This window comes from Oncorhynchus keta, chromosome 15 (assembly GCF_023373465.1).
Source record: "Oncorhynchus keta strain PuntledgeMale-10-30-2019 chromosome 15, Oket_V2, whole genome shotgun sequence".
In the NCBI taxonomy this organism is placed as follows: Eukaryota; Metazoa; Chordata; class Actinopteri; order Salmoniformes; family Salmonidae; genus Oncorhynchus; species Oncorhynchus keta.
Genome location: NC_068435.1, coordinates 9,212,450 through 9,500,807, shown reverse-complemented (window position 1 = coordinate 9,500,807; position 288,358 = coordinate 9,212,450). Strand labels below are relative to the sequence as shown.

At 42.0% G+C, this 288,358-nt stretch overlaps 7 protein-coding genes and 2 long non-coding RNA genes across 29 annotated transcripts in view; 4 read left to right on the top strand and 5 right to left on the bottom strand.

Moving 5' to 3' along the window:
- The window catches only part of LOC118395166 (nuclear receptor-binding protein 2-like), a 58,124-nt gene extending 30,819 nt beyond the window's left edge, over positions 1–27,305 (bottom strand). Inside the window, exon 1 of the mRNA XM_052463220.1 lies at positions 26,818–27,305. Coding sequence (XP_052319180.1) covers positions 26,818–26,934 — 117 coding nt within the window. The 5' untranslated portion in view covers positions 26,935–27,305. The remainder of the gene's footprint in view (positions 1–26,817) is intronic.
- Positions 27,306–39,627: 12,322 nt separating this feature from the next.
- Positions 39,628–43,886, bottom strand: LOC118394403 (uncharacterized). The gene is made up of 2 exons (XR_004827767.2): positions 41,606–43,886; positions 39,628–41,255 (listed from the first exon to the last, which is right to left on the bottom strand). It is a non-coding gene; the product is annotated as an uncharacterized LOC118394403 (long non-coding RNA).
- Positions 43,887–112,431: 68,545 nt separating this feature from the next.
- On the top strand, positions 112,432–171,474 carry LOC118394392 (uncharacterized). Of its 18 annotated transcripts, none has more exons than XM_052463198.1 (3): positions 112,432–112,533; positions 113,339–113,432; positions 113,579–114,078. In XM_052463198.1, exons 2-3 carry the CDS (start codon positions 113,343–113,345, stop codon positions 113,843–113,845), a joined length of 357 nt encoding a protein of 118 aa, XP_052319158.1. In that variant the 5' UTR covers positions 112,432–112,533; positions 113,339–113,342; the 3' UTR covers positions 113,846–114,078. The 18 variants fall into 18 exon arrangements, with proteins under 18 accessions (XP_052319158.1, XP_052319160.1, XP_052319167.1 ...); XM_052463200.1 differs by lacking the exons at positions 113,339–113,432; positions 113,579–114,078 and adding exons at positions 122,946–123,039; positions 123,195–123,694 and having other exon boundaries at positions 112,434–112,533; XM_052463207.1 differs by lacking the exons at positions 113,339–113,432; positions 113,579–114,078 and adding exons at positions 132,571–132,664; positions 132,810–133,309 and having other exon boundaries at positions 112,459–112,533.
- Positions 171,475–176,411: 4,937 nt separating this feature from the next.
- Positions 176,412–202,013, top strand: LOC118394391 (chromodomain Y-like protein). Of its 3 annotated transcripts, XM_035787563.2 has the most exons (7): positions 176,424–177,222; positions 181,864–182,683; positions 183,349–183,614; positions 183,991–184,163; positions 184,560–184,770; positions 187,416–187,559; positions 188,077–194,441. In XM_035787563.2, exons 1-7 carry the CDS (start codon positions 177,199–177,201, stop codon positions 188,233–188,235), a joined length of 1,797 nt encoding a protein of 598 aa, XP_035643456.1. In that variant the 5' UTR covers positions 176,424–177,198; the 3' UTR covers positions 188,236–194,441. The 3 variants fall into 3 exon arrangements, with proteins under 3 accessions (XP_052319154.1, XP_035643456.1, XP_035643457.1); XM_052463194.1 differs by lacking the exons at positions 187,416–187,559; positions 188,077–194,441 and adding an exon at positions 201,441–202,013 and having other exon boundaries at positions 176,412–177,222; XM_035787564.2 differs by lacking the exon at positions 181,864–182,683 and having other exon boundaries at positions 176,824–177,222.
- rpp40 (ribonuclease P/MRP 40 subunit) lies at positions 195,403–202,865 on the bottom strand. The gene is made up of 8 exons (XM_035787562.2): positions 202,597–202,865; positions 202,213–202,357; positions 202,022–202,090; positions 200,047–200,142; positions 199,823–199,948; positions 199,306–199,504; positions 195,893–196,027; positions 195,403–195,778 (listed from the first exon to the last, which is right to left on the bottom strand). Exons 1-8 carry the CDS (start codon positions 202,711–202,713, stop codon positions 195,580–195,582), a joined length of 1,086 nt encoding a protein of 361 aa, XP_035643455.1. The 5' UTR covers positions 202,714–202,865; the 3' UTR covers positions 195,403–195,579.
- Positions 202,866–207,411: 4,546 nt separating this feature from the next.
- Positions 207,412–209,426, bottom strand: lyrm4 (LYR motif containing 4). Its single transcript, XM_035787561.2, has 3 exons — positions 209,267–209,426; positions 208,417–208,537; positions 207,412–207,763 (listed from the first exon to the last, which is right to left on the bottom strand). The coding sequence occupies exons 1-3, from the start codon at positions 209,350–209,352 to the stop codon at positions 207,692–207,694; spliced, it is 279 nt and encodes a 92-aa protein (XP_035643454.1). The 5' UTR covers positions 209,353–209,426; the 3' UTR covers positions 207,412–207,691.
- A 2,260-nt stretch (positions 209,427–211,686) lies between these two features.
- On the top strand, positions 211,687–224,281 carry riok1 (RIO kinase 1 (yeast)). Its single transcript, XM_035787560.2, has 17 exons — positions 211,687–211,853; positions 212,793–212,997; positions 213,245–213,335; positions 214,118–214,187; positions 214,301–214,343; positions 216,152–216,244; positions 216,602–216,714; positions 217,170–217,250; positions 220,192–220,278; positions 220,749–220,886; positions 221,222–221,325; positions 221,797–221,903; positions 222,109–222,174; positions 222,292–222,411; positions 222,638–222,691; positions 223,156–223,275; positions 223,631–224,281. Exons 1-17 carry the CDS (start codon positions 211,798–211,800, stop codon positions 223,739–223,741), a joined length of 1,659 nt encoding a protein of 552 aa, XP_035643453.1. The 5' UTR covers positions 211,687–211,797; the 3' UTR covers positions 223,742–224,281.
- A 4,423-nt stretch (positions 224,282–228,704) lies between these two features.
- On the bottom strand, positions 228,705–238,119 carry LOC118394387 (dnaJ homolog subfamily C member 1-like). 2 transcript variants are annotated; one of them, XM_052463192.1, is made up of 13 exons: positions 237,751–238,119; positions 236,353–236,454; positions 233,769–233,815; positions 233,249–233,414; positions 232,581–232,678; positions 232,206–232,299; positions 231,866–231,965; positions 231,196–231,368; positions 230,684–230,803; positions 230,456–230,504; positions 229,862–230,071; positions 229,584–229,789; positions 228,705–229,257 (listed from the first exon to the last, which is right to left on the bottom strand). In XM_052463192.1, the coding sequence occupies exons 1-13, from the start codon at positions 237,904–237,906 to the stop codon at positions 229,189–229,191; spliced, it is 1,590 nt and encodes a 529-aa protein (XP_052319152.1). In that variant the 5' UTR covers positions 237,907–238,119; the 3' UTR covers positions 228,705–229,188. The 2 variants fall into 2 exon arrangements, with proteins under 2 accessions (XP_052319152.1, XP_052319150.1); XM_052463190.1 differs by having other exon boundaries at positions 229,584–230,071; positions 237,751–238,117.
- Positions 233,996–235,525, top strand: LOC127907557 (uncharacterized). The gene is made up of 3 exons (XR_008064838.1): positions 233,996–234,177; positions 234,667–235,131; positions 235,433–235,525. It is a non-coding gene; the product is annotated as an uncharacterized LOC127907557 (long non-coding RNA).
- Positions 238,120–288,358: the final 50,239 nt, after the last annotated feature.

Sequence of the window (288,358 nt, the reverse complement as noted above, 5' to 3'; positions counted from 1 at the left end):
TACTTCGGTAGCGATTTCCTCATTTTAGCTTTGTTAAAATTACCTGCTACAATAAATGCAGCCTAAGAATATGTGGTTTCCAGTCCAGTGTAGTTATTTGAGAGTCGTTGTGGTATCGGCTTGATAGGGAATATCCACGGCTATGACTATAACCGAAGAGAATGCTCTTGGGCGGTAATACGGACGGCATTTGATTGTGAGGTATTCTAGGTTGGTTGAACAAAGGAATTTGAGTTTCTGTATGTTATCACAATCACACCATGAGTAGTTAATCATGAAACATACACGCTAGCTCTTCTACCCGTAGAGATCTTTATTCCCATCTGCTTGATGAACTGAGAACCCAACTGGTATGGACATACTGAGACAGTATATTTCGAGAGCCATGTTTCCGTGAAACAGAATACATCACAATCCCTGATGTCTCTCTGGAAGGAGACCCTGAGCTCATCAACTTTATTATCCAAAGACTGAACATTAGCATTACTCGGAAGCAGTGGGTGATGTGCACGCCTCCTGAGTCGGACTAGAAGTCCACTCCGAATACCTCTTCTCCGCCAGCTGTGTTTTGGATCAGCCTCTAGAATCAATGGCCCTGGGGGGGTACGAACAAAGGATCCAATTCAGGAAAGTGGTATTCCTGGTCGTACTACTGGTGGGTTACCGCCGCTCTGATATCCAAGAGTTCTTTCCAGATGTATGTAATAACACACAAAATAATTCTGGGCTAATAATGTAAGAAATAACACAGAAAAAAAGAAAATACTGGGGAGCAGCAACATGTGAAGACAAATAATTTACTATTAATACTTGACCAACACCTCCCCCACCCTGTTAATTTTGTAACATTTCATATGGAATCGAACCCAATTTACTAATCTGGATTTTTTTCCTGAAATTTTTTGTCTTTTAACCGTAAAATGTCGAGACAACAACGGCCGTGGGCTCACCTGACACGGCCTCTGTTTCCCGACCTAGACGTGGTAATGGCAGCTATCATTAAATCTGAACAGACTGATGGATAAGGTAGAGTCACTATCCACACAAATACCTATTCTCGCCACCGAGGTATACATAAAGATCGACTCCGTTAACGAAGACTTGACAAGACATGACACCCGTCTGAATAGTCTGGCGTAAATATTTACTCCGACACAGTGGTGACACTGGAAGAGCAAGTCACTCGGCTTTCATCAGATGTCGTCAAACTCCCTTCCAAGGTTGAGGACCTCGAGAACAGACAGCACCAAGGGAACTGTCGCATTTTCGGCGGGAGAGGGACTCGAGACCGTAGGCGGAATGCGGCCTACCCTATCCATAGCTAAACTGTTACAGGAAATTCTAGGCCTTGATTACGCCCCCAACCTTGACAGGGAGTACAGAAGCATACAGTCTGCACCAAAGAATGGGCAGCCGCCCAGAACCATAGTAGTTAAATTCCACTACCTTCAGGAGGAGGAGGTCTTCCCTAAGGCAACGTGAGAGGCTCCAATCACCTACTATGGCCAGAATATTCACATTTACCCGGACTACACGGTGGTAGTCATGAAGAATAGGTTCAGTTTAACATGGTAGCCTTTTGCTCTATTCTAGGAGAGGTAGATGCAGCCTTCCAACAGGGGGAAGACCAGCATAGGGGTCCAAGGTTTTCTGGCTATTTTGTTGTTTTTAGTAGTTTTTTCCCCTTTTCTTTATTACTCTGACCTTTCAGCACACTGGCCATGAGATCGTACTTACATTCATTTCTGATTACTATGCCTAATTCACATACTCTAGGCGCCACAAGCTGTATCAGCTGTACCAGGTGGTGAAGCGTAGCCGAGTGTATGCTCATCTTAAGTACTTAAATCCGTTCGTTGTTTTTCTCCAAAAGACCCATCTCCGGTCCAGAGACCATGACAAACTAAAGAGAGGATGGGTAGACCAAATATTTCACTCCAACTTTGGTGCTAAGGCCAGAGGGGCAGCCATCCATATCAGAAAAAGCACCCCATTTGTCTCCAAGGTAATTTCAGATACTAATAGCAGATGGTGATGGGGAAATTGTTTAGCACACAGGTTATTCTAGGCTAACCTCTATGGTCCTAATTGGGATGACGCTCAATTTCTCTGAACTCGTCGCAACACTTTCTGACCTTAACTCTCATCATTTGACATTGGGTGGAGATTTCAATTGTGTATTGCATCCAAGTCTAGACAGATCCAGACCGAAGCCCAACAATGTAATTTCAAAATCAGGTGCAGTAATCAACTCATTTCTAGAATCCTATAATTTGTCTGATCCATGGAGGAGGAGCAATCCCACTGTTAAACAGTACTCCATTTTTTTCCTCCAGTCCACCGCTCATACTCTAGGATTGACTTGTTTCCTCCAGTCCACCAATCATACTCTAGGATTGACTTGTTTCCTCCAGTCCACCAATCACACTCTAGGATTGACTTGTTTCCTCCAGTCCACCAATCATACTCTAGGATTGACTTGTTTCCTCCAGTCCACCAATCATACTCTAGGATTGACTTGTTTCCTCCAGTCCACCAATCATACTCTAGGATTGACTTGTTTCCTCCAGTCCACCAATCACACTCTAGGATTGACTTGTTTCCTCCAGTCCACCAATCATACTCTAGGATTGACTTGTTTCCTCCAGTCCACCAATCATACTCTAGGATTGACTTGTTTCCTCCAGTCCACCAATCATACTCTAGGATTGACTTGTTTTCTCTAGTCCACCGCTCATACTCTAGGATTGACTTGTTTCCTCCAGTCCACCAATCATACTCTAGGATTGACTTGTTTCCTCCAGTCCACCGCTCATACTCTAGGATTGACTTGTTTCCTCCAGTCCACCAATCATACTCTAGGATTGACTTGTTTCCTCCAGTCCACCGCTCATACTCTAGGATTGACTTGTTTCCTCCAGTCCACCAATCATACTCTAGGATTGACTTGTTTCCTCCAGTCCACCAATCACACTCTAGGATTGACTTGCTTCCTCCAGTCCACCAATCATACTCTAGGATTGACTTGTTTCCTCCAGTCCACCAATCATACTCTAGGATTGACTTGTTTCCTCCAGTCCACCAATCACACTCTAGGATTGACTTGTTTCCTCCAGTCCACCAATCATACTCTAGGATTGACTTGTTTCCTCCAGTCCACCAATCATACTCTAGGATTGACTTGTTTCCTCCAGTCCACCAATCATACTCTAGGATTGACTTGTTTCCTCCAGTCCACCGCTCATACTCTAGGATTGACTTGTTTCCTCCAGTCCACCAATCATACTCTAGGATTGACTTGTTTCCTCCAGTCCACCGCTCATACTCTAGGATTGACTTGTTTCCTCCAGTCCACCAATCATACTCTAGGATTGACTTGTTTCCTCCAGTCCACCAATCATACTCTAGGATTGACTTGTTTCCTCCAGTCCACCAATCATACTCTAGGATTGACTTGTTTCCTCCAGTCCACCAATCATACTCTAGGATTGACTTGTTTCCTCCAGTCCACCAATCATACTCTAGGATTGACTTGTTTCCTCCAGTCCACCAATCATACTCTAGGATTGACTTGTTCCTGCTGGACAAGATCATTCTTTCTTTTGTAACTAATAGCCAATATCACAGCAGTGTTATCTCAGACCATAGCCCTGTCCAGCTAGATATCCTCTTTCTGGACAGTACTGTGTCACAATGCGCGTGGTGACTTGACCCACTACTACTATCCTGTAGTGCCTTTAAAAAAAATACCTATCAACTCACATTGATGTCTTTTTACAGATCAACTGTACCCCTGACGTGTCTCACTCTACTGTGTGGGACTCGTTAAAAGTATATCTAAGGGGCCAAATTATTTCATACATGACAAACAGCGCACCAAGCGCTTATCGGAGCTATCGCAACTCATTCTGGATGTGGACAGCAGAGATGCCTGTTTTCTGACTCCTGAACTCTACAAAGAGAGACTGCTACCACCAATCTGGAATTTGACAATATTTCCACCAAACAAAAGGAGCAGCTTCTGTTTAAGTCGAGGTAAACATTCTATGAACATCTCACCAGCTTCGACAATCCGCTGGCTCGCAGCAGCATACCAGAAATCTGTGTTGCAGCTGATTTAAGTTCTACCTATCCCAAAGAAATCAATCAATTTAAGCAATTCTACTCTGCTCTTTACTCGCCAGAGGCTCTTCCTGACACATCTCGTATGTATACATTTCTAGACATCCCCTGTCTCAATTCATATGAACAACCAACATGGATGCCTCAATGAGTGAAAGATGAAGCTACTCTGGAAATCCAGTCCATGTAGAGCGGTAAAGCCCCCCGGGTCTGATGGCTTCCCTATTGAATTTTCTAAAGCATTCTCCTCTAAATTATCCCTTATTCTCAGCTCAATGTACAAGAAAATCCTTTCTAGTCAGAAACTGCCACAGACCCTTACCCAGATGACTATTTCGGTTTTGCTTAAAAAAAAGGACAAGAATCCCCTTAGAGACTGTGACTCACGGGATACCAACCTATAAGCCTTTTGTGCTACAATTATAAAATTCTCACTACAGTCCTCTCGTGCCATTTAGAGACAGTGATGCCTAATATAATTAACTCTGACCAAACCGTATTTCTCAGGTAGGTAATCTTTCTATAATATGCACAGTATGTTATTTATTCTGCTCACTGAACAGCCAGAGTTTCCCATCTCTCTTGATGTCGAAAAGGCTTTCGACCGGTTGAGTGGAAATATCTATTTTACAGTACTAGAGGGATGATTTGAGTTTGGCCCGTCATTCCTTTCCTGGATTAAGATTTTGTACTCGTCCCCAGTGGCTTCTGTTCTCGCCAACAATGTTACCACAGATACTTCCTTCTCCACAGGGGGGGGGGCAGGGTTGTTGTCTATTCCCTTTCCTATTTGATATGGCTATTGCGGGCAGAAGAGAGGATTAAGGGAATATTAAGCTGCAACATAACATAATTATATGCAGACAATCTTATTTTTTACATCTCTAACCCTGTGGAGTTTATACCCCGTCTCTTGGACATGCTACAAGGTTTTGGGACATTCTCTGGTTATAAGTTAAACCTAACAAAAAGTGTGCTCCTCCCCATTAATCAGTTAGCAGAAGGAATTTCCCATTTAAGGCAGAGCATCAGGTCTTTACTTATTTGGGGATAAAGGTCACACACTCATTTAAAGCTCTGTTTAAACAACTTCTAGACACTCCTGGAGAGCACTAGGCAGGATTTCATAAGGTGGTCGTCTCTTCCCATTCCATTATTAGGTCGCATTAATTCTGTTAAGATGACTACTGCCAAGGTTTTTGTATTTATTGCAAATTATTTCCATTTTTCTGCCAAAGTCGACGTTCAAACTGGACAGCTACATTTCTTTAAAAAAAATAGTTTATTCAATTTTTACCCCCTTTTTCGTGGTATCCAATTGTTAGTAGTTACTATCTTGTCTCATCGCTACAACTCCCGTAGGGGCTCGGGAGAGACGAAGGTCGAAAGCCATGCGTCCTCCGCCATGCGTCCTCTGAAACACAACCCAACCAAGCCGCACTGCTTCTTAACACAGCGCGCATCCAACCCGGAAGCCAGCTGCACCAATGTGTCAGAGGAAACACCATGCACCTGGCGACCTGGTTAGCGTGCACTGCGCCCGGCCTGCCACAGGAGTCGCTAGTGCGCAATGAGACAAGGATATCCCAACCGGCCAAACCCTCCCTAACCCGGACGACGCTAGGCCAATTGTGCGTTGCCCCACGGACCTCCCAGTTGCGACAGAGCCTGGGCGCGAACCCAGAGTCTCTGGTTACATCTACATTTTTCAACTTCATTTGGAATAAGTCAAATCCACAAATGAGAAAGGTCTATCTAGAGAGACCTAAGCTCGCAGGCGGGCTAGGCCTTCCCAATTTTTTACACTACTACAGGTCAGCAAATATATATAACATGTGTTTATTGGGTTTCTACATTTGAAAACAAGGCTGGTCCAACTTGGGCCATTATGGAGTTACAGTCAAGCCTTCCAACTTCCCGCTCCTGTGCTCCCCATGAACCTTGACACCCATGTTTTGAACCCCATTGTAAATAGAGGTCGACCGATTATTCGGCATGGCCGATTTCAAGTTTTCAGAACAAAAATCAGTAACTCTGCATTTTTGGATGCCGATGACATTGCATTCCACGAGAAAACTGCGTGGCAGGCTGACCACCTGTTACGCGAGTGCAGCAAGGAGCGAAGGTAAATTGCTGGCTAAAAACATTCAATCTTCACATAATCGTAAACTTCACATGGTTGACGATAGTACGTTTAACTAGCTTGTCCTGCGTTGCATATAATCAATGTGGTGCCTCTGTTAATTAATCATGGAATCACGGCCTACTTTGCCAAGCGGGCAATGATCTAACAAAAGCACATTCGCGAAAAAAAAGAACAATCGTTGCACGAATGTACCTAACCATAAACATCAATGCCTTTCTTAAAATCAATACACAGAAGTAAATATTTTTTTAAACCTGCATATTTAGTTAAAATAAATTAATGTTAGCAGGCAATATTGTCTTATTCCACTGTAGAGCCTCTAGCCCTGCTCAATATACTTTATCCAACCCTTTAGTTCCACCTCCCACACATGCAATGACATCACCTGTTTAAATAATGTTTCTAGAGATAATAACTCTCTCATCATCACTCAATCATCACTCAATGCCTAGGTTTACCTCCACTGTATTCACATCCTACCATACCTTTGTCTGCAGAGCTCGTGCTGCTAGGTGACCTAAACTGGGACATGCTTAACACCCCGGTCATCCTACAATCGAAGATTGATGCACTCAATCACACAAATTATCAATGAACCTACCAGCTACAACCCCAAAGCTGTAAACACGGGCACCCTCATAGGTGTCATCCTAACCAACTTGCCCTCCAAATACACCTCTGCTGTTTTCAACCAAGATCTCAGCGATCACTGCCACATTGCCTGCATCCGTAATGGGTCTGCGGTCAAACGACCACCCCTCATCAACTCCCTAAAACACTTCAGCGAGCAGGCCTTTCTAATCGACCTGGCCCGGGTATCCTGGAAGAATATTGACCTCATCCCGTCAGTAGAGGATGCCTGGTCATTCTTAAAAAGTGCCTTCCTCACCATCTTTAATAAGCAAGCCCCATTCAAAAAAATGTAGAACCAGGAAAAGATATAGCCCTTGATTCTCTCTAGATCTCACTTCCCTTGACCAGCACAAAAACATCCTGTGGCATTCTGCATTAGCATCAAATTGTCCCCGTGATATGCAACTTTTCTGGGAAGTTAAGAACCAATATACACAGGCAGTTAGGAAAGCTAAGGCTAGCTTTTTCAAGCAGAATGTGCTTCCTGTTGCAGAAACTCCAAAAAGTTCTGGGGCACTGTAAAGTCCATGGAGAATAAGAGCACCTCCTCCCAGCTGCCCACTGCACTGAGGTTAGGAAACACTGTCACCACCGAAAAATCCACAATAGTTGAGAATTTCAATAAGCATTTTTCTATGGCTGGCCATGCTTTTCACCTGGCTACCCCTACCCCGGTCAACAGCCCTGCACCCCCCCCCCACAGCAAGCCTCCCCCATTTCTCCTTCATCCAAATCCAGATAGCTGATGTTCTGAAAGAGCTGCAAAATCTGGACCCCTACAAATCAGCCGGGCTAGACATTCTGGATCCTCTCTTTCTGAAATTATCTCCCGAAATTGTTGCAACCCCTATTACTAGCCTGTTCAATCCTTCTTTTGTATTGTCAGATTCCCAAAGATTGAATAGCAGCTGCGGTCATCCCCCTCTTCAAAGGGGGAGACACTCTAGACCCAAATTGCTACAGACCTATATCTATCCTACCCTGCTTTACTAAGGTCTTCGAAAGCAAAATTAAACAGATTACCGACCATTTCGAATCCCACCGTACCTTCTCCGCTATGCAATCTGGTTTCAGAGCTGGTCATGGGTGCACCTCAGCCACGCTCAAGGTCCTAAACGATATAACCACCATCGATAAGAGACAATACTGTGCAGCCGTATTCGTTGACCTGGCCAAGGTCTATTTTTTTACCTGGCACATATTGCACTTTTAATTTCTTCTCCAACATTTATTTGCCCTATTTAAACCGAATTGAGCATGTTTCATTATTTATTTTAAACTAAATAATTTGATTTTTGTATTCTATTAAATTAAAATAAGTGTTCATTTAGTATTGTTGTAAAAAAAATCTAATAAAAAGAAGATTTTAGATTTTTTTTAAAATCGGTATCGGCGTTGAAAAATCATAAAATTGGTCGACCTCTAGTTAAAGAACTCCCTTAAAATTTGTTCCCATTTCCAAAATCACTTTATCTGAAATGGCACAATCTCCAGATTATACGACATAATACTCCACATTAATCCACCTTTCTGTGCTTGGGTCCCAACAATGTTGACTTAACCTGGTCTCCATTAATACCTGGAGAGCCTGTCTTTTACTTTGTGCAACTTGCATCGTTTGGTAAGCAGTCATGTCTGTTCTAGTGGTCATTTGTGCTGATAAGAATTTATTGAATTTATTTTTATTTTCCATTGTTTGTTTCTATTACTGTTTGTTTCTTTCCTATTTAACTTACTTGTTGGGTGGGTGGTTTGAAGGGAGAGGGAGGGAGTGAGGGGTTGTACTGTTTTTGTTGTTATAGCCAAAAAATCTATGAATAAAACGTTTAAAAAAGGTCTCTCTAAAAAGTGCAGTTGTCACCCAACACAATGCCACAGATGTCTCAAGTCAAGTTGAGGGAGAATGCAATTGGCATGCTAACTACAGGAATGTCCACCAGAGCTGTTGCCTTAGAATTGAATGTTAATTTCTCTACCATAAGCAGCCTCCAATGTAGTTTTAGAGAAGTTGGCAGTACATCCAACCAGCCTCAAGTGACGACCACGTGTATGGCGTCGTGTGGGTGAGCAGTTTGCAGATGTCAACGTTGTGAACAGAGTTCCCCATGGTGGCTTGGCATTCTGGTATGGGCAGGTATAAGCTACAGACAAACAATTGCATTTTAAAAATCATTGGTAATTTGAATGCACAGAGATATTGTGATGAGAGCCTGACGCCCTGATGTGAGGCATCATGTTATGGGTATGCTTGTCATCAGCAGGGACCGGGGAGTTTGTCGTGATTAAAATAAATATGAAAAGGAGTAAAGCCCGAGTAAAACGGAAAAGAAAAGTATTTTCAAAACCTAACCCTGGAATAGCTTTATTTTTCAGCAAGACAATTACACACATACATGTTCATGGTTAAGACACACCAGAATGGCTTTCCAAGAGGTGTTGAGTGTTGCTGAGTGGTCAAGTCGGAGTCCTGACTTAAAATTTGCTTGAATATCAGAGACATGGTTTGAAAAAAAAATTATGTCCATCAATGATTCCCAATCAAATTTACTGAGATTGAGCAATTGACAAAAACGATGGCCATATTTTGTCCTAAGGAGTGTGAAGACTTACGCAGTCAATAATATATATATATTTTTTTAAATTGGGGAGGGGGTTGTGTAGTTCTGTAGAAAAACAAATTTGATCCTTTTTCTAGATGAAATTCAAAAGACAGCAGAATGTGAATAATGTGTAAGGGGTGTGTAGATTTTCACTAGGCACTGTACACACTAGAACTACCTTTATTTCTGGCATTAATAACCATTCACTGTACACACTAGAACTACCTTTATTTCTGGCATTAATAACCATTCACTGTACACACTAGAACTACCTTTATTTCTGGCATTAATAACCATTCACTGTACACACTAGAACTACCTTTATTTCTGGCATTAATAACCATTCACTGTACACACTAGAACTACCTTTATTTCTGGCATTAATAACCATTCACTGTATGCACCGTCTCCGAATCCTGTGATTGGACGTGAAGTAGAAAGCAACAGTATCCTATTTATTGGAGATGGTAAAACGTGAGAGGCCCATTGTTTTAGCTTAACTACATTTCAGGCCACACAAGGTCACCTTTAAAAAAAAAAAATCACTTTAACAAGTAGCCACCCCACCACTGTGTTGGGAAACAGTGAAGGGGTGGGGTTGGACTAACCGTTCAAATTCATAGACAGAGTTCCATGACATGCTTATTATTTTGAGTTCTGATGCGATTACCACAGTTTAACTCATTTAAAAAAGGCATTTATAAGTTAGTTTCAAGTTTCACTTTTTTTTTTTACGTGTCTTACAGAAGTACAGTGAAATGCCTTTCTTGCAAAGCTCGAAAACCCCAAAATGCAGTGATCAATAACAATGTAATACTAAAAGAAATTACAAAAAAAGGGTAGAACAAAAACACACCAGATATAAAAAGACAACGAAGAGCGCTACAAACAGGGTCAGTCAGCTCCAGTCACATATTAACAATGTGAAAGGATACTGAATTGATAGTATATTCATCAATAATCATGGATTACCCAATCGCAGATGAAGGACAGCAGCACCTCCGCCTCACAGATAAACCCCCATCCCATATTGGAGGACACATAAGCAGTCTTCAGACTGTAAATACAGGTCCTCTTCATTTAACGTCGTACCATAAATAAATAAAAACATGGAAAAATTACTACATAAAAACAGAAACCTTTAAAAAGTTGGGTTCATACCATCAAAGAGTTGGCCACCAACCAAGAAACCGTCAACAATGGGGAGAATGCATTGCATGACAATTTCACAAGCAAATAGCACTTGATAAACACAGTTTGCCTGGCATTCGCATTTCCTCGTACACGTTGCAGTTCATGTCACAGCTCAAACATATTGGATCCGGAAACTATCTGCAGTTAAGACGGGATAGTCTAGAAATGTTTTTTTAAAACAACACCGGTGTAATGTACTCCTTTTAAGTGGTCACTGTCAAATAAACAATAGTATCCAGAATTGTAGCCAATCCAGCACAATATTTAGATGTTCTCTCATTCATTCATTAGTACAGTGTCTTGTGGTTCTGTCTTGCACAGCGATGTAAACAGTTTGTCGGACCACTGCAGTCTTCAGTACGCATAACAGCAGGTTCTGATTACCATGCTTCCCCTAAAAAAGGTTGCAGGATATATAATCTCTCACTCACACACATACCCAAAAATGGCACCCTATTCCTTATATAGTGCACTACTTTTCACTAGAATCCTATGGACCCTGAACAAAAGTAGTGCACTATAAAGGGAATCGGGTGCCATTTGGGATTCAGACATTATCACTCAGTGGGAGGGCTGTTGTTGAGAAGAAACATCTATAAAACAAATACTTTACTATGAGGTTTTTCCACCAGCGAGCCCGTTAAAAAAGTAACTTATTCAAGGCCTGAGTCATCCACTTTATCAAAATGTAATAGGCTGTGGTTTAGACTGGAGTTGTACGAGTGTCTTATTTGTGACGTGCATTGTGCACAATCTGCCTCAGACTCCGTGGCGTCTCAGTAGGCCAAATGGTGAAAGATTGGAGGGCTGGAAAACCACATACCAAACTGTGACCAACTGGATATCGAACCAGTGTTGCCTGCAGGCCTCCAGACAGTATTAGCCCTCTGAGGTAAAGCCGAGAGCACAGAACTTAAGTTTGGAATAAGCCCTAAAGTTTTTATTTATGTCACCTTTATTTAACCAGGTAGTTGAGAATAAGTTCTCATTTACAACTGTGACCTGACCAAGATAAAGCAAAGCAGTTTTACACGATTGGTTGTGTCTCTCTGTTGTATCAACACACAAAAAAGCTATTGGTTATCAAAAGAACACCAACTAAAATAGACAATATTATAGCTACATATTTCAGGCAGAAGTTTACATTAGGGGGCCACTGGTTATTGCAATTCTAAAAATGTTCATGCAGTTTCTCTTTACCACACAAAGGTTGGTAAGGCACAACAAAGCAGGAGTTGGAACCAAAATTATTTTCCCAATCGTTTTGTCCCCCCCCCCATTCCACTGTTTTGATACACAAAGTGTTTATATGAACCCCCCAAAAAAAAAAGAAACCGTCCTCCCAACTGCACTTATTTTTCAGCAAATTTAACATGTGTATGGTCCCTAGCCCTCACCCTCCGATCCAACAGGTCCTGGACGTGCTCAATGGGATTGAGATCCGGGCTCTTCGCTGGCCATGGCAGAACACTGACAGCAGTATGGCTGGTGGCATTGTCATGCTAGGATGAACCTGCAGGAAGGGTACCACATGAGGGAGGAGGATGTCTTCCCTGTAATGCACGGCGTTGAGATGGCCTGCAATGACAACAAGCTCAGTCCGATGATGCTGTGACACACCGCCCCAGACCATGACGGACCCTCCACATCGATTCCGCTCCAGAGTACAGGCCTCGGTGTAACGCTAATTCCTTCGACGGTCAACGCAAATCCGAACATCACCCCTGGTGAGACAAAACAATCAGCTGTCCATCCTGTCTCTCTGTAGTGCTGTCTTCGGCGACTCACAGTACGGACATTGCAATTTCTTGCCCTGGCCACATCTGCAGTCCTCATGCCTCTTTGCAGCATGCCTAAGGCACATTCACGCAGATGAGCAGGGACCCTGTGCATCTTTCTTTTGGTGTTTTTCAGTGTCAGTAGAAAGGCCTCTTTAGTGTCCTAAGTTTCCATAACTGTGACCTTAATTGCCTACCGTCTTAATTGCCTACTAGCTGTTCGTATCTTAACGACCGTTCCACAGGTGCATGTTCATTAATTGTTTATGGTTCATTGAACAAGCATGGGAAACAGTGTTTAAAACCTTTACAAATGAAGATCTGTGAAGTTATTTGGATTTTTTCAAATTTTCTTTGAAAGACAGGGTCCTGAAAAGGGGACTTTTCTTTTCTTGCTGAATTTTAGTTCCTTTCTCAACCTTTGAAATATACACACACTTTTTACATTTAGTGCAACATTAAATTACGTCACCAAGCAATCAGTGTGACTAGATCAGCTTGCTGGAGCAGGTAATCTATAGTTGTTTACATGCACTGGACAGACAAATGTAGGGCACGAGATGCGACTGAAATTTGAGGGTGGGGAGAGAGCAAGAGAGGGTGGAGGAGGAGGCTTGGCTTGAAGTGCTGGGCATCTTATGACATGCATTATCTGAATTAGGCCCACAGAATTATACCTACGGAGAAGCAGCTTCTATGGAGGAACTTTGAATGTCTTTGAACTTCAGAGAGTTGGCTTAACTAACGTTGGACCAGAGCTCAGCTAACAAGCTTGTATGTGCAGAGCAGCACCAGAATAAAGCCCATCTTTAACTAGCGTTGGACAAATTAATCCATTATTCTCTCTTTCTAATTTTGATTCTGAGAAACCCCCAATATTGCCTTATTTTACATGACAAAATGTTATTCCTTTGTTGCAGTGTTACATTGATCCACTTTGTCTGAAAAGCTTATAGAATGTTAAAGTGCCCTTCAAAATGGTTATTTCTTGCCTGCTTTTTGGTAGTAACCTTCATACTGGTTGAGTCAGGCAGGAATCAAGCTCACAAAGCATGCCAGTTCCTGTACGCATGATGTGACACGCATGTCAACAAATAGCAATTTGCCAGTCACTGGCTAATTATCTCAGGCAGACGATCACAGTCACCACAATTCTTAGTGTTTCCCCTTTGCCAAGGAATGCATTGTGCCAGAGAACTCAAGCAGTAAATTAAAACTCTTCAGCTCACTTTAACAGGATTGGGTCAATTCCATTTCAAGTCTGTTAAAGTCATTTGTTAATGAAACATGTGTTAACAAACCCAGGGAACACGTCACAACACGACCACGCTACCTGAGAGTTCCAGGCCCCCCTTTCGACACGTTATCAGACTGTCTGCAAGCATAAAGGCTTACTGCTATGTAAAAATAACTACACTGAACAAAATCTGAAGGATTTTACAGGGATAAAGTGTATAAGGAAATCAGTCAAATGAAATAAATGGTCATTATTGGAGGCCGGTTAGAAGGCCTCACCCAATTCTCTAAAACATTATTGGAGGCTGCTTTATGGTAGAGAAATTAACTATGGCAATAGCTCTGGTGACCTGGCCGTGTGGTGCAAGGACAACAACCTCTCCCTCAACGTGATCAGGACAAAGGAGATGATTGTGGACTACAGGAAAACGAGGTCCGAGCACACCTCCATTGTCATCAACGGGGCTGCAGTGGAGCAGGTTGAGAGCGGCAAGTTTATTGGTGTCCACATCAAACAAACTAACATGGTCCAAGCACAAGTTGTGAAGAGGGCATGACAAAACTGCACATTTTAGAGTGGCCTTTTATTGTCCCCAGCACAATGGGCAAGTCCGTTAAGAACAAATTCTTATTTACAATGACGGCCTACCAAAAGGCCTTCTGTGGAGACAGGGGTTGGGATAAATCTTGGCAAAAGAGAAATGCTCACTAACAAATTTGTGCACAACATTTGAGAGAAATAAGCCACTTGTGCATCTGGGGCATTTCTGGGATATTTTATTTTGGCTAATGAAACATGGGACCAACACTTTACATGTCACGTTTATATATTTTTGTTCAGTATAATTACAAGTCACAAGTCATGTGAACGTTACAGTAGAAGCCACAATATCATTCAAATTAATACAGGAATCCCTTGGTCATCTTGAGGGCTGTTTGCCTCAATATGCATACATTGTCCTCCACACTCTTTTGTCCCCTGATAGACATTTACTCCCATCGTTGGCATTGATTAGATTCATTTATTATGATTTGCGTCTTTGGGGTCAAGTCTTAAGGCAGCATCTGTGGAGGCTGTAGAGTAACTCAAACCTCGGACACATTTACCACATTGGGATGGTATGAAGACAGTGGCCTAGTTCTTGCAACATTGTAAAAATCTAATTTCCCCTCAATAAGCCTTGAGATAAAAAGAGGAGATACTCCAGCTCACACGCTCCTCTTGATCTTGAAGCGTTCAGCTCATATGTAGACTACGGAGTTACTGTTGGCTTGTACAAAAACCCAACCTAGTGTTTTGGTGATATAAAAAGGTATCTCTTGTACCCAATATTTTCAAAGAAAGGATCATAGAAAACATTGAATAATTGTGTACTGGCTACCAAAAAAACATATTGAGGGTTACAAAGGAGAAAAAGAAAGAAAGATGATAACTGTGCTATGCAAAGGTGTTTCCGATAGCAACCATATAATATCATGCATTACTCCAATGGTGTAGCCTGTTGTGTAATATAGTAATATTGTCCACTTTAAACTGTAATATTGACCACTTTAAACTGTAATATTGTCCAGTTTAAACTGTAATATTGTCCACTTTAAACTAATATTGTCCACTTTAAACTGTAATATTGACCACTTTAAACTGTAATATTGTCCAGTTTAAACTGTAATATTGTCCACTTTAAACTAATATTGTCCACTTTAAACTGTAATATTGTCCACTTTAAACTGTAATATTGTCCACTTTAAACTGTAATATTGTCCACTTTAAACTGTAATATTGTCTACTTTAAACTGTAATATTGTCCACTTTAAACTGTAATATTGTCCACTTTAAAGTTTAATATTGTCCACTTTAAAGTTTAATATTGTCCACTTTAAAGTTTAATATTGTCCACTTTAAACTAATATTGTCCACTTTAAACTAATATTGTCCACTTTAAACTGTAATATTGTCCACTTTAAACTGTAATATTGTCCACTTTAAAGTTTAATATTGTCCACTTTAAAGTTTAATATTGTCCACTTTAAAGTTTAATATTGTCCACTTTAAAAAAGGACTTCTGTATTCTCCATCATTGGAATAGCAGCTCTTGCAGCAGGACTTTTCAAAATGTCTCTTTTTGCCGATGTCCTTGACAACGCAGTGATTATTAAGTGCCATTCCAGCTACTCAAAACGTTACGGTAATTCTTGGCAAGTCGCTGTGCACTGTTTTGTAGACATATGTCACATGTCCTCATCTCACAGGGTCCATCACTATTGACTGTAAAGAATGTCGTCGGCGTGTGGATCCGGTGTGGCAGAAAAGATAATATTGATGTTCAATCTCATAGATGGGCCACATTATTGATTGCCCCGGCCGACCTTGGTGTCACGGCAGTTATCTGGAAAGCAACTGTACAGTACACTTATAGTTCACTATATACCAGCCACAAACTTTAAGCGATGACTCATGCATCACGTGTGTTTAGCTGGGCCAGAGCCTGGCTGTAACAGAAGGCAACAAAAATGTCAAATAAAATACATCCATACATATTCCTGGGGGGAAAAGGTTGATCTCAGCCTCTTGTTTCCTTATTAGAAGAAAGATTTTTGGGCGGAGTTGGGAGGGCTCTTCAAAAAAAAAAAAAAAAAAAAGCTACATGTGGAAACACCTGGGCCAGGTGGGTCCCAGGATAAATTCCTTTGCTCTTGTTTCCTTATTACATTCATGGAGGAGACTCTCTCCATGCAGACACACCTGGGCCCGGTGTCTCCCAGGATAAATACACCACTTCCACATTCATGGAGGAGACTCTCTCCATGCAGACACCTTTCTAGATTTTGTTGTGTATCTTGGTGGCCTTTTGTTTGTTTGCTTTGGCACCTTTCAACACCCTGCAATATCACATTCATGCATGCAAAACACTCACTTACACACCATTGTATATTGTACTTAGTTTACTCCTTATCTCCACGTTGTCTCCCTTTTTGTTACGGGCTTTGAGCCGGTTCGTGACACTGGCGCTGAGGGAAAAAATAAAGAGGGACTGAGGTAATGTAACTTCTCCCTCCAATCATTTACATCCCTTTGCTGCCCCCCTCTCCTTCTTATTTTGGGGATCCCCCCCCTTGAATGTGATGGAAAGGGAGCATTTTGGGGGAAGGAGTTTTTTGGAATGGAATGTAGCCCAGGATAGAGGTGACATGCTATTGCAAATTCTCTAAAGTGAGAGGAGGCCTGGCCAATCAGTGGACCAACAAGTGGTGGTGTATTCATTAGTCGGGTTCCGTTGCAAAAACGCTCTGCAACGATAACTGCTTATCGTTTGCTCTATGAACCAACCGGCAGCAAACGAAACGGGGAGGGACCTATCTGAATTTGGCCAGTAGAAACTTTTTTCCGTTGCAAAACATTTTCCAATATAATTTTATTTGTTTAACGCTTTTTTGGTTACATGATTCCATAGGTGTTATTTCATAGTTGATGTCTTCACTATTATTCTACAATATAGAAAATAGTACAAACAAAGAAAAACCCTGGAATGAGTAGGTGTGTCCAAACTTTTGACTGGTACTTTACATACCAAGCCATGAACATGAGTGACTGACAGGTTTTCTGTGTAAATTCCCATGGGTGCAAAGCAACACCACACACTCATGGCATACGTTTACAAGTAGTGGCTAGAGCGTATTCCACCCACAAAGTCCAGAGTTTAGAAACAAGTAAAAACGCCCACGTCAGTTGCCTTTCCAAGAAACCTGGGGAGAAGAAAAACACAACAGGAACAAGGCCATCTGCAGAGCCCCATGTTGCAACACAGATGGCTTTCTGGGTGTCCTTTTCGCTGGCAGTGAGCTGAGAGGGGGACAAAGGACAGAAACCCACATCGGACTTGCTTTTCTTTCCTAAAGGGGGCTATTCGGGTACAAACAAGCTGGTTGTCCTCAAAAGATTGCAGGTTCCAGAGAACTTAATAGGAATGTTCTTGTTTGTCACGGTTTTCATGTGGTGAAGGAGAGTCGGACCAAACTGCAGCGTGTATATTGCGATCCATGTTTAATCACACAACGTAACACGAATCCAAAACACAAACTCTACAAAACAATAAACGTAGTGAAAACCGAAACAGCCTTAACTGGTGCAAACTAACACAGACTAAGGACATCAAGACACTCAGGACAATCACCCACAATACAACCAAAGAATATGGCTGCCTAAATATGGTTCCCAATCAGAGACAACGATAAACACCTGCCTCTGATTGAGAACCACTTCAGACAGCCATAGACTAACCTAGAACACCCCACTAAGCTACAATCCCACTATCTACACACCACATACAAAAACCCATGTCACACCCTGGCCTGACCAAATACATGAAGAAAAACACAAAATACTACGACCAGGGCGTGACATTGTTGATGTGTTTCCTGATACGATCTGATAATCTACCCACCAGCTCAGGAACTCATCCTCAGGATATGCTCGTGACTAGAGTCATATCGTCCAGAGGCAAAGCAGACTTATGGAAATGTGCCTAATTGTCCGGGTGAAGAGCATATTAGGCCTCTCAAATTGCCTGCAAACTGCCATGAAGATCATGGCCTTCTTTACTGTTGAACAGACTGTTATCAGAGATTCTTTCAGACCACTCCCATGTAATTCTCTGAGTATCAGCTTGTCCCCTCAGGCAGACCCTATCGGGTCGCTACGTGTAAGCTGAACAGGTACAAGCATCCTGCATTATTGCCATGTCCATCAAAATGTGTCAGTGCAGTTGTGCAATATGTATGTGGTTGTACAACGTGTACAATATCTAGGACATGGGTAACGTGCAATGTATTTTTGTATTATGTTTTTTACATTGAGTGTGCAATGTACAGTGTCTAAGATAGTTTTCCCCTCGATACATTAAAGTTCTTCCTATCCTGCTGTACCACTTAATGGAGGGTTCAGACAATATAGATTGGAAATTAATGAAATTAATGTTGAGTTGTCTATATTAGGCCAGTTGTGACATCTACAATAATCCGTTATTTACTTTTGACACTACCCATGTTATATTGTAAATACATTTTACTAGTGGATTGTGGTATTGTCATAGTTCAAACCCCCGAGCTGGTTCATTTGTATGGCTGAATACACTGTATAAAATTTGTTCCACTACACAAACCTCATTACTGGTTGTCATTTGACTTATAGATATTTTTGTCCAATTTTGGGATGTTGACTGTTTATATATTAAATGTACAAAAATGTGTTATATATGAATATAACATTTTTTTAGGAAAGGACCCATAGGACAATTCAAGGAGGCTGCAAAGAATGTCGGACTTCAAGATATTGCAGTTTATAACTGGTCATTCATCTAATAAAAAGGTCCCCAAATCAAATCTTGTTACATCGGGAGGAGAATGTCAACAAGTTATTACCTCTTCTTGAAGCCAATGCCATTGCAGTAGATTAGAACCCCAAAGATTCTAACCTCAAGAGTTAAAAACACATAGATTTTAGGTTCAGAATGCCGGATCAACCTTCGGTTCATGAAATGTAATTTTAACAGGTTGGGGCGGCAGCGAATACCTTTATAGAGGACTAGTAACCTATAGATATTTTTGAATTTTGGGGTTGCGTAATACAATAAAAAAATATATATATATATTTTTTAAAGTTCAAAGGCTGCCCCGAGCTGACAAGGTACAAATCTGTCGGGAGGAGAATGTCTGCCCCTGAACAGGCAGTTAACCCACTGTTCCCAGGCCGTCATTGAAAATAAGAATATGTTCTTAACTGACTTGCCTGGTTAAATAAAGGTAAAAAAAAAAAAAATAATTTAAAAAAAAGAAGGTAATATTAAACAGGTACATTCAAAATGGAGGAAAATAACTTCTGGAGGCTACAGACAAACCCATAAACGTTGCTTACATGTGCAGATACAGTAAACGGGCTAAATGGTTAGAATACCCATGTAAATACCAGCTAGGACATTCAATAGGACCCTGGGAAATGCCTTCAAAAGCCACTAGGGGAAACGGCCATAAACCCAAGTCTACTTGATGGTTTGCGGTCGGGGTTGGATCAGAAGGTTGCGTGTTTAATCCCAGTCATGGACACATTTTTTATTGATTTTTTAGCTCTATCCCATTCCTTAACCGTTTGGAATGAGTGCCTAAACTTTAACCTTTAACTTTGAAATTAAACGTTTGGAGAAATGTAATGATACAGGGGAGCAGTAGCAACAAAAACACTTTGAAATGTCTAATTCTGCATTAATACAGCTTGTTGGTAAATAAACTATTCTTAATTTTCAATAAAAATGTTTTGATGCGGTTTTAAAGTGAATTTACCTAACATTTCAGGTGATCCAAATTACTTCATTCCGGACATGTTCAGCTCTCTTTAAAAAAAAAAAAGGTCCCATTGTATTTCCCCAAATAGTGATGTTCTGTTCGCAAAACGTTTAACTTAAAAAGTTTCCCCCAAATAAATGAAAATGCTCCCCATAAATGTGTATGCCCTATATACGGTAGAACCTACAGATAGGATGTTGCTTACAGTACTGCATTTATTCCAGTCTTCTTTTTTATTTTACTAGGCAAGTCAGTTAAGAACAAATTCTTATTTTCAATGACGGCCTATTCAGGGGCAATGACGGCCTATTCAATGAATGCCTGTTCAGGGGCAGAACGACAGATTTTGTACCTTGTCAGCTCGGGGAATTGAACTTGCAACCTTTTGGTTACTAGTCCAATGCTCTAACCACTAGGCTACCCTGCCGCCCCAAAGCCCAGAGTCCACTACGAAGATTACAGCACAAGCACTTTCCTGATGGAAAGTTGAAGGTTATCTCCAGACATAACTCGTGCTTTTGTCATTTTGGCACAGCTATGACTCGGCAAACGGGGCTCGCTCTGCTGATCGTCTGCCAAAAGGGCAGATTAGACTAAGGGAGCGAGTGTGTGCCAGTTTAAGAGTCTGGATCAGTCTATATGTCGCTTAAAATTGCAATCGAGTGCAGAATTGAGAGGATTAAGAAAATAAAAAAAATGTCTCAGTTGCAAAAAAAAAAAAAAACTTGTGTAGGTACACTAACCATTTGAAAAGTTAATATGAATTTACTCTGAACACCCACGTCAAATGTGAACAGAGAGATGGCCTCATCAAGCCAATGTCCTGGAAAACAGCGGGATCTACTCTCATTTAATCCCCCCGGCCAGACATCCCTCCAGCAGGTCCGAGATCAGATCCGCCAGCTCAATGGCAGTCTTGTGACGCAGCGGGTTTGCCGTCATTCCACCAACAAGCATTTCTATTGTGCCAATGTGGTGCTTTCTGTTGACTCAGATGTTAGCGGTGGCTGCATCTGCCTGAATTATTGAATGCATTTGGAAACATTAGCAAAAGTAAAATGTTCTATGCATCAGCTGTGTGTGCCAAATGTAATCAATCACACACACACACACACACACACACACACACACACACACACAAACTCTGGATGACAGTTCTAAAAAATACCTAGAAATGCCTGTTCTGTATGTGACAGTCACAGCTATACATTGGCAGAGGAATCTGGGGTTTCCTGTTATGTCAGTCAGTACCTTCCAGAGTCACAGTACACAACACTCAATCATTCATTTAATGGCAGGATATTATTTTATTTTTCCTTTATTTAACTAGGCAAGTCAGTTAAGAACAAATTCTTATTTTCAATGTCAGCCTAGGAACAGTGGGTTAACTGCCTGTTCAGGGGCAGAACGACAGCTTGGGGATTTGAACTTGCAACCTTCCGGTTACTAGTCCAACGCTCTAACCACTAGACTACCCTGCTTCCCCAATGACCGGTTGTCTAAACTGTAAGCTTGGTAGATAGCAAAAAAAAAAGTAAACTTTTTAAATAAAACAACTCATTGCCATGGTAATTTGGGGATAATTACAGTCATTATTTATAATAAATAACATAATTGCAGTCTTTTATTGTGTTAATTCAAATCTGACCAATGCTGAACCCTTGTCAAGGTTGTCAAAAGGAGGGCTTATGCCCCCCAAGGGTTAGGGAGGTATACTGCCAAGGGTTAGGGAGGTATACTGCCAAGGGTTAGGGAGGTATACTGCCAAGGCATAGGGAGGTATACTGCCAAGGCTTAGGGAGGTATACTGCCAAGGCTTAGGGAGGTATACTGCCAAGGGCTCGGGTGGTATACTGCCAAGGGCTAAGGAGGTAGCAGGAGAACAGTACTCTCTCTATACAGCACTGTAACAGGCATACCTACATAGAGAACAGGCATTTTATGAAATACACAAATGGGGTTTCATACCTGGACGAAAGATGGGAAACACACTGCCCATGAAAGCAAAAGAGAAAAGAGGCTAATGTTGGTAATCTGTTGTTTCCACCAGGACACAGTCAATGCAGTTTCCTCATACTCGCCGTCTCCTAGAAACCACAGAGGTGGTGCCTTTCAAGCCTCCTCATAAAAAATCTAACAGGCATTCCTCAGAGCGACGGCGCTAACCATATTGAGTGGAAAAACTCTGCAAACAAACCTGGCTTTCAGTCTCTTCGTACAAATGGCTCGTTCTAACACGACACACCCTGTCCTAAAGCCCCTTGACACACACACACATACAAATACACAGGGGAAACAGTATCATCAGTAGGCCTTCACACAGACTCTATTGCAGGAGAACGGACTAGTATGATATCATAGGTGCCGAGTTAGGGGGTGACTGGGTCAGACAACTCCCATTACCAGACATGTTTAAACATGATAAGTTTGTATCCTTAAAAAAAATTAAAAAAAACACGTATCTAGAGAATGCAATGAGCGAACACAAACTCAGAAGCCTTGTGTCGATTGCATTGTGTAAAAAGTTACCCACCACATGGTGATTTGATTGACTGGACACTCATTGGCCCATATTGGTATGATCATGACTTTGTTCAATTGTCAGAGCACCGAGTAAAGCCGACAGGACCACTGCTGAATGTAAAAAAAAAATGTTTTAAATGATGTGATAAAACATTGAAGGGAGGAATGAAAACCTGCAGCTCATCAGCTCTCAAAAGTTGGACCATTTTTTGCAACGGAGGTCTATATTAGGGCTACGCCCCCGTCGCCCAATGTCGGAGGCCTATACTAGGGCTACGCCCCCCGTCGCCCAATGTCGGAGGCCTATACTAGGGCTACGCCCCCCGTCACCCAATGCCGGAGGCCCTATGGCTACTCGCCCAATGTCGGAGGCTACTATGGCTACACCCCCCCCCGTCACCCAATGTCGGAGGCCTATACTAGGGCTACGCCCCCCGTCGCCCAATGCCGGAGGCCTATACTAGGGCTACGCCCCCCGTCACCCAATGTCGGAGGCCTATACTATGGCTACGCCCCCGTCGCCCAATGTCGGAGGCCTATACTAGGGCTACGCCCCCCGTCGCCCAATGTCGGAGGCCTATACTATGGCTACGCCCCCGTCGCCCAATGTAGGAAGCCTATTCTATGGCTACGCCCCCGTCGCCCAATGTCGGAGGCCTATACTATGGCTACACCCCCGTCGCCCAATGTCGGAGGCCTATACTATGGCTACGCCCCCGTCGCCCAATGTCGGAGGCCTATACTATGGCTACGCCCCCCAATGTCGGAGGCCTATACTATGGCTACGCCCCCGTCGCCCAATGTCGGAGGCCTATACTAGGGCTACGCCCCCCGTCGCCCAATGTCGGAGGCCTATTCTATGGCTACGCCCCCGTCGCCCAATGTCGGAGGCCTATACTATGGCTACGCCCCCGTCGCCCAATGTCGGAGGCCTATACTAGGGCTACGCCCCTATACTATGGTCGCCCAATGTCGGAGGCCTATACTATGGCTACGCCCCCAATGTCGGAGGCCTATACTATGGCTACGCCCCCCAATGTCGGAGGCCTATACTATGGCTACGCCCCCGTCGCCCAATGTCGGAGGCCTATACTAGAGGCTACGCGCCCCCGTCGCCCAATGTCGGAGGCCTATTCAATGGCTGGCTACGCCCCGTCGCCCAATGTCGGAGGCCTCGCCCAATGTCGGAGGCCTATGGCGACGCCCCCGTCGCCCAATGTCGGAGGCCTATACTATGGCTACGCCCCCCCGTCGCCCAATGTCGGAGGCCTATATTAGGCTACGCCCCCGTCGCCCAATGTCGGAAGCCTATTCTACTGGCTACGCCCCGTCGCCCAATGTCGGAGGCCTATACTATGGCTACGGCCCCGTCGCCCAATGTCGGAGGCCTATACTAGGGCTACGCCCCCGTCTCCCAATGTCGGAGGCCTATACTAGGGCTACGCCCCCGTCGCCCAATGTCGGAGGCCTATACTATGGCTACGCCCCCCGTCGCCCAATGTCGGAGGCCTATACTAGGGCTACGCCCCCCGTCTCCCAATGTCGGAGGCCTATACTAGGGCTACGCCCCCCATCGCCCAATGTCAGAGGCCTATACTATGGCTACGCCCCCGTCGCCCAATGTCAGAGGCCTATACTATGGCTACGCCCCCCGTCGCCCAATGTCGGAGGCCTATACTAGGGCTACGCCCCCCATCGCCCAATGTCGGAGGCCTATACTATGGCTACGCCCCCCATCGCCCAATGTCAGAGGCCTATACTAGGGCTACGCCCCCCATCGCCCAATGTCAGAGGCCTATACTATGGCTACGCCCCCCATCGCCCAATGTCAGAGGCCTATACTATGGCTACGCCCCCGTCGCCCAATGTCAGAGGCCTATACTATGGCTACGCCCCCGTCGCCCAATGTCAGAGGCCTATACTATGGCTACGCCCCCATCGCCCAATGTCGGAGGCCTATACTATGGCTACACCCCCCGTCGCCCAATGTCAGAGGCCTATACTATGGCTACACCCCCGTCGCCCAATGTCAGAGGCCTATACTATGGCTACACCCCCCGTCGCCCAATGTCAGAGGCCTATACTATGGCTACGCCCCCATCGCCCAATGTCGGAGGCCTATACTATGGCTACGCCCCCATCGCCCAATGTCGGAGGCCTATACTATGGCTACGCCCCCCGTCGCCCAATGTCAGAGGCCTATACTATGGCTACGCCCCCATCACCCAATGTCGGAGGCCTATACTAGGGCTACGCCCCCATCGCCCAATGTCGGAGGCCTATACTAGGGCTACGCCCCCCCGTCGCCCAATGTCAGAGGCCCATACTATGGCTACGCCCCCATCGCCCAATGTCGATGACTGCGCGACACCTATATGTGGTATGCTAGGGCCCCTCATAGTACTTCAAAATCATAGTTATTGAATTTCACAGCGAAGTGTCTGTCTACATACCACACTTCATCGACCCATTCACAGGTACCTCATCTGCCAAACCCCAGTCTCACACCTAACCCCTATGCTGTCATAGTCTGTCAGGGGGAAAGTTCTCTCGTCTGTTGCACAACTGAACGCATTCAACCGAAATGGGTCTTCTGCCTCTGTGCGGGGATGGGTGATGCCTTAAAAAGCGACGTCCATGTCATCGACGACCGGGGAGCGGGTGTTGTTGGGGGGGCAGAACAGCAGATTTTTTTCATCTGGCCAGCTCAGGGGTTCGAACCAGCAACCTTACTGGCCCAACGCGCTTAACCGCTAGGCTACCTGCCACCCCCATCTACACAGCCAGGCCTAAATAATTCCCAGTCACTGCAGAACAGCACTGCTACATTAGCCGTACAAGAAAAAGAAGAAGCTCATGACGCTGACGTCTCTGAAGCGTAAAAAAAAAATCTGCATCTCTACGCTGTTCGATTGTGACTTCACCACCCAATAGCCTAACTTAAAACTATCGGAGCCGGTGGAGACCATGCTACTCTCAAAGGAGGACGTCTCCCATTTTGACGCCCCCACCCCCCCCCACAAATGTTTGTTGTCCATATCTTGCCAATGTATATACTTTGTAGACATGTCGTGTGCTCCGGAATCCGACTTGGATGTTTTCGATGCATCACACAACAAATTCAAGTGGATAAAGGGATAAATCAACTTAAGATTGACTATTGAAGAATGCAATGTAATAAATGTCTCCTGAGTTTAGTAATAGCGTCGTACCTCATCAGAGCACAAACTGAGCATGTTTTGCTCCATCGTCTGTAACACACACACACACAGTAGGTCACAAACGTGAGTACACCCCTCACATTTATGTAAATATTTGAGTATATCTTTTGTACTCACTTTTTTTGCCAGCGGTTTAGACATTAATGCCTGTGTGTTGAGTTATTTTGAGGGGGACAGCAAATTTACACTGTTATACAAGCTGTACACTCACTACTTTACATTGTAGCAAAGTGTAATTTCTTCAGTGTTGTCACATGAAAAGATATACTCAAATATTTACAAAAATGTGAGGGGTGTACTCACTTGTGATATACTGTATGTATGTATATAACTGTATACCCTCAAAACTCTCTCATGGATGGTCAGTCTTTGCATCCATAACTTTGTCAATTAATTTGAGATGTCACATTGCTTCAGCCCTTGAGCTATTTACCAAAACAGAGACGGGGTGCAGATTTCCCTTTTAAAAATACATTGTGTGTTTGAGGTACACATGTTCTCCATAGATCTACAGATCTTCAAATGCCTGAAGAAGTATTTTACCTATCAATTTGATATAATAATCCTATATTCTGTGCATCACGAACAATGTCTTAAGAAGGGAGATCTTACTAATATGAGTTGGACTGTTTGTAAGGCGTTCAAGACATATTTTCATAATACATGATACAATGCCATATTTTGTTTTGTCAATGGCTATACGTTTCTCTAAATTTCTTGAAAACAAACCAAAAGAAAAATCATAGTTAGAATGTTGAGATTTTTTTTGTTTTAAGCTAGCTACAACATTTCAGGCATTACAGCATACATATATTTAGCAGAAAGGACATGTTTCGCTGTCATGTAAGGCTCGTGGAACAGAGAAATGTATAGAAGTGACAATCATTTCATCTGCAACATTGTAGCCACCTGAACGTGACCCTTATTGCGCAACTGAAGAGTTCGGCATTCATTGGTGAAATAAAAACAAGCTGTACATTGCGCATGTGTCATCCACGAATTGAACAATTCTCTGAGAAATACAGTACCTGTTCCTTTCGCTTCTGCCAGCGACCGCAAGGGCTTTCTTCCAAGATTTCACTCTCATCCTCGCTCTCTTCCTCTTTCCCCCGAGACCCCGAATTCTTCTCCTCCGACATGGTCATTTCAATCCAGTCAATCCCCCCTTGTTTTTAAGGAACGCGCGTTTATAAACTAAATTCCTATGTTTAGCCTACCAAAATTAATCCGGTTTGCATAGGTTGCAAAATGCAGAAACTGTTACGAATTCTACGGTTTAACCTGCAGTCCGTGTCGTCCTCTCAAACCATATCCAACAATCAAATGAGTTGTCAAAACAAGCGCATACCCCGAGAAAGAGCCAATAGGGGATCTTCCAGGAGGTGCTGCAACACGCACAGCCGCTGTTGAACTGTGCTTGAAGTAAGAGCGGGTGGTATGCCACACTATACAGTCTTTCCATAGTGGCCTCTGCGGCTTTTTGTAAAAATAAAAAAATAAAAAAGATAAATGGGAAAATCTCAATCGTACCCTCCTCGTGTCCTCTCTCCTCGTATCCTTTTCAAAACCCATTGGATGAGAAAGTCAGAGGTCCCGCCGCTCTGACTTTCTCCTCCAATGGATTTTGAGAAGGATACGAGGAGAGAGAACGCGAGGAGTATATAATTGAGATTTCCCATTATTTCATTTCCGTCGGACAAGTTTCTGTGATCTTTGGCCACTTCCTGAGTTTTTCTAATCTAAATACTACCGTAAAAACTGAAACGAAAACGCACGCCGATTGTGGGAGAGGACGTCTTTTTTTTTTTTTTTACCCACCTCCTCCTTAGCATATCTACCCGCTCATGCAGTTCCCTCTTTTTGATTTTACATTGTATTTCATAGCCTACGCATGTTTAATAGGCTATTGTACTGATTAGCAATTTCCTTTGGGTTGTACAAGAGAGATTACATTCCATAATGTGTTTAAAGAAATAAAATATTGAACCTTTATTTAACTAGGCATGTCAGTTAAGAACTTGCCTAGTTCATTGAGACAGCACATGACAAAGGCCGAGGATAACCGCCCGGCTCAGGAAGTACAGGTGAAGGCCCTCGTGTCTCTGACCAGGTTCTTTGGCTTCAGCGCAGAGACCTTCTCCCTGGCCGAAAGCGTATTTTGTCAATACCCATGGTTCTTTAGGATCCCAAAACCATAAACACAGGCTGGGGACAGAGATAACCGCTTTAATCTCATTTTTCTTTTCTCTTGAACTGCTTACAGGTAAATAACAACAACAAATAAAATTGAAAAAAAACAGGGTTGTTCTGGAATTGCGTGGCATTTGCTTCCCTTGCTATTGTAACCACGAAAAACACGTTAAAATTAAATAGTTATTGAACTGTTTATCAATGATAAAACATAATGCAAGTCATTTATACCGGAAAACTTTGTTTAAAGCACTTAGGGTAAACAAATTGGCTTACTTAGTGATGCGTAGAGTTGAAGTGTCATATTTTTGGGATTTAGACATATCTAATTTATTTGAATGCTAAAAAGTGAACAAAAAATATTGAATCTATTGTAGAAATCAATAAAAACAAAGGCTAATTAAAATCACTCATTGATGATATACAAGGACCTTGAGCATTCTCTCCAACGGCAAACAGCCATAGGGTCCTCACATTTAATTTTTTTATTTTTTTTTATTTTACCTTTATTTAACCAGGCAAGTCAGTTAAGAACATATTCTTATTTTCAATGACGGCCTGGGAACAGTGGGTTAACTGCCTGTTCAGGGGCAGAACGACAGATTTGTACCTTGTCAGCTCGGGGGTTTGAACTCGCAACCTTCCAGTTACTAGTCCAACGCTCTAACCACTAGGCTACGCTGCCGCCCCTAAAAGGGTGTGATTGGCTAATAATATTCCTTAATATAGGTGTGTCTAAATCCAGTGTCACTTGGTGTTACTCTATTTAAATGAAGGGAAATAACATTGTGATCAAAATGATTAATCATATCACTTTAGTAAATTAAGGAATTAAGGAAACCTTGGATTTGAGCATTTGTGGCCTCCATTTCAGGAAAACCTAATTTACCCAGCCAAAAAATGTCTTGTTGTTTTTTTTTATAACCATCTGTGGTGTTACTTATCCTCGCATTTTAGAATACAAAATAGTTTGAAGTCAAGTATGAGTACAAAAATAAATCCTGCAGTTGCTGTTTTCAAAGTGTTTGTCATTTTATTTCATATCTGGTAGCTAATGCTAATCACATAAAGAACTATTAATCCTAATCCTGGCTGGGGAGCTGAGTGAATTTTTTTAGAAGTGCTGCACACAGGCATACAAATTGGTCTAATTTGCTGAACGTCTACTAAAGTGAGACTTTGTCCTTGTGTTTCTTGACTATTTCCATTGTTTTGTTCACAAGCTAGGTTGTTTTTCAATGTTTGAGGCTACTAGTCAGATATATCAAAATATATTTATAACTAATCCAAGATCATTCATCTGTGTCGTTTACAGTGGGAGCAAATGAAGCATAGTTGGAAAAGCCAAGGACGAGCTAGCGAGATCCTATTAGCACGTTGTTGCATGTATTTGCATATTTCCGTCAGGGAACTCCTCCTCTGTAAAGTACAAGTGTGCAAAACTCAACCTTGCACTCCTTCTAAACAATGCATGTTTTTCCCTTTCGCAACAAATCAAGTCTATAAAACTTTATGCACAGAGAAATGTAGGAGTTACCACCCACTGTCTCAAGGATGGTTAACTCTGGGAAGTCCTTTGGCCTGCACTGGGGTAAATAAACTTTTCTTACAGCTTATTTGTGGAACAATCTTCAAAACGTTCTTACATTTTTATGCTTTGGTGCCTCTAGGGCAATTATGAAACCTGATTGTGGACCTTATTACTGATGAATGTGTTTGTTTTCTATTAACGTGTTTTTTCTTTCTGCTTGTATTTATGTTGATGTGTGTATTTACTGTAATTTCTGTAAATCAGGGATCATCTGAAAAAACAAAGACCATCTCAGTATTACTCCCTGATAAAAAAAATATATATATTCCTAAACCTGCTACGAAAAGTCAATTATGACAAAAGCTTCTAGCCATGACCCATATTTTGTCTACTCTGTGATATTTTGGTTAAAAGACTCAAGTCATGCCCATCCATTTGTTTAGTTTTTATATGGCAAAAACATATTGGCTAGTAAAATATCTTACTGTGGCCACAGTGGGTGGTGGAAAAAGAAGTTAGTTTCAAGTCCTACTGGTGGTGATAATAACTAATGTTAGCAAAATGGTAAAAAAATATATATAGTTATTTTAATTCAACCTTTATTTATCCAGGCAAGTCAGTTAACCTCTACGGGATCGGTGTCCCCCCCTGCAGGACGGTTGAGCTAACGTAGGCTAATGTGATTAGCATGAGGTTGTAAGTAACAAAAAAATAAATCCCAGTACATAGACATATCTGATATAGGCAGAAAGCTTAAATTCTTGTTAATCTAACTGCACTGTCCAATTTACCGTAGCTATTACAGTGAAAGAATACCATGCTATTGTTTGAGGAGGAGTGCCCAATTATGAACTTCAAAATGTATTCATAAACCAATTAGGCACATTTGGGCAGTCTTGATACATTTTCAACAGTAATGCAATGGTTCATTGGATCAGACTAAAACTTTGCACATACACTGATGTCATCTAGTGGACAAAATCTAAATTGTGCCTGGGCTGGAATAATACATTATGGCCTTTCTCTTGCATTTCAAAGATGGTACCAAAAAAAAAACATGTTTTTTTCTTTTGTATTATGTTTTACCAGATCTAATGTGTTATATTCTCCTACAATAATTTCACATTTCCACAAACTTCAAAGGAAGCATCCTTTCATATGGTAGGTCCTGCGCTACAGACAGTTAGAATTATTGGGGCAGCAGGGAGAATGCTTCCTGCCCGAATGCATAGTGCCAACTGTAAAGTTTGGTGGAGGAGGAATAATGGTCTCGGGCTGTTTTCCATGGTTCGGACTAGGCCCCTTAGTTCAAGTGAAGGCAAATCTTAATGCTACAGCATACAATGACATTCTAGACTATTCTGTGCTTCCAACTTTGTGGCAACAGTTTGGGGAAGGCCCTTTCCTGTTTCAGCACACAAAGCGAGGTCCATACAGAAATGGTTTGACGAGATGATTGGTGTGGAAGAACATGACTGGCCTGCACAGAGCCCTGACCTCAACCCCATCGAACACCTTTGGGATGAATTGTAACGCCGACTGCAAGCCATGCCTAATCGCTCAACATCAGTGCACGACTTTACTAATGGTCTTATGGCTGAATGGAAGCAAGTTCCCGCAGCAATGTTCCAACATCTAGTGGAAAATATTCTCATAAGAGTGGAGGCTGTTATAGCAGCAACGGGGGGACCAACTCCATATTAACGGCCATGATTTTGGAATGAGAATGAGTGTCCACATACACTGGTCATGTAGTATATTTTCTTTAGGAATGTAGTGGAGTAAAACTTGTCAAAAATATAAATAGTAAAGTACAGGTATCCTACTTTAAAGTATTTTTACCACTGTCTTTTTCCAGACATGGCCTGCCGAGACGACACCGCCAAGACAATGACTACCTGGTCGTCACCCTGTGATGCCACCGCAGAGTCGACGAACGGTCCATTACTACAACCATGGGCTGTAGCGTACATTTCATTTGAGCAGACCTGTCAATGTCTCTGTGTTGGATCATTCATGAATTACAGTGGGATTTGAATGAACTTCATTTTCCTATATTTGTTTTTATCTCAATGTATTTGGGTACATCTTCCCATTCTTCGTAAACTAATATGGTAGCCCTGCCATGCTATGTTGTTATCTTAGGCCTCTCTTGTCGTGATGTGTGTTTTGTTCTATATTTTTGTTATTTCATTTTTAATCCCAGCCCACGTACCCGTAGGGGAGGCCTTTTGCCTTTTGGTAGGCCGTCATTGTAAGAAAATAATTTGTTCTTAAGCACGATTCATCACAACAGAGAACGCGTTTTCCAATGCCGCAGAGTGCAATGGTGGAGAGCTTTACACCACTCCAGCCAACTCTTGGCATTGCTCATGGTGATCCGGATGAACAGTTTTTGTGCTGACGTTGCTTCCAGAGGCAGTTTGGAACTCGGTAGGGAGTGTTAACTCTGAGTACAGACAATTTTTATGCACTAGTTGTTGCTCCTAGATGTTTCCACATCACAATAACAGCACTTACAGTTGACCCAGGCAGCTCTAGCAGGGCAGAAATTTGAACAAACTGACATGTTGGAAAATGGGGCATCCTATGACGGTGCCCCGTTGAAAGTCACTGAGCTCTTCAGTAAGGCCATTCTACTGCCGATATGTGTCTATGTAGATTGCATGGCTGTGTGCTCGATTGTATACACCTGTCAGCAACGGGTGTGGCTGAAATAGCCGAATACACTAATTTGAAGTGGTGTCCAAATACCTTGTGTATGTACTTTTTACTCTTTATACATTTTCCCTGACACCAAAAAGTACTCGTTACATTGCAATTGCTCGGGCAGGACAGAATTATGGTCCAATTCATGCAATTATCAATTGTCATCGCTACTGCCACTGAATAGTGTGTTTGTAAATTATGTCTAAGTGTTGGGAGTGCTGTCTGGTTCGCTTAATATAAGGAATTTGATGTATAGCATAAAAAATATAAAAACTTTTTTAAGTATGACAACTGGGTCCTTCTTTTCCACCACTGTACTTAAGTATATTTATAACCAGATACTCAATTAGTATTTTACTGGGAGTACTTACAGTGAGCTCTAAAAGTATTGGGGCAGTGATACATTTTTAAAATCTCTGTATACCACCCTTACCTTGTCACAACACAACTGATTGGCTAAAACGCATTAAGAAATTCCACAAATTAGCTTTTAACAACGCACACCTGTTAATTGAAATGCATTCCAGGTGACTACCTCATGAAGCTGGTTGAGAGAATGCCAAGAGTGTGCAAAGCTGTCTTCAAGACAAAGGGTAGCTACTTTGAAAAATCTGAAATATATTTAGATTTGTTTAACCCTTTTATTGGTTACTACATGATTCTATATGTGTTATTTCGTAGTTTTGATCTCTTCACTATTATTAGACAATATATAAAATAGTACAAATAAAGAAAAACCCTGGAATGAGTAGGCGAGTCTAAACTTTTGACTGGTACTTTACAGTGTGTTACACGGTGGCTGCCATGGCATTTCTCTTTAAAACAAAAGGGGGGGGGTGACAGAGGAGTGTGTGTTGAGAAAGAACTGCAGCATGTAGCTGAGTCACGTGAGTGAGAGCACAGAGTAGAACCACAAATACCACAAATATAACAACGAGACGTTTCACTGGATGTACAAATGTGAATCCCTCACTACCAAATATGGGGGAAGAAGGATTTTGGCCGACATTCAGCATATGTTCTCATCGGTGAAACAATTTTTGTTCACAATACAGTTTTCGGTTCTCAAAACTAGAATCTGTTATGAACAGAGTGGACTAAGTTTTGTAGACTTTGCCTTCCCAAAATGTTCTTCTTCTTATTTTTTTGTAATTTCGTTGTTTAGAAGATGCGCAAAGGCGAATTGAGTTATTGCACACGCACACTTCAGAGTAGTCGATCCTAACGGAAATATTCAGATGATGCTAGAACACGCTAATGCTTGCTTGTTCTGCCCACTATGACAAATGTATACCCAGTTATAAATATCTTTGTTTTTACCAGTTGAAGGTAAGCTATTTAGATTGTCATAATGGCGACAATTTCTTCCCCAACCCCCTTTTCTATAAAACATTAACACGCTATGAACTGATGCGCATAAATAAATAACTGCAGCAAAACACTGGGAAAAAAAAGATGCGCATAGTAGAGCGCATTAGATACATCAACTCGGACGTGTTTAAAATCGATTCTAATGTAATGTCGACTTTGCTTCTGGAAAACGGTATCAAGCTACTGTAAGTGGGTTTTTTTTTACGCTTGTTCAGTTCTTGGTTCTTGGGCTGCACGATTTGGAATTTTGATATGGAAGTTATGGAAGTCCCTAGCGTGTTTCTGCTTGTAATGAATTTCCTCCTCTTCTTCCGAAGAGGAGAGGCGAAACGGATCAGAGGACCAATACGCGGCGTGGTAATTGTCCATGGTACTTTTTAATACGTTAAGGTACACATGAACAAACTAACAAAAACAAAAAATGTGAAAACTCAAAACAGTCCTATCTGGTGCACACACAGAGACAGGAACAATCACCCACAAACACACAGTGAAACCCAGGCTACCTAAGTATGATTCTCAATCAGAGACAACTAATGACACCTGCCTCTGATTGAGAACCATACTAGGCCGAAACATAGAAATACCCCAAAACATAGAAAAACAAACATAGACTGCCCACCCAACTCACGCCCTGACCATACTAACTAAATACAAAACACAGAAAATAAAGGTCAGAACGTGACACTGCTATGGGGAAAAGGCCTCAATGAAATTGACATTAAAATGTAGAGAATGAAACATTTGCATCTGTTGGCCATTATTAAGTAGCCTATTCATTTCCATACCATTGTAGGTTACTGTAGGCTACTATTTGATACAATAAATATGTGGACATTACTATTTATCTGGAGTAATCGCAAATCACTTGTGTAGCCTACCTGGGACTGGCAAACTGATTTAATAAATAGCCTACAACTTCAATGTATTGTTGGAGCCGTGTGTTACTTAAGCAATAAGGTCCGAGGAGGTGTGGTACATGACCAATATACCATGGTTAAGGGCTGTTCTTAAGCACGACGAAACACAGAGTGCCTGGACACAGCCCTTAGCCAAGGTGCCTTATTTCTATTATAAACTGGTTACCAACTTAATTAGAGCAGTAATAATGACGGTCTGATATACCACGGCTGTCAACCAATTAGAATTCAGGGCTTGAACCACCCAGTTTATAATATGCAATTATTAATGGCCATGTTTAGTTAATTAAATTGGAAATGATCAAAGCTCTATTGCAATTGCCGATCAGTTGTTAGAACGCATTAGATTGACAGTAACAGTAGTCAGATTAGGCTACAAGTAAAATACATTATATAACAATAAACACTGGCTGTTGTTGACAAGTATATAGACAGTACATATTGTACACATTTAATTCTGTGACTGGTGTGTTAATTTGAACTAAGCAAGCTGCTAAATTGTTCGGTTCACATTTTGCCTAGGCTACTGTAGACTATCTGAAATGAGATGTAGGCCTATCAAGGGCTATAAGGCTACAGTTGAAGTCGGAAGTTTACATACACCTTAGCCAAATACATTTAAACTCAGTTTTTCCACAATTCCTAGAAAAAGTCCCTGTCTTAAGTCAGTTAGGATCACCAATTTATTTTAAGAATGTGAAAATAACAGAATAATAGTAGAGATAATTATTTATTTCAGATTTTATTTATTTCATCACATTCCCAGTGGGTCAGAAGTTTACATACACTCAATTCGTATTTGGTAGCATTGCCTTTAATTTATTTAACTTGGGTCAAACGTTTCGGGTAGCCTTCCACAACCTTCCCCCAATAAGTTAGGTGAATTTTGGCCCATTCCTCCTGACAGAGCTGGTGCAACTGAGTCAGGTTTGAAGGCCTCCTTGCTCGCACAACTTTTTCATGTCTGCCAACAAATGTTCTATAGGATTGAAGTCAGGGCTTTGTTATGGCCACTCCAATACCTTTACTTTGTTGTCCTTAAGCCATTTTGCCACAACTTTGTAAGTATGCTTGGGGTCATTGTCCATTTGGAAGATCCATTTGCGACCAAGCTTTTACTTCCTGACGGATGTCTTGAGATGTTGCTTCAATATATTCACATCCTTTTCCTCCCTCATGTGTTATCTATTTTGTGAAGTGCACCAGTCCCTCCTGCAGCAAAGCACCCCCACAACATGATGCTGCCACCCCCGTGCTTCACGAATGGGATGGTGTTCTTTGGCTTGCAAGCCTCCCCCTTTTTCCTCCAAACAAAACAATGGTCATTATGGCCAAACAGTTCTATTTTTGTTTCATCAGACCAGAGGACATTTCTCCAAAAAGTACAATCTTTGTCCCCATGTGCAGTTGCAAACCGTAGTCTGGCTTTTTTATTCTGGTTTTGGAGCAATGTCTTCTTCCTTGCTGAGCGGCCTTTCAGGTTATGTCGATATAGGACTCGTTTTACTGTGGATATAGATACTTTTGTCTCTTCCAGCATCTTCACAAGGTCTTTTACTGTTGTTCTGGGATTGATTTGCACTTTTTCACCAAAGTATGTTCATCTCTAGGAGACAGAACGTGTCTCCTTCCTGAGCGGTATGACGGCTGCTTGGTCCCATGGTGTTTATATTTGCGTACTATTGTTTGTACAGATGAACGTTATACGGTCAGGCATTTGGAATTTGCTCCCAAGGATGAACCAGACTTGTGGAGGTCTACAATTTTTTTTCTGAGGTCTTGGTTGATTTCTTTTGATTTTCCCATGATGTCAAGCAAAGAGGCACTGAGTTGGAAGGTAGGCTTTGAAATACATCCTCAGGTACACCTGTGGTACACACACAAATTATGTCAATTAGCCTATCAGAAGTTTCTAAAGCCATGACATCATTTTATGGAATTGTCCAAGCTGTTTAAAGGCACAGTCAACTTAGTGTATGTAAAAATAAGTTAAATAATCTGTCTGTAAACAATTGTTGAAAAATGATTTGTGTCATACACAAAGTAGATGTCCTAACCGACTTGCCAAAACTATAGTTTGTTAACAAGAAATGTGTGGAGTGGTTGAAAAACAAGTTTTAATGACTCCAACCTGAGTATGTAAACTTCCGACTTCAACTGTATCTTTCTAAGCAAACCATGTCAAAATTGAATTACAATCATAAACCTAGATTTTAGTCTAGCTTTTAGTTTAGCTTATGCCTATTGAAATGCCAAGTTAATCTTGCAAATGCAAATTATAACTGTTTATAGTGTAATGACCTGGCTAGATCATAAAGGAACAATTGTCCAAAGGAAGGATTGAGTTCACGAATTCACGGTTTATTAACCCAACTTCACACAGGCTACTGTTTGGCCGTAGCCCACGCCAAATAAATTAAGGATACCCATATAAAACAACCGTGAACATCTCTTGTGAAGACCAGACGTAAGAGAGAGAACAATGGCTAAACATGCCCTTAAACTTACGATGGCGCCCCCCCGTCCCGCTCCACCAACCACCAGACCATTCCAAGCATTCCCGTGGTTGGCAGATAGCAAGTTGATTGGCATGTCGAACCCCGCGAACACTGGGTACAGGTAAGTACAAACACAACCAACGAACAGCATAACACACAACACACAGCTTGCAGTGCGGGTCTGGCACATTATAAGGACACAATTGCTAGAAATAACCCAACATTAGTTTTTTTGAAGTTGGACAAAGTGTTTCTTGCTCGGGAGATTTCAAGATCCTCTGTCCCACTTTCATCACTTAAACTCTCCTGTCGGTTTTATTTATAGGCTATGCTCATGCCCAAAAGGGATTTATTTATAAATATAAACCGTGTTTGAGCCCTGAATTTGCTGTAAGCCGTGGACTGATTGTATCCCAGGGTTCTGACAAAACATTTATTTTTAGTATTCTAATTACGTTAGTAACCAGTTTATTATAGGAATAAGTCACCCAGGAGGTTTGCCTAATATGGACAATAAACCACAGCTGTATCCAGGCAGTCCGCATTACTTACTCCATGCTTAAGAACAGCCCTTAGCCGTGGTATATTGCCCATAAACCATGCCCCCCCTTGTGCCTTATTGCTTAATCATAGCAGTCAAAACTAGTTAAATCGACATCCATTGATGGAAAATTATCTGGCAAGTTTAATAAGGGCACATTAACTTTTCTCTTGCGACATATTGAATATTTGTTACGTCATGGTCATAGTTCGCAATGATTATAATTTTTTATGAAAACCTAATTTTTCCCCCTTCTTAATTACCTCGATAGCGTAATGGAAAAAATGGTTTATTGTATAAATGTGGAAACTCCTCTCTGGCTGTGGGGGGAACAAAAATGTGAGCTGGTTTTCAGGCTTTTTGTGCGGCTTGAATGGTCATTGGACTAGACCTGTTAGACCTGGCAACCCTGCTATCGGAACCCTGTGATGACAATTGCTCCATTCTTAAAACCATGGACTGACATGTGCATGTGGTGTCAGTGTTGTATTGGTTTTGATATTTACAGTGCATTCGAAAAGTATTCAGACCCCTTGACTTTTTCCACATTTACATGTATTGACACTACCGTTGAAAAGTTTGGGGTCACTTATAAATGTCCTTGTTTTTGAAAGAAAAGCAAATGTTTTGTCCATTAAATTAACATCAAATTGATCAGAAATACAGTGTAGACATGGTTAATGTTGTAAATGACTATTGTAGCTGGAAACGGCAGATTTTTTATGGAATATCTACATAGGTGTACAGAGGCCCTGTCACGCCTTGGTCTTAGTATTTTGTGTTTTCTTTATTATTGTGGTCAGGCCAGGGTGTGACATGGGTTATTTATTGTGGTGTGTTTTGTCTTGGGGTTTTTGTAGGTTATGGGATTGTCGTAGAGTTGTCTAGGTAAGTCTATGGTTGCCTAGAGTGGTTCTCAATCACGGTACGTTTATTGGTTTTGTATTGTTCGTCATTATCTTTATTTAAGGTGTATGAAGATAACCACGCTGCATTTTGGTCCTCCTCTCATTCGACAGAGGAAAACCTTAACAGGCCCATTATCAGCAACCATCACTCCTGTGTTCCAATGACACATTGTGTTCGCTAATCCAAGTTGATTATTTTAAAAGGCTAATTGATCATTGTAAAACCCTTTTGTAATTATATTAGCACAGCTGAAAACTATTGTTCTGATTAAAGAAGCAATAAACTTGCCTTCTTTAGACTAGTTGAGAATCTGGAGCGTCAGCATTTGTGGGTTCGATTACAGGCTCAAAATGGCCAGAAACTCAGTCTATTCTTGTTCTGAGAAAGGAAGGCTATGCCATGTGAGAAATTGCCAAGAAACTGAAGATCTTGTACAACACTGTGTACTACACCCTTCACATTACAGCGCAAACTGTCTCTAACCAGAATAGAAAGAGTGGGAGGCACCGGTGCACAACTGAGCAAGAGGACAAGTATATTAAAGTGAGAAACAGACACCTCACAAGTCCTCAACTGGCAGCTTCAATAAATAGTACCCGCTAAACACCAGTCTCAATGTCAACAGTGAAGAGGCAAACTCCAGGCCTTCTAGCATAAACAAAAACAAAACTAAAGTATAAAGGCATGCTCTTAACCTCTCCTTAAACCCCAAAGGCAAGGGACCTATTCAGGTAATATTAAGGATTCTTTTTCTGATATCCTTGATATGCCCTTAAATCGAAAAATAAAGGGCACTGACCAATATTTCAAATTGAGGTATGTTTAATGGGTCCCCATAAGGGACATTTAAGAGGCCAATTGTTTAATTTAAGGTTGATTTAATTCACATTCAGGGGTCTTGGCAGTCCTGTTTGTGAGTCATTGGGGTATGTTGTGGTGGACTGTCATTACAATTGCTTCACAGGAACCTGGCAAAATTACATTTGTAGTGTAGCTAGCCACTGAATGGGTCTCAATACACTGTCAGCATGCAGATAAAGCTATAACCACTTTTGGAGTGCCCTCAAACCGTATCCTGATGTCGACAGCAGATTGGTGAAAATAAGTTACATTAACTGAATAACATCGGATTGTCACGATCGTCGTAAGGAATGAACCAAGGTGCAGGGTGATAGGCGTACATTTTTCTTTAATAAAATGAACACTGAACAAAACCAACAAAATTAAACATGAAGCTATACAACTAGCGCTGACAGGCAACAAAACATAGACAAGATCCCACAACAGAAAGTGGGAAAAAGGGCTGCCTAAGTATGATCCCCAATCAGAGACAACGATAGACAGCTGCCTCTGATTGGGAACCATACTCGGCCAAAAACAAAGAAATAGACAACATAGAAGAATACCCACCCCAAATTACACGCTAACCAAATAGAGAAATAAAACGTCTCTCTAAGATCAGGGCGTGACAAGGATGGATCTTTCAACAGACTGGGATGCATTGTCCCGACAACATCAAAATAGCCTTTCCAGACAGACTAGACTCTGAAGTGAGGGGAGCCATACTTGCGAACACTAGAATAAGTTTCAGTTTAATTTGGATCTCCTGTCTCCAAATGCGCATCAGCCAATTACAATCGTCGACAAAGTTGCGCGTGACAGAATGCTACATTGTAGCTTGTCTCAACAGATAACCTGGCACGTTAGCTGACAGTGAATATTTCCTGTAACAAATTCCGCATCAATCTATCATATCCACCAACCAATGGCAATTTTCTTTTTAATAGGTCCATTTGGCCACCAGAGGGATATTTTAAACCTCCGAATTCAAGGTTTACTTTAGTTCCACTACATTTACATTTAAGTCATTTAGCAGACGGTTAGTGTACCAATATTGGATAATGCTTCCTTGACTAGACTACTAGCTATTAATATTAGACAAAATTCAAAAGGCACCGTTTCACATATATGACAAGCCCTCTTTTTGTAGTGCAATGATCAGACAGTTAGTTATATGCGGTAATATTGTGATCATTTGACTGCAATCGCAGAATCTCAAAATCCTTGAGGAACTGATTACAAATGGAGGACTAATGTAATAATTGAAGTTATGAGCGCAACAAGTTTTTTTAAAAGTAGGCGTGAATTAATACAAACATTTTGCTAAACTTGAATATGTATAATGTGAGTCCCTTTAATGTGAGGTGCGATTTGAGAAAACAGTGTTATTGGTGTGATAGCCATGGAAGCATCGACTGAATCAGTTAGTTGTTACACTATATTAACTGAACTAGTAACCAGCAACCACGCTGAGCAGAACAAACACAATGAATCAATACAATACAATGCTCCGCGCTCAACTTATTGGCCCTCGTAGTTCCATCAGGAAACTCCAGTCCTCCTCTTGAGTTTGAAACACTTCTCCACTGTTTCCTGACACTATATCCTCCATATTCTCCAGCAGCTCTGTGACCTGATATCCATCACCCCCTGTTCTCATTGATGAAGACATGACACCTGTTTCCACATTTCTAAACAAGCCGCTGGAGGGCCTTCCATTCTGTCTCGATGTGTTGCTCAATGGTTGTGTCCCCCAGACAAGTCCCCGTAGGTGAACAGCACTATAGTGTGAGACTCGACTTTGTTGCACTACTGCTCTTCCTAATTCCTCACTGTAGGAAGCATCCACCCGTATGACCAGGAGGGGAGTGTGGGGTCCTGGAGGACAGAGGAACACTGCACACCTTCACCCGGCATCCTGGAGTGTCGATCGGTGAACTCCTTGTTTTGTTTCATTCTTACTTAGTAGTATTTGTATTAGGGATCCCCGTTAGTCCAAACATATTAAAGAACTTACATTACATTACATATAAAACAAAAATATAACACAATATAACATCATTTAACATTATTACACCACAACATATCTACAATATAAAATGTTGAAAACTACCATACCACAATTTCACAATGAATGCGTATGCATGTGTCTGTACCTTTGTGTGTGTGTGCATGTGTCTGTACCTTTGTGTGTGTGTGCATGTGTCTGTACCTTTGTGTGTGTCTCTTCACAGTCCCTGTTGTTCCATAAGGTGTATTTTTTAAATATTTTTTTTTACATCTGATTTTACTGCATGCATCAGTTACCTGATGTGGAATAGAGTTCCATGTTGTCATGGCTTCCTTGTAGCCATAGTAGTTCTTCCTAACTCAAACAATTGTCTACCCAGGATGGTGTTTTCCTTCTTTTCCCAGACCATATATGTCCCAGCAGCATAATCCTCAGCTCTGAGAGTTGGAGGAAGTTATCTCTGGCAAAAGAGAGGAGGTTTATCCATTTCTAAATCGGAATCTATGGTTCAACAGTTTTGAACATGTAGACTGAGGAATGTTCTGGTGGCAATGCGGGCACCCTCACGCTTACAAGTAGTGTGTGCTCTCGTACTCCGCGATGAAGTAGTTTTAGCATGTTAACCCTGGCAAGACTGTGGCATCCTAAACTGCATTCTCAGAGCATGTTCAGACCAGCTGAATAATGACGAGTGACACACAAATATCATACCTCCCCCACCTCCAGTTACTGTAATGGTGAGAGGTTAGCACGTCTTGGGGTTATGATATTTGTGCACCTGTAACTTTCTCACTCATCATTATTCACGATTCATTCAGGATTATCCGTCACCAGGGTAGCATCCACAATGTCGAAGTGTTTAGAAACATATTTTATCCTTATTTTTAATAAAAAGTGATTCCAAAATGACAATGTATTATTTACTATTCATTTGTATTGGGCACAAAATAATCTGTAACACAAGCAAAACGAACAGCAGATGCATCCAACAAATGTGTAGAGTCACAAGCTTGATGAAGTCATTGCTTGCTGTGAATGTGGACACCAAATATGGATTTGTTGTGCCATCTTTTGTGTTTTTAAGGCAAGCCTGGGGGAAAGGACTGAAAGAAAAAAAAATGCATTTATTAAAGAGTCAAGACAGAGACACCAGGAAGAGGCCCAAGACTCAAGATCAGAGGCCAGTGAGGGTTGTTCAGATCTCACTCAATCCGGTAAATTGGTCGACGGTACACTTTGAGCTGCTTACCCTGACACTGGCGGGGTTACAATCGTCTCCACTCACCTCCTCTTTGACCCTAACTATTTGACATGTACAGATCTGTAAAGGTCAAAGCAATGTAGTGAAGACTAAGCCACTGCAAAGCTTAAACTTATTCACTCACACCCTTCGGATCTGCAAATATTTATAGTAGAGTTCTGGAGTAGGGAAATTAGCTGTTAAAAGTTCTACTCTGCGAGAAGACGTTGCACAAACTAAAAATATTGGGTACATTTCCACCACAACTAAGATTGTTCAAGTGCAAGGAGAAACGTTTCTGCTGTTTTGGTCCCCTCCTCTCTACCTAAACTTCCCTCACAGTCCCTTCAGTTTCCCATGAGTCCTGTTAGCCTAGTGGTTAGAGCTTTGGACTAGTAACCACCAGGTAGCCTAGTGGTTAGAGCGTTGGACTAGTAACCACCAGGTAGCCGTGGTTAGAGCGTTGGACTAGTAACCACCAGGTAGCCTAGTGGTTAGAGCGTTGGACTAGTAACCACCAGGTAGCCTAGTGGTTAGAGCATTGGACTAGTAACCACCAGGTAGCCTAGTGGTTAGAGCGTTGGACTAGTAACCACCAGGTAGCCTAGTGGTTAGAGCGTTGGACTAGTAACCACCAGGTAGCCTAGTGGTTAGAGCATTGGACTAGTAACCACCAGGTAGCCTAGTGGTTAGAGCGTTGGACTAGTAACCACCAGGTAGCCTAGTGGTTAGAGCGTTGGACTAGTAACCACCAGGTAGCCTAGTGGTTAGAGCATTGGACTAGTAACCACCAGGTAGCCTAGTGGTTAGAGCGTTGGACTAGGAACCACCAGGTAGCCTAATGGTTAGAGCGTTGGACTAGTAACCACCAGGTAGCCTAGTGGTTAGAGCGTTGGACTAGTAATCACCAGATAGCCTGGTGGTTAGAGCGTTGGACTAGGACCCACCAGGTAGGTAGCTGTGCAAGATCGAATCCCTGAGCACACAAGGTAAAAAGGTGTTGCTCTGCCCCTGAACAAGGCAGTTAACCCACTGTTCCTAGGCCGTCATTAAAAATAAGAATTTGTTCTTAACTGACCTGACTAGTTAAATAAAGGTGAAATAAAAAATTGTGTACAGTAACAAGAATAACTGAAAGGGTTGCGTTGAAATGTAAGTTGCAGGGGGGGATTTATTGGATTTCTTTTGACATATTGTGTAATATATTACCACAAATTACTTAGTAACTTTGATACGTTTGCAGCCATATGTTGTATTGCACAGCTATGACTATTCTTTAATGTTGGAGTTGCCAATACTGCTTGGCATATTCTGCCCTCCCAAGCAAAAAGGCAGTAACTGCTCATTTGATCGAAAATGAGTTAATGTCATTTTTCTTACATTAAATGCATGCTTAATCATGTGGACAAGTATCCTGCCTCTATTGTATTGTGAAGAAAATGTGGGTCATGTTAGCAGTAACTGCATAAAGTTACTGTGAAACCAAGGTAAATGGCAGCAACTGAACTTACTGCGTTTTACCTTGGTTTCAACCTGCCCTTGGCTGCAGTTACTACGTTTTATCTTGGTTTCATATCATTTTATACTGATGGTGATGTAATCGAACCTGTATGACACTGACTGACATCTACACACACATACATTGCTAATATAGGGATACAACACCATGGCACAGCATTCCCAGGGGGAAATTATGGTTGAACTTGCTCTGAACCGTCGACATCCAGACACTGGTAAGAACTAGCTAGCTAAGTAGATCTGAGATCAAAATGAGCTAGCTAGCAAGTGTAACAGTTGTTAAAGTACTATGTGAATTTCACCAGGTTCATATATTAATATGTCGTGTTGATTTGTTATTATGCCTGCATCCTGGGAGAAGGGGAGTGTGTACTTACGTTTTGCCCTGCGGTGCATCCTGGGAGAAGGGGAGTGTGTACTTACGTTTTGCCCTGCGTGCTCGTGCTCAAATCATTTTGATGCACTGAGAGGTAGGCACGCTTTTTCTGTCTTCAGAAAAGTTTGATTATTTTAAGTACAAAGTCACACACACAGTGTTTTGTTCATGAATAATGATGTAGGTTACACATAAGTGGATGGTATTGTTAAGATGCACTTGCAATTGTACTTTTTAGGATGATATCAACATTCTGAATTCAACATGTGGTTAATAGCTAGCTACGGTATTAGCAGGCTATTGTATGTGTGAACGATGGCTAGCTCCTCGAATGATCCCAGTCCCTCCTATTGTGCATCTGTTGTAGAAAGAGGTGACGATTCTCAGAACATATGTGGCTCTACAAATGTTTTATTTCCTTTTGGATGCAGATGCAGGATGCAGAGAGTCAGTTCTGCTTGATTAAAACTACCTGATCTCCAAAGTCCACGTTTATAGTCTCAATCAACCACACACAACGCAGAGTGACAGCGGTGCAGTATAGCACCGGCTACACAAGCTAAGCATAGACTATAACAATGCTACCTGCTCTCATAAGAGGAGATCTGCAATTGATATTAACTTCAATCTATTAGCCATATAATGAATTATATTCTGAAATTTCACCTGATGGTTTCTTTGAATCAGTACACCATACACACGATTTCTAGCCAGTGACAGCCACCTAGCTAAAACTGACGCAACCCTACCAAAACATCAAAACCTACCTCGCTAGCATTAGCATGAAGCAATAGATATGTGCTACATGTTCCCATAAAAGACGATCAACAGTTTATACTAGCTTCAATCTATTAAACCTAGAATTAATATAATTCCTATAGTTGTATTCTGACATTCAATGGGTTATTTGAATCCGTAACGTTACACTACACACACACGATCTCTAGCCAGCTGACGGTCAGTTGGTCGTGCACCCCATACTGAATTGTCAAAAGCCACGCACACTTGTTTTGACATGCCAAACGTGTGCTCTGTCACGCCCTGGTCTTAGTATTTTGTGTTTTCTTTATTATTTTGGTCAGGCCAGGGTGTGACATGGGTTATTTATGTGGTGTGTTTTGTCTTATTTTTTTTGTAGGTTATGGGATTGTGGTGTAGTATAGTTGTCTAGAAAAGTCTATGGTTGCCTAGAGTGGTTCTCAATCAGAGGCAGGTGTTTATCGTTGTCTCTGATTGGGAACCATATTTAGGCAGCCATATTCTTTGAGTGTTTCGTGGGTGATTGTTCCTGTCTGTGTTTGTTTGCACCAGATAAGGCTGTTTAGGTTTTTCACGTTATTGTTTTGTATTGTTCGTTATTATCTTTATTAAAGATGTATCGAAATAACCACGCTGCATTTTGGTCCGATCCCTGCTACACCTCCTCTTCAGAGGAAGAAGAAAACCTGAACGTGCTTAATGTGTCGGCTTCAGTGCCATCATTACATGAATGCAGAAAAAACAGTTTTGCCTGACTTCCACCAATCCCTGTGGTCTAGATGATTAGTATCTATGCGGATCAAAGTTGCCATGTGAGGGTGTATTAGGACAGTACAACCACGACAATACTAGGCTTTTATTCCTGTCAATGTGCATCCACGCAATTTTTTTTGTATTTGTCAATAAAGATGAACATTTAAGAGACTTTTTGGAAGCAGGTATGAAATTAATAGATGAACTGAGTTATGACAGTGAAAATGATTAAGATCATGTTTTCACAAGATAAAATCAACATAGATTATATCCTCTATTATAGAATAACTGAAAAGGATTAGGATCGTATGTTTGCACCCCACAAAATGTCAGTATTCATTATTATCATCCATGACAGAATAGAATCATTAGGATGCATGTCCTTGACTTATTATTTGCTCTATTTATTTCAGTTGAGTTTGAGGGCCACATTCCAACAAAGATTCCTGATCTACCCCCTTCAACTGAAGTCACAGTGTCAACACTATTTGAAGAAATAGAGAACCAGTGGGTGGTCTCTGACTCTTTAGACATCAGTCTATCAGATGAGAAATCAATTGCGAAATGATGATGATGAAGATTATCATCCAGCTTCAGAGTTGGATGTTCCAGCACAAGTGGCAGCTGATCTCCAGAACACCTATCAAACAGGAAATCCAAGATTCCACCAATGGGTAAGCCACGTGGTCCCAAATGCAAGATGCAATGTACTCATATTTCAGAGGGTAGGCAAAAGGAAATATGGGAAAGTATTGGTAGATGAAGTATAAGGAGAAGAGGACATGGATCTTCCACATGGTGGTTCAGCAATCTAAGAAAAATATCGCTGTTGGCGCTGACAGGTCAACGCAGCAGGCCTGTGTGTTCCGGAGTTCTAAATTGAGCAGCTGCTGAAAAATTAGCTCCTGTATATATTGAGATTTAAATGTTTTTTTAGAGTGAAGTACATCGAAAAAAATCAAGAGAAAACTGCAAGACTCAATAGAAGACAAAACAAGGAACAAACCAAAAAAGACAGGCTTTTGAAAAAGTAACTATTTTTCATAAAATTGTACAGTTATCTTAGCTAGCTGAATTGCTAGCAGAATTGTTTACTTGTTGCTAAGCAGTTGCTAGGGACTCTCCTGGAAGAAGCTAGCTAGCTTACAAAGAATAACAACAAAAAACATCTAGTTAACAGAAGAAAGGAAGACAAAATAAGAACAAAAAAGGACAGAAGGAAAAGAAAGAGAACAACAAAGTGAAACAGTCAGCACTTCTATTGCAACTTCGTATTTCGTCGTCCTAGCGTAGTCTACACTGCTATCTGCCCAGCAGCTAGCCAGCTAGCAAACGTCCACCGTCTACCGAATAGCAGCACTGTAGAAACTATTACACTCAACTGAACGACTTGATTAGTGTAGTGTTAGCTAGCTACATAGTTGTCTTTGCTGTCTTCGTATCCAAGATAATTGTGTAGTGTAGAGCGTGTAGGCTTAAGAGTGATTATCTTAATTTACCGAGGTTAGCTAGCCAGCTATTTGTCGTCCTTAACGTAGGAGACACTGCTAGCTAGCCAACAGCTAGCCAACTTCTACTGAATAGAACTTCCGCACTCAACAACCCGGTCGCATTCCGCTTCGCTCCACAGGTAGTATCACATTTTCATTTCATTTCATTACAGCACAACGGTTTGATTTGTTTGATCGTAGCTAGCTACATAGCTAGCTACATAGCCGTCTGTGTATCAAAGATAATTGTGTAGTCTAGAGCGATTTTCTAGGTTAGCTAGCCAGCTATTGTCATTCTTTAACGCAACGTAACGTAATCAACACTGCTAGCTAGCCCCGAATAGCAGCACTGTAGAAACTATTACACTCAACGGAACGACTTGATTAGTGTAGTGTCAACAACGCAGCCACTGCCAGCTAGCCTACTTCAGCAGTACTGTATCATTTTAATCATTTTAGTCAATAAGATTCTTGCTACGTAAGCTTAACTTTCTGAACATTCGAGACGTGTAGTCCACTTGTCATTCCAATCTCCTTGCATTAGCGTAGCCTCTTCTGTAGCCTGTCAACTATGTGTCTGTCTATCCCTGTTCTCTCCTCTCTGCACAGACCATACAAACGCTCCACACCGCGTGGCCGCGGCCACCCTAATCTGGTGGTCCCAGCGCGCACGACCCACGTGGAGTTCCATCCAGGTCTCCGGTAGCCTCTGGAACTGCCGATCTGCGGCCAACAAGGCAGAGTTCATCTCAGCCTATGCCTCCCTCCAGTCCTCGACTTCTTGGCACTGACGGAAACATGGATCACCACAGATAACACTGCTACTCCTACTGCTCTCTCTTCGTCCGCCCACGTGTTCTCGCACACCCCGAGAGCTTCTGGTCAGCGGGGTGGTGGCACCGGGATCCTCATCTCTCCCAAGTGGTCATTCTCTTTCTCCCCTTACCCATCTGTCTATCGCCTCCTTTGAATTCCATGCTGTCACAGTTACCAGCCCTTTCAAGCTTAACATCCTTATCATTTATCGCCCTCCAGGTCCCTCGGAGAGTTCATCAATGAGCTTGATGCCTTGATAAGCTACTTTCCTGAGCACGGCTCACCTCTCACAGTTCTGGGCGACTTTAACCTCCCCACGTCTACCTTTGACTCATTCCTCTCTGCCTCCTTCTTTCCACTCCTCTCCTCTTTTGACCTCACCTCTCACCTTCCCCCTACTCACAAGGCAGGCAATACGCTCAACCTCATCTTTACTAGATGCTGTTCTTCCACTAACCTCATTGCAACTCCCCTCCAAGTCTCCGACCACTACCTTGTATCCTTTTCCCTCTCGCTCTCATCCAACACTTCCCACACTGCCCCTACTCGGATGGTATCGCGCCGTCCCAACCTTCGCTCTCTCTCCCCCGCTACTCTCTCCTCTTCCATCCTATCATCTCTTCCCTCTGCTCAAACCTTCTCCAACCTATCTCCTGATTCTGCCTCCTCAACCCTCCTCTCCTCCCTTTCTGCATCCTTTGACTCTCTATGTCCCCTATCCTCCAGGCCGGCTCGGTCCTCCCCTCCCGCTCCGTGGCTCGACGACTCATTGCGAGCTCACAGAACAGGGCTCCGGGCAGCCGAGCGGAAATGGAGGAAAACTCGCCTCCCTGCGGACCTGGCATCCTTTCACTCCCTCCTCTCTTCATTTTCCTCCTCTGTCTCTGCTGCTAAAGCCACTTTCTACCACTCTAAATTCCAAGCCTCTAACCCTAGGAAGCTCTTTGCCACCTTCTCCCTCCTGAATCCTCCTCCCCTCCCCCTCCCCCCCCTCCTCCCTCTCTGCAGATGACTTCGTCAACCATTTTGAAAAGAAGGTCGACGACATCCGATCCTCGTTTGCTAAGTCAAACGACACCGCTGGTTCTGCTCACACTGCCCTACCCTGTGCTCTGACCTCTTTCTCCCCTCTCTCTCCAGATGAAATCTCGCGTCTTGTGACGGCCGGCCGCCCAACAACCTGCCCGCTCGACCCTATCCCCTCCTCTCTTCTCCAGACCATTTCCGGAGACCTTCTCCCTTACCTCACCTAGCTCATCAACTCATCCCTGACCGCTGGCTACGTCCCTTCTGTCTTCAAGAGAGCGAGAGTTGCACCCCTTCTGAAAAAACTACACTCGATCCCTCCGATGTCAACAACTACAGACCAGTATCCCTTCTTTCTTTTCTCTCCAAAACTCTTGAACGTGCCGTGCCGTCCTTGGCCAGCTCTCCCGCTATCTCTCTCAGAATGACCTTCTTGATCCAAATCAGTCAGGTTTCAAGACTAGTCATTCAACTGAGACTGCTCTTCTCTGTATCACGGAGGCGCTCCGCACTGCTAAAGCTAACTCTCTCTCCTCTGCTCTCATCCTTCTAGACCTATCGGCTGCCTTCGATACTGTGAACCATCAGATCTCCTCTCCACCATCTCCGAGTTGGGCATCTCCGGCGCGGCCCACGCTTGGATTGCGTCCTACCTGACAGGTCGCTCCTACCAGGTGGCGTGGCGAGAATCTGTCTGCTCACCACGCGCTCTCACCACTGGTGTCCCCCAGGGCTCTGTTCTAGGCCCTATTCTCCTACACCAAGTCACTTATATGCCATTTCTCGCTATACACCAAGTCACTACCCTGGCTCATGCTCTCATAACCTCACATGGTCTCTCCTATCATTGCTATGCAGACGACACACAATTAATCTTCTCCTTTCCCCCTTCTGATGACCAGGTGTCGAATCGCATCTCTGCATGTCTGGCAGACATATCAGTGTGGATGACGGATCACCACCTCAAGCTGAACCTCGGCAAGACGGAGCTGCTCTTCCTCCCGGGAAGGACTGCCCGTTCCATGATCTCGCCATCACGGTTGACAACTCCATTGTGTCCTCCTCCCAGAGCGCTAAGAACCTTGGCGTGATCCTGGACAACACCCTGTCGTTCTCAACTAACATCAAGGCGGTGGCCCGTTCCTGTAGGTTCATGCTCTACAACATCCGCAGAGTACGACCCTGCCTCACACAGGAAGTGGCGCAGGTCCTAATCCAGGCACTTGTCATCTCCTGTCTGGATTACTGCAACTCGCTGTTGGCTGGGCTCCCTGCCTGTGCCATTAAACCCCTACAACTCATCCAGAACGCCGCAGCCCGTCTGGTGTTCAACCTTCCCAAGTTCTCTCACGTCACCCCGCTCCTCTGCTCTCTCCACTGGCTTCCAGTTGAAGCTCGCATCCGCTACAAGACCATGGTGCTTGCCTACGGAGCTGTGAGGGGAACGGCACCTCAGTACCTCCAGGCTCTGATCAGGCCCTACACCCAAACAAGGGCACTGCGTTCATCCACCTCTGGCCTGCTCGCCTCCCTACCACTGAGGAAGTACAGTTCCCGCTCAGCCCAGTCAAAACTGTTCGCTGCTCTGGCCCCCAATGGTGGAACAAACTCCTCACGACGCCAGGACAGCGGAGTCAATCACCACCTTCCGGAGACACCTGAAACCCCACCTCTTTAAGGAATACCTAGGATAGGATAAAGTAATCCTTCTCACCCCCTTAAAAGATTTAGATGCACTATTGTAAAGTGGCTGTTCCACTGGATGTCATAAGGTGAATGCACCAATTTGTAAGTCGCTCTGGATAAGAGCGTCTGCTAAATGACTTAAATGTAATGTAAATGTAATGTTTCTGTACCCTCTTCCAAACCAGCGCGGTTCTGCACAACTGGTGCGCAAAGTGTTTTTTCTGACAACATTGGGCTACCACCCCAAAAATGACAGGCTGATTATCACGATGATGGGCAAGTCAATCACCACCAAACTGATTCCACCAAAGGATCAGAGGGGAAATAAAGCTTCAGCGAGCAAATTGAACATGAATCCAATCCTGCAACACATTGAGTCAGCCACTACAAACGAGAGCACATCGCCTCTACCCACCTAGTGACGTACAAACGAGAGCACATCGCCTCTACCCACCTAGTGACGTAAATATTTGGTTCATGCCTCTACCCACCTAGTGACGTAAATATTTGGTTCATGCATAATAACTACAAGGAGAAGAACAACGATGCCAGCTGCGGTTATGAAACCTATCGCAAGGCGGTAAAGGGAAGGAACATCAGCTTCGTGAAGCTTGGAGAGGAGGAGTGCGAACTCTGTTTGGTGCAGGGTCATCATCTGAAGATGGAGCACAAGGAGAATGAGGCCATGGAAACCCAAGCCTGCCAAGACAACAGCCATGCAGCACCTGAATTCACCATCCCCAACCCTGACTGCATGCAATGTAGGAAATATGAGGAACATAAAAATCAAATAAAATCAAATTTATTTATATAGCCCTTCGTACATCAGCTGATATCTCAAAGTGCTGTACAGAAACCCAGCCTAAAACCCCAAACAGCAAGCAATGCAGGTGTAGAAGCACGGTGGCTAGGAAAAACTCCCTAGAAAGGCCAAAACCTAGGAAGAAACCTAGAGAGGAACCAGGCTATGTGGGGTGGCCAGTCCTCTTCTGGCTGTGCCGGGTGGAGATTATAACAGAACATGGCCAAGATCTTCAAATGTTCATAAATGACCAGCATGGTCCAATAATAATAAGGCAGAACAGTTGAAACTGGAGCAGCAGCACGGCCAGGTGGACTGGGGACAGCAAGGAGGCATCATGTCAGGTAGTCCTGAGGCATGGTCCTAGGGCTCAGGTCCTCCGAGAGAGAGAAAGAAAGAGAATTAGAGAGCACACTTAAATTCACACAGGACAACGAATAGGACAGGAGAAGTACTCCAGATATAACAAACTGACCCTCGCCCCGCGACACAAACTACTGCAGCATAAATACTGGAGGCTGAGACAGGAGGGGTCAGGAGACACTGTGGCCCCATCCGAGGACACCCCCGGACAGGGCCAAACAGGAAGGATATAACCCCACCCACTTTGCCAAAGCACAGCCACCACACCACTAGAGGGATATCTTCAACCACCAACTTGGGACAAGTTGATCATCCTGAGACAAGGCTGAGTACAGCACACAAAGATCTCCACCACAGCACAACCCAAGGGGGGGTGGGGGGCAACCCAGAAGAAGTCTGCATGGGCAGAGCAGAAGCCATTACCAGGCTGATGCACAGAAAGATTGGCCTGAGGACTGGTCTGTGAGGAGCGTTGTTGATATGCAAAAAGTCATCATGCTCCCTCGCATGCCAGGTGTGACAAAAACATTGTTCACAAGAAGAATTGTTGCCTATCACAAGACATTCGCCACCATTGGAAAGAAGTCTCAAAAGTAGATGAAAACACAATCTCAGTGGTGTGGCACGAAGGAACAGATGGTCGGAAGGCAGAGGAAATTACTTAATCTTACGTAACAGCACTGGAGAGTGGAAGACACACAAAGGATGCAGTTTCAACTCTGTAACACTGTCAGTAATTACACTGCTTTTGTATTACAGTCGTATGAAAAAGTTTGGGCATCCCTGATTTCCATGTATAAATAATTGGGTGTTTGGATCAGCAATTTAATTTTGATCTATCAAATAACTGATGGACACAGTAATATTTCAGTAGTGAAATTAGGTTTATTGGATTAACAGAAAATGTGCAATATGCATCAAAACAAAATTAGACAGGTGGTGCATAAATGTGGGCACCCCAATAGAAAAATCACATCAATATTTAGTAGAGCCTCCTTTTGCTAAAATAACAGCCTCAGTCTAGACGCTTCCCATAGCCTCTAATGAGTGTCTGGATTATGGATGAAGGTATTTTGGACCATTCCTCCTTACAAAACACCACCAGTTCAGTTAGGTTTGATGGTTTCCGAGCATGGACAGCCCAATTCAAATCATGATAATCAATGATATTCAGGTCTGGGGACTGGGATGGCCATTCCAGAACATTGTACTTGTTCCTCTGCATAAATGCCCGGGTAGATTTTGAGCAGTGTTTTGGGTCGTTGTCTTGTTGAAATATCCAGCCCCGGCGTAACTTCCACTTTGTGACTGATTCTTCAACATTATTCCCAAGAATCTGCTGATATTGATTGGAATCCATGCGACCCTGAACTTTAACAAGATTCCCAGTACCTGAACTGGCCACACAGCCCACACAGCATGATGCAACCCCCAACAAATTTTACTGTGGGTAGCAAGTGTTTTTCTTGGAATGCTGTGTTCTTTTGCCGCCATGCATAACATCCCTTGTTATGACCAAATAACTCAGTCTTTGTTTCATCAGTCCACAACACCTTATTCCAAAATGAAGCTGGCTTGTCCAAATGTGCATTTGCATACCTCAAGCGACTCTGTTTGTGGCGTGTGTGCAGAAAAGGCTTCTTCCGCATCACTCTCCCATACAGCTTCTCCTTGTGCAAAGTGCGCTGAATTGTTGAACGATGCAGTGACCACCATCTGCAGCAAGATGATGTTGTAGGTCTTTGGAGTCTGTGGGCTGTTTTTGACCGTTCTCACCGTCCTTCGCCTTTTTCTCTCCGATATTTTACTTGGCCTGCCACTTCTGGCCTTAACAAGAACTGTGCCTGTGGTCTTCCATTTCCTCACTATGTTCCTCACAGTGGACACTGACAGCTTAAATCTCTGCAATAGCTTTTTGTGGCCTTCCTCTAAACCATAATGTTGAACAATCTTTGTTTTCAGGTCATTTGAGAGTTGTTTTGAGGCCCCCATGTTGCCACTCTTCAGAGGAGAGTCAAAGAGAACAACAGCTTGCAATTGGCCACCTTAAATACCTTTTCTCATGATTGGATGCACTTGTCTATGAAGTTCAAGGCTTAATGAGCTCACCAAACCAATTGTGTGTTCCAATTCATCAGTGCTAAGTAGTTACAGGTATTCAAATCAACAGAATGACAAGGGTGCCCATGTAACCGGTGCTATACTGCACAGCTGTAACTCTGCGTTGTGTGTGGTTGATTGAGACTATAGACGTGGACTTTGGAGATCAGGTGGTTTTAATCAAGCAGAACTCACTCTCTGCATCCGGCATCTCTCATAGTGCATCAAAATGATTTGAGCACGAGCACGCAGGGCAAAACGTAAGTACACACTCCCCTTCTCCCAGGATGCAGGCATAATAACAAATCAACACGACATATTAATTAATATATGAACCTGGTGAAATTCACTGTTACACCCACATTTTTGCATAGTCTATTTTTCACATCTGATTTAATTTCATACAACTTAATATTGACACACAAAACATCTTTGTCTGGACAAAACCCCAGTACTCAGCTTTTATTAGAAAATGAATGGCATGCCACTGTGATCATTTTCTGTGATGACAGAGTAAATTATTATGTAGCCTCGAGGGGTGCCCAAACTTTTTCATACGACTGTAATAGCATAAATGAGAAGTATAGTAAACTAACAAATGAAAATGGCAGATACTGCTCTTTGCAGTAACTTCCGTTTAAGGGTCAAAGCTCATGCCAGAGGTCACGGTCAACATGAATTTTAAAAATGTACTTGTAGTAAGGCTACAGATCATTACATCTCCAATGATATCCCTAGAATTAATTTGGTTGGACAATTAAACAACTTTGAAGCCATTTTTCTCAGTTCCACACTATGAGCAGTTACTGCCTTTTTGCTTGGGAGGGCAGTATTGTTGTATAGTATGTAGCATTGTACCCGTTGCCATCGGTGTCATTGTTTATTGGTAAACATAGTTTTCATATGAGCATGATACTGCAGTGTTTTCTAGTGGCCTTTGTTAAAGTGGTTGTTGAGCTGCCATGGGCGAGCTTCTAGAACTGGGCGAGCTTCTAGAACCCCCCCGGACGGGTAATTTATGAATCTGTGTCGCTGGGGCTAACAGGGCCTGAGAGCGAAGGTGCCATAAATCTTTATCTGGTCAGTCTCAGTAATTGGTTTAAATTCAATTTAAGGGCTTTATTGGCATGGGAAACATGAAATAGATAATAAATAAAGTGAAATACAAACAATAAAAAGTTAACAGTAAAATGTTACACTTACAAAAGTTCCAAAATAATTATGAATAATTATGTTTCTCCCTCTTACAAGAGGTTCATCTTTAGGTTAATATTTATACTGCTAAGTTTATAGCCCTGTTTATAGCTGTGTTGTAATTGTGTAATTATGCTTATTCATTAATCTATATTTATATTGCATAATTATGACACTTTACTGATGCTATTATGTTATGCATGTTTTTGCCTTAATAAACCACAATTAATTCTGGGAAACAAGTACTATTCCAACCACGATTCACTCCCAGTCAAGATTTATGGTATGACCTAAAAGTGTCTTAATGTGTGTTGGTGAAGAGGAAAATGAATTAAAACCCTGAAAAGAGAAGCATCAGTATTGTTACTGGACATCCTGTGGCGGGTCAGAAACCAAATCACAGTCGGCATAATTGTACTAGCGTGTGAGGGCATTCACAGCCGACCGCTCAGACGTATGAGGGCATTCACAGCCAAACGCTCAGATTGGTGAGGGCATTCACAGCCAAACGCTCAGATGGGTGAGGGCATTCACAGCCAACCGCTCAGACGGGTGAGGGCATATCAGCCAACCGCTCAGATTGTTGAGGGCATATCAGCCGACCGCTCAGACGGATGAGGGCATTCACAGCCAACCGCTCAGATTGTTGAGGGCATATCAGCCGACCGCTCAGACGGATGAGGGCATTCACAGCCGACCGCTCAGACGGATGAGGGCATTCACAGCCGACCGCTCAGACGGGTGAGGGCATTCACAGCCAACCATTTTTATAGTTTGACTGTGTGTGAGCAACTTCCATTCATTTCTACTCATTCATTGAAATGCTGGTTGTAGGGCGAATGCAGGTAGAAGTGCATTTCATGGCTTACAAAAGTGTCTGCTAAAATGTGTTGACGGTGCAGAATAAAAACGTAAACAAGTACTGTACTCTCTGCTGTACTTGTTGACAGTCTCTCTCTAGTCAAGGTAGCAGAAACAAACACACCTACTGCCAACAGTGCAGTAAGTGTGTTTTTTTTATATTAAAAGTTTGCCGATCTAATTGGAATGCCTTGGAGATCAACAAGTCGATCGCGATCAACCGTTTGGTGACCACTGAATTAGAATAATATTAGATGTAGATTTGTTTTCAATCTTCTGTATGTGCCTTATCTTTTTTTGTTTTTCAGGCAGGCGTCAGAAAGGACAGAAAAACCACAAAGCGGCCCATGGAGACTCGGATGCAGGATCTCACATCAAACACCTCCAATCCAAAGTTACATCTAGAATCGGCTTCCTATTTCACAACAAAGAATCCTTCACTCATGCTGCCAAACATACCTTCGTAAAACTGACCATCCTACCGATCCTTGACTTTGCTGATGTCATTTACAAAATAGCCTCCAACACTCTACTCAGCAAACTGGATGTAGTCTATCACAGTGCCATCCGTTTTGTCACCAAAGCCCCATATGCTACCCACCACTGCGACCTCTATGCTCTCGTTGGCTGGCCCGCACTTTATATTCGTCACCAAACCCACTGGCTCCAGGTCATCTATAAGTCTTTGCTAGGTAAAGCGCTGCCTTATCTCAGCTCACTGGTCACCATAGCAACACCCACCTGTAGCACATGCTCCAGCAGGTATATTTCACTGGTCATCCCCAAAGCCAATTCCTCCTTTGGTCGCCTTTCTTTCCAGTTCTCTGCTGCCAATGACTGGAACGAATTGCAAAAATCACTGAAGCTGGAGACTTATATCTCCCTGACTAACTTTAAGCTTCAGCTGTCAGAGCAGGTTACCGATCACTGCACCTCTACACCCCATCTGTAAATAGCCCACCCAACTACCTCATCCCCCAAATTGTAATTTATTTTTGCTCTTTTTGCACCCCAGTATCTCATCTGCACATCTATCACTCCAGTGTTAATGCCACATTGTAATTATTTTGCAGCTATGTCCTATTTATTGCCTTACCTCCCTAATTGTACTACATTTGCACACAATGTATAGATTTTTCTATTGTGTTATTGACTGTACGTTTGTTTATTCCATGTGTAACTCTGTGTTGTTTTTGTCGCACTGCTTTGCTTTATCTTGGTCAGGTCGCAGTTGTAAATGAAAACTTGCCTACCTGGTTAAATAAAGGTGAAATCATTTTTACAATTAAAAAGTACTTGATGGAGTCCATAATGCCATGTACCCTACCAAGGTTTTTTATTTATTTATTTTATTTCACCTTTATTGTACCAGATAGGCAAGTTGAGAACAAGTTCTCATTTACAATTGCGACCTGGCCAAGATAAAGCAAAGCAGTTTGACAGATACAACAACACAGAGTTACACACGGAGTAAAACAAACATACAGTCAATAATACAGTATAAACAAGTCTATATACAATGTGAGAAGGGAGGTAAAGGCAAAAAAGGCCATGGTGGCAAAGTAAATACAATATAGCAAGTAAAACACTGGAATGGTAGTTTTGCAATAGAAGAATGTTCCCAGGGCCTTTGAAAGTAAAACAGCCCACAACATCACAAACACACCACCATGCTTAACGGTGGGGATTAGGTTATTTTCTGCATGACCATGACTCTTTTTATACCAAACCCACCTCTCGTGTTTGTTGCCAAAAAGCTCTATTTTACTCTCACCAGACCATAGAATCTGGTTCCAATGACATTTAGCCAACTCCAGGCGCTTACGTTTGTGGTTTGGTGACAGCAAAGGCCTATTCTGGCAACCCTTCCAAATAACTTGTTGGCATGGAGTTGACATCCAATCGTGGTTTTGGAGACCCCAAGACTTCTGCAACTTCTGCAATTCTCCAACTGTAATCCTTGGGAGACATTTTTGCCACTTGTGTCCTCTTCCAGGCAGGTTTATCACAGCTCCAGTTGTTTTACATTTCTTAATTACTGCCCTAATAGTGGAGATGGGTATATTTTCATAGCCATTGCCTGATTAGTGAAGGTCAACCACCTTTTGTCTCATTTAGTTGCTGTGTTATCTGGCCTGTCCCATGTCGATGGATGACCAAGGGCATTTAGCCTGTGTGTCACCTCATATTTATACCCCAGTAAAACAGGAAGTCATGGATGACCACTTAAGAGTTCCCCAAAGACTCAGATGAACTTTAAAAAGTCACATCTTAAATCGGAATATGCATTTATTGATGACGATTTTTGTTGTGGTTGTTGGAACAAATAACTAAATTAAAGGTTAGATGCATATATTTTGAATGTACGATCAAGCTGATTGATAAACAACAATGACATTATTTAGGACTTTATTGTTCATATATACCTAGGGTGCCAATAATTCAAGAGGGTACTGTAAACGCAAGAACTTGGCAGATCCCTACTTGTAGTGACAGAGTTCAATCCAAATGTGCAGACTCTTCAAAGTCCTTGTACCAACCAACTTCAAGTTGGCAGTGTCAGTGACCAGGAATGTGGTTGGGTACTTAAGTAAACAAAACGAATACAAACCTTCCCTGACATGCAAAGATATTCCTCTAAAACAGCTGCAGGATTACTCAGGCCTTTCCAAATGTCGATGCTGCAGGAGTACTGTCACGGATCCCCTCCCAGTACTGCTGCTCATTCTGTCCACCAGGTCCGGAGGTCGACATCATTGGCCTTCTAGGCTTAAGTGAACTGTGTTATTATGCACACCTAACGGTTCCAATTCCTCACTGATTGTGTTTGTATAAATGTGCCCTTTGTTCCCCCATTGGGCTGTGGATTATTGTTCCCCCATTGGACTGTGGATTATTGTTCCCCCATTGGGCTGTGGATTATTGTTCCCCCATTGGACTGTGGATTATTGTTCCCCCATTGGGCTGTGGATTATTGTTCCCCCATTGGGCTGTGGATTATTGTTCCCCCATTGGGCTGTGGATTATTGTTCCCCCATTGGACTGTGGATTATTGTTCCCCCATTGGGCTGTGGATTATTGTTCCCCCATTGGGCTGTGGATTATTGTTCCCCCATTGGACTGTGGATTATTGTTCCCCCATTGGGCTGTGGATTATTGTTCCACCATTGGGCTGTGGATTATTGTTCCCCCATTGGACTGTGGATTATTGTTCCCCCATTTGGCTGTGGATTATTGTTCCCCCATTGGGCTGTGGATTATTGTTTCCCCCATTGGGCTGTGGATTGTCGTTCCCATGTCCGTTGGTCGTGTGAGTACCTATGCGTTGTCTCAGCCTGATCTGCGTGTTTTGCACATTGTGTATTACGGGTCTCGTCCCGTTTCGTTCTACAAGGTTTACCCTCACTCTTTTGTTTGTGTACATCCTAGTCTTTAAGTGTTTGTTTTGGGTGTATTAAAAACCCAGATGATGTATTCCTGCGCCTGTCTACGTATTATAGTTACTGGACACCGGATCCCCCACAAGGCTGTGTTCTCCCCTCTCCTGTACATACTATACTAATGCCTATTGTAGTGAATATGAAAACAGGCACATCATCAAATTTGCTGATGACTGTCATCGTCAGTCTACTACAGGATGTAGAGTTTGAGCAGTGGGCCTGTGGTAGATTACTTTATGTCATGGGGTGAGAACGGCTTTCCTCCGACTGAATGTCTCCAAAACTAAAATATATGGCCATTGAGTTTAGAAGGCAGCCACTGAACCCACTGTGGTCATGGGAAATTACATTGAGCTGGTTAGTACCTGGGGACAATGCTGGACAACACATTGATATTTGAGGAGAACACAGATGCCATGCCATCTGTAATTTAAAAATGGACAGTAGTGGATTTTTTTTCCTGAGAAAGATTTCAAGAAGATCAATGATGACACTGTTTTACAGGACTCTGTATTGATGTTCTCGACTGTGGCTTGGTTTGGCAATCTTAATGTTGAGTGGTTAAGGTGGCCAGCTAGGTCATCGTGGTGCAACAGGCACAGCTCTCAGTGACATTCAGAAAGCATGTGGTGAGGAGAGCTAACAGTATTCTAGACTGTCCTGATCACCCTCTTCTTGTCGATTTTTGCACTTCACCCCTCAGTTTGTCGTTTTAGACTTTCCAAACGCAATAGCAACAGATACAAGCACTCTTTTTTTCCCACAGGACATAAACTTTCTGAATCTGCTGCACTTCTGCACAATGATTTCTCCTTTTTATCAATCTCATTGTTTCATGTTATGTGGATATCTTTCATGTTATGTGGATATCGGTTGTCAGTTTTGAAATGTTTTTTTTTTATTTTTTTATTTTTAATTGTGAACCCTGACTGCACAAAAACATGTCCTAATTGGAACAATAAAGAACCAGAACTTGAGGGGTGTGAAAGATTATGCAATACAACAGTGACAATATATATATATATATACATCCTAAAGTGTGGCTAACGTTGAATCACAGCCTGCTCACAGATGTAACGCTGTTCAATAGGAGGGAGAAACATCAAGCCTACTGCTAAAAACATATACATCAACAACAAAATAATCAGAAAATCTGCTGAGAGCCTGTCACCAAGGGAGTACCCCAAGGCTCAATCCTAGGCCCCACGCTCTTCTCAATTTAAATAAATATAGCTCAGGCAGTAGGAAGATCTCTCATCCAAGTAAACTCAGCAAAAACAAATTCTCCCTTTTTCAGGACCCTGTCTTTCAAAGATAATTCGTAAAAATCCAAATGACTTCACAGATCTTCATTGTAAAGGGTTTAAAACCTCTTGGGGATAGGGCAGAATACTGCCCCCTTTGGAGGAAGTGCGTGCCCATAGTAAACAGAAAAAGAAATCTGTCCAAAATCGCTAATATATGCATATAATAATTATTATTGAATAGAAAACACTCTAAAGCTTCTAAAACCGTTCAAATTATGTCTGTATGTAAAGCAGAACTCTCAGGGCAGCCATTCTCCCAAACTCTCTCTTGTCATCAGAAAAGTTGGGCCAACTTTGACGTCATCGCCCCCACCCTTCCCAACCAGCTACGGATCTGGGAACAGTTTCTCTCTTCAGCGCGAAGTCACCTTTCAATGGGGAGTTTCATTGTGAGAATCGCGAGCACTCGCCCTTTGGCGGGCTAAAATCTTCGGGTCACGTGAAAATACATGTACTCTCTTGCGCGCGTCTGTTCTGGAGCTCACTTTGTTCCAGGTTTCACCAAACGATGTCAGTTTGTCTGTTCGAGCTGATAATTGTTATGCACGTTTATAACATCCTAAAGCTTGATTCTGCACTTAGTTTGACCAGTTTAGTCGACATATAATATGTAATTTTGAAGTTTGATGCGCATCCACTAGAATTTTGGCTGCATTTCAACCGGAATTTGTCGCGTTTGATAACCCAAAGACACAGACTTGAAAACCAAATGCAGTTTTTGGTAAGTATGACTCCTTCCACGTCTTCTGATCGAAGAACATGAAAGGTAAGGGAATATTTATGTGGTAATTTGGGGTTTCTGTGGACTCCAAACATAGAGGAGACATAATGCTAATTCCTGAGCGCCGTCTCATATTATAGCCTAGTGAACGAATTCTGTAACGTTAAAAATAAATGTAACGCAGCGGTTGCATTAAGAAGAAGTGTATCTTTCTATCTATATGTAGAACATGTATATTTAGTCAAAGTTTATGATGTGTATTGCTTGTTATCTGACGTTATCTGCCGGAGCTATCACCATTTCACCGGACATTTGAGTAGCATTTTTTGAACATGGCGTCATTGTAAACAGAGATTTATGGATATAAATGGCATATTATCGAAAAGAAAAACATAAATGTACTGTGTAACATGTCCTATTACTGTCATCTGATGAAGATTTTCAAAGGGTTAGTGAATTATTTTTCTTTTAATCCTGCGCTTGTTTATTGCATATTTTGTAACTTAGCTGTGTCTTTGGTGGTGGTTTGACATAAATATGTGCTATGTTTTCGCCGTAAAACATTTTAGAAATCTGACTTGCTAGGTAGATGAACAAGGTGTTTATCTTTCATTTGAGCTATTGGACTTGTTAATGTGTGGAGGTTAAATATTTCTAAGAATATTTTTGCATTATGGTAATGAGCTTGAGGCTGTAGTCACGATACCGGATCCGGGATGGCTCGACGCAAGAAGTTAACCACTGTTTCCCATGCTTGTTCAATGAACCCTAAACAATTAACATGCACCTGTGGAACGGTCGTTAAGACACTAACAGCTTTCAGACGGTCGGCAATTAAGGTCAGTTATGAAAACATTTACACTACAGTACATTCGTACTGTATTGAAGCCAACTCTCGAGTAATGCAAGGTCTCTTTCATGATCATGTGAAACGTCAATTGCTATGGAAATTATGTATTTTTCAATTATGTTAAGGTAATTATGATGCAACTATGATGGTGATACGATATGGATAACAATTATCATCATGAATATTAAGGCTATACGTGTGTGTAACAGGGTTATATTTGTGATTCCCCTTGCCACTTTATTGTTAAGCCAATGGGTTTTTGGTTTTAGTTTTGTCTTGCCTTCACCTACTCAACATGGGATCTTATTGGCTGGTTTGTGTAGCTTGCTTACGAGGGAGGATGTTTCATTAGAATCGTCCCAGTGAACAAGCTCCAAAACAGCGGTAAGTTTGTTGCAAAGCACTGCACGTCAAAAGTGATTTTTATACTCCCAAGTGATGATTTAAATGTACAATTTGTTTGTTTGTAAATGTTACTCGAACATCACACATAAGATGCAGCGTTTTTTTTGGTGCATATTGTTATGCATTTTGTTGTAGAGAATTCCAACTAATACTAGCTAGCAACTTACTGTGTCTGGTGGGGGAGTTTGTATATTTTGTACAGTGCGTCACGTGCAGAGTTGGATGGTGAGCATGACGTGCAATTTTGTGCTGGTTCTATCAGGTACATTGTTAAAAATATTATATTGTATATTATAATTGTTATAATATTTTGTTAACTACATTGAAATATTATATTGTATATTATAATTGTTATATTATTTTGTTAACTACATTGCCCAGTGAACAAGCACCAAACAAGCGTGCGTCACGTGCAGAGTTGGATGGTGAGCTGTGCATTGCATGACGTGCAATTTTGTGTTGTTTCTATCAGAATAAAGCTCCATGACTGGTGCTAGAAGTTGGAGCTCCTGTCGTTGATTGATTGTATACAACGCAAGAAGAGTACTGTTAAACATGTTACACACGAGACACTCAACCATGCAAATTGGCAGAGTTATTATTTATTTGGACATCTCAGATTATAGTCTTCCTCTTATACAGACATCGTACACACTCTCACTATATCACATCCAATATCATATCATACACATCAACCTACTCAGATTTGCTACATACAGAATATCTTGTCTCATTTTCTAACATCTGTGGCATTGGCTCACAAGGCAAAGGAATAAAACAAATATCGCTAGAACCTATTTCTAGAAAGTCTAAATATCAGACATTTGAAAGCTCTAGTTTTGACCGTCATAATAGCTCTGAATGCAGTAACTTTACAAGCACTAATTATGGTCAATTTAGACTGAGAATAGTATCTAGTTACGGTAAGGGGTTAAATAAGTATAGCCAGTTATAATTGTAATGGTTTAGCAGATTATAAAATAGAAGATCAATCTTTACATGGCTAAAATAAATATAACATATACTCTTTACAGTAAACTCACTCTACATCCATAGATGAAGTTGCGTGGAAAAAGGAATGGGGTGGTGAAATAATTTTGTCATGGACAAAGGAACTCAAAGGGTGTGATGATATTAATTAACAAACATGTTGATCCGAATGTGCAAATAGTCAGGAATGATTCACTATCCTTTTGGAAGGTGGTTAATGGTACCTCAATGGACTGTACAGGCAACAAATGGTAATCACTATAACACTCCAAACTATCATCACCGTGCCCTTAAGAAATCAAATATTATGGACACATTAGAAATATCCACTATTTGGAGACTAAAAAACACTGACCTAGTGAGGTATACATGGAGGAGACTTAATCAAGCTAGTCGTCTTGACTACTTTCTTGTCCCTTTCTCTCTTGCATCAAAGGTTAAACACGTTGTAATAGGAGACAGAATGCAATCGGATCATCATCTAATTGGCATTCACATAACTCTTATAGTTTTTCCACGTGGACAGGGATATTGGAAATTTAATCAAAGTTTACTGGAGAACAACTTTTTTTTTTTTTTTAATCTAAGACAAAATCATTTATAACTGAATTTTTCCAGTATAATATAGGTTCAGCAAATCCCTTTATTGTTTGGGTTACCTTTAAATGTACCTTCAGGGGTCATTCAATTCAATATTCATCAATAATAAAAGAAAAAAAGTGGCTTCTGGATAAAGAGACAAGACATACAAGGGAAATCAAAATGATACTACAGAGATACAAAATAAGTTAGAGGAAAAACAAAAATAACTTGAGGAAATATTTAAGAACAATCTCATGTAATCTATTATTTTAAAAAATTAAGCAAACTGGATGGAATATGGAGAAAAATGCTGAAAATTCTTCCTGAATCTCCAATACAGGAACGCTAATAAAAATAATTTGCAGGAACTCGTTAACAAAAATAATTTGCAGAAACTCGTTACTGAATGAAGACGGAGTCATCTATGATTCTCCGAATGATATTTTAAGAGGAAGAAATTATTTTAGGCAGCTCTTCTCTTTTTGGTCTCTTCCTCTCCCACTGAATGAAGATTATGGTAAGGAATTCTTTCCAAATAATACCGTGTTAGAGCCGATTTGGACATATTTGTATACAAGACCGAACATATGGAGCTCCATGTATATTTGTGTAAATATATTAAATATTAATGTAAATGATGAAATATTAGGTACGTACCTTTATGATTTATATTTACCTGATTGAGATATATTAATTTGTTGTTAGTGTAACTCAGCCATTTGGCCCCCCCTCTTGCCTGTTCATTGTATTGTGGTAAGTGTGTTAGGATAAAGGCAGGAAGTTGGGCCTTCGGGAGAGGGAGTCCTTGCTAGATGCGGGAGCGGTATAGTTTTTTGACCATACAGACAGGTCATAATATGTATTTTCCATATAAAGTAATCTATGCTTTAAGTTGATTGGAGAATCACTTATTTGTTAGATATAAGAAGAATAAACATTTTTGTTGCACCATATCCCTGGATGTCAATGAATGTTTCCCTGGATGTCAATGAATGTTTGGCCGTTTGGAAACCTTGAGTGTGGACTGTATGCGTACCAAACAACCCCGCTTCAGGCTTGGGCAGTGGCTATGGTAAAGACGAAAGGAAGCCACTACATACCGGTAGAGGTATATACTAAAAGCTCCCTTGTTAGATTGTTTTAACTAGTCCTATAGAAATGGTAGTCTGTCAGGTAGGAAGGTCTGATTTCTCTAATATAAAGACCCAGTATATTTTTTAAAAAATGGATGCATGTTGTGATGCAAGAATACTAGCAAAATGCATAGCACTCAGAATTAAACAGATTTTACCAGGTATTGTTCATCCTGATCAGACAGGTTTTTTACATGGACGATACATCAATCCTAGGCCCCACGCTCATCTCAATTTACATCAACATATAGCTCAGGCAGTAAGTAGAAAGCTCTCTCATCCATGTAAACTCAGTAAATAACCGTCCCTTTTCCAGGACCCTGTCTTTCAAAGATAATTCATAAAAATCCAATTAACTTCACAGATTCATTGTAAAGGGTTTAAAAATACTGTTTCCCATGCTTGTTCAATGAACTATAAACAATTAACATTCACCTGTGGAACGGTCGTTAACCTCTCTGGCACCAGTGGGACGGTAGCGTCCCACCTGGCCAACAGCCAGTGAAATTGCAGAGCGTTAAAATTCTAAATACACCATTCGTAATATTAAACATTCTTGTAAATACATGTGTCTTACATCATTTCAAAGCTTAAAATCTTATTAATCCAGCTGCTGTGTCAGATTTCAAAAAGGCTGTACGTCAAAAGCAAACCATGTGATTATCCGAGGAGAGCACCCAGCTAACAAAAGTATTACTAGCATTTTCCAACCAAGCATTAGTGCCATAAAAGTCACTTACCTTTGAAAATATTCCTCTGGTGGCAATGCCAATTGTCCTAGCTCCACAGTGAATGTTAGTTTTGTTTGATAAAATCAATTTTTATAGCCTAACATGAAACATTTGTAAACCGCTTGCGTCGTGATTCCCGTCTCAACTTTGGACGAAACATTTGTGGTAAATACATACACTAAACACACATTTATCCAGTCATGGGTTTTTTTCATTGCAATCCTGTTTGTTAGTAACACAATCACACTTGATGGCTCTTTTCCCGGGACGTATTGACCGAAACAAACCGATTCGAAGACACCAATCAATGACCTCATTCATTGCGCACCAATGGTAGGAGTGGTCTATCGTTGATTGACTGTATTTTGGCCCAATGACCACTGATCATTTTGAAATCTAGCTTGGAAGATAGCCAATGGCCTGAAGTAAATGGCATTATGTAATGGTTATACATTTGAAGTACAGCCTTTATCGTAAACTCTGGTGTAAGGGGTTCATTCACCATTGAAAATCCTACCTGACGGAGCCACGAGTGTTACGCATAGCAGTACATAGTAAAGAGCATTTTCAGCAATTTTATATTTAACTTATGGCAAATAAATCAGGAAAAGCTAAAACAAAGTCTAGATATACAGATGTAACCAAAATTATAGAAGAAATTGATAGAGAAATCTAAACACGTCTAGCAGCCGGATCCGGCCAGAGTTCGAAATGAATGACTGTACAGACTATAGGCACGAGTCGGGAGTAATATTGCAGCTATCAACCGAACTATGAACAACATAAAAAAGACATGACATTTTCTCATTTTAAAACCTTTATTTAAATAGATGCAATTGACTGTGGGTGTCCTCCCTCAACATGTACTACGTACACTATCGTTGAAAAGTTTGGGGGTCACTTAAATGTCGGTGTTGAAAGAAAAGCAAACTTTTTTGGTCCATTTAAAGTAACATCAAATTGATCAGAAATACAGTGTACATTGTACATGTTGTAAATGACTATTGTAGCTGGAAACGGTAGATTTAAAAAAAGATATCTCCATAGGCGTACAGAGGCCCATTATCCGCAACCACCACTTCTGTGTTCCAATGGCACGATGTGTTAGCTAATCCAAGTTTATAATTTTAAAAGGCTAATTGATCATTAGTAAACCCTTTTTGCAATTATATTAGCACGGCTGAAAACTGTTGTGCTCATTAAAGAAGCAATACAACTGGCCTTCTTTAGAGTAGTTGAGTTTCTGGTGCAGTTGTGGGTTCGGTTACAGCCTCAAAATGTCCAGAAAAAAATAACTTTCTTCTGAACTTGTCAGTCTACTCTTGTTCTGAGAAATGACGGCTATTCCATGCGAGAAATTGCCAATAAACTGAAGATCTGGTACAAGGCTGTGTACTGCTCTCTTCACAGAACAGCACAAACTGGCTCTAACCAGAATAGAAAGAGTGGGAGGCCCCGGTGCACAACTGAGCAAGGGGACAAGTGTATTAAAAGTGTCTAGTTGAAGTCCTTAACTGGTAGCTCCATTAAATAGTACCTGCAAATCAGCCGTCTCAACATCAACAGTGAAGAAGTGATTCCGGGATGCTGGCTTTCTAGGCAGAGTTCCTCTGTCCAGTGTCTGTGTTCTTTTGCCCATCTTAATCTTTTATTTTTATTGGCCAGTCTGAGATATGGCTTTTTCTTTGCAACTCTGCCAAGAAAGCCAGCATCCCGGAGTTGCCTTTTCACTGTTGACATTGAGACTTTGATGATAATCAATGTCCCCCCACCAGACTTATCAAGCAAACGTAAGTTCCTTATATGTATTGTAGCGACCCGCACAGACTAGGAGGTGGTTGTGTTGTACTGACCAGTACCCGGTGTTCGCGGGGTCCGACATGTCAATCAACCTGCTATCTGCCAATCACGGGAATGCCTGGAATGTTCTGATGCCGGGCATCCTGGTGGTTGGCGGAGTGGCGTGGAGGGGGGTTGGGCAGGGGGGTGGAGCATTGGAAGTTAAGACCAGGTTCAGCTTTTTGTTCTCTCTCTTACGTCTGGGCTTCACAAGAGAAGGTCACGATTGGCTTGTGGGTTATCTGTCATCTATTTGGCGTGTGCTACGGCCCAAACTGTAGCCTGTGTAAAGTTGGTTTAATAAACCGTCAATTCGCAAACTCAAGCCTCTGTCTGGACAATTGTTCATTTATGATCTAGTCAGGTCATTACAGTATCTATTACATATGTATCTATAATGGTTATGCTGTCACTTGTCCTTGCACTCCTCAGTCATGTTAATAGTTTTTACGCCCTTACATGAGTTGATCCTCAGGCCCACACCCCAGGCAGTGAAAGTGGCCGCTGGCACTCCCCTGCCTCGGGTGCTCAGGGCCCTTCTGTGAGGGCTAAGAATTGGGTGGAGGCAGAGGCTCGAGCTCGCGTCATCTCCAACAAAGATGGTCGTCCTGAGCTGGGGGACGGTTCAGTTTGGCAAGTACCTGGGTCAGACCTTCAAGTGGGTGATGGAGAACAGCGTGGGCTACATGGTACACCTGGTAACGGTGCATCAGAGGGATAGGGAGCGAGAGCGCAGCGGTTCCAAGCATCCCCTAATGGCCAACAAGGACGCCATGACTCGATACTCGTGCTATCCGGTCTTCGCGCCGATGGTCCGGTTAAACCGGGCGCACGAGGAAGCTAGAGTCCTGTCCACCCAGCCAGGTGAGTTTGTTTAATTTTCCTCGTTTTATGTAACTCTTTGTCTCTGAGGTAATTGGTTCCCATGCTGATTTCAGACCAGGAGGGGCAAGGCTCTTGTTGGCATCGGGAAGTACAAGTGGGACACGCTGCAGGACCTATAGGAGACTAGGATGCGGACATGATTCATAAGGCGTCTTCTACGTTCATGTCAGTTAAATCTGAAAACTTTCCTCTGCTGTGTCACACGGCTATGTCAGGAGCATGAGGACGCAGACACCCCGTTGTCCTGGGCCAGTACATTCAGCGCAGAGACAAGGAGGGGGCAGTGCTGTGGCCAGCAGCCAGGACCACCCTCGCCAGTAACACCCGGCCCAAAAGTGCGGCAAGGTAACTGTTACATATCATCTTACAGGAATTTTACCTGTTCCACACAGGTGCAAATGGTCACATGTTTGGTATGTTTTGTTGTCAAAGGACTCTTGGTCTTGTCATCTCGGCGTTCCTGTCAAGGCACTCTCTCGCCCCTGGTGAACTGCAGGCGAATATGAAGAAGCTCATGGCTTCTCAGCCTGCAGTTCAAGGTGAGTGTCTAGTTGCAAACACACACAAAAGGGTTTCCGGATTCCAAATTGAGCAGCAGCTGCTGAAAAAATTTGCTCATACAAATATTGAAATTAACATGGTTTTTAGAGTGAAGTGGATATGGAAAAAGCTAAAGAAAACTGCAAGACTGAATTGGAGACAAAACAAGCAACAAACAAAGAAGATAGGCTTTGGAAAAATTAACAATTTTTCATAAAATTGTGGTTATCTTAGCTAGCTGAATTGTTTACCAGTTGCTAAGCAGTTGCTAGAGACTCTCCTGAAAGAACCTAGCTAACAAAGAATAACAATGAACATCTAAGTTAACAGAAGAAAAGAAAGACAATATAAGGACAGAAGAAAAAGGACATCAAAGTGAAACTGTCCTCTAAAGACACAAGAGACAATAGTATAAGAACAACGCATCTATTGCGTTTATTTTCTATCGCTTCTTCAAGGTTTCCAAGATGGCGTAGCAGTCAGATGTCCTTTATCCTCGTCGTTGTCTTCAACCGCAAGCTCTGGACATTTACACCTGGATCTTGCAGCTAACTAGCTGCTTTCCGAGTGACTATTGGCTAACGTAGATTCCGGAGCAAACACCAATTATCCCGGAGCTAGCCAGCTGAAGAGTTCCATCAGCCATTCCTGGGCTACAATCACCTATCCGGACCCGTTTTTTACTGCTGATGCGGAGCCCTACCGGGTCTTCACGACTGGAATACCGATCTGCCCGAGTTAGTTATTCAACTGGCCCCTCCATCGCGATGTAACCTGAACGCCCATCTTCTAACTGCGGCCTGCTAATCGTTAGCTGTCTTGAGCATATCGGAACAGGTCTATCGAACAATCTTCTTGGGCCACTATAACTATTTTGACAATTGGATTGGTCTACCACACGGAACCCACTAATCTACCGACGGAAACGCACAGGTGGCTAAAAACAGACCTCCATCTTCTACTAGCTTGCAACCCATGGCTCGGCTAGCTGTCTGAATCGCCATGACCCCAACCATCCTCACTACTCACTGGACCCTTATAATCACTCGGCTAAACATGCCTCTCCTTAACCTCTCTGAGCACGGAATCCGGTAGCGGGCTGAAATTCCACAACATACGGTGATCGCTACATAAAGTCATATTAAACATGGATGAAAATACAAGTGTCTCAGCTCCGGTGTAAAGAGAGTAATTCGCTATTGAGGTTTCATACCGGAAGGAGCAACACATATTACGCAGTGTTGTTTTGGTAAAGCGCCATCTAGAGGTGTGAAGGCACTGACAAAGAAGCGGAGGAGGGGAAGTGTGCCACCCGCTAACAGAGGGACAGAAGGGCGTTCACCGTCCTAGAAGATGATGTGGAGCCACCCCAACCAACTTTTAGGCCGAAAAGGAAGCCAGGACCTCAGGTGAACCCGACCGCAACTTAACACACCCCTTCAGCTTTTTCAACTGTTTTTCACACAATCTGTTGTAGATTCACTCGTTTGTAACACAAATAAGAATGGGAAGAAGCAAGCAGGTAAAAAGGTAGCATGGAAGCCCATATCCATGTCAGACTTTTTCTGCTACCTTTCACTGGTCATCTACATGGGGCTGGTGAAGCTGGTGAGGCTGAAAAGCCTGAAGGACTACTGGAAAACATAATCTCTGTACCAACTGCCTTTCCCCATGACTGCTGTGTCTTGCAAAAGGTTTCTGGTTATTTCACAGGCACTTCATATCAGTGACCCAAAGGTTGATGAAGAGAATGAGAAGAAGAGAGGCACAGCAACGTTTGATAGACTGTGCTAAATCAAACCTCTCTTCCACAGCATTGTCGAGGCCTGCAAGAGGTACTTTCAGCCAGCCCAGAACGTGTCAATCGATGAGAGGATGGTAGCCTCAAAGGCCAGAATTGGCCTCAAACAATACATGAGAAACAAACCAACCAAGTGCGGTTACAAGCTGTTTGTGTTGGCTGATTCTGTGTGTGCCTACACATGCAATTTCTTTGTCTACGAGGGGAAGAACAGTTTTGCTACCTGTAAGGGACTTAGCTATGACTCTGTAATGGTGTTATTGGATTTTGAACTACTAGGGAAGGGCTACAAACTGTTTGTGGATAACTTCTACACAAGCCCTACCCTGTTTGCAGACCTAAGGAAGCTGGATGTGTGGGCTTGTGGCACCATTCGTACCAACAGGTTGGGCTTTCCGAAGACGAACGACATGCCTAAGCGGGCTGAGTGGGGGAGCATGCAATGGATCCGTGAAGATGGCCTGCTTTTTGTAAAGTGGTTGGATACCAAAGAGGTGGTGATGTGCACAACGATCCACAAGTCCTTCAATGGGGATCATGTTGTCAGGCGTGTGAAGGACGGTGCCGGGGCATGGACCACCAAAAATGGCCCCATTCCAACTGCAGTAAAGGACTACAACAAGAGCATGGGAGGTGTGGACCTGCCGGACACGCTGATAGGCTACTACAATGTTCTACATAAGACAATGGAATGGTACAAAACCTTCTTCTATCATTTCATCGAGCCCTGCCCCTTCTGCTCCTGCCACAAGTGTTCATCTGCCCAAATATATTTGTGCAGGCATGGCTGTGCCTAAGGGCCAAAAGGGCACAGCATGGAGGCGTCGGTGTTCTTTGCAAAATTAAGTCCCCCATCACCTGCGCCACATGCTTGGTGACCCTCTGCTTTACAGCCGAAAGAGACTGCTATGGCACCTGGCATCAGCAGCACAAGGACCACCCTTTCGCCATTGCAAATTGAACCGTGAAGGAGTGAAGCTTATTACGCACGGACGTTTTTCAGTGACTTGCTTCTTCAGCTCTTTATTTATCAAATATCATGGCAAATAAGTCAAAGAAAGCTACTTCTAAGACTAGATATACAAATGTAGAAACCATTTTACAAGAGATTGATCGGGAAAGTGAGACAGATCTGACTTTTGAAGAGGACTCCATTAGCTCCCATAGTTTTGATTGTGAAACTGAGGAATATTTTTGGAACTGAGAGGACATTGTTTTGGACTGGTAAGTTGCTCTCATGCTAATGCCGTTGTTTGAAATTAAAATATTATTAGTGATTGTTTTTCCATTTTATTTGCACTATATAAAGATGTAATGAAATGAGTAAAGTACACGTTAGCTAGTCATTGTGAGTGAGTGAGGGTCTGTTTGTAGTATATCTCCTTTCCCCCTTCTGATGACCAGGTGGCGAATCGCATCTCTGCATGTCTGGCAGACATATCAGTGTGGATGACGGATCACCACCTCAAGCTGAACCTCGGCAAGACGGAGCTGCTCTTCCTCCCGGGGAAGGACTGCCCGTTCCATGATCTTGCCATCACGGTTGACAACTCCATTGTGTCCTCCTCCCAGAGCGCTAAGAACCTTGGCGTGATCCTGGACAACACCCTGTCGTTCTCAACTAACATCAAGGCGGTGGCCCGTTCGTGTAGGTTCACACAGGAAGCGGCGCAGGTCCTAATCCAGGCACTTGTCATCTCCCGTCTGGATTACTGCAACTCGCTGTTGGCTGGGCTCCCTGCCTGTGCCATTAAACCCCTACAACTCATCCAGAACGCCGCAGCCCGTCTGGTGTTCAACCTTCCCAAGTTCTCTCACGTCACCCCGCTCCTCCGCTCTCTCCACTGGCTTCCAGTTGAAGCTCGCATCTGCTACAAGACCATGGTGCTTGCCTACGGAACTGTGAGGGGAACGGCACCTCAGTACCTCCAGGCTCTGATCAGGCCCTACACCCAAACAAGGGCACTGCGTTCATCCACCTCTGGCCTGCTCGCCTCCCTACCACTGAGGAAGTACAGTTCCCGCTCAGCCCAGTCAAAACGGTTCGCTGCTCTGGCCCCCCAATGGTGGAACAAACTCTCTCACGACGCCAGGACAGCGGAGTCAATCACCACCTTCCGGAGACACCTGAAACCCCACCTCTTTAAGGAATACCTAGGATAGGATAAAGTAATCCTTCTCACCCCCCTTTAAGATTTAGATGCACTATTGTAAAGTGACTGTTCCACTGGATGTCATAAGGTGAATGCACCAATTTGTAAGTCGCTCTGGATAAGAGCGTCTGCTAAATGACTTAAATGTAATGTAAATGTATAAGAACGACCATAGCCTATGTCTGTGTGTGTGTATATAAATATATATACACACATTTAAAAATGGTATGGTGTAGAATGCAAACCCATACATCTCAACACAGCCAGCATGCTTCCTCCAATCAGTCTACATTAGAGGGAGCATGGTCTACCAGCTGCTGCTCCACCCCACCCCACCCCCACATGAAATAGCCTATTTGAGGCAGACCCACAAACAATGGCCAAAGTGAAATGGAACAAGACTTTATGTTCCCTGTACTCCATGTACTCTATATATATGTTTATTATACCTGTTGATACAGGGCTCATATGTGAAACTATTCTAACTGAACATTTTATTTTACAGTGGCACTGACTCCGACTGGGAGCCCCCATTGCCAACTTGTCCATCCCCCTCTGAAGCTGGTTCATCCAGCTGTACCCCTGCTGTCTCTGGCTCCACACCTCCCGGGCCATCTAGAGGTGTGAAGGCACTGACAAAGAAGCGGAGGAGGGGAAGTGTGCCACCCGCTAACAGAGGGACAGAAGGGCGTTCACCGTCCTAGAAGATGATGTGGAGCCACCCCAACCAACTTTTAGGCCGAAAAGGAAGCCAGGACCTCAGGTGAACCCGACCGCAACTTAACACACCCCTTCAGCTTTTTCAACTGTTTTTCACACAATCTGTTGTAGATTCGCTCGTTTGTAACACAAATAAGAATGGGAAGAAGATGCAAGCAGGCAAAAAGGTAGCATGGAAGCCCATATCCATGTCAGACTGTTTCTGCTACCTTTCACTGGTCATCTACATGGGGCTGGTGAGGCTAAAAAGCCTGAAGGACTACTGGAAAACGTCATCTCTGTACCAACTGCCTTTCCCCATGACTGCTATGTCTTGCAAAAGGTTTCTGGTTATTTCACAGGCGCTTCATATCAGTGAACCAAAGGTTGATGAAGAGAATGAGAAGAAGAGAGGCACAGCAACGTTTGATAGACTGTGCTAAATCAAACCTGTCTACCACAGCATTGTCGAGGCCTGCAAGACGTCCTTTCAGCCAGCCCAGAACGTGTCAATCGATGAGAGGATGGTGGCCTCAAACAATACATGAGAAACAAACCAACCAGGTGCGGTTACAAGCTGTTTGTGTTGGCTGATTCTGTGTGTGCCTACACATGCAATTTCTTTGTCTACGAGGGGAAGAACAGTTTTGCTACCGGTAAGGGACTTAGCTATGACTCTGTAATGGAGTTATTGGATTTTGAACTGCTAGGGAAGGGCTACAAACTGTTTGTGTATAACTTCTACACAAACCCTACCCTGTTTGAAGACCTAAGGAAGCTGGATGTGTGGGCTTGTGGCACCATTCGTACCAACAGGTTGGGCTTTCCGAAGACGAACAACATGCCTAAGCGGGCTGAGCATGCAATGGATCCGTGAAGATGGCCTGCTTTTTGTAAAGTGGTTGGATACCAAAGAGGTGGTGATGTGCACAACAATCCACAAGTCCTTCAATGGGGATCATGTTGTCAGGCGTGTGAAGGACGGTGCCGGGGCATGGACCACCAAAAATGGCCCCATTCCAACTGCAGTAAAGGACTACAACAAGAGCATGGGAGGTGTGGACCTGTCGGACACGCTGATAGGCTACTACAATGTTCTACATAAGACAATGGAATGGTACAAAACCTTCTTCTATCATTTCATCGAATTTGCAGTGGTGAATGCATTCATACTAAACAAGGAAATGGCTACGAGCTGTGGAAAGCCCTTCCTCTCACAGAAAGCCTTCAGAGAGCAGCTCATCAAGGAGCTTACTGCACCAAGCCCTGTCCCTTCTGCTCCTGCCACAAGTGTTCAACTGCCCAAATATATTTGTGCTGGCATGGATGTGCCTAAGGACCAAAAGGGCACAGCATGGAGGCGTTGCTGTGTTGTTTGCAAGATGAAGTCTCCCATCGCATGCAGCACATGCTCAGTGACCCTCTGCTTTACATCAGAAAGAGACTATGGCATCTGGCATCAGCAGCAGAATATTGTCTAGAGTTTTGGCAAAGTTGGTGGGGCCTAGGGTCAGTATGTTATACCATGCTTCAGGACTACCTGCCACAATGACTCCCAGTCCACCCGGTCTTGCTGCTGTTCCAGTTTCAACTGTTCTGCCTGCGGCCATGGAACCCTAAACTGTTCATTTTTACTCTTGAGGTGCTGTCCTGTTGCACCCTCTACAACCACTGTGATCTCCACCAGGCACAGCCAGAAGAGGACTGGCCACCCCTCATAGCCTGGTTCCTCTCTAGGTTTCTTCCTAGGTTTTTGCCTTTCTAGGGAGTGTTTGTCTTGTTTGTGGAGTCTACGTGGCTGTAAGTAAGGAGTACAACATTAGACGACACTATGAAACGAAACACCATGACAAATACAAGGACCTGGACATGACTCAAAGGAGCCAGAAAGTAGAGGAGATGAAAAGAAGTTTGGTTTCACAACTGAATATGTTTAAAAAAGCCACATCACAAAGCGAGGCTGCTGTAAAGGCTAGTTATATAGTGGCAGCAGAGATCGCAAAATCAGCCCGGCCCTTTAATGAGGGAGAGTTCATGAAAAAGTGCATTATGAAGGTTCGTGACCTCGTATGCCCAGAGAAAAAACAAGCATTTTCAAACGTGAGCCTGAGCAGGAACACAGTAGCTGATCGCACATGTGATCTTGCCACCAATCTGTATGACCAGCTGATGGAAAAGGGAAAAGATTTTGTTGCGTTCTCCCTCGCTGTGGATGAGAGCTGCGACGCATCTGATACTGCTCAGCTGTCAGTCTTCATCCGTGGAGTGGACTCAAATCTGTGTGTTACGGAGGAGCTATTAGGATTCAAATCAATGCATGGCACAACCACAGGAAAGGAAATCTTTGAGGTTTCCAAATGTGTAACTGAAATAAAGCTGCCGTGGGATAAACTTGTTGGATTAACGACAGATGGTGCGCCAGCGATGTGCGGTAAAAAGAGTGGACTGGTGGGCATGGTTCGGGAGAAGATGCGGGAAGAGAACTGTGCAGGTGAGCTAACTGTTTACCACTGCATCATACATCAGGAAGCACTGTGTGCCAAAGCCCTAAAGATGGAACATGTTATGACCACAGTAACACAGGTAGTTAACTTTATAAGAGCCAAAGGTCTAAATCACCGCCAGTTTAAATCTTTTCTAGGGGAGTGTGGTTCGGAATACGCAGACGTGCCGTGCCGTATCACACAGAGGTGAGATGGCTAAGCAGAGGAAAAGTACTGAACAGATGTTTCGAGCTGCGTGAGGAAATATGTCAATTCCTGGAAACCAAAGGAAAGGATACAGCAGAGCTCCGGGAGCAAAAGTTCCTGTGTGAGCTGGCCTTTCTCTGACATCTCGAGCCATCTCGATGCGCTGAACCTGCAGCTTCAGGGGCGGGGGCGCATCATCACAGACATGTACGCTGCAGTGAGGGCCTTCAAAACTAAACTGTGCCTGTGGGAGAATCAGATGCTGCAAGGAAACCCTTGCCATTTTCCCTGCTGCCAATCCATAAAAGCGCAGATCTCTACCGCCGTGTTCCCATGCGCAGTTTGCTGAAAAACTCAAGTGTTCTCGCCGCTGAGTTTAGCCGGCGATTTGCCGACTTCGATGCCCAGAAATGCAAGTTTGAACTGCTTAGTAATTAATCCCTTCGCAGTTGATGTGGAAAATGCACCAACCAACATCCAAATGGAGCTGATTGAACTCCAGTGCAACGACACGCTGAAGTGTGGGCGCCGCACAGTTTCCACGGTTCATCCCTGACACAATGCCTCAGCTCCGCACCCAAGCTGCTCAGATGCTCTCCATGTTCGGCAGCACTTATCTATGCGAGCAACTTTTCTCCTCGATGAAGATGACCAAAACAACTCACAGGAGGAGACGAGACGTCTGACTGATGAACATCTTCGCTCGATACTGAGGATTTCTTCAGCTCAGAGCTTGAGCCCAGACATTGATGAACTAGCATCCAAGAAGAGATGCCAGGTATCTGGCTTGGGCACATCAGATTAGACCAGTGTGCAATAATTAACGTTTTCTTTATGCACTTTTTCTTGCTACAAGGCATGGGCTTGAATGGTTGATTGATTTATTATCATTTTATTTGTAAAATCATTAGCCAGTGGAAAAAGTTGATTTTGGTATTTAAACCAGAAGGCTGCAAATAGAAAAGAGGCATACAATTTTTATTTAAATTGTATTTATTTAATAAATGAATGCCATTGATGTGTTTTTTCATTTGAAATTCGATTTTGCATGTCTCCACTATTAAATTATATATTGTATGGTAATAAGCAATGCTTGTTCCATATTCAATGTTAAAGCAAAACTTGTTTGGGTCCATATTAAAAGGTTAATTTCTTCAATGTTGGCCCGTGACTTTGTTCAGGTTTTACATTTTGGCCCACTGGGTATTTGAGTTTGACACCCCTGCTCTAAACAGACGTTTATCGAGCCATGTTTGGTTTCATTGCAATTCTCCGTTTGTTAGTAACACAGCCAAACGCCATGGTTCTTTTCCCGGGACATATTGACCGAAAGGAACTGATTTGAACACACCAAATAATGACCTCATTGCGCACCAATGATATGACCAGTTCTTCGTTGATTGACTGTATTTCGGACCAATGACCACTGATCGTCTTGAAATCTAGCTAGGTAGATAGCCAATGAGCTGAGGTAAAAGGGGTCCAGGCACCCTTCCCCCCGCCCCCCAGATCACACGCCAGGCCATCCAACAAGGTTGGCTCGCCCACACACCCATTCTGCCAGCCCACCTGGAGCAAACACCCCCGCATTTCCAGGCCCCACCCAAGCCTTGCCAGCCCAAGGACCACCCCCAGCTTCCTATGTACCTTCTCTGGATCCAAGGACAACAGCTTGGCGGAGGACAAGGATGGGACAGCCGGGAAGGGAAGGCGGCAGTACGTCTGCTCCAAATGCGGGTTGCCGAAGCGAAGCGGCGGGAGACGGGGCACAGCTGCTTTGGTGGAGTGGCGTTCTGCTCTGTTGCTGCGGGGGGTTAAGACTGTAGGGCCCTTTGGCTGGCGGAAATTAAGGACGCTAAAGGGGCGAGGTGACGGACACTGAGCACATGGCTACTTAATACGCATTGTGGACCAATGGCTTCTGTCACCCAGCACCCCCATTCCTGGGACGGAGAAGAATACGGGATCGAGAAATCGCCCAGAGGTTTAATCAGAATTTGAAATCTTGGAACACAGGCTATCTTGGTGAATAATAATAATAATAGTGAAATTTAACCACGGGGCGGCCAACCTGATCTTCAATTAGCTTTGCGAATCGTTTATGCTTCCCCAGCATAGTCAGTTATAATAGCGAACTGACTATGCTGACTAGTCACCTCGCCTCAAAATGATCTGTGAAGGCTTTTGCTACATCTTCCCCTCTAGTAGTACCATGCATGGGTTTTAGACCAAGCACCTCATGTACCTGAGTCACAGTATCTTGCAACAACTGCCAGGCATGAAATGTCATTCACATCCACACTCCCTCAAGAGCCACACTAAACAGGTCTATCTTAACGCTAAAGTTTGCTGTTCCTTTACATTTACAAACATCTTGGTAACATGCCTTTCAACAGTTCTGTCAGACACATGCATGTCTTTCATCTTTGAGATGATTGTGTCTTTGTTAGGCAATCCATCAAATAAAACCTGCAAACTGAGGAAAGCCTCCTTGATATATTCCCCGTTAGTAAATGGTTTAGCACTGTGCAACTTTGTAGCTCCCCGGCTGTAGCTTGATTTTGTTTTGTTTTAAACAGCATGTAAACGCACCGCTTTTGCTTTTCATACCTGGACACGGCCCTCTCGATTCCTTTAGTCTTATTCGCCTCATCCATGGAAGTTTTTCTCATGTGTCGTTTAAAACGTTCGCTGTACACTTGACATCCAACAACAGTTTTTTTTTTTTTTACCACAGAGAGCGCAAACAGCCCGGCTCTTCAGTAAAATGAATCCATATTCCTTTGTCCAAGAAGCAATAAATGAGCGGACACCTGTCTTGTTTTTTTCTTGCACCCTGAACTGATTTAAATAACAAAAGAAAGCTTGCTAGCCATGTAAAGATGTCTCATTTTCAGTGCAGTCCTTGGTTTTAAATTTGGCAGGAGAGGCGTCTTGCGCTTAACTAATATGATAACTCCTGCAAAATCATGAAAGACCATTGGCTAATCAGGATTGACGTACCTTGGGAACTAGAACATTGCAGTGAATACCAATTCAATTTCAACTGGAAAATGTTAATTAGATAAACATCAAACCAAGGCTTAGCACACCATGCAATAAATTATAATAAAATAAATATACAAATGTTTTTATTTATTTTTAGGGGGTGGCTTGCCAAGGCTGGTATGCCTGCCTTAATTTGCCAACTCATCTCACGGGGTAACTGACAATTCCTACCTTCATGAGTCATGTGGAAAGGTTATTTGTTATTTTGGGTGTTTTGAGTGACGTTGTCAACATTGACAGAATATTCCTGTAATGTTTTCTCCTTGTCAGACGGCAGCAGCCTAGAACAGTGGCTTGCGAAAGTATTCACCCTCCTTGTCATTTTTCCTATTTTGTTGCTTTACAACCTGGAATTAAAATAGATTTTTGGGAGGTTTGTATCATTTGATTTACACAACATGCCTACCACTTTGAAGATGCAAAATATTTATTGTAAAACAAGAAATGAGACAAAAAAAAAACATTCACCCCCACAAAGTCAATACTTTGTAGAGCCACCATTTACAGCAATTACAACTGCAAGTATCTTGGGGTATGTCTCTATAACCTTAGCCCATCTAGCCAGTTGGATTTTCCAGCAAGTTGGATGGGTTCCGCTGGTGTACAGCAATCTTTATGTCATACCACAGATTCTCAATTGGATTGAGATCTGGGCTTTTGACTAGGTAATTCCAAGACATTTAAATGTTCCCCTTAAGCAAGGGAAAACATATGGTGTAAAAAAGTACATGATTTTCATTAGTAATATAGTAGAGTAAAAGTCAAAAATATAAAAATGTAAGTACAGATACCTCAAAAAAAAAATACTACTAAAGTAGTACTCTAACGTAGTTTTACCACACCGCTAGCTGCATCAAACTAATTAGCGACTGAGACTAAATGCACTACAAATAAAATAGCTATGATTACCTATGTTGAACATTTTGATATCTTCTCCGGCTGGCTTCTACTATTAACCAACTACCTCTCACAGCAACCGTTGTAAAGTCAGGTGCCTTGTCCGGTTCAAACTGCAAAACAGAGCAGCAGAGGCCACCGGTGCTGGATCCTGTGTTTCTGGTTCCTTTAGAGGTAAACCCACCTATTAAGGATACTACAGCAAGCGTTGATGTTGGCAATTGACGACGCTGCTATTTGCTATGTTGAAAATCACAATCACAGATTTGTAAAACAGACAGGAAATAGTAGCCTATTGTTGACCTGGTGATGTGAGGTCTCAATCTTGAATTAAACGTTGTCTATGTTAGTGTAACTTGATGTGAAACGCTAGTTAACGCGAACACCGCTAACTAGCTAGCGTTTCACATCCGTTACACGTTAGGGTTCAGCAAAAATGTACCAATTTTGGATTATGACAAAAACACAGTTGGTAATATAATTCATAATCGAACGTTACCCGATTTAGACACGGTTTTTATTTGGTTCCGTCTTGCGCCGGCAGCCCATAGCCACTGTCAAATATCCATGCAGGAACATTTGAGGTCTCACATGAGGTGTAGAAAAATAATTAAATGTGACATTATGAAGACTCTTATCCAAAGCGACAGTATGCATGTGTAGCAGTCTTTTATATGTACCACAGAAGAACCCAGAGATAAAGATCTACACCACGGCTGTCTTTATGAAAAGACAGGAATCCATCTGACAAGTTGTTCTAGAGGAGCATGAACAAAAATATATTTTTTTCAAACATATCTTATCTCACATCTCCAATACATTGCTAGGTGCTTTCAGCATTGACAGTATAAAAAAAATAATACAACAACTCAATGTACAAAAACACTGTAATTACAAACAATCTACAATGTGAAATCATATTTATCCCATTCAGACCTTAATGCAACGCTAACCATCTGCATTACAGAAAGACATACTATCTAGCAACAGCAATACTTTTTTAGCACTAAACTATTTCAATAACAATGATACAACTCTGAAAGTGACATGTTTCAATAGTCTCACACTCCCTTATAACAATACCTATACTATTACCCTACGGGTGCTTTATTTATTTAACGTTATGAACTTCTACACAGGAGTCATCTGCGACACATACCTTTCTCTCTTGTTTTTTTGTCGGACTGAGGAGAACGGGAGCTACGGGTAGTACCAGGGTGTTAGTAGGTGACGTAAGCACCCAGATGAAATAAAATAAATGTAATTAAATAAAAACCGAAGATGTTAATACCATCCAGTTAATGTAGCTCCGTCTTTAACATCAACAGGCAGTATTGGTAGCGCAACAAATGAAAATAGAAACCAAACTTAAAGTTCCTGGCGATGTGACTCCCCCCCCTGTCTATCTTGAACTTGGAACATTCCTGTTCGCGGGCTGGGGCCACTGACCCTTAACCTAGATGTTATGTTCTGCGATGTGTACTATTCTAATAATTTGAAGTTTGATGGTATAACTATTTTAAGTCTCCTACACATTAAGTAATTTTCTGTTCGTGGCCCCAGGAATCAAACCCACAATCATGACGGTCCACTATTGATAACATAAAGCTCCCGAATGCGCTGTTGTCTAAAGGCACTGCATCTCAGGCTTGAGGCATCACTACAGACACCCTAGTTTGAATCCAGGCTCTATGACAACCAGCTGTGATTGGGAGTCCTATAAGGCGCACAGCACAATTGGCCCAACGTCAAATCAAATCAAATGTATTTATATAGCCCTTCTAACATCAGCTGATATATCAAAGTGCTGTACAGAAACCCAGCCTAAAACCCCAAACAGCAAGCAATGCAGGTGTAGAAGCACGGTGGCACGGCTTTGTGGTGTAGACGACCGCTGTTGTTGTAAATAAGAATGTGTTAACTGACTTGCCTAGTTAAAATAAAGGTTCAATTAAAATGACAAAAATTAAAACACAGATGTGCTGTCTGTCTGTCGTGGATCATGTCTCCCAAGCTGTCCTATAATTAACGTGGCCAACAGCATAAGCCTAAAAATCGCTAATGCCATTATATTGAGCCAGGATTGTCCGAATGACTTAAATGAATAGAATTAGTATTACATTAGTTCCTTTACTTGCCGAATGAAAAACAAATATGGGCCTACTTCTGAAAAAGTTAATTGGGCCAGATATGCTCAAGTGGAACCATTAGCCAGAACCTGGAGTAATATTAATCTGCCTGACGACTCGGGAAGAGCTCCGCCTGTATGGGGAACACACTGTGTTGACTGGGAGTAGTTAGATGTGATCCAACAACTTTTTACTAAAGCATCTTTTTACTAAATCATCCTTACCAGAATAATGAATCAAACTAATTTTTTTGGGTGTTTTATAAGAATTTGGTGGGTCCTATTTAATACATGTACATGTTCTGATACTCAAAGTAACTGCATCATCATGTAAAAGTGTGTCTGGACAATTACAGTGGTTCCTCCTTGTTTTATTTTTACCTTTTATTTAACCAGGCAAGTCAGTTAAGAAGAAATTCTTATTTTCAATGACAGCCTAGGAACAGTGGGTTAACTGGTCTAGGAACAGTGGGTTAACTGGTCTAGGAACAGTGGGTTAACTGCCTGTTCAGAGGCAGAATGACAGATTTGTACCTTGTCAGCTGGGGAGTTTGAACTTGCAACCTGTTGGTTACTAGTCCAACGCTCTAACCACTAGGCTACCCTGCCGCCCCTTTAAAAGTTGCGAGTTTACACCGCGGGACTAAGAGGTACCCAGCATGACTAAGAGGTACCCAGCATCACGTCTTCATTGCTCCAGACCCGGTGTTGCCAACTCCTCAGTACGGAAAGTAGCTATTGTCTGTCCTAAAAGTCGCTAGTGTCGTGGGAGAGTCAAAAAGTGAGTAAAAAAACACCCTAAATATGTTTCGAACTACAAATGAACTTTCTTCTGTCGATCCTTGTTGTTTTTTTTATGTCACAATTCCAACCCTCCTCCTTTATCTGGGCTTGGGACCAGCAAAAGTGACCTAAAAGAGACACTCTGGCAGAGTTATTGTTTTTTAGTTTAGTTTTCTTAATGTGGTTTGTTTTTTTAACCTTATTGTCCACTTAGGAGCCTACAAGTCACAGTAAAACAAACATTTTTAACTATAACATTTCTCAATTTTTTTGTATACAGTCTACTACATTAACAATCTAAATGGACGAAAAAGAGACAATAGAAAAAACTGTCAATGGCAACGTGAGAAAATTATGGTAACTAGTCTGGCCCTAATTCAGGTTAATTGTTTGTTTTTTTCCAGACTCCCCTCCACACAGGCTGTGCTGGCTCACAGAAAGAGTGGGTCATTGTCATTTTGGTCAAGGCTCTCTATGGCAGGTTCAGCAACTGAGGGAGCTGACTTAAATGAGTAAGCAGCTGATGTTCCAAAAAGCTGCAAAACATGATCAGCCAGCTGGTGCTCATAGCAAGTCTCAACAGACAGCTTCAGCCCATATCGAATGTACAGGATGGAGTTAAGGGTCTGCAAGGACATCCTTGTGTGGCGAGGACAACACAGAACACAGCAGCCATGGCAAGTTCTTGAAACGGGTTGATATCAACTGCATCCCTGAACATCCAAATCTCACTCCAGAAGCCCAGTGTGTTTTTTGTCTCATTCCATTTACTAAGATGGATGGCACGCCATTGCTAGACAATCTTGTCTATCTCAGCAGGGAAGTAGCCAAGGAGTTTGGCAATTTGTTTTCCGATTTCTCCAGGGCTCCTATTGTGCTTTAGAGTTTCCTCCACATTGAAAACTGACTGTACTGCAATGCTTTGATGTTGTCCGGCAGTCTCACCCTCAACTCATTAGATGGTGAAGGCTACACACCGCTTTCGTACATTGTTTTCATCCTCACACGGAACCCAAACCGGCTACGCACATGCGCCATCGTGCGCTATCATGCATAAATGTATTTTGTCCCCCTACACCAAACGCGATCACGACACGCAGGTTAAAATATCAAAACAAACTCTGAACCAATTACATTAATTTGGGGACAGGTCGAAAAGCATTAAACATGAATGGCAATTTAGCTAGTTAGCTTGCACTTCCTAGCTAATTTGTCCTATTTAGCTAGCTTGCTGTTGCTAGCTAGTTTGCCCTGGGATATAAACATTGAGTTGTTCTTTTACCTGAAATGCACAAGGTCTTCTACTCCGACAATTAATCCACATAAAACGGCCAACCGAATCGTTTCTAGTCATCTCTCCTCCTTCCAGGCTTTTTCATCTTTGAATTTATAGGGTGATCGGCATCTACACTTTTACCACGACAACCGGCAAAACATTTAGTTTTTCATTCACCCACGTGGGTAAAACCAATGAGGAGATGGCATGTAGGTACTTGCTTCTATAAACCAATGAGGAGATGGGAGAGGCAGGACTTGCAGTGCGATCTGCGTCAGAAATAGGAATGACTTCTATTTTAGTCCTTGGTTGGCGTGTGTATGTTTTTGAGTTGTCATGTGTTTTTTTTTTACATAATCTCCAATAAATGGCTTCAATCAGCCTTTGAATTCAGGGTTTGATTCCCACTCCTTTCTGTATTTTTTAGTGTACAGTTTAGACTGAGACATGATGAGCTAGCCAGCTAGATGTTTAGCTTATGTCTCAGAAAGTCACACACACAGTGGACAAGGTGAGTAAGTGACTTGAGGGAGGCTGTGTGAGTCAAATGCAGTGATTTATTTTTGTGAGGTGATTTATTTTAGACAAAGAACATTTTACATTTACATACTTTCAGGGCGGGACGCGGAGGGGCGAACATCTCCTGCTCTGACTGCAGCTGGTAGGTACTGCTGCACGAGGACTGGGAGTGGTTTGGGATGGGGGTGGGGGTGGGGCCCCGGCAGTACCCGCTGCTCGTTGAGAAGAGTAACAATGACACGTGCCTTCACATCAATCTCCAATAACACCAGAAAAAGTCGCTAGATTTCTCGCTAGTCAATTTTTGGAAAATTTGTCAATAGAGAGATCTGAATACTTGCTAAAAATAGCGACTAAGTCGCTAAGTTGGCAACACTGTCCAGACCACCACAATTGTATTTTTTTATTTCACCTTTATTTAACCAGGTAGGCAAGTTGAGAAAAAGTTCTCATTTAAAATTGCGACCTGGCCAAGATAAAGCAAAACAGTTCGACACATAAAACAACACAGAGTTACACATGGAGTAAAACAAACATACAGTCAATAATACAGTAGAAACCAGTCTATACGATGTGAGCAAATGAGGTGAGATAAGGGAGGTAAAGGCAAAAAAAGGCCATGGTGGCAAAGTAAATACAATATAGCAAGTAAAACACTGGAATGGTCAATTTGCAGTGGAAGAATGTGCAAGTAGAAATAAAAAATAATGGGGTGCAAAGGAGCAAAATGAATAAATTAAATAAATACAGTAGGGAAAGAGGTAGTTGTTTGGGCTAAATTATAGTTGGGCTATGTACAGGTGCAGTAATCTGTGAGCTGCTCTGACAGCTGGTGTTTAAAGCTAGTGAGGGAGATAAGTGTTTCCAGTTTCAGAGATTTTTGTAGTTCGTCCCCTTCCACAAGGGGGAGTTAGAGCTCTTATTATGCATTTGAGGCCCAAGGTTTTTACAGTTGAAGTTGGAAGTTTACATACACCTTAGCCAAATACATTTCAACTCAGTTTTTCCACAATTCCTGACATTTAATCCTAGTAAAAATTCCCTGTCTTAGGTCAGTTAGCATCACCACTATTTTAAGAATGTGAAATGTCAGGATAATAGTAGAGAGAATGATTTATTTCAGCTTTTATTTCATTCATCACATTCCCAGTGGGTCAGAAGTTTACATACACTCAATTAGTATTTGGTAGCATTGCCTTTAATTTGTTTAACTTTGGTCAAACGTTTCGGGTAGCCTTCCGCAAGCTTCCCACAATAAGTTGGGTGAATTTTGGCCCATTCCTCCTGACAGAGCTGGTGTAACTGAGTCAGGTTTGTAGGCATCCTTGCTCGCACACACTTTTTCAATTCTGCCCACAAATTTTACATAGGATTGAGGTCAGGGCTTTGTGATGGCCACTCCAATACCTGGACTTTGTTGTCCTTAAGCCATTTGGCCACAACTTTGTAAGTATGCTTGGGGTCATTGTCCATTTGGAAGACCCATTTGTGACCAAGCTTTTGACTTCCTGACTGATGTCTTGAGATGTTGCTTCAATATATCCACATAATTTTCCTCCCTCGTGATGCCATCTATTTTGTGAAGTGCACCAGTCCCTCCTGCAGTAAAGCACCCCCACAACATGATGCTGCCACCCCCGTGCTTCAGGGTTGGGATGGTGTTCTTCGGCTTGCAAGCTTCCCCCTTTTTCCTCCAAACACAACAATGGTCATTATGGCCAAACAGTTCTATTTTTGTTTCATCAGACTAGAGGACATTTCTCCAAATAGTATGATCTTTGTCCCCATGTGCAGTTGCAAACCGTAGTCTGGCTTTTTTATTCTGGTTTTGGAGCAGTGGCTTCTTCCTTGCTGAGCGGCCTTTCAGGTTATGTCGATATAGGACTCGATTTTCTGTGGATATAGATACTTTTGTACCGGTTTCCTGGATTGTGACTCCATCTCGTTCCTCGCCCTTTTCAACGAGTCAATGACTATTCAGGCCATTGACTTACTGATGAATGAAGATAATGAGCGATCGACAAAGGCAATCTGTAATCTGCGGGCATCACGGCTCGGAAAGAAATGTTTAGAACAATTCTCAGAACATCAACCATGTGTGTGTTCTCTTGTTTTGCAGTTTTGACCCAATGATTCATCTGACAAACAAATAACTTTGCGTCCTGCATGCCCAGGCAAGACATTCAATAACGTCATCTTCACCGTGGTCCTTGAGCAAATTTCTACAGGAAAAAACAGATGAAGATCAAGAAGATTAACGAAAGCATGAAGATGTTGATGAAGAAATGCTGTTTTGAGTTAGATATGTAACACTTTAGAGCACTTAAGCATTGAATACATTGCAAGTTGAGGGGTTTTCACAACAGTAGCCAGGCTATACAAAAATCTATAGTCCTGCTAATAGGAATCATTTGCATGATTGGCTACATTCTTTATTGTAACCACAATGTCACACATAATTCGTATCTACCTTTCCAATTACTTGTAGAGTTTGGGAATTACAAATGTGAGCTTTCTTTTTAGTTACATTGTTTTAGTTCGGACTTGCAGACTTTCTTTTCTTTAAATTATTGTTTTATGTAGGATGCAACATTTTTGACCAGTTGCAATTGTAAGTAGGCCTAATAAAATAACTCCTACTTCTATTAGGCTGTTAAGCCTCATAGCCTACCTCAGCCAGTTAAGTTATTTTATATAGGTCTAGGCTTTGAAGAAATAGACTCCAATTAAGCCCTCTTGTTGTTTGTAAAGTCAAATTCAAAAAGGTACTCAGCTCAGATGTGTATCTTTTTTGCACGTGCATGGCAACAGCCGGACAAGATGAGGAAAAAGAGGGAACCCGCACACATGACATTTATGTTTATTAAATGTAGTTTATCGTAGTTTATTATGACATTTCACATTCTTAAAATAAAATGGTGATTCCTAACTGACCTAAAACAGGGAATTTTTACTTTGATCAAATGTCAGTAATTGTGAAAAACTGAGTTTAAATGTATTTGGCCAAGGTGTACGTAAACTTCCGACTTCAACTGTATATAAAAGCCCCTTAGGATCTGTGAGAATATTGAACGGAAAATGCCCCTTAGATATTAATAGAGTTCTCCAATCCTCTCAATGTAATTATTGGCGGAGAGTCACATCATTTAATTTTTGTCATTTTTATATAAGGTTTAAAACAGTGTAGGTCCTATTTATTTATTAAAAGAACATATTGAAGTTAGAAGCAAAAGCCTACAACTATTTTAGCACCGTTTCGCGCTGCTCTGAGACAAGCACAACACGGGACTCTTTAGCTAAATAGCCCAGTACTGTACTGCCTGACATCACGTAGTATGGAATAGAAAAACCATAATATTAATCAAATGAATTAAGCAAGTACCATTAAGCAAGTATCTACTTAATCAAGGCGCTTTCTATATATATTTTTTAAACTATTTTCTACATTGTAGAATAATAGTGAAGACATCACAACTATGAAATAACACTAATAGAATCAGTTAAGAACAAATTCCTATTTACAAGGACAGCCTACTCCTTCCTCCCCAACAAGGATTTGAACCCCGGTCAACCGCATTCTGTAGTACAGACATGGCCTGCTCCCCCTTATGTAAGGAATTAGGCACTTTCCCACATTTACTACAGTATGTATTGTAGACTGCACAGTAGCCTAAAACACATTTCGTTAATAAAATAATAATTAAAAAACACTTTCAAAATGCAGATGTTGATTTAGTTATGGATCCATAACGAATGACTATGGGAATAAATATCACTGATTTACAGAAATATTGGAACAAAGTTGTCTAATGAAGGCAAACAATTTAGAATCCTCCAATCTAGTAGCCTACTCCCGACCGTCACGTTGTACAGCGCCATATTTTCCATTCCATCCAAACGGAAACCCTGAGGATTTAATTTTTCTCTGAATAGAAACACCATAATATTGATCAAATTAATTAAGCCAAATTTCTTAATCAATCCCATATACTTACTAAAAAGATGTTCAATTCTCTGGTAATGCCAATATGGAATAGTATCAAATGCTTCTCAAAGATGCTCTCTGGTGGTCAAACTAGCAATAACGTGCAGTAACAGAAAAATGGCTGCCACAGCACGCAAGGTGAGCCGCAGTATGATGCAAAATTTAAAGGAGGAACCACTGTAGCTCACAATGTACAATGCCTAGTTCCTGACACTTCACCACTTGATTCCCTGTGGGGGTCATAATTTTTCCTTTGATGTGGACTTTCATTTTATTGTGGTATTGTGTTGAGATGGAAAGTGCAGTCATCCCCTTAAAGGGTAGGAAGCAGGAGTTTTTACTCACCAAAGAAAGAACGTAGAGTGGTCAAAGACTTAGTAACTTAGTTGTAGTCACGGTGTGGTTACCTAAAACTCCAAAAATAGTTACGTTTATAAATATTTCAAAACATACTTTCGGATATCTACAGAACTATCCACAATGTACTATTGTCAATGTCATATGGAGAACTGGTCCTACCTAGCTAGTGTTACGCCCCTGAAAACAGGGGAGAAATAATCACGAGAGTGATACGGTGTTGTATTCTCAAGTCAACATTTAGTTCAATGAGAAAAGACCGCGAATTTCCCCAGGAATATGCGTGGAGACCAGAGCAATCGATCTCCGGCTCATTAGCTTAAGAGCATTTCGTAGATCACAGATTAACACTTTTAGGCACCACAAAATAAAGTAATCAATATAACGTTTACACATTACTCTCACAATTCGTACCCTTTGACAGATTTGAACTTTAACACAATTATATGAATGTTATCAATCTCTATCAACTAATACTGAATGCATCTTTTTAACCTTAGAAGTTTTAAGATCCTCACATACTATGAACTTACTAATACTTTTCAATGTATAACAGGCTATGAATATGTCCTTTAACCTGTCACACTCTCCCCGACAAAATAAATGTTGTCCCAACATTACCAACATTGTCTTCTTCAACAGTTCGTATGCACTGGACCTAGAAAATCCTCTTCTGTAAGGTAGTACTTGAGCAGAAGTCACGGGTCACAGTTCAAATATAACTAACAAGTTATATTCACAGTCCATATCTGTTGACCAGCTATATAACATAAGCAGTATTTTCTCATACTATTGATCAACAGTCCATCAATTTGAATGATCTATATGCATAGTCTGTAAATTGTCTCTTTTGACAGTCTGTGAAATCTGACAGTAGTCCATGGTCAAACATGTCAACTCTGTAGCCTCATGTTTGCTGAAGCCCATACATGTAAGGTGGCTGAAAGTAACATTGCTGTAGTGATGGCAGCCATGGAACCAGTCCTGGTGCAGAGTAGACAGGGAACAACTGTGGCTGTGGCTGTATACTGTAGCAGGAAGGGATACCAAGCTGATCATAGGTGATACGTCTTGGAGGGTGTCTCTCTCTTTGTGGCAGCTGGTAGGCTGGTTCCTCAGGTTCAGAAGCATCAGTATATGAAGGAAAGGCACTTGGTGGACGATCATCAGGCAAATTTTCAGCAGGCAGGTCTTTAACTGTTGTTGTCTCCTCCAGCCGCTTTTCAACAAGAGGCTGTGCTGGTAGCGTATCAGGGACTGGCACTGCAACTGTCTGTTTCACTGTTGAGGGCCTGTGTTCCCACTCTCTCGCTGGTTCAGCATTCCTCTCCTCAGGTACTGTAGGAGATGTGGGAACCTGTAGCGGCTCATGATGAAGGTCATATTCATCCCCACTATCTTCATCAGAATCTAGAGTCTGTGATGCAGGCTGGTGTTTCCTCGTTTTCTGACTTTTGTCCACTTTGGTCATTTCTGGTTGTGTCTCAAAAGGTAAGTGGTCACAGGACATGAGCAGATTTCTGTGCAGGACCCTGGAGCGTCCCCTACCCTTTTCTGGTCTCAATTCATAAATCGGCAGGTCTGAACCCATTTGTCTCACCACTGTGTGAATTTCATCTTCCCAATAGTTACGGAGTTTTCCTGGTCCTCCTCTTGGTGTCAGGTTTTTAATCAGAACTCGCTCGCCAGGCTGTAGCACTGAACTCCTAACTTTAGTGTCATAGTACTTCTTACTTCTTTCAGCGGCTTTCTGAGCATTTTCATTTGCAATGGCGTATGCTTCTTCCATCCCTCGTTTCCAGTTCTCCACGTATTCTCGCTGGTTACTGGAACCTGCCTCTGTGCACAATCCAAAGAGCATATCAACTGGAAGCCTGGGTGATCTCCCAAACAGAAGATAAAATGGTGAATAGCCAGTCACTTCGCAACGGGTGCAGTTATAGGCATAAACCAGTTTGTTCAGAGACTCCTTCCAGTTTGACTTTTGTGTCTCGGTTAGTGTCTTTAACATTTGCAACAATGTTCTGTTCATGCGTTCCGCTTGACCGTTTCCCATCGGGTGATAGGGTGTTGTCCTGGACCCCGCCATGCCACTGAGTTTCTTTAACTGATGGAACAACTGATTTTCAAATTCTCCCCTTGGTCATGGTGGATGCGGGACGGGAACCCAAACTTCAGGGCAAAATCATTGAAGATGAGATTTGCAGCAGTTTTACCTGACTTTGATGTGGTGGCGTAGGCTTGAGTGAAACGTGTAAAATGATCAACAATCACGAGGATGTACTCATATCCCCTTTGCATCTGTCGAGATGAAGGAAGTCTATACATACCAGTTCAAATGGCTGTGTTGTCATAATGTTTGTCAGAGGAGCTCTTGTTGCATGGGCTGGCTTTTTCTGCTTGACACAGCTACACCTTTTAGTCACATAGTGCTCGATGTCAGATTGCATATATGGCCAGAAGAAGCGGTCACGTACTAGTGATACAGTGCGGTCAGTACCTTGGTGTCCCATGTTATTGTGCAACTCTTCCATCACTTTACCTTTGTACTGCTCTGGTAGAACTAACTGCTTGCGGGCTGTAGTGATTCTGTACAAAATGCCATCACTGTCTATTGTCAATTTGTCCCATTCTCTGAATAGGCATTTTGTCTTTGGACTTAATTTCTTTTGCTCTTTAACTGGCGGTTTGGAACCCGACAGTTTGAAATTGAGCACTGGACGGATGACTGGATCAGATTCTTGTGCTTCTCTAATCCCATCTTTTGGGATCGAGCTGGTTGTTGCAGTGGTTGTCTCACCTTCAGCTGATACTGACATAGATGCAGCTGAAAATGACCAAGATACAACAGCCTCTTTCTGTACCTCAACTGCTTGTATCGTGGCGGCGATGGTGTCTGGTGGAAGCTCCTCAGAACATTCTCTCATCAGTGACTCTACATCCAGTGGCATCCTTGACAAAGCATCTGCATCACCGTTCTCTCTGCCTGGCCTGTACTTTATTGTAAAGTGGAAATCAGCCAAGTCTGCAACCCACCTGGAAGTGGTTGCGTTCAGTTTTGCAGTAGACAGAATGTAGCAGAGCGGGTTGTTATCGCTGTATACAGTGAAGGTGGGAGCATTGTACAAATAGTCATGGAACTTATCAGTGATTGCCCATTTTAGAGCTAGAAATTCTAGCTTGCTCGAGTGGTAGTGATAGTTCTTCTCAGCTGCTGTTAAAGTTCGAGAGCCATAAGCAATGACCCTAAGCTTCCCCTCTTGCTTTTGATAAAGAACTGCTCCCAAGCCTTGGTGTGACGCATCAGTGTGTACAACAAATGGCTGAGTGAAATCAGGGAAACCTAAAACTGGTGGGTGAAGCAAACACTCAATCAGCTGTTCAAGTGCCTGTTGATGCTGGTCAGTCCACAGGATTGGCTTGTTTGAGGGCACCACATGACTTACTTTCTTTGTTTTTGTTTTCCGTGGGTGGTCAGGTAATTTCTCTGAATCTGCTTTCAGGAGGTCATACAGGCAGCTGGCACTCCTAGAAAAGTCTTTGATGTACTGTCTGTAGTACGTGAGTAAACCAAGCATTTTTCTAAGCTGGCCCACAGTCCCTGGTCTGATTTCTTTCAATGCTCTTACTGCTTCAAAATCGGCTGGGTCAACTCGGCTGCCCTCTGCAGACACTATTCTGCCCAAATAACGGACCTGGGGTTTAAAGAGATCACACTTACTTGGTTTGAGTTTAATGCCATACTCTCTGAGACGCTGCAAAACTTTTCGCACATCATTCACATGGCTGTTGAATGTTTTACTGAAGACTAGCGTGTCGTCCAGATAAGGAATGCAGATGTTATCCCGGAGCCCTTCCAAACACTCCTCCATACACCGCTGAAAAGCTGCAGGAGCGTTCATGAGGCCGGATGGCATACGTATCCACTCATAGAGTCCCCACGGTGTCACAAATGCTGTCAGTGGTCTGCTTTCTTCAGAGATGAACCCCTGGTGATACGCTTTCCCCTGATCTAAGAGGGAGAACCAGGAATTACCACCTAAACTGTCCATGATGTCTTGGACCCGAGGGATGGGCTGGCGGTCGGGATGTGTCTTTCTGTTCAGATCTCTATAACCTATACACAACCGGAGGGTCCCGTCCTTCTTACGAACGCACACGACAGGTGAGGAATATGAAGAGTTTGACTTCCTAACCCAGCCCTGGACTATGAGGTCATAAATGTAACCCTTCATCTCCTGATACAGTGGCCTGGGCACTGACATATATGTGTGCTTTACTGGTTCAGAGTCCTTTAGAGAAATAGTCATTTTCAATCGTTCAATGCAACCAATGTCATTGTCTGATCTGGAGAAGGAGTGACACTCTTCTCTAAGCATTTGCCTAACAACCTCTCTCTGTTCTTCGGTTAGGTGAGTTAAATCTACTGGTGGATCCCACTGTTCAGTAGCAGTACATGGGGTTCAAACGCTGGTGTGATTCACTGTGGCTGAGGTGACAGTTTTTTCAAAGACTTGGGCAGGTAACACAGTCATAATGGTTTGTACTGTACCGATTATTGTGCGTCCTAGCAGGGCAATGTCGTGGTCAGTGGGGTTAGAGACATCAAGCAGGATAACTGGAAAAACACCTTTACTGACTCTTGACTAGTGTGTCAAAGAACTCAAGGTCATCTGGCCACTGCGGGTTCAGGTCTGGCTGGAAAAGCATTGTCATGTCATCTTTGAAAGGCTGGGAAGCTACACGGCACTCAATCTGAATGCTACTGTGTTTTGGTACAGCAACCTTCTCTTTCTTGGTTTTCACTGCGTATTCATCTGTCTGTTCTGCGCTAACAGCCTGTATAAAAGCTCTCACCTTGTTTCTTTTGAGGCTTGGGAAAGCTGTTTTTACTGTACTGTATCGTTTAGTCTTTTCGGTCATTGTCAGGATGTGCTCGATAACATTGAAACCTATGATGGGATGAGATAGGTGACAGCCTTTCATTACCAGCACTGGGATGATCAGTTCCTTTGTTTGGTCAATTTCAGAGGCTAGACGAAAAGTTGTTTCAATCCATCCCAGGTACGGCATTTCAGTCCCATTTGCTGCAGTCAATCTTAGATCATCAGGTGAGTCCAGAATTTCTGAAACATCTCTCAGCCTTGCGTTTGAGAGAGATTCCTCTTTCCATCGTTCATCAATGACCGATACCTGAGATCCTGTGTCCCATAGAGCTTGGAGGTGGTGGCGATTCAGGTGACACTCAATAAGGCACTGTCTGCCGACTAGCGAGGTGACCTTACGGGGGTGGCAACCTTGAGCTAGGGATGGTAAGGAGTGGGCATTTTTCTCTGTGCAGGAAAACCTTTCACTGGTAGAGTCAATTTTCAGGTGAGTGCATTTTTTCTTATGTTTAGTCCAATGTTGGTTTTGACATACTTTGGAACAGTACAGTGTCTCTTTACATGATGAACATTGTTTCAGGTTCTCAAATGACTCTTCTCTGGCACAATTTGCACATTTCTGGGACTTTTTGGTAGCTACGGTTAACACTCGTCCCTCAGCGGTAACCCGTTTCCGTTTAAAGGGGCCTCCCTTGATGGTCTGGCTCCCGGATTTTACATCCAGCTTGAAAATGTTCTCCACTCCCACATCGGAAGCAGTGTGTGCAGCGTGCATCTGTTCTGGCCTGCTGGCAGACAAAACACCTCCTTGGAGCTTGAGCAGAGTGGTTGGTATACCGGTTAGGTGCATATTGATGCTGTGCAGGGTCAAGTGCTTGGGACCGACTGTAGTTGCTGTAATACTGCTGCTGGGAAACAGGTGGCTGGGGGTCCCTATCTGGCCTCCTAACTGGGGGTGGGGCATAGGCACAAGGCTGTGACTGAAACATAGGCTGCTGTAATGTCTCCTTAATCTGAGCAATCTCTGCACTGAGACCTTTTAGAGAAGCTACACCTGTCTTAAGTTCAGCTAACTCTGTTAACAGTTCTGCGGGTATCGTAGCTTTGGCTTCCTTCACAGGACACTTTGCAGATGGCATATCCTCTAACTGGACTACACTTACAGTTGTAGCAAGCTGTGGGGCATTAAACCGCTTTTTGTTTAGTCTTTCTCTCTCATTAGCACAAGCAATGTTAAGCTTCTCTAGCAAAACCTCATCTGATGTTTTGCTCTCTAGCAGGAGAGGCTGCATGTCTATCCTGATACTGTCACTCTGGAGACCCGTAAGGACTGCGTGTAAACACATGCTCTGGACTAGGGCAGGGTCATACTTAAGCCCTGATTCTGACTCCTGGGATGCAAACAGTACTTTTTGCCTCAAATCTAAAACGCGCATCAGGAAGCTTTGAGGGGTCTCCTTGCTATGCTGTGCTTCTGAAGCTAGCTGTTTGTAAAGCTCTGTTGCACTCTTCTCTTGGAAGTGGGAACGCAGGATACATCTAAGTGTGGGAAGAGTTAGCTGGGGTTTACCTTCCAAGTAGCTGCGTAGCTGTGAGCCTGGAGAAATAGCCCTGACTACTGCGTCTACTATTTCTACCTCAGGATATCCTCTGTTAAGTCCATTTTCAATCTGATGGGCAAGGCTGGAAAATATCAGTTTTTCTTTTTGGCCCGGTTCACCTATCTGACCAAAATGTTTTAACTCTTTGCGCCAGTATGAGCTGGGCTGTGCATTGGGTGAGAGCGGCACGCTCCCCTGAAGATTGGCATGGTGTTGGGGCTGACGCAGAGAATCACTGGCTTTGGCTGCAGTAATCTGCTCAGTTCCCACCCCTTGTTGTGGGGTTACAGTTCTCAGTTCCTCTATTCTGTGATGTGTTCCGGCTGGTTCAATATCATGGTCAACTTGCCCTGTTTTGTTATCTCTGCCACTGATCATCTCTGTCATTTCGTCTCTAAGTAGCAACAATTCCGACATGCCGCCATCTTCTAACTCTGTGACTTCCTCTCTCTCAAGGAACATCATAATGCGAGTCATTAATGCTATGCGGGATTTGTCTTTAACATCTCTTCTCTGTTCGCCTGATATTTCAAGGAAATCACATATCTCTAGTAATTTGTCTTTAGTCAGGGTGTGTAATTCTCCTACTACCTCTTCCTGTAGTTCTTCCAAGGCACTTGTCATGTTGACAGAACAGGAGGAACTTTTACTGTGCAGGAGTTGACTCTGAATTAGATGGTCCTTACTGTCTCTGATGGTCGATCAATGGCATCAGTTGACACGTACTTAACCACTAACTTCCAACTTCCCCCAAACAGCAACACTTTCCTCACTGCAGCCTGCCTGAGTTGTTATGTGGAGATTTAGCTGGCTCGGAATTCAGCGACCAGGGTGTGGAAACTGGACATCTGAGCAGCAATCTCAGCGGAGCCTCCAAAAATGTTACGCCCCTGAAAACAGGGGAGAAATAATCACGAGAGTGATACGGTGTTGTATTCTCAAGTCAACATTTAGTTCAATGAGAAAAGACCGCGAATTTCCCCAGGAATATGCGTGGAGACCAGAGCAATCGATCTCCGGCTCATTAGCTTAAGAGCATTTCGTAGATCACAGATTAACACTTTTAGGCACCACAAAATAAAGTAATCAATATAACGTTTACACATTACTCTCACAATTCGTACCCTTTGACAGATTTGAACTTTAACACAATTATATGAATGTTATCAATCTCTATCAACTAATACTGAATGCATCTTTTTAACCTTAGATGTTTTAAGATCCTCACATACTATGAACTTACTAATACTTTTCAATGTATAACAGGCTATGAATATGTCCTTTAACCTGTCACACTAGCATGCAGCTGGCGAATGTTAGCTACTAGCCGTGCTAGCATGTAATTGCATTCAACACCAAGTGTTGGCATTGGTGAGCTACTATGTACATCCATGAAAAATAAATTATGTAAATGCATGAGAAAAACTGCATCGCCTCTTCCCCAGTGTGTTTGGTAGTGGTAGTCGAGCGAGCTAGTGTTGTAGTAGTTTTCTGTAGTCCGTAGCTAGTGCAGTAATACCCACAAGGATGGAGTCGCTAGCTTAAAAGTTGAAGCAAGCGGATTGGATTAAAGGGAACCACGTGCACATCTACTGTATGCAGTGCTCATTTCAGCCAGGAGGAGTTAGATCGCTTAGTATAACCAGTGGAAGGCAGGGTTCGGAATGAGACTCCGACCAGGTGCTGTGAATGTGAAGCCTGTAGCCTCTGTTTCGTACCAGTCAAAGTTTTGGACACACCTACTCATTCCAGGGTTCTTATTTGTACTATTTTCTACATTATAGAATAATAGTAAATACATCAAATCCTTCTGAAATAACACATATGAAATCATGTAATAACCAAAAAAAGTATCTTTTAGATGAGATTCTTCAAAGTAGCCACCCTTTGCCTTTGACAGCTTTGCACACTCTTGGCATTCTCTCAACCAGCTTCATGGGGAATGCTTTTCCAACAGTCTTGGAGTTCCCACATATGCGGAGCACTTTTTGAATGCTTTTCCTTCACTCTGCGGTTCAACTTATCCCAAATCCATGTCAATTTTAATTATGAGGCTTGAAATTAAGCTCAGATTCATCCTGTTTCCATTGATCATCCTTGATGTTTCTACAACTTGATTGGAGTCCACCTGTGGTAAATTCAATTGATTGGACATGATTTGGAAAGGTCCCACAGTCGACAGTGCATGTCAGAGCAAAAACCAAACCATGAGGTTGAAGGAATTGTCCGTAGAGCTCTGAGACAGGATTGTGTTGAGGCACAGATCAAGAACCCGATGGTCACTCGGACAGAGCTCCAGAGTTCCTCTGCAGAGATGGGAGAACCTTCCAGAAAGACAACCATCAATCATGCCCAGTCAGGATTGAGGCAAAGATTAATGGAGCGAAGTACAGAGAGATCCATGTTGAAAACCTGGTCCAGAGCGCTCAGGACCTGTCTGGAGCGAAGGTTCACCTTCCAACAGGACAATGACCATAAGCACACAGTCAAGACAACAAGGGACAAGTCTCTGAATGTCCTTGAGTGTGGCCCAGCCAGAGCCCGGTCTTGAACCCAATCGAACATCTCTGGAGAGACCTGAAAATAGCTGTTCAGCAATGCTCCCCATCCAACCTGACAGAGCTTGAGAGCATCTGCAGAGAAGAATGGGAGAAACTCCCCAAATACAGGTTTGCCAAGCTTGTAGCTTCATACCCAAGAAGACTGGAGGCTGTAGTCTCTGCCAAAGGTGCTTCAACAAAGTACTGAGTAAAAGGGTCTGAATACTTATGTAAATGTAATATTTCAGTTTTTTGGGGGGGAAATGTATAAAAACAAGTTTTTGCTTTGTGATTATGGGGTATTGTGTTTAGATTGCTGAAGGGGAAAAAACGATTTTATCCATTTTAGAATAAGGCTGTAATGTAACAAAATGTGGAAAAGGTCAAGGGGTCTGAATACTTTCCAAATGCACTGTATTTTCTTCAGGAAATGTACCTTTCCTTTTCTTTGCAGTCTGACTAGCATCTATCGAGTTGCAATGTCCCACACATTGGCTGTCTAAATCAACTGGAAGTATCAACAAAACAAGTTTTGAAGCCACATAATCCAAAAGAAAAATGACATTTCCTAAACTTACTCACAAATCATTTTGATTCAATTCGTCGCAATTGAGCCAAATCCCAATTTATACAATAGCAAAGTGAATTGTTCATTTAGTCATGAATCGTTCGGAAAAGTAAATAAACGTTGTCCGTGTTGAGTGTCGATGTAAAGTTTTTTGGGACATGATGCAAACATTATTAAATGCTAATAATAGCTAAACAGTTAACTAAGAGGGTACATATGTTTTGAATTGGCTACCTAGTTATTAGTCTGTTCTCGATCATATTTTATAGGCTAGTTCTTCTGCCTGCTGCTGCAATGTCTGACTGTCTCTCTCCTTGAGCAAAGGCCCACTCATATTGCACACATGCAAGTGAGGCACTCAAACACTCGCACTTGGCAAAAGATTGAAGTGTATTTGAACAGGGTATGGTAGTAGGTGTCAGGCTCACTGGTTTGTGTGTGAAGAACTGCAACACTGCTGGCTTTTTTCATGCTCAACAGTTTCCCCTGTGTATCGAGAATGGTCCACGACCCAAAGCACATCTAGCCAGCTTGACACAACTTTAGGAAGCACTGGAGTCAACATGGGTCAGCATCCCTGTGGAAAGCTTGACACCTTGTAGAGTCCATGCCTCGATGAATTGAGGCTGTTCTGAGGGCTAAAGGAGGTGTAACTAAATATTAGGAAGGTGTTCCTAATGTTTTTTACACAGTCTATACAGGCATATTTATTCATTTTCATGGTTGGGAGGATATTTTAAAATCATATGGGGAGTGGGAAATATATATAGCATGCAATGCTTGCGCGTTGTACACCTGCACCTGTTGGGTAAAATTAAGTTAGACATTACACGTATAGGCCTGTCTAAGACACTATAAACCAATGCTCTGATTCAAAGTGAATGGCATCACATGAACAAGGAGATTTGGTGCATTTTAATCATTGGAAAAACAACAAGGAACATAAACACAGGACATCACAATAAAACCTATGCTGCCGTGACAATTAGATGAAGCCGGGTCACTGCTATATAGTGTGTGATTGGGTTGTGAGGGCATCATTAATAATCTACTAGTCCTAAAATAAATAACATCATCGTTTTCATTTGACAGATCCTCCATGTTTAGTGGTAGCATCGTCGTTTGGCCAGGGGGCAGAATAGAGCAAACTGCAAACCTTACCTCATACTGATACTCCTTAACACTGATGATCAGCATCCCCTTTAACTACGTTATTTATTATGTATTATTATGTTATCAACAGCAGTGGACCACTTGCGGTACGCAAATAATAAAACTGCTGGTATGTTGCTTGCTCCAGACGTGTGCCAGGGTGCATCAACAATGTGCATCAGGCAACGCATGCTCCACGTCTTTAAGCATTGAGTCTGTGAGGACACGGACATTAAGTCCTGTTGGGAAAAACAAAGTCATTCACAAGGAACAGAGTTCGGCCAGGTTGAGATTTTATAAAACAAAAATATTAGGCTACAAACTTGCACCTCAAAGTAAAGTGGCAGGGCCAAGCCTCTCTAAAGGTCATAGGGACGTGCGCAGTGTATCTTTGCTCATGCATGTTCATGCTTTTACTGTCGTTGGGAGGGTTGAAGTGTAAAGCCGACTGCTACCCTACTGTATACAAAACGAAGCAGGTACGCCACCTGTGGTTTGGTAAAAAGCTGAATAATGGGCCTGGGGTAATGTATCCACTCAAATCCATAGACAAGAGCCAGTGATGCAAGGACTGACCATGCATGATATCAACATTATAGTAGTCATACATATTTATCCATGTTTTTCGTTTACAAACATTGGAGTAAAACAAGCTTGTATTTTGGGTTCTTATAGGGTACACGTTATATTATTCAAGAAACAATGGGTATTCGTCATTCATCATTTATAAGTCCAAAAATGGATGTATCAACTAAGGATTCTAGCTTAAACATACAGTATAAAACACACAGACACAGGAAAAAAAGTTGTTTTTTAATAAATATGGAGGCTCTCAAAAAAGCCTTTGCCTCTGTTGAGCTGTTTGCTGCCTGCAATGCCTGCCTGCTGTCAGGACCTGTGAATATTGAAAAGTTATTAATTCACAGCAGACTTTAAAGACATCGGAGAGGCAGCTGATAAATAAAAGTATATTTATCTTGTTAAATTCCAGAGATGTCTCAAACCTGCTCCATGCCAATTGCTGAACTTTTACACAGAGGTTACTAGGTCCCAGTTCAAACGTGTTTATTAGATGTGTTCTGCCTTGCAATAATAAATACCATAAAGTTTTTTTTTTTTTAAACAGCAAATACTTATAGGTTTGATTAAAATAATACATGCTATTTAGTACTATAATGGTATTTAGTAACATAATATTATTACTAAAATAATTGCTAAGTGTTGTAGACTACCCTGCCCTACTATTAGGCTTACTGTCTATTCAGGGTTAGGGGGCTAAAATAAGGGTTAAACCTAACATTTAAGGGATAGACCTAGGGTTAGGGTTTTTGCTGCAAAAAAAGAACCCTCATAGCTGTGGGTACTAAACTCAGCAAAAAATGGAAAACATCTCTTTTCCAGGACACAGTCTTTCACAGATAATTTGTAAAAATCCAAATAACTTCACAGATCTTCATTGTAAAGGGTTTAAACACTGTTTCCCATGTTTGTTCAAGGAACCATAAACCATTAATGAACATGCACCTGTGGAACGGTCGTTCAGCTTACAGACGGCAGGCAATTAAGGTCACAGTTATGAAAACTTAGGACACTAAAGAGGCCTTTCTGCTGACTCTGAAAAACACCAAAAGAAAGATGCCCAAGGTCCCTGCTCATCTGCGTGAACGTGCCTTAGGCATGCTGCCAGGAGGCATGAGGACTGCAGATGTGGCCAGGACAATAAATTACAATGTCCGTACCGTGAGATGCCTAATTGCCTATTCGCATTTATCGTCGAAGGAATGAGCGTTACACTGAGGCCTGTACTGTGGAGCGGGATCGATGTGGAGGGGAGGGTCTGTCATGGTCTGGGGCGGTGTGTCACAGCATCATCGGACTGAGCCTGTTGTCATTGCGGGCAATCTGTACGTTACAGGGAAGACATTCCCCTCACTCATGTGGTACCCTTCCTGCAGGCTCAGGAGGATGAGGAGCCAATGGAAAAGTTCTCACGCAAGGGCCAGTCAAACACCTCTAAGGGTTTATAATAATATAATATATGCCATTTAGCAGACGCTGCCACCTGCACCAGTTATCAGACCTCCAGAGGGCAGAAGAGAGACACCTGGGAATTCTGATAGGCCAACAAGGATTGAGCGAATCATTCAACAGCAGCAGCCAATGTGTGATCGTAAGTGTTACATGTCAGGTACATATTGTGGCCACCACCAACATCAAAGTTGCCCACCCCTAATCTATAATGTGATTGCGTTGTTTATATTTATCTTTATTATCCTTTATAAAACTTTAAACTACTGAAAGAATGTGAAGGATAATACACAACTGTGTTCTGTTTTGTATTTTTACAGAAATTCTTCGTGAGATCTTAACCTTCATAGAAATTATTAAGAATTACACTGCAAAAATTCCAGGCGAACAGATCAACCCTGGATGAGTTTCCAGATTTGACAGACCTTCGACTTCCAATGTCCTCGCTGTAAGACTTGAGGAGAGTCGAGGGCCAACTTTCAGATTAAGACTTTAAACAATAACCTGGTATGACAAGATATAGATATTCTATAATTATATGTATTGCTGAAAAGTAATCAACCAAGCCACTATCTGACACAGAGTACCATTCCAGCTTTCTTCAAATTAGTATTATATTCATCATATAGACGTTTTTGTTTTTCAGACCATATATTTGGGACTGTCTGGAGGGATGACCACCAAGGTGAATGTGTGGAGAATCCTCTCAAAACTCCTTACAAATGGCCTGGTAATGAAAATGAATTGGAGAGGGGCCAATGGGAAACAAGCATTTGAACCTCTTGCCTTAAAAAGTGTTGTTATTGGTAAGTTTGCTTTCAAGGCCACTGCATGGGGCAGAGAGACATAAAGTGATTAATTAAATATAACAGGCCAGCATGACAATTTGATTGTCAGCTGGGAAGTTCATTATTACAACACAGTTCAAGGCAGGAAGAATATAATAAACTGGAAATATTTCACAAAAAGCCATTGATATAAACAATTTTGTAGGGATAGGGGAGTTGCATAAACTATGAGTCATTTCTGGAAGTATTTCAGTAAGTGTTCCATTGACTCTCTTTCTGATATTTACAAAGGTACTGTGCGTCACATCCATTCTGAAGTTCCTGATGGATACACAAAACGATGGATGCAGCTAGCCCCTGACAGAGATGGAGGGAGAAAGGGGAGAGAGCGAGTGAGAAGTGACCAGACCTTGGAGAAGTGATAGAGAAAACTGAATGCACACCAGAGCTTAAATTGAAAGAAAGCTTAAATAGACTAAATCAAACTACTTTTCATTGTTTCTGTGATAAAATGTAAAAAATTAACATTGAAATTAAATTATTTCAGTCTTTCCTGTTTAAGTAGTATTTTGATACAAATCATACCCATCCACAAAGTATGTATAAAATATATAATAGTAATATTTAAAATGATTAATTTTGTATACATTTATTTTAAAACCGGCATTGGGCCACTTCTGGGGGGGATTCTGGTACACGGAAACGGCCTACTTGGGCCGATTCTGGGCAGTCATTCATGCCGATTCCGGGCCAATTCAATCAGTTCCGGCCCCCAGGAAGAGGGCCGCTTCCTCATTGCTAGCTGGGTAGCTTTTATACTGGCTAGTTCGTTAGCTATATTGACAAATGCAGTGCTGCATTTGTACAATGCACATCTTGACCCTATACAATATATTGATAATTGTGGAATTACTATAGCTACTGACTGTTCTTTTCTTGAATGTGCAATATCGAGAGACTATGCACCCTATTCCATTCTATAGTCTCCTGAATGAGTCACTGGCAAAGTGGCGTGGCAATCTAATGTCCTCTTCTATGCTTACTCAGTAGGGTGGTTGACTGCAAAATCCCAGGCCTGAAGCAGTCAATTGCACAACAATTCTGGAACGCAATCGCGGGAATAAGACTTTTGAACGCAATTTTGATTATTGGACCATGCTGGTCATTTATGAACATTTGAACATCTTGGCCACGTTCTGTTATAATCTCCACCCGGCACAGCCAGAAGAGGACTGTCCACCCCATATAGCCTGGTTCCTCTCCACCCGGCACAGCCAGAAGAGGACTGGCCACCACACCCCATAGCCTGGTTCCTCTCTAGGTTTCTTCCTAGGTTTTGGCCTTTCTAGGGAGTTTTTCCTAGCCACCGTGCTTCTACACCTGCATTGCTTGCTGTTTGGGGTTTTAGGCTGGGTTTCTGTACAGCACTTTGAGATATCAGCTGATGTACGAAGGGCTATATAAATACATTTGATTTGATTAATTTGTTTAAATCTACATTTTTTGTCAAAAAATTAATCATGTTAAACCATTTGAAATTTGAGTGTACTTCCTGGTTGGGGAAAGACACAAGGAGGCATCTTTGGACATCTGATCCACTAAATAAAGAGGAGATGAAAAGTGTGATGCAGTGAGTATAGACCTCACCCTTTAGTACTGTTATCAACTTTTACTATTGTTACCCTGGCCCTCTGTTCCTCTTGTTTAAGCGCTTGTAACGCCAGGGTAGTGGGTTCGATTCCCGGGACCACCCATACGTAGAATGTATGCACACATGACTGTAAGTCGCTTTGGATAAAAGCGTCTGCTAAATGGCATATATTATTATTATATTATTATTATTATTGTTAATCGTTGACCCGAAGCACTTTAAAAGCTCCCTGGATTACAAACCTAAGGAGAAACTTAATTGCAAGTGGGTCTTTGAGTTCCTCAGCTTTGAGATAAAAAATATATAATAAAAAAAAAACATTGAGGAAAGAGGAAAACTGTTGAATATTACTTCCATTTTTGGGGATAGATGACCCAGTTTGGCACCTACAGTAATAGCACCAAACCTCGTAAAAAAAATTAATATATATAAACATTTCAAAATGTATTGATTGGAGAGGGGGTAATCTTGTGTTAAAAGTGTTCCTGTAGAAAGTTGTATTCACACTCAAATTTCTATCTTGAGACCAGAGACCATAGCATACCTCTACCACTTTAGGACAGGGTTCGTCACTACTGGTTGGCAGCTACAATACGTTTTTTTATGTGAGCACTGTGTTGTGGATTGTGGAGCAACAGGGCGGCTCAAGGACACACACACGGCTTGGGGCATCTGTTTTTATGTCCCTATCATGGACCTGGTGGGAAGATACCATAGATAGGTATTGTACTCCCCCCCACTCCTTTTTAACCTCTCCTGCCCCACAACACTTCAAACACATTTACAGTTGGAAGTTTACATACACCTTAGCCAAATCCATTTATACATTTTCACAAATCCTGACCTTTAATACTCGTAAAAATTCCCTGTCTTAGGTCAGTTAAGATCACCACTTTATTTTAAGAATGTGAAATGTCAGAATAATAGTAGAGCGAATTATTTATTTCAGCTTTTATTTCATTTCATCACATTCCCAGTGGGTCAGAAGTTTACATACAGTGGGGAGAACAAGAATTTGATACACTGCCGATTTTGCAGGTTTTCCAACTTACAAAGCATGTAGAGGTCTGTCATTTTTATCATAGGTACACTTCAACTGTGAGAGACGGAATCTAAAACAAACATCCAGAAAATCAGATTGTATGATTTTAAGTAATTAATTTGCATTTTATTGCATGACATAAGTATTTGATACATCAGAAAAGCAGAACTTAATATTGGTACAGAAATCTTTGTTTGCAATTACAGAGATCATATGTTTCCTGTAGTTCTTGACCAGGTTTGCACACACCATCCATCCTCCCCTCAATACGGTGCAGTTGTCCTGTCCCCTTTTCAGGAAAGCATCCCCAAAGAATGATGTTTCCACCTCCATGCTTCACGGTTGGGATGGTGTTCTTGGGGTTGTACTCATCCTTTTTCTTCCTCCAAACACGGCGAGTGGAGTTTAGACCAAAAAGCTCTATCTTTGTCTCATCAGACCACATGACCTTCTCCCATTCCTCCTCTGGATCATCCAGATGGTTTTGGCAAACTTCAGATGGGCCTGGACATGCGCTGGCTTGAGCAGGGGGGACCTTGCGTGCGCTGCAGGGTTTTAATCCATGACGGCGTAGTGTGTTACTAATGGTTTTCTTTGAGACTGTGGTCCCAGCTGTCTTCAGGTCATTGACCAGGTAATGCTGTGTAGTTCTGGGCTGATCTGATTGAGTGTGTGGACAGGTGTCTTTTATACAGGTAACGAGTTCAAACAATACAGGTAATGAGGGGAGAACAGGAGGGCTTCTTAAATAAAAACTAACAGGTCTGTGAGAGCCGGAATTCTTACTGGTTGATAGGTGATCAAATAGTTATGTTGTGCATTAAAATGAAAATGAATTACTTAAAAATCATACAATGTGATTTTCTGGATTTTTGTTTTAGATTCCCCCTCTCACAGTTGAAGTGTACCTATGATAGACATGTCAGACCTCTACATGCTTTGTAAGTAGGAAAACCTGTAAAATTGGCAGTGTATGAAATACTTGTTCTCCCCACTGTACACTCAATTAGTATTTGGTAGCATTGCCTTCACATTGTTTAACTTGGGTCAAACGTTTCGGGTAGCCTTCCACAAGCTTCCCACAGTAAGTTGGGTGAATTGTGGCCCATTCCTCCTGACAGAGCTGGTGTAACTGAGTCAGGTTTGTAGGCCTCCTTGCTCACACACACTTTTTCAGTTCTGCCCGCAAATGCTCTATAGGATTTAGGTCAGGACTTTCTGATGGCCACTCCAACACCTTGACTTTGTTGAAATAGCTTAAATAAATAATTCTCTACTATTATTCTGACATTTCACATTCTTGAAATAAAGTGGTGATCCTAACTGACCAAAGACAGGGAATTTTTACGAAGATTAAATGTCAGGAATTGTGAAAAACTGAGTTTAAATGTATTTGTCTAAGGTGTATGTAAACTTCCGACTTCAACTGGGGCAAGTGGTCTGGATGAAATTAATGTGTACTTATATAGTACAAGCAAGTATCCCTTTAATATACACTTCACTTTAAAGAACTTTGGCAATTTGGGTTAAAAAAAATGTCTATCTCAAGCTGGATCTCAAAGCATGCTTTTAGATCAATGGGTAGCTGTTCTCTGTTCGTGTTATTTTAGGAGCAGAGAACCGGTAAAAAACTTTCACAGATAAAAAAAAACCTTGTGCGTGTTGGGATCTAATCATCCATGTTCACAAACAAGTCAGATGCCTTTCATAAATCTAATCAGATTATCTCAAATTACACCCTGAAAGAAGCTTGTCTGTTGGCCCCCGAAGGACTGCTGACTTCAGCAGAAAAAACACCTGAATTTCTTAAGTAAAAGGAGAGCTAGAGTCATGATTTCATGTTAATCGTGGTACATAGAAGTAAATAATTGTATTGATGTTAATGGTTAAATCCTTACTCAGAGGGAAAGAATTTGAACAATTGAATCTTGGACTTGCTATTTTGTTCTAATAAAAAAAAATCATAATAATATTACAGTAGCCTATGCTTTCAAATCTGACCCTTAATTTAGAGTTTATCGGTAATTGAAAATGTGTGCTCTTATTAGCTTGGTGATCATTCCACACATTATATTTTCTCGAAGAAGAGACGTGAAAGGAATTCATACTAAAAATGGGGTTGTTCCACGAAGAGTGCCTTTTGACTCCCTTTGATATTTTAAGTCAAAATTGTGCAACAATATTTAATTTTAAAAAGCTTCTTATATTAATGACCTGCCCTTTTAATATAGACCGACATGGATAATTCAATAGCTCACATTTTTATTATGAATAAAGGCTTGCTACAGTGCCAAAATTCAACATTTGGACATGCCCCTCTGTCAGCCATGTCACTTCTAGGAAGATTTTAACCCACTTAATCCCAAAATGTCTCCCAAGTTTTACATTAATTGTAAATAAAGTCCTAGTTATTTTATTTCTTTGACAGTCATTTCTGAAGGTTATTATTTATTTAAAATGTGATTAGTGATTCATTTACGTCTGTCCCTCATTTTAAAGCCAACCCTGTTACGTGTACTTAACTCTTTTTTATATATATACATATATATATATCTGAAACTAATCCTTTTAAAATATTTTTTGTCAAAAGAAACATTGAACAGCTAGCTAATAGTCAAATCAAAGAGTAAAAGCAGGTGTCTGTTCCTCAGACAGGGGGTGAAGCTTGCATGCAATTGCCACTCTGTTGCACACAACAAGCTTCCATTCCTCGTCACAAGGGGGTTCATGGCTGATTTAACAAGTAATCATCAACCCTGTTACATTCCACAAGCTTTTCTCGACACCCGCAATAATATCTGCAAGCGATGAATTACATTTCATTTGATTATTTGGCACTTACTATAGTCATTTCTTTATTTAACCTCTAGATGGGAAATCGTGTTTTCAATATTTTTTATTAAATTGTATTTAGATTTTACCTATTTTTCTCCCCAATTTCATGGGATCCAAATTGGTAGTTAGTCTTGTCTCATCGCAAAACATCTATCATACATGTCAGATTTCAATACTGGCCGATGTCATAACACAGGAGGTTGTCTTCTTTCGAATTAACCGTTGATCATATTTTTTACGATATTCCTACCTCGAGAAATGTGTCATTTAACAGAGCGCCAGCACATTTCTCCTATTTGTCTGCCTCTTCAGTTCAGGGCGCATTGTTGCATGGTGCCGTTGCGAATGTCAGACTGCACTCTGGGAGACACACTGATCTGCAGGTTGAATATGGTGAGATTGTAGACACCTACAGTAAACTGATAGTACAGTTTGTTTAGGCGATTTTACAGCTATTTAGCTACTTCCCATGCTGGTATTATCTTCAATATTGTGCGTAGCTATGCCAGCCAGCCCATAGAGAGAGCATTGTATTGTGGGTTCTGTAGTCGACTACAACAGATTTCCATTATGATTTCCACGTTGATACCAACCTTATTATAAACGCTAAAATAAAAAATTTGTTCACAAAAAAAAAACATTGTTCACATAGTGTTGTTTAACACTGTAAATGATTTGAGAAGTTACACTTCTCAAAATGCACCAAGTTTGTGGAATGACAATTATTTATATCAGTGAAAACTGATTACACTTTTATTTGGTCTTCACCCACATCAGAAATAAATACTTGTGATTATTCATTTTTGTCGGCTCCAACGCATGAATGTACTGTAAGGAAAGTACATCCTCATGATGTCAGGTTCTAACGGCAGTAAAATAATAATAATACTCATCATTGAAGGGAAACTTTCCATCTCCAATGAAGGTGGTTTGAACAATTCAGGTTTCTTACTTTCTTTCTTTCAATACAAATTTGAAAAGACTGTAGATTAGTGTTCATTACTGTGTATTATCAATGTAAATAATGCGGTACATGAAATATACTGTCTTCAAATGCTCCTTGGAATTGGGAAATACGAGTTTCCAGCTGGGAAATAACCACGTGGAACAACTCTCCCAAGTCGGAAAGTTAGAGATGTTTTTATTTATTTATTTCACCTTTATTTAACCATGTAGGTCAGTTGAGAACAAGTTCTCATTTACAACGACCTGGCCAAGATAAAGCAAAGCAGTGCAACATAAACACAGAGTTACACGTGGAATAAACAAACATACAGTCAATAACAGTTGGAAAGTCTATATACAGTATGTGAAAATGCAGTAAGATAAGGGAGGTAAGGCAATAAATAGGCCATAGTGGAGAAGTAATTACAATTTAGCAATTAAACACTGGAGTAATAGATGTGCAGAAGATGAATGTGCAGTAGAGATACTGGGGTGAAAAGGAGCAAAAAAAAAACAATATGGGGATGAGGTAGTTGGGTGGGCTATTTACAGATGGGCTATGTACAGGTGCAATGATCTGTAAGCTGAGTGAAGGATGCTTTGTTGCGAAATAGGAAGCCGAGTCTAGATTTAATTTTGGATTGGAGATGCTTAATGTGAGTCTGGAAGGAGAGTTTACAATCTAAACCAGACACCTAGGTATTTGTAGTTGTCCACATATTCTAAGTCAGAACCGTCCAGAGTAGTGATGCTGGACGGGCGGGCAGGTGCAGGCAGCGATCGGTTGAAGAGCATGCATTTAGTTTTACTTGTATTTAAGAGCAGTTGGAGGCCACGGAAGCAGTGTTGTAGGGCATTGAAGCTCGTCTGGAGGGTTGTTAACACAGTGTAACACAGAGCGGCATTATTGATGTATACAAAGAAGAAAGTCGGCCTGAGAATTGAACCCTGTGGCACCCCCATAGAGACTGCCATAGACTGCCCTGTGGCACCCCATAGAGTCATTTGAGAAACCAAGGCTGTTGAATCTGCCGATAAAAATGCAGTGATTGACAGAGTGGAAAGCCTTGGCCAGGTCGATGAAGACTACTGTCACAGTACTGTCTTTAATCAATGGCGGTTAAAATATTGTTTAGAACCTTGAGCATGGTTGAGGTGCACCCATGACCAGCTCGGAAACCAGATTCCATAGCGGAGAAGGTATGGTGGGATTCGAAATGGTCGGTGATCTGTCCTAGACAGGTTAACTTGGCTTTCGAAGACCTTAGAAAGCCAGGGTAGGACAGATATAGGTCTCTAACAGTTTGGTTCTAGGTTGTCTCCCTTTGAAGAGGGGGATGACCGCGGCAGCTTTCCAATCTTTGGGGATCTCAGACGATACGAAAAAAGAGGTTGAACAGGCTATTAATAGGGGTGATGTTGATACCCGAGTTTGAGTTGTGACATTTCATCACTGACCTTTCACCTTTTCAACCAAAAGATGATCAAGCAAAATATATTTTTGACGACATCAAACTTGACTATATGGAGAATGTAGCTAGCTGGACCAATTGGATCAATGTTAAATTAGCTAAATGTATAATTACTAATGTTAGCTAGCTAAACTACCAAGCTAAAATTGCCATGGTTGAAGAATTGTTCAGATTTGAACAAGATCATGTCGGATTTTCCAGTTACGATGAGCATCTGCTTGCTGAAGGGAACAACAGTGTCATTCTTCATACTTAAAAAGAAACTCACCAGTCACACAAACACTCAACATTCAAGAACAATTTATCCGAAACGACGGAAAGGTTGTAGTCCAAAAGGCACAATATTATGCACATGAGCAGTACTGGTACTTGGAAAAACCTATATAGATCACTTCAAAGTAACAATATAATGATTGCCTAAAAAAGGTAGATGGTGTTGAAACAATGATTTTTAAACAAGATGCAATACTTATCTATGTAGAATGCTTCTTAAAAGCTATGCTTAACAGCTAACTGGTTTCCATTAGCTAAATCATTTACAATGAATTTAAGGGCTAATTAGTCGCTAATACGTACGCAATGCAGAGGAACACTTAACCATCAAAAATGTGTAACTTTAAACTCTTTGAACTTTAAAATGATCACAAGGCCAGATCAGTCTTTAGCACCGTCAATGTGTCCAGCCAGATACACCAGATGAAAGTTAACTCTAATCTAGGCAATCTAATCCAAACTGTAAAAGCATTTTATTTTTCAAGATTCCAGTCAAATTAACTACCACGTGTTTTAAGGTTGTCTTGTGCATCTCAGTGTCCATTCAGCCCCAGTCTCCTCCTCCAATCACACACCCCACCCCCCGTCTTTACCCTCTCCTCAGTGGGTATAAAAGAGGACGTTTATTTACCAACTTCACTTCATTTGGAACCTCCAGCCTCATCAATCCGATCCCCTGAACTACTGAACCACACGGACTGTGAGTATCAAAGTGGGAGTTTAGCAACTTGAGTTTCTGGGTATAGCATGTCTCCTGCTGTATGTTGTGTAGCATGTCTCCTGCTGTATGTTGTGTAGCCTTGGCAACAACCGTATTGTCTGGTGTTCAGGCTGAAAACAGATGTGGGAAGTCTTAGTAGTGATTTTGAATTTGCTAAAAACTGAAATGTCTTTTGGTGGCCACTTAAACTCTTGCCAACATCAGGATGCCTCAATTGAGTGGAAGAGTGCTAGTCACTCAATTGAGATTCTGGGTTTGAGTCCTAGCTGCGACCGGGAGACCCATGGGGCGGCTCACAATTGGCCCAGCGTTGTCTGGGTTAGGGGAGGGTTTGTCCGCCAGGGATGTCCTTGACCCATCATGCACTAGTGACTCCTGTGGCAGGCCGGGCGCAGTGCACGCTGACATGGTCGCCAGGTGTACGGTGTTTCCTCCGACACATTGGTGTGGCTGGCTTCCTGGTTAAATGGGCATTGTGTCAAGAAGCAATGCGGCTTGGCTGGGTTGTGTTTCAGAGGACGCATGGTTCTCGACCTTCGCCTCTCCCGAGTCTGTACGGGAGTTGCAGCGATGTGTAGACAAGATTAACTACCAATTGGATGCCATGAAATTGGGGGGGAAATAAAAAATAAAGAGTGCTATTCTAGGCCATTATATTACTATTTCAAAAGTGATTAAATTACACATTTTTGCCATGGGAATATTTGCTTTAGGAATTTAGAAAAGGTTAGCTATATGTATTTTTTTGCTAAGCAGAGTTTTATTTATTTATTCTTTATTTCAGAATCATGAGCAGGAACTACATGTCCAAGTATGATGAGATGCGTAAGGGAGACTACATGTGGTCCAATAACAAGGAATACAAGGCAGTTTTCCAGGTAGGTACATTTACAGATATGTAATCTGAAGTCAGCTATTGCTGAACCAGGACAGTGGCTCCCAAACTGTGTGGTAAAACTTCTTATTTTTTAATGTTTATTCGCATACACCATCCTTACCACAACCCTTTATGTCATCTGCACAGGAGGACGGAAACTTTGTCATCTATGGCTGGAGGCAGATGTGGTCCTCTGACACCGCGGGACAGCGCGACGCCTACCGCCTGTGCATGCAAGATGACAGCAACTTTGTCATGTACAAGAGGGATAACAAGATTATGTGGCAAACCAAGAGCCAGGCTCAAGGGTTCAAGATGTGCCGCATGTACCTGCGTAACGACGGCAACCTGGTCGTTGAGAAGGACGGAGAAGAAATGTGGAACTCTTCTTCCTCCAAGGGTCACAAGCAGTAAACGTTCTGAATCGGTCCAAAGGGGGATCAAAGAAGATGACCTCTGTACATCTGTACCGTCAGTCAAATGCCTGTGTTCACATATCCACATGAATACACCACTTAGAAATCAAGCTATGTGCTTTGCATGCTTTGTGTAAGTGTTATGCTAGTGTGGTTATTAAAACATAGCCTTGATGTATCTGATTCACAGTGAAATGATGATACAATAAACCTTTTAAAAATGCCCCAAAACTGTCTTGTGAAGCATGTTTTTTAGTTTCTGATGGTGGTCTGTTTGATTTGATGGGCCCGATGAGAAATGCATCCTTTCCATGAAGTAATCACTGATCTCATAAAGTTGGCAAGAGGAAAGCATTAGGTTAACTTTGTTATACTTTATTTTGATAGATCATCTGTAGGGAACTACAGATACTATCAACATGTTGAGATAAATATATGTAAATAATAGCCTGCTAGGGTAATGGTTAATGTTAGGATAGTCACAAATACAGTCACCAGGGAAAGTCTACTCACCCCTGCAGTTCACATTTTTCCTTCCTTAAAATAAAATAAAAATGCATTAAATTGGGATTTTGTTTCACTGATCGACACAACCTACTCCACACTTTCAAAGTGGAAGAAAAGTTTTTTTTACTGAGAAATCTGGACTTGTCTTCATACCCTTTGTCATGGCAAACCTGAACGAGTCACTTACACAACATTTCTTTAAAGATGCACTGTGCAGGAATTGCGCTGCCATTTCCTGTTTGCAAAAGCACAAATAGTTCCCCTAATTTCAGTTTGTGACAAAACAGCTGGTGTACCAAACCGAAAGTTTTAAAAGAAGTAAGAATGGGAAGCATAGAAATAATGCACATAGAACAGATCTACCGCTTCTTAGACTTGCTTTCAATAAGAATGACAGATCTATAACGTAAATTTCTACGTGAATTTTGACGGGTCACCCAAAAAGTTACATATTGCAGCTTTAAGAAGACTTTTCCTGTGTCCAATCACAGTGGTTCAAAACATTTAAATACACCAATGAGAAGATCTTTGCTGGAAATTCACTTAATGAAATGGGGACCATAGAGAGAACTTCTCTATGGTCCCCATTTCATTAAGTGAATTTCCAGCAAATATGAGGAAGAAACTTCCAAAAGAACTCAGATAAGGTTGGTGAAAGGCAAAGATTAGGAGAAGGCTACAAGGAAATGTATTACTCATTGAATATTCATTTGGGCACTGTCAGGGACATTATTGTGAAGTGGAAAAAGTTTACATTTCTGTCCATCCCGAATGCCAAGAGACTGGAGGCATGTGCAGCCTGTGTGGAGGTGAAGGCCTCACCTTCTTCCATTGTCAAGTTTCTTACATAGCAAGAAGAGATCCAGCATCTAACCCAAAGCCTGACGAAGAGAGAGCCCACAGCATTTAACCCAGCACCCCAGACAGTCAGCGAGACCACTACCGTGATGTCACCGCTGCTGGTCCAGGGACTGTGAGAGAGAGTGATCCCAGCACAGAGAGATGGAACCAGGAATGTCGACCACCAGAGCTCCAAAGCAGATGTCTCCCACCAGGCCTCGAGCTGCGATATGAAAGAAAGTGACAGCGAGACCGACAGTGAAGATGAGAGATGAAGGCGACACCTACTAAAAAGTGCAGACAGCGAGTACACCGACCACTCCCCACAGTCCAACTGCAAGTAGGAAGAAGATGACCCTGCCCTTCCCTGATTACGTCCCCTCCACCCCTACCTCCCAAAGATGACCAGACCACCAGCATTGCCATCGTAGAAAAAGTGTGAAAACAAGTAAACTGAATTATTTATTACAAAACACATTTCAATATTCTCTGCAATGTCACTATTCAAAGAAGAGGTATAATCTCAAGTCAGTAATTACTATGGTTAAAAATGATAAGAGTTTTGGAAACTTCATGTGAAATGTCTGGAAAACAAAGATTTAAATGAATTGAAGTTTGAAAGACAAAAAATATGTGAACTGAAAATATTAATAAAATCTGACAGAGTTTATCCAGAACAACATAAATAAATCCTAAACAACTTTGAATATGAATTATATGAATTGAAAAATGAAAGATGCTTTTAAATTACTAATCTCTTTTCAACATTCACATTTTAAGCGGGTTTTGCCAGAATACATGCACCGGATGCCATAACAATGTATAACAAGAGAAGATAATGAAAATAAGATGTGAAACTGTTACTGATGAGAAAGGAAAAAGAAAAGCTGTAAAACAAACATGCTCTGACATGTATAATAAAATGGTCTGATGAAACAAAAATGAATATCTAAAACAAAAAACTCTTCAGCCATTAGGGGGAAAATAAATTCTCTTTTGGGTGAAATTACCAGAGAGGTTTTCCATGCATTTATATATATATGCCATTTAGCAGACGCTTTTATCCAAAAGCGACTTACAGTCATGTGTGCATACATTCTACGTATGGGTGGTCCCGGGAATCGAACCCACTACCCTGGCGTTACAAGCGCCATGCTCTACCAACTGAGCTACAGAAGGACCATATTAAGCAACCTAACGTGGAAAGTCTCCTGGCCCTGATGGTCTACCTGCCAAATTGTATGTTATTTATCAATGGATGTGATTGACTAACATCTGCTTTTAATCAAGGTGTAACACAAGGCAATCTACAGTATGTAAATCATTTTACTGTGGGGTGATTACATTGCAGGATAGTAAACAAAGTGATATCCAGTCACACCTCAGGTTTTCTTTTTGCACACACAGAATTAGCATGATCTAGCACACAAGCTCAAGAAATTGACAATTATTAAATGTCTTTTAATTTCTATAATATGAAATGCCTTTCCTCTTGATTAGAGTTTCACATAACATGTATTTGTGCAATTAGGATTAATAAAATCTCTTTAAAAAGCACAAGGCCTCTGCCAACTCTAGGCAATGTTGCTACAAAATCCTTTAGTAAGGGGGGAGGGATTTCTCACGCTGGAGCCTTGATTGTCCTCCTGGAAATGGACATATTCTTAGGACTAGCCCCCAGAGAATGGGCAGTCTGCCTTGCTATTGTGGCTCTGTTTCCATTCCCACTACCTGGAGGATTTCATGGCAGAAGTTAGGAAGGTATTTGATTCTCCGGTATCCGGGAGAGAGGCGGCCAGTAAACTTCTTGAATTATGTCAAAACTCCAGTAGTGTGGCAGACTATGCTGTTGATTTTGTGGCAGACTACGCAGTTGACGGTCCTGGCGCTTGCTGGACTTTCTTGGGCGCCCTGAAGCCTTCACAACAATTCAACCGCTCTCTTTGAAGTTCTTGATGATCCAATAAATGTTTGATTTAGGTGCAATCTTACTGGCAGCAATATCCTTGCCTGTGAAGCCCTTTTTGTGCAAAGCAATGATGACGGCACATTGAACAGTGATTCCAAGCACCACCCTCCTTTTGAAGCTTCCGGTCTGTCATTCGAACTCAGCCAGCATGACAGAGTGATCTCCAGCCTTGTCCTCGTCAACACTCATACATACCTGTGTTAACGAGAGAATCACTGACATGTCAGCTGGTCCTTTTGTGGCAGGGCTGAAATGCAGTGGAAATGTTTTTGGGAATTCAGTTCATTTGCATGGCAAATAGGGACTTTGCAATTAGTTGCAATTAATCTGATCACTCTTCATAACATTCTGGAGTATATGCAAATTGCCATCATACAAACTGAGGCAGCAGACTTTGTGAAAATTCATATTTGTGTCATTCTCAAAACTTTTGGCCACAACTGTACAACTATTTAAGGAAAAGAGTACCAGTCAAACCGGTCCTTGTTGGCCATTTGAGGTGACGTGTCTGTGTCCCCCATCTCCCTCTCTTGCTGGTGAGAAGCCAAGACCATGACAGCGTAGCCGACATTGTGGCATAGCAGCCACTTGAAGGTTTGACCACGGTATTTGCCGAACTTCATGGCACTCTCACTTGTCCACCAGTTGGCTATCATACGGGTCACCCCCTCTGGCGACCACACAAGCCTTTGCCTTCGCTTTCACTTGTCGTGGCTTCAGCATCCAGACGACACCTGTACACTCTTTCTCCTGGATGGTCCTGGCAACCCTGGCATTCTCTTCAGATGCCCTCAGGGTGAGGGCACCAGAGGGCTCCAAGCGGAAAGCAGGGGTGTGATCGTAATCCATTATTCCTTTCATTAAGAGAGGTTATTCACACATATACACATACATTGTTATTTGTTGACAGCAATACACAGTGGACCACATAGCTACGCTGCTTATCGTTTTCAAGTAACTCAACGAATGACACTCACCTTAATTCACCTAAATACACAACTGTGTTCCGAAAACCCGGGATGAAATATAGCTAATGTTACCTTTACGACTATCTTTCTCACAACTACTTGGAATGATTGAGAACTGTCCAGAATTTCTCCGTGGATTTTGTGGGGAGGCGGGACATGAACGACAGATAAGAATCTCATTGGTGGCATAATTTGTAACATGACCAATCCGTCTCTGCACCCCAAAAATGCAACAAAGTTAACTAGCCAATGAGGTGAGCCAAAGATTGCAACAAAAAAAGCAACAGATAGCTCAGAGCGGCCATCTTAAAACGGGCCCCTGGGGGCCCCACAGGGCTCGTGGAGCACCTTAACAGACTTTACAGGGCCCCCAAAGATGGCTCAAATGAACTTGATGTAAACATGTTAAGGTATTGAATTAATTCTGTAATATTCATGTCAAAACATGTTAAATAAGCACACTGGGCCTTTAAGAAACGTATAACAGAGGATGACACGCAAAATTCGTGAAGCGTTCCTGACCCTTTTTGCCCCTATATGTAATGTTTTTTTGCGGGGGGACATCTATTTTCCCGCTAATATTACCCATAAAAAAAAAAAAGTTTTTTAAATCCCATCGACTTCAATATCAAGTCAGTTGTTGAGGAAATTGCACCATAATGGCAGTTTATCTGTATTTTTTGCCCACATTTTCCCCAAAATATATCCAAAATAACCCCTAGATATTATTTTTTTCATTCTTCCTTTGACTTCTTGTTCATTTTGTTCCAATACTGCCGTCTGGTGGCCATATAGCACTATTGCATCCATTGGCTTTAGAGCTTGTCTCTATCACTGACACTGTCAGCCAATCCGATGACTAGCTTGTCTCGAATACCTAAAAGCTACCAAAAGCCACCAACGGGGATGCGAATGTGTCTTGATTAACTCGAACCAACCAACGTCGCCGATTTGACGTCTGGTCCAATCATATTCGGGGGGGGGGCAGCTGGTGGGTCATGGAGCCTGGGTCGAGGGAGGCCGGGTCATGGGTCCCGGGTCTAGGGAGGCCGGGTCATTGAGCATGGGTCTAGGGAGGCCGGGTCATTGATCCCATGTCGAGGGAGGCCGGGTCATGGATCCGGGTCTAGGGAGGCTGAGTCATTGAGCCTGGGTCTAGGGAGGCCGGGTCATTGATCCCATGTCGAAGGAGGCCGGGTCATGGATCCGGGTCATTGTTCACACAGTGTTGTTTAACACTGTAAATTATTTGTGCACCAAGTTTGTGGACAACGACAATTATTTATATCAGTGAAAACTGATTACACTTGCTTTTATTTGGTCTTCACCCACATCAGAAATAAATACTTGTGATTATTAATTTTTGTCGGCTCCAACACATGAATGTACTGTAAGGAAAGTACATCCTCATGATGTCAGGTTCTAACGGCAGTAAAATAATAATAATATCTCATCATTGAAGGGAAACTTTCCATCTCCAATGAAGGTGGTTTGAACAATTCAGGTTTCTTACTTTCTTTCTTTCAATACAAATTTGAAAAGACTGTAGATTAGTGTTCATTACTGTGTATTATCAATGTAAATAATGCGGTACAAGAAATATACTGTCTTCAAATGCTCCTTGGAATTGGGAAATACGAGTTTCCAGCTGGGAAATAACCACGTGGAACAACTCTCCCAAGTCGGAAAGTTAGAGATTGTTTTATTTATTTTTTCACCTTTATTTAACCAGGTAGGCCAGTTGAGAACAAGTTCTCATTTACAACTGCGACCTGGCCAAGATAAAGCAAAGCAGTGCGACATAAACACAGAGTTACACGTGGAATAAACAAACATACAGTCAATAACAGTTGGAAAGTCTATATACAGTATGTGAAAATGCAGTAAGATAAGGGAGGTAAGGCAATAAATAGGCCATAGTGGAGAAGTAATTACAATTTAGCAATTAAACACTGGAGTAATAGATGTGCAGAAGATGAATGTGCAGTAGAGATACTGGGGTGAAAAGGAGCAAAAAAAAAACAATATGGGGATGAGGTAGTTGGGTGGGCTATTTACAGATGGGCTATGTACAGGTGCAATGATCTGTAAGCTGAGTGAAGGATGCTTTGTTGCGAAATAGGAAGCCGAGTCTAGATTTAATTTTGGATTGGAGATGCTTAATGTGAGTCTGGAAGGAGAGTTTACAATCTAAACCAGACACCTAGGTATTTGTAGTTGTCCACATATTCTAAGTCAGAACCGTCCAGAGTAGTGATGCTGGACGGGCGGGCAGGTGCAGGCAGCGATCGGTTGAAGAGCATGCATTTAGTTTTACTTGTATTTAAGAGCAGTTGGAGGCCACGGAAGCAGTGTTGTAGGGCATTGAAGCTCGTCTGGAGGGTTGTTAACACAGTGTAACACAGAGCGGCATTATTGATGTATACAAAGAAGAAAGTCGGCCTGAGAATTGAACCCTGTGGCACCCCCATAGAGACTGCCATAGACTGCCCTGTGGCACCCCCATAGAGTCATTTGAGAAACCAAGGCTGTTGAATCTGCCGATAAAAATGCAGTGATTGACAGAGTGGAAAGCCTTGGCCAGGTCGATGAAGACTACTGTCACAGTACTGTCTTTAATCAATGGCGGTTAAAATATTGTTTAGAACCTTGAGCATGGTTGAGGTGCACCCATGACCAGCTCGGAAACCAGATTCCATAGCGGAGAAGGTATGGTGGGATTCGAAATGGTCGGTGATCTGTCCTAGACAGGTTAACTTGGCTTTCGAAGACCTTAGAAAGCCAGGGTAGGACAGATATAGGTCTCTAACAGTTTGGTTCTAGGTTGTCTCCCCCTTTGAAGAGGGGGATGACCGCGGCAGCTTTCCAATCTTTGGGGATCTCAGACGATACGAAAAAGAGGTTGAACAGGCTATTAATAGGGGTGATGTTGATACCCGAGTTTGAGTTGTGACATTTCATCACTGACCTTTCACCTTTTCAACCAAAAGATGATCAAGCAAAATATATTTTTGACGACATCAAACTTGACTATATGGAGAATGTAGCTAGCTGGACCAATTGGATCAATGTTAAATTAGCTAAATGTATAATTACTAATGTTAGCTAGCTAAACTACCAAGCTAAAATTGCCATGGTTGAAGAATTGTTCAGATTTGAACAAGATCATGTCGGATTTTCCAGTTACGATGAGCATCTGCTTGCTGAAGGGAACAACAGTGTCATTCTTCATACTTAAAAAGAAACTCACCAGTCACACAAACACTCAGCATTCAAGAACAAATTATCTGACACGACGGAAAGGTTGTAGTCCAAAAGGCACAATATTATGCACATGAGCAGTACTGGTACTTGGAAAAACCTATATAGATCACTTCAAAGTAACAATATAATGATTGCCTAAAAAAGGTAGATGGTGTTGAAACAATGATTTTTAAACAAGATTCAATACTTATCTATGTAGAATGCTTCTTAAAAGCTATGCTTAACAGCGAACTCGTTTCCATTAGCTAAATCATTTACAATGAATTTAAGGGCTAATTAGTCGCTAATACGTACGCAATGCAGAGGAACACTTAACCATCAAAAATGTGTAACTTTAAACTCTTTGAACTTTAAAATGATCACAAGGCCAGATCAGTCTTTAGCACCGTCAATGTGTCCAGCCAGATACACCAGATGAAAGTTAACTCTAATCTAGGCAATCTAATCCAAACTGTAAAAGCATTTTATTTTTCAAGATTCCAGTCAAATTAACTACCACGTGTTTTAAGGTTGTCTTGTGCATCTCAGTGTCCATTCAGCCCCAGTCTCCTCCTCCAATCACACACCCCACCCCCCGTCTTTACCCTCTCCTCAGTGGGTATAAAAGAGGACGTTTATTTACCAACTTCACTTCATTTGGAACCTCCAGCCTCATCAATCCGATCCCCTGAACTACTGAACCACACGGACTGTGAGTATCAAAGTGGGAGTTTAGCAACTTGAGTTTCTGGGTATAGCATGTCTCCTGCTGTATGTTGTGTAGCATGTCTCCTGCTGTATGTTGTGTAGCCTTGGCAACAACCGTATTGTCTGGTGTTCTGGGATACAGCCATTTTATTCAACCTAGCTTCCTTTTACGCTGAAAACAGATGTGGGAACTCTTAGTAGTGATTTTGAATTTGCTAAAAACTGAAATGTCTTTTGGTGGCAACTTAAACTCTTGCCAACATCAGGATGCCTCAATTGAGTGGAAGAGTGCTAGTCACTCAATTGAGATTCTGGGTTCGAGTCCTGGCTGCGACCGGGAGACCCATGGGGCGGCTTACAATTGGCCCAGCGTTGTCTGGGTTAGGGGAGGGTTTGTCCTCCAGGGATGTCCTTGACCCATCATGCACTAGTGACTCCTGTGGCAGGCCGGGCGCAGTGCACGCTGACATGGTCGCCAGGTGTACGGTGTTTCCTCCTACACATTGGTGTGGCTGGCTTCCTGGTTAAATGGGCATTGTGTCAAGAAGCAATGCGGCTTGGCTGGGTTGTGTTTCAGAGGACGCATGGTTCTCGACCTTCGCCTCTCCCGAGTCTGTACGGGAGTTGCAGCGATGTGTAGACAAGATTAACTACCAATTGGATGCCATGAAATTGGGGGGGAAATAAAAAATAAAGAGTGCTATTCACCATTTGATAGGTGAATAGGCCATTATATTACTATTTCAAAAGTGATTAAATTACACATTTTTGCCATGGGAATATTTGCTTTAGGAATTTAGAAAAGGTTAGCTATATGTATTATTTTGCTAAGCAGAGTTTTATTTATATATTCTTTATTTCAGAATCATGAGCAGGAACTACATGTCCAAGTATGATGAGATGCGTAAGGGAGACTACATGTGGTCCAATAACAAGGAATACAAGGCAGTTTTCCAGGTAGGTACATTTACAGATACAGACCATATGTAATCTGAAGTCAGCTATTGCTGAACCAGGACAGTGGCTCCCAAACTGTGTGGTAAAACTTCTTATTTTTTAATGTTTATTCGCATACACCATCCTTACCACAACCCTTTATGTCATCTGCACAGGAGGACGGAAACTTTGTCATCTATGGCTGGAGGCAGATGTGGTCCTCTGACACCGCGGGACAGCGCGACGCCTACCGCCTGTGCATGCAAGATGACAGCAACTTTGTCATGTACAAGAGGGATAACAAGATTATGTGGCAAACCAAGAGCCAGGCTCAAGGGTTCAAGATGTGCCGCATGTACCTGCGTAACGACGGCAACCTGGTCGTTGAGAAGGACGGAGAAGAAATGTGGAACTCTTCTTCCTCCAAGGGTCACAAGCAGTAAACGTTCTGAATGGGTCCAAACGGGCATCAAAGAAGATGACCTCTGTACATCTGTACCGTCAGTCAAATGCCTGTGTTCAAATATCCACATGAATATACCACTTAGAAATCAAGCGATGTGCTTTGCATGCTTCGTGTAAGTGTTATGCTAGTGTGGTTATTAAAACATAGCCTTGATGTATCTGATTCACAGTGAAATGATGATACAATAAACCTTTTAAAAATGCCCCAAAACTGTCTTGTGAAGCATGTTTTTTAGTTTCTGATGGTGGTCTGTTTGATTTGATGGGCCCGATGAGAAATGCATCCTTTCCATGAAGTAATCACTGATCTCATAAAGTTGGCAAGAGGAAAGCATTAGGTTAACTTTGTTATACTTTATTTTGATAGATCATCTGTAGGGAACTACAGATACTATCAACATGTTGAGATAAATATATGTAAATAATAGCCTGCTAGGGTAACGGTAAATGTTAGGGCTATAAAACTTACATTTTGGATAGTCACAAATACAGTCACCAGGGAAAGTCTACTCACCCCTGCAGTTCACATTTTTCCTTCCTTAAAATAAAATAAAAATGCATTAAATTGGGATTTTGTTTCACTGATCGACACAACCTACTCCACACTTTCAAAGTGGAAGAAAAGTTTTTTTTACTGAGAAATCTGGACTTGTCTTCATACCCTTTGTCATGGCAAACCTGAACGAGTCACTTACACAACATTTCTTTAAAGATGCACTGTGCAGGAATTGCGCTGCCATTTCCTGTTTGCAAAAGCACAAATAGTTCCCCTAATTTCAGTTTGTGACAAAACAAGCAAGGATACGGTAGAGAATCATTGTACCATCTAAACGCTGTGAAATATATTTTCCCATTAAAAAATACTGCATTTTCAGCTGGTGTACCAAACCGAAAGTTTAAAAACGTAAGAATAGGAAGCATAGAAATAGAACAGATCTACCGCTTCTTAGACTTGCTTTCAATAAGAATGACAGATCTATAACGTAAATTTCTACGTGAATTTTGACGGGTCACCCAAAAAGTTACATATTGCAGCTTTAAGAAGACTTTTCCTGTGTCCAATCACAGTGGTTCAAAACATTTAAATACACCAATGAGAAGATCTTTGCTGGAAATTCACTTAATGAAATGGGGACCATAGAGAGAACTTCTCTATGGTCCCCATTTCATTAAGTGAATTTCCAGCAAAGATATGAGGAAGAAACTTCCAAAAGAACTCAGATAAGGTTGGTGAAAGGCAAAGATTAGGAGAAGGCTACAAGGAAATGTATTACTCATTGAATATTCATTTGGGCACTGTCAGGGACATTATTTGTGAAGTGGAAAAAGTTTACATTTCTGTCCATCCCGAATGCCAAGAGACTGGAGGCATGTGCAGCCTGTGTGGAGGTGAAGGCCTCACCTTCTTCCATTGTCAAGTTTCTTACATAGCAAGAAGAGATCCAGCATCTAACCCAAAGCCTGACGAAGAGAGAGCCCACAGCATTTAACCCAGCACCCCAGACAGTCAGCGAGACCACTACCGTGATGTCACCGCTGCTGGTCCAGGGACTGTGAGAGAGAGTGATCCCAGCACAGAGAGATGGAACCAGGAATGTCGACCACCAGAGCTCCAAAGCAGATGTCTCCCACCAGGCCTCGAGCTGCGATATGAAAGAAAGTGACAGCGAGACCGACAGTGAAGATGAGAGATGAAGGCGACACCTACTAAAAAGTGCAGACAGCGAGTACACCGACCACTCCCCACAGTCCAACTGCAAGTAGGAAGAAGATGACCCTGCCCTTCCCTGATTACGTCCCCTCCACCCCTACCTCCCAAAGATGACCAGACCACCAGCATTGCCATCGTAGAAAAAGTGTGAAAACAAGTAAACTGAATTATTTATTACAAAACACATTTCAATATTCTCTGCAATGTCACTATTCAAATAAGAGGTATAATCTCAAGTCAGTAATTACTATGGTTAAAAATGATAAGAGTTTTGGAAACTTCATGTGAAATGTCTGGAAAACAAAGATTTAAATGAATTGAAGTTTGAAAGACAAAAATATGTGAACTGAAAATATTAACAAAATCTGACAGAGTTTATCCAGAACAACATAAATAAATCCTAAACAACTTTGAATATGAATTATATGAATTGAAAAATGAAAGATGCTTTTAAATTACTAATCTCTTTTCAACATTCACATTTTAAGCGGGTTTTGCCAGAATACATGCACCGGATGCCATAACAATGTATAACAAGAGAAGATAATGAAAATAAGATGTGAAACTGTTACTGATGAGAAAGGAAAAAGAAAAGCTGTAAAACAAACATGCTCTGACATGTATAATAAAATGGTCTGATGAAACAAAAATGAATATCTAAAAAAAAAAAACTCTTCAGCCATTAGGGGAAAATAAATTCTCTTTTGGGTGAAATTACCAGAGAGGTTTTCCATGCATTTTATATATATGCCATTTAGCAGACGCTTTTATCCAAAAGCGACTTACAGTCATGTGTGCATACATTCTACGTATGGGTGGTCCCGGGAATCGAACCCACTACCCTGGCGTTTACCAACTGAGCTACAGAAGGACCATATTAAGCAACCTAACGTGGAAAGTCTCCTGGCCCTGATGGTCTACCTGCCAAATTGTATGTTATTTATCAATGGATGTGATTGACTAACATCTGCTTTTAATCAAGGTGTAACACAAGGCAATCTACAGTATGTAAATCATTTTACTGTGGGGTGATTACATTGCAGGATAGTAAACAAAGTGATATCCAGTCACACCTCAGGTTTTCTTTTTGCACACACAGAATTAGCATGATCTAGCACACAAGCTCAAGAAATTGACAATTATTAAATGTCTTTTAATTTCTATAATATGAAATGCCTTTCCTCTTGATTAGAGTTTCACATAACATGTATTTGTGCAATTAGGATTAATAAAATCTCTTTAAAAAGCACAAGGCCTCTGCCAACTCTAGGCAATGTTGCTACAAAATCCTTTAGTAAGGGGGAGGGATTTCTCACGCTGGAGCCTTGATTGTCCTCCTGGAAATGGACATATTCTTAGGACTAGCCCCCAGAGAATGGGCAGTCTGCCTTGCTATTGTGGCTCTGTTTCCATTCCCACTACCTGGAGGATTTCATGGCAGAAGTTAGGAAGGTATTTGATTCTCCGGTATCCGGGGAGAGGCGGCCAGTAAACTTCTTGAATTATGTCAAAACTCCAGTAGTGTGGCAGACTATGCTGTTGATTTTGTGGCAGACTACGCAGTTGACGGTCCTGGCGCTTGCTGGACTTTCTTGGGCGCCCTGAAGCCTTCACAACAATTCAACCGCTCTCTTTGAAGTTCTTGATGATCCAATAAATGTTTGATTTAGGTGCAATCTTACTGGCAGCAATATCCTTGCCTGTGAAGCCCTTTTTGTGCAAAGCAATGATGACGGCACATTGAACAGTGATTCCAAGCACCACCCTCCTTTTGAAGCTTCCGGTCTGTCATTCGAACTCAGCCAGCATGACAGAGTGATCTCCAGCCTTGTCCTCGTCAACACTCATACATACCTGTGTTAACGAGAGAATCACTGACATGTCAGCTGGTCCTTTTGTGGCAGGGCTGAAATGCAGTGGAAATGTTTTTTGGGAATTCAGTTCATTTGCATGGCAAATAGGGACTTTGCAATTAGTTGCAATTAATCTGATCACTCTTCATAACATTCTGGAGTATATGCAAATTGCCATCATACAAACTGAGGCAGCAGACTTTGTGAAAATTCATATTTGTGTCATTCTCAAAACTTTTGGCCACAACTGTACAACTATTTAAGGAAAAGAGTACCAGTCAAACCGGTCCTTGTTGGCCATTTGAGGTGACGTGTCTGTGTCCCCATCTCCCTCTCTTGCTGGTGAGAAGCCAAGACCATGACAGCGTAGCCGACATTGTGGCATAGCAGCCACTTGAAGGTTTGACCACGGTATTTGCCGAACTTCATGGCACTCTCACTTGTCCACCAGTTGGCTATCATACGGGTCACCCCCTCTGGCGACCACACAAGCCTTTGCCTTCGCTTTCACTTGTCGTGGCTTCAGCATCCAGACGACACCTGTACACTCTTTCTCCTGGATGGTCCTGGCAACCCTGGCATTCTCTTCAGATGCCCTCAGGGTGAGGGCACCAGAGGGCTCAAGCGGAAAGCAGGGGTGTGATCGTAATCCATTATTCCTTTCATTAAGAGAGGTTATTCACACATATACACATACATTGTTATTTGTTGACAGCAATACACAGTGGACCACATAGCTACGCTGCTTATCGTTTTCAAGTAACTCAACGAATGACACTCACCTTAATTCACCTAAATACACAACTGTGTTCCGAAAACCCGGGATGAAATATAGCTAATGTTACCTTTACGACTATCTTTCTCACAACTACTTGGAATGATTGAGAACTGTCCAGAATTTCTCCGTGGATTTTGTGGGGAGGCGGGACATGAACGACAGATAAGAATCTCATTGGTGGCATAATTTGTAACATGACCAATCCGTCTCTGCACCCCAAAAATGCAACAAAGTTAACTAGCCAATGAGGTGAGCCAAAGATTGCAACAAAAAAAAGCAACAGATAGCTCAGAGCGGCCATCTTAAAACGGGCCCCTGGGGGCCCCACAGGGCTCGTGGAGCACCTTAACAGACTTTACAGGGCCCCCAAAGATGGCTCAAATGAACTTGATGTAAACATGTTAAGGTATTGAATTAATTCTGTAATATTCATGTCAAAACATGTTAAATAAGCACACTGGGCCTTTAAGAAACGTATAACAGAGGATGACACGCAAAATTCGTGAAGCGTTCCTGACCCTTTTTGCCCCTATATGTAATGTTTTTTTGCGGGGGGGACATCTATTTTCCCGCTAATATTACCCATAAAAAAAAAAAAGTTTTTTAAATCCCATCGACTTCAATATCAAGTCAGTTGTTGAGGAAATTGCACCATAATGGCAGTTTATCTGTATTTTTTGCCCACATTTTCCCCAAAATATATCCAAAATAACCCCTAGATATTATTTTTTTCATTCTTCCTTTGACTTCTTGTTCATTTTGTTCCAATACTGCCGTCTGGTGGCCATATAGCACTATTGCATCCATTGGCTTTAGAGCTTGTCTCTATCACTGACACTGTCAGCCAATCCGATGACTAGCTTGTCTCGAATACCTAAAAGCTACCAAAAGCCACCAACGGGGATGCGAATGTGTCTTGATTAACTCGAACCAACCAACGTCGCCGATTTGACGTCTGGTCCAATCATATTCGGGGGAAGCTGGTGGGTCATGGAGCCTGGGTCGAGGAGGCCGGGTCATGGGTCCCGGGTCTAGGGAGGCCGGGTCATTGAGCATGGGTCTAGGGAGGCCGGGTCATTGATCCCATGTCGAGGAGGCCGGGTCATGGTCATCCGGGTCTAGGGAGGCTGAGTCATTGAGCCTGGGTCTAGGGAGGCCGGGTCATTGATCCCATGTCGAGGACGGGTCATGGATCCGGGTCATTGTTCACACAGTGTTGTTTAACACTGTAAATTATTTGTGCACCAAGTTTGTGGACAACGACAATTATTTATATCAGTGAAAACTGATTACACTTGCTTTTATTTGGTCTTCACCCACATCAGAAATAAATACTTGTGATTATTAATTTTTGTCGGCTCCAACACATGAATGTACTGTAAGGAAAGTACATCCTCATGATGTCAGGTTCTAAGGGCAGTAAAATAATAATCATCATCATCATCATTGAAGGGAAACTTTCCATCTCCAATGAAGGTGGTTTGAACAATTCAGGTTTCTTACTTTCTTTCTTTCAATACAAATTTGAAAAGACTGTAGATTAGTGTTCATTACTGTGTATTATCAATGTAAATAATGCGGTACAAGAAATATACTGTCTTCAAATGCTCCTTGGAATTGGGAAATACGAGTTTCCAGCTGGGAAATAACCACGTGGAACAACTCTCCCAAGTCGGAAAGTTAGAGATTGTTTTATTTATTTATTTCACCTTTATTTAACCAGGTAGGCCAGTTGAGAACAAGTTCTCATTTACAACTGCGACCTGGCCAAGCAGTGCGACATAAACACAGAGTTACACGTGGAATAAACAAACATACAGTCAATAACAGTTGGAAAGTATATATACAGTGTGTGAAAATGCAGTAAGATAAGGGAGGTAAGGCAATAAATAGGCCATAGTGGAGAAGTAATTACAATTTAGCAATTAAACACTGGAGTAATAGATGTGCAGAAGATGAATGTGCAGTAGAGATACTGGGGTGAAAAGGAGCAAAAAAAAAAACAATATGGGGATGAGGTAGTTGGGTGGGCTATTTACAGATGGGCTATGTACAGGTGCAATGATCTGTAAGCTGAGTGAAGGATGCTTTGTTGCGAAATAGGAAGCCGAGTCTAGATTTAATTTTGGATTGGAGATGCTTAATGTGAGTCTGGAAGGAGAGTTTACAATCTAAACCAGACACCTAGGTATTTGTAGTTGTCCACATATTCTAAGTCAGAACCGTCCAGAGTAGTGATGCTGGACGGGCGGGCAGGTGCAGGCAGCGATCGGTTGAAGAGCATGCATTTAGTTTTACTTGTATTTAAGAGCAGTTGGAGGCCACGGAAGCAGTGTTGTAGGGCATTGAAGCTCGTCTGGAGGGTTGTTAACACAGTGTAACACAGAGCGGCATTATTGATGTATACAAAGAAGAAAGTCGGCCTGAGAATTGAACCCTGTGGCACCCCCATAGAGACTGCCATAGACTGCCCTGTGGCACCCCCATAGAGTCATTTGAGAAACCAAGGCTGTTGAATCTGCCGATAAAAATGCAGTGATTGACAAAGTGCCTTGGCCAGGTCGATGAAGACTACTGTCACAGTACTGTCTTTAATCAATGGCGGTTAAAATATTGTTTAGAACCTTGAGCATGGTTGAGGTGCACCCATGACCAGCTCGGAAACCAGATTCCATAGCGGAGAAGGTATGGTGGGATTCGAAATGGTCGGTGATCTGTCCTAGACAGGTTAACTTGGCTTTCGAAGACCTTAGAAAGCCAGGGTAGGACAGATATAGGTCTCTAACAGTTTGGTTCTAGGTTGTCTCCCCCTTTGAAGGGGGATGACCGCGGCAGCTTTCAATCTTTGGGGATCTCAGACGATACGAAAAAGAGGTTGAACAGGCTATTAATAGGGGTGATGTTGATACCCGAGTTTGAGTTGTGACATTTCATCACTGACCTTTCACCTTTTCAACCAAAAGATGATCAAGCAAAATATATTTTTGACGATATCAAACTTGACTATATGGAGAATGTAGCTAGCTGGACCAATTGGAGCAATGTTAAGTTAGCTAAATGTATAATTACTAATGTTAGCTAGCTAAACTACCAAGCTAAAATTGCCATGGTTGAAGAATTGTTCAGATTTGAACAAGATCATGTCGGATTTTCCAGTTACGATGAGCATCTGCTTGCTGAAGGGAACAACAGTGTCATTCTTCATACTTAAAAAGAAACTCACCAGTCACACAAACACTCAACATTCAAGAACAATTTATCCGAAACGACGGAAAGGTTGTAGTCCAAAAGGCACAATATTATGCACATGAGCAGTACTGGTACTTGGAAAAACCTATATAGATCACTTCAAAGTAACAATATAATGATTGCCTAAAAAGGTAGATGGTGTTGAAACAATGATTTTTAAACAAGATTCAATACTTATCTATGTAGAATGCTTCTTAAAAGCTATGCTTAACAGCGAACTCGTTTCCATTAGCTAAATCATTTACAATGAATTTAAGGGCTAATTAGTCGCTAATACGTACGCAATGCAGAGGAACACTTAACCATCAAAAATGTGTAACTTTAAACTCTTTGAACTTTAAAATGATCACAAGGCCAGATCAGTCTTTAGCACCGTCAATGTGTCCAGCCAGATACACCAGATGAAAGTTAACTCTAATCTAGGCAATCTAATCCAAACTGTAAAAGCATTTTATTTTTCAAGATTCCAGTCAAATTAACTACCACGTGTTTTAAGGTTGTCTTGTGCATCTCAGTGTCCATTCAGCCCCAGTCTCCTCCAATCACACACCCCACCCCCCGTCTTTACCCTCTCCTCAGTGGGTATAAAAGAGGAGGTTTATTTACCAACTTCACTTCATTTGGAACCTCCAGCCTCATCAATCCGATCCCTGAACTACTGAACCACACGGACTGTGAGTATCAAAGTGGGAGTTTAGCAACTTGAGTTTCTGGGTATAGCATGTCTCCTGCTGTATGTTGTGTAGCATGTCTCCTGCTGTATGTTGTGTAGCCTTGGCAACAACCGTATTGTCTGGTGTTCAGGGGCTGCTTCCTTTTAAAACAGATGTGGGAACTCTTAGTAGTGATTTTGAATTTGCTAAAAACTGAAATGTCTTTTGGTGGCCACTTAAACTCTTGCCAACATCAGGATGCCTCAATTGAGTGGAAGAGTGCTAGTCACTCAATTGAGATTCTGGGTTTGAGTCCTAGCTGCGACCGGGAGACCCATGGGGCGGCTCACAATTGGCCCAGCGTTGTCTGGGTTAGGGGAGGGTTTGTCCGCCAGGGATGTCCTTGACCCATCATGCACTAGTGACTCCTGTGGCAGGCCGGGCGCAGTGCACGCTGACATGGTCGCCAGGTGTACGGTGTTTCCTCCGACACATTGGTGTGGCTGGCTTCCTGGTTAAATGGGCATTGTGTCAAGAAGCAATGCGGCTTGGCTGGGTTGTGTTTCAGAGGACGCATGGTTCTCGACCTTCGCCTCTCCGAGTCTGTACGGGAGTTGCAGCGATGTGTAGACAAGATTAACTACCAATTGGATGCCATGAAATTGGGGGAAATAAAAAATAAAGAGTGCTATTTTAGGTGAATAGGCCATTATATTACTATTTCAAAAGTGATTAAATTACACATTTTTTGCCATGGGAATATTTGCTTTAGGAATTTAGAAAAGGTTAGCTATATGTATTTTTTTGCTAAGCAGAGTTTTATTTATTTATTCTTTATTTCAGAATCATGAGCAGGAACTACATGTCCAAGTATGATGAGATGCGTAAGGGAGACTACATGTGGTCCAATAACAAGGAATACAAGGCAGTTTTCCAGGTAGGTACATTTACAGATATGTAATCTGAAGTCAGCTATTGCTGAACCAGGACAGTGGCTCCCAAACTGTGTGGTAAAACTTCTTATTTTTAATGTTTATTCGCATACACCATCCTTACCACAACCCTTTATGTCATCTGCACAGGAGGACGGAAACTTTGTCATCTATGGCTGGAGGCAGATGTGGTCCTCTGACACCGCGGGACAGCGCGATGCCTACCGCCTGTGCATGCAAGATGACAGCAACTTTGTCATGTACAAGAGGGATAACAAGATTATGTGGCAAACCAAGAGCCAGGCTCAAGGGTTCAAGATGTGCCGCATGTACCTGCGTAACGACGGCAACCTGGTCGTTGAGAAGGACGGAGAAGAAATGTGGAACTCTTCTTCCTCCAAGGGTCACAAGCAGTAAACGTTCTGAATCGGTCCAAAGGGGGATCAAAGAAGATGACCTCTGTACATCTGTACCGTCAGTCAAATGCCTGTGTTCAAATATCCACATGAATATACCAGTTAGAAATCAAGCGATGTGCTTTGCATGCTTCGTGTAAGTGTTATGCTAGTGTGGTTATTAAAACATAGCCTTGATGTATCTGATTCACAGTGAAATGATGATACAATAAACATTTTAAAAATGCCCCAAAACTGTCTTGTGAAGCATGTTTTTTAGTTTCTGATGGTGGTCTGTTTGATTTGATGAGCCCGATGAGAAATGCATCCTTTCCATGAAGTAATCACTGATCTCATAAAGTTGGCAAGAGGAAAGCATTAGGTTAACTTTGTTATACTTTATTTTGATAGATCATCTGTAGGGAACTACAGATACTATCAACATGTTGAGATAAATATATGTAAATAATAGCCTGCTAGGGTAATGGTTAATGTTAGGATAGTCACAAATACAGTCACCAGGGAAAGTCTACTCACCCCTGCAGTTCACATTTTTCCTTCCTTAAAATAAAAAAAAATGCATTAAATTGGGATTTTGTTTCACTGATCGACACAACCTACTCCACACTTTCAAAGTGGAAGAATAGTTTTTTTTACTGAGAAATCTGGACTTGTCTTCATACCCTTTGCCATGGCAAACCTGAACGAGTCACTTACACAACATTTCTTTAAAGATGCACTGTGCAGGAATTGCGCTGCCATTTCCTGTTTGCAAAAGCACAAATAGTTCCCCTAATTTCAGTTTGTGACAAAACAAGCAAGGATACGGTAGAGAATCATTGTACCATCTAAACCGCTGTGAAATATATATTTCCCATTAACAAAAATACTGCATTTTCAGCTGGTGTACCAAACCGAAAGTTTAAAAAAACGTAAGAATGAGAAGCATAGAAATAATGCACATAGAACAGATCTACCGCTTCTTAGACTTGCTTTCAATAAGAATGACAGATCTATAACGTAAATTTCTACGTGAATTTTGCCGGGTCACCCAAAAGTTAAATATTGCAGCTTTAAGAAGACTTTTCCTGTGTCCAATCACAGTGGTTCAAAACATTTAAATACACCAATGAGAAGATCTTTGCTGGAAATTCACTTAATGAAATGGGGACCATAGAGAGAACTTCTCTATGGTCCCCATTTCATTAAGTGAATTTCCAGCAAAGATCAAAATATGAGGAAGAAACTTCCAAAATAACTCAGATGAGGTTGGTGAAAGGCAAAGATTAGGAGAAGGCTACAAGGAAATGTATTACTCATTGAATATTCATTTGGGCACTGTCAGGGACATTATTGTGAAGTGGAAAAAGTTTACATTTCTGTCCATCCCGAATGCCAAGAGACTGGAGGCATGTGCAGCCTGTGTGGAGGTGAAGGCCTCACCTTCCATTGTCAAGTTTCTTACATAGCAAGAAGAGATCCAGCATCTAACCCAAAGCCTGACGAAGAGAGAGCCCACAGCATTTAACCCAGCACCCCAGACAGTCAGCGAGACCACTACCGTGATGTCACCGCTGCTGGTCCAGGGACTGTGAGAGAGAGTGATCCCAGCACAGAGATGGAACCAGGAATGTCGACCACCAGAGCTCCAAAGCAGATGTCTCCCACCAGGCCTCGAGCTGCGATATGAAAGAAAGTGACAGCGAGACCGACAGTGAAGATGAGAGATGAAGGCGACACCTACTAAAAAGTGCAGACAGCGAGTACACCGGCCACTCCCCACAGTCCAACTGCAAGTAGGAAGAAGATGACCCTGCCCTTCCCTGATTACGTCCCCTCCACCCCTACCTCCCAAAGATGACCAGACCACCAGCATTGCCATCGTAGAAAAGTGTGAAAACAAGTAAACTGAATTATTTATTACAAAACACATTTCAATATTCTCTGCAATGTCACTATTCAAATAAGAGGTATAATCTCAAGTCAGTAATTACTATGGTTAAAAATGATAAGAGTTTTGGAAACTTCATGTGAAATGTCTGGAAAACAAAGATTTAAATGAATTGAAGTTTGAAAGACAAAAAATATGTGAACTGAAAATATTAACAAAATCTGACAGAGTTTATCCAGAACAACAGAAATAAATCATAAACAACTTTGAATATGAATTATATGAATTGAAAAATGAAAGATGCTTTTAAATGACTAATCTCTTTTCAACATTCACATTTTAAGCGGGTTTTGCCAGAATACATGCACCGGATGCCATAACAATGTATAACAAGAGAAGATAATGAAAATAAGATGTGAAACTGTTACTAATGAGAAAGGAAAAAGAAAAGCTGTAAAACAAACATGCTCTGACATGTATAATAAAATGGTCTGATGAAACAAAAATCAATATCTAAAAAAAAAACTCTTCAGCCATTAGGGGAAAATAAATTCTCTTTTGGGTGAAATTACCAGAGAGGTTTTCGTTGCAATTATTAAGCAACCTAACGTGGAAAGTCTCCTGGCCCTAATGGTCTACCTGCCAAATTGTATGTTATTTATCAATGGATGTGATTGACTAACATCTGCTTTTAATCAAGGTTTAACACAAGTCAATCTACAGTATGTAAATCATTTTACTGTGGGGTGATTACATTGCAGGATAGTAAACAAAGTGATATCCAGTCACACCTCAGGTTTTCTTTTGCACACACAGAATTAGCATGATCTAGCACACAAGCTCAAGAAATTGACAATTATTAAATGTCTTTTAATTTCTATAATATGAAATGCCTTTCCTCTTGATTAGAGTTTCACATAAAATGTATTTGTGCAATTAGGATTAATAAAATCTCTTTAAAAAGCACAAGGCATCTGCCAACTCTAGGCAATGTTGCTTCAAAATCCTTTAGTAAGGGGGAGGGATTTCTCACGCTGGAGCCTTGATTGTCCTCCTGGAAATTGACATATTCTTGGGACTAGCCCCAGAGAATGGGCAGTCTGCCTTGCTATTGTGGCTCTGTTTCCATTCCCACTACCTGGAGGATTTCATGGCAGAAGTTAGGAAGGTATTTGATTCTCTGGTATCCGGGAGAGAGGCGGCCAGTAAACTTCTTGAATTATGTCAAAACTCCAGTAGTGTGGCAGACTATGCTGTTGATTTTGTGGTAGACTACGAAGTTGACGGTCCTGGCGCTTGCTGGACTTTCTTGGGCGCCCTGAAGCCTTCACAACAATTCAACCGCTCTCTTTGAAGTTCTTGATGATCCAATAAATGTTTGATTTAGGTGCAATCTTACTGGCAGCAATATCCTTGCCTGTGAAGCCCTTTTTGTGCAAAGCAATGATGGCGGCACGTTGAACAGTGATTCCAAGCACCACCCTCCTTTTGAAGCTTCCGGTCTGTCATTCGAACTCAGCCAGCATGACAGAGTGATCTCCAGCCTTGTCCTCGTCAACACTCACACCTGTGTTAACGAGAGAATCACTGACATGTCAGCTGGTCCTTTTGTGGCAGGGCTGAAATGGAGTGGAAATTTTGGGGGAATTCAGTTCATTTGCATGGCAAATAGGGACTTTGCAATTCGTTGCAATTAATCTGATCACTCTTCATAACATTCTGGAGTATATACAAATTGCCATCATACAAACTGAGGCAGCAGACTTTGTGAAAATTAATATTTGTGTCATTCTCAAATCTTTTGGTCACGACTGTACAACTATTTAAGGAAAAGAGTACCAGTCAAACCGGTCCTTGTTGGCCATTTCAGGTGACGTGTCTGTGTCCCCATCTCCCTCTCTTGCTGGTGAGAAGCCAAGACCATGACCGCATAGCCGACATTGTGGCATAGCAGCCACTTGAAGGTTTGACCACGGTATTTGCCGAACTTCATGGCACTCTCACTTGTCCACCAGTTGGCTATCATACGGGTCACCCCCTCTGGCGACCACACAAGCCTTTGCCTTCGCTTTCACTTGTCGTGGCTTCAGCATCCAGACGACACCTGTACACTCTTTCTCCTGGATGGTCCTGGCAACCCTGGCATTCTCTTCAGATGCCCTCAGGGTGAGGGCACCAGAGGGCTCAAGCGGAAAGCAGGGGTGTGATCGTAATCCATTATTCCTTTCATTAAGAGAGGTTATTCACACATATACACATACATTGTTATTTGTTGACAGCAATACACAGTGGACCACATAGCTACGCTGCTTATCGTTTTCAAGTAACTCAACGAATGACACTCACCTTAATTCACCTAAATACACAACTGTGATCCGAAAACCCGGGATGAAATATAGCTAATGTTACCTTTACGACTATCTTTCTCACAACTACTTGGAATGATTGAGAACTGTCCAGAATTTCTCCGTGGATTTTGTGGGGAGGCGGGACATGAACGACAGATAAGAATCTCATTGGTGGCATAATTTGCAACATGACCAATCCGTCTCTGCACCCCAAAAATGCAACAAAGTTAACTAGCCAATGAGGTGAGCCAAAGATTGCAACAAAAAAAGCAACAGATAGCAACGAAGATTCCCTGGCTCAGAGCGGCCATCTTTAACAGGCCCCTGGGGGCCCCACAGGGCTCGTGGAGCACCTTAACAGACTTTACAGGGCCCCCAAAGATGGCTCAAATGAACTTGATGTAAACATGTTAAGGTATTGAATTAATTCTGTAATATTCATGTCAAAACATGTTAAATAAGCACACTGGGCCTTTAAGAAACGTATAACAGAGGATGACACGCAAAATTCGTGAAGCGTTCCTGACCCTTTTGCCCCTATAGGTAATGTTTTTTCGGGGGGGACATCTATTTTCCGCTAATATTACCCATAAAAAAATATTTGTTTTTTAAATCCCATCGACTTCAATATCAAGTCAGTTGTTGAGGAAATTGCACCATAATGGCAGTTTATCTGTATTTTTGCCCACATTTTCCCCAAAATATATCCTAAATAACCCCTAGATATTATTTTTACATTCTTCCTTTGACTTCTTGTTCATTTTGTTCCAATACTGCCGTCTGGTGGCCATATAGCACTATTGCATCCATTGGCTTTAGAGCTTGTCTCTATCACTGACACTGTCAGCCAATCCGATGACTAGCTTGTCTCGAATACCTAAAAGGTACCAAAAGCCACCAACGGGGATGCGAATGTGTCTCGATTAACTCGAACCAACCAACGCCGATTTGATCCCGTCTGGTCCAATCATATTCGGGGGGCAGCTGGTGGGTCATGGAGCCTGGGTCGAGGGAGGCTGAGTCATTGAGCCTGGGTCTAGGGAGGCCGGGTCATTGATCCCATGTCGAGGGAGGCCGGGTCATGGATCCGGGTCATTGTTCACACAGTTTTGTTTAACACTGTAAATTATTTGTGCACCGAGTTTGTGGAGCGACAATTATTTATATCAGTGAAAACTGATTACACTTGCTTTTATTTGGTCTTCACCCACATCAGAAATAAATACTTGTGATTATTAATTTCTGTCGGCTCCAACGCATGAATGTACTGTAAGGAAAGTACATCCTCATGATGTCAGGTTCTAACGGCAGTAAAATAATAATAATACTCATCATTGAAGGGAAACTTTCCATCTCCAATGAAGGTGGTTTGAACAATTCAGGTTTCTTACTTTCTTTCTTTCAATACAAATTTGAAAAGACTGTAGATTAGTGTTCATTACTGTGTATTATCAATGTAAATAATGCGGTACAAGAAATATACTGTCTTCAAATGCTCCTTGGAATTGGGAAATACGAGTTTCCAGCTGGGAAATAACCACGTGGAACAACTCTCCCAAGTCGGAAAGTTAGAGATTGTTTTATTTATTTTTTCACCTTTATTTAACCATGTAGGCCAGTTGAGAACAAGTTCTCATTTACAACGACCTGGCCAAGATAAAGCAAAGTAGTGCGACATAAACACAGAGTTACACATGGAATAAACAAACATACAGTCAATAACAGTTGGAAAGTCTATATACAGTATGTGAAAATGCAGTAAGATAAGGGAGGTAAGGCAATAAATAGGCCATAGTGGAGAAGTAATTACAATTTAGCAATTAAACACTGGAGTAATAGATGTGCAGAAGATTAATGTGCAGTAGAGATACTGGGGTGAAAAGGAGCAAACAAAACTATATGGGGATGAGGTAGTTGGGTGGGCTATTTACAGATGGGCTATGTACAGGTGCAATGATCTGTAAGCTGAGTGAAGGATGCTTTGTTGCGAAATAGGAAGCCGAGTCTAGATTTAATTTTGGATTGGAGATGCTTAATGTGAGTCTGGAAGGAGAGTTTACAATCTAAACCAGACACCTAGGTATTTGTAGTTGTCCACATATTCTAAGTCAGAACCGTCCAGAGTAGTGATGCTGGACGGGCGGGCAGGTGCAGGCAGCGATCGGTTGAAGAGCATGCATTTAGTTTTACTTGTATTTAAGAGCAGTTGGAGGCCACGGAAGCAGTGTTGTAGGGCATTGAAGCTCGTCTGGAGGGTTGTTAACACAGTGTAACACAGAGCAGCATCATTGATGTATACAAAGAAGAAAGTCGGCCTGAGAATTGAACCCTGTGGCACCCCCATAGAGTCATTTGAGAAACCAAGGCTGTTGAATCTGCCGATACGAATGCAGTGATTGACAGAGTGGAAAGCCTTGGCCAGGTCGATGAAGACTACTGTCACAGTACTGTCTTTAATCGATGGCGGTTAAAATATTGTTTAGAACCTTGAGCATGGTTGAGGTGCACCCATGACCAGCTCGGAAACCAGATTCCATAGCGGAGAAGGTATGGTGGGATTCGAAATGGTCGGTGATCTGTCCTAGACAGGTTAACTTGGCTTTCGAAGACCTTAGAAAACCAGGGTAGGACAGATATAGGTCTCTAACAGTTTGGTTCTAGGTTGTCTCCCCCTTTGAAAGGGGGATGACCGCGGCAGCTTTCAATCTTTGGGGATCTCAGGCGATACGAAAAAGAGGTTGAACAGGCTATTAATAGGGGTGATGTTGATACCCGAGTTTGAGTTGTGACATTTCATCACTGACCTTTCACCTTTTCAACCAAAAGATGATCAAGCAAAATATATTTTTGACAACGTCAAACTTGACTATATGGAGAATGTAGCTAGCTGGACCAATTGGATCAATGTTAAATTAGCTAAATGTATCATTACTAATGTTAGCTAGCTAATCTACCAAGCTAAATTTGCCATGGTTGAAGAATTGTTCAGATTTGAACAAGATCATGTCGGATTTTCAAGTTACGATGAGCATCTGCTTGCTGAAGGGAACAACAGTGTCATTCTTCATACTTAAAAAGAAACTCACCAGTCACACAAACACTCAAAATTCAAGAACAATTTATCCGAAACGACGGAAAGGTTGTAGTCCAAAAGGCACAATATTATGCACATGAGCAGTACTGGTACTTGGAAAACCTATATAGATCACTTCAAAGTAACAATATAATGATTGCCTAAAAAATGTAGATGGTGTTGAAACAATGATTTTTAAACAAGATTCAATACTTATCTATGTAGAATGCTTCTTAAAAGCTATGCTTAACAGCTAACTGGTTTCCATTAGCTAAATCATTTACAATGAATTTAAGGGCTAATTAGTCGCTAATACGTACGCAATGCAGAGGAACACTTAACCATCAAAAATGTGTAACTTTAACCTCTTTGAACTTTAAAATGATCACAAGGCCAGATCAGTCTTTAGCACCATCAATGTGTCCAGCCAGATACACCAGATGAAAGTTAACTCTAATCTAGGCAATCTAATCCAAACTGTAAAAGCATTTTATTTTTCAAGATTCCAGTCAAATTAACTACCACGTGTTTTAAGGTTGTCTTGTGCATCTCAGTGTCCATTCAGCCCCAGTCTCCTCCTCCAATCACACCCCCCCCCGTCTTTACCCTCTCCTCAGTGGGTATAAAGAGGAGGTTTATTTACCAACTTCACTTCATTTGGAACCTCCAGCCTCATCAATCCGATCCCTGAACTACTGAACCACACGGACTGTGAGTATCAAAGTGGGAGTTTAGCAACTTGAGTTTCTGGGTATAGCATGTCTCCTGCTGTATGTTGTGTAGCATGTCTCCTGCTGTATGTTGTGTAGCCTTGGCAACTATCCCAATTGTCTGGTGTTTACGCTGAAAACAGATGTGGGAACTCTTAGTAGTGATTTTGAATTTGCTTAAAACTGAAATGTCTTTTGGTGGCCACTTAAACTCTTGCCAACATCAGGATGCCTCAATTGAGTGGAAGAGTACTAGTCACTCAATTGAGATTCTGGGTTCGAGTCCTGGCTGCGACCGGGAGACCCATGGGGCGGCTCACAATTGGCCCAGTGTTGTCTGGGTTAGGGGAGGGTTTGTCCGCCAGGGATGTCCTTGACCCATCATGCACTAGTGACTCCTGTGGCAGGCCGGGCGCAGTGCACGCTGACATGGTCGCCAGGTGTACGGTGTTTCCTCCTACACATTGGTGTGGCTGGCTTCCTGGTTAAATGGGCATTGTGTCAAGAAGCAATGCGGCTTGGCTGGGTTGTGTTTCAGAGGACGTATGGTTCTCGACCTTCGCCTCTCCCGAGTCTGTACGGGAGTTGCAGCGATGTGTAGACAAGATTAACTACCAATTGGATGCCATGAAATTGGGGGGGAAATAAAAAATAAAGAGTGCTATTCACCATTTGATAAGTGAATAGGCCATTATATTACTATTTCAAAAGTGATTAAATTACACATTTTTGCCATGGGAATATTTGCTTTACGAATTTAGAAAAGGTTAGCTATATGTATTATTTTGCTAAGCATAGTTTTATTTATTTATTCTTTATTTCAGAATCATGAGCAGGAACTACATGTCCAAGTATGATGAGATGCGTAAGGGAGACTACATGTGGTCCAATAACAAGGAATACAAGGCAGTTTTCCAGGTAGGTACATTTACAGATACAGACCATATGTAATCTGAAGTCAGCTATTGCTGAACCAGGACAGTGGCTCCCAAACTGTGTGGTAAAACTTCTTATTTTTTAATGTTTATTCGCATACACCATCCTTACCACAACCCTTTATGTCATCTGCACAGGAGGACGGAAACTTTGTCATCTATGGCTGGAGGCAGATGTGGTCCTCTGACACCGCGGGACAGCGCGACGCCTACCGCCTGTGCATGCAAGATGACAGCAACTTTGTCATGTACAAGAGGGATAACAAGATTATGTGGCAAACCAAGAGCCAGGCTCAAGGGTTCAAGATGTGCCGCATGTACCTGCGTAACGACGGCAACCTGGTCGTTGAGAAGGACGGAGAAGAAATGTGGAACTCTTCTTCCTCCAAGGGTCACAAGCAGTAAACGTTCTGAATCGGTCCAAAGGGGGATCAAAGAAGATGACCTCTGTACATCTGTACCGTCAGTCAAATGCCTGTGTTCAAATATCCACATGAATATACCACTTAGAAATCAAGCGATGTGCTTTGCATGCTTTGTGTAAGTGTTATGCTAGTGTGGTTATTAAAACATAGCCTTGATGTATCTGATTCACAGTGAAATGATGATACAATAAACCTTTTAAAAATGCCCCAAAACTGTCTTGTGAAGCATGTTTTTTAGTTTCTGATGGTGGTCTGTTTGATTTGATGGGCCCGATGAGAAATGCATCCTTTCCATGAAGTAATCACTGATCTCATAAAGTTGGCAAGAGGAAAGCATTAGGTTAACTTTGTTATACTTTATTTTGATAGATCATCTGTAGGGAACTACAGATACTATCAACATGTTGAGATAAATATATGTAAATAATAGCCTGCTAGGGTAACGGTAAATGTTAGGGCTATAAAACTTACATTTTGGATAGTCACAAATACAGTCACCAGGGAAAGTCTACTCACCCCTGCAGTTCACATTTTCCTTCCTTAAAATAAAATAAAAATGCATTAAATTGGGATTTTGTTTCACTGATCGACACAACCTACTCCACACTTTCAAAGTGGAAGAATAGTTTTTTTACTGAGAAATCTGGACTTGTCTTCATACCCTTTGGCATGGCAAACCTGAACGAGTCACTTACACAACATTTCTTTAAAGATGCACTGTGCAGGAATTGCGCTGCCATTTCCTGTTTGCAAAAGCACAAATAGTTCCCTAATTTCAGTTTGTGACAAAACAAGCAAGGATACGGTAGAGAATCATTGTACCATCTAAACCGCTGTGAAATATATATTTCCCATTAACAAAAATACTGCATTTTCAGCTGGTGTACCAAACCGAAAGTTTAAAAAAACGTAAGAATGAGAAGCATAGAAATAATGCACATAGAACAGATCTACCGCTTCTTAGACTTGCTTTCAATAAGAATGACAGATCTATAACGTACGTTTCTACGTGAATTTTGACGGGTCACCCAAAAAGTTACATATTGCAGCTTTAAGAAGACTTTTCCTGTGTCCAATCACAGTGGTTCAAAACATTTAAATACACCAATGAGAAGATCTTTGCTGGAAATTCACTTAATGAAATGGGGACCATAGAGAGAACTTCTCTATGGTCCCCATTTCATTAAGTGAATTTCCAGCAAAGATCAAAATATGAGGAAGAAACTTCCAAAATAACTCAGATGAGGTTGGTGAAAGGCAAAGATTAGGAGAAGGCTACAAGGAAATGTATTACTCATTGAATATTCATTTGGGCACTGTCAGGGACATTATTGTGAAGTGGAAAAAGTTTACATTTCTGTCCATCCCGAATGCCAAGAGACTGGAGGCATGTGCAGCCTGTGTGGAGGTGAAGGCCTCACCTTCCATTGTCAAGTTTCTTACATAGCAAGAAGAGATCCAGCATCTAACCCAAAGCCTGACGAAGAGAGAGCCCACAGCATTTAACCCAGCACCCCAGACAGTCAGCGAGACCACTACCGTGATGTCACCGCTGCTGGTCCAGGGACTGTGAGAGAGAGTGATCCCAGCACAGAGAGATGGAACCAGGAATGTCGACCACCAGAGCTCCAAAGCAGATGTCTCCCACCAGGCCTCGAGCTGCGATATGAAAGAAAGTGACAGCGAGACCGACAGTGAAGATGAGAGATGAAGGCGACACCTACTAAAAAGTGCAGACAGCGAGTACACCGACCACTCCCCACAGTCCAACTGCAAGTAGGAAGAAGATGACCCTGCCCTTCCCTGATTACGTCCCCTCCACCCCTACCTCCCAAAGATGACCAGACCACCAGCATTGCCATCGTAGAAAAAGTGTGAAAACAAGTAAACTGAATTATTTATTACAAAACACATTTCAATATTCTCTGCAATGTCACTATTCAAATAAGAGGTATAATCTCAAGTCAGTAATTACTATGGTTAAAAATGATAAGAGTTTTGGAAACTTCATGTGAAATGTCTGGAAAACAAAGATTTAAATGAATTGAAGTTTGAAAGACAAAAAATATGTGAACTGAAAATATTAACAAAATCTGACAGAGTTTATCCAGAACAACAGAAATAAATCCTAAACAACTTTGAATATGAATTATATGAATTGAAAAATGAAAGATGCTTTTAAATGACTAATCTCTTTTCAACATTCACATTTTAAGCGGGTTTTGCCAGAATACATGCACCGGATGCCATAACAATGTATAACAAGAGAAGATAATGAAAATAAGATGTGAAACTGTTACTGATGAGAAAGGAAAAAGAAAAGCTGTAAAACAAACATGCTCTGACATGTATAATAAAATGGTCTGATGAAACAAAAATGAATATCTAAAAAAAAAAACTCTTCAGCCATTAGGGGAAAATAAATTCTCTTTTGGGTGAAATTACCAGAGAGGTTTTCCATGCATTTATATATATATGCCATTTAGCAACGCTTTTTACTTACAGTCATGTGTGTATACATTCCGTATGGGTGGTAACGAACCCACTACCCTGGCGAAAGTCTCTGAGCTACAGAAGGACCATATTAAGCCCTAATGGTCTACCTGCCAAATTGTATGTTATTTATCAATGGATGTGATTGACTAACATCTGCTTTTAATCAAGGTGTAACACAAGGCAATCTACAGTATGTAAATCATTTTACTGTGGGGTGATTACATTGCAGGATAGTAAACAAAGTGATATCCAGTCACACCTCAGGTTTTCTTTTGCACACACAGAATTAGCATGATCTAGCACACAAGCTCAAGAAATTGACAATTATTAAATGTCTTTTAATTTCTATAATATGAAATGCCTTTCCTCTTGATTAGAGTTTCACATAAAATGTATTTGTGCAATTAGGATTAATAAAATCTCTTTAAAAAGCACAAGGCCTCTGCCAACTCTAGGCAATGTTGCTACAAAATCCTTTAGTAAGGGGGAGGGATTTCTCACGCTGGAGCCTTGATTGTCCTCCTGAAATGGACATATTCTTAGGACTAGCCCCCAGAGAATGGGCAGTCTGCCTTGCTATTGTGGCTCTGTTTCCATTCCCACTACCTGGAGGATTTCATGGCAGAAGTTAGGAAGGTATTTGATTCTCCGGTATCCGGGGAGAGGCGGCCAGTAAACTTCTTGAATTATGTCAAAACTCCAGTAGTGTGGCAGACTATGCTGTTGATTTTGTGGCAGACTACGCAGTTGACGGTCCTGGCGCTTGCTGGACTTTCTTGGGCGCCCTGAAGCCTTCACAACAATTCAACCGCTCTCTTTGAAGTTCTTGATGATCCAATAAATGTTTGATTTAGGTGCAATCTTACTGGCAGCAATATCCTTGCCTGTGAAGCCCTTTTTGTGCAAAGCAATGATGACGGCACATTGAACAGTGATTCCAAGCACCACCCTCCTTTTGAAGCTTCCGGTCTGTCATTCGAACTCAGCCAGCATGACAGAGTGATCTCCAGCCTTGTCCTCGTCAACACTCATACATACCTGTGTTAACGAGAGAATCACTGACATGTCAGCTGGTCCTTTTGTGGCAGGGCTGAAATGCAGTGGAAATGTTTTTTGGGAATTCAGTTCATTTGCATGGCAAATAGGGACTTTGCAATTAGTTGCAATTAATCTGATCACTCTTCATAACATTCTGGAGTATATGCAAATTGCCATCATACAAACTGAGGCAGCAGACTTTGTGAAAATTCATATTTGTGTCATTCTCAAAACTTTTGGCCACAACTGTACAACTATTTAAGGAAAAGAGTACCAGTCAAACCGGTCCTTGTTGGCCATTTGAGGTGACGTGTCTGTGTCCCCCATCTCCCTCTCTTGCTGGTGAGAAGCCAAGACCATGACAGCGTAGCCGACATTGTGGCATAGCAGCCACTTGAAGGTTTGACCACGGTATTTGCCGAACTTCATGGCACTCTCACTTGTCCACCAGTTGGCTATCATACGGGTCACCCCCTCTGGCGACCACACAAGCCTTTGCCTTCGCTTTCACTTGTCGTGGCTTCAGCATCCAGACGACACCTGTACACTCTTTCTCCTGGATGGTCCTGGCAACCCTGGCATTCTCTTCAGATGCCCTCAGGGTGAGGGCACCAGAGGGCTCCAAGCGGAAAGCAGGGGTGTGATCGTAATCCATTATTCCTTTCATTAAGAGAGGTTATTCACACATATACACATACATTGTTATTTGTTGACAGCAATACACAGTGGACCACATAGCTACGCTGCTTATCGTTTTCAAGTAACTCAACGAATGACACTCACCTTAATTCACCTAAATACACAACTGTGTTCGAAAACCCGGGATGAAATATAGCTAATGTTACCTTTACGACTATCTTTCTCACAACTACTTGGAATGATTGAGAACTGTCCAGAATTTCTCCGTGGATTTTGTGGGGAGGCGGGACATGAACGACAGATAAGAATCTCATTGGTGGCATAATTTGTAACATGACCAATCCGTCTCTGCACCCCAAAAATGCAACAAAGTTAACTAGCCAATGAGGTGAGCCAAAGATTGCAACAAAAAAAGCAACAGATAGCTCAGAGCGGCCATCTTAAAACGGGCCCTGGGGGCCCCACAGGCTCGTGGAGCACCTTAACAGACTTTACAGGGCCCCCAAAGATGGCTCAAATGAACTTGATGTAAACATGTTAAGGTATTGAATTAATTCTGTAATATTCATGTCAAAACATGTTAAATAAGCACACTGGGCCTTTAAGAAACGTATAACAGAGGATGACACGCAAAATTCGTGAAGCGTTCCTGACCCTTTTGCCCCTATATGTAATGTTTTTTTGCGGGGGACATCTATTTTCCCGCTAATATTACCCATAAAAAAAAATTTGTTTTTAAATCCCATCGACTTCAATATCAAGTCAGTTGTTGAGGAAATTGCACCATAATGGCAGTTTATCTGTATTTTTTGCCCACATTTTCCCCAAAATATATCCAAAATAACCCCTAGATATTATTTTTTTCATTCTTCCTTTGACTTCTTGTTCATTTTGTTCCAATACTGCCGTCTGGTGGCCATATAGCACTATTGCATCCATTGGCTTTAGAGCTTGTCTCTATCACTGACACTGTCAGCCAATCCGATGACTAGCTTGTCTCGAATACCTAAAAGCTACCAAAAGCCACCAACGGGGATGCGAATGTGTCTTGATTAACTCGAACCAACCAACGTCGCCGATTTGACGTCTGGTCCAATCATATTCGGGGGGCAGCTGGTGGGTCATGGAGCCTGGGTCGAGGGAGGCCGGGTCATGGGTCCCGGGTCTAGGGAGGCGGGTCATTGAGCATGGGTCTAGGGAGGCCGGGTCATTGATCCCATGTCGAGGGAGGCCGGGTCATGGATCCGGGTCATTGTTCACACAGTGTTGTTTAACACTGTAAATGATTTGAGAAGTTACACTTCTCAAAATGCACCAAGTTTGTGGAACGACAATTATTTATATCAGTGAAAACTGATTACACTTGCTTTTATTTGGTCTTCACCCACATCAGAAATAAATACTTGTGATTATTAATTTCTGTCGGCTCCAACGCATGAATGTACTGTAAGGAAAGTACATCCTCATGATGTCAGGTTCTAACGGCAGTAAAATAATAATAATACTCATCATTGAAGGAAACTTTCCATCTCCAATGAAGGTGGTTTGAACAATTCAGGTTTCTTACTTTCTTTCTTTCAATACAAATTTGAAAAGACTGTAGATTAGTGTTCATTACTGTGTATTATCAATGTAAATAATGCGGTACAAGAAATATACTGTCTTCAAATGCTCCTTGGAATTGGGAAATACGAGTTTCCAGCTGGGAAATAACCACATGGAACAACTCTCCCAAGTCGGAAAGTTAGAGATGTTTTTATTTATTTATTTCACCTTTATTTAACCATGTAGGCCAGTTGAGAACAAGTTCTCATTTACAACGACCTGGCCAAGATAAAGCAAAGTAGTGCAACATAAACACAGAGTTACACATGGAATAAACAAACATACAGTCAATAACAGTTGGAAAGTCTATATACAGTATGTGAAAATGCAGTAAGATAAGGGAGGTAAGGCAATAAATAGGCCATAGTGGAGAAGTAATTACAATTTAGCAATTAAACACTGGAGTAATAGATGTGCATAAGATGAATGTGCAGTAGAGATACTGGGGTGAAAAGGAGCAAAAAAACAATATGGGGATGAGGTAGTTGGGTGGGCTATTTACAGATGGGCTATGTACAGGTGCAATGATCTGTAAGCTGAGTGAAGGATGCTTTGTTGCGAAATAGGAAGCCGAGTCTAGATTTAATTTTGGATTGGAGATGCTTAATGTGAGTCTGGAAGGAGAGTTTACAATCTAAACCAGACACCTAGGTATTTGTAGTTGTCCACATATTCTAAGTCAGAACCGTCCAGAGTAGTGATGCTGGACGGGCGGGCAGGTGCAGGCAGCGATCGGTTGAAGAGCATGCATTTAGTTTTACTTGTATTTAAGAGCAGTTGGAGGCCACGGAAGCAGTGTTGTATGGCATTGAAGCTCGTCTGGAGGTTGTTAACACAGTGTAACACAGAGCGGCATTATTGATGTATACAAAGAAGAAAGTCGGCCTGAGAATTGAACCCTGTGGCACCCCCATAGAGACTGAGACTGCCCTGTGGCAACCCCATAGAGTCATTTGAGAAACCAAGGCTGTTGAATCTGCCGATAAAAATGCAGTGATTGACAGAGTGGAAAGCCTTGGCCAGGTCGATGAAGACTACTGTCACAGTACTGTCTTTAATCAATGGCGGTTAAAATATTGTTTAGAACCTTGAGCATGGTTGAGGTGCACCCATGACCAGCTCGGAAACCAGATTCCATAGCGGAGAAGGTATGGTGGGATTCGAAATGGTCGGTGATCTGTCCTAGACAGGTTAACTTGGCTTTCGAAGACCTTAGAAAGCCAGGGTAGGACAGATATAGGTCTCTAACAGTTTGGTTCTAGGTTGTCTCCCCCTTTGAAGAGGGGGATGACGCTGGCAGCTTTCAATCTTTGGGGATCTCAGACGATACGAAAAAGAGGTTGAACAGGCTATTAATAGGGGTGATGTTGATACCCGAGTTTGAGTTGTGACATTTCATCACTGACCTTTCACCTTTTCAACCAAAAGATGATCAAGCAAAATATATTTTTGACGACATCAAACTTGACTATATGGAGAATGTAGCTAGCTGGACCAATTGGAGCAATGTTAAGTTAGCTAAATGTATAATTACTAATGTTAGCTAGCTAAACTACCAAGCTAAAATTGCCATGGTTGAAGAATTGTTCAGATTTGAACAAGATCATGTCGGATTTTCCAGTTACGATGAGCATCTGCTTGCTGAAGGGAACAACAGTGTCATTCTTCATACTTAAAAAAACTCACCAGTCACACAAACACTCAACATTCAAGAACAATTTATCGAGAAACGACGGAAAGGTTGTAGTCCAAAAGGCACAATATTATGCACATGAGCAGTACTGGTACTTGGAAAAACCTATATAGATCACTTCAAAGTAACAATATAATGATTGCCTAAAAAAGGTAGATGGTGTTGAAACAATGATTTTTAAACAATATTCAATACTTATCTATGTAGAATGCTTCTTAAAAGCTATGCTTAACAGCTAACTGGTTTCCATTAGCTAAATCATTTACAATGAATTTAAGGGCTAATTAGTCGCTAATACGTACGCAATGCAGAAGAACACTTAACCATCAAAAATGTGTAACTTTAAACTCTTTGAACTTTAAAATGATCACAAGGCCAGATCAGTCTTTAGCACCGTCAATGTGTCCAGCCAGATACACCAGATGAAAGTTAACTCTAATCTAGGCAATCTAATCCAAACTGTAAAAGCATTTTATTTTTCAAGATTCCAGTCAAATTAACTACCACGTGTTTTAAGGTTGTCTTGTGCATCTCAGTGTCCATTCAGCCCCAGTCTCCTCCTCCAATCACCCCCCGTCTTTACCCTCTCCTCAGTGGGTATAAAAGAGGAGGTTTATTTACCAACTTCACTTCATTTGGAACCTCCAGCCTCATCAATCCGATCCCTGAACTACTGAACCACACGGACTGTGAGTATCAAAGTGGGACTTTAGCAACTTGAGTTTCTGGGTATAGCATGTCTCCTGCTGTATGTTGTGTAGCATGTCTCCTGCTGTATGTTGTGTAGCCTTGGCAACAACCGTATTGTCTGGTGTTCAGGGATACAGCCATTTTATTCAACCTAGCTTCCTTTTACGCTGAAAACAGATGTGGGAACTCTTAGTAGTGATTTTGAATTTGCTAAAAACTGAAATGTCTTTTGGTGGCCACTTAAACTCTTGCCAACATCAGGATGCCTCAATTGAGTGGAAGAGTGCTAGTCACTCAATTGAGATTCTGGGTTCGAGTCCTGGCTGCGACCGGGAGACCCATGGGGCGGCTCACAATTGGCCCAGCGTTGTCTGGGTTAGGGGAGGGTTTGTCCGCCAGGGATGTCCTTGACCCATCATGCACTAGTGACTCCTGTGGCAGGCCGGGCACAGTGCACGCTGACATGGTCGCCAGGTGTACGGTGTTTCCTCCGACACATTGGTGTGGCTGGCTTCCTGGTTAAATGGGCATTGTGTCAGAAGCAATGCGGCTTGGCTGGGTTGTGTTTCAGAGGACGCATGGTTCTCGACCTTCGCCTCTCCGAGTCTGTACGGGAGTTGCAGCGATGTGTAGACAAGATTAACTACCAATTGGATGCCATGAAATTGGGGAAATAAAAAATAAAGAGTGCTATTCACCATTTGATAGGTGAATAGGCCATTATATTACTATTTCAAAAGTGATTAAATTACACATTTTTGCCATGGGAATATTTGCTTTAGGAATTTAGAAAAGGTTAGCTATATGTATTATTTTGCTAAGCAGAGTTTTATTTATATATTCTTTATTTCAGAATCATGAGCAGGAACTACATGTCCAAGTATGATGAGATGCGTAAGGGAGACTACATGTGGTCCAATAACAAGGAATACAAGGCAGTTTTCCAGGTAGGTACATTTACAGATACAGACCATATGTAATCTGAAGTCAGCTATTGCTGAACCAGGACAGTGGCTCCCAAACTGTGTGGTAAAACTTCTTATTTTTTAATGGTTATTCGCATACACCATCCTTACCACAACCCTTTATGTCATCTGCACAGGAGGACGGAAACTTTGTCATCTATGGCTGGAGGCAGATGTGGTCCTCTGACACCCGGGACAGCGCGATGCCTACCGCCTGTGCATGCAAGATGACAGCAACTTTGTCATGTACAAGAGGATAACAAGATTATGTGGCAAACCAGAGCCAGGCTCAAGGGTTCAAGATGTGCCGCATGTACCTGCGTAACGACGGCAACCTGGTCGTTGAGAAGGACGGAGAAGAAATGTGGAACTCTTCTTCCTCCAAGGGTCACAAGCAGTAAACGTTCTGAATCGGTCCAAGGGGATCAAAGAAGATGACCTCTGTACATCTGTACCGTCAGTCAAATGCCTGTGTTCAAATATCCACATGAATATACCAGTTAGAAATCAAGCGATGTGCTTTGCATGCTTCGTGTAAGTGTTATGCTAGTGTGGTTATTAAAACATAGCCTTGATGTATCTGATTCACAGTGAAATGATGATACAATAAACATTTTAAAAAATGCCCCAAAACTGTCTTGTGAAGCATGTTTTTAGTTTCTGATGGTGGTCTGTTTGATTTGATGGGCCCGATGAGAAATGCATCCTTTCCATGAAGTAATCACTGATCTCATAAAGTTGGCAAGAGGAAAGCATTAGGTTAACTTTGTTATACTTTATTTTGATAGATCATCTGTAGGGAACTACAGATACTATCAACATGTTGAGATAAATATATGTAAATAATAGCCTGCTAGGGTAACGGTAAATGTTAGGGCTATAAAACTTACATTTTGGATAGTCACAAATACAGTCACCAGGGAAAGTCTACTCACCCCTGCAGTTCACATTTTCCTTCCTTAAAATAAAATAAAAATGCATTAAATTGGGATTTTGTTTCACTGATCGACACAACCTACTCCACACTTTCAAAGTGGAAGAAAAGTTTTTTTACTGAGAAATCTGGACTTGTCTTCATACCCTTTGTCATGGCAAACCTGAACGAGTCACTTACACAACATTTCTTTAAAGATGCACTGTGCAGGAATTGCGCTGCCATTTCCTGTTTGCAAAAGCACAAATAGTTCCCTAATTTCAGTTTGTGACAAAACAGCTGGTGAAATATATATTTCCCATTACCAAAAAATACTGCAAACCGAAAGTTTTAAAAAAAGTAAGAATGGGAAGCATAGAAATAATGCACATAGAACAGATCTACCGCTTCTTAGACTTGCTTTCAATAAGAATGACAGATCTATAACGTAAATTTCTACGTGAATTTTGACGGGTCACCCAAAAGTTACATATTGCAGCTTTAAGAAGACTTTTCCTGTGTCCAATCACAGTGGTTCAAAACATTTAAATACACCAATGAGAAGATCTTTGCTGGAAATTCACTTAATGAAATGGGGACCATAGAGAACTTCTCTATGGTCCCATTTCATTAAGTGAATTTCCAGCAAATATGAGGAAGAAACTGCCAAAAGAACTCAGATAAGGTTGGTGAAAGGCAAAGATTAGGAGAAGGCTACAAGGAAATGTATTACTCATTGAATATTCATTTGGGCACTGTCAGGGACATTATTGTGAAGTGGAAAAAGTTTACATTTCTGTCCATCCCGAATGCCAAGAGACTGGAGGCATGTGCAGCCTGTGTGAGGTGAAGGCCTCACCTTCTTCCATTGTCAAGTTTCTTACATAGCAAGAAGAGATCCAGCATCTAACCCAAAGCCTGACGAAGAGAGAGCCCACAGCATTTAACCCAGCACCCCAGACAGTCAGCGAGACCACTACCGTGATGTCACCGCTGCTGGTCCAGGGACTGTGAGAAAGTGATCCCAGCACAGAGAGATGGAACCAGGAATGTCGACCACCAGAGCTCCAAAGCAGATGTCTCCCACCAGGCCTCGAGCTGCGATATGAAAAAGTGACAGCGAGACCGACAGTGAAGATGAGAGATGAAGGCGACACCTACTAAAAGTGCAGACAGCGAGTACACCGGCCACTCCCCACAGTCCAACTGCAAGTAGGAAGAAGATGACCCTGCCCTTCCCTGATTACGTCCCCTCCACCCCTACCTCCCAAAGATGACCAGACCACCAGCATTGCCATCGTAAAAAAGTGTGAAAACAAGTAAACTGAATTATTTATTACAAAACACATTTCAATATTCTCTGCAATTTCACTATTCAAAGAAGAGGTATAATCTCAAGTCAGTAATTACTATGGTTAAAAATGATAAGAGTTTTGGAAACTTCATGTGAAATGTCTGGAAAACAAAGATTTAAATTAATTGAAGTTTGAAAGACAAAAAAATATGTGAACTGAAAATATTAACAAAATCTGACAGAGTTTATCCAGAACAACATAAATAAATCATAAACAACTTTGAATATGAATTATATGAATTGAAAAATGAAAGATGCTTTTAAATGACTAATCTCTTTTCAACATTCACATTTTAAGCGGGTTTTGCCAGAATACATGCACCGGATGCCATAACAATGTATAACAAGAGAAGATAATGAAAATAAGATGTGAAACTGTTACTAATGAGAAAGGAAAAAGAAAAGCTGTAAAACAAACATGCTCTGACATGTATAATAAAATGGTCTGATGAAACAAAAATGAATATCTAAAACAAAAAACTCTTCAGCCATTAGGGGGAAAATAAATTCTCTTTTGGGTGAAATTACCAGAGAGGTTTTCCATGCATTTATTAAGCAACCGAGCGTGGAAAGTCTCCTGGCCCTAATGGTCTACCTGCCAAATTGTATGTTATTTATCAATGGATGTGATTGACTAACATCTGCTTTTAATCAAGGTTTAACACAAGGCAATCTACAGTATGTAAATCATTTTACTGTGGGGTGATTACATTGCAGGATAGTAAACAAAGTGATATCCAGTCACAGCTCAGGTTTTCTTTTTGCACACACAGAATTAGCATGATCTAGCACACAAGCTCAAGAAATTGACAATTATTACATGTCTTTTAATTTCTATAATATGAAATGCCTTTCCTCTTGATTAGAGTTTCACATAAAATGTATTTGTGCAATTAGGATGAATAAAATCTCTTTAAAAAGCACAAGGCATCTGCCAACTCTAGGCAATGTTGCTTCAAAATCCTTTAGTAAGGGGGGAGGGATTTCTCACGCTGGAGCCTTGATTGTCCTCCTGGAAATTGACATATTCTTGGGACTAGCCCCCAGAGAATGGGCAGTCTGCCTTGCTATTGTGGCTCTGTTTCCATTCCCACTACCTGGAGGATTTCATGGCAGAAGTTAGGAAGGTATTTGATTCTCTGGTATCCGGGTGAGAGGCGGCCAGTAAACTTCTTGAATTATGTCAAAACTCCAGTAGTGTGGCAGACTATGCTGTTGATTTTGTGGTAGACTACGAAGTTGACGGTCCTGGCGCTTGCTGGACTTTCTTGGCGCCCTGAAGCCTTCACAACAATTCAACCGCTCTCTTTGAAGTTCTTGATGATCCAATAAATGTTTGATTTAGGTGCAATCTTACTGGCAGCAATATCCTTGCCTGTGAAGCCCTTTTTGTGCAAAGCAATGATGGCGGCACGTTGAACAGTGATTCCAAGCACCACCCTCCTTTTGAAGCTTCCGGTCTGTCATTCGAACTCAGCCAGCATGACAGAGTGATCTCCAACCTTGTCCTCGTCAACACTCACACCTGTGTTGAGAGAGAATCACTGACATGTCAGCTGGTCCTTTTTGTGGCAGGGCTGAAATGGAGTGGAAATGTTTTTGGGGGAATTCAGTTCATTTGCATGGCAAATAGGGACTTTGCAATTCGTTGCAATTAATCTGATCACTCTTCATAACATTCTGGAGTATATACAAATTGCCATCATACAAACTGAGGCAGCAGACTTTGTGAAAATTAATATTTGTGTCATTCTCAAATCTTTTGGTCACGACTGTACAACTATTTAAGGAAAAGAGTACCAGTCAAACCGGTCCTTGTTGGCCATTTCAGGTGACGTGTCTGTGTCCCCCATCTCCCTCTCTTGCTGGTGAGAAGCCAAGACCATGACCGCATAGCCGACATTGTGGCATAGCAGCCACTTGAAGGTTTGACCACGGTATTTGCCGAACTTCATGGCACTCTCACTTGTCCACCAGTTGGCTATCATACGGGTCACCCCCCTCTGGCGACCACACAAGCCTTTGCCTTCGCTTTCACTTGTCGTGGCTTCAGCATCAGGCGACACCTGTACACTCTTTCTCCTGGATGGTCCTGGCAACCCTGGCATTCTCTTCCAGATGCCCTCAGGGTGAGGGCACCAGAGGGCTCAAGCGGAAAGCAGGGGTGTGATCGTAATCCATTATTCCTTTCATTAAGAGAGATTATTCACACATATACACATACATTGTTATTTGTTGACAGCAATACACAGTGGACCACATAGCTACGCTGCTTATCGTTTTCAAGTAACTCAACGAATGACACTCACCTTAATTCACCTAAATACACAACTGTGTTCGAAAACCCGGGATGAAATATAGCTAATGTTACCTTTACGACTATCTTTCTCACAACTACTTGGAATGATTGAGAACTGTCCAGAATTTCTCCGTGGATTTTGTGGGTAGGCGGGACATGAAGCGACAGATAAGAATCTCATTGGTGGCATAATTTGCAACATGACCAATCCGTCTCTGCACCCCAAAAATGCAACAAAGTTAACTAGCCAATGAGGTGAGCCAAAGATTGCAACAAAAAAAGCAACAGATAGCAACGAAGATTCCCTGGCTCAGAGCGGCCATCTTTAACAGGCCCCTGGGGGCCCCACAGGGCTCGTGGAGCACCTTAACAGACTTTACAGGGCCCCCAAAGATGGCTCAAATGAACTTGATGTAAACATGTTAAATAAGCACACTGGGCCTTTAAGAAACGTATAACAGAGGATGACACGCAAAATTCGTGAAGCGTTCCTGACCCTTTTTGCCCCTATAGGTAATGTTTTTTTGGGGGGACATCTATTTTGCCGCTAATATTACCCATAAAAAAAAATATTTGTTTTTAAATCCCATCGACTTCAATATCAAGTCAGTTGTTGAGGAAATTGCACCATAATGGCAGTTTATCTGTATTTTTGCCCACATTTTCCCCAAAATATATCCAAAATAACCCGAGATGTAATTTTTACATTCTTCCTTTGACTTCTTGTTCATTTTGTTCCAATACTGCCGTCTGGTGGCCATATAGCACTATTGCATCCATTGGCTTTAGAGCTTGTCTCTATCACTGACACTGTCAGCCAATCCGATGACTAGCTTGTCTCGAATACCTAAAAGCTACCAAAAGCCACCAACGGGGATGCGAATGTGTCTCGATTAACTCGAACCAACCAACGTCGCCGATTTGGCGTCTGGTCCAATCATATTCGGGGGCAGCTGGTGGGTCATGGAGCCTGGGTCGAGGAGGCGGGTCATGGGTCCCGGGTCTAGGAGGCTGAGTCATTGAGCCTGGGTCTAGGGAGGCCGGGTCATTGATCCCATGTCGAGGGAGGCCGGGTCATGGATCCCGGGTCTAGGGAGGCTGAGTCATTGAGCCTGGGTCTAGGGAGGCCGGGTCATGGGTCCCGGGTCTAGGAGGCTGAGTCATTGAGCCTGGGTCTAGGGAGGCCGGGTCATTGATCCCATGTCGAAGGCCGGGTCATGGATCCGGGTCATTGTTCACACAGTGTTTTTAACACTGTAAATTATGCACCGAGTTTGTGGAACGACAATTATTTATATCAGTGAAAACTGATTACACTTGCTTTTATTTGGTCTTCACCCACATCAGAAATAAATACTTGTGATTATTCATTTTTGTCGGCTCCAACACATGAATGTACTGTAAGGAAAGTACATCCTCATGATGTCAGGTTCTAACGGCAGTAAAATAATAATAATACTCATCATTGAAGGAAACTTTCCATCTCCAATGAAGGTGGTTTGAACAATTCAGGTTTCTTACTTTCTTTCTTTCAATACAAATTTGAAAAGACTGTAGATTAGTGTTCATTACTGTATTATCAATGTAAATAATGCGGTACAAGAAATATACTGTCTTCAAATGCTCCTTGGAATTGGGAAATACGAGTTTCCAGCTGGGAAATAACCACGTGGAACAACTCTCCCAAGTCGGAAAGTTAGAGATTGTTTTATTTATTTATTTCACCTTTATTTAACCAGGTAGGCCAGTTGAGAACAAGTTCTCATTTACAACTGCGACCTGGCCAAGCAGTGCGACATAAACACAGAGTTACACGTGGAATAAACAAACATACAGTCAATAACAGTTGAAAAGTCTATATACAGTATGTGCAAATGCAGTAAGTAAGATAAGGAGGTAAGGCAATAAATAGGCCATAGTGGAGAAGTAATTACAATTTAGCAATTAAACACTGGAGTAATAGATGTGCAGAAGATGAATGTGCAGTAGAGATACTGGGGTGAAAAGGAGCAAAAAAAAACAATATGGGGATGAGGTAGTTGGGTGGGCTATTTACAGATGGGCTATGTACAGGTGCAATGATCTGTAAGCTGAGTGAAGGATGCTTTGTTGCGAAATAGGAAGCCGAGTCTAGATTTAATTTTGGATTGGAGATGCTTAATGTGAGTCTGGAAGGAGAGTTTACAATCTAAACCAGACACCTAGGTATTTGTAGTTGTCCACATATTCTAAGTCAGAACCGTCCAGAGTAGTGATGCTGGACGGGCGGGCAGGTGCAGGCAGCGATCGGTTGAAGAGCATGCATTTAGTTTTACTTGTATTTAAGAGCAGTTGGAGGCCACGGAAGCAGTGTTGTATGGCATTGAAGCTCGTCTGGAGGGTTGTTAACACAGTGTAACACAGAGCGGCATCATTGATGTATACAAAAGAAGAAAGTCGGCCTGAGAATTGAACCCTGTGGCACCCCCATAGAGTCATTTGAGAAACCAAGGCTGTTGAATCTGCCGATACGAATGCAGTGATTGACAGAGTGGAAAGCCTTGGCCAGGTCGATGAAGACTACTGTCACAGTACTGTCTTTAATCGATGGCGGTTAAAATATTGTTTAGAACCTTGAGCATGGTTGAGGTGCACCCATGACCAGCTCGGAAACCAGATTCCATAGCGGAGAAGGTATGGTGGGATTCGAAATGGTCGGTGATCTGTCCTAGACAGGTTAACTTGGCTTTCGAAGACCTTAGAAAGCCAGGGTAGGACAGATATAGGTCTGTAACAGTTTGGTTCAGGTTGTCTCCCCCTTTGAAGGGGGATGACCGCGGCAGCTTTCAATCTTTGGGGATCTCAGACGATACGAAAAAGAGGTTGAACAGGCTATTAATAGGGGTGATGTTGATACCCGAGTTTGAGTTGTGACATTTCATCACTGACCTTTCACCTTTTCAACCAAAAGATGATCAAGCAAAATATATTTTGACAACGTCAAACTTGACTATATGGAGAATGTAGCTAGCTGGACCAATTGGATCAATGTTAAATTAGCTAAATGTATCATTACTAATGTTAGCTAGCTAAACTACCAAGCTAAAATTGCCATGGTTGAAGAATTGTTCAGATTTGAACAAGATCATGTCGGATTTTCCAGTTACAATGAGCATCTGCTTGCTGAAGGGAACAACAGTGTCATTCTTCATACTTAAAAAAGAAACTCACCAGTCACACAAACACTCAAAATTCAAGAACAATTTATCCCAAGCGACGGAAGGTTGTAGTCCAAAGGCACAATATTATGCACATGAGCAGTACTGGTACTTGGAAAACCTATATAGATCACTTCAAAGTAACAATATAATGATTGCCTAAAAAATGTAGATGGTGTTGAAACAATGATTTTTAAACAAGATTCAATACTTATCTATGTAGAATGCTTCTTAAAAGCTATGCTTAACAGCTAACTGGTTTCCATTAGCTAAATCATTTACAATGAATTTAAGGGCTAATTAGTCGCTAATACGTACGCAATGCAGAGGAACACTTAACCATCAAAAATGTGTAACTTTAACCTCTTTGAACTTTAAAATGATCACAAGGCCAGATCAGTCTTTAGCACCGTCAATGTGTCCAGCCAGATACACCAGATGAAAGTTAACTCTAATCTAGGCAATCTAATCCAAACTGTAAAAGCATTTTATTTTTCAAGATTCCAGTCAAATTAACTACCACGTGTTTTAAGGTTGTCTTGTGCATCTCAGTGTCCATTCAGCCCCAGTCTCCTCCTCCAATCACACACCCCCCCCCCCGTCTTTACCCTCTCCTCAGTGGGTATAAAAGAGGACGTTTATTTACCAACTTCACTTCATTTGGAACCTCCAGCCTCATCAATCCGATCCCCTGAACTACTGAACCACACGGACTGTGAGTATCAAAGTGGGACTTTAGCAACTTGAGTTTCTGGGTATAGCATGTCTCCTGCTGTATGTTGTGTAGCATGTCTCCTGCTGTATGTTGTGTAGCCTTGGCAACAACCGTATTGTCTGGTGTTCAGGGATACAGCCATTTTATTCAACCTAGCTTCCTTTTACGCTGAAAACAGATGTGGGAACTCTTAGTAGTGATTTTGAATTTGCTAAAAACTGAAATGTCTTTTGGTGGCCACTTAAACTCTTGCCAACATCAGGATGCCTCAATTGAGTGGAAGAGTGCTAGTCACTCAATTGAGATTCTGGGTTCGAGTCCTGGCTGCGACCGGGAGACCCATGGGGCGGCTCACAATTGGCCCAGCGTTGTCTGGGTTAGGGGAGGGTTTGTCCGCCAGGGATGTCCTTGACCCATCATGCACTAGTGACTCCTGTGGCAGGCCGGGCACAGTGCACGCTGACATGGTCGCCAGGTGTACGGTGTTTCCTCCGACACATTGGTGTGGCTGGCTTCCTGGTTAAATGGGCATTGTGTCAAGAAGCAATGCGGCTTGGCTGGGTTGTGTTTCAGAGGACGCATGGTTCTCGACCTTCGCCTCTCCCGAGTCTGTACGGGAGTTGCAGCGATGTGTAGACAAGATTAACTACCAATTGGATGCCATGAAATTGGGGGGGAAATAAAAAATAAAGAGTGCTATTCACCATTTGATAGGTGAATAGGCCATTATATTACTATTTCAAAAGTGATTAAATTACACATTTTTGCCATGGGAATATTTGCTTTAGGAATTTAGAAAAGGTTAGCTATATGTATTTTTTGCTAAGCAGAGTTTTATTTATTTATTCTTTATTTCAGAATCATGAGCAGGAACTACATGTCCAAGTATGATGAGATGCGTAAGGGAGACTACATGTGGTCCAATAACAAGGAATACAAGGCAGTTTTCCAGGTAGGTACATTTACAGATATGTAATCTGAAGTCAGCTATTGCTGAACCAGGACAGTGGCTCCCAAACTGTGTGGTAAAACTTCTTATTTTTTAATGGTTATTCGCATACACCATCCTTACCACAACCCTTTATGTCATCTGCACAGGAGGACGGAAACTTTGTCATCTATGGCTGGAGGCAGATGTGGTCCTCTGACACCCCGGGACAGCGCGATGCCTACCGCCTGTGCATGCAAGATGACAGCAACTTTGTCATGTACAAGAGGGATAACAAGATTATGTGGCAAACCAAGAGCCAGGCTCAAGGGTTCAAGATGTGCCGCATGTACCTGCGTAACGACGGCAACCTGGTCGTTGAGAAGGACGGAGAAGAAATGTGGAACTCTTCTTCCTCCAAGGGTCACAAGCAGTAAACGTTCTGAATCGGTCCAAAGGGGATCAAAGAAGATGACCTCTGTACATCTGTACCGTCAGTCAAATGCCTGTGTTCAAATATCCACATGAATATACCACTTAGAAATCAAGCTATGTGCTTTGCATGCTTTGTGTAAGTGTTATGCTAGTGTGGTTATTAAAACATAGCCTTGATGTATCTGATTCACAGTGAAATGATGATACAATAAACATTTTAAAAATGCCCCAAAACTGTCTTGTGAAGCATGTTTTTTAGTTTCTGATGGTGGTCTGTTTGATTTGATGAGCCCGATGAGAAATGCATCCTTTCCATGAAGTAATCACTGATCTCATAAAGTTGGCAAGAGGAAAGCATTAGGTTAACTTTGTTATACTTTATTTTGATAGATCATCTGTAGGGAACTACAGATACTATCAACATGTTGAGATAAATATATGTAAATAATAGCCTGCTAGGGTAACGGTAAATGTTAGGGCTATAAAACTTACATTTTGGATAGTCACAAATACAGTCACCAGGGAAAGTCTACTCACCCCTGCAGTTCACATTTTCCTTCCTTAAAATAAAATAAAATGCTTTAAATTGGGATTTTGTTTCACTGATCGACACAACCTACTCCACACTTTCAAAGTGGAAGAATAGTTTTTTTTTACTGAGAAATCTGGACTTGTCTTCATACCCTTTGCCATGGCAAACCTGAACGAGTCACTTACACAACATTTCTTTAAAGATGCACTGTGCAGGAATTGCGCTGCCATTTCCTGTTTGCAAAAGCACAAATAGTTCCCTAATTTCAGTTTGTGACAAAACAAGCAAGGATACGGTAGAGAATCATTGTACCATCTAAACCGCTGTGAAATATATATTTCCCATTACCAAAAAATACTGCATTTTCAGCTGGTGTACCAAACCGAAAGTTTAAAAAAACGTAAGAATAGGAAGCATAGAAATAATGCACGTAGAACAGATCTACCGCTTCTTAGACTTGCTTTCAATAAGAATGACAGATCTATAACGTAAATTTCTACGTGAATTTTGCCGGGTCACCCAAAAGTTAAATATTGCAGCTTTAAGAAGACTTTTCCTGTGTCCAATCACAGTGGTTCAAAACATTTAAATACACCAATGAGAAGATCTTTGCTGGAAATTCACTTAATGAAATGGGGACCATAGAGAGAACTTCTCTATGGTCCCCATTTCATTAAGTGAATTTCCAGCAAAGATCAAAATATGAGGAAGAAACTTCCAAAGAACTCAGATAAGGTTGGTGAAAGGCAAAGATTAGGAGAAGGCTACAAGGAAATGTATTACTCATTGAATATTCATTTGGGCACTGTCAGGGACATTATTGTGAAGTGGAAAAAGTTTACATTTCTGTCCATCCCGAATGCCAAGAGACTGGAGGCATGTGCAGCCTGTGTGGAGGTGAAGGCCTCACCTTCTTCCATTGTCAAGTGTCTTACATAGCAAGAAGAGATCCAGCATCTAACCCAAAGCCTGACGAAGAGAGAGCGCACAGCATTTAACCCAGCACCCCAGACAGTCAGCGAGACCACTACCGTGATGTCACCGCTGCTGGTCCAGGGACTGTGAGAGAGAGTGATCCCAGCACAGAGAGATGGAACCAGGAATGTCGACCACCAGAGCTCCAAAGCAGATGTCTCCCACCAGGCCTCGAGCTGCGATATGAAAGAAAGTGACAGCGAGACCGACAGTGAAGATGAGAGATGAAGACGACACCTACGAAAAAGTGCAGACAGCGAGTACACCGACCACTCCCCACAGTCCAACTGCAAGTAGGAAGAAGATGACCCTGCCCTTCCCTGATTACGTCCCCTCCACCCCTACCTCCCAAAGATGACCAGACCACCAGCATTGCCATCGTAGAAAAAGTGTGAAAACAAGTCAACTGAATTATTTATTACAAAACACATTTCAATATTCTCTGCAATATCACTATTCAAAGAAGAGGTATAATCTCAAGTCAGTAATTACTATGGTTAAAAATGATAAGAGTTTTGGAAACTTCATGTGAAATGTCTGGAAAACAAAGATTTAAATGAATTGAAGTTTGAAAGACAAAAAATATGTGAACTGAAAATATTAACAAAATCTGACAGAGTTTATCCAGAACAACAGAAATAAATCCTAAACAACTTTGAATATGAATTATATGAATTGAAAAATGAAAGATGCTTTTAAATGACTAATCTCTTTTCAACATTCACATTTTAAGCGGGTTTTGCCAGAATACATGCACCGGATGCCATAACAATGTATAACAAGAGAAGATAATGAAAATAAGATGTGAAACTGTTACTAATGAGAAAGGAAAAATAAAAGCTGTAAAACAAACATGCTCTGACATGTATAATAAAATGGTCTGATGAAACAAAAATGAATATCTAAAAAAAAAAACTCTTCAGCCATTAGGGGGAAAATAAATTCTCTTTTGGGTGAAATTACCAGAGAGGTTTTCCATGCAATTATTAAGCAACCGAACGTGGAAAGTCTCCTGGCCCTAATGGTCTACCTGCCAAATTGTATGTTATTTATCAATGGATGTGATTGACTAACATCTGCTTTTAATCAAGGTGTAACACAAGGCAATCTACAGTATGTAAATCATTTTACTGTGGGGTGATTACATTGCAGGATAGTAAACAAAGTGATATCCAGTCACACCTCAGGTTTTCTTTTTGCACACACAGAATTAGCATGATCTAGCACACAAGCTCAAGAAATTGACAATTATTAAATGTCTTTTAATTTCTATAATATGAAATGCCTTTCCTCTTGATTAGAGTTTCACATAAAATGTATTTGTGCAATTAGGATTAATAAAATCTCTTTAAAAAGCACAAGGCCTCTGCCAACTCTAGGCAATGTTGCTACAAAATCCTTTAGTAAGGGGGGAGGGATTTCTCACGCTGGAGCCTTGATTGTCCTCCTGGAAATGGACATATTCTTAGGACTAGCCCCCAGAGAATGGGCAGTCTGCCTTGCTATTGTGGCTCTGTTTCCATTCCCACTACCTGGAGGATTTCATGGCAGAAGTTAGGAAGGTATTTGATTCTCCGGTATCCGGGAGAGAGGCGGCCAGTAAACTTCTTGAATTATGTCAAAACTCCAGTAGTGTGGCAGACTATGCTGTTGATTTTGTGGCAGACTACGCAGTTGACGGTCCTGGCGCTTGCTGGACTTTCTTGGGCGCCCTGAAGCCTTCACAACAATTCAACCGCTCTCTTTGAAGTTCTTGATGATCCAATAAATGTTTGATTTAGGTGCAATCTTACTGGCAGCAATATCCTTGCCTGTGAAGCCCTTTTTGTGCAAAGCAATGATGACGGCACATTGAACAGTGATTCCAAGCACCACCCTCCTTTTGAAGCTTCCGGTCTGTCATTCGAACTCAGCCAGCATGACAGAGTGATCTCCAGCCTTGTCCTCGTCAACACTCATACATACCTGTGTTAACGAGAGAATCACTGACATGTCAGCTGGTCCTTTTGTGGCAGGGCTGAAATGCAGTGGAAATGTTTTTTGGGAATTCAGTTCATTTGCATGGCAAATAGGGACTTTGCAATTAGTTGCAATTAATCTGATCACTCTTCATAACATTCTGGAGTATATGCAAATTGCCATCATACAAACTGAGGCAGCAGACTTTGTGAAAATTCATATTTGTGTCATTCTCAAAACTTTTGGCCACAACTGTACAACTATTTAAGGAAAAGAGTACCAGTCAAACCGGTCCTTGTTGGCCATTTGAGGTGGACGTGTCTGTGTCCCCATCTCCCTCTCTTGCTGGTGAGAAGCCAAGACCATGACAGCGTAGCCGACATTGTGGCATAGCAGCCACTTGAAGGTTTGACCACGGTATTTGCCGAACTTCATGGCACTCTCACTTGTCCACCAGTTGGCTATCATACGGGTCACCCCTCTGGCGACCACACAAGCCTTTGCCTTCGCTTTCACTTGTCGTGGCTTCAGCATCCAGACGACACCTGTACACTCTTTCTCCTGGATGGTCCTGGCAACCCTGGCATTCTCTTCAGATGCCCTCAGGGTGAGGGCACCAGAGGGCTCCAAGCGGAAAGCAGGGGGTGTGATCGTAATCCATTATTCCTTTCATTAAGAGATTATTCACACATATACACATACATTGTTATTTGTTGACAGCAATACACAGTGGACCACATAGCTACGCTGCTTATCGTTTTCAAGTAACTCAACGAATGACACTCACCTTAATTCACCTAAATACACAACTGTGTTCGAAAACCGGGATGAAATATAGCTAATGTTACCTTTACGACTATCTTTCTCACAACTACTTGGAATGATTGAGAACTGTCCAGAATTTCTCCGTGGATTTTGTGGGGAGGCGGGACATGAACGACAGATAAGAATCTCATTGGTGGCATAATTTGCAACATGACCAATCCGTCTCTGCACCCCAAAAATGCAACAAAGTTAACTAGCCAATGAGGTGAGCCAAAGATTGCAACAAAAAAGCAACAGATAGCAACGAAGATTCCCTGGCTCAGAGCGGCCATCTTTAACAGGCCTGGGGGCCCCACAGGGCTCGTGGAGCACCTTAACAGACTTTACAGGGCCCCCAAAGATGGCTCAAATGAACTTGATGTAAACATGTTAAATAAGCACACTGGGCCTTTAAGAAACGTATAACAGAGGATGACACGCAAAATTCGTGAAGCGTTCCTGACCCTTTTTGCCCCTATAGGTAATGTTTTTTTGGGGGGGGACATCTATTTTCCCGCTAATATTACCCATAAAAAAATATTTGTTTTTTAAATCCCATCGACTTCAATATCAAGTCAGTTGTTGAGGAAATTGCACCATAATGGCAGTTTATCTGTATTTTTTGCCCACATTTTCCCCAAAATATATCCAAAATAACCCCGAGATGTAATTTTTTACATTCTTCCTTTGACTTCTTGTTCATTTTGTTCCAATACTGCCGTCTGGTGGCCATATAGCACTATTGCATCCATTGGCTTTAGAGCTTGTCTCTATCACTGACACTGTCAGCCAATCCGATGACTAGCTTGTCTCGAATACCTAAAAGCTACCAAAAGCCACCAACGGGGATGCGAATGTGTCTCGATTAACTCGAACCAACCAACGTCGCCGATTTGACGTCTGGTCCAATCATATTCGGGGGGCAGCTGGTGGGTCATGGAGCCTGGGTCGAGGGAGGCCGGGTCATGGGTCCCGGGTCTAGGGAGGCTGAGTCATTGAGCATGGGTCTAGGGAGGCCGGGTCATTGATCCCATGTCGAGGGAGGCCGGGTCATGGATCCGGGTCTAGGGAGGCCGGGTCATTGATCCCATGTCGAGGGAGGCCGGGTCATGGATCCGGGTCATTGTTCACACAGTGTTGTTTAACACTGTAAATGATTTGAGAAGTTACACTTCTCAAAATGCACCAAGTTTGTGGAACGACAATTATTTATATCAGTGAAAACTGATTACACTTGCTTTTATTTGGTCTTCACCCACATCAGAAATAAATACTTGTGATTATTAATTTCTGTCGGCTCCAACGCATGAATGTACTGTAAGGAAAGTACATCCTCATGATGTCAGGTTCTAACGGCAGTAAAATAATAATAATACTCATCATTGAAGGGAAACTTTCCATCTCCAATGAAGGTGGTTTGAACAATTCAGGTTTCTTACTTTCTTTCTTTCAATACAAATTTGAAAAGACTGTAGATTAGTGTTCATTACTGTGTATTATCAATGTAAATAATGCGGTACAAGAAATATACTGTCTTCAAATGCTCCTTGGAATTGGGAAATACGAGTTTCCAGCTGGGAAATAACCACGTGGAACAACTCTCCCAAGTCGGAAAGTTAGAGATTGTTTTATTTATTTATTTCACCTTTATTTAACCAGATAGGCCAGTTGAGAACAAGTTCTCATTTACAACTGCGACCTGGCCAAGCAGTGCGACATAAACACAGAGTTACACATGGAATAAACAAACATACAGTCAATAACAGTTGGAAAGTCTATATACAGTATGTGAAAATGCAGTAAGATAAGGGAGGTAAGGCAATAAATAGGCCATAGTGGAGAAGTAATTACAATTTAGCAATTAAACACTGGAGTAATAGATGTGCAGAAGATGAATGTGCAGTAGAGATACTGGGGTGAAAAGGAGCAAAAAAAAAACAATATGGGGATGAGGTAGTTGGGTGGGCTATTTACAGATGGGCTATGTACAGGTGCAATGATCTGTAAGCTGAGTGAAGGATGCTTTGTTGCGAAATAGGAAGCCGAGTCTAGATTTAATTTTGGATTGGAGATGCTTAATGTGAGTCTGGAAGGAGAGTTTACAATCTAAACCAGACACCTAGGTATTTGTAGTTGTCCACATATTCTAAGTCAGAACCGTCCAGAGTAGTGATGCTGGACGGGCGGGCAGGTGCAGGCAGCGATCGGTTGAAGAGCATGCATTTAGTTTTACTTGTATTTAAGAGCAGTTGGAGGCCACGGAAGCAGTGTTGTAGGGCATTGAAGCTCGTCTGGAGGGTTGTTAACACAGTGTAACACAGAGCGGCATTATTGATGTATACAAAGAAGAAAGTCGGCCTGAGAATTGAACCCTGTGGCACCCCCATAGAGACTGCCATAGACTGCCCTGTGGCACCCCATAGAGTCATTTGAGAAACCAAGGCTGTTGAATCTGCCGATAAAAATGCAGTGATTGACAGAGTGGAAAGCCTTGGCCAGGTCGATGAAGACTACTGTCACAGTACTGTCTTTAATCAATGGCGGTTAAAATATTGTTTAGAACCTTGAGCATGGTTGAGGTGCACCCATGACCAGCTCGGAAACCAGATTCCATAGCGGAGAAGGTATGGTGGGATTCGAAATGGTCGGTGATCTGTCCTAGACAGGTTAACTTGGCTTTCGAAGACCTTAGAAAGCCAGGGTAGGACAGATATAGGTCTCTAACAGTTTGGTTCTAGGTTGTCTCCCCCTTTGAAGAGGGGGATGACCGCGGCAGCTTTCCAATCTTTGGGGATCTCAGACGAAACGAAAAAGAGGTTGAACAGGCTATTAATAGGGGTGATGTTGATACCCGAGTTTGAGTTGTGACATTTCATCACTGACCTTTCACCTTTTCAACCAAAAGATGATCAAGCAAAATATATTTTTGACGATATCAAACTTGACTATATGGAGAATGTAGCTAGCTGGACCAATTGGAGCAATGTTAAGTTAGCTAAATGTATAATTACTAATGTTAGCTAGCTAAACTACCAAGCTAAAATTGCCATGGTTGAAGAATTGTTCAGATTTGAACAAGATCATGTCGGATTTTCCAGTTACGATGAGCATCTGCTTGCTGAAGGGAACAACAGTGTCATTCTTCATACTTAAAAAGAAACTCACCAGTCACACAAACACTCAACATTCAAGACCAATTTATCCGAAACGACGGAAAGGTTGTAGTCCAAAAGGCACAATATTATGCACATGAGCAGTACTGGTACTTGGAAAAACCTATATAGATCACTTCAAAGTAACAATATAATGATTGCCTAAAAAAGGTAGATGGTGTTGAAACAATGATTTTTAAACAATATTCAATACTTATCTATGTAGAATGCTTCTTAAAAGCTATGCTTAACAGCTAACTGGTTTCCATTAGCTAAATCATTTACAATGAATTTAAGGGCTAATTAGTCGCTAATACGTACGCAATGCAGAGGAACACTTAACCATCAAAAATGTGTAACTTTAAACTCTTTGAACTTTAAAATGATCACAAGGCCAGATCAGTCTTTAGCACCGTCAATGTGTCCAGCCAGATACACCAGATGAAAGTTAACTCTAATCTAGGCAATCTAATCCAAACTGTAAAAGCATTTTATTTTTCAAGATTCCAGTCAAATTAACTACCACGTGTTTTAAGGTTGTCTTGTGCATCTCAGTGTCCATTCAGCCCCAGTCTCCTCCTCCAATCACACCCCCACCCCCCGTCTTTACCCTCTCCTCAGTGGGTATAAAAGAGGAGGTTTATTTACCAACTTCACTTCATTTGGAACCTCCAGCCTCATCAATCCGATCCCCTGAACTACTGAACCACACGGACTGTGAGTATCAAAGTGGGACTTTAGCAACTTGAGTTTCTGGGTATAAAGCATGTCTCCTGCTGTATGTTGTGTAGCCTTAGCAACAACCGTATTGTCTGGTGTTCAGGGATACAGCCATTTTATTCAACCTCACTTCCTTTTACGCTGAAAACAGATGTGGGAACTCTTACGCCTGCTACGTTAAGTTATATTTTGTGTTACAGGTGATAACGCCAAGTAGTGATTTTGAATTTGCTAAAAACTGAAATGTCTTTTGGTGGCCACTTAAACTCTTGCCAACAGTCAGGATGCCTCAATTGAGTCCCGGCTGCGACCGGGAGACCCATGGGGCGGCTCACAATTGGCCCAGCGTTGTCTGGTTTAGGGGAGGGTTTGTCGGCCAGGGATGTCCTTGACCCATCATGTACTAGTGACTCCTGTGGCAGGCCGGGCGCAGTGCACGCTGACATGGTCGCCAGGTGTACGGTGTTTCCTCCGACACATTGGTGTGGCTGGCTTCCTGGTTAAATGGGCATTGTGTCAAGAAGCAATGCGGCTTGGCTGGGTTGTGTTTCAGAGGACGCATGGTTCTCGACCTTTGCCTCTCCCGAATCCGTACGGGAGTTGCAGCGATGTGTAGACAAGATTAACTACCAATTGGATGCCATGAAATTGGGGGGGAAATAAAAAATAAAGAGTGCTATTCTAGGCCATTATATTACTATTTCAAAAGTGATTAAATTACACATTTTTGCCATGGGAATATTTGCTTTAGGAATTTAGAAAAGGTTAGCTATATGTATTTTTTTGCTAAGCAGAGTTTTATTTATTTATACTTTATTTCAGAATCATGAGCAGGAACTACATGTCCAAGTATGATGAGATGCGTAAGGGAGACTACATGTGGTCCAATAACAAGGAATACAAGGCAGTTTTCCAGGTAGGTACATTTACAGATACAGACCATATGTAATCTGAAGTCAGCTATTGCTGAACCAGGACAGTGGCTCCCAAACTGTGTGGTAAAACTTCTTATTTTTTAATGGTTATTCGCATACACCATCCTTACCACAACCCTTTATGTCATCTGCACAGGAGGACGGAAACTTTGTCATCTATGGCTGGAGGCAGATGTGGTCCTCTGACACCGCGGGACAGCGCGACGCCTACCGCCTGTGCATGCAAGATGACAGCAACTTTGTCATGTACAAGAGGGATAACAAGATTATGTGGCAAACCAAGAGCCAGGCTCAAGGGTTCAAGATGTGCCGCATGTACCTGCGTAACGACGGCAACCTGGTCGTTGAGAAGGACGGAGAAGAAATGTGGAACTCTTCTTCCTCCAAGGGTCACAAGCAGTAAACGTTCTGAATGGGTCCAAACGGGCATCAAAGAAGATGACCTCTGTACATCTGTACCGTCAGTCAAATGCCTGTGTTCAAATATCCACATGAATATACCACTTAGAAATCAAGCGATGTGCTTTGCATGCTTCGTGTAAGTGTTATGCTAGTGTGGTTATTAAAACATAGCCTTGATGTATCTGATTCACAGTGAAATGATGATACAATAAACCTTTTAAAAATGCCCCAAAACTGTCTTGTGAAGCATGTTTTTTAGTTTCTGATGGTGGTCTGTTTGATTTGATGGGCCCGATGAGAAATGCATCCTTTCCATGAAGTAATCACTGATCTCATAAAGTTGGCAAGAGGAAAGCATTAGGTTAACTTTGTTATACTTTATTTTGATAGATCATCTGTAGGGAACTACAGATACTATCAACATGTTGAGATAAATATATGTAAATAATAGCCTGCTAGGGTAACGGTAAATGTTAGGGCTATAAAACTTACATTTTGGATAGTCACAAATACAGTCACCAGGGAAAGTCTACTCACCCCTGCAGTTCACATTTTTCCTTCCTTAAAATAAAATAAAAATGCATTAAATTGGGATTTTGTTTCACTGATCGACACAACCTACTCCACACTTTCAAAGTAGAAGAATAGTTTTTTTTACTGAGAAATCTGGACTTGTCTTCATACCCTTTGTCATGGCAAACCTAAACGAGTCACTTACACAACATTTCTTTAAAGATGCACTGTGCAGGAATTGCGCTGCCATTTCCTGTTTGCAACCAAACCGAAAGTTTTAAAAAACGTAAGAATGGGAAGCATAGAAATAACGCACATAGAACAGATCTACCGCTTCTTAGAATTGCTTTCAATAAGAATGACAGATCTATAACGTAAATTTCTACGTGAATTTTGACGGGTCACCCAAAAAAGTTACATATTGCAGCTTTAAGAAGACTTTTCCTGTGTCCAATCACAGTTGTTCAAAACATTTAAATACACCAATAAGAAGATCTTTGCTGGAAATTCACTTAATGAAATGGGGACCAGTCCCCATTTCATTAAGTGAATTTCCAGCAAAGATCTTCTCATTGGTGTATTTAAAAGTGATTTGTTTTTAAATGAACATGACTTAATTAACATAAGTCTATGCAACATTAACCAATTAAAATGAGGTTTTTGCAGTAGGCTATAGGCCCAATACATTATCACTACGCTTGAATTGCCCTGCCAATGTTCTGAGACCATTTTGAAATTATATTTCAACATGTTAGGTATATGATCACACATGTAATAGATCATTTGTTGTATTACTTGTGAGGCACAGCTGAGTGAGCGTAATAATTAGCTTTTTTTACTGGGCTGATGACCTGCATCTGATGGTCAGTCTGTGTGGAGGAAGCAGCGGTAAGGTCTCACCCATCTCACTGTCCTTCCTCTCTCCCTCCCTCCGCTGAGAAAAGAGGACATGGTCTTCCAGCTAATGGCGAAACTTCATGCACCAATTTCTGTTGAACGGCAGCCTCGGGTAAACTCAATAGTGGTAGATGTGTATTTTATTAACAACAGCTGGTGCATGATCTCTGATATTAAAGGAAGTCTCGAGGCTCTGCTCACCTGAGGTAGAATACCTCATGATAAGCTAGTGTAGACCATACTTTTTTTTTTACCAAGACAGGTTTCATCTATATTTTTTATGTAGCTGTCTATTTACCAGCACAAAATGATGTTGGTACTAAGACCGCACTTTAAATTCTTTATAGAGCCATAAGCAAACAAGAAAATGCTCATCCAGAGGCAGTGCTCCTTGTGGCTGGTGATCTTAATTCAGGGAAACTGAAATCTATTTTATCTCATTACGAGATCACCTTTAATCTACACAGAAGCTCATATAAAGCTATCCCTCTCCCTCCATTTGGCAAATGTGACTATAACTCGAACTTCCTGATTCCTGCTTACGAGCAAAAACAGGAAGTACCAGTGATAGTTCAAACAGAAGTGGTTTGATGAAGTGGATGCTAAGCTACAGAATGGAATATGTTTTCCGGGATTCGTCCAATGGCATTGAGGATTTTACCACATCAGCTTAATTTAATAAGTGCATCAACGACATCGTCCCCACAGCGGCCGTATGTACATATCCCAACCAGAAGCCATGGATTAGCAACTTCTACACTGATCTAAAGGCTAGAGCTGCCACTTTCAAGGATTGCAACACTAATCCGGACACAAATCCCGCTACGACTTCTGATAAGCCATCAAACAGGCAAAGCGCCACTAAGATCGAATCCTACTACCCTGGCTTTGACACTCGTCAGATGTGGCTGGGCTTGCAAACTATCGTGGATTACAAAGGGAAACCCAGCCGCAAGCTGCCCAGTGACATGAGCCTACCAAATGAGCTAAATGCCTTCTATGCTTGCTTTGAGGCAAGCGACACTGAACCATGCATGACAGCACCAGCTGTTCCAGACAAATGTGTGATCACGCTATTCGTAGCTGATGTAAGACCTTTAAACAGGTTAACAAATGGATTACCAGGACGCATACTCAGAGCATTGGCTGACCAGCTGGCAAGTGTCTTCATTTATATTTTTAACCTCTCCCTGACCCCGTCTGTAATATCTACATGTTTCAAGCAGACCACCATAGTCCCTGTGCCCAAGAACGCCAAGGTAACCTGTCTAAATGACTATCGCCCCGGAGCACTCAGATCTGTAGCCAGGAAATGCTTTGAAAGGCTGGTCATGGCTCACATCAACATCATCATCCCAGACACCCTGGATCCACTCCAATTTGCACACCACCCCAACAGATCCACAGATGACGCAATCTCTATTGCACTCCACACTGCCCTCTCTCCCCCGGACAAGAGGAACACCAATGTGAGAATGCTGTTCATTGACTACAGCTGAGCGTTCAGCACCAAATCATAAAATAAAATGTTATTGGTCACATATATGCTTCTACACCTGCATTGCTTGCTGTTTGGGGTTTTAGGCTGGGTTTCTGTACAGCACTTTGAGATATCAGCTGATGTACGAAGGGCTATATAAATAAATTTGATTTGATATACATGGTTAGCAGATGCTAATGCGAGTGTAGCGAAATGCTTGTGCTTCTCGTTCCGACAATGCAGTAATATCTAACAAGTAATCTAACAAATTCACAACAACTACCTTATTCACACAAATGTAAAGGGATTAATAGGAATATGTTCATATAAATATATGGATGAGTGATGACCGTGCGGCATAGGCAAGATGCAGTAGATGGTATAGAGCAGTATATACATATGAGATGTAAACATTATTAAAGTACTGTTATTTAAAGTGACTAATGATAGGCATAGCCAAGATGTAGTAGATGGCATAGAACAGTATATAAATATGAGTTGAGTAATGTAGGATATGTAAACATTATTAAAGTGGCGTTATTTAAGGTGACTAGTGATACCTTTATTAAGTAAATTTATTAAAAGGGCCAGAGATGTGAGTCTGTATGTTGACAGCAGCCTCTCTATGTTAGTGATGGCTATTTACCAGTCTGATGGCCTTGAGATTGAAGCTGTTTTTCAGTCTCTCGGTCCCTGCTTTGATGCACCTGTACTGACCTCGCCTTCTGGATGATAGCATGAACAAATACACAGTAGTCTGACACTAACTTATTCCTTTTAACTCCAAGTGGGGCAAATGGCCTATATATTGGGCCTACAGTTTGATAAATCTCCTTTCTGTAAATGTAATTTACAAATTAATACCGGTATTCTTCAAAGTAGCTACTCCTTGACGGTAATTTGTGTCCTGTCATCAACAAAATGGTTCATAACATTAGTAATTTCTACTGCACTCGAAGCCAGGTCATTGGGATTAATAATTGACAGTTGTCAACAGAAGAGTTACCTATAGTCAGGTCCAAAATGATTGGAACCCTTGATAAAGATGAGCTAAAAAACATTTGGTACCATTCCCCAGATCTGTGCTTCGACACAATCCTGTCTCAGAGCTCTACAGAGACTTCCTTCAACGTCATGGCTTTTTTTGCTCTGACATGCACTGTCAACTGTGGGACCCTATATTTCTGAGTACTAATTAGTGGAAAAAAAGATTAGAATTGGAGATTGATACACAGCCATGGACACTGACTTAAACCTACAGAAAACCTACAAATGTTTCTGCAGCATTGAAGGTCCCCAAGAACACAGTGGCCTCCATCATTCTTAAATGGAAGAAGTTTAGAACTACCAAGACTCTTCCTAGATCTGGCCGCCCTGCCAAGGAATCGGGGGAAAAGGGCCTTGGTCAGGGAGGTGACCATGAACCCGATGGTCACTCTGACAGAGCTCCAGAGTTTCTCTGTGGAGATGGGAGAACCTTCCAGAAGAACAACCATGTCTGCAGCACTCCACCAATCAGGTCTTTATGGTAGAGTGGCCAGAGGGAAGCAACTCCTCAGTAAAAGCGGCGCAGGTCCTAATCCAGGCACTTGTCATCTCCCGTCTGGATTACTGCAACTCGCTGTTGGCTGGGCTCCCTGCCTGTGCCATTAAACCCCTACAACTCATCCAGAACGCCGCAGCCCGTCTGGTGTTCAACCTTCCCAAGTTCTCTCACGTCACCCCGCTCCTCCGCTCTCTCCACTGGCTTCCAGTTGAAGCTCGCATCCGCTACAAGACCATGGTGCTTGCCTACGGAGCTGTGAGGGGAACGGCACCTCAGTACCTCCAGGCTCTGATCAGGCCCTACACCCAAACAAGGGCACTGCGTTCATCCACCTCTGGCCTGCTCGCCTCCCTACCACTGAGGTATGTACAGTTCCCGCTCAGCCCAGTCAAAATTGTTCGCTGCTCTGGCCCCCCAATGGTGGAACAAACTCCCTCACGACGCCAGGACAGCGGAGTTTCCGGAGACACCTGAAACCCCACCTCTTTAAGGAATACCTAGGATAGGATAAGTAATCCTTCTCACCCCCCTAAAAGATTTAGATGCACTATTGTAAAGTGGCTGTTCCACTGGATGTCATAAGGTGAATGCACCAATTTGTAAGTCGCTCTGGATAAGAGCGTCTGCTAAATGACTTAAATGTAAATGTAATAGCGGGGAGAATAGGCAGTGGCTCGGGTGGTTGTTGTCCTTGATGATCTTTTTAGCTTTCCTGTGACATCGGGTGATGTAGATATCCTGGAGGGCAGGTAGTTTGCCCCCGGTCATGCGTTTTGCAGACCGCACTACCCTCTGGAGAGCCTTACGGTTGAGGGAGGTGCAGTTGCCTTACCAGGCGGCGATACAGTGGGGCCAAAAAGTATTTAGTCAGCCACCAATTGTGCAAGTTCTCCCACTTAAAAAGATGAGAGAGGCCTGTAATTTTCATCATAAGTACACTTCAACTATGACAGAGAAAACGAGAAAAAAAATCCAGAAAATCACATTGTAGGATTTTGAATGAATTTATTTGCAATTGCCCCACTGTATGTGCCTTTTGTATGAAGGATTTCAGGTCACAAAGGCTATATGTAAGATGTATACATGTAATGTAATAATGTTATATATAGGCCTGTGTAACTACAACATGAAAGGTTTAAGTCAAGTAATGAAAATGGCTTTAATGCATCAGTCTATACAGTCAAAGACATCCCTGATACAGTGCAGAGCATATGAAAATGGCTTTAATGCATCAGTCTATACAGTCAAAGACATCCCTGATACAGTGCAGAGCATATGAAAATGGCTTTAATGCATAAGTCTATACAGTCAAAGACATCCCTGATACAGTACAGAGCATATGAAAATGGCTTTAATGCATCAGTCTATACAGTCAAAGACATCCCTGATACAGTGCAGAGCATATGAAAAAGCAAGAAAGGAAAGGACGTCATGTGTGATCCCCCAACAATTGTAAAGGGCAATATCAAACAGTCGATTGGGAAGGCTAATGTATTGAACATTGACTCCCATATATACACCGAAGCGAGAGAAGAAGAAAAAATGTATATACATTGTGCATCAGTGAGCAACCAGCAGTCTGTCTATGTATCAGTCTGTCTAGGTTCCCAAAAAAAAACGCATCCTTATGCGCAAAATATGCGCAGCTGTGAGAGCGCAAAAAATAACTAGTTCGGGGACACAGACCCCCAGACAAAAAAAGTTCACATGCTGGGCTGGACAGCACAGCACACCGAGGACCAAGATAGCTATAACGTTACGAGGGTTGGGCGTAGTCCAAAGAAACCTAAAATTGGGCTTCATTACATCTTGAGGAGAAGAAGGTGCCTTCAAACCAACAATACGTTTTGATAGCCAAACGGCGAGATAAATTGCTCATAATGGCCTCGGAAGAGCTTTATGAGGTGAGTTTAGCTAGCTTACTATCGACTGCTAGCTAGCGTTATCTGAAATGTTTTGTTTTTTTGTTGGTTAGTGTATTTAGCTAGCAAGCTACTTTCCTTAGAAACAGTAGCTTCATATAAAATGTCAGCCCAGGACTCGTTGCCACATTAGAGTAGTAATGTAGGTCGAAGTCCATATTTTATTAGCATGAGGAGCTGCTGTGTGATTAGCTAGATATGTTGTTGTTGTTGTGATTAGATGCGGGCAGCGATAGTCACGGGGTCTGTTGTCTTCTTGGACAGTTTTAAGTTAGTTAACTAGTGAGCTTTTTGTACTTTCCACTCTGTTACAAGTTGCACACAGATTGTGCATCACTTCTCCAGGTGTAACTTACTCCTAATAATGATTCACATACAATTGTGGCCAGGGTTTTTGTTTTTACATGCCAATCCGACATTTTTAGGCGTATTCTTTCAGACATACTATTCTATATGCAATTCTGTGAATGCTTTCCATCTTTAGTTAGTAGGCTAATTATTATAGGTAGCCAAGTCTAGCCCTATCCTTTATCTAGCCCGTGTGATATAATGGCGTAAAGTTAGTTTCAAACTCAACATGCTCATTGTCTTTCTATCACGTTCAGGTTTGCCATATACTGGTAGTTAAATTGGAAATCTTACCCACAGAGCTTTCACATTAGAAACAGCAAGACAGTAAACATAGGCTGACACATAGCCACAGAAATCTGATGCACATATTAGTACCATCAAAAGTTGACACACCTACTCAAGGGTTTTTATTTTTTACTATTTTCTACATTGTAGAATAATAGTGAAGAAATTAACATTATTAAACAACACATTATGGAATCATGTAGTAACCAAAAAAAGTGTTAAACAAATCTAAATATATTCTATATTTGATTTTTCTTCAAAGTAGCCACCCCATTGCCTTGATGACAGCTTTGCACTCTTGTTAATTCTCTCAAACAGCTTCATGAGGTAGTCACCTGGAATGCATTTCAATTAACAGGTGTGCCTTGTTAAAATGTAATTTGTGGAATTTCTTTCCTTCTTAATGCGTTTGAGCCAATCAGTAGTTGTGAAAAGATAGGGGTGGTATACAGAAGATAGACCAAGTCCATATTATGGCAAGAACAGTTCAAATAAGCAAAGAGAAATGACAGTCCATCATTACTTTAAGACATGAAGGTCAGTCAATACGGATAATTTCAAGAACTTCATGAAGCGCTATGATGAAACTGGCTCTCATGAGGACCGCCACAGGAAAGGAAGATCCAGGGTTATCTCTGCTGCAGAGGATACGTTCATTAGTGTTACCAGCCTCAGAAATTGCAGGCCAATAAAATGCTTCAGAGTTCAAGTAACAGGCCTTCGTGTTTGAATTGCCGCTAAGAAACCACTACTAAAGGACACTAATAAGAAGAAGAGACATGCTTGGGCCAATAAACACGAGCAATGGACATTAGACTGGTGGAAATCTGTCCTTTGGTGTGATGAGTCCAAATTCTAGATTTTTGGTTCCAACCGCCGTGTCAAGTGCTCAGCATATGTGGGAAATTCTTCAAGACTGTTGGAAGCTGATTGAGAGAATGCCAAGAGTGTGCAAGCTGTCAAAGCAAATGGTGGCTCCAAATGGGTCTCCAAATATATTTTGATTTGTTAAAACGCTTTTTTTGGTTACTACATAATTCCACAGTTTTAATGTCTAAACTATTATTCTACAATGTAGAAAATAGTTTTAAAAAATAGTAGGTGTCCAAGCTTTTGATGGTACTGTGTGTGTATATATATACACACTACTGTTCAAAAGTTTGGGGTCACTTAGAAATGTCCTAGTTTTTGAAAGAAAAGCAAAACATTTTGTCTATTAAAATAACATCAAATTGATCAGAAATACAGTGTAGACATTGTTAATGTTGTAAATAACTATTGTAGCTGATTTTTAATGGTATATCTACATAGGAGTACAAAGACCCATTATCAGCAACCATCACACCTGTGTTCCAAAGGCATGTTGTGTTAGCTAATCCAAGTTTGTAATTTTAAAATGCTAATTGATCATTAGAAAACCCTTTTGCAATGATGTTAGCACAGCTGAAAACTGTTGGATTTAAAGAAGCAATAAATCTGGCCTTCTTTAGACCAGTTGAGTATCTGGATCATCAACATTTGTGGGTTCGATTACAGGCTCAAAATAGCCAGAAACAAAACGTATCAGTCTATTCTTGTTCTGAGAAATTAAGGCTATACCATGTGAGAAATTGCCAAGAAACTGAAGATCTCCGCACAAACTGGTTCTAACCAGAATAGAAAGAGTGGGAGGCCCCGGTGCACAACTGAGCAAGATGTCAAGTACATTAGTGTCTAGTTTGAGAAACAGACGCCTCACAAATCCTCAACTGGCAGCTTCATTAAATAGTACCCGCAAAACACCAGTCTCAATGTCAACCGTGAAGAGGTGACTCTGGGATGCTGGCCTTCTAGGCAGAGTTGCAAAGAAAAAGCCATATCTCAGACTGGCCAATTAAAAAGATTAAGATGTGCAAAAGTACACACACTGGGCGGAGGAAGAAGTGTTATGGACAGACACATCTAAGTTTGAGGTGTTCGGATCACAAAGAAGAACATTCATGAGACGCAGAAAAAAATTAAGATGCTTGGAGGAGTGCTTGACGCCATCTGTCAAGCATGGTGAAGGCAATGTGATGATCTGGGGGCGCTTTGGCAATGGTAAAGTGGGAGATTTGTACAGGGTAAAAGGGATCTTGAAGAAGGCAATCAATCCATTTTGCAACGCCATGCCATACATACCCTGTGGACAGCTCTTAATTGGAGCCAATTTCCTCCTACAACAGGACAATGACCCAAAGCACAACTCCAAACTATGCAATAACTATTTAGTAAAATGGCAGTCAGCTGGTATTCTGTCTATAATGGAGTGGCCAGCACAGTCACCTTATCTCAACCCTATTGAGTTGTTGTGGGAGCAGATTGACCGTATGGTATGTAAGAAGTGCCCATCAAGCCAATGGGAGGTGCTTCAGGAAGCATAGGGTGAAATCTCTTCAGATTACTTCAACAAATTGACAACTAGAATGCCAAAGGGCTGTAATTGCTGCAAATGGAGGATTATTTGCCCGAAAGCAAAGTTTGAAGGACACAATTATTTCAATTAAATCATTATTTATAACCTTGTCGACGTCTTGACTATATTTTGTAACTCATTTCGTGTATGTTTTCATGGAAAACAAGGACATTTCTAAGTGGCCCCAAACTTTTGAACGGTAGTATGTGTGCGTGTGTATATACATATATATTTTAAATCAAAGCTGTTGCAATTGCCTAGTTAAATAAAGGTTACATATACACACACACACACACACACACGATAGGAGGAAAATCAAAAAGTAGGCTAATGCAATAACCAGGCCCAATCAGCCATGAAGTCATCTATTCAGTAGTCACACTACTTGCCTGTTGGGTAAAGTAACTGCCTTTTAATGAACCCAGTGTTTTACTGAATACATCTCTGATGTCACACATGTAGCCCGGTGTGAACCAGGAGTGGTATGGTGTTGGTATCCTGTGTATCTAAAGAGTTAAAGGAGCGTGCATTGTGGCTCGTGAAATGATCGACATATGAAGTGGACAGCTTTTATTTTCGACGCAGGGCACCGGTAAAAGTTGTTCTCTGGTGTCTCGTTTGGAAATTTTGATAACCCCCCCCAAAAAAATATTCTGTACAGAGAATAGGAAAAAGGAGCAAAGTTAATCTGTATTATTGATGTTGAGTATTTTCCACCTTATGTAATGTTTGGGATATATAAGATACGCCGTAAGAGCGTTTGTGCAAAACCCGATGCAACTCAAGAAGTGTAAAAAGTTTGTGTCAAGTGTTTGCATACGGAAGGAATATGTTTTGGAGAGTCTGTGAATGTAAAATTTTGCAACTGTGGTAGGGATCTTATTTTCCGAATACCCAGAGTGCCCTGTTTAGGGTGATAAAGGTTGAGGTGTCAAGGATCACGATTGTACAGCAACTCACCTATAGTGAAGGTGGGTGAAGAGAGTTGAAGGGGGAAAAAGCCACCGTGCTGAAGAAGATATGACAGTGGATGTTCTACGTCAATCAAGTGATCTGGATACACTTATTGTGAAGAAGGTGGATCTCGTGGCATTTTTATAGCAGTTAGTAATTGTACTGCACAACAAGTCCAAGAAGCTGGACATCCATTATATCTGCAGTTGGAAGGTTTTTTTTTTTTTTTTTTTGCCCACCACAGCAGCTACGGCCGTCTCCCAAGAGTTACGGCAGAAGCACTACATTGACTACTGTCGCCAGGAAATGTCCCACCATCGCAGGATTCTGAGCCTCTGTAGGGACCTGATTTCAAAAACAGAAAAGCAGGCTGATTTTAGCTTAACATTTCGTTATCGATAGTTTGTATGGATTATTTTTATACCCCCCACATTTCTTTCCTTTTTAGTAGGTAGCGGAATGCACATATAAATTGTTGCTAACGCCATTATACCGAAGAAACGTTTGCCCAGTGTGGGCTATAGCCTAGACGTTTCAGTCTCATTGATCGTGACTTAGTGACTAGTCACTGCCAACTATTTTGTTTAATTCTGTCACAGGTTGAGAAAATTGTGGACAAACGGAAGAACAAGAAGGGAAAGATGGAGTACCTGGTCCGCTGGAGGGGGTACGGATACGAGGGGGACACCTGGGAGCCCGAGTCGCACCTCTCCGCCTGCATGGAGTTCATTCACCATTTTAATCAGTCACACGGCGAAAGACCGAGAGACGGCAGTTTACTGCGCTCCACTCAAAGCTCTCCCAGCACGGCCCACAGCCACAGTTCGAGCAACAACGCCCGCAAACAGATCTGCAGGCCTCAGCCACTCTGCGGCAATAGTGGAGCAGGAGGCCACGCTCTAGTGAAACCCGCCTCTTCGCCCACCACAGCAGCTACGTCCGTCTCCAAACGGCCGCAGCAACCACAGTTGCCACCACTTGACTCTAGCCTGGCAAATTCCAAAAGGGACACACAGCAGCTTATTTTGGGCCAAAAGTACAGTGATTGTACTCCCTGTGCCATTTCTAGTCCAAGCTTCACAGGTGGACCCGTTGCTTCTCCAGTGGGCACGGCGCGTCGGAGTATGGACCTGGCCAGGTCCGGGATCAAAATCCTGGTTCCCAAAAGCCCCATGAGCAGCTGGGTGGACTCTGAAGAGTCGCCCAGCGAGGCGGCCCACAGTCTGGAACAGGGGGGTCAGGAACAGGACTCTGTGCCCCCAGAGGTGGCCCTGTTGGAAAAGCCCCTGGGGTTGCTGCTGGGGCCCGGGGAAGAAAGGGCACGCATGGGGACTCGGCCCAGGACTCAAAGCCAAATCCCATTGATCCCTCAGCCAGTCCCCGTAACACCCACATCCATACGCACCCTCAATGGGAAAGGTAAGGCTTTTTCAATAGACTGCAATAACTGTTGTTGTGCTGTTTACTGAACCCAGGTCTTGTAGTTGTACATTCAATAGTCATCAAATCAAATGTTATGTCAAATGCGCCGAATACAACAGGTGTAGTAGACCTTAGTGAAATGCTTAGTTACAAGCCCTTAACCAACAATGCAGTTAAGAAATAAAAGTACACATTTATTTTTAGAGCAGCAGTAAATGGCAGAAGCCATTGTTGTGTTGCCTCTGATTGTACCTGTTTTATCATTGGAGGACCAGATGCTGCTTGAAGTAGTGTTGGAGGACTTATGAAGGTACAGACTTCTCATTCTGGTCCATGTAGACCACAATGCCCGAGGGGAGTGATTGGGGACACTACCATGCAAATCTTTATTCCAGTCCAATTCCGTTTCTCCCCTTTCGTCTCAGTGTTCACTCATTCGTTATCAATGAACTCAAATTTGGTGCACTGTTCATCTACTGTTGAGTAGAACAGAAGAGAAGCCCGGAAAAGCACTGAGACCTACTCATGACATGCAGTAAACTATTCCGCCTGTTCCAGATAGTTAATCTAGCTGATTATTACAACAGACAATATTAAGAAAGGCAGAAAAGGCTTCCCATTTCCATCCCCCTGTATCTTATGTGGGGTTTTTTAACCACCAGGTACATCGACACTCATGGAGGCTCTGGCAACCAACGGGACGGCTAGCCTGCAGAGCGCCGTGGCGCGAGTAACAGCTGTCTCCGGAGTGGCGGGGAAACGGCGCTTCGAAGAGCAGCGCTCGGTCTTCGACAAGCGCCTTCGGTTCAGCGTACGGCAGACGGAGAGTGCCTATCGCTACAGGGACCTCGTCGTCAAGAAGCAGGACGGCTTCACCCACATCCTGCTCTCCACCAAGACCTCGGAGAACAACTCGCTCAACCCCAACGTGAGTCATACGCCTGCTTGTCTTTCTGCCTGCCTGTCTTCGCCCTGACAAAACAATTGTTTTACAACGTGACAGTTAGTAGTACTTTTTATAGTTTTGTTATGCCAACATTTCCAAAACATTTGGTAGTCAAATATAATTGATGAATGTAAGCAAAATTTCTTTAAAGAAAGTTAAATACTGGTCCTTCAAAAATATATTGGGATGGTTTCCTGGACACCGAGATTAAGCCTTAGACTAAACAAAGTATTTCCAGTGATCATTCTCCATCGAAAGGGCTTCTTAGTCCAAGATCAGGCTTCATCTGTGTCTGGGAAACTGACCCATAAAAATTGATCATATTTTTGAATTCCTCTCCCTCTCTTGGCTGCCTCAGGTGATGAAGGAGATACAGAGTGCCATGGCCACAGCGGCATCAGACGACAGTAAGCTGGTCCTACTGAGCGGCGTAGGCAGCTTCTTTTGCTTCGGCCTGGACTTCATCTACTTCATCAGGCGGCTCACCGACGACCGTAAGAAAGAGAGCATCAAGATGGCCGAGACCATTAGGTAGGTCAGAAGGCTTACCTCTGTTTCTATTTTTTTTGTATGTGGATGATTTTCAAAAAGGGAGAAAAATATATATATTTTTTAAAAGGTCGGCAGGATAAATCAACTTCCTCATTTCTCGATTGTCCAAAAATCTGTCCTCATCCTCCTTGTCCCCCTTATCTTCATCTGCACTGATTAAATAAAACAAAATGGTGGAAGCTCATCATTAGGCTGTCTTTTCATCTCTGGTCAGTTCTTTCAGGTCAGTGCAAATGACAGATTGTCTAGATATCATCGGTTATTTTTGAAACTGGTGATAAAGATGAGTAGAATGCTGTGTTGTAGTGTCAGTCGTTGTAATAATGCCACAGAAGATGGTGATTCAGGCCCAGTCTGTTGTTCTCATCCTGTCAGGACATTCGTGAACACTTTCATCCAATTCAAGAAGCCTATCATCGTAGCCGTGAACGGACCGGCGGTGGGCCTCGGAGCCTCCATCCTCCCGCTGTGTGACGTGGTCTGGGCCAACGAGAGAGCCTGGTTCCAGACGCCTTACACCACCTACGGACAGACACCCGATGCCTGCGCCTCCGTCACCTTCCCTCGCATCATGGGCGTGGCCTCGGTGAGTTGATGCTGAAAATCCTCCACATTCTCAGAGGGGGGAGTTGTTTTGCACAGCAATACAGATATCGTTTGGGGACCTGGTTTTTAAGTGTAGCACTTTTAGAATGTCTTTGCTGGTTTTTCGCTCCAGGACTAGGTTTAATCTGTGTCAGTGATTTGGGGGTGGGGCTAGCGGTTTCTAGATCACATTGTACTGCTGCGGTCGTGGGTTTAAATCGAAGTATCGGTGCTTCACAACGGGTATATGAAGGTTGGGTTTTGATTTGACTATGTCCATTTTCCTCGCACTAATGCCGGCTGGTACAGTACACCACTTTCAAAAATCCTAAACATATCTGAGCCTCTCACGTTAAACGACCGTCTATCTTGTATTGTTTTGTCTTTCCCGAACGTAGTGGTGTGCACACTAAACGATCCGGCTCAGACTACAAGATTCCTCACTTGGTCGTGAAGATTCTCCATACCAAAGCTGTCTCATGAAAACAATGATGTGATTTAGGTTGTTAAATGTAGCTAGAACGATCCGTGGCTCCAAAGCAGTCTCGTAAACGTTTTCAGTCAGAGACATTCACGCTTGCCATTACAGAGTTTAAATATCTAGCCCTAGCATTTTGAATTGAATAACATTTCTTGTGAATATCAGAGCTGTAACGATTTGACGCTTTGGTTAAAGGCAAGTACAGACTCATACCAGTATTAATCATGGCTCCTGCTCCAGAGTCTACACATCCATACCAGTAGTAATCATGGCTCCAGTCTACACATCCATACCAGTAGTAATCATGGCTCCAGTCTACACATCCATACCAGTAGTAATCATGGATCCTGCTCCAGAGTCTACACATCCATACCAGTAGTAATCATGGCTCCAGTCTACACATCCATACCAGTAGTAATCATGGCTCCTGCTCCAGAGTCTACACATCCATACCAGTAGTAATCATGGCTCCAGTCTACACATCCATACCAGTAGTAATCATGGCTCCTGCTCCAGAGTCTACACATCCATACCAGTAGTAATCATGGCTCCTGCTCCAGAGTCTACACATCCATACCAGTAGTAATCATGGCTCCAGTCTACACATCCATACCAGTAGTAATCATGGCTCCAGTCTACACATCCATACCAGTAGTAATCATGGCTCCTGCTCCAGAGTCTACACATCCATACCAGTATTAATCATGGCTCCTGCTCCAGAGTCTACACATCCATACCAGTAGTAATCATGGCTCCTGCTCCAGAGTCTACACATCCATACCAGTAGTAATCATGGCTCCTGCTCCAGAGTCTACACATCCATACCAGTATTAATCATGGCTCCTGCTCCAGAGTCTACACATCCATACCAGTAGTAATCATGGGCTCCAGAGTCTACACATCCATACCAGTATTAATCATGGCTCCTGCTCCAGAGTCTACACATCCATACCAGTATTAATCATGGGCTCCTGCATCCAGCTCCAGTCTACACATCCATACCAGTAGTAATCATGGCTCCTGCTCATACCAGTAGTAATCAGAGTCTACACATCCATACCACATCCATACCAGTATTAATCATGGCTCCTGCTCCAGAGTCTACACATCCATACCAGTAGTAATCATGATCCTGCTCCTGCTCCAGTAGTAGTCTATCCTGCTCCACATCCATACCAGTATTAATCATGGCTCCTCCATACCCAGAGTCTACACATCCATACCAGTATTAATCATGGCTCCTGCTCCAGAGTCTACACATCCATACCAGTAGTAATCATGGATCCTGCTCCAGAGTCTACACATCCATACCAGTATTAATCATGGCTCCAGTCTACACATCCATACCAGTAGTAATCATGACTCCTGCTCCAGAGTCTACACATCCTGGGTGATGTCATCATCTTACTGTCTTTTTCTCTGGCGAGCTCTCATTGGCTACTGCTGATCACCGTTCTCAAAACTTGTCGTTGCACATCTCGCACTACAAGAGCATTGAAGATTTTGTCCCGGTTATTTTTTTTTTATATATATATATATATATGAAAAATTAAAACCATGTATCAAAATACTCGGACTGCCCAAAGACTGGATCGGACCTCAGATTGCGTCCCTGATTCACATGAATCGAGCATCGGTGACGGCCTCACGCCCCCGTGTAGGCAACGACATGGGGATTTTATCTCCGATCTCAAACTTGTCTGGAACAGCCCAAATGGGGGTGAAAATCGTGTAGTGTACACCTGACTTAACATGGGGAAAACAGCTGCGGTGATTGGCTCTCTAATCCAATAGCATAGACAGTGAGACAGACAGGTCAGCACAGACTTTGTTTACATAAGACAATACGTTGCACATTTCTTTACTTCAGAAATACTGCACCAAACACATTAGCTAGATATCAAATTGCTTAACTAAAACATCCTAAAACATCATTTATTACAGATTTCTTTATCTTAGATGCATTCTGGGGATTTTGAGGAAGTGAAATAGGCTTCCTACAGTGTCTCATAGGGGACACTGAATCGGTCAGGAAACACACCTCCAAGACTGAAATCTAGTTTGTCAAATGAGTAACAGAAACTCTTGCTCGTCGTGTTCAGTGGCTCGTTAACCTCCCTCCCTCTTCTCCCTCCACTTCCCTCCCCTTTCCCCTCGTCTCTCAGGCCAATGAGATGCTGCTGAGTGGGAGGAAGCTGACGGCCCAGGAGGCCTGTGCTAAAGGGCTTGTCTCCCAGGTGCTGTGGCCCGGGACTTTCACTCAGGAGGTGATGGTTCGCATTAGGGAGCTAGTCTCTTGTAATTCAGTTGTAAGTCATCCTCTTTCATTTGATTTTTGAAGATTTAAAAAATATATATATTTCTACACAGTCACAGTACGGCCCCTCCCCAGCCCTCGTTGTCCTTCCTCTTTTTGTTCACGTTTTTGTCTCATCAAAACCATAAACATCACATCACTGACACTCATATATATGTATACACACACACACACAAACATACACTCTCTCCGAGCCACAACAGTGGCCACTTGAATTGTTAGCTTTTCAATGTCTCCCAACCCGAAATGGAACCAAGAGTGTGTTTAATAATAATTATATAATGCTTTTAGGAATACATTGAATTGAGATCAAGTCACAATATCTGGATGTTGCAAAATTTCTCATGATTCGTCTGTGCAGACATTGTTGACATAAGAGTGACCTCATGTCCCACAAGGAATGGTTAAGCGAGTCTATGCCAATAACCTTTCAATGCATCCATATCCATCAGTCATTTTCCTTTCCTGTTTTCCCACCGGGTGGGGTGGGGGCCTCTGCTGCACTGTAGGTCCTGCGGGAGTCCAAAGCACTGGTCCGAAATGCAAACCGGGCCGCCCTGGAGCAGGCCAACGAACGCGAGTGTGAGGCGCTGAAGAGAGTTTGGGGTTCCTCGCAGGGGATGGACTCCATCCTCCAATATCTGCAGAAGAAGATAGATGAGTTTTAAGGAAAGCACTTATCCCCCATGTTCCCGAGCCCCATTCAGTGGGGGAACCAGACAAACAGCACTGGGAGTGCAACCGGTTCAATCTGCAATCTGTGTGATTCATTTTATGTGTGTGTGTGTGCCCATTGAGACGTTGATGCTGGACCTTTAAATCTTCCTAGCATCCTGGTGACCATATGTTGACCCTTTACCACAGTGTTTCCCAACCCTGGTCCTTCAGTAGCCCCAACAGCCCAACCCTGGTCCTCCAGTAGCCCCAACAGCCCAACCCTGGTCCTGGAGAACCAGGGTTGGGCTGTTGGTGCTACTGGAGGACCAGGGTTGGGCTGTTGGGGCTACTGGAGGACCAGGGTTGGGCTACTGGAGAACCAGGGTTGGGCTGTTGGGGCTACTGGAGGACCAGGGTTGGGCAACAATGTTGAGGGGTACTGGAGGACCAGGGTTGGGCTGTTGGGGCTACTGGAGGACCAGGGTTGGGCTGTTGGGGCTACTGGAGGACCAGGGTTGGGCTACTGGAGAACCAGGGTTGGGCTGTTGGGGCTACTGGAGGACCAGGGTTGGGCAACAATGTTGGGGGTACTGGAGGACCAGGGTTGGGCTGTTGGGGCTACTGGAGAACCAGGGTTGGGCTGTTGGGGCTACTGGAGAACCAGGGTTGGGCTTTTGGGGCTACTGGAGAGCCAGGGTTGGGCTTTTGGGGCTACTGGAGAGCCAGGGTTGGGCTGTTGGGGCTACTGGAGAGCCAGGGTTGGGCTGTTGGGGCTACTGGAGGACCAGGGTTGGGCAACAATGTTGGGGGGTACTGGAGGACCAGGGTTGGGCAACAATGTTGGGGGGTACTGGAGAACCAGGGTTGGGCAACAATGTTGGGGGGTACTGGAGGACCAGGGTTGGGCTGTTGGGGCTACTGGAGAACCAGGGTTGGGCTTTTGGGGCTACTGGAGAGCCAGGGTTGGGCTGTTGGGGCTACTGGAGAGCCAGGGTTGGGCTGTTGGGGCTACTGGAGGACCAGGGTTGGGCAACAATGTTGGGGGGTACTGGAGGACCAGGGTTGGGCAACAATGTTGGGGGTACTGGAGAACCAGGGTTGGGCTGTTGGGGCTACTGGAGGACCAGGGTTGGGCTGTTGGGGCTACTGGAGAACCAGGGTTGGGCAACAATGTTGGGGGGGTACTGGAGGACCAGGGTTGGGAAACACTGCTCTACCCTGGCCCGCCCGAAATACCATTCCACATTACAGGTTCAACTAAACGTGGCCTAGATTGAAAGGGCTGGAGGGATTGGAGGAGGTGAAGACATTGATGAATACACAAAGTATCTTGCATAGTGGGGTGTTTGTCCTACTCACCTCAGGATTGACTTGGATGGGATGTTGTATCAACATGGATCAGAATTTATGACACAACAAAAGTTCACATTGAAAACTTTGACAAAAACCTAGGCGACTTTCCATTGTGGAGCCTGCAATAAGATGCAACTCTGAACTCTTGGGAAAACAGCGCCGCCCAGTGGATGGGAGGCTTATTGGATTCTCCACATTGACCCCTGTCAAGCTTTCCATTCAAAACAGGATTTATTGCTATTTGAACTGAATGGAGGCCGGGATTAAATTTAAAAGGTGCGTTGTCGAGAAGTGTAATACACTTGACTTTTAAAAGGACATTTTAAGCTTGAGCCGTCATCTGTAGCGTTCACCATGAATGCCATCTTCGAACGTCAGGGTAACGGCCTAAGACTCATTGTCAACAGTGCAGTGCCTTATGAACAGCACACGCCTTTGATTGAATCCAGGACAGAGTATGTCAGATTAATTTTTAACACAGCTCCTGACTGTATTTTTTTACTTTTTGTCTAACTGATATCATCTGTAGATGATATTTCACCCAGGTCATCTTTTTGTTGTTTTATTTGGCTTGGGGGACTGGATTTTCCACCAAAAGGTTTCTATAGTAAACAGATTTTTTTGTTGTTTTAAGTTAAGACTTTATTACAATTTAATATTCTGCAACTCCTGATTTATTCCATCCATGAAACATACACGCAAAGGAGAGACAATTACAAGATTCTGATACAATGTTTATGAATGCAGTTGTGACGAGGCTAGGGTACACGGTTCAAGGCTCAGTTGTGACGAGGCTAGGGTACGCGGTTCAAGGCTCAGTTGTGACGAGGCTAGGGTACGCGGTTCAAGGCTCAGTTGCGACGAGGCTAGGGTACGCGGTTCAAGGCTCAGTTGCGACGAGGCTAGGGTACGCGGTTCAAGGCTCAGTTGTGACGAGGCAAGGGTACGCGGTTCAAGGCTCAGTTGCGACGAGGCTAGGGTACGCGGTTCAAGGCTCAGTTGCGACGAGGCTAGGGTACGCGGTTCAAGGCTCAGTTGTGACGAGGCTAGGGTACGTGGTTCAAGGCTCAGTTGTGACGAGGCTAGGGTACGCGGTTCAAGGCTCAGTTGCGACGAGGCTAGGGTACGCGGTTCAAGGCTCAGTTGCGACGAGGCTAGGGTACGCGGTTCAAGGCTCAGTTGTGACGAGGCAAGGGTACGCGGTTCAAGGCTCAGTTGTGACGAGGCTAGGGTACTAGCTAAAAGCAGTGCCTTGTTCTTTACTCCATTTTCTAATGTCAAAATGTGTGTTCTGATCTGAAGCGATTATCAGTGAGAATACACTCAGTACCATTGATATAGGACTTTTGCAGCTTCATCATATCTCACCTTGTTTTTTTGTTGTTGCTGCATTGAGCAAAGGATACTTTTAAAATGCTGTGGAGGCATTCTATTTACATTAGTCAAAACCCTGGGGGGGATGTACAGCTTTTTGAGTTTGTAAAACAAAACCGTTATTCGCCTACAGTTTGTTTTTGTCTTTTTATATATGAATTCTGGCCTCACCAATCATTTGGCCATATTCCTTGTTTCACTGGATTTATAAAAGTAGCAGAGCTCGGGGTAACAGATGTCATCGCAATATCCCGATATCTGGACAACTGCTGTTACCTTCAACCTATGTCGATAAAGAATTATGGAAAATGTCATTATTTATATTGTCTATGAATATTTAAATATTTAAAGTGGAGATGGTTTGGACAAAAATAGTGTCTGTTTTTGAGTCATTGTTCATGGTTTGCTTCACAGTTGATTTTATTGAAAAGTGAAGTATCTTCTCGGGGCAGTCTACTCGTGGACATAGTATGATTTTTAGTTACCACTTTCAGTTTTGGCCTTCGCGCATAGATGTATAAAATTGTTAACGCCGCAACTGCACCAGTCGGCTTGTTTTATTAGCATATTTTTTTCTTCTAGAAGGGATAGAAGTCAGTATTTCGGTTGAGATTTTCTGTAAGTAAAGGTGAAGAGGTATTGCGTATCAATAAGGCGATTCTCTTTGTAAAAACATGTCCTTTTGCTTAGTTTTCCCAAATTGTGCCTGAGAAGCATGTCATACCTCGAGTGCTCCAGAGTGGCGCAGCGGGTCTAAGGCACTGCATCTCAGTGCTGGAGGCGTCACTACAGACCCTGGTTTGATTCCAGGCTGTATCACAACCGGCCATGATTGGGAGTCCCATAGGGCGGCGCAGAATTGGCCCAGCATCGTCCGGGTTTGGCCGGGGTAGGCTGTCATTGTAAATAAGAATTTGTTCTTAACTGACTTGCCTAGTTAAATAAAGATGTTTTTTTTACGTACTTCATGTTTCACTGAATGCGGATTTAGAAATATTAGCAGGCGCCTTCAACACTTGGACCACAGCTTAGTTAATGTAATGTCCTCAACATGTTTTTCTCATTGAAGAAATTTACTGTATTTAAAAAATATATAATTTGTAGTGTGTTAACACAGCATGATGATCAGGCTTGTCTAGTGTACACAGAATTCACTCATTCTGTTGAAAGATTCCAAGAAGCGTTGTTGAAATTGACTGCATTTTTGTACATCAACGAAATCATTTTTAAGTACGAAATCCCATAATCCTCACTCTTCTGAAGAACTGTGTGAACTGCCTTGACTCAAATCCTGGTACAGCATTTTTGCATACATGTGACCTATTTTGTAGTTGAACTTATATAAATATACATGCTGTACAATCTGAACGTGTTTTTTTTTTTAATATAGATTAATGAAATCTATACTCGCTGTGAAAATAAATGGTATGAACCTGTTAAAGTAATATTGTGTTGGTTAGGTTATACAGTGCATTCAAAAAGTTTTCAGACCCCTTGACTTTTTCCACATTTTGTTAGGTTACAACCTTATTCTAAAATGTATTAAATCGTCCCCCCTCATCAATTTACACACAATACCCCATAATGAAAAGGTAAAGTTTTAAATATATGTTTGCACATTTATAAAAAATAAACTATTACATTTAGATAAGTATTCAGACCCTTTAGTCAGTACATTGTAGAAGCACCTTTAGCAGCGATTACAGAGTCTTCTCGGCACACCTGTATTTGGGGAGTTTCTCCCATTCTTCTCTGCAGATCCTCTCAAGCTCTGTCAGGTTGGATGGGCGAGCGTTGCTGCACAGCTATTTTTAGGTCTCTCCAGAGATGTTTATTCGGGTTCAAGTCCGGGCTCTGGCTGGGCGACTCAAGGACATTCAGAGACTTGTACCGAAGCCATTCTTTGCATTGTCTTGGCTGTGTGCTTAGGGTCGTTGTCCTGCCTGAAGGTGAACATTCGCCCCAGTCTGAGGTCCTGAGTGCTCTGGAGCAGGTTTTCATTAAGGATCTCTATATTTTTCTCTGTTCATCTTTCCCTCTATCCTATCTATCTAAGCAGACAATGAAAGCTCTTACAATATTCGATGATTACATTTCTCTTAAACAGGCTATAGGTGTGCACCACCAAGTCAGAACTGTAGGTGAAATTAGGAGGGGACACTATATAAACGAGTCATCCCGCAGTGTTTGTGATTATACCCTGATGAAGACAGCTTGGCTGTCCAAACGTTGGTATTACATTTTTGCATCTGAGCTCCTAGAGAGTGTGTGGCTCTCTTTTATTTTGAAATTAGGAGGGTCAAACAGGAGCAAATTATTAGGGTGAGGCACTAACAGCTTACTACACAACATACACTTAGTATTACTTTCGTAGCTACAGTATACACATCTCCCTGGGATATTACATCTATACAGCAGCATACAAGACATTGTTGGACTCACCTTGTGCTGTGCCCACTTGAACAGGTGGCGCGGCGGTCCTTCGTGGGTAAATGTTGTCATCAAAGTCCGGCATTTTCTGGATTTATGGTGCTTTCAAGACAACTGGGAACTCGGAAAAAACAAGGTAGAATCATGACGATGTCATTGATCTTCAGGTCGTAGCTCTAGAGTTCCCGAGTTGGATGACCGTTCAAAACATATTTTCTCAGTCAGAGCTTGTTTTTTTTTCCTCCAGAGTTCCTGGTTGATATTACTGAAATCAGATATTCCAGTTTTGAGCGTTGCAGAAGCCATGCTGGATTGACACCACGGCCAATGTTGAATGTTTATCCTTTTAAGCTTGGAAAAGAGACCCTTAAACCCAGACTTGGGACCACACATCCACTCCACTGAAGAGCAGGCTAGTGCAATGCTTGCAGTTAGCCACTGATTCCTTCCAAAACCACTCAGTTGAATTTGTGATTTCCAACTTGTGTAATGTTTATGTCCAATGGCCGATGAGCACCAACTACATTTGATCTATTATTTCTCTTCATATGACAAGGACTTGCCAGTAGATAGTCGACTTGATTCATGATGACTGCTAGCGAAGGTTTTGAAAGTATGAACATTCTTTACATTTTCCTTATTGACTGACCTTCATGTCTTTTAAAGTAATGGACTATTTTCTCTTTGCTTATTTGAGCTGTTCTTGACATTATTTGGACTTTGTCTTTTACCAAATAGGGCTATCTTCTGTATACCCCCTACCTTGTCACAACTGATTGGCTTAAACACATTAAGAAAAAATACAGAAATGTACTTTTAACAAGGCACACCTGTTAATTGAAATGCATTCCAGGTGACTACCTCATGAATCTGGTTGAGAGAATGCCAAGAGTGTGCAAAGCTGTCATCAAGGAAAAGGGTGGCTACTTTGAAGCATCTCAAATAGATTTAGATTTAACATTTTTTGGTTACTACATGATTCCATGTGTGTTATTTCATTGTCTTCACCATTATTCTACAATGTAGAAAATAGTACAAATAAAGAAAAACCCTTGAATGAGTAAGTCTCAACTTTTGAATGGTACTGAACAAAAATAAATGCAATAATTTGTAATATTTTACTGAGTTACAGTTCATGAGTAAATCAGTCAATTGAAATAAATTCTTTAGGCCCTAATCTATGGATTTCACATAACTGGGAATAGATATGCATCTGTTGGTCACAGATACCTTAAATGGGCCTCAAGATCTCGTCACGGTATTTCTGTGCATTAAAATGGTCATTGATAAAATGCAATTGTGTTTGTTGTCTGTAACTTAAGCCTGCCCATACCATAACCGCCACCATGGGGCACTGTTCACATCAGCAAACGGCTAACACAGCATGACATCATACACGTGGTCCTCGGTTGTGAGGTCGGTAGGACGTACTGCCAAATTCTTTAAAACAATGGAGGCGGCTTATGGTAGAGAAATTAACATTCAATTCTCTGGCAACAGTTCTGGTGGACATTCCTGCAGTCAGCATGCCAATTGCAAGCTCCCTCAAAACTTGAGACATCTGTGGCATTGTGTTGTGAGACCAAATTACACATTCTTGAGTGGTCTTTTATTGTCCCCAGCACACGGTGCACCTGTGCAATGATCATGCTGTTTAATCAGCTTCTTAATATGCCACACCAGTCAAGTGGATGGGATTATCTTGGCAAAGGAGAAATGCTCACTAGCAAGGATGTAAACAAAACATGTTTGAGAAATAAGCTTTTTGTGCGTATGTTACATTTCTGGGATCTTTTATTTCAGCTCATGAAACACGAGACCAACACGTTGCGTTTATGTTTATGTTCAGTGTATTATGGAAATGTTTTGAAATGACAATGCACATTTTATTTTTTATCCAGATTTAAAAAATAAAATGTATCTTGTGTAGCACCTTTACTTGAAATGACTGGATGAAATTAATTTCATGTTTCCTGAAATGTATAAAAACAACCAAGAACAACTTACTATGAGCACTTCAGTTGGACTCAATTATTTTATTGAAGATGGCAAAGATAAAAAATAAGATTGAGCAAATTAGTAGATTTCTTTAGAAACATCACAATTGAAAAGCAGTAAATTTTGTGAACAGTTTTGTACACATAATACCTTATTTTCCTAAAAACCAAGATGAAAAAAAAAAAATTGTTTTGTGGTCATCATGGGGGACATCTATCATGGGAGCCAGTGCCCATGTGCAACCAGTAGTCCTGGTTCTTGAAGAGGACGAGGTTGTAGAAGTTTTCACCACCCTTGTGAAACCCGTGTTCTGCATCTCCCCAGGAAACGGGACTGTCCATGAAGCCGTGTACAGTCAGTGACAGCCAGGACGTGATTTTGGGTTCGTCAAAGAACCGCCTGGTTTTAAGAAGACCACATCGTAAATTAGTATATATTTAAGACTTGATTTTTTTATATAACTTATTTCATGAGTGAACCGATACAGTCATGTGTTGCAGAAGGTGAACTTACTGCAGTTCCTGCAGCAGAGAGTAGATGTCTTCGGGCAGCAGCAGGCCGGACACTGTACAATGCAGGGCTTGGCTCACCAGTGTTTGGGGCTCTGGACAGACGTATGTTGAAAGGAAGCTGGCTGCTGTATTGTCACTAAACAACAAACAACATATTCACTAGCTTTCTGCATGAGTGTGTTTGTGTTATGAGAGAGAGAGAGAGAGATCAGCCACAAGGGAGAAGTTAATAATACCATGACAGATTTCCCTCTCTCTTACACAAGTGCCCAGTGCCACATACAGTGCTTTCAGAAAGTATTCATACCCCTTGACTTGTTCCACATTTGTGTTACAGCCTGATAAAAAAATAAATATTAAATAGTTTTTTTCTCTCACCCATCTACACACAAAACAGCTGATGCGCCATGTCTAATATTTTTTTTTAAAGTCGAGTTATTGCTCGCCTGAGGTACAGTACCTTATGATAAGCTGTAGACCACACTGTCTACCAAGAGAGTTCTCATCTATATTATCTGTAGCCGTCTATTTACCACCACAGACCAATGCTGGCACTAAGACCTCACTCATCAATCTTTAAAAGGCAATAAGCAAACAAGAGAATGCTCATTCAGAAGTGGCACTCCTAGTGGCCGGGGGACTTTAATGCAGGCAAACTTAAATCAGTTTTACCACATTTTTTACCAGCATGTGAGAATGCTATTTAGTGACCACAGCTCAGCATTCAACACCATAGTGCCCACGAAGCTCCTCACTAAGCTAAGGACTCTGGGACTAAACACCTCCCTCTGCAACTGGATCCTGGACATCCTAATGGGCCACCCCCAGGTGGTAAAGGTATGCAAAAACATGTCTGCCACGCTGATCCTCAACACAGGGCCCCCCTAGGTGTGTGTACTTAGTCCCCTCCTGTACTACCTTTTCACCCACGATTGCGTGGCCAAACACGACTCCAACACCATCATTAAGTTTGCTGGCGACACAACAGTGGTAGGCCTGATCACCGACAACAATGATACAGCCAATAGGGAGGTGGTCAGAGAACTGACAGTGTGGTGCCAGGACAACAACCTCTCCCTCAATGTGAGCAAGACAAAGGAGCTGATCGTGGACTACAGGAGGTGAGCCGAACAGGCCCCCATTAACATCAAAGGGGCTGTAGTGGAGTGGGTTGAGAGCTTCAAGTTCCTTGGTCTCTACATCAGCTATATATCATGTTCCAAACACACCAAGACAGTTGTGTGTCCTCAGGAGACTGAAAAGATTTGTCATGGGTCCTCAGATCCTCAAAACGTTCTACAGCTGCACCATCGAGAGCATCCTGACCGGTTGAATCACCACCTGGTATCGCAACTGCTCGGCATCTGACCGTAAGGCGCTACAGAGAGTAATGCGTACGGCCCAGTACGTCACTGGGGCAAAGCTTCCTGCAATCCAGGACCTATATAATAGGCAGTGTCAGAGGGAAGCCCATAAAATTGTCAGAGACTCCAGTCACCCAAGTTGTAGTCTGTTTTATCTGCTACCGCACGGCAAGCGGTACCGGAGCGCCAAGTCTAGGACCAAAAGGCTCCTCAACAGCTTCTACCCCCAAACCATCAGACTGCTGAACAATTAATCAAATGGCCGGACTATTACATTCCCCCCCCCCCGCATTTGTTTTGTACACTGCTGCTACTCCCTGTTTATTATCTATGCACAGTCACTTCACCCCTACCTACATGTACAAATGACCTCTAACCTGTACCCCCGCACACTGACTCGGTACTGGTAACCCCGTATATAGCCTCGTTATTGTGTTACTTTTTACTTTATTTGGTAAATATTTTTCTTAACTCTTCTTGAACTGCACTGTTGGTTAAGGTCTTTTAAGTAAAGCATTTCATGGTAAAGTTTGATTTGATAATGACAGTGAAAATGTTTAGACATTTTTGTACATTTATTGAAAATTAAATAGAAAAATCTCATTTCAAAGAGAAAGGAGGACTCTTCATGATTTGTTGTTATTAGTTATTTGTATGGCATGTTGAACATGCCATACAAATAAAGGCATTGTAATGTATTATATGAATAGTGCCTTGGTCCTCCTTTCTTTTTGATGACCAATTTACCCCTTTTACCAAAGAGCACCTTCTATCTAACAAAATCTACTATTATGTACCTTAGCAGCGCTTCCCTTCCTCCTCTTTTTCTTCTACAAGAAAAATATGATTTACATAAGTATTCCCACCCCTGAGTTAATACTTTGTAGAAGCACCTTTGACAGCGATTGATTTGAGTCTTTCTGGGTAAGTCTCTAAGAGCTTTCCACACGTGGATTGTGCAATATTTGCCCATTATTCTTTAAAAAATAATTAAAATTGGTTGATCATTGCTAGAAAACCATTTTCAGGTCTTGCTATAGATTTTCAAGTAGATTTAAGTCAAAACTGTAACTCGGGAATATTCACGGTCTTCTTGGAAAGCAACTGCAGTGTAGATTGGTTGTGTTTTAGGTTATTGTCCTGCTGACAGGTGAATTCATATCCCAGTGTGTGGGGAAAGCAGACTGAACTAGGTTTTTCTCTAGGATTTTGCCTGTGCTTAGCTCCATTTCATTTTTAAAAATTATCCAGAAAAACTCCTCAGTCCTTAACAATTACAAGCATACCCATAACATGATGCAGCCACCACTATGCTTGAAAATATGGAGAGTGGTACTCAGTAATGTGTTGTATTTGCCCCAAACATGACACGTTGTATTCAGGATAAAAAGTTCATTTCTTTGCCACATTTTTTTGCAGTATTACTTTAGTGCCCTTTTGCAAACAGGATGCATGTTTTGGAATATTTATGTTTTTTATTTTCATTCTGTCAATTAGGTTAGTATTGTGGAGTAACTACAATGTTGTTGATCCATCCTCAGTTTTCTCCTAACACAGCCATTAAAATCAAACTGTTTTAAAGTCACCATTGGTCTCATGGTGAAATCCCTGAGCGGTTTTCTTCCTCTCTGGCAACTGAGTTAGGAAGGACGCTTGGATCTTTGTAGTCACTGGGTGTATTGATACACCATCCATAGTGTAATTAATAACTTCACCATGCTCAAAGGGATATTCATTGTTTGCTTTAAAAAAAAAAGTGTTTTCCCATAGGTGCCCATATTTGAGAGGCATTGGAAAACCTCCCTGGTCTTTGTGGTTGAATCTGTGTTTGAAATTGAGTGTCCGTTTGAGGGACCTTACAGATAATTATGTGTGTGGGGTACAGCGATTTAAGGTAGTCGTTTCAAAAATCATGTTAAACACTTATTGCACACAGTGAGTACATGCCACCTATTATTTAACCCATTTTAAATGCAGGCTCAAAGGATGTGAGAATACTTCCTGAAAGCACTGTTTTATATCCATTAGAACTATATGGTTGTGTACGTACCAACTGACACCAGCGCTCACTGCTCCAAGCCACTCCAGGAAGCTGTGGGGGTCACAAGACCGCTGATCCCCGCGCAGGTCCAAAGCGTTCAGGGATGGACATGGCAGATCCTTCAGGGTGTGGCTACTGACCACTGGTCTGTGCTCTTTCCACTGGTAACGGGACAGGAGACTCTGCAGCGCTCTATCCCCATCCGCCCCTTGAAGTCGACAGACGCAATTTTAGAAATGCTTTGAAAGAAAACATTGGTCAGCTTACGGAAGTTCAGGGTCGTATTCATAAGAGCATACTGTAACCAACAACAAAAACGAGTTTCTTATTGGACAAGTTCAGGGTCATATTCATAAGAGCATACTGTAGCCAACAAAAAACTTGTTTCTTATTGGACAAATTCAGGTGGTCCCCTCTCTGTTTCCTCTGTTTTCTTCCATTTAGTCTATTGAAAACAACCCAGGACAGACTAGACATTACATGCCTCAGACTCAACAGTGCAAACAAACACAAAAGGTTCTCCTACCTGAATTGTGACGTCCTAGCAGGAAGTCGCTTTTCAGAGGCACCCTTTCTTTAAGGCCGGAGAGAACTCGCTGGTAGCGCTTCCCTTCCGGCGCCATGGATTTGTCCGTCAGGTCAATGGTCACGACTGCAGAACATCCTCATTGTTATTAAATTCAACCAGGTGAGGTGTGGAGCAATTAAATATCAATACATAATATGAAAATATACATTATCCTTTCTCACCATATCTCATGGGCTGTCTGTGATTGTACTGTGACGGCTTTCCCTCCAGACCCAGCTGTTCATACGTGTCCTTATCCACAGAGAGGATCAGCTGACCTTGGATTCAGACAGAGCAGAGGTTTATTTACAGGACCAGTCAATGTAACATCGGGCCTCCTTTCTTGTAGTACATTGTGCTAGTATTTAAAGTCAAAATACAACCAGTTTTGATGGTAGTGGAGTTAGTTTAATAGAACTAGCATTGACTGCAAGCTGTATCACAACCGACCGTGATTGAGAGTCCCATAGGGCGGCGCACAATTGGCCCAGCGTCGTCCGGGGTTGGCCGGTGTAGGTCGTCATTGTAAATAAGAATTTGTTCTTAACTGACTTGCCTAGTTAAAAGGTTAAATAAAATAAATAATCTCCACTGACCCATGTGGTAGCCTGGCAGGGGAGCTCTGGGGTGTATTCATTAGTGCACACTGAAGCAAAACATTTGCAACAAAAAATGAGTGTTTCTTATTGGACAAATTTAGGTTAGTCCCGCCCCGTTTCGGCCCATTTGCTTCCTAGTGAATACATGCCTGGCAAATGCCATTGGTTCTATTGCCCAGGACAACATGACTGCAATTTTGTGATGTCTTCTAGTCCCAATATTACACACTACCGGTCAAAGGTTTTATAACACCTACTCATTCAGGGGTTTTTCTTTATTTTTTACTATTTTCTACATTAGAATAATAGTGAAGACATAACTATTAAATAACACATGGAATCATGTAGTAACCAAAAATGTGTTAAACAAATCTACATTTATTTTATATTTGAGATTCTTCAAAGTAGCCACCCTTTGCCTTGATGACAGCTTTGCACACTATTGACATTCTCTCAACCAGCTTCATGAGGTAGTCACCTGGAATGCATTTCAATTAACAGGTGTGTCTTCTTAAAAGTTAAGAAATTGCAGCCCAAATAAATGCTTCACAGAGTTCAAGTAACAGACGCATCTCAACATCAACTGCTCAGAGGAGACCGTGTGAATCAGGCCTTCGTGGTCAAATTTCTGCAAAGAAACCACTACTAAAGGACACCAATAAGAAGAGACTTGCTTGGGCCAAGAAACATGAGCAAGAGACATTAGACCGGTGGAAATTTGTCCTTTAGTCTGGAGTCCAAATTTGAGATTTTTGTTTCCAACTGACACGCGATATGGGTGAACGGGTGATCTCTGCATATGTGGTTCCCACTGTGAAGCATGGAGGAGGAGGTGTTATGGTGCTTTTCTGGTGACACGGTCTGATTTATTTAGAATTCAAGACACGCTTAACCAGCATGGCTACCACAGCATTTTGCCACGATATGCCATCTCATCTGGTTTGCGCTTAATGGGACTATCATTTGTTTTTCAACAGGACAAAGACCCAACACACCTCCAGGCTGTGTAAGGGCTATTTTACAAAGAAGGAGAGTGATGGAGTGCTGCAACCAAATTGAGATGGTTTGGGATGAGTTGGACTGCAGAGTGAAGGAAAAGCAGCCAACAAGTGCTCAGCATATACGGGAACTCCTTCAAGACTGCTGGAAAAGCCTTCCTCGTGAAGCTGGTTGAAAGAATGGGAAAGAGTGTGCAAAGCTGACATCAAGGCAAAGGGTGGCTATTTGAAGAATCTCAAATATAAAATATATTTTGATATGTTTAACACTTTTTTGGTTACTATATACATTATTTAATAGTTGTTATGTCTTAACTATTATTCTACAATGTAGAAAACAGTAAAAAAAAAAACTAAATAAAAACTTGAATGAGTAGGTGTTCTAAAACGTTTGACCGGTAGTGTACTTTCTAGCCTGTTTTCGACCATGGCTACTACTCTACACACAGGCTTAAAATTGACAGTGGTCTTTTATTAAGACTACAGCGGTAGGACTACAGTGTGAGTCATGTTCTGTAATAAGATGATAATAGGTAGAACACAGTGGTAAGGGAACTCACCGCTCGGGAGAAGTGCAATGGTGTTATCCTGGTCAATGCTTGTCTTGTAGGAAAGAGCATAGAGAGCACCTGGGAAAACAAATAGGCATACTTTAAACTAGCATGAAAATAACAATTTTTTTACTGAAAGGTAGTTGTTTCATTTACCCAATTTAATAGTGCATGCAATAGTTATCCTACTATGCACTTACCATTCCACACAACATTCTTCAAGAAGTCTTTATCCAAAAACTCATAGACTGGTACATTTTTCACCAGAAAATACTTGCTGAAATTGTTTATGACACTGGCCAGCCGGGAAGAAAGGGCACCACATCCCGGTATTACAACCGACACCTGAGAGGATGAATTAATGACCTTATGTTTTTAGTTCACATCACATGCATCTAGAGTATCACACATTATTACATTGGTAATTTGCTTAATCCACAGACACAGGCTAGTTAGCAAAAAGTGTTGTTTAGATTTAACACGTAGGTGAAACAAGTGGCAAAGCAAACGAAGTGGCTGCAGGTTCCGTGCAGGTAATCTAAACCATCTAACGTTAGCTACCACAGAACCATAAAATTGCTTACCTTGTGGTTAAAATAATGTTTTGACACGTGAGTGTCGTGTCTAGACTTTTCATGCTCAAAGTTCGATTTCTCGCAAACAAGTAAACTTCTTGGACACTTGTCTAGCTCCGGGTACATTTTAATAGACTTCTATCAACAACAACAAATCTAAACACATTTAAACCAAAGACATTTAGCTATACACACACTTGTGAATCAAACATGTGAAATACAGTATGTTCCTCTCTGAACGTGTAAACTACTTCCGGCTAGTGAGCCAGCGTGCTTGCTTGTCACGTGTTTAAAGTAGCCAATAGCGACCATAGCAAAACTCTAAACCACAGTTTAGAAACCTATAGTCTTTGTCCAAACCATCAAATATGCCAATTCCTCGTTCAGAAGGACGCGACGTTTTGGATCGTTCAGGTAGAAATATGCTATGTAGAACAAACATACCTCTCTTACATGTAGTATAAGGAATCACATAATCTCTATTGACAGCAGTTATATCTGCAACGTTCGAGGATGTTATGCAACCAAACGTGGCCCTGGCCTGCCAACAGAAATGTGCGTTAGATGAGATGTCCCATACGTAAGATCTGTAGTGGTCAAGGAATTACATTTCATGACATTTATTTTGAAACAAGTTCAAGTTTATTAGTAGTACGTACAAAATACACATGGCTGCCCAACCAAATGCTTACTTAAAGGTTCCTTCTCGACAATGCAACAACAATAACAAATAATAAAAGATAAGAATACGAACGTAAAGTAAATGGCTCAGTAGAATAGAATACACATTTAAGCATAAGCATAATACAGGAAGGCACCATTTATAGTCCAATATTTACACATTTTGTGGAAGGGGGGATTGGGGGGCAAGTTTTTAAATTGTGCAGTATTTAGCAATAATAAATAAGAGTCTTGCAGCAGCAGTTGTGATGTTTGTGTGTGTGTGTGAGTGCGTGCGTGCGTGAGTGCATGTGTTCTAGGTGTGGAGACTGTGCAGTTGAAGTTACACATTTGTTTAAAAGCTTCTTTAAAAAATAATAATAATTAATTAAACTCGGCAAGTCAGTTAATAACATATTATTTACAATGATGGCCTACCCCGGCCAAACCAGGACGATGCTTGGTCAATTGTGCGCTGCCCTATGGGACTCCCAATCATGGCCAGATGTGATACAGCCTGAAATCGAACCTGGGCGGCTGTAGTGACGCCTCTTGCGCTGATAAAAATACACATAAAAAATTACCAATCAATGTATCCACATTCATAAAATTTGAAGGAGCTTCAATTACATTGAGAAATCAATCTAAACACATGTTGTGTTGGTTCCATGTTTCATGAGCTGAAATAAAAGATCCCAGAAATGTTCCATACACACAAATGGCTTATTTTTCTCAAATGTTGTGCACAAATTTGTTTACATCCCTATTAGTGAGCATTTCTCATTTGCCAAAATAATTCATCCACCTGATAGGTGTGGCATATTAAGAAGCTGATTAAACAGCAGGATCATTACACAGGTGCACCTTGTGCTGGGGAAAATAAAAGGCTGTTTGGTCACACAACACAATGCCACAGATGTCTCAAGTTTTGAGGGAGCATGTAATCGGCATGCTGACTGCAGTAATGTCCACCAGAGCTGTTGCCAAATAATTTAATGTTCATTTCTCTATCATAAACCGTCATTATAGAGAATTTGGCACCACGTCCAACCGTCTTCAAAGCCTCAGACCACGTGTATGGCGTTGTGTGGGTTTGCAGTTTGCTGATGTCAACGTTGCGAACACGATTGCATTTTATCAATGGCAATTTAAATGCACAAAAATACTTGAGGCCCATTTTTTTAAGGTATCTGTGACCAAAAGATGCATATATGTAGTCTCTCCAAAACTCTTGAACGTGCCGTCCTTGGCCAGCTCTCCCGCTATCTCTCTCAGAATGACCTTCTTGATCCAAATCAGTCAGGTTTCAAGACTAGTCATTCAATTGAGACTGCTCTTCTCTGTATCACGGAGGCGCTCCGCACTGCTAAAGCTAACTCTCTCTCCTCTGCTCTCATCCTTCTAGACCTATCGGCTGCCTTCGATACTGTGAACCATCAGATCCTCCTCTCCACCCTCTCCGAGTTGGGCATCTCCGGCGCGGCCCATGCTTGGATTGCGTCCTACCTGACAGGTCGCTCCTACCAGGTGGCGTGGCGAGAATCTGCCTCCTCACCACGCGCTCTCACCACTGGTGTCCCCCAGGGCTCTGTTCTAGGCCCTCTCCTATTCTCGCTATACACCAAGTCACTTGGCTCTGTCATAACCTCACATGGTCTCTCCTATCATTGCTATGCAGACGACACACAATTAATCTTCTCCTTTCCCCCTTCTGATGACCAGGTGGCGAATCGCATCTCTGCATGTCTGGCAGACATATCAGTGTGGATGACGGATCACCACCTCAAGCTGAACCTCGGCAAGACGGAGCTGCCCTTCCTCCCGGGGAAGGACTGCCCGTTCCATGATCTCGCCATCACGGTTGACAACTGATCCTGGACAACACCCTGTCGTTCTCAACTAACATCAAGGCGGTGGCCCGTTCCTGTAGGTTCATGCTCTACAACATCCGCAGAGTACGACCCTGCCTCACACAGGAAGCGGCGCAGGTCCTAATCCAGGCACTTGTCATCTCCCGTCTGGATTACTGCAACTCGCTGTTGGCTGGGCTCCCTGCCTGTGCCATTAAACCCCTACAACTCATCCAGAACGCCGCAGCCCGTCTGGTGTTCAACCTTCCCAAGTTCTCTCACGTCACCCCGCTCCTCCGCTCTCTCCACTGGCTTCCAGTTGAAGCTCGCATCCGCTACAAGACCATGGTGCTTGCCTACGGAGCTGTGAGGGGAACGGCACCTCAGTACCTCCAGGCTCTGATCAGGCCCTACACCCAAACAAGGGCACTGCGTTCATCCACCTCTGGCCTGCTTGCCTCCCTACCACTGAGGAAGTACAGTTCCCGCTCAGCCCAGTCAAAACTGTTCGCTGCTCTGGCTCCCCAATGGTGGAACAAACTCCCTCACGACGCCAGGACAGCGGAGTCAATCACCACCTTCCGGAGACACCTGAAACCCCACCTCTTTAAGGAATACCTAGGATAGGATAAAGTAATCCTTCTCACCCCCCCCCCCCCTAAAAGATTTAGATGCACTATTGTAAAGTGGCTGTTCCACTGGATGTCATAAGGTGAATGCACCAATTTGTAAGTCGCTCTGGATAAGAGCGTCTGCTAAATGACTTAAATGTAAATGTAGTCCCAGTCATGTGAAATCCATAGATTATGGCCTGATGAATTTATTTCAATTGACCGATTTCCTCATATGAACTGTAACTTTAGTAAAATCAATTAAATTGTTAAATGTTCCATTTATATTTTTGCTCGGCATAGTTGAAATGACCAACGAGCAGCAGAAAATCTTACAGATTGCACCTTTAGGGAAGGTGAGTTCGGCATTATATAAGCTTCAATTTCCACTGCCTGGTATATCTGCTGAAAGATCATGACGTATGAAATGGAAAATAGTACTGCATGCTGATGAAGCCACGGAGTAGTCATTTATAGCAGACATTTCCAGATACACAAGATGTACTTGTAAATCACAGGAGGTTGGTGGCACCTTAATTGGGGGAGGATGGGCGTGTGGTAATGGCTGGAGTGGTATAAGTGGAAAGGTGACAATGCCATTCAATTCGTGCCGTCCTCCCCTAAACAGCCCCCACTGCTTGTGGACGGATCGGGAAAATGTATCTGGTAGGAGAGGTTGTTCACATGCATTATGTGCCTTACCTGAATATCTCATCAGAGCACTGTCCCATTTATTTGTATTAGATTGTGGTCATTTCTGTGAGAACAAAACAATAACAGACCGACGAATACTGCAAGGGTTGAGCAGTGTTAAGAGTAGAGCACTTTACGGCAGTTCCTTTCAGTTACATATTTATCATTTGTCACGTTAAAATGTATTAAAGGAGCAATCAGCGCGTGACTTTGCCATTGATTCTTGAAGAATATTTATAAATGCCCAATGAGTTTAGTTCAACCGTCTCACCACGTTTTGAAACTATACCGTGTCTGTTTACAAACTTTCATCTCATTTTTAATTTTTTACCTTTAACTAGGCAAGTCAGTTAAGAACAAATTCTTATTTTCAATGACGGCCTAGGAACAGTGGGTAATCTGCCTGTTCAGGGGCAGAACAACAGATTTGTACCTTGTCAGCTCGGTTACTAGTCCAACGCTCTAACCACTAGGCCACCCTCCCACCCCAATGAATGGGCAGTCCTTGCTTCCATTGCCCCGTCTATGAATTTGAGAGTTGTTAGATTTCTCCAGCCCCATCCCTCAGCTGTTCATCTAAAAAAAAAGTGGCGGTGTGCCACATCAGTGTTTGAAACGTAGATTACCCCTTTAAGTTTTAGTTACTGTATTTCATTAGAGACAAAGCTAATAATACATTTTATATTAATTGATATCTGCTTAATTTATGGTAACTTGGCCAGATCGCGCTCATGTTTATCACATGTTCAGTCGTGAATTAGTTTCTCTAATCTGAGCTTCAACAAACAGCAGTTTGGAAAAAGCTTTTCAGCACAAGTTAATCATCTGCATAGTACATACACAAACGGTGTCTTCTGTAATCGTCAAGGCTTGACTCAACAAGCAGAGCATGAATTTACAATAATCTGTGGCTTAGACACCAGAAGTAGTGAAATTTAAACATTGAGGGTAAATCATGTGAAATTATTAAATAATATTACAAAAACATCCAGCCAAACTCAAAAACCACATACTGCACATATTACTGTTTAATTGAGATGCTGCAGTCATTGCAACAAAAGGGCATTACATATCACTACAAGCTGTTACAAATACATATAAATGATAACATGAGTTAAGAGTTTTAAAAAGAGATAATACATCAGAGAGAAATTATATCTGGTGTAAGTGCTTTCTGGGACTAAAGCCTTTCCTCAGTGCTGTTACCATAGCAAAACATGACTTTAACTGTCCAAAATGTGGTCCAAGACATCCTATGATAACAACAATCACAACACCACTACTACAAACTCAGAGGTCCCTGTGCACTCCAGTTTCCTCCACAATGGTCCTCTGAGCAGTGTACATCTGGCCAATGGACACCTGCAATGGAAAGAGAACAATCAATAAGTGTTTACATGACAACGCACAGATGTTTTCTGACTTCTTATAGCCTGTAGTAGGTTGTATGGACTGGAGTAGAGTAGATGGATTTGTATAAAGTCTGCCCTCAAAAATGTGATTTTCAAAGTTTTTGTTATGCTATTTGTTTCATTTAGAGGCAACAATATAATAATAATAATATAATAATAATATAATAATAATAACAATAATAATATAATAATAATAATATAATAATAATAATATAATAATAATAAATGCCATTTAGCAGACGCTTTTATCCAAAGCGACTTACAGTCATGTGTGCATACATTCTACGTATGGGTGGTCCCGGGAATCGAACCCACTACCCTGGCGTTACAAGCGCCATGCTCTACCAAGTGTGCTACAGAAGGACCCCAACAAGAGTAACACTTGGTCGTTGGGCCATCGTCAGGTAGAGATATGTGTTTGTACTCACTGAACCCTTGCGTTTGAGACAAATATTTCTGAATATTGATAAGCTACTATTTATTTCACAAGGCATTGCCTAACTCATGTACAAAGTCTTACTGAATATTTGAATAGGCTATTCTACTAACAATTAATATCCATAATATGCACATCTAAATCAACACTACTGAAGAGTCACTCACCTGTCTCTTGATGACAGCAAGATTCTCTCTGGCCTGGTTGAGCAGCATGTCCAGAGTTTTTGGGTTATCAACATGGAGATTCTCCCTGAAGCTATCCTTTACCCTGCGCAGGGCATATGTTCTGAAAGGCAGGAGCAAAAAGTAAATACATCTTAAATCTGGTGGAGAAAAAATGTTATAGAAGTTGCGTTACTTGCATTGTCATTCAACAAACATTTCAGACGGTAATAAAAAAAAAAGCCTACTGTATGCTCGCCTTGCAGGCTTGTTTTTGTTCAGTATAAAAATAAAAAAAATCATGCGACTCATACCTACATTTGATTGTAGCCTCGAGAGGGCGCTAGCGGACGCTGTTGTTCCTGTCTTGACTTATGCAAAGTGGAAAAGATAGGAAAAACTGCGACCACTAGCAGTTTATCGAGGTTAGTCTAATTGCTTCGTCCACGTAGCTAGATCCTGTCAGGGTAACCACTAGATAGTTAGTTAACTATCATATCATTGGTGTCAGATCTTTGCAAAGCCCAAAGTGTTTTGTTTGAATACGTTCACAACTTTCGCCAGCGTGAGCTAGCTAGCAACGTTACACCTCATTAAAAAAACCTAGTTAGCTAAGCTACCTGTAACGTTACAGCACAATACATTTTTTAAAGTAAATATTTTATATAAAAATATGGTACTAGAAACTCACACTAAGAAGTTGTGCTTCCCACAACTTCTAGCAATGGAAACGTTAACGACTGTCTAACGACGTTGTGAAATACATTTTGAACTTACTGTAAAGCTAGTTATATCAACATTAGATTGAACACATATATAATTCTAACCAGTGTAGCTACATTCAATCCCTTACCTGTAATTGTAAGAGGGGAATTTTTTGCTCTCTTTTATAAGCATCCTGTATAAGGAGATCACCTGCGATCTGCTGCATGACGCCATGTTGGTTCATGTAAACACTATGATCGCGTTTCCTTGACTCCTTCGCCTCCTTCTCAAAAACCCCATTGGATAAGAAAGTCAGATGTCCTGCCCCTCTGACCTTCTCCTCCAATCGGTTTTGAGAAGTACCATGCGGTGACACAGCCCGACAGGATGTTTCTCAACAGAAAAAGGAATGAATTCGTTTGTCTTTCACCAATTCAAAATTATAAAAGGCTTAAAATGAAAATGAAATATACATCGCAAAATGTATCAGTTTCACTTACGGTCAAGAGGAGTGACAACTATGCCATATAAAATTCGAGATAGTTGAAAAAATATTTTTGATGTCCTAATACCATGGCATCGGGTTTATGAACTGATATATATATATATTTTTTAATACAATTGATGCATTAATTCGTTCGTTTTATTTTATGGTATTAAATAACATTCTCACTACAAAAATAATGATCAGTATATGGGGTCTTCAACAGTCAGACCAGTGCAGTCTCTGAATACAGAAACAGAATCAATAGAGCATCTATTTTGGTACTGTCCATCGGTGGCTTGTTTTTGGAGTCTGGTCCAGGAATGGTTGTTATGCCATAATGTCAGGGTGCTGTTGCACCTGCAAACTGTATTGCTGGGGGATTTGAAGGACCACAGTCAGTCAATAGGAAATATCATTGTGCTCTTGGGTAAAATGTTGCAGATGGGTAGGTTCAAGTCCCTAGTGTGACACCATGGGATAATGGAGGGATGAATTGGGAGAGGTTCAAGTCCCTAGTGTGACACCATGGGATAATGGTAAACAACATATGATAATAATGATAATGGATAAACAACATAACCTTCACTGTGTCACCAGGACATATACAGGATGCTACCCTAAACAACATAACCTTCACTGTGTCACCAGGACATATACAGGATGCTACCCTAAACAACATAACCTTCACTGTGTCACCAGGACATATACAGGATGTTACCCTCTACAACACAACCTTGTTGTTTTAAAGAAAGAAAAACAATTATAATATATATATATACATACAGTACCATTCAAAAGTTTGGACACACCTACTCATTCATTGGTTTTCTACATTGTAAAATAATAGTGAAGACATCAAAACTACGAAATAACACATATGGAATCATGTAGTAACCAAAAAAGTGTTAAGTAGCCATCTTTGCCTTGATGACAGCTTTGCACACGCTTGGCATTCTCTCAACCAGCTTCACCTGGAATTTCCAACAGTTTTGAAGGAGTTCCCACATATGCTGAGCACTTGTTGGCTGCTTTTCCTTCACTCTGTGGTCCAACTCATCCCAACCCATCTCAATTGGGTTGAGGTCAGGTGATTGTGGAGGCCAGGTCATCTGATGCAGCACTCCATCACTCTCCTTCTTGTTCAAATAACCCTTACACAGCTTTGAGGTGTGTCGGGTCATTGTGGGTGCTATGGGTCCCCACTATCGTCTGGGCTTGTGCCTAGCCGGTAATACACTAGTGTCCCCCAGTGACCGGTTCTTACATAAAACATCCTCCATTCAGGCTGCAAAGCCATCACTTTCCTCCTTTACTAGCTTTAATGGCGTGCCGCCCAACAACAAAAAAATGAAAAAATATGCATACTGTCTTAATAAAACACAATTTTCCACCACCATGCTACGGTGGCTAATGCTACTTCCTGATGTTGCACCCTCCATTCAACCAGGGGTAATGCCACATTCACATGCTAGTCCGAACTAGGAAACTCTGACATTTTGGACATATTTAAAAAGAAAAATAATTATTATTATTAGGTTTGTAGGCAGACTACACTCATAAGGTGTATTGAGGTAGTAAAAAACAAACATCCCAAAAAACAAAAGCTGTTTTGGTTGAAAAAAATAATACTAATTACCAAAAACAAGAAACACTGACCAAAATTCCCTCTAAAAACCTATACTCCTTCAGTTGGATTTAAATGTCTACATGTCCGACTTGCTAACTGGTTGTAGTGCCTTCCACTTTCAATGAGTTAGCAAGTCAGAAATGTCAGAGTTCTGAAAATAGTCGCAGACTATTGAGGTTGTGGTGGCAGCTGCAGAGAAGCATTTTGGGTGTGCGAGACTTGAAATCAGAAGAGTCATAGGGTGTGTTAAGGGGTGGTGTCCCATCCTTTCAGGTTGTTGGATTGAGGTAGGACTAAAATATTTTAATAGTGGAGTAGGGTGGTGTTATTTTTTGTGTGTGTGTGAGTGTAGAGATGGTAGGGGTAGTTAAAAAAAAAAAACATTCAAGCAAAGTATAAGGTAGTTATACTCCAGTCTAGCAGGTGGCGGTAATGCAGCATTTATTGGATGCCAACCCGCTGTTAAACCTCGTCGAAGAAGAAGAAAAATAGAAGGAAGTGTGTAGAAACAGACGAGCTTCTTACACGAGTTGTAACTCACGTTGGAGTGAAATACAGAGTTGAAATGTCCATGGCCCAGATTGTACCAGGACAGTTTGATGATGCGGACGAATCAAACAGGTGTCGACAAGTATACTTTATTTGTAGCCTTTTACTGCTAGTCGTACTTATATCCTTGTTTGTTGTTGCTAGCATGCGTGACATTGGCATTAACGGTATCTAGCTAACGTTAGCGACCAACCACAGGCATATAACTAGTTATAGCTAAGTATTTAGCTATTTCATTGTTTGAACAACTTATTGGATACGTTTTTAAAAAAAATCGTGTTGAATTTGTATTTCACAACATGAGTTTTGACTAAATGATCTAGATAGCTACTTTAACCAGCTAACTATCACAGCCGGCGGTGATTAGGAGTCCCACAGGGCGGCGCATAATAGACCTGGGTTAGACCTGGGTTAGACCTGGGTTCGGACGGTTTGCGCCGGCGTTGGCGAATTTGTTCTTAACCGACTTGCTTAGTTAAATAAATGAATGAAAACTCTAGGAGAGTTGTGTCCTGTGCCTACTCAAGTGTTAGCTCGTATCCAAAAGGCCGGCAGATGGCAATATTGTTGTACGCAGCCAGCTTATAAATTCATATCCACCGGTGGACCGGTTCGTACATAACGTTCTCCATTCAGGTTACAAATTGCGTTGATTTCCTCCCTAACTCAATTTAATGGCGAGAACTGGGAAGATATGTATACTTTCCTTATGAAACACAATTTCCCACAATCATGTGCCAGAATATCGCAATCTGCCGGTCTTTGGGCTAGTATAAAACGTTATCTATAAAACAAGGTAGCCCATGTCTCTTTTCATTGCATTTAGCATTGCAAATCTCGCAAAGATTATTCAAGGAACGTATGTGATGACTCAAGACAAACAGCACACTGCATGTCATGTATTGCCCCTCTCGCTTTGTTCATGTAGCTAGCTAAGTCAATTATTTGTTTTCTTTCTGTCAGTGTTTCAATGTACAGAGCCTGACCACTAGCTATGTTTCTTTTAAATAGTGTTGCCATCACCCAACCAGCTGAGGAGATGCTTGCAATAGAGGGCCAGGTCAGTGGAGTTAGCCTGGAAACCCCATATCATGATTTGCGTGAATATGATGATGATGAGGAGGAGGAAGAAGAGGAGGATGATGATTGGGACTGGAATGAGACTGGGGACTTGACGAAACGCTACATGGCTAATAGAACAGGAATGAATCACCAGGTAAGTTCAGAACCTCGACATGGATCTCCACATTGTCCTATTCTGGGCCATGTCCCAGGCTGATGTGGAGTTGAGTCCCAGACAGTCCAAAACTGAACTTTATAGACTATCAGCAAATACATAATTATTTCAAAATGTACATGTACTAGTGGAGTTTGATAATAATCTGCTCCCATAGCAGGAGCCAATATTGGGTATATGAGACAATGAAGCAAATTGATGTCATCTGTTTGTTTGTTTTTTGCAGGCAAATAAACAAAATCTTAGTAACAAATCACAGAAACTGTCAACCCCCACTGACAAGGCTCTGAGGAAGTTTGAACACAAAATTAATTTAGGTGAGTTCAAGTATAATTTTTAGTGCTGAGCAATTAATGGAAATATTGGGAGTTTTTCATTTTTAAAACAACTAATTGACCACTGTTCAATTATTTTAATTCAATTTCGTTCTGTTTTCTTTTTGAGCTCAATGAGCACATTTCAGTTTCTCTAAGAGATAAATCAAGATCCACCCTGAACTGTGTGCCGTAGTAGGGATTTGTAGTTTCCAACAGGCCAATATTCTACATATTTTAGTGCATAACACGTGGTAATTAACTACAATGACCATAATCCATTGCACATCTACTTGTACAGTCTGTTTATTTTACGCCTGCTACTGAAGAGACAAGCTTGCATGATTGAGGTCATATATAGAGAGCAGCAGTTGCTTAGCAACGTCTCTACCTGAAATTATGAAAGGGATGGATGGTGTTCAGCATGCCTTATTTACTACAAAATAGTGATTTGTCAGACAGCATAGGCAGTAGCTCTATAGAGATGACTTGCAGTAAAATAATCAAAGCAAATCAAGTAATATAAACAAGAACTTAAATATTTTATTCAAGTAATGTGGATAAATTATGGTTAATACTGTCATGGGACTTTTATTCATTGTTTTATTTTGGGTACAGCATTCAACTCAAATAATCGCAAACTGGTATTTTTTTGATAATCGAACAGGAACCGAACCGACCTCAAAGCACCAATCGCTCAGCACTAAGTATTTTAGCTGGGTAGATGGACAATACAATGTGAGAAGTAACTGTATAGAGCGCTGAATGTGTTTGTTTTACTGTAGATAAGCTCAACTATGCTGACTCTGTGATCAACAAAGTGACCGTGATGCAGAAACAACAAAATGCTGACACGTATGTAACCTGTCACTGAACATGACATTGCACTGCTTGGAGTAAAGAGTAGTTTTTATTTCTGTTATTGTATAAAAAATAATTTTGTTGGCTGTTGTGGTTACTTCCGCTAGGTTTCGAGTGAAAGACAAATCTGATCGGGCTACAGTTGAGCAGGTGTGCTTTTAAAAATAGTTTTATTCCCATTGGAGTTTTATAGTGTGTGTATAAATGTGTATTTTTTTGATAATCTATGTGTGTGTGTATGTATGTATGTATGTATGTATGTATGTATGTATGTATTTATTTATTTATTTTATGCATGCATGCATACAGTGCCTTTGGGAAGTATTCTGACCCATTTACTTTTTCCACATTTTGTTACGTTAGTCTTATTCAAAAATTGATAAAATCATTTTCCCCCTCATCAATCTACACAAAATACCCCATAATGACAAAGTGAAAACAAATATTTGAATTTTTTTCAAATGTATTAAAATTAACAGATACTTTATTTACATAAGTATTCAGAACCTTTGTTATGAGACTTGAAATTAAGCTCAGGAGCATCCTGTTTCCATTGATCATCCTTGAGCTGTTTATTCAACTTGATTGGAGTAAATTCAATTGATTGGACATGATTTGGAAAGGCACACGCCTGTCTATAAGGTCCCACAGCTGACAGTGCATGTCAGAGCAGAAACTAAGCCATGAGGACGAAGGAATTGTTCGTGGAGCTCCAATACACGATTGTGTCGAGGCACAGATCTGGGGAAGGGTACCAAAACATTTCTGCAGCATTGAAGGTACCCAAGAACATAGTGGCCTCCATCATTATTAAATGGAAGAATTTTGGAACCACCAAGACTCTTAGAGCTGGCCACCCAGCCAAACTGAGCAATCTGGTGAGAAGGGTCTTGGTGACCAAGAAGCCAATGGTCACTATTGACAGAGCTCTAGAGTTCCTCTGTGGAGATGGGAGAACCTTCCAGAAGGACAACCATCTCTGCAGGACTCAGGGCTTAATCAGGGCACCAATCAGGGCTTAATGGTAGAGTGGCCAGACGGAAGCCACTCTTCAGTAAAAGGCACATGACAGCCCGCTTGGAGTTTGCCAAAAGGCACCTAAAGGACTCGGACAATGAGAAACAAGATTCTCTGGTCTGATGAAACCAAGATTGAACTCTTTGACCTGAATGCCAAGCGTCACATCTGGAAGAAACCTGGCACCATCCCTATGGTGAAGCATGGTGGTGGCAGAAACCATGCTGTAGAGTGTTTTTCAGCGATAGGGACTGGGAGACTAGTCAGGATCGAGGCAAAGATGAATGGAGCCAAGTACAGAGAGATCCTTGATGAAAACCTGCTCCAGAGAGCTCAGGATCTCAGACTGGGGTGAAGGTTCACCTTCCAACAGGACAATGACCCTAAGCACACAGCCAAGACAACACAGGAGTGGCTTCGGGACAGGTCTCTGAATGTCCTTGTGTGGCCCAGCCAGAACCTGGACTTGAACACGATCTAATATAGACCTGAAAATAGCTGTGCAGCAACGCTCCCTATCCAACCTGACAGAGCTTGAGAGGATCTGCAAAGAAGAATGGTAGAACCTCCCCAAATACATGTCGAGCTTGTAGCGTCATACCCAAGAAGACTTAAGATTGTATTTGCTGCCAAAGGTACTTCAACAAAGTCCTGAGTAAAGGGTCTCAATACTTATGTAAATGTGATATTTCTGTTTTTTTTTTTTTAGTAAATTAGTAAACATTTCTTAACCTGTTTTTGTTTTGTAATTATGGGGTATTGTGTGTAGATTGATGCGGGGGAAAAAACAATTGAATCAATAGTACTAAAATCAGAGTTGAAAATGACGTTATTTTATGTGGTGATGGCATTCTGTTTGGATTTCATACCTGATTTCAGTGTAAGCCTGAGTAACAGAAAATCAACAGTGAATTGATTTCCTTATATTGTTTGTTTGAAAGGTGTTGGACCCGCGGACGCGAATGATTCTGTTTAAGATGCTCAGCAGGGGTGTCATTTCAGAGATCAATGGATGTATCAGCACAGGCAAAGAGGCAAGTTGATCCCACAACGTCATGAGGCAAATGTATCCACCACTGTGGAACACTTGGGCCTCCCTGAGTAGCGCCGCGGTCTAAGGCACTGCATCTCATTGCCAGAGGTATCACTACAGACCCTGGTTCGATCCTGGGCTGTATCACAACCCGGCTGTGATTAGGAGTCCCCATAGGGCGGCGCACAATTGGTCCAGTGTCGTCAGGGTTTGGCCGGGGTAGGCCGTCATTGTAAATAAGAATTTGTTCTTAGCTGACTTGCCTAGTTGTTATATACATTTTAAAAATTGTGGGCAACTTATCGTCCTACGAATGGCATATTTCGTTTCATTATTTCAAAGTGCTTTTTACCAACAGGCAAATGTTTACCACGCAACCACTGCCAATGGTGAGAGCAGAGCCATCAAGATCTACAAGACCTCCATCTTACTGTTCAAGGACCGTGACAAATATGTTAGTGGAGAATTCAGGTGAACAGCATTTCCTGGCTTGTCTAAGATGGTGTTATAAAACCAAGACCTTTAACTAACCGTATTTCAGAAGGGGTTGATGTGGAACTAACTATTTGGTGCAGTCTGTTGTGTACTGTAGGAATGGGCTTTTGAAAGATTCTGTGTTGGATATACTCATTGAAAAATATTTGAGTACTCGCATGTTAGCGTTTTTTAAATGATAAATAGGGATTAAATTAAACATTTTTTTTACTGCACTTTACCTACTCTAGAAACAAACGCTTATTAGTTGATTTTGTCAGTGCTTAAAAATGTAACCTGCTAAATAATTGCAATTTTATATTGAGTACCTGCATGCGATGTATTAATCCGATATAAACTAATAGAGTACTCACGCCCATCCCTAGCGTACAGTAGACTTGGATTGCATCAACCATGTTTAAAGCTGATGACATCTGTCGTCTGCCCTCCAGGTTCCGCCATGGCTACTGTAAAGGAAACCCCAGGAAGATGGTGCGAACCTGGGCCGAGAAGGAGATGAGAAACCTCATCAGGTGAGCATCCCCAAGATGAGCCATGGAAAAAAAGTAACCATGGTTACGCTTTATTTTATTCCCGGTTTAAGGTGGTATTTACCCCTTTACACTCGTACCCGTATACTGGTTGCAAATTGCAGATTAGGTCAATGATAAGCGCCTAAATCGGAACGCAGTGGCTGTACAGTAACACGCAATTCATGACGTCATAGCTCAGACTGCTCTTCACAGCTCTGTATGGGTTTTGACTGACGAGACGATCTGAACTTGAGCATTGCACGCAACAAGAAGTTGCGCCCGTCCCTCCCGCAATAATTGGGCAACTTTTGCAAATGGTTTGTCTTGAGTGAGAGATGCTGTAAATTAAGAGAACTTTATGTATTTTGAAAGATTTTTTAAAAATACATATGGACTTTGTCATCTTTTATTCAAGCTCATGAAGCATGGGATCAACACTTTATTTTAATTTTACATGTTGATTCTATATTGTTGTTCAATATACTTAGGAAAAATGCACACTTTGGAGAGGTGTGTGTGTGTGTGGCCGCTTGGAGACACCAGTTAGTCCTCTGCCTCAACCCCTTGTCATTCTCTTATGTTGCACCTACAACACATTGTCCAGGAATATTCTCATCATGTTACTGAAAGTATCCAGAGGATTTTCAGATGTCGTTAATGTGGCAGTGAATGTAAAATACAGATCAAGTCAACAGTGTAATGTTTGGATTCAGTCTCGTGTAATGTTTGGATTCAGTCTCGTGTACTGTTTGGATTCAGTCTCGTGTACTGTTTGGATTCAGTCTCGTGTACTGTTTGGATTCAGTCTCGCGTACCGTTTGGATTCAGTCTCGCGTACCGTTTGGATTCAGTCTCGCGTACCGTTTGGATTCAGTCTCGCGTACCGTTTGGATTCAGTCTCGCGTACCGTTTGGATTCAGTCTCGCGTACCGTTTGGATTCAGTCTCGCGTACTGTTTGGATTCAGTCTCGTGTACTGTTTGGATTCAGTCTCGTGTAATGTTTGGATTCAGTCTCGTGTAATGTTTGGATTCAGTCTCGTGTACTGTTTGGATTCAGTCTCGTGTACTGTTTGGATTCAGTCTCGTGTACTGTTTGGATTCAGTCTCGTGTACTGTTTGGATTCAGTCTCGTGTACTGTTTGGATTCAGTCTCGTGTAATGTTTGGATTCAGTCTCGTGTACTGTTTGGATTCAGTCTCGTGTACTGTTTGGATTCAGTCTCGTGTACTGTTTGGATTCAGTCTCGTGTACTGTTTGGATTCAGTCTCGTGTACTGTTTGGATTCAGTCTCGTGTACTGTTTGGATTCAGTCTCGTGTACTGTTTGGATTCAGTCTCGTGTACTGTTTGGATTCAGTCTCGTGTACTGTTTGGATTCAGTCTCGTGTAATGTTTGGATTCAGTCTCGTGTACTGTTTGGATTCAGTCTCGTGTACTGTTTGGATTCAGTCTCGTGTACTGTTTGGATTCAGTCTCGTGTACTGTTTGGATTCGTGTACTGTTTGGATTCAGTCTCGTGTACTGTTTGGATTCAGTCTCGTGTACTGTTTGGATTCAGTCTCGTGTAATGTTTGGATTCAGTCTCGTGTACTGTTTGGATTCAGTCTCGTGTACTGTTTGGATTCAGTCTCGTGTACTGTTTGGATTCAGTCTCGTGTAACGTTTGGATTCAGTCTCGTGTAACGTTTGGATTCAGTCTCGTGTAACGTTTGGATTCAGTCTCGTGTACTGTTTGGATTCAGTCTCGTGTACTGTTTGGATTCAGTCTCGTGTACTGTTTGGATTCAGTCTCGTGTACTGTTTGGATTCAGTCTCGTGTAATGTTTGGATTCAGTCTCGTGTAATGTTTGGATTCAGTCTCGTGTACTGTTTGGATTCAGTCTCGTGTACTGTTTGGATTCAGTCTCGTGTACTGTTTGGATTCAGTCTCGTGTACTGTTTGGATTCAGTCTCAGTACTGTTTGGATTCAGTCTCGTGTACTGTTTGGATTCAGTCTCGTGTACTGTTTGGATTCAGTCGTGTACTGTTTGGATTCAGTCTCGTGTAATGTTTGGATTCAGTCTCGTGTAATGTTTGGATTCAGTCTCGTGTAATGTTTGGATTCAGTAACGTTTGGATTCAGTCTCGTGTACTGTTTGGATTCAGTCTCGTGTAATGTTTGGATTCAGTCTCGTGTACTGTTTGGATTCAGTCTCGTGTACTGTTTGGATTCAGTCTCGTGTAATGTTTGGATTCAGTCTCGTGTACTGTTTGGATTCAGTCTCGTGTACTGTTTGGATTCAGTCTCGTGTAACGTTTGGATTCAGTCTCGTGTAACGTTTGGATTCAGTCTCGTGTAACGTTTGGATTCAGTCTCGTCAGGTGAACTCTTGTCCTCAAATTTGGTCTAAGAATTTTCCCATAATCTCCAAACTGTTTTAATTGCTACCGTGTTTATGCATGAACTTTTCATCTTCCTTCTGTAAGAAACATTTCAATGTATCCCTATCCATGTAGTTATAGGGCAATTCCCACCAGTTTAAAGGGTTGAGATCCTAACATACTGTAAGTAGGGGGTGCACAGGAAACGAGTTGACTACCTGGCACCGTTGGGTTGACTACCTGGCACCGTTGGGTTGACTACCTGGCACCGTTGGGTTGACTACCTGGCACCGTTGGGTTGACTACCTGGCACCGTTGGGTTGACTACCTGGCACCGTTGGGTTGACTACCTGGCACCGTTGGGCACCGTTGGGTAGACTACCTGGCACCGCTTGTGTCAATGAATCACCGTTGACCCTAAATTCACTAGTTTTGAAAACTGACTGAAAAAGGGAGGGACTACTTGGACTTGTCCAATAAGAAAAGCTGGTTTTCCGTTTCACTTGCAACATTCTGTGGTGTACCTGAAAGAATACGACCCTGCGTTTTTGCTTGTCTCTTCGTACTGCCTATCTCCAGGTTGCAGACTGCAGGCATCCCGAGTCCGGAGCCAATCATGCTGCGTAGCCACGTGCTCCTCATGAGTTTCATCGGCAAGGATGACATGTAAGTGTGATCGGGCTTCGTTTCTGTTTTGACGTGTCAATATTATATACCGGTTACTATGTCTGGCTTAAAGGTTGTTTCCTAGTTCTATGTGTAAGTTCTGGTTTTATCTAGCCTGTATGTGTGTAGTGAAGCTGTGATCCAAATCAATTCTCTCAAAAAGGACAAACAATTCACTTATTCAACTGTAGTCATTGCTAATGTGATTATTTGAGAGCAAACAAGTTTAATAGGGGGTTTTGTTCTGGCACTTCTGGTAACTGCTGTTAAGACTGTCATGTTTTTCTATACTTTAACTATGTCACTGTTGAACACTGTTCTATTTGCTGCTGTGTTATAGCAGAGTGTGTGTGGTGTTTGAGATGCATTCTACGCAGGTCTGCACACACATCTACGTTTACTATATAGCAAACTGAATAAATGTGGATGCTTCTCCTGGCTTTGAAGATCTGTTTTTAATCTGGTCCCAGGCCTGCTCCTCTGTTGAAGAACGCTTCCCTGTCCGAGTCCAAAGCACGTGAGCTGTATCTCCAGGTGATACACAACATGAGGGTTATGTACCAGGAGGCCCGACTGGTCCATTCAGACCTCAGTGAGTTCAACATGCTGTAAGTTCCCTCTTGTTATCTGATGTGTGTGTGTGTGTGTGTGTGTGAGAACGACGCTTATTAGTTATATTCAAAAGGCGTTTCTTCTTCGTTATTAATAGAGAATCAATGGTGTTGTATTGTACATTGAAATTACCATTTTTGAATTGAACAACAGGAAATATTACTGATTGTGCCTTTAAGTAAAAACCCTTCCATTGGTGCAATTATGGAAGTTCCATTCGCTGCAGGTGCAATTTTGTCAGATACTGGGGTTCACTAAATTGATGCATTCAATTGTTAATAAATATATATATATATATATATATATATTCAATTATTGCTTATCTTTCAAGGTACAACGACGGTGACGCCTACATCATCGACGTGTCCCAGTCTGTGGAGCACGACCACCCCCACGCTCTCGAGTTCCTGCGCAAAGACTGTACCAATGTCAATGGTTCGTGTGGCCCAGGCCCGTATTCACACAGTCGCTAGAGAAAGAGTTCTGATACCGGATCAGTTTAGCCTTTCACCATCATAATACATATGACTAGGGGGGGGCTGATCCTAAATCAGCGCTCTGTGACGTTGTCAACCAACCACAGCCTTAATGCTTGTGGGTAATAGAATATTGCATTTCTAAAGCGCAGATTGTTTCTTTTATTATTTGACGAAGCGTCCTAATATTCTAAAAGGTTTTCGAAACAAAACATGTATGAATGTTCTGTTTTGTTTAATATCGTCAAATGTAGCTACATTTCATCTGAGATTGCCGTAACTCCAACCCGACATGCACGTAATATGTGAAACAGAGGTTAATGTAGACGAGGTTATACTAGGAGTGTCCAGTGCCTATGGTTTCTGTTGGAAGTATGAGGCTCTGAGTTTGAATGAAAGGCTCGATGAGATTTGGTCCCGTGTCCCCCAGACTTTTTCCTGAAGAGAGGGGTAGCGGCGATGACTTTGCGCGAGCTCTTTGAGTTCGTCACCGATCCCTCTATCACCAGCAGCAACATCAACCTCTATTTGGAAAAGGTAGGGGGGGATGTTTCATTTGATGTGAAGTTTGCTTATCTACACAATTGAATCATAACTGTATGCTGTTTTTTTTTGTGCATTTGTTTTGTCAAGTGAAAAGTTGCACTGTGGGATGCTCCGTGCGTTTCTGTACACGCTCAGTACTCAGCGAGCATGGCTGTTTGATATGCCTGTGTTCATGGTGGCTCTCTTCTCATTGTAGGCGATGGACATTGCTTCCGAGAGGACGGCAGAGGAGAGGTCCAATCAGGATAGTGTGAATGAGGAGGTAAAGTCTTTTTATTATTTTTTAGATCTGATAACCATGAAGGTGAAATGTTTTTTTGGGTTCCTCCACGATATTCTGACGTTCTCCCTGTTTTGGTTTATGGTTGAACTGTGACAGGTGTTTAAGAACGCGTACATCCCACGCACACTTACAGAAGTGAGCCACTACGAACGTGACGTGGATGCCATGACAAACATGAAAGACGACGAGTCCTCGCACAACATGCAGAATGACAACGTGAGTTGACTAAAACCCGGACGTCACCGCTCAAACACACCATTCTGATACCAAAGTAGTCGACTTTGTCAACAACCCCCTAACTCATGGTTCACGTTACAGGTTTCTCTACTTCCTGATATTTATTGTTACTTTTTTTCAGTAGCAATGTGATTGAGCCAGCCTCTACACTGTGATTTATTAATCTGGCTCTTCTGTGTTAATGGCTGTGATCTCTTTGATATAGATCCTCTACCAGACAGTGACGGGCCTGAAGAAGGATCTGTCTGGAGTTCAGACAGTAAGTCATACTCAATGCCACCCTTTTCCCTTGTGAATTGGCAGCAAAGGTTGCGTGTCAATTAAAGAGGTTGATTTTTTTTTAGAGGTATGGCTTTCTGTGGCGACTGTCAACTGAAATAAACAGATTTTAATAATTGCATCTAATTGAGAATAAAGTCATGTGAATATTATTTTTAACCTTTATTTATTTAACTAGGCAAGTCAGTTAAGAACAAATTCTTATTTTCAATGACGGCCTAGTGGGTTAACTGCCGGTTCAGGGGCAGAACGACAGATTTGTACCTTGTCAGCTCAGGGGTTTGAACTTGCAACCTTCCGGTTACTAGTCCAACGCTTTAACCACTAGGCTACGCTGCCGCCCCGACCATGACCCTGCATGAGTTGAGGAATGGTAAGTATGATTGTTTATTGACTGTTGTAAATGTTTAATTGTTGACTGTTATTTCGTCCCTCCATTTGTAGGTACCTGCCCTGCTCCAGGACTGTGATGTAGAGGAGAGCTCAAGTTCAGAGGATGAAGATGAAGATGAGGATGGTGGCAAACAGGAGTCTGTGGGAGAGGAGTCTCAGATTGACAAGAAGGTATGCTTCTATTAAAACTATGAAGGTGAATTTTTCAAGTGATCTTGCAATATTTAACTGCTATCAGCAGATAAAAAAACAACAACATCTTATTGCATTGGTATGAATAGAAAATAAATAAGAAATTACACAATTGACCACCAGAGGGAGTGAGCACCTTGTGGTTATTGTAACCCTGCAACTGTGCCCACTACTTTTAGGTTATTACATGGCCTATACAAAACTAAATCTGGAGCATGTTCTGCAAATATCCCAAACTATTTAGATTTCTTTCAGTTTGAATTTAAGTCACCTAAAATTACATCAATGTTTTAATCTAACATTCTGTACCCAAACCTGTTCCTGCATTTCTTAGGAGATGAAGAAACTGGCCAAGGAGGCCCAGAGGGAAAAGAGAAAAAACAAAACACCGAAACACGTGAAGAAGAGAAAGGAGAGGGTTTCAAAGATGAAGAAAGGCAAATGAGTGGACCCAGTAATCAAGAATACACCAGACCTAAACATGAACTTTTATCCCAGTGACTTCATGAACTGATGTAAACCTCTGTGCTCGACACACACAGGCCTTCAGTAACACTGTAGTGAAACTGGTGAACAGTTGTGCAGTATTAGGCCACACTAACAAGACAGTGAAAAAATATGTCATGTTTTATTATATAAGAAGTATGTGGGCAAAATATTGTTGACCATGTCAGGTGTCATGCACAATGCTTTAGTGTTTTATGATAATCGCTATAGAAAAGCAGTTCAATTAAATGTAAAAAAAAATATATAAATACACAAGTCTAAATGAAGTTGTACTTTAACTTGAAACATTTTACCAAAGAGGTTAAGGCTATTCTATGTACAGTTACTGCAACAGCTTGCAGGGCAGGTGCTCCTAATGGTCTGTACTAAAAGCTAGTCATTTGGAAACTAAAATAACCACATGAAAATTGTGGCTTGCAGCCAGCCAGTCCTCACATTGTATAGGGATGGAAATAATTAAACATTATTTACCATGAAATACTTAATTTCACTTTACTGATTTTATTGTCCCCATAGGGAAAATATGGATTTTATTGTCCCCATAGGGAAAATAGGGAAACCTATTGCCTGCATTTGAATCCAAGACGTTATTTTATTTAACCAGGTAGGGCGGTTGAGAACAAGTTCTCATTTACAACTGCGACTTGGCCAAGATAAAGCAAAGCAGTGCGACACATGGAATAAAAAAAGTCAATAACACAATAGAAGAAAAGTCCAAATACAGTGTGTACAAATGAGGTAAGATAAGGGAGGTAAGGCAATAAATAGGCCATAGTGGCAAAATAATGACAATTTAGCAATTAAACACTGGAGTGATGTGCAGAATGAATGTGCAAGTAGAGATACTGGGGTGCAAAGGAGCAAAAAAAGAAATAACAGTATGGATATGAGGTATTTGGATGGACTATTTACAGATGCAGTGATCTGTAACCTGCTTTGACAGCTGGTACTTAAAGTTGGTGTGGGAGATATGAGTCCCCACCTTAAGTGATTTTTGCAATTTGTTCCAGTCATTGGCAGCAGAGAACTGGAAAGAAAGGCTGCCAAAAGAGGAATTGGCTTTGGGTGTGACCAGTGAAATATACCTGCTGGCGCGTGCGCTACGGGTGGGTGTTGCTATGATGACCAGTGAGCTGAGATAAGGCGGGGCTTTACCTAGCAAAGACTTATAGATGACCTGGAGCCAGTGGGTTTGTCGACGAATACGAAGCGAGGGGCAGGCAACGAGAGCATACAGGTTGCAGTGGTGGGTAGTATATGGGACTTTGGTGACAAAACGGATGGCACTGTGATAGACTGCATCCAATTTGCTGAGTAGTGCTGGAGGCTATTTTGTAAATGACATTGCCGAAGTCGAGGATTGGTAGGATGGTCAGTTTTATGAGGGTATGTTTGGCAGCATGAGTGAAGGATGCTTTGTTGCGAAATAGGAAGCCAATTCTAGATTTAACTTTGGATTGGAGGTGTTATATGTGAGTCTGGAAGAAGAGTTTACAGTCTAACAAGACACCTAGGTATGTGTAGATGTCCACATATTCTAAGTCAGAACCATCGAGTAGTGATGCTAGACGGGCAGGCAGGTGCTGGTAGCGATTGGTTGAAGAGCATGCACTTAGTTTTACTTGCATATAAGAGCAGTTGGAGGCCACAGAAGGAGTGTTGTATGACATTGAAGCTCGTCTGGAGGTTAGGTAACACAGTGTCCAAAGAAGGGTGTCGTCTGCGTAGAGGTGGATCAGAGAATCACCAGCAGCAAGAGCGACATCATTGATGTATACAGAGAAAAGAGTCGGCCCGAGAATTGAACCCTGTGGCACCCCCTTAGAGACTGCCAGAGGCCCGGACAACAGGCCCTCCGATTTGACACACTGAACTCTGTCTGAGAAGTAGTTGGTGAACCAGGCGAGGCAATCATTTGAGAAACCAAGTCTGCCGATAAGAATGTGGTGAGTGACAGTCGAAAGTCTTGGTCAGGTCTATGAATACAGCTGCACAGTATTGTCTCTTATCGATGGAGGTTATATTGTTTAGGACCTTGAGCATGGCTGAGGTGCACCCATGACCAGCTCGGAAACCAGATTGCATAGTGGAGAAGGTACGGTGGGATTCGAAATGGTCAGTAATCTGTTTGTTAACTTGGCTTTCAAAGACTTTAGAAAGACAGGGTAGGATATAGTCTGTAGCAGTTTGGGTCTAGTGTCTCCCCCCTTGAAGAGGGGGATGACCGCAGCAGCTTTCCAATCTTTGGGGATCTCAGACGATACGAAAGAGAAGTTGAACAGGCTAGTAATAAGGGTTGCAACAATTTCGGCTGATAATTTTAGAAAGAGAGGGTCCAGATTGTCTAGCCCAGCGGGTTTGTAGGGGTCCAGATTTTGCGCTCCTTCAGAACATCAGCTATCTGGATTTGGGTGAAGGAGAAATGGGGGAGGCTTGGGCAAATTGCTGTGGGGGGTGCAGGGCTGTTGAGGGTAGGGGTGGCCAGGTGGAAAGCATGGCCAGTGAGAGAAAAATGCTTTTTGAAATTCTCAACTATTGCGGATTTAACGTGGTGACAGTGTTTCCTAGCCTCAGAGCAGTGGGTAGCTGGGAGCAGGTGCTCTTATTCTCCATGGACTTTACAGTGTCCCAGAACCTTTTTGGAGTTTGTGCTGCAAGATGCACATTTCTGTTTAAAAAAGCTAGCCTTAGCTTTCCTACTGCCTGTGTATATTGGTTCCTAACTTCCCTGAAAAGTTGCATTTCGCAGGGGCCATTCGATGCTTAACCATTGTGGGGTGTCGCCAATGCTTCGAACAATTACTTTTGCGCAGACAAACTGTTGTGCAAAATGTGTTGTATTGAGCTGTGAAAATGTATTTGCCCCTTTTCTGATTTTTCATACTGAATGTTAACAGATCTTCAAGCAAAACCTGCTATTAGATAAAGGGAACCTGAGTTTATAAATTATGTAACACCCAATTCCCCTGTGTGGAAAAAGTAATTGCCCCCTTACTGAGTTTTTTTAAACATTTATTTAACTAGGCAAGTCAGTTAACAAATTCTTACTTACAATGACGGCCTAGAAACAGTGGGTTAACTACTTTGTTCAGGGGCAGAACGACAGATGTTTTCCTTGTCAAGCTCGGGGATTGGATCTAGCAACCTTCCGGTTACTGGTCCAACGTTCTAACCACTAGGCTACCTGCCATCAATAACTGCCACCAAAAGCTTCCTGTAGTTGTCGATTGGTCTCTCACATCGCTGTGGAGGAATTTTGGCCCATTCTTCAATGCAGAACTGCTTTAACTCAGTGACATTTTGGGAGTTTAAGCATGAACCACTCCTTTCAAGGTCTGCCACATCTCAAAACTTCAAATTTGTTGCTTTTTAACCATTTTCATGTAGATTTGATTTGCTGCATGACCCAGCTGCGCTTCAGCTCACAGACGAATGGCCTGACATTCTCCTGTAGAATTATCTGATAGAGCAGAATTTGTGGTTCCTTCTATTAAGGCAAGTCGTCCAGGTCCTGAGGCAGTACTTTCACCACCATGGTACCAGGAGGCCACCTCCACTATGTACCGGTGACACCAGGAGGCCACCTCCACTACTTCTGTAGCTCAGTTGGTAGAGCATGGCGCTTGTAACGCCAGGGTAGTGGGTTCGATTCCCGGGACCACCCATGACTGTAAGTCGCTTTGGATAAAAGCGTCTGCTAAATGGCATATATTATATATTACACTTGTGCCCTGTATTTCCTGTTTGGGAGCAGTTGGTAAGGCGTATGAACACCCTGTGTGACCCCTTCACCTCCAGTCCCTGTATTTCTCCTGCAAGTTCACATGCTATCAATCTGAGGAAAGATCACTTTTAACCAAGGTTAAAATGTATAATTTGAAAGTCAGATCTAAATATACACACTTTAATTCAGGGTTTTCTTAAGGGAACACTGTCTAAACATTTCCTTATGTAGACGTAAGTAAAGCTTTTTAAAATGGTCTGTTCGTCAACACCTGAGGCTAAAATGTTTCTCAACACTGTTACATGCAGGTCTGTCTCCAAACGAGTAGCACAGTGAGTCGTCATACCTAGCGATCAAACAAAAAACAAATGGTCCCAATCGTTTTTCCACCATTAATATCCCCCACCGGGAAAAATGACAAACACTTCAAATAAAGGGCTGCGTGACGTTTTTGATAACTGTAAATATATATTTTATTATTAAATGCTAATATGGCTATCGCAAAGAAATACAAATGCCATGATACCCTGGACAAGAGGAAAAAGTCTATATTTCTAGTTCTTGCAATGTTACCTAAATGTCGTAATAAATAAATTGGCTACATTTCTTAAATATTGATAATTCTGTGAACTGTCTTGTGAAAGTTTTGAATTGACACAATACCTGTTAGCAAAGGTGTCAGCTGGAGACTAGGTGCAGGAGCTTGCAGGGATCTGTAGTCTTGCATGATGTCTACTTTGATGCGGAGTAGCATTTTCAAATCAAAGTAAATAAAGCTTAATATATTGATAAATCACCTCGTCTTAGAATTACAAGGTTATCAAAACGTCATGCCAGGGTAAACCCACACAATCAGCCCTTAAATTTTCCAACATAGGGAATTTTAGAAACAATTGGAACCATTTCGGGGCGACAGCGTAGCCTAGTGGTTAGAGCGTTGGACTAGTAACCGGAAGGTTGCGAGTTCAAACCCCCGAGCTGACAAGGTACAAATCTGTCGTTCTGCCCCTGAACAGGTAGTTAACCCACTGTTCCCAGGCCGTCATTGAAAATAAGAATGTGACTAAGAACTGACTTGCCTGGTTAAATAAAGGTAAAATTAAATTTCCCTTTTTGGCCGCTGGTTTATTTATATTTTTGGGGCTGAAATTGACATTTCAAACAGTGCATCAATGGATCCATGTAAATAAATAAAACCATTTATTTCCTTCTCCAACAGGTTATATTCAGTACATGTGCGATTTAAAATGACACAGCAAAAAAAGTATTGATATTTTTGTTGTTGTTGGTGTGCTGAACACTCCTCACATGGCAGTCCATAGAGAGGAGGCTGGATGGCATGCTTTGGGCAGAGCTAAGGCACATGACAGACATGAGACGATGGGCCCGAGTCCCTTCTCCCAGGTCCTCTGTCCTTTTAAGAGATAAAATAACCAGACAGGTTGAAGCAACCATATGGTATGTGTATTATTCATTATATTTCATTCCATCCTTTTAGATCACATTGAAAGGGTAGCCAGGAAAAGGGGCTAGATTAGGCCATAAACTGTGTACACACGACTTAAACTGGGGTCTGCCAAACGTTTTGACACACCCTGCAATGTTGCATTGTGGGGGATCAAAAAAAAAACTGATTTCAAGATGGCGGTCTTTCGGGGGAGTCAGCTCTTGGCCTGCTTCCTTTTCAGCACCAGCTCAGCCAAAAGTTTGTACCGAATCATACACTCCTCCTGAAAAACAGTATAGGTCCATCACCATTCAAAATTAAATCATGGTTTACCATCTCAGCTATTCATGACAATTTAAGTTTTGTTATTTCTATAGTCTACCTACCTACCTACCTACCTACCTACACCTAACACTCATCGAAATTGCTTCAGGTTTCAGGAAAGTATTTCAATTTTAAATAAGTGGTCAAGAAAGTTGGCGGATCATGTCAATTACCACAGACAATATAGATTAGGCAAACTGTACACACGGCTTAAACGGGGGCCGGCCAAACATTTTGACACACTCTGCAATGTTACAATGTGGGGGGGGGGTGGTAATCTCTCACCTTTCTCTTCCCCGGGACCACCTTGGCGATCCAGTCCCAGCGTTCCGTGGTGCCTCGCGGGTACTGCTGTAGGGCCAGCTCCAGAAGCTTCTGCTGGTTCTGGGTCCAGACGTCGTCAGTCTCCGCAGTGGCCTTCTCCTTGGACGGTTGTGGGACTGAAGAGGGGGGCGGACTCTGCTCCTCTCCGCTGTCCTTCTCGGCTGCAGCTGTGTAGTCAAAGTCCCTCTGTCTGTGTCCCTTAGCCTCAACCCCCGCCCTTCCACCCCCAGTCTTTTTACCTCTCCTCCTGACACCACCGGATTGGATGCCCTCTTCTTCGTCCCCTCCGCCCCTGTATTCTGTCCCCTCTGTCATGGCTGCTGCCGGGGGCTGGGGGTCTTCACGCTGGGTCATTAAGCTGTCAGGTACGGCTCCGGCCCCAGCTATGGAGCCCTTTCCTGGGAAAGCGCTGCTGCCCTGGGCCTTGAGCTCAGAGAGTTTCACCAGCCCTGCATCAAAGAGGTACAAGTTAAGATGTTGTCTCTCTGCTGATGAATAAAGTCTTCCATTTTTAAAAAAGGGGACATTTTTCTAAACACAACACAAACATGGTGCAGTTGTCAGCACTCATTTCAGAACAAGTTTAAACTGGAATGGCTTAGTCCCTAGTCTCCTCACGGACATTAAATACAAATGCTGCTTCAGCATTTGGGAGTAATATCCTGGATTCAGCTGTATACATTACATTTTCATCTCTTATTAAACATTGCATGATTGTAGAAGAAATGTTTTTAAAAATGTGCCATGCACGACAAGGCAAAAACCGAACAATAAAGTAGTCCATCGCAGGTTACTGCAAAGGTCAAACAAAACGTTTTAAAAAACGGACTTACCTGATGTGTTGGTTTGACCATCTTTGACTTGTTTGACTTTTGCAGTAACCTGCAAAGGATCACAATATTTTTACATTTTTCTTTGACAAGCAACTATTCTCCTAAATTTCTAAACACAAAATGTTAATTTTGCTGTATATTTTTTCTAAGACTGACAAAAAAAATTCACATTCCCTCCATTTAAGTCCAGAGTTTTCCATGCACCACCCATTCCCAATGTATACTCACATCGGTCACCGATCTTCCTAGTTCGTGGGCGATTTTCTCCCAGCGTCCAGGTGTTCCCCCAGGGAACTTGGCCATACTCCTTGTCAGAAGAGTGATGTCCTCTTCTGACCACTCCGGAGCCTGAAGAAACGACAAACAAGATTAGATCAAAGACCAGGACATTTTGGCTTAGGGCTGCAAAATTCCAGAAACGTTCCCAAAATTCCCAGGTTTTAAGCAAATCCCTGTTGGGGAAAAAGGTGGGCATTTGAGGTATTTTGGTGAACATAACGCTATAATGACCATCCAGAATCTATTCCATCTTGCCTGTTGCCTCAGATTCATGCAATTTACCTTACTTGACCCTAGAATAGGATATATTAGACAGATCACTCTGGTAACTGTCCAACTATACCTACAAATGGCAAATAAAACAAACTTTATAATCCAATATTTGGCTGAATTAAAAGAGCAGAGCTTTACTAATGTCATGGAACAAACCTGTTCACAGAGGGAAAATGTTGTGGACCCACCTTTTTCTTCTGAGACTTCTTATCCTCGAGCCAGTCATCCAGCTGGTTTTCGATCTCCTCGATAGACGTTCCCTGGTCGTATGCCAGTGAGTTTGCGCTGTCTGCGCCCGTAAGGGAAGGCTCATAAACGGGGAACTCAAACTTCGGCTTCTTCACTTTGGATCGTTTCTCTTCTGTGGGAAGTGAGGAATGTGATGAGACAAGAGCACACGGCTGGGGACAATTACAACTGATGCTCCTGGGAGGCACAGCGGTCGAAGACACTGCATGAGGTGTCACTACAGACACCCTGGTTCGAATCCAGGCTGTATCACAACCAGCCGTGATTGGGAGTCCCATAAGGCGGTGTCATCCGGGTTTGGCCAGTGTAGGCAGTCATTGTAAATAAGAATTTGTTCTTAACTGTCTTGCCTCGTTAAAGGGCAAATACATTTTTTTTTTTTTACATTCAAACACAGTTACTGAATTATATCAGAAAAACGATTTTGCTCTACAAATAAAATGTATTATGATGTCCCATTTTCTTGTTTGATCCAGCTAACCTTTATTTATCCAGGCTGGTTAATAAAATAAAATCTTACTTTTAAATAAAGACCAGGCAAAAGTGAACAATCAGTCATAATTAGGCAGATAATTAAGTTGTCTACTTCAATCTTCTACAAGTCCTTACTTATTGTAGTAGCATCCTGTTCTGCCAGTGCCATGGCTTCCACTTCCTCTTTCTCTCGGATCTTCATCTCCTTATAATCTTTGTAATACTGTTTGGCGTCCTGAAGCACAGACCAAATTAAAGATAAATTGTCGCTCGCTGAGGATGCTGATAGGATCTTATCAATTGCCATTTAAGAGATAATAATAATTGTACACCAATACAGTGATAGAAAATGTGCAATGAGAGGGAATACTTTCACTAGGCTCTGTATATGTTGATCAATATACCACAGCTAAGGGCTGCTCCTCGACTGTGAAGGTAACAGAACTCGGTTTGGTTAAATTAGTTGGAGGGCTACCTGTATGACATGGGGGAGGGACTTGACAGAGAGATAAAGCCAAGTGCTCAGCTTGAGTGGCAGGATATCCTGCCAATGAGGTTTGTCATGTGACCTGAAAGGAAAAGGACACGTGACCATGCTGAAGTGTACATACAACACACATGAATAAACTACATGCTGAACAAACAAAGGAGCAATATTCCAATGCGTTTTCCATGCCATTTTCACATGCAACGAGCACTTCAAATGTTCTACTAATATACAGTTCCACCGCTTGAGAAGTTGGGCATGAAGCGTTAAATTTTGCCGTTTTGACAAAAAAAAGCAGTGCTGTATTATTATAATTCAATATGATATTTACTTGTGAAATTAGGAACACCTTGTGACACTCACCTGTCTATTTTTTCCTGTCCGATAAAACGCGATTCTTCGGCACTCTTGCTACTCGTCTTCTTCTTCTTCTCTTTTTTCTTCTTGCTCAGAAGTTCATCCTAGTAGGAGAAGCACCATGTGGAAGGAAGACGTCAAGCAGGTTATTAGAAATCTATGGGCGTCACTTCGCTCTCTCTCTCACACACACACACACACACACACACACACACACACACACACACACACACACACACCTTTTTATTTGCAGAATCTTACTTGGTTCAAGGGGAAACATTTTACTGCAAATCAATTACATGTATTATATGACAGAGGGAGAAATGTGACATCTCTTACATATTTAGTTTGAATAATTCAATAAGTTAAGTTTTGGACTATTTCACTGAACATTGTTAAATGGAAGTAATTGGTTATTATAAAATCCTGAATATGCTGAGGCTGAGAAACCCGGTGTTAAATTGCACCAGTGTATTTATACTTTATACAAACACAGAAAAATGCTTTTTAATCCCACTTTTTCAGCACAGCAATAACTGCCCATTGGGGGACTAAGTTAATAGAATTGAAGCTGTGGAACGGATAACAGCAAACTTGGATTATAGCAAATTTGGATTACAGTTTGGTAGTTTAAAAAAACCAGACGGGTGAAAGGTCATGCACGGTCCCCTCACCAGCTGCTTCTCCAGGTAGACGGACCAGATGACTACATAGTGGCACACGGTCAGGATGAGGAAGAGCAGGAAGCCCAGCTCCCCATTGCTCATCTTCCTCACCCGCCTGTAATAAAACACTGGCTGCCTCCAGTCCGGTAGCCCGTTGACCAGGACATCATTGTACCTGTAGTTGAGAGGAACCAAAACGAAAGGGTGGTTCGAGGATTTCTCCGATGGCAAATTTTAGGGGTTCAAGCAGTGATAAGCGGCAGAACAGCTTGGCTCAGCCCAGCAGTGTGAAAATGGTATTTTTTTTTTTTTTAAATGATGTTTTCCTCATTTTCTCCCCCCACTGCTGTGGTGGATAACATAGGAAATACACACTAAAATTATACACTGGTGAATAACATGGTGAGGATATAATATACCTAATAATGACAGAATACTGTAATCTCCACAAAATTGTGTACGAAATTGTGAATGTCACAGACTCCTCCCACTTTCAGAAGAAAGTAGTGAGAGAAGGTGGGGGGCTGACCTCTGTCTCCTCTCTTCATCTTTCAGTACTTCATAGATGCCCACCAACTATGGGGAGAGAGAAAAATGATCAGTGAGGCAATAGACAGAAATGGCAATCAATACTTCAACTAATCAGATAGATTGCAGTGTATGAAAATGACTGTACCTCACAAACTACTTTTACTGCCACAAAACACTGCATATAAACAGTGTTTCACTTAAACATGACCTATTCTATTTGTTGCTGGAATTTCTCTGTAAGGTGTCCATAGACTACTTGTAAGATGGAGATCAAACAAGACGAAGTTGGGTTTAAAAACCCCTGTAGGGAGTAGGTAGGGAGTGTTAAACCCCCGTAGGGAGTAGGTAGGGAGTGTTAAACCCCCGTAGGGAGTAGGTAGGGAGTGTTAAACCCCCGTAGGGAGTAGGTAGGGAGTGTTAAACCCCTGTAGGGAGTAGGTAGGGAGTGTTAAACCCCTGTAGGGAGTAGGTAGGGAGTGTTAAACCCCTGTAGGGAGTAGGTAGGGAGTGTTAAACCCCCGTAGGGAGTAGGTAGGGAGTGTTAAACCCCCGTAGGGAGTAGGTAGGGAGTGTTAAACCCCTGTAGGGAGTAGGTAGGGAGTGTTAAACCCCTGTAGGGAGTAGGTAGGGAGTGTTAAACCCCCGTAGGGAGTAGGTAGGGAGTGTTAAACCCCCGTAGGGAGTAGGTAGGGAGTGTTAAACCCCGTAGGAGTAGGTAGGGAGTGTTAAACCCCAGTAGGGAGTAGGTAGGAGTGTTAAACCCCGTAGGGAGTAGGTAGGGAGTGTTAAACCCCGTAGGGAGTAGGTAGGGAGTGTTAAACCCCTGTAGGGAGTAGGTAGGGAGTGTTAAACCCTGTAGGGAGTAGGTAGGGAGTGTTAAACCCCGTAGGGAGTAGGTAGGGAGTGTTAAACCCCCGTAGGGAGTAGGTAGGGAGTGTTAAACCCCCGTAGGGAGTAGGTAGGGAGTGTTAAACCCCCGTAGGGAGTAGGTAGGGAGTGTTAAACCCCCGTAGGGAGTAGGTAGGGAGTGTTAAACCCCCGTAGGGAGTAGGTAGGGAGTGTTAAACCCCCGTAGGGAGTAGGTAGGGAGTGTTAAACCCCCGTAGGGAGTAGGTAGGGAGTGTTAAACCCCCGTAGGGAGTAGGTAGGGAGTGTTAAACCCCCGTAGGGAGTAGGTAGGGAGTGTTAAACCCCCGTAGGGAGTAGGTAGGGAGTGTTAAACCCCCGTAGGGAGTAGGTAGGGAGTGTTAAACCCCCGTAGGGAGTAGGTAGGGAGTGTTAAACCCCCGTAGGGAGTAGGTAGGGAGTGTTAAACCCCCGTAGGGAGTAGGTAGGGAGTGTTAAACCCCCGTAGGGAGTAGGTAGGGAGTGTTAAACCCCGTAGGGAGTAGGTAGGGAGTGTTAAACCCCGTAGGGAGTAGGTAGGGAGTGTTAAACCCCGTAGGGAGTAGGTAGGGAGTGTTAAACCCCGTAGGGAGTAGGTAGGGAGTGTTAAACCCCGTAGGGAGTAGGTAGGGGAGTGTTAAACCCCGTAGGGAGTAGGTAGGGAGTGTTAAACCCCGTAGGGAGTAGGTAGGGAGTGTTAAACCCCGTAGGGAGTAGGTAGGGAGTGTTAAACCCCGTAGGGGAGTAGGTAGGAGTGTTAAACCCCGTAGGGAGTAGGTAGGGAGTGTTAAACCCCCGTAGGGAGTAGGTAGGGAGTGTTAAACCCCCGTAGGGAGTAGGTAGGGAGTGTTAAACCCCCGTAGGGAGTAGGTAGGGAGTGTTAAACCCCTGTAGGGAGTAGGTAGGGAGTGTTAAACCCCTGTAGGGAGTAGGTAGGGAGTGTTAAACCCCATTGGGAATAGGTAGGGAGTGTTAAACCCCTGTAGGGAGTAGGTAGGGAGTGTTAAACCCCCGTAGGGAGTAGGTAGGGAGTGTTAAACCCCATGGGGAGTAGGGACTGATATTGCAAACTACTTTAATGACTTTTTCATTGGCAAGATAAGCAAACTTAGGGATGACATACCCGCAACAAACACTGACACTACACATCCAAGTATATCGGACCAAATTGTACTTTTTAATTCTGTAAAGTCAGTGTGGAAGAGGTGAAAAAATGATTGTTGTCTATCAACAATGACAAGCTACCAGGGTCTGACAATCTGAATATAAATACCTGAGGATAATAGCAGACGATACTGCCACTCCTATTTGCCACATCTTCAATTTAAGCCAACTAGAAATTGTGTGTGCGTGCCTTCAGGCCTGGAGGGAAGCTAAAGTCATTCCGCTACCCAAGAATAGTAAAGCCCCCTTTACTGGCTCAAAAAAAAACACCTTATGGAACAGCGGGGACTGTGAAGCAACACAAACATTGGCAGAAACATGCACTATCCATACACATGTATTTAGTACTGTAGACATGTGGTAGTGGTGGAGTAGGGGCCTGAGGGCACACAGTGTGTTGTGAAATCTGTGAATGTATTGTAATGTTTTAAAATGTTATACATTTTGCTGGACCCCAGGAAGAGTTGCTGCTGCGTTGGCAGCAGCTAATGGGGATCCATAATAAATACAAAATGATAAGTGAGTGGGCTGACCTGTCTGAATTGGGTTTCAGCATTTGCATCTTTGTTCTTGTCAGGATGCAGCGTGAGCGACAGCCTGCGATAGGCCTTTCTGATGTCCGTTGACGAGGCATCCTAGTGGGGGGAGAACGACATGTACATGACATTTCAGAGAGTAATTGTGTGTGGTGATATATCACACATGGTTTATCACAAGCATAATAACTAGTCTATAGCACTAAATCAGTCTGTACGCTCTCATTCTACCTGACATGTCCCACAGTATCGGGGGCCTATGCTTCCCCATCCTATCCAGAGGACAGTAACCACCCCAAGGGTATCGGGGGCCTATGCTTCCCCATCCTATCCAGAGGACAGTAACCACCCCAAGGGTATCGGGGCCTATGCTTCCCCATCCTATCCAGAGGACAGTAACCACCCCAAGGGTATCGGGGCCTATGCTTCCCCATCCTATCCAGAGGACAGTAACTACCCCAAGGGTATCGGGGCCTATGCTTCCCCATCCTATCCAGAGGACAGTAACTAAACCAAGGGTATCGGGGCCTATGCTTCCCCATCCTATCCAGAGGACAGTAACCACCCCAAGGGTATCGGGGCCTATGCTTCCCCATCCTATCCAGAGGACAGTAACCACCCCAAGGGTATCGGGGCCTATGCTTCCCCATCCTATCCAGAGGACAGTAACCACCCCAAGGGTATCGGGGCCTATGCTTCCCCATCCTATCCAGAGGACAGTAACTAAACCAAGGGTATCGGGGCCTATGCTTCCCCATCCTATCCAGAGGACAGTAACTAAACCAAGGGTATCGGGGCCTATGCTTCCCCATCCTATCCAGAGGACAGTAATCACCTCCAAGGTTAACGGAGTCCTACAAAGACATGGCACTCGGATGACTCCAAAGCAGGACAGCACTGTATTCAACACTATCCTGTACTCAGTTTGTCCATATGGTGGCCAACCCTCCTCCTGGGGAGCTGACGGGCGTGCAGGCTTTTGTTCCAGCCCTATTTCAACACACCTCATTCAGCTGCTCAAGGTCCTGCCTGATGCGTTGCTGAATCAGATGAGTAAAAATCGTATGTGTTAGAGTAGGGCTGGAGCAAAAGCCTGCCCCAGACCAGTAAACTTTGGCTGGAGAAGCAACAGTGTTCCTTGCAAGATGAACAACTAGCTAACGATATTTAACTACCTACCTTAACTTTCATCAGGGGTTATAATACAAAATAAGGGGAAGCATCCTGACACGTCATGATTTGCTCGTCTCCCGGTAGTCTAGGTACACGTAGCTAGTTTTAAAAAACTACAACAGGCCTCATCATGGGAACAGATCTCTATTTAGGACTTCAAAAAGAAAATGCTAGTTAGTAAACGTTTACAGCTTTAAAAAAAGCAAACTAGTTATGACTTACCTGCTCAACAGACAGGAATTCGTAAAAGTTTTTTTGAATTTCCTCCACTAGATCGTAGAGCTCAATGTCTGAATCCCAGGAATGAGAGGGTCTTGGGCAGGCAATAAGAATACTGACGGCGGCAATAAACGAGAGGCTCCATGAAGCTGAGGTCATTATCAGGCTTTGATAATGTTAGCGGTAATATTGTACCGCGATTTTTTTTTATCCTGCTGATATGCACCTAGCGCGGCTACTACCCTTACAGCAGGCTGCTTGCGCTAAAGATTTGCTACATTTCCCACAATCCTGTGTTTGTCACCTCTTCCGGTTTCCACACGTGTCACGTCGGTTTGTAGAGGTTTTGCCTTCAACATAAAAGCACCAATTGATGCGCACGATATCCCCGAGTCCGATTTCAATCCAGCGTATCCTCGATTTGAACCCAGTGAAATTATTTTGTTGATTAGATGTTTTTATAATAGGCTATTTTCTCAGGAACCATGTGGTCTGTCCACTAGAGCTCATGAACAATACCAGACACAGATATAATCTGAAAAAATATATAATTTTCATAAAGAAATCATTAAATTATATATTCCCCAAATGTATGCATTAATTAACATAGTTTATGAAAAAAATCGTGGAACTTTGTTAAATAACCAGGAAGTTTGCAACCGTAGAGAAAGGCAACACTTCAAACTCAATTTTTGAATGTGAACTTCTGTTATACTGGATCTTGATGGCTTATGGAAAACAGAGGGACATTTAAGTAATGACAAGTATAATGGATTTTATTTGTATCTCCTCAACATATCTACTTTGGAGTAAACCTAGAGTAGGTCGTTATGGAAAAATGAAATATACAGGAATCGACGCATTTCTGATGTGTCCATTTGGAAAAGGCCATTCATTCCTTCTGATTGAAAAAACACTCCAACACAGGAGGTTGGTGGCACCTTAATTGGAGAAGGTGGGCTCATGGTAATGGTTGAAGCGGAATCAGTGGAATGGTATCAAATACATTATCATGCGTTTGGTGCCATTCCATCTACTCCATTCCAGCCATTATTATGAGCCGCCTCACCACAGCAGCCTCCAAGCTAAAGAATGGACCATGACGTAACATTTGGGCAGGACACTTTTTGCTATAAAGCAACACAAATTAATAAATGAAGTACCCTCCTCCCCCCACATTGACTATATCATTTTTAGATTATAGATTGTATGTGCTTAGCACCACCGAAGAAAAATACTTCCAACCACAAGGCCGGAAAAGTGTGATGGTTTTCGATTATCACCATTTGGGATTAAAGCACTACTCAAAAAGGCACCAGTATGTTTAGTCCTACAACATACTAACGTGAACACCTCTTCACAGTAACCAGGTTTCATCCAACCATTTCATGCAGATTAATCTTATTTACCTTTATTTAAGCAGGGAGTCACCATTGAGACCAGGGTCTCTTTTCCAAAGGGAGCCCTGCATATACAATTTATAAGACAAATCAAATACAATATAAAACCAGTAAAATACAGCACAACACAAATATTCAATAAAAAAAAACATGACATTCCTCAATAAGTGGCACCAGAACATCTAATTGTAATGTATTTTGTAGTTGGTTCGAGCAACGAGGTGCTTTATAACTAAAAGCGTATTCAACTTGTTCGGTGGAGATCCGAGGAACCTCAAGAGTTAACCAACCTTGTGAACAGGTTTGGTTTGTCATGTTTTTATATTTTAAAACAGAAAAGTTGGATAAATCAGAAACTCGTACAGTAGAGCTTTGTAAACAAAAAGGAATAATGAAGTGATCTACAGGACTATGATCTGATGCATAAACATTTTTTTTTTTTTTAAGTCACGACAGGCCTTTTGAAACCCGCTAATGTGTCTGTAAAACTTCCTAATGTCAGCTAAACTAAATACGCCAGACAAGGTGGGATACTATTTATTTTTTTGATCGATTAAAATAGATCACGCAACAATTGCGGTGAAAAAAAAACACCATGTCGCGCATTGAACTTCCGAGTCACACAATGACGTTGTAGCCTACTACCGCGACATGGAAAAAAGCATTCCGTTTATTGGCAGACGGAATAAATTATGGTGGTTAAATGCACAGTGATGAGTTTCATGCAAATGTCCAATGATGCTGGTGACTTGATGGCTACCAATTATAACACATTTTTAAAAAGGCTATTGATTTTATCCATATCTCATCATATAACCTACCTCGTCCACTTTATCAGCAGACTTGTTGTTTATAGAGCATGTGCCAAGACCAGATTGGGCAAGTAATACCATTTACCGCAAACAGTGTGTGACAAAACCATTCATAGAGTTGAAAATGCAATGGAAACATTTATTTGGTATATGAAAACATAAAAGCACAGCATGTTATCTGCTGAAAAATGCAGTTTGTTGGAAACACACCCCTGATGATAAAATGGCCATGTTCTTTCTATGTGGACTATTCGCATGGAAATCCATCACCAATTGGATGGAAACCTAGATAGTGACTTTGAAGTTGATGCAATTTTAGAACTTGTGCAGTGCTATAGCATTTTCCACACACTGGGCACTTGTAAGGTTTCTCCCCTGTGTGAACCCTCATATGTGCGGTTAGGTTTTCCTTCCGGCCAAAACATTTCTCACATTCGTTGCATTGGTATGGTTTCTCTCCTGTGTGAATTCTTATATGGGTATTCAGGTGTCCCTTATGAAGGAAGCATTTCCCACATTCTTTGCACTGATATCGTTTCTCTCCTGTGTGAGTCTTGTGCATTTTCAGATTAGAATATATGTGAATCACCATATGTCTGTCCAAGTTATGCTTACTGGGGAAACATTTTTCACATTCTTTGCACTGATACAATTTCTCCCGTGTGTGAATCTTCACATGCGTATTCAGCTGTCCACTATGAATGAAGCATTTGCCACATTCTTTGCATTGATACTGCCTCTCCCCAGTGTGAACCAACATATGTTGCTTCAGATGAGACTCAAAGGAGAAACGTTTGCTACAAACATCACAATAATATATTTCTGCAGTGTGAGTTCGCAGGTGATCAATCATACATTCTGTGGACTCAAAGTCTTCTCCACACACACCACACATGTAGTCTTGGTTCTTTGTGTGTGTTTCTCGCACATGATGGACGAAATGGCCCATGAAAACAAAAGTCTCTCCACACACCTTGCAAGAAAAAGGAACAGAGTTTCTTTGACTGGGGGATTTAAATTGGGGCAACTGTTTGGCTGTCTTGTCATCAGTATGGGAGCTTTGTCCTTGTTTCACCCATGTTCTAGTTGATTCGAGTAGTGTAGATCCTGGCAGTGTTTCTCCACTTTCCATCCCATTGTCATTGGCTTCACTCTGAGCTGCAGAACAACCAGGATTTACTGCACAGAGGGGATGAGAGTCACTAGTTGGTTCTGGTACTCCATAGTCCTGTCCATTAGATTCTGTTTTGATCTCTTCAATTGTGTTGGTGGGTATAGAGTGCTTCTCCTTGTTCTCCACAGTTTGAGTTTGGTAAAGATGTGAGAGCTGAGGTGGGCCCTGATCATTGCTGTCACTTTTCACACAAGCAGGAGTGAATGTTGAGTCTTTGGTGTCAGACACCAGCCCTTGAAGATGCTCCTCCTCCTGACTGGTCCTGAACTCCTCGTGTTCCTCTTTAATGTGTGGGGGCTCTGGGTCCTCCGGGTCCTCCTGCCCCAGACTTGGGCTCCACTCCTGCTCACAGTGTTCCTCCTCTTCAGATACAAGGAGCGTGAGTTGCTGGGGGTCTGAAAAGAAAACAGACGGGAAATATTGCTGTATAATTTCACATTTTAAAATATAATAAGTGTATCATCTAGTTTCCTTATGCCCTGCAGAAGAAATGTACTACTGCCATCACTACAGTCTGTAGCTAGCTGTATGCTGGCTAGTTGTGTAGCCAATGCTATGTGTTAACCTGACAGCCATCATTTCACAGCTATTTCATTTAGCAGTACTGAATGCATACATTTTCATAATTTTTTTAGGTACTCCATTGTAAAAAAATAAAATAAAAAAAAGATTTTGGAAGCTATTGAAAATGCATTTATTAATCTCTACCTTCTTTTTTGGACAGGTGTATTCTACTAGACACCTTTATGCATACATTACAATTATATTAAGGTACCACAAGAGCAGAAATCCCCCCACTGAAAGATAATCCCTAAAGATTACCCATGACGTTGCACAAAGATTGAAGTAAATAAGTCATTGTTTTAGTCAAAGTATGATATAGCTGGGTTTCAACAACAACAAAAATGTGTGTCAATGTGGTGTTTCCCTTATCATATGACACGCTAATACTTTTCAGTTGACGTTTCTGTTCAGGACTGGGTTTTATTTTAATGTTACCACCCATCAGCATGGCATTGTTTATTAACATGGGCATGGACTCTACAAGGTGTCGAAAGTGTTCTACAGGGATGCTGGCCCATGTTGACGCCAATGCTTCCCACAGTTGTGTCAAGTTGGCTGGATGTCCTTTTGGGGGGGTGGACCATTCTTGATACACACAGGAAACTGTTTGAAAAACTCAGCAGTGTTGCAGTTCTTGACACACTCAAACCAGTGCGCCTGACACCTACTACCATACCCCGTTCCAAAGGCACTTACATTTTGTTGTCTTGCCCATTCACCATCTGAATGGCACACATACACAATCCATGTCTCAATTGTCTCAAGGCTTTAAAATGATTCTTTAACTTCTTATGGCTGGGGGCAGTATTGAGTAGCTTGGATGAATAAGGTGCCCAGAGTAAACTGCCTGCTACTCAGTGCCTGCTGATCATTTATCACTCCAGTGTTAATCTGCAAAATTGTAATTATTTGCCTACCTCATGCCTTTTGCACACATTGTAGATAGACTCCCCCTTTTATTTCTACTGTGTTATTGACTTGTTAATTGTTTACTCCATGTGTAACTCTGTGTTGTCTGTTCACACTGCTATGCTTTATCTTGGCCAGGTCGAAGTTGCAAATGAGAACTTGTTCTCAACTAGCCTACCTGGTTAAATAAAGGTGAAATAAAAAATGTTTTTTTTTTTTTAAAGTCCCAAAAACTAAGATATGCATATTATTAGTATATTTGTATACAAAACACTGACGTTTCTAAAACTGTTTGAATGATGTCTGTGAGTATAACAGAACTCATATGGCAGGCAAAAACCTGGTTTGTAGTTTTTCAACTCATTGCCTATTGACTATACAGTGTCTATTGGGTCATATTGCACTTCCTAAGGCTTCCACTAGACGTCAACAGTCTTTAGAACCTTGTTTGATGCTTCTACTGTGAAGTGGGGGCGATTGAGAGGGGAATGAGTCAGAGGTCTGCCAGAGAGGCATGAGATGACCCCACGCGTTCACACGAGAGTTAGCTTGAGTTCCATTGCAATTCTACAGACAAAGGAATTCTCTGGTTGGAACATTATTGAAGATGTATGATAAAAACATCCTAAAGATTGATTCTATACATCCTCTGACATGTTTCTACGGACTGTAAAGGAACTTTTTGATTTTGTCTGCTCGCGCGTCATGAATTTGGATTACTGTGCTAAACGCGCAAACAAAAAGGAGGTATTTGGACATAAATAATGGACTTTATTGAACAAAACAAACATTTATTGTAGAACTGGGATTCCTGGGAGTGCATTATGATGAAGATCAAAGGTAAGTGAATATTTACAATGCTATTTCTGACTAATGTTGACTACACAACATGGCGGATATCCGTTTGGGTTGTTTTGGTCTCCGAGCGCTGTACCCAAATTATGGTGTTCTTTTTTGGTAAATCTTTTTTGAAATCTGACACAGCGGTTGCATTAAGGAGAAGTGGATCTAAAGTTCCATGCATAACAGATGTATCTTTTAGCAATGTTTATTATGAGTATTTCAGTAAATTGATGTGGCTCTCTGCAAAATCACTGGATGTTTTGGAACTACTGAACATAACACGCAAATGTATACTGAGATTTTTGGATATAAACATTAGAGGTCGAACGATTATGATTTTTCAACACCGATACGGATTATTGGAGGACCATAAAAGCTGATACCGATTGAAATCGGACGATTTTTATTTATTTATTTGTAATAATGACAATTACAACAATACTGAATGAACACTTATTTTAACTTAATATAATACATCAATAAAATCAATTTAGCGTCAAGTAAATAATGAAACATTTTCAATTTGGTTTAAATAATGCAAAAACAAAGAGTTGGAGAAGAAAGTAAAAGTGCAATATGTTCCATGTAAAATATGTGCCATGTAAGAAAGCTAACGTTTCAGTTCCTTACTCAGAACATGAGAACATATGGAAGCTGGTGGTTCCTTTTAACATGAGTCTTCAATATTCCCAGGTAAGAAGTTTTAGGTTGTAGTTATTACAGGAATTATAGGACCATTTCCCTCTATACCATTTGTATTTCATTAACCTTTGACTATTGGATGTTCTTATAGGCACTTTAGTATTGCCAGTGTAACAGTATAGCTTCCGTCCCTCTCCTCGCTCCTCCCTGGGCTTGAACCAGCAACACAACGACAATTAGCGCGTGCTAACTAGCTAGCCATTTCACTTCGGTTACACGAGCCTCATCTCTGGAGTTGATAGGCTTGAAGTCATAAACAGTGCAATGCCTGACGCACAACGAAGAGCTGCTGGCAAAACGCACGATACTGCGGTTTGAATGAATGTTTACGCGCCTGCTTCCGTCTACCACCGCTCAGTCAGATACTTGTATGCTCACTCAGACTATATGCAACGCAGGACACGCTAGATAATATCATCAACCAGGTGTAGTTAACTAGTGATTATGATTGATTGTTTTTTATAAGATAAGTTTAATGCTAGCTAGCAACTTACCTTGGCTTACTGCATTCGCATAACAGGCAGCCTCCTTGTGGAGTGCAACGAGAAAGAGGCAGGTCGTTATTAACAACCTATTGTTAAGGTTGCAAGATTGGATCCCCCGAGCTGACAAGGTGAAAATCTGTCATTCTGCTACTGAACAAGGCAGCTAACCCACTGTTCCGAGGCCGTCATTGAAAATAAGAATGTGTTCTTAACTGTCTTGCCTAGTTAAATAAAGATTAAATAAAAGGTGTAAAAATATATATATATATATATATATATATATATATATATATATATATATATCTCGTTAAATCGGCGCCCATAAATACCGATTTCCGATTGTTATGAATACACCCCTCCAACTAGAATGCTTTATTTACTAATTTGCTATATGCAGAGTTCAACAGAGTTCAAGTGAAGGTCAAGCAAATCATAGAGAAAGCAAACTGTATTGCAATCATCTCTGATTGGTGGTTGAATGTTCGTGGGCAAGGAATAATTAACTACATCTCCACCCCTCAACCAGTATTCTACAAGAGCACTGACACAAGGGACAACAGACACACCGGTGTCTACATTGCAGATGAGCTGAAGGCAGTCATCAATGACCTTGGACCACAGAAGGTATTTGCACTGGTGACAGACAATGCTGCGAACATGAAGGCTGCTTGGTCTAAAGTGGAGGAGTCCTACCCTCACATCACACCCATTGGCTGTGCTGCTCATGCATTGAATCTTCTCCTCAAGGACATCATGGCACTGAAAACAATGGATACACTCTACAAGAGAGCCAAGGAAATGGTTAGGTATGTGAAGGGTCATCAAGTTATAGCAGCGATCTACCTCACCGAGCAAAGTGAGAAGAATAAGAGCACCACATTGAAGCTGCCCAGAAACACCAGTTGGGGTGGTGTTGCCATCATGTTTGACAGTCTCCTGGAGGGGAAGGAGTTTCTCCAAGAAATGGGCATATTACAGTCTGCCAATATAGACAGCCCCATCAAGAGGATCCTCCTAGATGTATTTTAGGAGAGCGTGGTAAGTAGCCTGAAACCTATAGAAGTAGCCATTGCACGGATTGAGGGAGACAATGCCATCCAGTCTGATGTTCAGACTCTGCTTGCAGATGTAAGAGAAGAAATCTGTACTGCCCTGCCCACTTCACTATTGCTACAAGCAGAGGAAACTGCAGTTCTGAAATACATCAAAAAGCTTGAAGACTTCTGCCTGAAGCCCATACACGCCTCAGCGTACATGTTGGACCCCAAGTATGCTGGCAAGAGCATCCTGTCTGGTGCACAGATCAACAAGGCATGGACGAGGGCAAGCAGTCTGACAAAGTACACTTCCAAGCAAGGGCTTTGGGATGGAGATGCAACATGGCAGTCGTGCCAACATCTCTCATCAGCCACCTGGTAGAAGGGACTTTGTGGATCTGAGGCTCTTTCACCTGTTGCCTCCATTATCCTCCAAATCCCACCAACATCAGCCACCTCAGAGCGCAACTGGTCCTTGTTCGGGAACACACACACCAAAGCACGCAACAGGCTGACCAATACAAGGGTTGAAAAATTGGTAGCCACCCGGGCAAATTTGAGGCTTTTTGAGCCTGACAACAAGTCAACCTCAACAAGGTTGGAAAGTGACAATGAAGATGAGGCCTCAGAGTCTGATGTTCAAGAGGTGGACATTGAGGAGGTCCAGGGAGAAGACATGGAAGCCTGAGAGGAAGACAACCAAAGCTTTGGTTTCTGGACTATCATTTTACAGATGTATGTTGAAAACGTTTTTTGGGAGTTGCGATGGATCATTAGGGAACATTCAATATTCCCATTTATTTTGTTGTTCAGTGAAATCGTCCCATGTGAAGAGTCTACTCATTTAATTAAAGTTCAATTCGTAACTAAATTGTTTTTTTTTTATTTCTATTGGAAGGATTTAATCATTTGCAATTGTCTACATATGATAATGTAAAAGGTTTGTGGCTCCATATGACATGGTAAATATATCCAATGCAAAAAAACATCTACATTTAAATGGTATTAATGTTAATTCCCATATATTCCCATGGAAATTTTCCATCTCTGAATAGTCCTCAAAATGTGCAACCCCAATCATAGCTTCCACCTGCTCAGTCTGTGTCATGGAAAGAGCAGGTATTCTTAATGTTTTGTATTCTCTCTCTCTGTGTGCGTGTGCGTGTAAATACTATAATTGCGAGACATGATTGCTTTTTGCAACTCTGCTCCACCCGTCACCCCAAGATGAATGGTTTTGACCATTAAAAAGTCTTGCTTCACTGCTTTGATTAGTGCAGCTAAACCCCAAGGTGTCTATCCTATAATGAACAGGTACTGTGAAAGAAAATTAAAGTAACTTATCTATTTTGTTGTGTCTGATGCACTCGGGGGTTGTTGTTTCATGTCATTTGTGACGTGCATCAAGAGCAAAGTCATTGTAGCCTATCATTTCACCTCCCCTGTGAGAACAAGGAGTACGTGCTGACTTGGCTTTGCTGTACCGCAGCCTACCTACCAAAGGTTACACCGTCAAGTACAATGTAGAAAAATGCATATGGAAGATGCTAAAACTTTGGAGATAACAATAGATGGGCAAGTCGAAGATACTGATTTCAAATAAAATTTTTATCTGTCACATTTCCTGAATACAACAGGTTTATTGAACCTTTATTTAACTAGGCAAGTCAGTTAAGAACAAATTCTTATTTACAATGACAGTCTACTGGGGAACAGTGGGTTATAACTGCCTGTTCAGGAACAGAACAGATTTTTACCTTGTCAGTTCGGCGATTTGATCTAGCAATCTTTTGGTTACTGGCCCAATGCTCTAACAACTAGGCTACCTGCTGCCCAAAGGTTCTACAGCTGCACCATCGAGAGCATCCTGACGGGTTGCATCACTGCCTGGTATGGCAAATGCTCGGCCTCTGACCACAAGGCGCTGTAGAGGGTAGTGCATACAGCCCAGTACATCACCGGGGTCAAGCTTCCTGCCATTCAGGACCTCTATACCAGGCAGAGGAAGGCCCTGAAAATGGTCAGACTCCAGCCACCCCAGTCACTGTTCTCTCTGCTACCGCACGGCAAGCGGTGCCGGAGCACCAAGTCTAGGTCCAAGAGGCTTCTATACAGCTTCCCCCATACTATATGCCCCCCCCCCATTCACAGACTGCTGCTACTCTTATCTATACAGTCATTTTAATAACTCTACCTACATGTACATATTACCTCAATTACCTCAACTAACCGGTGCCCCCGCACATTGACTCTGTACCGGTACCCCCTGTATATAGCCTCCACATTGACTCTGTACCGTAACATCCTGTATATAGCCTCCACATTGACTCTGTACCGGTACCCCCTGTATATAGCCTCCACATTGACTCTGTACCGTAACATCCTGTATATAGCCTCCACATTGACTCTGTACCGGTACCCCCTGTATATAGCCTCCACATTGACTCTGTACCGTAACATCCTGTATATAGCCTCCACATTGACTCTGTACCGGTACCCCCTGTATATAGCCTCCACATTGACTCTGTACCGGTACCCCCTGTATATAGCCTCCACATTGACTCTGTACCAGTACCCCCTGTATATAGCCTCCACATTGACTCTGTACCGTACCCCTGTAAATAGCCTCCACATTGACCTGTACATCCTGTATATAGCCTCCACATTGACTCTGTACCAGTACCCCCTGTATATAGCCTCCACATTGACTCTGTACCAGTACCCCCTGTATATAGCCTCCACATTGACTCTGTACCAGTACCCCCTGTATATAGCCTCCACATGGTACCGGTACCCCCTGTATATAGCTTCGTTATTTTACTGCTGCTCTTTAATTATCGGTTACTTTTATTTGGTTGTACTTTTCTTAAAACTACATTGTTGGTTAAGGGATTGTAAGTATGCATTTCGCGGTGTATTCGGCGCATGTGACAAATAACATTTGATTTGAGCTGTGCCCTCTGGTGGGCGCCTTTAAAGGCTAGTACACATAGCACCGAATGTGATTCTGGCGTCTGCCGATCGTTCAGCGCGCTGTGTTTTAGGGACCACCGGCTGTAGATGTCTGACTGTGGACATTTTTCACACGGTTCTACATTTCAAATCAGTGTTCACTCGGTTCGCAAGTTCCGTTCAGAGGTGCGAGGTACTCTCGGCCAGCAAATGCTATTGTTGTGTCTGAGCCCTAATTGAACTAAACATTAAAAAAAAAAAAAAAAAATTTATATATGAAAAACTATTCTTAAAAAAAAATAATTGGAGTAGTAATGTTACTGTCCCCACTACAACAAATAAATACTTAAAAACATGTCATGTATTTATTGATAAACTGTAGAATTCCATTCATTCGAGAACTGCTCCTTCTGGGATAACAACAGTAGGGGCGGCCTTCTAGCCAGCAGCATGGCTGGCTAAAAGGGATCCAGCTTTTGACCATTTAAGGTCAAACGTTGAATTATTTTTTGCATTTTGGCTATCGCTAACCTTAACCCAATTATCCTAACCTGGTACGAAAATCTGACCTTAATTTAACAAAACCTGTAACCCTTCTAGCCGCGACCCTTCAACAAAACCTGGATCCCTTCTAGACATGTCCCTTCAAAGCCCGTCATTGTCCAATACATAGCATCAACAATCCAGGGTTAATACGCATCATTGGGTCTAGCTAGCTTACCTAGGCAGTGTGCCTTATTTAAAATTTTATATTGACACATTTTGTTAGCTCTCCCATTAATTCAATACAGACCTGCTCTATGAAACTTTGGCTTGGTTAACAAATCAAGTAGTCGTCGCAGACGTTCGTTCTCTTCCTGGTAATCTGTTATCGTTCTCTCTACTGCCACTGATATCTCTGCAGCAGCTGCTGTTAATCGTTCAGTCAGATACGCATTGAACAACTGCAGTTTAGACATTTTGATCGAAACGAAAGTCGATAAATATGTAATAATTCTTTCAAATTGTGCATGTAGCCTACATTTCGCAAGGTGCGAAATTTCCCACAATCCTGTGTTTGTCTTCTTCTTTGCGTGATTTTTTTCCGTCAGATTAGACCGGTGCTGCCTTTCGTTGGTTGGAGTACGGATGAAGTATCTGGTCACAAAAATAGGGAAAATCTTAAATTGCACATCTAACCCCATCATCCAACTACTTTGGAATTCCTTTTCTCAAAAGTCCATGGAGATGTTCTGCACTAAAATCTCTCACACCCAAATATTTCTGCTCCTGCAAATAACAAAGCTTTTTTTCTGTGATTTCCGCTCCATCAGTGCAGTAAAGTTAATCGTTATGGCTATAAACGCAAGAAATTCAACCTTACTAAAAACGTATCCTCCCTGTATGTCTCTCTTCAGGCCTACTCACCGGGAGGCTCCCAGGCGAATCACTCACCCCTGGGCTATCGTAAACTCTCTACACTGCCTCAGCATATTAAACTTTCTGCCCCACTCGAACTGTCGCAATTTCAACCTGTCGCTTCCTCACAGGGCACTTCGGATCCCCAGTTGACACAAGATGCCTTCTCTATCCCAACTCTACGCTCCCTCTAACTGTGCCCCCATGCAAATTTCTCACATGGTGGGATCTCCCTTCTTCTACACACTGCTGTAACATGCCAGTTTATTATTATTATTTATTTATGTCCCTAGTTTCAAACAGGATGGATTATTTGAAATGTTTTTTTCTCAGTACAATCTGCCACCTTTTCACTCCAAAGGGTATGACACGAGGCATTAATAACAGTATCACCTTATTAATTATGAGTTGTTGCAGTACCATTCAAAATACGTTCATATCACATGTATTTAACATAAGTGAAAAGCAGTTTTCGAAATAAAATATATTTGTAATGCGCAAATACAATATCCACAGGTTTCCACAGCTTGGTGCTCAAGTTGGATTGTTAATAACCTTCCCATAATATGCATGGCTTCTGAGTGGTGCAGCAGTCTAAGGCACTGCACCTCAGTGCTAGAGATGTCACTACAGACCCTGGTTTCAAATCCAGGCTGTTTCACATCTGGCTATGATTGGCAGTCCCATAGGGTGGGGGTGCACAATTGGCACAGCATTGTCTGGGGTAGGCCATCATTGTAAATAAGAATGTGTTATTTTAATAACTGACTTGCCTAGTTACATTTTATAAAAATGTTTACAAATGTGTCCCTGGGATATTGAGATATTTTGAAAGCTGATTGTTGACTTTTGAGTTTGATTTTTTACTTGAAATGGACTCGGCAAGAAAGTAATCTAAAACAACTTTATTAAACTTATTAGGAACTTTATGGCTAAATGTTGTTTTACGCATAAATAGCCATACCCAAAAGTAATCCTTTTTTATGAGATGGCCAAGAACCATAACTAGTAATGCTGCATAGTTCTAGAAAGGTCTGGAACACACCTTACTGGTAAAAGAAAAAAATAGGAATTGATTTCTGAGGTGTACTCACTTTTGAGAACACAAACTCAAGTACATAATACAAATATAATAATATTAATGCTTTCTAAATATAGTTACAATAAAATAAACGACTTACTATAAGATTTCACCTTTCTTATAACTGTAAAATAAATATGATTATATTTAATGACAGTACAAATTTGGCCCCATTTAATATAACTGACAACAGACCATTTTCTGCCAAATCTCCTCTGAGCAATTCTGAGACACCATTCGAATGTCTGCAGACTCCTTACAAATTCAGCTTTACGCACAAAGTGATTTAGTTTTTTTCCCATATTGTGAGCTCTAAATCGGAGAATATCACAGCGAGATGAGGAAGAGAGGCCCAACTCGGGGGAAAATCTGTCTCCCTCCAGCAGGTGGCGTATTTTCGTTGTGTCGCCCACCAAGCAAGGTGTTTTTGTATGGATGTCATTGAGAACGTCGAATTTGTTCAACGAAAATATGAATGGCTTATTTGCTACGTGAGGTTTATTTGATAGAGTAAAAGTTTTGTAATGCTTAAATTGTTACGAGCATGCTGATATAAGTAGTTGACATGTGACATCCCGGCAACTTTGAGAAAAAACTCTTTATATGGGCGTTGTCTCGAGACGGCTATGCATATTTATGACATGAGGCTAGTAGCATAGCATCTCTCTCCCATTTAATACAGGTGGTTGATGTCAACAACTCTCATTGTTAGGGCAGAGAGACATGTAATCTTGTTAGTATATCCATAATCTTTGGATGAGACCACGATTGCTGAAATCCCCTTTCATAGGGAGAAGCTATACGAACACACCTTTGATGACGTTAGCCGCGCAGATCAGAGTCAAGTTCAGACTAATGCATTTGGTTCAGTCAGTCATCTCTGATGAGCCTTTCCCATTTCCCAGCAAGCTAGTTTATGCTAGCTGGCAACAATAGCAGCATGGTGGAGGAGGAAGATGTCGGACGTGGAAGTGCTGGTTGATGGCGTGCGGTTGAGTGAAGTTGGTGAGAATGAATGGAAGACACTGACAAAAGAGAAATGGAGCCAAAAGAGCGAAAGTTGTAAATGAACATCAGTTTCTTGTAAGAGAGATTCATCGACAATTATGTATTTCCGGGAGATCTATTAGTGGTCACAAAGATAGTTGAGGCATTAGGAAAAGTAGAGTCAGAGTGACAAAGAGTGGTTTTGTTTTGATTTCCTGGCTCTAAATGATTAGGATCTGAAGTGGAGAGTTGTGATTTTCAGACCAAAGCACCGATAAAAAGGTGTTCAAATCAAATCACATTTTATTGGTCACATACACGTGTTTAGCAGCTATTACTGCGGGAGTTAGCGAAATGTTTATGTTTCTAGCTGCGACAGTACAGTAATATCTAACAAGTAATATCTAACAATTTCACAGATGTCTTGTTAGACTTCAGTGCAGCTTTTGACATTATCGATCATATTCTGCTGCTGGAATAACATGTGTGTTATGACTTTACACCCCCTGCTATAATGTGGATAAAGAGTTACTTGTCTAACAGAACACAGAGGGTGTTCTTTAATGGAAGCCTCTCAAACATGATACAGGTAATAATCAGGAATTCCCCAGGGTAGCTGTTTAGGCCCCTTGCTTTTTTCAATCTTTACTAATGGCATGCCACTGACTTTGAGTAAAGGCAGAGTGTCTATGTATGTGGATGAGTCAACTACTACGCCGACTGAAATTACTGCAACACTTAACAAAGATTTCCAGTTAGTTTCAGGGTGAGTGGCAAGGAATAAGTTAGCCCTAAATATTTCTAAAACTAAAAGCATTGTTATTTAGTTTTGGGAGAAAGTACAAATAAAGAATGCTGGCCAAACTTTTCCAGGTGAAGAAACATAAAATAACAAATAAAAATATACAAAATATATACACTACTTTCAAAAGTTTGGGGAGAATGCCTTGTTATTGAGAGAAAGCCTCTTTTTTTGTTCATTAAAATAACATCAAATTGATCTGAAATATGGTATACAAAGGTTGTAAATGACTTTTGTATGATAGAGTTATTAGAATACAAGTAAAAAATATATTGTATTTGATTTCAAAAGAATCTCAAATATATGACTAATTGATTTGTTTAACACTATTACATTTTCATTGTTACTGCTTAATGATTCCATATGTGTTCCAAAATTCCATAGTTTTGATGTCATCACTATTATTCTACAGTATGTAAAATAGTACAAATAAAGAATGATTAGGTGTGGCAAACATTTAGAAAACTTTTGACTGGTACTGTGTATATATGTATATATTGACTCTGTATATGCATTCCAGAACAATTTACTTCTAGGAAAGATTTTGTTCTTGGAGTTCAAAAATTCAATGCACACAGTCGCCAGGTGCACAGTGTTTCCTCCAACACATTGGTGCGGCTGGCTTCCGGGTTAAGCGGGCATTGTGTCAAGAAGCAGTGCGGCTAGTCTGGGTTGTGTTTCGGAGGATGCACGGCTCTCGACCTTCGCCTCTCCCGAGTCCGTATGGGAGTTGCAGCGATGGGACAAGACTGCCAATTGGATACCACGACAAAGGGTTAAAAAACCCAACAATAAACTTTTTTTTTTAAATAGTAAAAAATATGAAAATTTTTTCACCTCATCAATCTACACACAATACCCCATAATGACAAAGCAAAAACAGTTTTTTAGAAATGTTGGCACATTTATTAAAAATTGAAAACAGAAATATCCTATTTACATAAGTATTCAGACCCTTTGCTATGAGACTTGAAATTGAGCTCAGGTGCATCTTGTTTTCCATTGATCATCCTCGAGCTGTTTCTACAACTTGATTGGAGTCTACCCGTGGTAAACTCAATTGATTGGACATGATTTTGAACCTGTCTATATAAAGTCCCAAAGTTGACAGTGAATTTTGACACCAATTAGGACACCACCAATTAGGGCACCGCCAATTAGAACACCACCAATTAGGACACCACCAATTAGGACACCGCCAATTAGAACACCACCAATTAGGACACCGCCAATTAGAACACCACCAATTAGGACACCACCAATTAGAACACCGCCAATTAGGACACCGCCAATTAGGACACCGCCAATTAGAACACCACCAATTAGGACACCACCAATTAGGACACCGCCAATTAGGACACCACCAATTAGGACACCACCAATTAGAACACCACCAATTAGGACACCACCAATTAGGACACCAACAATTAGAACACCAACAATTAGGACACCACCAATTAGGACACCACCAATTAGGACACCACCAATTAGAACACCACCAATTAGGACACCACCAATTAGAACACCACCAATTAGAACACCACCAATTAGAACACCACCAATTAGGACACCACCAATTAGAACACCACCAATTAGAACACCACCAATTAGAACACCACCAATTAGGACACCACCAATTAGGACACCACCAATTAGAACACCACCAATTAGAACACTACCAATTAGAACACCACCAATTAGAACACCACCAATTAGAACACCACCAATTAGGACACCACCATCAATGAACTCTTCTTCAACCAGAGCTTTGTAAACGCCCTCGTCCTTCCACAGAATCTGTTCCCGAGGTAACGCACCCCCTCTTTCACACACTGTATGATTTGGTCTCTATAAAGGTACTACAGACATCTTCAACCCTTTTACAAAGAGTGTCAAGGTGTATGGCCCCTCGGTCGGTTCAGAGATATATCTATGTGTTTAAGTACTACTGGAGTTGACAGTGCAGCAGTGGCCCCGACACCGTTGAGGTATCTCGAACACTTGTGCTGTAGCTGAACTGGAGAGAACCTTGACCTTTTATTTTGAATGACCTGATCTCACTTTGTTGTTTTCCCTTTTGGGTTGTGGATTTATCTACTATTATTCATTACTGTATTCCTGCTTTGCCATTACTGTATTCCTGCTTTGCCATTACTGTATTCCTGCTTTGCCATTATTGTATTCCTGCTTTGCCATTACTGTATTCCTGCTTTGCCATTACTGTATTCCTGCTTTGCCATTATTGTATTCCTGCTTTGCCATTACTGTATTCCTGCTTTGCCATTACTGTATTCCTGATTTGCCATTATTGTATTCCTGCTTTGCCATTACTGTATTCCTGCTTTGCCATTACTGTATTCCTGCTTTGCCATTATTGTATTCCTGCTTTGCCATTACTGTATTCCTGCTTTGCCATTACTGTATTCCTGCTTTGCCATTACTGTATTCCTGCTTTGCCATTACTGTATTCCTGATTTGCCATTATTGTATTCCTGCTTTGCCATTACTGTATTCCTGATTTGCCATTACTGTATTCCTGCTTTGCCATTACTGTATTCCTGATTTGCCATTATTGTATTCCTGCTTTGCCATTACTGTATTCCTGCTTTTGGAAACCATCCTACCCTCTATTTCACACACAGTATGATTTGTTCTCTATAAATGTACGACAGACATGTTCAGCTCTAAACGGACGGGGACCAGAGTTTAGACAGAGGTGGCCTTACCAAAAGTTAAGTACTTCTCCATTCCATTACAATGTTTTGTAATCATATTTGGAGAGAGTCATGTACTGTTAAGATATATGGCCTTATGGTTGAGATCTATTGTATTTGTCTCTATGGCACTGTTGTGCTATACAGCGCCATCTGCTGACAGAATATTTGTCTTCCACGCAGTCCAACATGACCCAGGAGAGGCCTACTGCAAGCACTGGATTGGAGCCTTCAGAGCGTTCCTGCCGTGGGAGGACAACAGAACATTCTGAATGGACAGTAAAAACAGAACTTTACCTTTTGGAATGCCCAATCAGGACTTTTATAAATTGTTAAAATAATTAAGGAACGCCCTCAGGTCTGCTAATCTTTTTTATACTGGACCGGTGGTTCGGCTCCTGTTACATTTTAATTTGATATATTTGTGATTAACAGCAGCCTACTAGTTAGCAACATGACATTGTTGACACATTGTGGCAGCTCAAATGTTGTGGCTGAAGCTGGACTAGTGCAGGGCTCTCCAACCCTGTTCCTGGAGAGCTACAGTCCTGTAGGTTGTAACTCCAACCCTGTTCCTGGAGAGCTACAGTCCTGTAGGTTGTAACTCCAACCCTGTTCCCGGAGAGCTACTGTCCTGTAGGTTTTCACTGAAACCCTAATCTAGTGCACCTGACTTTAATAATTGCATGGTTAATAAGTTAATCAGGTTAGTTACAACTGAGGTTGGATTTTTTTTTAAACCTACAGGACTGTAGCTGTCCAGGGACAGGGTTGGAGTTAAAACCTACAGGATAGTAGCTCTCCGTGGGGCGACGCACAATTGGCCTAGCGTCGTCCGGGTTAGGGAGGGCTTGGTCGGTAGGGATATCCTTGTCTCATCGCGCACCAGCGACTCCTGTGGCGGGCCGGGCGCAGTGCACGCTAACCAAGGTTGCCGGGTGCACGGTGTAGCCTCCGACACATTGGTGCAGCTGGCTTCCGGGTTGGATGCGTGCTGTGTTAAGAAGCAGTACGGCTGGTTGGGTTGTGTATCGGAGGACGCATGACATTCAACCTTCGAGTTGTAGCGATGAGACAAGATAGTAGCTACTACAATAATTGGATACCACGACAATTGGGGAGAAAAAGGGGGGTAAAATTAAAATAAATAAAACATTTAAACACCAAAAAAATAACCTACAGGACTGTAGCTCTCCACGAACAGGGTTGGAGTTAAAACCTACAGGATGGTAGCTCTCCAGGAGCAGGGTTGGAGTTAAAACCTACAGGATGGTAGCTCTCCAGGAGCAGGGTTGGAGTTAAAACCTACAGGATGGTAGCTCTCCAGGAGCAGGGTTGAAGTTAAAACCTACAGGATGGTAGCTCTCCAGGAGCAGGGTTGAAGTTAAAACCTACAGGATGGTAGCTCTCCAGGAGCAGGGTTGGAGTTAAAACCTACAGGAAGGTAGCTCTCCAGGAGCAGGGTTGGAGAGCCTTGGACTAGTGGATCTAGTGCTCAGATCAATGCATTTGGAATTTGCTAAGTCACTACAAATGTGCAGTTCCCAGAAGTGCAGCTGTCACTTAATTCAATGGATGGGAAGCCTTATCATTGCATGTAGTTCTAATTCAATTATAATTGTTCAAGTTAATTTTATTCTTAAATGTAGGACATCAAATTATCACATCTGGATGAGTTGACTGCAATGTGGCAGCAGTACTTCAGTCAACGTCAGTCACTATCAGCGAAGGATATTGGTTATTAGTGAAGTGTCAGTAAAGTGTTGCTGAAAAACTAAACCATTAAAACACTAAGACAAACAACAATATGGACTGTATAATTAATTTCAGATTCATGATCATTACTTGAACATTAACAGCCAATACGGATAGTCCAACAATTTATAGACGGTAAGTAGATAAATCCTTAAATGTTGACGTGCTGTAAAAATATATATATACGCCATCCCCATACATACTATTATACTCTGACATAACTTACAAACATTCAAACACTCAATTGCTACTGTACTTTAGTGCTACTAGATCAAATGTATGCATTCTACAAATTCTGTATCATAAAAATACATATCTCGAAAAACAATGAATTTAGCTGCCGAATATACTGCATTTGCTCACTTGCCTCCATTAGTCTTAAAAGTGTACATTATGTACATTAAGACGTTCCAAGAACAGTGTCGGAAATATAAAAGTCTTTATAAAACTATAACTTAGGTTTACTAAGTTACTTGATTTTCCCTGTCTTGAGGAACCACAAATAGTTATTTGATTTTGCAAACTCGTCAGCAAAACAAGTACTTCCAGGTCAAGTAATTTTGGAAATGTTCAAAGTAAAAGGCCCCCACTGTAAAGGCGTCTGTGTGTAGCTGGTGAGATGAGTCAGGCGCAGGACAGCAGATATGAGTAATAAAAGACGTAACACGTAAATAAACTCGGCCACACAATACGGACCACAATACAACAATCACTCACAAATACAACATGTAGAACAGGGGGTTAAATAATAAACAAGTCATTGATTAAGTGTTTGTCAGGTGTGATAAGACAAAGACAGAACAAATGGAAAATGAAAAGTGGATCGGCGGTGGCTAGAAAGCCGGTGACGTCGACCGCCGAACGCCGCCCGAACAAGGAGAGGGACCGACTTCGGCGGAAGTAGTGACACCCACATAATAGTAGAAAAGTGTCAATAACCTGTATTTATTCATGCACTGAACAAATAAATTAAACACATAATGTAAAGTGTTGGTTCCATGTTTCATGAGCTGAAATAAAAGATCTCAGAAATGTTCCAGATGCACAAAATCTTATTTCTCATTTGCCAAGATAATCCATCCATCTGACAGGTGTGGCATATCAAGAAGCTGATTAAGCAGAATGATCATTGCACAGGTGCACCTTGTGCGGGGGACAATAAAAGGCCACTCTAAAATGTGCAGTTTTGTCACACAACACAATGCCACAGATTTCTCAAGTTGAGGGAGCGTGCAATTGGCATGCTAACTGCAGGAATGTCCACCAGAGCTGTTGCCAGAGATTTGAATGTTCATTTCTCTACCATAAGCCGCCTTCAGCGTAGTTTTAGAGACTTTGGCAGTACATTCAACCGACCTCACAACCGCAGACCATGTGAATGGTGCCGTGTGGGTGAGCGGTTTGCTGACGTCAACGTTGTGAACAGACTGCCCAATGGTGGTGGTGGAGTTATGGTATGGGTAGGCATAAGCACGGACAACGAACACAATTACATTTTAAGAATGGCAATTTGAATGCACAGAGATACTGTGACGAGATCTAGAGGCCTATCATCGTGCCATTCATGATAATGCACATCCCCATGTCGTAAGGATCAGTACACAATTTCTGGAATCTGAAAATGTCCCAGTTATTCCATGGCCTGCATACTCACCAGACATGTCAGCCATTGAGCATGTTTGGGATGCTCTGGATCGACATGTACGACAGCGTGTTCCAGTTCCAGCCAATATCCAGCAACTTCTCACAGCCATTGAAAAGGAGTGGGACAACATTCCACAGGCCACAATCAACAGCCAGATCAACTCTATGCGAAGGATATGTGTCGCACTGCAGGAGGCAAATGGTAGTATTGGGTTCTAATTATCAGAGTAAAAAACGCTACGGACACTATGAAAGCTTAAACCAAGTTTATTCATCCCAGAAGATCAATACAGCTGCATTAGACAAATACATTTTCACACAAGCACTGATATTTAACTGTTCCTCCTAGGCTGAGTCTCCTCCTATACATCTGTACAAGCATCGTTCTTTACTGCTCGGCAGGACGCTAAGTGATACGGGCCATAAACTTTTATTTCTCCCATAATCCCTTAATTGACCTGATCTCGACCCTCCTCCATCACTAATCCATGGCTCACTCCCCTTATCAATGGCTGCCACATGTGACCTCTTCCCTGCACTCAACACAAGGCTGTCATTGTGCCTGGTACCAGACTGTGTCTCTTCTCCTCCCAGAGGATCCCTGATGGCTAACAATAACATATCCTAAAATAATGTAAACGTTATACATTACCCTCTCTCCCTCAGTGACATGAATAAGTATATGTCATATTCTCAGTACCCAACAGTAGTCACACCAGATCCACACCCCTACTTGACCAAGAGATGCATATCTCTATTCCCAGTCATGTGACATCCATAGATTAGGGCCTAATTTATTTATTTCAATTTACTGGTTTCCTTATAGGAACTGAAATCTTTGAAATTGTTGCATGTTGCGTTTATATTTTAGTTCAGTGTATATATGAAAAATAATTGTCTAAACATGAACAATGATTCATATTTGTTGATATTTATTATGTGACATTTGCATTACATTTGGGTTTTATAACATGTTCTAAGGTCAAATGAATGCCCCCAATGCGAATCACTGTAAATTAAAATCTAAGATCCATAGTCATCCCCTGATGTAATTTAAACATTGTTGTGAACACAACAAACCAAAAAAAAACTGAAAAAAAACTGGAAAAAAAAACTGGAAGGAAAACCAGAAGAAAATGGATGAATATTCATGAATACCTGAAAAAACAAAACAGAGAAAACACGATTTGGGCGGAAAAACCCAGAAGAATATTTTTGTAAAAGGCTCTCCCAATGTTTTTTTGTAGTGCATGACTGCACTTTAACGTGTGTGTCATCCTGCAGGGCAGCATTTTGTGGACGGTTGTGGTCAGGACTAATATTGAATATGCACTCAAGAATTAAAGAGGTTGGGCCATCCTAGAAATGTTTTAGAGTAATATAATTAAGCAATAAGGCCTGAGGCGGTGTGGTATATGGCCTATATACCACGTCTAAGGGCGGTTCTTAAGCACGACGTAACCCAGAGTGCCTGGATACAGCCCTTAGCCATGGTATATTGACAATATATCACAAAGCCCAGAGGTGCCTTATTGCTATTATAAAGTGATTTCCAACTAAATTAGGGCAGTAAATTTGTTTTTGTTGTCATACCTGTTGTATACCACGGCTGTCAGCCAATCAGCATTCAAGGCTCAAACCACACAGTTTATAATATTATATATAACATTTTAAGACACTTTTATCCAAAGTTACAGTCATACGTGAATACATTTTTACGTATGGGTGGTCCCGGGAATCGAACCCACTATCCTGGCATTGCAATGCTCTGACAAGATGCATGACAGGGTTATAAATGCTTTGTGAAGCCTCAATGTGATTTATAAGACCTTTCCAAAGTGGGTACTGAGGGAGCATAGGAACGACCCTGAAGTATGTGTAGAAGCAGATATTCTCTCTAAAACTCTTCTCAGTGTAAATTCAGTCTGAGATGCCTATGGAAATGGAAATATTCCAAAACAAGAAAACACAGCTGACATCTAATTGTAGATTTTCATATTGTGATGCGTCGACCAAAAAAAGTGATCCGCTATGAAGAAGAAAAGGACGAGGGTCCGCACTCAGGTATTTGCAGTGAATGAAATTTGGGTCGTTTTGGTTCCCACATGTCAATGTCAGAATGTTTACAGATTTGTATTTATTCATGGTAATGTAAAGAAGATAATGTTACCTGCGTGGCTGTAATGTAAATGTGCATTATGATTCCTCTTTTAAGCCTTGTTGATATGTTTACAAGGCAAGTGTTTGAGCAACGTCTCCCAAGATTACTTTTAACTTATTATATAATGTTTGTTTATTTTATTCAACTTTCTTATTATGTAATTCTTTATTTGTTGCCTGCTTTGTCTCATACAGTACATACCGCTAACCACTTTCCATTTAGGTAATTTATTTTGTATACTTTGGGAGCTCAGATGCTGTTCCAGAAAATAACACAAGAGGACAGTGTCAAACTAGGGTTTTTTTTTTTTTTGGAGGGTGGAAAAAAAGTACTTGAATTATGACCAGGTGCATTCATTGCAGAGGGTGAAGTCACTTTTGTTGACTATTCGCATGGCATGGGGTGGGGTGGGTTGGTGAAAGCAACAATATTTATGCCTAACGAGCACTTTGTCTGTTTGCATTTCCAAACAGCTCCTTTACTTTAAAAAACAAAAAGCGCAGGTGGTGTTTGAGCTTCTTTATCTGCCAATTGTTCTGCCACCTGTGTTAACTCGACACAAGTGGGGATACATGCTGTGGAGAATGAAATGTGCCAAAACACGTTTTTGGTAAATATGGAGGGGGTTGTTATGGAGGGGGTGGGTTGTTATGGAGGGGGGGTTATGGAGGGGGTTGTTATGGAGGGGGGGGGGTTGTTATGGAGGGGGGTTGTTATGGAGGAGGGGGTTGGAGGGGGTGGGTTGTTATGGAGGGGGGTTGTTATGGAGGGGGTTAAAGTGGTTGTTAAAGGAAAATAATGAATTGGTCTTTGTTCATTTATGGCAGGTGGTCTTTAAGTGTGTTAATCCTTGCATTGAATTGCCATCTGTGTATTGATCTGATGTACGTGGTGATACGTGTTGGCGTTGTAGCCACAACTGTATCCTGCAGAGGAGTTAGAGCAAAGATTAAAGGCTTTTCACCACAATTCACAACATTAAATACAAAACTAATAAGTAGTTTGTATGTTTTTTTGGTCACATATACCAGACAGGTGCAGTGAAATGTGTTGTTTTACAGGGTCAGCCATAGTAGTACAACACCCCTGAGGAAAATGATGGTTATTGTGCACCGCCACAGGGTGCACTAGCCACTAGCGTCGTCCTGGTTTGGCCGTGGTAGGCCGTCATTGTGTATAAGAATTTGACCTTAACCGACCTCGTTAAATAAAGGTTAAAGTAAATTGTTTATAAAATAAATACGCGCCTTTGCTCAAAGGCACAGACAGATTTATCACCTTGTCGACTCAGGTATTCGAAAAACAGAGACATTTTAGCATAGTTTGTTTCAGCATCTGTATTTTCGCATGTACATTGATTCATGAGTTAGTTGGACTAAAATGGTTGTTGCCTTTTAGAGGGTTTAGGTCATCTCATATATCTTTCCAACCCTGGAAATCATTCTGAATGCAGGTTGTGGGTGAATCAATGTAAAAATGTTGGGATCTCCCTACTCTGGATAGATTCCAATAGGGATTAAACATGACTTTGCATACCAGTGTCACCAGCATGAGCTGGTCACCAGCATCACCATCATAAACTGGTCACCAGCATCACCAGCATGAGCGGGTCACCAGCATCACCATCATAAACTGGTCACCAGCATCACCATCATAAACTGGACACCAGCATTACCAGCATGAGCTGGTCACCAGCATCACCATCATAAACTGGTCACCAGCATCACCAGCATGAGCGGGTCACCAGCATCACCATCATAAACTGTCACCAGCATCACCATCATAAACTGGTCACCAGTGTCACCATCATAAACTGGCATCACCATTATAAACGTGTCACCAGCATCACCATCATCAAACTGGTCACCAGCATCACCATCATAAACTGGTCACCAGCATCACCAGCATGAGCGGGTCACCAGCATCACCATCATAAACTGGTCACCAGCATCACCATCATAAACTGGACACCAGCATCACCATCATAAACTGGTCACCAGCATCACCATCATAAACTGGTCACCAGCATCACCATCATAAACTGGACACCAGCATCACCATCATAAACTGGTCACCAGCATCACCATCATAAACTGGTCACCAGCATCACCATCACAAACTGGTCACCAGCATCACCATCACAAACTGGTCACCAGCATCACCATCATAAACTGGTCACCAGCATCACCATCATAAACTGGTCACCAGCATCACCATCATAAACTGGTCACCAGCATCACCATCATAAACTGGTCACCAGCATCACCATCAAATAAACTGGCATCACCAGCATCTGGTCACCCATCATAAACTGGTCACCAGCATCACCATCGTAAACTGGTCACCAGCATCACCATTATAAACTGGTCACCAGCATCACCATTATAAACTGGTCACCAGCATCACCATCGTAAACTGGTCACCAGCATCACCATTATAAACTGGTCACCAGCATCACCATCACAAACTGGTCACCAGCATCACCATCATAAACTGGTCACCAGCATCACCATCGTAAACTGGTCACCAGCATCACCATTATAAACTGGTCACCAGCATCACCATTATAAACTGGTCACCAGAAAACTCAAATCTCCCATGATTCACGTATTACCAGATAGGATGTTTTATCATTTGAACCCAGGAACTGACCGTTGTGTTCGTTCTTATTATACCGATGGTTGTGTTGAATACCAGATCCAACCTAAAATAAACAATTACTCTGCACAGAATACATAACATATAACAGAAGAAAAGATTTATCATTTTAATTAGATCTTCGATGGCATAGCTAGTTTATTCATGGCCTGTGTGTCCCCCATGGAAATATGATTACATAGCGACACAGGTGTCTGCATATTTTAAACTGTAAACTGTAATTCTCTTTTTGCTGTCTGTATACCAATTGTGTAAATATGAATACACAAATCTAGCTCATAAATAATAATAACCAGCTTTGTAGCTGTAAGTGACATTTCTTCCCATTTCCCCAGTATATTTTTAGGGCAGTTGAATTGAGGGTACATACCACAATGTTGTTGTTGTTGTAATTTTAAATCACAGACAGATTCCAAGTCTTGTTTGATTTGAATAAATACTTTAGGATCGGAAGGAGCGAGCTGCAAAGCAACAGTCACCTGCTCGTGCCACGAGCCTTGCCCCTGTCCAATGGATAGAGAGGGACAGCAGAGGTAAACAACATTTACAAAAGACCCGGATTCAAAGGTCTAAGAAGGCTTCAAATTAATGGTGAGTGTTATGTACCTATTTAGTTGTGTGTTTGTTTACGCATGTAAAGAGTAGCCATTTTTTTTTCTGAATAGATAACATATGCCAGTCCTGGCTGCCTCACGTTAATTGTATATTATTGTCATCAAAAGTCAGAGCGGAGGACATGGAACTTACCGGAACAGGTAGCCATATAGCAGCTAATGGCGGGGGTGAGTACTGACTGAAATAGAGCTTGACCCTGGGGCATCTGACCCTTAATAAACAGGGTTTCTCAACCCTCTCCACTGCCCCCAGAACGTTCACAGTCAAAGGCTTGATGATTAGTTGATTTAATTGAACCATGTGTGTCAGTTAAGGGTTAAAACTAAAAAGTGAAACGTCTAGGGGAGCAGAGAGGAAAGGGGAAACCCTGTTTCAGGGTCAGATGCCCCCGGGTCAAGCTCTATTTCAGGCAGTACTCACCCCTAGCCTAAAGGAACCCAAAGTTAGATGCCAACAGAGTATATCCCTCGGGGGATTTCTCAATAGACTTATCAAGGCTAGGATCGTTACACTACTCCCTCAATTCAGAAAAACACAACCTGTGCTTCTCTATCACAAATCCCTCACACCTTAACAGGACATGCTTTTGACCCTCATACACTATCCTACTTCTTTTATTTATATTTTTTTATTTCACCTTTATTTAACCAGGTAGGCTAGTTGAGAACAAGTTCTCATTTGCAACTGCGACCTGGCCAAGATAAATGGTAGGAGTGTGAACAGACAACACAGAGGTAGGCATTGAAACCCAAGTCAATAACACAGTAAAAAAATCAAATACAATGTGGAGGGGTATTGACCTGAGGTAGGCGAATAAACCCAGATTAACACTGAGTGATAAATGATCAGATGGTCATGTACAGGTAGAGATTTGGTGTGCAAAAGAGCAGAAAAGTAAATAAATAAAAACAGTATAAAAACAGTATGGGAATGAGGTAGGTGACAAATTTCTAACTATTTACTAAACTAGTACAGCTGCAATATACTGATCGGTTAGCTAGCTGGAAGCTAAATGCAAGTTGGTGAGTGCTATAAAAGTCTCAAACCTCAGACCGATTTTTGACTGTTCCAGCCAGGCAGCAGAGTACTGTCTGGCAAATGAGGTCTTGGCTTTGGATGTACTGAAACACCTGCTATGTTCGGATGGGTGTTGCCATCGAAACCAGTGAACTGTTGCTAATGTACATTAAAAACTAGCATGGACTTGCAGATGACCTCATTTAATAATATGTATATCTAATATAAGAACATACAGATATCATCATTGGGTGATATAAGGTGCTTTAGTGACAAAACGGATGGCACTGTGACAGATATCATAATTTAATTATATATATATATATATATATCTAATATAAGGACATATAGTATATCATCATTTAATGATATATCTGTCAGAGTGGATTCTCATCTCTTCACCCAATAAACAGTTATACTAAGTTATACTTAAGTTGCGTTGAAGAATAAATTAAACACCATTTTTAGTTAATAGTTTCCAGTACCAGTACCCATCCTCCTGCAGTACCCATCCTCCTGCAGTACCCATCCTCCTGCAGTACCCATCATTTGGTTTTACCCATCCTAAGAGCAGTTGGAGGCCATCCTCCTGCTGTATGGCATTCCTTTGAGGTTTGATACCCATCCTCCTGCGGGTACCCATCCTCCTGGCAGTACCATCCTAGAGGTGGATCACCCATCCTCCTGCAAGAGCAACATCATCCTGATATATACAGTAAAGATCCTCCGAGGAACCATCCTCCTGCAGTACCCATCCTCCTGCAGTGCCCATCCTCCTGCACTGACCCATCCTCAAAGCGGTACCATCCTCCTGCAGTCACCCATCCTCCTGCAGTACCATCCTCCTGCAGTACCCATCCTCCTGCACTACCCATCCTCCTGCGGTACCATCCTCCTGCACTACCCATTCTCCTGCAGTACCCATCCTCCTGCAGTACCCATCCTCCTGTAGTACCCCATCCTCCTGAGGTACCCATCCTCCTGCACGGAAACCCATCCTCCTGCGGAGAAGTACCCATCCTCCTGATACCCATCCTCCTGTTTGTTGACTTGGCCTCCTGAAGACCCATCCTAGGCAGGGCAGGATCCTATAGGTCTATAACAGTTTCCTCCTGGGTGTCACATCCTTTGAAGAGGGGGATGACCCATCCTCCTGGGGATCTCCATGAAAGAGAGGTTGAACCCTCCTCCTAGGGGTTACCCATCCTCGGCAGATACCCATCCTCCAGATTGTCAAGCCCATCCTTTGTACGGGTACCCAGGTTTTCCTCTTCAGACCCATCCTATCTGGATTTGGGTACCCATCCTGGAGAGGCTTGGGTGACCCATCCTCCTGCTGTTACCCATCCTCCTGCATTACCCATCCCCCTGTAGTACCCATCCTCCTGCAGTACCCATCCTCCTGCGGTACCCATCCTGCCAGCGGTACCCATCCTCCTGCGTTACCCATCCTCCTGTGGTACCCATCCTCCTGTGGTAGCCATCCTCCTGCAGTGTCCCAGACCCATCCTCCTGCAGAAGCTGGCCAGCCTCCTGACTGACCGTGTATTGGTTCCTGACCTATCCCCCAAGAAAAGTGCATATCACGGGGGAATACCAAACAAATTGCAGTCCAACCTTAGGATGTTTTGTGCTGGTCCAGGGCAGCTATTCTTTTCATGAACCAAGGGCTGTCATCTGTTTTATCTCTGCAAGACTCCCTGATGCAGGACTTATCTAAAATGATGAGGAGTTTACAGGGCCAGAATGTCATGTAACCTCAAGGTGACTTGGGCAGAGAGGCAATGTCCTTCCAGGATGCACAAAAGGGGGAGAGGCGATTAGAAAGGCCTGCTCAGAAGTGTTTTGAAGGTACTGTGTTGGGACAGTGTCAGTATTGCAACAGTGAGGATGCTGTTGTGCAGTGCAGATTGCCTGCCCAGGCATTTTCTCTGTGCCACATGTGACATAGCCACCCATAGCACCAAGGTTTTGCATAACAGGGAGTCTCTGTTTGAAGGGTTTTATCGACCCTTGTCCCACAACCATCGTAATTCATCAGGATGATGAGGTGTCCCTTACCTTCCAGGAGAAAGGTGTGTGTTTATTGTTTAGGTGTTTCAAATTAATACACACTTTTTAGTCATGTTGCACAATTTTCAATGCATCCGTATTTACAATCCAAATATATAGAACAATTTATTTGTGATTCTTTGGTGTCACATTTTGGTTTCTAGTTTGTCTTTTGCCCATGGCTGTGCCACAGCTGTGTAGCTGTGCTAGTATATTGCAGTTGGTTTTCCTTTTGTTGTGAAGTATATGTTTATGATGTTATATTGCAGTTGGTCTTCTTTTTAGAAGAAGATTAATTATCAACTAAAAGGTCATTTTCCATGAAGAAAAATTGTTGGACAGTGATTTGTCTTTTTGCTTTATCCAAATCCCTCTGAGACACACAGACACACACACAGACGCACACACAGAGAGGTTGGAGCAACACTGTCAGATGTCTGGGATTTGAACCAGCAACCCACCACTCTAGGCTACATGCCACACCTTGGCGGTTTGGTTTTATGGATAATTTTGTGAAGTAATCTTGCAGTCTGTTCTTTCTATTTAGTGTTGAGAAGGGCTTCTGTGATGGTGTCGTCTTGGGCAAAACATGTCCGTACACAAAGACCAATCGTGTAAATTATTAATATATTAATTATTCTCACAGTTTCTATAACATAACTTAATGTCACCTAGTTTAGAACTTGTTTCTTTTAAGTTCATCTCTGCACTTCCCTGTGATGGGACATTTTGTAGGAACAGGCGGGGCACGCAGAGTGGACAGGGGCCATTGTGAACTAAAACAATGATAACTAACCTGAACAAAGTAGATGAGGCATATTGGCATTTGAGAGAGACATGACACGAGGCATCCAGTAATCACAGGTGTTGAGTTGGGAATGCCTAAAAACAATGGAGGCTCCTCAGCCCTCAACATGTACAGAGGAGAGATATATGCCTATGCAATGGACTCCTCAAGGCCCTCAACATGTACAGAGGAGAGATATATGCCTATGCAATGGACTCCTCAAGGCCCTCAACATGTACAGAGGAGAGATATATGCCTATGCAATGGACTCCTCAAGGCCCTCAACATGTACAGAGGAGAGATATATGCCTATGCAATGGACTCCTCAAGGCCCTCAACATGTACAGAGGAGAGATATATGCCACACAGATACACTCCTCAGGCCCTCAACATGTACAGAGCTCAGACATGCTGATCAATGGACTCCTCAAGGCCCTCATATAGTTACAGAGGTTGAGATTATGCCTATGCAATAGCAAATGCAGAAGGAGCTGTCTTCTGCTGGCATGATGTTGCATGTAAACACTGTCCATATTGTCAGAAATCAAATGGTAGCAGGCGTGCCCAGAGTTGGAGGAGTTTCTTGAAAAATGCACCCTCTCATTTACATTTACATTACATTTACATTTGGATAATTCATCTTTACGTTGATTGCTCTTATCCAGAGCGACTTACAAATTGGTGCATACACCTTATGACATCCAGTGGAACAGCCATCTCACATCTAAATCTTTTTATGGGGGAATGAGAAGGATTACTTACCCTATCCTATGTTTCCTTGAAGAGGTGGGGTTTTTGGTGTCTCCGGAAGGTGGTGATTGACTCCTCTGTCCTGGCATTCCTGTGAGGGAGTTTGTTCCACCATTGGGGGCCAGATCTTCTGAACAGTTTTGACTGGGCTGTCAGTAACTGACTTTTCTGTGGTAATCCTGATCTGTCTGGCCCCCGATGGTGTTATGCCTGTAATCCTGAAAGGCACATGAATGGTCTTGTGAGGTCATTGTTTTCCTTCTTGACTGTTTTTTAAATGTATTTTTATGTTATGAAGAAAGGATATTGTAATGCTTCTTTAAATAATCGGTTCATAATACATTATTACGTTTTTGTTGTATTTGTTCATTAAGGCATTACAGTTCAAATGGGGAGGCCGTAATCAACCTGGTGCCGGCAACATAACCGGAGAGGAAGTCGAGCAGTAATTTTATATTCAGAGCTGCTGTCACAACAAAGCACATGTCCAAGGCTGGTAAGTGTATTATGATGTCATAACTAATGCTGAAGGAGGTTTAGGAATGCAACATGGTTATTTTATATTTGAGCTCCAGCACACTTCAATTAATAAGATAAGTCTAATAAGTTAAACCTAATAAGATAAACCTAATTATAGTTAATAATTAAGATAAACCTAATAACCTAATAAAATAAACCTGATCTTTGTCCCCTCTTCTGGTCTGTAATCCTGATTTGTCTGTAATCCTGATCTTCTGTCTGTAATCCTGATTTGTCTGTAATCCGATCTTCTGTCTGTAATGATTTGGAGGTAACAAAGCAGTCCATGTCTGTAATGATCTTCTGTTCTGTTAATGATTTCTGTCTTTATCTTCTGTCTGTAATCCTGCAATCTTTGTCTGTAATAGGTTAGGTAACACAGAGTTATTTATTAGAATAGCTGACTGACAATATTTTTCCAACAGTACAGACAGACATCTTCTGTCTATAATCACACTACTGGATCTTCTGTCTGAATCCTGATCTTCACTGTAACATGGATCTTCTGTTGGCAAAGAGATATGTGAAGGTATTTTTGTTGGGGGGATTTTCTGTCTGTAATCCTGATTTTAAATGTCTTAACCTGATTATCTGTCTGTTCCTCATTCTTGTAATCTATTTCTACATGTCTGATCTTCTGTCTGTAATCCTGATCTTCTGTCTGTAATCCCGATCTTCTGTCTGTAATCCCGATCTTCTGTCTGTAATCCCGACCTTCTGTCTGTAATCCCGGTTTTCTGTCTGTAATCCCGATCTTCTGTCTGTAATCCCGATCTTCTGTCTGTAATCCCGACCTTCTGTCTGTAATCCCGACCTTCTGTCTGTAATCCCGATCTTCTGTCTGTAATCCCGATCTTCTGTCTGCAATCCCGATCTTCTGTCTGTAATCCTGATCTTCTGCCTGTAATCCTTGGCTCAGCTTTTCATTATTTTATTTGTCATCTTGGATGTAGGGAAACATCAAGATGACTGTATCCATTAAAATCAAATATTTTAGTGTGATTCACTTGAAAAACATTCACCTAATGTTATTCCTTAAATTGAATTGTATTTTTTTCAGAATGTCAAAATACTGAAGGGGGAGACCAGCCTCCTTGAAAAGCGGGCAGAGCTGGACATCAACGACCCTGTGCTTCAGGAGTGGGTTTCTGAGGTCCTGCAGTGGCCTGAAGGTATGTCAGGTTCTGAACAAATAGAGCAGAAACTGAAACGGACAATCAGAAAAAGCTCAAAACAAGTTTATTCTACCCACAAGCCTTCTGACTAGGTGGAGTTGCCACCTTGCATGTCTAAGATAAACACTCTTCTGTTGTTAGGCAGAAACATAATAGGTTCCTCTCACTGGTATTGTCATGGCCTGCCTAAGTCTAGAACCCTCACGGGTGTGGAAGGGTGTGTGTATTAGATAGGACTGTAGTCAGATGGTTTTCAGGGTGGGCCCCTATTACCCCCCTCCCAGCAGTGTGTGTATGGGATAGGACTGTAGTCAGACGGTTTTCAGGGTGGGCCCCTATTACCCCCCTCCCAGCAGTGTGTGTATGGGATAGGACTGTAGTGAGATGGTTTTCAGGGTGGGCCCCTATGGCCCCCTCCCAGCAGTGCGTGTATGGGATAGGTCTGTAGACAGATGGTCTTCGGGATGGGCCCCTGTGGCCCCCCTCCCAGCAGTGTCTTCTCTCTTCAATGGCTGACCTTTTCTGGAGTTGAGTTCCACATCCCTCATTGTCCTGGTTCCTCAGCAGCTGGCCGGCCTTATCAGGAACTGAAACTAACTGCTAGCCTTTGCCTCCTTTCTTAGAAATATTCATATTCAGCAATAACATGTTTGATCAGAATATGAACTTTCTGCAATTCCCCTTGTCTCACTCAGTAAATATCCATACCCAAAGTTCCTATACACCCTTCATTGACCCCTAACATATGCATTACCTGTCAAAAGTTTGGACACACCTGCTCATTCCAGGGTTTTTCTTTATTTTTTACTATTTTCTCAATTGTAGAATAATAGTGAAGACATCAGAACTATGAAATAACAGATATGCAGTAACCAAAAAAGTGTTAAACAAATCTATTTTATATTCTTCAAAGTAGCTACCCTTTGCCTTGATGACAGCTTTGCACACTCTTGGCATTCTCTCAACCAGCTTCACCTGGAATGCTTTTCCAACAGTCTTGAAGGAGTTCCCACATGCTGAGCACTTGTTGGCTGCTTTTCCTTCACTCAGCGGTCCAACTCACCCAAACCATCTCAATTGGGTGGAGCTCGAGTGATTGTGGAGGCCAGATCATCTGATGCAGCACTCAAACAGGAATCAGTATATTTCAAGGCAGAATCCAACAGGTAGAAAAGCAAATGTTTCTCTGTCTCTCAACTTCATAATTGCATTGATGTCAGTGGAGTCATGTTTGTAACTTGCCCTAATGTTTGATCTCCACACTTCAGGATAGTCAAACAGGGTAGAGGGGGCATCTCCAGAAGAAGACTGAGGGGCTTTACCTCAGTGTGAAACAGAGGAAACACTACCTCTACCATTAGACAGGTAAGCCCCAACAACAATATGACCTCAAACACCTTTTTTAATCAAGCAGTGAAACTGATTTGTGAAAGAAAATGCATTAGTCATACACATCAGACCATGTTTATGATAAAAAATGTATCCATGACCTATGTTATTAATTGATCTCATGCAAAACATTTCATTAAACTGAGAAATTACATGACCATAAACAGCAGAGTATCTTGTGAGCTACAACTCTGTACGCTTTGTATAATGTTATAACCGCATGACAGCAACTACTTTAGAAATGAGTTGATTGCTTTGTTCTCTCTTTGTTCGTGCCTCTATAGTAGTTCTGTAACTTATGTTATATATCTGAATATACAGTCTGTCTAATCACCCCTTTTTTATTCAGACGGCAACAAAAGGAGATATCAGATTCAGAGAAAAATTGTTGAGGACAAAGCGGCCTTGCCATTGTTCAACTTCACCAACAGCAAGGCAGAGTTTAGGCTCCCCACAGTGGACGAGCTGCTTAATACTGACAGCTTTGTGTGGCCATGGGAGAGACTTGGCACCAGTAAGTATATGATTGCAGAACGTATCTATTGGGATTGAATGTTTACCTTCAGCGTAGGCTGCAATCATTGCTGCCGTTCTGTTATATACCTCTGTGAGTTTACATCACACAGGCAACAGCCATCTTGTCATCAAAAAAGGCCATCTTGGACAGACTGATGTTGGTGAACAGACTACAGGAGGAAGAGTGGATCCTGGTGAAGGAGATGAAGAGGCACTGGGGGGAGCCTACAAAGAGCAGCGGGAACGCAGGAGGTACTGTCCCTACAGGAAGTACTGTCCCTACAGCTGCAAGACCAGACTATGTTGAGGTTTATACTGTTTTTGGACTGAACTTTTTTTGTCTTGCTTTACAAATACCCTCCACACTGTTTTGTTTAATGGAAGGGTAAATAATTTACTGCTTTACATGTGACATTTAGGCAATTCAGTGGAGTTGTCAGAGGGAGAAAGGAATGGCCTTCTCTGCCACCTGAAGAGAAGATTGAGTGAACTGACACAAGACCAAGTCAACATTAGGAACACCTACCACAAGCTGATTCTGGGAGGAGGGGATATTTTTTGATGACTCTGATGAAGACAAGAACTCAGATGAAGATAGAAGTCCTATTGCTGAGAGATCAGATGACTCCTGCTATGCTTTCTGAAATCATACAACACCCCTGCCTCTTTCTCTTGGTCTCGCTGTCTCCCGCAGGAGAGGGAGAAGGCCGCCACCACCTCCCTTGGGAGCAGCCTGGTCTCCTGACGTTGACCCCTGACCCCCTCACCTTCTGAACCCATCCAAGGAAATGTAATTTTCCCGATGACGCGCTAGTGGAGAAGGAATGTGTCTTTTTCAGGGCATTTGTTGTCATGTTTCTTCCTCTCGCCTCTCCTGTGTTTCTTCCGGTCCTAGGCTATGGCGAAGTCATCAGCAATTTGTTGTTTTAACAAAATTAATTGATGTCAGTTGATATATTCATGGTATAAAAAAAAAATATAGAATTTCACATTATAAAAGTTCAGTAACTATAGCATACTAAGATAGGCACCTGGCGGCACAATGCTGATTGACATGCTGAGCAGTGGATTGGTCTAGTGATTTTATTGTGATTTTATTGTGATTTTATTGTGATTTTATTGTGATGAATGAGAAAACAATCAGCAAAAGTGATGGGAATATCAAATACTTAGATTGAATATGTAGGCAACTTCCCACATCAGTGGACATGCGTGAGTGGTGTTATGAAGAATTAGGGCGTTTTGAAGGGGACGATACAGAGTTACACTATTTAGGCCACGCAGGGCTCCTCTTGCCATTTGTACAGGGGAAAACTTATTATAGCTTATTATATGTCCAACTAACCTTCAAATAGGCAATATAGGGCTATATGCAACAATAAGTGCATCTTCATAGAGGAGTTGATTATAGGTCTATAATAGGCTAGGTGGAGATATAGATTATAATACATATAGGCCTATAATAGGTTAGGGTTAGGGTTATGGTGACTCTTGAAAGTCACCCTAATAAAGTTTTGTAGTTGTAGGTAGCTAAAGAAGTCCCTGTTAGACAAGTGGTATTTCTGTTTCAACTGATCAAAAGACATAAGAACTCCCTCCTCGTAACAATGTTCCAGAAGAGTGATCCCCTTATCAGACCATGGTAAAAAGTTACTATTCTGGAAAAACATAGGAATCACAGGAATCAATCTATTGGAATCAATCTATCGGAATCAATCTATTATCAACATAGGAATCAATCTATTGTTCCATAAAGGGGTTTTAGGGGAAAGAAATCCCCCTCGTCTGAACAGCTCATACAGTTTGCACCATGCCAGGACAGAATGCATGATTAAAGGGTTGTCTGTGATGGTTTTTATAGATTTTCTGTCCCATTTGTAAAACAATTCTGCCCCAGTGTCATCATTTACCTCAAGCTTTTCAATGTTGAGTTGAATGTTGGGATGTTGGGAGAGGGACCATTGTCAAACCTCTGAGCCAGAAACCTAGACAGTGCAACCCAGTAGTACATTCTAAAATTGGGGAGGTTTAAGCCCCCTTGACTGTAATCAAGGGTCAGTTTATCCAGGCCAACCCTAGAGGTTTTGCCGTGCCAGATAAACCGTCTGGTCAGCTTGTCGAGAGAGGAAAAGAATGCTGCGGGCACAGGGATAGGGAGAGATTGAAACAAATATAGAAATCTGGGCAGGACATTCATTTTAATTACATTGATTATACACAAACTGGACAGATTGAGTTTATAGAGGCTGTTCAGGTTACCATCCACCATTATGCCCAAATATGTGAAGCCCATAGGCGACCATCTGAAAGGAAAATTGTGCTTGATGGTATGGTGGTCATAGACAGACAACGGTAAGATTTCGCTTTTATCAAAATAGACCTTATATCCAGAGAAAGAACTATAACACTGTAGTAGGATCTGCGAGTGAGAGAGGGAGTGTTCTGGGCTCGTTAGAAATAAGATAAGGTCGTCCGCAAAGAGTAATAACTTATGGATATGGGGGCCCACCTCAAAGCCATGTATTTTATTTATTATTTTACCAGGTAAGTTGACAGAGAACACATTCTCCTTCACAGCAACAACCTGGTGAATAGTTACAGGGGATGAATGAACCAATTGTAAACTGGGGATGATTAGGTGACTGTGATGGTTTGAGGGTCAGATTGGGAATTTAGCTAGGACACCAGGGTTAACATTGCTATTCTTACAATAAGTGCCATTGGATCTTTAAGGACCTGAGAGAGTCAGGACACACCAAAGACAGCACCCTACACAGGGTAGTGTCCCCAATCACTGACCTGGAGCATTGGGATATTTTTTTTAGTCCAGAGGAAAGAGTGCCTCCTACTGGCCCTCCAACACCACTTCGATCAGAATCTGGTCTCCCATGCAGGGACTTACCAGGACCAACCCTGCTTAGCTTCAGAAGCAAGCCAGCAGTGGTATGCATGGTGGTATGCTGCTGGCATGTATGTCAGGGCACGTTCTAATAGCCTCAGTCCATGGTTTGATGGTGGGGGCTAATTGGGCAACCTTGTCTGTTCCCCCTATAGAGGGAAAGAGGAGGAAGTAATCCCATTGGTAGCAATCCTAGCTTTAGGAGATTTGTAGAGTGATTTTAACAAATTTACAAACACGGTACCTAAACCAAACTTTTCCAAGACAAGAAAGAGGTATGGCCATTCAACCCTATCAAAGGCCTTTTCAGTGTCGAGGGAGACTGTGACAAAAAAAAAAGATGACTCCAGTCTCTTCGATAGCTTATTGGTGACCAGTTTAAAATCTGTGTTAAGGAGAGAGATTGGTCTATAGGAGGCGCACTTTAGCGGGTTTTTCCCTTTCTTGTGGATTACAGTAATCACTGCTTGAGAGAAAGACTCTGGAAAGCAGTTGTCCTCCCTGGCTTTTTTAAGTACCTCCATGAGGTAGGGTATCAACCTCTCCTTAAATTCTTTATAGAACTCTGGAGGGAAGCCATCGTCCCCAGGAGATTTATTAGAAGGTAAGGATGTAATGGCCTCCAACAATTCAGGAACTGAGAACTGTTCAATCAGGCGCTCTCTCTCTTCCTCTTACAGGGAGGTTGAGAGAGGAGAGAAAGGAGTCGATCTCTGATAGATCATCACTTGATTGGGAAGTGTAGAGGTCTTTGTAATATTTCTTAAAAGCTTAAAATTAATTTCAGTAGGGTCGAAAAGATATCTCATTAGAAAGAGTTTCTACAGCATTAATTGTCCTCTTTACTTTCCTCTGCTTTCAGTTGCCATGCCAATACTTTGTGTGCTTTCTCTCCAAGCTCGTAGTAACGCTGTTTTGATTTAGTGATGGCCCTCTCAGCTTGATATTTGTTCTGAGTATTATATTTCAGTTTTTTATTTACAAAAGCCTGTATAGATCTTTAGTCGGGCCTCTTTGGTAGGTTTTCTCTAGCTCAGTGATTTCAGATTCAAGGACATTCAGTTCCGCACCGTGTTTTCTCTACAACCCTTTAGTATAGGAAATGATCTGTCCCCTCAGATAGGCTTTCAATATGTCCCAAAGAATGAAACTGTCAGGAGCGGAGGGTTTGTTTGTCAAAGTAAAAATATTAATCTGCTCTTTGATGAATGCACAAAATTCAGGTTGCTTCAGTAGTGTAGAATTTAGTCTCTATCTATATGCTCCATTTACCTTGGTAGGAATGGAGATTGATAATACCAGAGGAGAATGGTCACTAACCAATCTGGGGAGATACTCGATATCTAACACTCTATGAAACAGTTGGGTTGATAGTAAAAAAGTGATCTATGCGTGTGTGTGTGTGTGTGTGTGTGTGCGTGTGTGTGTGTGTTGTGTGCGTGTGAATAAAAAGAGTAGTCCCTATCCTGTGGGTGCAACTGTCTCCAGATGTGTAGCAAATTAAGATCTTTCATGAAGGACATGGTGAGCTTGCCGGCTTTGGTAAGAAGTGAGGGTATATCAGAGGACCTATCAAGAACTGTATCTAAACAAAAATGTAAATCTCCTCCAGCCAGTAACCATCCTGGTGGTGCTTGAGCGACCTGAAGGAAGACATTCTGAATAAACATATGGTCATCGAAGTTAGGAGCATAAATATTCAATAGGGTCCAAGACTCTGAAAACATATGCCCCTGCACCAAAACAAACCTGCCAGAGGGATCAGAGATGGTGTTGTTGACTCAGAAGGGGATGTGTCTACTTATCAAAATTGCAGTTCCTCTTGCTTTGGAGTTAAATGAGGACGCAAAAACTTGTCCTACCCATTCCCTCTTCAATTTCTTGTGTTCCACTGGCTGTAAGATGTGTTTCTTGTAAAAACACAATGTCAGCATTTCATTTCTTAAGAAAAAAAAAAAAAGAAACCCCACTCACCCCGATTGTCAGGCTAAAACCAAAATCCCAACAATCAAACATGAATACACTTGTAGAGATACGTTGTTGCTCGCTTTCCATCGTGCTCTTACTAGCTAAACCTTGGCGTAAACTAAAACCTGCGAACTCTCCAAGTTGAAAACAAATGTTGTGAATAGACATTTATGGCTGAATATCTACTGCCCACAGTAAGGGCTGCTTAAGTCTCTTTTCAGGAGAGGAGAAACATAGTGGATAATGACGAAACCAAAATATACTCTCCTGTAAATGTAATACAACTCTCCCTGGGAAAAAAACGGTTAGTTGAAAATGTACAAATCAATTATAGCGACTGGATAGCGGGGTAAACACATCCAAATTCCAAGAAGAGTTCAGTCCCAGGACAGCACGGATAAGAAAAAACAAACCAAATGCATCTTATCACCCAGAGAGACCATCCTGGTTCAGACGCGATTCAGTTCTTTGAGAAAAGTGAACACTTCTCCCGGTGTGTTGAAGAGACGGCTTCGGCCTTTGAACTGAACTTTCATCTGCGCAGGGTGGATGAGGTAGCCGGTGATGTTCTTCTCCTTCAGTGCTTTGGCGGCAGGTCTGAACTGCTTGCGACGTCTGGCGAGATCCGCGCTCATATCTGGGAAAAGGCTGACCCTCTTCCCATCGATGGTGATGTCCCCTTTTGGCTCTTGCGAGTTGCAGTATCGTCTCTCTATCCTGGAAACAGAGGAATCTGATCAGGACGGCCCGTGGGGGCTCATCTGGCCGAGGTTTCGGCGCTGATGTTCTGTGGGTGCGTTCAACTTCCAACGGCTTGGTGAAGTTGGTTATGCCTAGGATGTCCGGGATCCATTGAGTGAAGAAACGGACCGGGTCACGACCCTCGCTGTCCTCTTTCAATCCCACCGCACTGATATTGCTACGTCTATTCTGGTTCTCCATCTGGTCCACCTTGTTTTTGAGTTAGGCAATTGTCCTTCTGCAGTTGTACCAGAACCTGGTCATGTCGAGTGATGGTATCTTCAACTGTGCTAATGTGCAACTCAGCCTCAGTCATTCTCAAAAGGAGATCATTCATGGAGGATTTCAGGTCGTCAATGGAAGAATGGAGTTCAGACGATTTCTTGTCAATTTTCAGAGAAAGACCTTTGTTTACCGTCCTGAATTTCCCGGAGGAGAGTAGCAAGCATGTCGACAGGCTCACAAGAGGCTGCCGAGAGCAACAGTCTGGAACTGTCATCTGAGTTATGAGCACTAATGCTAATATTGCTAGCTGTAGCGTTAATGTTATCTTGGGAATCAACAACGTTTTGGTCGTCCTTCTTGTCTCTGGGCCGGAGGTCCATGGATCTTTGGGAAGGTAAGTACTTGACAATTTATCAGCCGATGTTAGAATATTGTTTCAACGTTGTTATTTAGGTAATCATGGAATAACTTTGAATAGCTCGGTTTGTCAACGTCTGCTCAGCTCTGCGGCATCACATGCTCTGCGAGTTAACTAACTTTATGTTACTAACTTTATGTTACAACAACAATGTTGGCCAGAGCGAATAAAGATAACTTCCAGTATACAAGATGATAAAGTAATACACATAAAAATAAAATAATAGCCTAGAATTACAGAAACTACTAGATTATTGGTCATTTCTTATCCGATATTTTACCTCGCTTTCACTTTAAAATAACTAACTACATCCAAATAAGCAGTTATGTTTATTTGTACTAATAGCACAAACTCAGAGAGCATCGAGTTAAATACCAGCGAGCTCATAAGTGGAGAATTTTAAACACCTGTTAGCCTCTCTAGGCTAGATGGGACACTACCTGACCAACATCCAGTGAAAGTGCAGGGCGCCAAATTCAAACTACAGAATTGTAAAAATGTAACATTCTTGAAAATACACATGCAATATGTCAAAATAAAGCTTAACTTCTTATTAATCCAGCCACGGTGTCAGATTTCAAAAAGGCTTTACGGCGAAAGCAAACCATGCGATTATCTTAGGACAGCACCCCATCAAACAAACACAGACAATCATATTTCATCCAGCCAGGCGCGACACAAAACTCAGAAATAATGATATAATTCATGCCTTACCTTTGAAGAGCGTCTTCTGTTGGAACTCCAATATGTCCCATAAACATCACAAATGGTCCTTTTGTTCGATTAATTCCGTCGTTATATCTCCAAAATGTCCATTTATATGGCGCGTTTGATCCAGAAAAACACCGGTACCAACTCGCTCAATATGACTACAAAATATCTAATAAGTTACCTGTAATCTTTGTCCAAACATTTCAAACAACTTTCCTAATACAATTTTAGATATTTTTTTACGTAAATAATCGATCAAATTTAAGACGGGATAAACTGCGTTATAAAAACAAAGTGGAGCGAGCTTTCATGTCGCGCGCCCCAACCACAACAGTACACTAGACTCGACCCTTGTTCTGAACAGCCCTACTTCTTCATTTCTCAACGGAAAAACATCAACCAATTTCTAAAGACTGTTGACATCCAGTGGAAGCGATAGGAACTGCAAGCAAGTGCCTTAAAAATCTAGATCCACATAGAAATCCCATTGAAAAGAGAGTGACCTCAAAAAAAGAAAATCCTGGATGGTTTGTCCTCTGGGTTTCCCCTGCCAAATAAGTTATGTTATGTTATACTCACAGACATCATTCAAACAGCTTTAGAAACTTCAGAGTGTTATCTATCCAAATCTCCTAATAATATGCATATCCTAGCTTCTGGGCCTGAGTAGCAGTCAGTTTACTTTGGGCAAACTTTTCATCCGGACGTGAAAATACCGCCCGCTAGCCTAGAGGTTAAGGGACTCAGAAGGGCCGTGGCATTGGTGGAGTTCTATGTGCCAAGAGTTTGTGCTATTAGTGCATAAAACATTGTGCTAATTTGTACATAATTAATGAGATACTGGATTACAACCGTACAGAGATGAGGTAGTCATTCAAAAATCATGTTAAACACTATTATTGAAAACATAGTCGTTGCAATTTATTATGTAAGTTGTTAAGCACATTTTTACTCCTGAATTTATTTAGGCTTTCCATAACAAAGGGCTTGAATACTTATTGACTCAAGACATTTCAGCTTTTCATTTTTAATTAATTTGCAAAAATAAAAAAAATAAAAACATAATTACAGTTTGACTTTATGGGGTATTGTGTGCCAGTGACAAAAAAATATGCAATTTAAATCTATTTTAAATTCAGGCTGTAACACAAAATATGGAAAAAGTCAAGAGGTGTGAATACTTTCTGAAGGCACCATATGCTGGTCTATGCAGCAGGGGCTAGGTTGAAGCAGAACACAATTTACATGTGTTACGAAAAACAATCAAAAAGAAACACACACAAAAACATGAAGTTACTGCTTACGTATTTCAAATGATGTTACCATTACATGCCATGAGAGTTGCAAGGTTTAGTATTGTTTTTGCTCCAAGTGTGGTCCTTGCTTTGCCCTTGAGTGGCATGAGAGGTCTATGAAACCTGTAAACTCAAGACAACAGCAAAGCCCATAATATAGGAGTTTTCACAAAGGGAGGCTTACTTCTGATTTAGTGAAATACAGGATTTGATTTACTGAACCCCTTACCCCCAACAAACTCAGTCAACATGTACCCTAACACTAACTAACACACAAAACAAACATTGCAAGTTGGCAATGTATGCTCACAAAATTGAACTACCTCTAATTGATTTGCCTAGTACATCTCTGTGCAGCCTTATGAATAAGTAGAATGGGTCACTTGGCATGGCAAATGGCATTTTAATAACAGGATGCCCATTTTAGAGCATAAAAGGCACAGTAAGAAATACAGCTGGCTGGGTAAAACCCATTTTTGGCTTGTGGTTTTGTTTGGCTCAGCCTCTAATTTATTTAATTGTATTGTTTCTTTCCCCTCCCCAATTGTTGACGTTAGTTAAATACTATCGGTTCACTAAATGTCTACATCCTTTGGCCAGGTTGTGATTGCTGTTCCTGTATGGGAAGGCAAATAAAGATTTGAGTGGTTCACCACAAGCCATGGCTTTGGTAAGTGTTTATCCTACAGTGTAGGGGTTTTCAAACTGGGGTCTGCAGAGGTACTGCAGCGTGTCCGTAATGATTATCTATTTTTTTTTAAGTCTACAGGACTTTTAACTTCCAGTCTACGGCATCAGTTAGCATTCTATCTGTTCATGTTCATCTGACTCTGGGCAAGTCGATAAAGGCTTCATAGCCTAAATCTCAAACTATCCCTTTAATATGGAGGAAATTACAGTCATTGGAGCTAATTACAGGGTTTTTTCTGTATAGAAAAATCTTAGGCGGGCAGTCTAAGTGGTAATTTTCAGGATGGAAAAACAGTTTCAGTGTCAACTTAAACGACTAAAAACAGATAGAAAGCATGCAGAAAAGATATTGAACTACAGTACTAGTCAAATAGTGAAGACATCAAAACTATGAAATAACACATATGGAATAACCATTTGTAGTAACCAAAAAAGTGTTAAACAAATCAAAATATATTTTAGATTTGAGATTCTTCATAGTAGCCACCGTTTGCCTTGATAACAGCTTTGCACACTCTTGACATTAGTGGGACTATCATTTTTTTTTTCAGCAAGACAATGACCCAACAGACCTCCAGGCTGTGTAAGGGCTATTTGACCAAGAAGGAGAGTGACGGAGTGCTGCATCAGATGACCTGGCCTCCACAACCACCTGACCTCAATACGGTTTGGGATGAGTTGGACCGCAGAGTGAAGGAAAAGCAGCCAACAATTGCTCAGCATATGTGGGAACTCCTTCAAGACTGTTTGAAAAGCATTCCAGGTGAAGTTGGTTGAGAGAATGCCAAGCGTGTGCAAAGCTGTCATCAAGGCAAAAGGGTGGCTACTTTGAAGAATCTCAAATATATTTTGATTTGTATAACACTTTTTTGGTTACTACATGATTCCATATTTGGGTTCCAGAGTGGCGCAGCGGTCTAAGGCACTGCATCTCAGTGCTATCGGAGTCACTACAGACACCCTGTTTCAAATCCAGGCTCTATCACAACTGGCCGTGATTGGGAGTCCTATAGGGTGGCTCCCAGCATCGTTTGGGTTTGGTCGGTGTAGGCCGTCAATGTAAATACGAATTTGTTCTTAACTGACATGCCTAGTTAGATAAATGTAATATGTATTTTATAGTTTTGATGTCTTCACTATTTTTCTACAATGTAGAAAATAGTAAAAATAAAGAAAAAATCCTTGAGTAGATGTTCTAAAACTTGTGACAGGTAGTGTATATCATAAGGCCTTTCTTTGAGGGCCTAATACACTGCCAGAGCAGGCCTGCAAGTTACATTATGCTGGTTTGCAAAGTGATGTTTAACGCAGATTGGAATCCAGTTAAGATTTCCAACAAGTGGATTTCTTAATCACCTGCAACCTGCATTGACTGCCAGGGTAGAGAAGGTTAAGTATTGAGACTACCTCAATGAGTTAAACTGGAACAACCATCTCTGTAATTAATATTTATGCTGCAGTAGTTTATGTGTCGGGGGGCTAGGGTCAGTTTGTTATATCTGGAGTACTTCTCCTGTCCTATTCGGTGTCCTGTGTGAATCTAAGTGTGCGTTGTCTAATTCTCTCATTCTCTCTTTCTTTCTCTCTCTCGGTGGACCTGAGCCCTAGGACCATGCCCCAGGACTACCTGACATGATGACTCCTTGCTGTCCCCAGTCCACCTGGCCGTGCTGCTGCTCTAGTTTGAACTGTTCTGCCTTATTATTATTCGACCATGCTGGTCATGTATGAACATTTGAACATCTTGGCCATGTTCTGTTATAATCTCCACCCGGCACAGCCAGAAGAGGACTGGCCACCCCTCATAGCCTGGTTCCTCTCTAGGTTTCTTCCTAGGTTTTGGCCTTTCTAGGGAGTTTTTCCTAGCCACCGTGCTTCTACACCTGCATTGCTTGCTGTTTGGGGTTTTAGGCTGGGTTTCTGTACAGCACTTTGAGATATCAGCTGATGTAACAGATTGACTAACAGATTGAATTAGTTTAGAAAAATGTACGCTATTTATCTTTGTGTAGCATAAAATGTATCAACCAATCAATGTAGATGCAAAAAAATATATTAAAACAAAACATTCTGAAAAATCACCCTCCAATAGAGCATGCTGGGAAATATGATACTGTTCTGTGTAGAACAGTATTCCTTCCAAAGAACCCTTCATGCCTTCCAAAGTATCATCAAAGAACCTTTTCTTCCAAAACCGATTCCTATGATGTTAAAGGTTCTAGGTAGAACCCTATGCCTTATAAAGAACCCTTGTCTTCCAAAAGGGATTGTTCAGATCAAAAGGGTTCTTGGTAGAATCCTATGCCTCTGCAAAGAACCTTTTTTTTTAACCTTTTTTTCTAAGAATGTACTGAAACAGGATTAACAATTCCTCACACATTGTTTATATTTTGTTGAGATGTTTTCTCCATTTGAAATGAAATGATACTACACCCTGATCTGTTTCACCTGTCCTTGTGCTTGTTTCCACCCCCTCCAGGTGTCACCCATCTTCCCCATTATCCCCTGGGTATTTATACCTGTGTTTTCGGTCTGTCTGTGCCAGTTTGTCTTGCTGGTTGACTTGACAAAACATGTTACTCCATGCGTTTGTTTTTGCTCAGTTTTTTTGCTTGTCCTCCCGGTTTTGACCCTGGCCTGCCCTGACCTCGAGCCTGCTTGCCCTGACCTCGAGCCTGCCTGACCATACTACCTGCCCTGACCTCGAGCCTGCCTGCCCTGACCTCGAGCCTGCCTGCCCATACTGCCTGCCCTGACCTCGAGCCTGCCTGCCCATACTGCCTGCCCTGACCTCGAGCCTGCCTGCCTGACCATACTGCCTGCCCTGACCTCGAGCCTCCCCGCCTGCCCATATTGCCTGCCCTGACCTCGAGCCCGCCTGCCTGACCATACTGCCTGCCCTGACCTCGAGCCTGCCTGCCACCCTGTACCTCCTGGACTCTGACCTTGTTATGATATTTTGCCTGTCCACAACCATTCTCTTGCCTACCCCTTGGATACTAATAAATATCAGAGACTCGAACCATCTGCCTCCTGTATCTGGGTCAAGCCCTGTGCCCTTATACTATTAGTAATATGAAAAACATTCACATGTCAGAAATAACTCATGTGTGGGAATCATTTGATAATAACTAGGAAAGAAAACAAAAGGCTGATCATGGCCAGATCAGTGGCCAGATCAGTGTGGGTTTTTCCTTTTCATTAGACAATGAGGCTAACCGTGTTGAAGGATACCAGATAGACTTCTACAGGTACTGTACATGCTGTCATGAAATGGATTAGAGGTCGACCGATTATGATTTTTCAACGCCGATACCGATTATTGGTGGAACCACCAAAAAAAAGCCGATACCGATTAAAAAGACAATAAAAAATATATATATTTGTTTATAATGACAATTACAACAATACTGAATGAACACTTATTTTAACTTAATATAATACATCAATAAAATCAATTTAGCCTCAAGTAAATAATGAAACGTTCAAATGGTTTAAATAATGCAAAAACAAAGTGTTGGAGAAGAAAGTAAAAGTGCAATGCCGATACAGATTATTGGAGGACCAAAAAAGCCGATGCCGATTAATCGGCCGATTTTTTAAAAACTTTTTATAAAAAAAAAAAAGTATTTTATTGTTATTTGTAATAATGACAATTACAACAATACTGAATGAACACTTATTTTAACTTAATAAAATCAATTTAGCCTTAAATAAATAATGAAACATGTTCAATTTGGTTTAAATAATCCAAAAACAAAGTGTTGGAGATGAAAGTAAAAGTGCAATATGTGCCATGTAAGAAGGCTAAAGTTTAAGTTCCTTGCTCAGAACATGAGAACGTATGAAAGCTGGTGGTTCCTTTTAACATGACTCTTCAATATTCCCAGGTAAGAAGTTTTAGGTTGTAGTTATTATAGGACTATTTCTCTCTATACCATTTGTATTTCATATACCTTTGACTTTTGGATGTTCTTATAGGCACTTTAGTATTGCCAGTGTAACAGTATAGCTTCCGTCCCCTCGCCTCGCTCCTCCCTGGGCTCGAACCAGGAACACATCGACAGCAGCCACCCTCGAAGCAGTGTTACCCATGCAGAGCAAGGGGAACAACCACTCCAAGTCTCAGAGCGAGTGATGTTTGAAACACTATTTGCGCGCACCCCGCTAACTAGCTAGCCATTTCACATCGGTTACACCAGCCTAATCTCTTACCCATGCAGAGCAAGGGGAACAACCACTCCAACTCTCAGAGCGGGTGATGTTTGAAACGCTACGAGCTAGCCATTTCACATCGGTTACACCAGCCTAATCTCGGGAGTTGATACGCTTGAAGTCATAAACAGCGCAATGCTTGAAGCACAACGAAGAGCTGCTGGCAAAACGCACAAAAGTGCTGTTTGAATGAATGCTTACGAGCCTGCTGGTGCCTACCATCGCTCAGTCAGACTGCTCTATCAAATCATAGACTTAGTTATAACATAATAACACACAGAAATACGAGCTTTAGGTCATTAATATGGTCGAATCCGGAAACTATCATTGTTCCGTATTTTATCTAACGGGTGACATCCCTAAGTCTAGATATTCCTGTTACATTGCACAACCCTCAATGTTATGTCACAATTACGTAAAATTCTGGCAAATTAGGCGGCTCAAACTGTTGCATATCCACTGACTCTGCCGTGCAATGAATGCAAGAGAAGTGACACAATTTCGCCCGGTTAATATTGCCTGCTAACCTGGATTTCTTTTAGCTAAATACGCAGGTTTAAAAATATAAACTTCTGTATATTGATTTTAAGAAAGGCATTGATGTTTATGGTTAGATACACATTGGAGCAACAATACGCACCACATCGATTATATGCAACGCAGGACACGTTAGATAAACTAGTAATATCATCAAACATGTGTAGTTAACTAGTGATTATGATTGATTGTTTTTTATAAGATAAGTTTCATGATAGCTAGCAACTTACCTTGGCTTCCACTGCATTCGCGTAACAGGTAGGCTCCTCGTGGAGTGCAATGTAATCAGGTGGTTAGAGCGTTGGACTAGTTAACTGTAAGGTTGCAAGATTGAATCCCCCGAGCTGACAAGGTAAAAATCTGTTGTTCTGCTCCTAAACAAGGCAGTTAACCCAACATACCTAGACCGTCATTGAAAATAAGAATGTGTTCTTAACTGACTTGCCTAGTTAAATAAAGATTAAATAAAGGTTTCCGATTGAAAACTCGTTACACTCCCTCACGTTGTAGGCCTATTAATAAGATGGTAACACAGCCCTTTCAGTGCTTCAGGGTGAGTTCATTGTCATAGTGACAACTGCAAATAATACTTTATGAATGTAATGAAGAATAACATAGAAACTCGTATTTAAATGTAACAATTTGGGCCTCCCGGGTGGTGCAGTGGTCTAGGGCACTGCATCACAGTGCTAGCTGTGCTACCAGAGACTCTGGGTTTGCACCTAGGCTCTGTCGCAGCTGGCTGCGACCGGGAGGTCCGTAGGGCGACGTACATTTGGCCTAGCGTCGTTAGGGAGGGTTTGGCCGGTAGGGATATCGTTGTCTCATCGCGCACCAGTGACTCCTGTGGAGGGCCTGGCGCAGTGCACGCTAACCAGGTTGCCAGGTGCACGGTGTTTCCTTCAACACATTGGTGCGGCTGGCTTCCGGGTTGGATGCGTGCTGTGTTAAGAAGTGCAGCTTGGTTGGCTTGTGTTTTGGAGGACGCATGGCTTTTGACCTTCGTCTCTCCTGAGCTCGTACGGGAGTTGTAAGATGAGACAAGATAGTAACTACTAACAATTGGATGCCACGAAATTGCAGAGAAAATGGGATACCATTTTTAAAAATGTAACAATTCAACAACAAATGCTGTTTAGCCTGCGTATATTTTACATCGTGTTGTTGTCTCCTTGCTCAAGTGATTTCAATTTTTGTCAATTCGTTTTTTGTCAATATGTTTGGATCTTCTTTCTCACTGTGCTCATCTTTCTGTTTGTCCTGTGTAATCATTTGCAAAGCATCAGTTTAACAATGTTATCGTCACTGGCCAAAGTGATCACACCAACACACTCTCCCACAACCTGCTTCTCTCCACGAAAAGGCTTAGGCCTAGTATTAAAATAATAAAAATAAATCTAAAAATACAGGTCCTATAGCTCTTGTAGCCTATACGGTAGGTTTCCCTGGGATTTCACAAGAACAGGAATAGTGGCAAGGCCTGTTTCTGTAGCCTATAGCCTATTGCGCACAGGAACAGCCGGGAGAGAGATTAGAGTTGTGTAGCAGAAGTAAGAAGCTAAATATTAGCTAGATATTAGGCCATTCATTAGCTAAATAGTAGGGCTATAAATATTTACCTGTCAGGTGCAAGTGGAAGGAAAAAGTTAACAGATTATGAAATGGCACATCTTGTTTTTAGGCAAGAACATTATTTTACCTAGGCTACAGCAGCATGTATTACTGTGATCAAGTGAGAGTACACCAATTTTGTCTAGGGCTTTAAACTGCAGTGATGTAGGCTAATTTGAATAACTGTTTGAAAGCATGTTTCATTCCGAAATAATTATCTAGCCTAGGCTTGATTAGGCAACCATTTGGATCAGGAAGTGGTCTTTTCTCAACAGGCCAGTCACAGTGTGTATTTTTTCAGGATGTATCTGATGTTAACAGATGCCAGCGGAAAATATGTCCTTCTCATACCGATGGAAAATTAAACACTAGTTTACGGTGCATTGAGAAAGTATTCAGACCT

Bases quoted from the DNA above. Each gene is read 5' to 3' on its own strand.
- LOC118394392 (XM_052463202.1), top strand. From the start codon at position 170,372: ATGAGCAGGAACTACATGTCCAAGTATGATGAGATGCGTAAGGGAGAC. The intron at 170,462-170,616 runs GTAGGTACATTT...TCATCTGCACAG, and splicing joins AATACAAGGCAGTTTTCCAG to GAGGACGGAAACTTTGTCAT.
- LOC118394391 (XM_035787563.2), top strand. From the start codon at position 177,199: ATGGCCTCGGAAGAGCTTTATGAG. The intron at 184,164-184,559 runs GTAGGTCAGAAG...TCATCCTGTCAG, and splicing joins AAGATGGCCGAGACCATTAG to GACATTCGTGAACACTTTCA. The intron at 184,771-187,415 runs GTGAGTTGATGC...CTCGTCTCTCAG, and splicing joins GCATCATGGGCGTGGCCTCG to GCCAATGAGATGCTGCTGAG.
- rpp40 (XM_035787562.2), bottom strand. From the start codon at position 202,713: ATGTACCCGGAGCTAGACAAGTGTCCAAGAAGTTTACTTGTTTGCGAG. The intron at 202,358-202,596 runs GTAAGCAATTTT...TCATCCTCTCAG, and splicing joins AACATTATTTTAACCACAAG to GTGTCGGTTGTAATACCGGG. The intron at 200,143-202,021 runs GTGAGTTCCCTT...TCTGAATCCAAG, and splicing joins CATTGCACTTCTCCCGAGCG to GTCAGCTGATCCTCTCTGTG.
- lyrm4 (XM_035787561.2), bottom strand. From the start codon at position 209,352: ATGGCGTCATGCAGCAGATCGCAGGTGATCTCCTTATACAGGATGCTT. The intron at 208,538-209,266 runs GTAAGGGATTGA...CCTGCCTTTCAG, and splicing joins TTCCCCTCTTACAATTACAG to AACATATGCCCTGCGCAGGG. The intron at 207,764-208,416 runs GTGAGTGACTCT...TTTCCATTGCAG, and splicing joins TTGCTGTCATCAAGAGACAG to GTGTCCATTGGCCAGATGTA.
- riok1 (XM_035787560.2), top strand. From the start codon at position 211,798: ATGTCCATGGCCCAGATTGTACCAGGACAGTTTGATGATGCGGACGAA. The intron at 214,188-214,300 runs GTATGTAACCTG...TACTTCCGCTAG, and splicing joins AAACAACAAAATGCTGACAC to GTTTCGAGTGAAAGACAAAT. The intron at 217,251-220,191 runs GTGAGCATCCCC...GCCTATCTCCAG, and splicing joins GAGATGAGAAACCTCATCAG to GTTGCAGACTGCAGGCATCC.
- LOC118394387 (XM_052463190.1), bottom strand. From the start codon at position 237,906: ATGACCTCAGCTTCATGGAGCCTCTCGTTTATTGCCGCCGTCAGTATT. The intron at 232,679-233,248 runs GTGAGGGGACCG...TTCTCCTACTAG, and splicing joins TCTACCTGGAGAAGCAGCTG to GATGAACTTCTGAGCAAGAA. The intron at 230,804-231,195 runs GTGGGTCCACAA...TCGTTTCTTCAG, and splicing joins AGAAGTCTCAGAAGAAAAAG to GCTCCGGAGTGGTCAGAAGA.